Raw genomic sequence first — 285,520 nt, 5'->3', positions numbered from 1 at the left:
GGCTAATAACCTGTTAAAACAGCCAGTGGCAAAAGCCATAAAGTTCATAGATGCTATTTGTGGTTAAGGTTAGCTTAATAAGAAATGTTACTCAGTTTAACACAATGCTTAATGGCATCTAGCCACATATTACTGGCAAATAAGCTTTTAAAACTGCCAATGGCAAAAGTCATACAGTTCATAGATACTATTTGTGGTGGAGGTAAACTTAATAAGAAACGTTATTCAGTTTAACACAATACTTAATGGTGTCTAACAAAATATTCAACCAGGTGGCAAATGTGCAGCCCTGTGGTTAACGGCCTTTCACGTGGGCGACCTGGGTTTGATTCTCCAGAAAGCAACAATGATCAACATTTTTTATTGCAGGACGGCTGAACTAGGCTTGCCTGGTTTCTTGTTTCAAAAGTATCTGTAATCTGATTAAAATATTTCAGCTGCTAACTTAAAGGACTTTCTCCAAAAATGAGTTACTGAATATTAGGGAACATAAACTGGTTTCTATCCCATTTTTTTTTCAAACAAAAATGTTGATCATGCTTGTGTGGTCTTCTGTGCTTAGCTGTTATCATTACAAGCAAGCACAAAAAAGAGTGCTCGTTCCCATTTAACTTGTGGAGATGTACCCCGATGCAAAAACCAATGTTCAAGCAGACACAGGCAATGACTATTGTAAATGACTATTGTAGCTGGAAATGGCACATTTTTACATACATATGCTTACATATATATTTGTAGTGGTCTCTTAATTTAAACCCTTCAGTTCCTCACTCAAAACCTTCCTTTTCGACTTTTTTGGAAAGGAAAGAAAAAGGTGCAAAGGTCTCTTAATTTTTTCCCAGGGCTGTATATACAGGTGCTGGTCATAAAATTTGAATATCATCAAAAAGTTGATTTATTTCAGTAATTCCATTCAAAAAGTGAAACTTTAATATTATATTCATTAATTACACACAGACTGATATATTTCAAATGTTTATTTCTTTTAATTGTGATGATTATAACTGACAACAGCTGAAACCCGTGCATGGTGGTCCTTGAAGCACTGACTCCAGCTGCAGTCCACTCTTTGTGAATCTCCCCCACATTTTTTGAATGGGTTCTGTTTCACAATCCTCTCCAGGATGCGGTTATCCCTATTGCTTGTACACTTTTTTCTACCACATCATTTCTAATGATCACATAGTTAGTACAATTATGTTAGCACAGCTGAAAACTGTTGTGCTGATTAAAGAAGTAATAAAACTTGCCTTTGAGTATCTGGAGCATCAGCAATTGTGGGTTCGATCACAGGCTCAAAATGACCAGTAACAAAGAACTTTGTTCTGAAATTTGTCAGTATATTTTTGTTCTGAGAAATGAAGGCTATTCCATGCGAGAAATTGCCAAGAAAGATCTTGTACAATGTTGTGTACTACTTAATTCACAGAACATGAAGCATAACATTTTCAATGTATTTTATTCAAAAACAAACCACAATAAGATACTCGACAGAATAATGTGAGGTCTTGCTCTCTTTCCTTGAAAAACATTATAGAATAACTCTGCAAAATTGTCTTAGTTCTTTGTTTTTGATGACAACACCATTTCTTGACAAACATATTAGTTACAGTACAGCTGCTGCTGAAAGATCTGGGAGTCTTAGAGACAAAAATTTACTTATCACCACATAGTGCAAGGGTCTAGACAAGCACCATATTGCACTCAAACCTCTGCTCATGCCTATGCATATGTAGATATACTATACTCATACTGTAAATATTTACATACACTGTAAATCCATGTTTAGTATACAGTGGTGAGAACAGGTATTTGATACACTGCCGATTTTGCACATTTTCCCACTTACAAAGCATGTAGAAGTCTGTCATTTTTATCATAGGTACTCTTCAACTGTGAGTGAAGGAATCTAAAAATAAAATGCAAATTAATTATTAAAAATTCATACAATGTGATTTTCTGGATTTTTGTTTTAGATTCAGTCTCTCACAGTTGAAGTGTCCCTATGATAAAAATTACAGACCTTTACATGCTTTGTAAGTAGGAAAACCTGCAAAATCGGCAGTGTATCACCATTGTATACTCTCTGCTCACTGTCTTAAATTTTCACCATCAACTGTAAAGTGTATAATTGTACTATATTTGTGGGGCCTTCTGGTCTTGATATGTCAAGTAAAGCCAGGATCACATACATTCACAGAGACACATTGCAATTTTACTGACTGAGGGTATGCTGAGTAGTCAATGTTATCTTCAAACTCTGCAAACACACACCGACGTGCACAGACACACCATTCCTTTTAATTGCAAAATGCACCTTTCTTGTAAGCAAAGTTCAAAGGACAGATATAAAGTCATACACACTATCCGCAGTGTAAAAAGTTTTTTCAGAGTATTTTATCATTTATAGATTTACTACTTCCTGGATCGTATCTGCGAGTTGGACGGGTATTACTGACAGATATGACGGCCAGCCACCCCCAACCGAGCACTGAACTCCAGAGGTCGATGCCTCTCAACAGGTGTAAGAGTCCATTCTACAGCATTAAGGTAGGCCGATATCAATTTAAGTTACTTGTACCAAAGAAATATAAAGTGATTAAAGTACTTAAAATCCAAAACACTGCTATTTTACTTTTGACCATCTTAGTGTGGCTTTTATGTGTAGCCTTAAACGTATTGAATTGTCGGATCTTTGTGAGACTGTTCATAGCTAAAACATTAGCATGAATTCATGTGAAAAAGTACACCTCCTGGAAAGTTGTATTTTTGACATTCAGTTATGAGCCAAAACATTAAGACCACCTGCCTAATATGCTGTTGGACTTCCAAGTGACGCCAAAACAGTGCCGACCCGCTAAGGCATAGATACTACAAGGTGTCCTGTGGTATCTGGCACCAAGACATTAGCAGCAGATCCTTCAAGTCCTGTTAGTTGCAAGGTGGTGCCGTCATGGATTGGAATTGTTGGTCTAGCACACCCCACAGATGCTAAATCGGATTAAGATCTGGGGAATTTGGAGACCAGGGCAACACCTTGAACTCTTCATGTTCCTCAAACTATTCTCAAGTACTCTGTGCTGTGTGGCAGAGCAAATAATCCTGCTGAAAGAGGCCACTGCCATCAGGTAGATTGCATGTGTGAAATTTTCAGTGGGGAGAACAAGTGTTGGATACACTGCCGATTTTGCAGGTTTTCCCAAAGCATGGACAAAGCATATCTGTAATTTTTAAAATAGGTACTCTTCAACTGTGAGTGACGGAATCTAAAATAAATATCCAGAAAATCACATTGTATGATTTTTAAGTAATTAATTAGCATTTTATTGCATGACATAAGTATTTGATACATCAGAAAAGCAGAACTCAATATTTGGTACAGAAACATTTGTTTGCAATTACTGAGATCATATGTTTCCTGTAGTTCTTGACCAAGTTTGCACACACTGCGGCAGGGATTTTGGCTTACTCCTCAGTACAGACCTTCAGATCCTTCAGGTTTCGGGGCTGTCGCTGGGCAATACAGACTTTCAGCTCCCTCCAAAGATTTTCTATTGGGTACAGGTCTAGAGATTGGCTAGGCCACTCAAGGACCTTGAGATGCTTCTTACGGAGTCAGTCCTTAGTTGCCCTGGCTGTGTGTTTTGGGTCGTTGTCATACTGGAAGACCCAGCCACGACCCATCTTCAATGCTCTTACTGAGGGAAGGAGGTTGTTGGCCAAGATCTCACGATACATGGCCCCATCCATCCTCCCCTCAATACGGTGCAGTCGTCCTGTCCCCTCTACTTTATATAATATCTGGCTACACACTTGAAGAAAGAAAACTATTATAGTGTTTAATCTGCCCTTTTGTCCAAGTCCACTTGAGCAGCTAATGCACACTACAATGCCCTCCCAAATAGCAATCAAAAAACAAGCAATATATAAATTCTTTGCATATTAACAAGTTACATATTTGATGTTTTTTTTTTTTTTACATATGTAGGTTTCTACCCTTGAATTTTATTTTGGTTCTCCTTTGCCTGGCCAGAACTAGTAGACATTTAGAGGTGGGGGGTTTGGGACGATTTGAACATTAGGTTAAAAAAACTTAAACATTATATTATTGACAACTTTCCTATGTTCTTGTTACTGGCCACACTGCATACTACTCCCTTCATAGAACTGTGCAAACTGGCTCTAACCAGAATAGAAAGAGGAGAGCAAGGCCCAGTTGCACAACTGAGCACAAAGACAAATGCATTAGTGTCTAGTTTGAGAAACAAACGCATTAAGTCCTCAACTGGCAGCTTCATTAAACAGTTCCTGCAAAACTAGTCTCAACGTCAATAGTTAATAGGCGACTCCGGGATGCTGGCCTTCAAGGCAGAGTTGCAAAAAAGAAGCCATATCTCAGAATGGCCAAAAATGAAAAAACTAAGATAGGCCAAAGAACACGGACACTGGTTGGAGATGTTCAGATCACCAAGAACAACATGTGTGACACGCAGACCAAATGAAAAGATGCTGGAGGAGTGCTTGATGCCATCTGATGATCGAGGCAATATGATGGTCTGGGATGGTCATTTTTTACAAAAAATCCATTATATAGCTCTGTCCCAAACTGACCATTATCCATTGTCGAAATTCTTGAATGGAAACTGTTTATACCGCTATACCGCTAAAACACTTAACACTACATTCAGTAATCTGTCGGGGTAGCATACATTTCTTTTTTAAACTGTACCCTGACGAAACAGCAGATGGAATTGGCTGAATTCAACCTGGCACTAGCGAACTATTTCCTATAGCCACCATAAAAAAGCTTCTGCTCTTTGGCATCAAGCCTGAACTTTAACCTCAACAAGCAATGTGAAGATGGGTTGCTTCGCATAGCTGGACCATTTTCGGCAGTGGACATCAGAATAATATTTGTAATTGTGGAAAATGCTGTGTTCATAAGAAATGTACAAGGGAAGTGGGAGAGGAGACTTGAGGTTTCACTTGTTGCCATATCTGTAAGGTCTGTTCACATTCTCTCAACCACATCTCCATCTCTCAACCACATCACCAGGATGACATAGAGCCTCCAGATCCCAAGTACCTCCATATCCCAATCACAACGAACACAGCACTCCTCCCAGCTCCCAAACATTGAAATACTAAGCCCGTTCAAGAGTTTGTGATAGCTTTCTAACTTTCTTTGATCCTAGCATGCCTTCCATGTTTATGGTTTAACTTATCATAGTCTGCACCTTCGCCTGAGCTTTGTTGACATACGCACTTGTATTTTGGGTTTTGCCTGCTAGTTCACATAGTTATATTTTTGCTTTACTTGCTATATCTATAATATTCAGGACATCTACTCACATTTCTCATATTCCCCATCCTGCCCTTTTTAAAATTGCTGCAGTTATGTTTATTATTGCAAAAAAAAATTGCTATATTTTTGCTTACTACGTAGATGTTGTGTGCCATGTCACAAGAATTTCATTAGCTGTTGTTCAAGCTTCTATTTGGTCAATTCATCATTTCAACATTTCTTCCTGCTCGTATTCAGTCAGACATCATTTTTTCCAGAGTTGTATGTTAAGAGACCACTTCACCTTTTTCTTTCTTTTCTAAAAAAGTTGGAAAGGAATGTTTTGAGTGAGGAACAGAAGGGTTACATTTAAGAGATCACTGCAAATTTAACGCTTCTGTTCCTCACTCAAAACTTTGCAGTGGTCTCTTAATTTTTTCCAGGGCTGTATATTTATTTTCCTTTCTCTCTCAAGCAAATAAAGTTTGACTGTCCAAAGTAAATATCAAGCTAGCGAATACTAACTTTTGTTTACTGTGATGTATACATTTACTCTTCCTGAAAGAATGCGTGGATTGATACAATTGTGAACAAAACTGACCGGTAAACACAGGAAGTACCCACTTATTTGAAATGAGAATTATATCACAAATTTCGAGGTATACAACATTGTCATGTTCTTTGAGCCAAACAACCATTTAGTCTTAGTTTGGAGGGTTTTAGAGTAGTTATCTTCTTGCAATGCAGCTTTGCAATTGCGGTACATTTCGTTTCCATTAATGAATGTGTACGATGCTAAATACTGACTGAGACAGAGATGAATAATGGATTGTTTTAAAAAATTACTCTGTGTACCTGAAGGAACAACTCAGTGTAAGGGACTGTCACCGAAATTTGATTTTTGGATGAACTATCCCTTTAGGGTCGGTTTTCAATACATCATCCTGGTAGACTGGTTACTGCCAATTAGGTAGCCAACTTTACATTACACCACAAAATTGCTTGTCATCATGATTAGGATACATTTTTGAAAGTCATCATACATGGAGATATTGAACCATACATATTTGTAGTGAGTACAGCTAGTACTGTATAGTGGATTTGAGCGACAATGGTAATTGGTATTGGGATATTCTAACTGAAATCAATCAATAACATTTATTTATAAAACCCTTTGTACACCAGCAGTTGTTATAAGGTGCTTTTACAAAATACCCTTCCTAAAACCCCAAGGATGGTGTTGAAGCACAGTGGCTAGGAATAACTCCCTAAAAGGGACCGAAATGTAGGCAGAAACCTTGAGAGGAACCAGGCTCGGAGGGGGGACCAGTCCTCTTCTGGCTGTGCCAGGTGAACATTTTAGGAGTACAAGTTGTTATAATCAATATATACATGTGGGCTGTATCCAGAGTCTATAAAACATAATCCAGGTCAGAAACATGACCAGATGGGACAAGGACAGGGACAACCTGGGGGGGCAATGGTCAGCAGAGTGGCAGCAGGAATCGTCAGATATCGTCTTGATCTGCAACACAACCAGGAAGACTTTGGACAGGGACAGCAACAAGTCTTTCGAGCTTGGTATTCAAGAAGTGCGGGCCAAGACCTCATGTCCTCCTCAAGTTTAAACCAAGCAGGAGACAAGGGAAATTTAGAGAGCACGTTCCTTAGATTTACAAGGATTTCCAGTGGAGAAAGAGAACTGACCCTATTCCCCGTCACAATAATATAACAGCATAAATCCTTGGGGCTGAGACAGGGGGTCCAGAGACACTGTGGCCCTATCCGGGGGAGGCCCTGGACAGGGACCAACAGCCAGGAAGTCAATCCACCCACGTTGCCAAGCATCAACCCAAGGGACACCAACCAACCGCAACGACCTTGAATGAGGGCTGAGTATTGCCAGCATAGTTCATTCCAATTGCACAATGGCCGCAACAGAGAGACAACAAGCCAGTGACTCTGCCCCTGAATGGCATTGGAGAGAGGGCATCCCAGTGGCGATGAGAGCCCACCTGGCAAGATCGCAAGGGTGGACAGTATTAAGTCTTTCCATTGATCTTCACACCCCTGGGCCAAGTACTCTTAATCATAGTCTGCATTCCTAAGCTTGATTGGCAGATCATTCCACAGTAGTGGAGCTCTATGAGAGAACGCCCTGCCTCCGGCTGTTTGTTTAGAGATTCTAGGTACAATTAGATGGCCTGCATCTAATTGTAGGTTATGTGTAAGTATGAATGGCTGGATCATTTCAGTGAGGTAAGTATGAGTAAGTCCATCTATTGCTTTATAGGTTAACAATAAAACCATAAAATCAGCCCTAGCCTTAACAACCAGTGTAAAGAAGCTAATATGGGAGTAATGTATTCAAATTATTATTAAGAAGAGCACTGCAGTAATCTAATTTAGAAAGAACAAATAGATGGGAAAAAGCAGCTCTCAATATACATTTTACATGTTCATCTGAGGGGAGGGGGGTCAGGTTTGAGGGTAACAGCAAGATTTCAAAAAAAGAAAATTGGGATACAGCCATACAATCATCGAGGTTCACTGTGAGATCTGCCAACAAAACTCAAAATGCATGCTTCCAAAGTAGCGAATTTTAGGGCTTCTCCATCAAAATATACAACTGTCATCAGCATAACAGTGAAAATTGATATTGTGGTTCCAGATGACATCGCCCAGAGGCAGCATATATAGTGAAAACAATAATGGGCCCTAAACCGAGACTTGAGGAACACCAAACATACCTTTGATTTGTCAGAGGACATGCCATCCACACATACAAAATGATATATTTCAGACAAATAAGATTTAAACAAGGCTAGAACGTGTCTGTGTTGCCCAATATGGGTTTCCTATCTCTCCATGTGAAGGGAGGTATCAATGGTGTCAAAGGAAGCGCTAAGATCAAACGGATGTGGAACCTTTGAAGCAATTAGAAGGTAATTTATCACATGCACCTTCACGAGTGCAGTCTCAGTGCTATGATGGGTCTTAAACCGGACTGGAGCATTTCATAAATGGTAATTGTTTTCAGGAAGGCATTTAGTTTTTGGGAAACAGATTTTTATACAATTTATGAGCGGAACGGGAGGTTCAATATTGGCCTATAATTGTTTAATACATCTCGATACAGATTAGATTTTTTCAGAAAAAATAGCAATGCTTTTTTTTTGTATTTTTAGTGAGTTTGGGAAGGATAGAGAGCAATTAATTATGTTCAACATTGGCTGACCAAGCACAGGAAGGCGCTCCTTAAGTAGTTGTGTTAGAATTTAGTCTAGTGGTCAGTTATTTGTTTTCTTATGGTGAGGATTCATTACTGCTGAAGTGAAGACCCACTTGTTGAGCATTGTTTTTTGTTAACTTTGCAACTGTATCAAAGAGAATTTTTTTATTGTTTTTGTTCACCACAATCAGGTGTGTTTTTCTGTCATAAAGGTCAGACTTATTGCTAGGGTAAATGGGGGGGGGGGGGGGGGCCATGGAAGACGTTTCACATTATGCTGGTGTTCATAAAACTACTCTTGAATTATTTTAGCAGTGTGTGTGGGGGAAATTACCTCCTGGATCCAATTTGAATTTTGGGACTGTATTAACACCAAATGGTGTACTGGTCCTCTAAAATGACCTCAAATTCCTTGGCCATTTTACAACATTGCAGAGCAATCATCTGACCAAATGACTCCCACAAGATAGCTGGCCATACCGTCAAGGATGCCCCACCATGTTTAACATTTGGCAGCAGACATTGTGGGCTGAAGGCATTATTTATTCTCCAAATGTAAACCCGTCTGGATGAAGGGAAGCAGGTTTTGTTCTCCTTACACAAGTTATGTGTCTTTGTGTGTGGGTCGTGGATACAAGCCCTGCCATAAATTCCAACTTTGTGAAGCTCACGATGAACAGTGTTTGTTGTGACTGGTTCACAGAGGTGCTGACACATATGTACTGACACATATGTACTGTTAATTGGCAAGCAACCTAATTTGAAATGTACTGCTACCTCTATAAAAAACATTTTATCTGTCCTGTTAGTAGGGGTTGTCACCCAATAAAATTGGTGCACTATCGCCCTGGGAAGTGATAATCAGAATGACAAGAAAAACTGTCCCTCTTAGTGTAATTTTAATATAGTAATATGTTACAAAAAATATTTTTAAAAACATTCAATTTTCATACTATTACCTCAAATTAATTTTCTGTTTTTTGATGAGCTAAGTGAGTTGACCATAAAATTTAGATTTTAATTCATAAGTACAGTGGATATAAAAAGTCTACACACCCCTGTTAAAAAGCCAGGTTTTTGTGATGTAAAAGAATAAGACAAAGATAAATCATGTCAGAAGTTTTTTCACTTTTAATGTGACCTATAATGTGAACAATTCAATCGAAAAACTAACTGAAATCTTTGAGGGGGAAAATTGAAAAATAAAAACCTTCCAAAAACCTGGTGATATAGCTGTGTTCAGAATTAACCAATCAAATTCAAACTCATGTTAAATAGAAGTCATGACACACCTGCCATCATTTAAAGTGACGCTGATTAATCACAAATAAAGTTCAGCTGTTTTAGTAAGATTTTTCTGACATTTGCTTAGTTGCATCTCAGAGCAAAACCATGGTCTGCAGAGAGCTTCCAAAGCATCAGAAGAACCTCTTTTTTGAAAGATATCAGTCAGGAGAAGGGTACAATAAAATGTCAAAAGCATTAGATATACCATGGAACACAGTGAAAACAGTCATCATCAAGTTGAGAAAATATGGCACAACAGAGACATTACCAAGAACTGGACATCCCTCCAAAATTGATGAAAAGACTAGAAGAAAACTGGTCAGCGAGGCTTCCAAGAGGCCTAGAGCAACATTAAAGGAACTGCAGGAATTTCTGGCCACTACTGGCTGTGTGCTACATGTGACAAGAATATCCCGTATCCTTCACATGAATGGGCTATGGGGTAGGGTGGCAAGACGGAAGCGTTTTCAAAATAAAACATCCAAGCCCAGCTGAAGTTTGCAAAAACAAACATCAAATCCCCCAAAAGCATGTGGGAAAATGTGTTATGGTCTGATGGTTTAACTTTTTGGCCATAATTCCAAATGGTGTGTTTGGTGCAAAAACAACACTGCACATCACCCAAAGAACACTATACCCACAGTGAAGCATGGTGGTGGCAGCATCATGCTTTGGGGCTGTTTTTCTTCAGCTGGAACCAGGGCCTTAGTCAGGGTGGAGGGAATTATGAACAGTTCCAAATACCAGGCAATTATGGCACAAAACTTTCAGCACGACAACGACCTGAGTGCTGTAATAAAATCAAAAGGTGCTTCAACAAAGTATTAATTTAAGGGTCTGCACACTTATGCAACCAGGTTATTCTGATTTTTTTATTTTTCCCCCAGAGATTTCAGTTTGTTTTTCAATTGAATTGTTCACGTTATAGGTCACATTAAAGGTTGAAAAAGTTCTGACATGATTTTTCGTTGTCTCATTCTTATACATCACAAGAACCTGGCATTTTAACAGGGGTGTGTAGTCTTTTTATATCCACTGTACATTTAGACTTAGTTTCATAAGCCTGCAATTGCCTGGTAATTTATGGTCAACAATGTGAATTTTGTTTTGTTAAGCTAGAAAGTTTAAAAAGAGAAAAAAGGAACAACACAAATACACTATCCAAAAGGGACTGTTTTTGAAGCGACCCAGTAATAATCTTTGCAACTTATTGTTCATACACTACAACATCAACTTCCTTGCAGTATGCTGTTGGTTTTCAAACTTCTGCCTTTCTCTTCTCTTCTAGTTTTTTGTGCTGTGCCATGGCATGCTTCAGCTGGCCCAGCTGTTGGTGTCTGGGTATCTGAAGAGCTCCATCTCCACCATAGAGAGACGATATGGCTTCTCAAGCCAGAAGTCTGGCATACTGGCATCCTTCAACGAGGTAAGCTTAACCCTAACCCAGCAGTTCTGGCCTGGTTAAGATAACTTGGAAATAGTGATTAATCCCAGATCAATTGGGTTTCAGATGCTTCCACTTAGCTTAGCTTAATCTTTTCTGTCCTGACACCTCAATAGTGAAACTGTTGAGACCCCGCCCACCTAATGAAAATCTCTCATATCCCACCTGTTCAAATAATATCTTATATAACCCCCAACCCTGTGGTAACGACCAAGCTGTCATCATCTATCCCATGCCAACCAGGTAACCGTAACAAGGGCAGAAGAAAATAAAATGTTCTAATGTTTCGTTATTTAATAGTCTGAAAATTACAGAAATCTTGATTAATCACTAATACAAGTAAATACTGTTGAAATGTTGTGAAATTTAAACTGCACATGCATGAAAAAGTAAAACAACTCTAGCACTAAATGTTGTTGAATCTCAGATATTGGAGGTCTTGTTTTTTGTTTCGCTGTTGCCTGTTTCTACCTAGTTTGGAGCCTCTTGTTTTTTCACTACTTGAGTCTATTAAAATTACCTTGTGCTTTCGAGACCTCTGCGCTTGTGTCCTTATACCTTCTGATCGTGACAGTATGTTTTTTCCTGTAACGTTTTGCCGGAGACAAACCCAAATGCAGACAAAACACAAAGACAATGGACACAAAATTATGTAACACCTAAACGGTACATATATTTTACAAAGCCACAAGCCATACAGTCACACAAACATACATGACGAACACAGTGATATATACACTCACCTAAAGGATTATTAGGAACACCTGTTCAATTTCTCAGTAATGCAATTATCTAATCAACCAATCACATGGCAGTTGCTTCAATGCATTTAGGGGTGTGGTTCTGGTCAAGACAATCTCCTGAACTCCAAACTGAATGTCAGAATGGGAAAGAAAGGTGATTTAAGCAATTTTGTATTTCACAATCTGGTCTGATGAGTCTCGATTTCTGTTGAGACATTCCGATGGTAGAGTCAGAATTTGGCGTAAACAGAATGAGAACATGGATCCATCATGCCTTGTTACCACTGTGCAGGCTGCTGGTGGTGGTGTAATGGTGTGGGGGATGTTTTCTTGGCACACTTTAGGCCCCTTTGGGCATCATTTAAATGCCACGGCCTACCTGAGCATTGTTTCTGACCATGTCCATCCCTTTATGACCACCATATACCCATCCTCTGATGGCTACTTCCAGCAGGATAATGGACCATGTCACAAAGCTCGAATCATTTCAAATTGGTTTCTTGAACATGACAATGAGTTCACTGTACTGAAATGGCCCCCACAGTCACCAGATCTCAACCCAATAGAGCATCTGTGATATGGTGGAACGGGAGCTTCGTGCCCCGGATGTGCATCCCACAAATCTCCATCAACTGCAAGATGCTATCCTATCAATATGGGCCAACATTTCTAAAGAATGCTTTCAGCACCTTGTTGAATCAATGGTTTTCCTAATAATCCTTTAGGTGAGTGTATATACATGTTGTCCGGGTAATGATAAGTAGGTGTGACAGTGATTAGTTGAGTGGGGTCTGGTGAGAGTAGAGGGGGTGCGTTTGCAGGCCTGGATCGTTGCAGAGCGGTGTTGATAGTACACCAGCAATTTAGAAGGCAGGAGAGAGGGCATAACAGTTCGTGCTGCAGGACAGATTACATTCCACAGTGTTTCTCCAACAACAACAACAACAACAACAGAAAAAAAGAACAAAGAAGCTATTTTAAGATTTAATAGCCCTTGGAAATAATGTCAACTAAATATAAAATGTACATGTGTCTGTTCACGATTTCTTTGTGTGTGTGTGTGTATTTGTAGGTGGGGAACACGTTGCTGATAGTGTTTGTGAGTTTCTTTGGTAGCCGTGTTCACAGGCCACGTTTCATTGGTGGAGGGGCACTGGTTGCCAGTCTGGCTGCTCTAACAATGGCCATGCCCCATTTCATCAGTGGCCCCTATGAGTACACAGACCACATCAGCCGTAAGTCACACACACAAATAAACACACAAATCTGCAAAAATAGTTCTTACCTTCTTCTCCAGATGAATTCCACACTTCTTCCTACCTCTACCTGGGCCACATTCAGTAAAACATTGAAAATATACATTCCAAGAATAGAACTAATATGATTCCTTATTCTACATGTTATACATTTATTCTACATATGTTTCAAAATGTTGCGTTCTGCTGAACATGCCTTTGTGTTCCACAGAATCAAAGGATGACAACTCTGGCCTCTGTCAAATAGAGAGCACCTTTCAAACACCACTGTCCAATCACAGCTGCACACCGAAGGATGGTCAAGCACAGCAAGGAGTATTCCCTCTCCTGCTCCTAGGACAGCTGCTCCTTGGAATCGGCAGCGTTCCCATCCAACCCTTTGGAATCTCCTACATTGATGACTATGCCAGCAAGAGGAACTCTCCCCTCTACCTTGGTACAAGCACTGGGAGGGATCGGGTGTCACTGGACAACTTTAGAATCTACATTCAGATGCAGGTCAAATGTTGTTAGCTAGATGAGGGAGTTGTTTTTAAGAGGGAGAGTTGTGCCGTTGTTCTGTATTTTTCCTTTAAATGTTATCTTCACTAGAATTCTGCAAATACTTGCTGGAACACTGATGGGAGTGTTAGGAGAGGAATGTTAAATTCAACACTACTGTTGTTTGCTCCTTGGGGTTTAAGGCCGGGTGTCTCTGTAAAGCACTTTGTGACAACTGCTGTTGTAAAAAGCGCTTTATAAATACATTTTGATTGATTACACAAAACGCTGCTTTAATAAAACACATATTATAGTCTATGTTATATAATCTTTGTTATTCAATTTAGCAGTAATACATGGGGGGTCTGGTATACAGTATGTCCAATATGCCACAACTGTTTTTGGTAGTTAACAACCAGTTACTAATGTAGTTAGAGCAGTAAAAAGTGTGGTGATGTCTTACACTTGATACACGGTCTATCCAGCCAATCAGCATTTATGATTCGAACTACATTGTAAATAAATAATTACACTTAAGATTAGCAAACAATAGGCAGACTTTCTTTTCATCAACTTCTATATATAATTCAAGGAGAATCAAATGGAGAAAAATCACATTTCATTTTCTCTGTCACTGAATGAATCCTTTAACATGGGTTACATTTGTGTCTGTGATTCCTCTGCAGGTATACTCCTGGCCGTCACGTCGATTGGTCCTGCTTTTGGTTTTATGATGGGCTCCTTCATGCTGCGCTTTTATGTTGACATAGACAAGAAGTCCAAAGGTCAGAACACATTCTGTCTCTTTTTCTGTCACTTTCTCTCTTTCTTTCTCTGGCTTTTATGGTTAGATCAAAATACAATGGAAGCAATTATAAGGGAACAGTTTGGAAATGATGGGAACGTTTTCACCGAAGTTGAAAACATTTAAATCCAAAATAGTTTTGATTCGATTCAATCAAACTTTTTTTGTCATTGAACAAGTACAAGTACAGTACAACTAAATGCAGTTAGCATCTAACCAGAAGGGGCAAATAGAAGAGGGCAGAAAATGTATTAAGTATATGTATATTACAAGTGGAATGTATAGATGTGCAATGAAGGCAAATGCAAGTACAAATGGCAATATTAAATGTGCAATACTTAATGTGCAAATAAGGCAAATAGAGTAGGGCAGAAAACGTACAAGTATTAAGTACAGTGTATGTTACAAGTATGTATATGTATCAACTATTGCCATTTTAAATGTGCAATGAAGGCTAATTGAATGTGCAAGGTGCATGTGCAACTAAAATGCAGGGATGGCAGCAGTAAGGTTTCCGTGGTAGGCACGTACTGTACCTGTAACACCTGAAAACTTCCTTATCAGATTTTGCAAGGCAGTGTCAGAGTAGTACAAGGGAGTAGTGCAACATGGTCCCTGAGAGGTGGGGGGGTATGGTAAGTGATGGGTCACAGAGTTCTCTGGGTCACAGTGTTCTGCAGGGTTCCAGTAGATGGAAATAACCTTTTCCTGAGCCTGCTGGTGCAGGACCGAAGAGACCTGTACCACCTGCCTGATGGTAGGAGGGCAAACAGTTTGTGGCATGGGTGTGAAGGTTCCCTGATGATGCCCTGCGCAGACACTGCTTGCGCTGGAGTTCTACATTGGCTGGGAGCTTGGCACCAATGATATGCTGGGAGGTTTTCACCACACATTGCAGGGCCTTCCGGTCAGCTACAGCGCGACCGCTAAACCACACTGTTGCGCAGTTAGTCAGAATGCTCTCAATTGTGCAGCGGTAAATTTCACAAGGATCTTGGAGGACAAATGGGCATTCTTCAGCCTCCTCAAAAAGTACAGATGCTGCTGCACTTTTTTGACCAGGGTTGAGGTGTTGAGGGTCCAGGAGAGGTCCTTGGAGATGTGGACACCCAGGATTTTGAAGCTGGATGAGAACTGTGGGGTGACTGCAGCCTTTAGACTTCCTGTCATCCATAATGAGCTCCTTGGTTTTCTTTGCGTTGAAGGCCAGATTGTTGTTAGGGCCCCCAATGCCGCCAGGCGCTTGATCTCCTCCCTGTAGGCTTACTCTCATCAGGCCTGACCCCTCTGGCCACACTTTGACTTTCCTCACTGATGGTTTCACAAGTTTAATGAGGGGTGAATACTTTGAGAGTAGGAATTGTGAAAGATGATCAGATTCTCCTATGTGGAGGAGGAGAATTGTTTGCAAGCCTCTGGAATGTTTGTATACACATGGTCTAGTGGTCTTTTGTATTTTTATTTTTACTGTAAAGCACAATTGCTTCTATGTATAAATTGTGCTGTATAAATAAACTTGCTTGCTAGTGTGTTGGCAGGTGATATTGAGGCAGGTGATATTTTGGAGGAATTTTAGATTTGAATGGTTGAAATCCCCTGTAATCACAAAACCAAGTAAAAAGGCCTGCATCTAATCCTCAGGTTCTCCAGATTGGTTGAGCAGTGACTCCCGGTTAAGTTAGTGTTTGTACACCATATTTTGTTTGCGTAAATGCACACCCCACGTCCCCTGGTCTTACTGGAGTCCTCTGTAATCCGATCAGCTCTGTAAACGTTGCGCCCTTCCAGCTATTCACAGTGTCAGGAATGTAAATATTACACTGCTGAGTTTAACAACTATGTATGTTTAACAACTAAAGTTTTAACAACTTTATTTTAAAGTTGCTGTCCTTATCAACTGTTAGGTTCTGTTTTTGTTCTGTTTGGGTTTTGCCTTTTCTTTTGAATGTAGCCTGTTCTGTTTGGTTTTTTCCCTTTGTTCTTGTACATAGCCTGTCTTTGTCATTATCACTTTCACCTGTGTCTTCTTTGCTGCCTTGTTATGTCCCTATTTAAGTTCTTCCTGCCCTAGTGTGTTTTGTCAGTCATTGTTCGATGTTCTGGTCATTGTGTTTTGCTTTGTGTCACTTTCAGTCATTGAAATTAAAGAGCCTTTTGTTTCTACACCTCTGCACCATGTCCTGTTACGCAGCCTCCTGAAATCGTGATATCAACGCATTGGGACTCAGCCTAATTGGGCTCAGAACAGACAAGACATCAGAATAGTGGTCATACGCATTGATTAGTATATCATATACGTTTTGTGATATGGAAATGTAAAGTGTTGTTTGCTTCTAATATATAATTTTCATGTAAGTAATTTTAAAAACCCAAGCAACTTAAAGTGAAAAGTTCAACATTCCATACATAAAAGCCTCACAACATCACATATCAAGCCTTTAACATCAACTGCAATTTATAATCATCCCTCTTTTTACACCAAACCCACAAATGGTGTTTCTGCCCAAAAAGATCAATGTTTGGAAACTTATGGTTCCAACTCCAAGCACTAATGATTATCTTCATGATAGTTAGCTTACCTCTGGCAAGACATCTACTTAGCTTGTTGTCATCCAGTTGACATTTAATTGTAATTTGGAAACTGTGATCTCAAGTTTAAACACCTTTAAATGTCCAAGTGTGATCCTGAATTTATCACTGGAAACATCCTTTTTACTGTACATGGGACAAAATGCGTTTGGGGTATTTTCCAGGCAGGTTCATTGCAAATTTATGGTAACTCCCCAAATAATGTGTAACTATGTTTGTATAATATTGTATAATATCTATACCATAGTGAGATAGGTAGTCATTGGTAACCACTTACAGTGGGTATCGAAAAGAATCACCCCCCTTTAAAATAATCACATTTTGTTGCTTTGCAGCCTGAAATGAAGACAGACAGTTTTTGTTATTTCAGCTGTATTTACTCAGTGCAACTTATAACTTCCAAGTGAAAGATATAACACCAACAAAAAATAAAACAATCACTGAGTTGGAAAAAGGATCACCCCCTTGTGTCAGTATTTTGTTGAACCACCTTTAATTACAGCCTTTAGTCTGTTGGGATATGCCTCTACTAACTTTGCACATCTAGACGTTGCAATATTTGACAACTCTTCTTTGCAGAACTGCTCAAGTTCAGTTAAATTTGATGGTGACCGTTTGTGGACTGCTGTCTTCAAGTCATTCCACAGATTTTCAATGGGGTTTAAGTCCAGGCTCTGATTAGGCCATGCAAGGACATTTACCTTTTTCTCCTTCAACCACTATGTGGTCAGTTTTGCTGTGTGCTTTGGGTCATTGTCATGTTGGAAGGTAAATCTTCTTCCCATTGACAACTTTCTGGCAGAGAACAGCAGATTTTCCTCAAGAATTTGACAGTATTTTGCCCCATCCATTTTTCCTTGCTTCAGTCCCTGCTGCAGAGAAACAACCCCATAACATGATATTACCACCTCCATGCTTTACTGTAGGAATGGTGTTATTTGGATGGTGAGCTGTATTGGATATCGTTTGGCATTGAGGCCAAATAATTCAATTTTAGTGTCATCTGACCATAACACCTTTTTCCACGTGGCCTTAGAATCTTCAAGGTGCGTTTTGGCAAAGCTCAGTCATCACTGCATGTGGCCTTTCTTGAGGAGTGGCTTTTTTCTTGCAACCCTCCCATACGAGCCACATTTGTGGAGAATTTGTGATATTGTTGTCACATGCACACAATGACCACTCTTTGTCATGAATTCCAGCAACTGCTTCAGAGTTGCAGTAGGCAACTCTCTTATCAGTTTCCTCCTGGCTCTTTCATCCAGTTTGGAGCAACGTCCTGACCCAGGGAGGGTCTGTGTTGTACCAAATACCTTCCACTTCTTAATAATAGACTTCACTGTGCTTCTAGGCACGGATAAAGCCTTTGACATTTTTTTGTATCCGTCTCCTGACTTGTGCCTGTCCACAACTTTATCCGGAGATCTTTTGACAATGCATTCCCACCATTGTTTTCTTCAGTTGCACTACAAAGGATTGAAATGCTTCAGGAAAAGCTTGTTTTATGCTGAGCTAATCAAAATGACCACAGCTGATCACAGTTGAAAATCAATTGGCTTTGTGTGCTATTGAGAAGGTGATTAACTCCACCTGGTTGGGTTTACAAGTCATTTTAAGGAGGGGGGTGATTCTTTTTCCAACTCAGTGATTCTGTTTTTTAATTTGTAATTTTTTATTATAAGTTGTAAATACAGCTGAATAAAACAAAAATAGTTTTTGTCCGTTTTCATTTCAGGCTGCAAAGCAACAAAATGTGATTATTTTAAAGGGGGGGATTCTTTTCTATACCCACTGTACAGTGAGGGAAGAAATTATTTGATCCCCTTATGATTTTGTATGTCTACCCTCAGAGAAAGAAATGATCAATCTATAATTTTAATGGTAGGTTTATTTGAACAGTGACAGAGAGAATAACAAAAGAAAAATCCTGAAAAACAAGCTGAGATTGGGAGCATACTCTTAAAGGGAGTGCTCCAAATCTCAGTTGGTTACCTGTATAAAAGTCGCATCATCTTCCGCTTAATCCGGGGCCGGGTCGCGGGGGCAGCAGTCTAAGCAGGGATGCCCAGACTTCCCTCTCCCCAGACACTTCCTCCAGCTCTTCCGGGGGGACACCGAGGCGTTCCCAGGCCAGCCGGGAGACATAGTCCCTCCAGCGTGTCCTAGGTCTTCCCCGGGGTCTCTTCCCGGTGGGACGGGACCGGAACACCTTCCCAGGAAGGCGTCCCGGAGGCATCCGAAACAGATGCCCAAGCCACCTCAGCTGACCCCTCTCGATGTGGAGGAGCAGCGGCTCTACTCTGAGCTCCTCCCGGGTGACCGAGCTTCTCACCCTATCTCTAAGGGATCGCCCAGCCACCCTGCGGAGAAAGCTCATTTCGGCCGCCTGTATCCGGGATCTTGTCCTTTCGGTCATGACCCAAAGCTCATGACCATAGGTGAGAGTAGGAACGTAGATTGACCGGTAAATCGAGAGCTTCGCCTTACGGCTCAGCTCTTTCTTCACCACGACAGACCGATACATCGACCGCATTACTGCAGAAGCTGCACCGATCCGTCTGTCAATCTCCCGTTCCATCCTTCCCTCACTCATGAACAAGACCCCTAGATACTTAAACTCCTCCACTTGAGGCAGGCACTCTCCACCAACCTGAAGTGGGCAAGCCACCCTTTTCCGACTGATGACCATGGCCTCGGATTTGGAGGTACTGATTTTCATCCCCACCGCTTCACACTCGGCTGCAAACCGTCCAAGTGCATGCTGAAGGTCCTGGCTTGAAGGGGCCAACACGACAACATCATCCGCAAAGAGCAGAGACGAAATCGTGTGGTCCCCAAACCTGACACCCTCCGGCCCCTGGCTGCGCCTAGAAATTCTGTCCATAAAAATTACGAACAGAACCGGTGACAAAGGGCAGCCCTGCCGGAGTCCAACATGCACAGGGAACAAGTCTGACTTACTGCCGACAATGCGGACCAAGTCACCTGTCCAAAATTTTTATAAATTGATTAGCATTGATTAGCATTTTGGACAGGTGACTTTTATACAGGTAACAAGCTGATATTAGGAGCACTCCCTTTAAGAGTATGCTCCCAATCTCAGCTCGTTACTTGTTTAAAAGACACCTGGGAGCCAGAAATCTTTCTCATTGAGAGGGAATCAAATACTTATTTCACTCATTAAAATGCAAATCAATGCATAATATTTTTGACATGCGTTTTTCAGGATTTTTGTTTTTGTTATTCTGTCTCTCACTGTTCAAATAAACCTACCATTAAAATAATAGACAGATCATTTCTTTGTCAGTGGGCAAACATAAAAAATCAGCAGGGGATCAAGTAATTCTTTCCCTCACTGTAGGGATATAAGGATATATACTTTTCTTAACAGCCTTATGACCTTCTGACCTTAAGCATAACTCATGACAAGAAAGAGCCCCACCCGTCTCACTAATTGTGCAACTTCTGCAGTTGTTTTTGGAAATGTTTTGTTGTGCAGGAAAGATCAAACAGTGGTCTAATTATCATGCACATGGGACAGGACCTCACTTAAGATAAATCAAATTGCAACTATCACAACTCCCACTGCACTCTAGAATTCTGTTCTAACAAAAGGAATTGGCGACCAAACTCACAGAAATACAGATTACATCTTCCCTGAGGGAGTGGCATTGTGTGTCATACTCTGTATGGACATGTAATGTGTTCAAGAAATACTGCAATAGCATTATCCCACACCTCTTTGATACTGAAAACAATAGCCAACAGATAACTGCAGTCGCTTCCTATTGCGTAGATGAGCTTCTGTAACTGCACCACTATACTGGCAGTTGTGTCCCGTCGTCTTGTATAAACTGCTCCAGCTCTCCCAGATGTTAAGGGTGCCTCAGGGTTTCCACAGGTTTTTAACAGTATTTTGATAAAGACAACTTTCTGGCCATTTCAACAGTCCAGCATTTTGTCTTGAACCATTCCTGGGTGTTATTTTTTTGTTAATTTGGGCTCATTGTCCTGTTGGAAGACCCATAACTTTTAACTGTGTTGGAATTTAGCAGTTACTTATAGTGGAAAAATAATAGTGTACCTGGTCGAGTCAAGGGAGAGATACATTCAGAGATATATTAAATTGGAATTGCATCATATTTGTCTTAATTAATATTTTATACATCATCTAATCATTAGATAGTTGTCCTCACACATACAGTGAGGGAAAACATATTTTTTGATCCCCTGCTGATTTTGTTTGTTTGCCCACTGAAAAAGAAATGATCAGTCTATAATTTTATTTGTAGGTTTATTTGAACAGTGACAGACAGAATAACAAAACAAAAAATCCAGAAAAATGCATGTCAAAAAGGTTATGAATGGATTTGCATTTTAATTAGTCAAATAAGTATTTGATCCCTTCTCAATCAGAAAGGGAGTGCTCCTAATCTCAGCTTGTTACCTGTATAAAAGACAACTGTCCACAGAAGCAATCAATCAATCAGATTCCAAACTCTCCACTATGGCCAAGACCAAAGAGCTGCCAGTGAACATCTGAATGATTCAGAGAACTGGGTGAAAGTGTTGTGGTCAGATGAGACCAAAATCGAGCTCTTTGGCATCAACTCAACTCGCCATGTTTGTAGGAAGAGGAATGCTGCCTATGACCCCAAGAACACCATCCCCACCGTCCAACATGAAGGTGGAAACATTATGCTTTGGGGGTGTTTTTCTACTAAGGGGACAGGACAACTTCACCGCATCAAAGGGACGATGGACGGGGCCATGTACCGTCAAATCTTGGGTAAGAACCTCCTTCCATCAGCCAGGGCATTGAAAATGGGTCGTGGATGGGTATTCCAGCATGACAATGACCCAAAACACACGGCCAAGGCAACAAAGGAGTGGCTCAAGAAGAAGCACATTAAGGTCCTGGAGTGGCCTAGCCAGTCTCCAGACCCTAATCCCATAGAAAATCTGTCAATCGAGCTGAAGGTTTGAGTTGCCAAACATCAACCTCAAAACCTTAATGACTTGGAGAAGATCTGCAAAGAGGAGTGGGACAAAATCCATCCTGAGATGTGTGCAAACCTGGTGGCCAACTACAAGAAACCTCTGACCTCTGTGATTGCCAACAAGGGTTTTGCCACCAAGTACTAAGCCATGTTTTGCAGAGGGGTTGAATACTTTCTTTCACTCATTAAAATGCTAATCAATTTATAAAATGTTTGACATGTTGTTCTGGATTTTGTTGTTGTTATTCTGTCTCTCACTGTTCAAATAAACCTACCATTAAAATGATAGACTGATAATTTCTTTGTCAGTGAGCAAACATACAAAATCAGCAGGGGATCCAAAAAAAAAATCCATCACTGTATATACGAGATTTGTGTGTCTACCTAGAACAGCGCTCTCATTCTACAACACTGAGGCCACCATCACGACAGCCCTTAAGCCCAGTGGTTAATCGCAAAGTCACAAGCTTTAACAGAATGTGACTTCCTCAGAGTGTGACTTCCTGAGAGAGAATCCAAAACAGATGTTCTGTTGTTCTTCAATGTCTAGACAAGTTTAACATTCATATAGTTGTAATGCTACATCTGAGATCAGGTTTTCTGAAAATGGGTTTGGAATTGCACTCCAAAATGTCTCGGTATTCTCCTAATTTCAGTTATGCACATGTTCAAGGTACACAATGCCAGAGGCAGCTAAGCAACCCCAAAACATCACCCAATCATCTTCCATGTTTGACAGTATAATATTGTAATTATTCAAGAAAACTTCAAAAAAATTACACACTTCTCAAAATATAATTTCCTTTCCTAAAACATTGCATAACAATTATACTTTTTTTTGGCATTCGTGTTTTCAACAAATTGTTTTTACAGTTATTAGAAACTTGTGGCTTATGAATGAGTTTGGCAAACGACTTTTAAGGATTTAACTTTGGTTGGTCGAAGTCGAGCATGTCAATTGCCTGATAAAGTATTCAGATTTAACGTGGAAAAAATAGCTTTTGTGAATATAAAAAACAACATTCGCTTGGCCACCATCCCCAGCAGGGTGTAAATTAGAAACAGGTGTTCCTGTCCAAACATTCGAATGTACGGAGGGCATCTTGTGATCGGTTTTTCTGAAGGATAACAATACAGTACTTTTGGGAAGTGTGGCATCTATTTGTTTAGTAGGAGATCAGGAAGCCGATTGTGAAGGTTTCTGCTGAATCAGTACCATTGAAAATGTTCCTATGGCCTGTTAAAATGCTAGGTTCTTGTGATGTAAAAGAATGAGACAGAGAAATAATTTCAGAACTTTTTCCACCTTTAATGTTACCTATAACGTGAACAATTCAATTGAAAAACAAACTGAAATCTTAGAGGAAAAAAACAAAAACTCACTATAACCTGGTTGCACAGTGTGCACACCCTTAAACAAATACTTTTTTGAAGCACCTTTTGATTTTATTGCAGCACTCAGTCTTTCTGGGTAGGAGTTTATTAGCATGGCACATCTTGACGGGGCAATATTTGTCCACTCTTCTTTGCAAAAGCGCTCCAAATCTGTCAGATTGCGAGGACATCTCCTGTGCACAGCTCTCTTCAGATAACCCCACAGGTGTTCAATTGCATTCAGGTCTGGGCTCTGGCTGGGCCATTCCAAAAGGTTAATCTTCTTCTGGTGAAGTCATGCTTTTGTGGATTTGGATGTGTGCATTGGGTCGTTGTCATGCTGAAAGGTGAACTTCCTCTTCATCTTCCGCTTTCTAATGGACGCCTGAATGTTTTGTGCCAAAATTGCCTGGTATTTAAGGAACTGTTTCCAAATTCCCTCCTCCCTGACTAAGGCCCCAATTCCTGCTGAAGAAAAACAGCCCCAAAGCATTGATACTGCCACCACCATGCTTCACTGTGAGTATAGTGTTCTTTGGGTGATGTGCAGCGTTGTTTCTGCGCCAAACATACCTTTGAAATTATGACCGAAAATGTTCAACCTTGGTTTCGTCAGACCATAACACATTTTCCCAAGTGCTATTGGGGGACTTGATATTGGCTTTTGCAAACTTCAACTTTCATTTCCCCCCCCTAAAAGATTACAGTTTGTTTTTCAATTGAATTGTTAACATTATAGGTCACATTAAAAGTGGAAAAAGTTCTGACATGATATATCTTTGTCTCATTCTTTTACATCACAAAAACCTGGCATTTTAACAGGGGTGTGTAGACTTTTTATATCCACTGTATATGCTGAAAGGATAGAGAGAATCTGGTGGGGAATGCCAAATACATAAACTCAGCACTTCAGCACTCTCGAGTTGGAAATCGCCAATGTGTTTTGAATGTGAAGAAGATATTGTTCATAGCAATCTGAAGATGGTCCCAGGAGTGAAATCTCTATCCAAAATACAAAATAATTAAGCTTTGAAATGATCAGATACCCCATCAAGTTTTCACTTTCAGATGCGTAGCTTTTTGTTGGGTTCAATTTTCACATCAGTGTTGAAATAATGCAGCCGCCAATAATCTTTCCATGCAATGCTTCAAGCACACAGAACAAGTCAGCCTGTCATTCCTGTTTCCTGTGATTTTATCTTGTCTTTCCAGTTTGATGCATTTTATTAATCAAGATCTGGCAGCTTTGTTGGTGGTTAAAGACATGTTCAGACTGTTCAAATACCTGTTGAATTTAAAGTAACTTTCCATTACTCCATATAATGTGTGCTCAGGGGGTTGCAAAAGTTATTCCCTTTTCGGAGGAATGTGTGTTCTTAGCTGGATTTTGTGTGACTCTGGACAGATGATATGGTCTCATTGACCCTGTCTTTCACTTTTATACTTTTACTTTTATTCTCAGAATGCATATGGAGCTTCTCAGAGTGAAAAGGAAAATGTCTTATTTCTTGGAAGTGCTGTTAGTTGGACCATTCCAACTCCCCAGAGATTTAGTTCTGTTGAGTGATGCCAAGAACTATTACATAATTTAGCTTAGTATCTTAAATTACACCAATATTTGTAATGCTTTAAAGAACAACAAATAACAAATACAGTTAATTCGTGACTCAATTTATGTAAATGTTATTATTTATAAATAATATGCATATAAAGTAGTCTCCCTCCTCTGTCCTGTCTGTAGTTGAGATAACTCTGGAGAGACAGGACCCTCGCTGGGTTGGAGCCTGGTGGCTTGGCTTTGTGGTGGCAGCCTCATTCCTCTTCCTCACTTCACTGCCCTACCTCTTCTTCCCCCGACAGATGCCCAAAGAGGTTCAGTATAAAATATCAGATACCTTGTTACAATACATATATGTATTAATAGATTTTTGTTCTTTCAGATTTAACAGAACCCGTTAAAAGACAAATGTCGGTTAGGTGAAAGGGATTTTTTGTGACCTTGTTATGTCAGCTCCGGCCTTTTGATGAATGATTCTCTCATTAGTCATCTGGCGCAAAGAATAATTGTGCCTAGTGTTTCTATTGCTCAATAGAGAAACCAACATTCATAAAAATGCACTCTTGATTGCAAGCCAATGTTAAAAAAATATCTAAAGTTTGGCTTATCACTTGTGTACCCAGATGTTTTCAATACATTTTAGGTTTCAAAATTAGATGTTTTCTACAATACTCATACTTTCCCAGAAAATGTGGCCCAAACCTGACAAAGGGTTCCTGCAATGTCGGCAGGCTTAATGTGTATTTTGCCGTAATCAAATATTACTTATGTAATATAGTGAGGGAAAAAATATATTTGATCCCCTAGTGATTTTGTATGTTTGCCCACTGAAAAAGAAATGATCAGTCTATAATTTTAATGGTAGGTTTATTTGAACAGTATATAACAGAATAACAAAGAAAATCCAGAAAAACGCTTAGAAATATTATAAATTAATTTGCATTTTCATGATTGAAATAAGTATTTGATCCCCTCTCAATCAGAAAGATTTCTGGCTCCCAGGTGTCTTTTAAACAGGTAACGAGCTGAGATTAGGAGCACACTCTTAAAGGGAGTGCTCCTAATCTCAGCTTGTTACCTGTATAAAAGACACCTGTCCACAGAAGCAATCAATCAATCAGATTCCAAACTCTCCACCCTTGCAAAGACCAAAGAGCTGTCCAAGGATGTCAGGGACAAGATTGTAGACCTACACAAGGCTGGAATGGGCTACAAGACCATCGCCAAGCAGCTTGGTGAGAAGGTGGCAACAGTTGTGCGATTATTCGCAAATGGAAGAAACACAAAAGTACTGTCAATCTCCCTCGGTCTGGGGCTCCATGCGAGATCTCATCTTGTGGAGTTGCAATTATCATGAGAATGGTGAGGAATCTGCCCAGAACTACACGGGAGGATCTTGTCAATGATCTCAAGGCAGCTGGGACCATAGTCACCAAGAAACCAATTGGTAACACACTAAGCCGTGAAGGACTGAAATCCTGCAGCAACCGCAAGGTCCCCCTGCTCAAGAAAGCACATCAACAGGAGTTTGCCAATGAACATCTGAATGATTCAGAGGAGAACTGGGTGAAAGTGTTGTGGTCAGATGAGACCAAAATCGAGCTCTTTGTCATCAACTCAACTCGCCTTGTTTGGAGGAGCAGGAAGGCTGCCTATGACCCCAAGAACACCATCCCCACTGTCAGACATGGAGATGGAAACATTATGCTTTTGGGGTGTTTTTCTGGACAGGACAACTTCACCGCATTAAAGGGACGATGGACGGCGCCGTCAGATCTGGGATGAGAACCTCCTTCCCTCAGCCAGGGCATTGAAAATGGGTCGTGGATGGGTATTACAGCATGACGATGAACCAAAACACACAGCCAAGGCAACAAGGGAGTGGCTCAAGAAGAAGCACATTAAGGTCCTGGAGTGGCCTAGCCAATCTCCAGACCTTAATCCCATAGAAAATCTGTCAAGGGAGCTCAAGGTTCGAGTTGCCAAACATCAGCCTCGAAACCTTAATGATCTGCAAAGAGGAGTGGGAAAAAATCCCTCCTGAAATGTGTGCAAACCTGGTGGCCAACTACAAGAAACCTCTGACCTCTGTGATTGCCAACAAGGGTTTTTGCCACCAAGTACTAAGTCATGTTTTGCAGAGGGGTCGAATACTTATTTCACTCATTAAAATGCAAATCAATTCATAAAATCTTTGACATGCGTTTTTTCTGGATTTCATTGTTGTTATTCTGTCCCTCACAGTTCAAATAAACCTACCATTAAAATGATAGACTGATCATTTCTTTGTCAGTGGGCAAACATACAAAATCAGCAGGGGATCAAATGTTTTTTTCCCTCAACTGTACAGGTAAAGAGCATCATTGCAGTGTGGTTCTCTTTCTCATGCTATTAGAAAGCTGGAGGTGATGCCACTGAAAATGGAGCTAAGGAGGAAAAGAAACCTCCACCAGACCAAGAACTCACCCTTACAAAGTTCCTAAAAAGTGAGACTATTTATATAAGATCACACTTGTTGGTTTCTGTTCTCTGTGTCTGTGGGTAAATACAAGGCACTGACATTGACAATAATTAATGTAATCATATTTGTAGTATACGCAGGGTGGTGGTCAAACTTTATAAACCCTGCAGTAAATATTGTCTTTTGTAGTGAGATTTGATTGGCCGGCAGATGAGAACCCTCCCCTCCAACATCTTCTTCCCTCTCCCAGGTTTCCCTCGCATCGCCCTGCGGACCCTGCGTAATCCAATCTACCTGTTAGTGGTGCTGGCACAGGTCAACCTTGCAGCGTTGGTAGCAGGCCTTGCCACCTTTATGTCCAAATTCATAGAGCGTCAGTTCACTCAGACCGCATCCTTCTCCAACATTATGATTGGTAAGAAATTGTCTTTTGTTACACATGTGGAACAAACTAACTTTCTACTCTAACTAGAATAGTTTAAAACAAAATCAAAAACAAAATCTGCACACATCTGAAGAAATAGATTCAAACGTAACACATACTATAGGTCTATGAATAGGACATAGAGCATGGAACTCTACCACAGAACCTCTGCTAATTGTGTGCTATCTGAAACTGATCATTCACATATGCTTTCCAGACAACAAAGATTACGTTGTACATGCAGAGTACAAAATCCAATCCCTGCCAAGCCTTTTTAGGAGGGTCTTAATAGAGCTCTGTAAAACAGAGCTAAACAAATGCTAGTTGCAATGCAGTTTCTCTTATATCTGGCTGCATATACACTCACCTAAAGGATTAGTAGGAACACCTGTTCAATTTCTCATTAATGCAATTATCTAATCAACCAATCACATGGCAGTTGCTTCAATGCATTTAGGGGTGTGGTCCTGGTCAAGACAATCTCCTGAACTCCAAACTGAATGTCAGAATGGGAAAGAAAGGTGATTTAAGCAATTTTGAGCATGGCATGGTTATTGGTGCCAGACGGGCCGGTCTGAGTATTTCACAATCTGCTCAGTTACTGGGATTTTCACGCACAACCATTTCTAGGGTTTACAAAGAATGGTGTGAAAATGGAAAAACATCCAGTATGCGGCAGTCCTGCGGGCGAAAATGCCTTGTTGATGCTAGAGGTCAGAGGAGAATGGGCCAACTGATTCAAGCTGATAGAAGAGCAACTTTGACTGAAATAACCACTCGTTACAACCGAGGTATGCAGCAAAGCATTTGTGAAGCCACAACACGCACAACCTTGAGGCGGATGGGCTACAACAGCAGAAGACCCCACCGGGTACCACTCATCTCCACTACAAATAGCAAAAAGAGGCTACAATTTGCACGAGCTCACCAAAATTGGACAGTTGAAGAGTGGAAGAATGTTACCTGGTCTGAAGAGTCTCGATTTCTGTTGAGACATTCAGATGGTAGAGTCAGAATTTGGCGTAAACAGAATGAGAACATGGATCCATCATGCCTTGTTACCACTGTGCAGGCTGCTGGTGGTGGTGTAATGGTGTGGGGGATGTTTTCTTGGCACACTTTAGGCCCCTTAGTGCCAATTGGACATTGTTTAAATGCCACGGCCTACCTGAGCATTGTTTCTGACCATGTCCATCCCTTTATGACCACCATGTACCCATCCTCTGATGGCTACTTCCAGCAGGATAATGCACCATGTCACAAAGCTTGAATCATTTCAAATTGGTTTCTTGAACATGACAATGAGTTCACTGTACTGAAATGGCCCCCACAGTCACCAGATCTCAACCCAATAGAGCATCTTTGGGATGTGGTGGAACGGGAGCTTCGTGCCCAGGATGTCCATACCACAAATCTCCATCAACTGCAAGATGCTATCCTATCAATATGGGCCAACATTTCTAAAGAATGCTTTCAGCACCTTGTTGAATCAATGCCACGTAGAATTAAGGCAGTTCTGAAGGCGAAAGGGTGTCAAACACAGTATTAGTATGGTGTTCCTAATAATCCTTTAGGTGAGTGTATCTCATAGAGTTTAAAACATCAGTAAGTAGAATGTATTCTCCATGTGGAAGCTAGGTGAATTGCAGCAGCAACAGTTTGCATTCAAACCAAATTTCCCCAATCATTCCATATACATTTATATTTCTATATTGGAAGTTCTGTGGATATTTGGTGGATAAAGTGAACTGTGTCAAATTTTAGCAACCAGTTAATTACTGGGGGCATTCTCTTGCCCCAGTCTGTCATTTTTAATCAATGTTCTTATGAAGCCAATGAACACTAATCCATTAATGCTCAGGGAGGAATGGTGCAGCTTCTCCATGAACATTAGCAAGTCTGCATTTCATTATGCGCTTCTCGGCACCCAAAATGATTTCTGGTTATATTCCACTATAACTACAGATGTGTTATGGAAGTGTTCTGATATTACAATGCAACATATTGCCCCTTTTTATAATGCCTCCAAAACCATGTTATCATCTGAGATGTGTAGGGCAACTGCATAAAACACTACTTGTAAAGATAATGTTTCAAGCCAGACAGATTTTGAATAATACAGTTTATATTGCCCAAGGTCTGGCTTTGCCAGACTACTGCCTTTATCTAAATGGACTTACACTTTGATCTCTTTCTAATTGTAGGCGGGGTGAGCATCCCCATGGCAGTCCTTGGAATAGTGCTGGGTGGGGCTCTAATGAGACGGCTAAATATCCCTACTAGAGGATCGGCTCTTATTTGTGTGACAGCCATCTTGATTTGTTTGTTCACTGCAATGCCTCTACTCTTGCTTGGATGCTCTACACAGAGGGTTGCTGGAATCTATCCAACCCAACCCAAGTAAGTTACTGTCTTAAAAGAATATACTCACATTTCCACATTCCTTTAGCAATAACGTGCCATTTTGTATTCCATCAGTTAAAGCTTTTAGTTGTTGTTCCTCTTTTCTTAGAACATTGGCATGTAGTTCTGAGTGCTCCTGTCCTTCTGAGGCCTTTAACCCAGTGTGTGGCTCAGATGGAGTGGAGTTCGTGTCACCCTGTCAAGCAGGATGCAAAAACAAAATTCTTGATGACAACAACAGCAAAGTCCTGGTAAAGCACTGTGCTTGTCTTGAGCACCACAATCCTTTTCATTCAGTGATATACAGCTCTGAAAAAATTAAGAGACCACTGCACCCATTTCTTTCCTTTCCAAAAAAGTTAAAGTTTTGAGTGAGGAAGAGAAGGGGTAAAATTAAGTCTCTTAATTTTTTCTGTAGCTGTATGTATTATACAGTATCTGCACAGGGTTAAAAACACAAAGTTAACTAAATCCCTTAACATGCTTAGTTGGTGAAGAAACCACAGGATGTTATGCGTTTCCACAAAGTAGCTGTCAGACAGACAAAGCTCGAAAGAGGCCTTACTTCTGTTTTACTGTCGTAACTGGATGTCTGCTGAAAGGGTTTACTGCCAGACTCAGCATTACATAAACACACACACACACACTCCACTACCACAGTAACTCAGGGTGAATATTATTTACTTTGCTTGAAACCAATGCTGTGTCTTGATAAAAGATGGAAGCTCACATTCAAACCTACATTTGGGAGTCATTGTAATGGGGTCAGTGTGGTAGGCCGGTACTCAGCATCATATGGCTCTCTTTCCCTTACAGAATTACACCGACTGTGGCTGCATTGACGTTAATGGGTCTTATGGTTATGCTCTGCCGGGGACGTGTGGAAGCAGCTGCAAACATTTCCTTTTGCCCTTTATGGTCTTCTCTGCCCTCACCTGCTTCATCGCATCCCTCTCACAGACCCCATCGTATATGATGATACTGAGGTACAGCACCCACAGACATACACAGACGTAACATGAATACACTAACAAAGGATCTGCCTAGAGAGTCAGAGAGGAAGAAAGAGAGATAATTACACTGCGTGCACAATTATTAGGCAAGTGGGTATTCTGTATCGTATTATTATTTCTATGCAAATTTTCCAACTCCAAACCATATAAACTTGAATGCTCATTGGATTGAATCATTTTCAGGTGATATGTATTGGTGTAATGAGGGAGGGTGTGGCAACAGTGAATTACACCTTATATCAAGGTGTGCATAATTATTAGGCAGCTTCATGACCTCTGGTAAAATGGGCCAAAAAGAGATTTAACTGACACTGAAAAGTCAAAAATTGTAAATTCCTTTTCAGACGGATACAACACTCTTGAAATAACTAAGGTTTTGTTGCAAATAGTAAACTGGGGTGCAAAAAATGTATGGAGAAGAAAAGATGCAAATTAACAGCAAAAGACTTGAGAAGAATTAAACGTGAAGTTACCAGGAACCCATTATCCTCCAGTGCCACCATAGTCCAGAACTGCAACCTACCTGGAGTGTCCAGAAGTACAAGGTGTCAAGTGCTTAAAGACATGGCCAAGGTTAAGAACGCTTATAGAAGACCATCAGTGAATAAGATTCACACGTTGAAGCGTATAGATTGGGCAAAGAAATACCTGATGACAGATTTTTATGGACAGATGAAATGAGAGGGACTCTTGATGGACCAGATGGATGGGCCTGTGGTCATTACTAACATGCATCAAAGTACTCCACTGCTTAGCTAGCAAGCAAGGGCCTCTAAGATGCCCAAATAATGACCTGGCCCCCTTCCTTATCTGACTTAAATCCTATTGACAACTTGTGGACCCCTCTCAAATGTAAGATTTACAGTCAGGGAAGACAATTACACCTCTTTGAACAGCTTTTGGGAGGCTGTGGTTGCTGCTTCAGCGATAGTTGATCGTAAACAGATCAAGAAACTGACAGACTGCATGGATGGAAGGCTCATGGCTGTTATTTTAAAAGGTGGCTATATCAGTCATTGAATATTTTTGAAACGCCAGACATTTTCTTTAATTTTCATTTTGTGTTACTTGCACTTACTCTAGAAAGTGAGTTGGAGAAATAATTTTTGTAATTTAGCTGCCTAATAATTCTGCAAACTAATTGTAGCCTAATAATTGCGCACACTTATGTATTCCCCTGAGAAAGATCAAAACAAAATGTTCCTTTGTTAAACATTCAGGTTTGAGGTTCAATAAAAAATTTTGTATTGACTGAGAGCATTGTGTTTGTTCAACAGTAAAATAAATCTTGAGGAATACGATTTGCCTAATAATTGTGCACACAGTGTAGAAATGCTGGTAGTATCTGAGTGTTCCCACACTTTCGATTTTTAGATATGACGCAAGTCCTTCAGCTTAGCCCTGTTGAAACAGCTGTCATAACATCATGAGCCTTCATGGCTTCGTGGTTGTAACACGTTCCTTATTTGTTTCAGCATGTTTGAGCCTACCCTAAACCAAACACACAGTACATTTACCCACAGCCTTGTCGTGCTTTCATAGTGAGGACCTGCTGGGGAGTAACAGTGGATTTTAATTGAAAATTATATTTTCCTGACAACTAACCGTAACACCGAAATCCCATTCCTAACCCTAAACTTAACCCAAACTTCTAAACCTAACCACAAACCTAACCACTAAATCCTAAACTCTAATACTAACCCAAACCTTAACCTAACCCCAAGCCCTAATATAGCTTTTGTAGTGAGGACCCAACTTCGACATATTTCTCTTTATATAGTGTGTATTCTATACCAATTAACCAATCACATGTATTTTATAAAGCCCTTTTTATATCAGTGGTTGTCACAAATATCTTTTACAAAACACCCAGCCTGAAAACCCAAGGATCAAGCAACACTTATGTTTCCATAAGGACCTAAGCAACTCTGATCTTGGCTAAGAATGCTTTACAAGAATTACAACCCAATCCCAGCACAACATTGTGTGGATCTGCCTGTCAGCAATACTGGTTGGCGGCAAACATTACAAGGGAACAAATAACAGAGCTTTACATAGATAGATGTTTAACCGACTCCATGTACTCTGTCACACTCATTTATTAAGTAAAAACAGAACATAAAAAAACAAAGATATGAAAATAAAGCCCAAAATATTTGTGCATAACTGTGCATGAATCTGCCTGGATGTGTGTCTCAGTCAGTCATGGTTTACTGCATCCGTTCAGCTGCTCTGTTTTCACTTTGACATACATGCAGACTTCATCCAGCTGGTCAGTGGCTTCTCGACGCCAGCCCTGGCTCTGTTAATGTGATAGATGTCCACTTCCTCTGCTGTCCTTTCTCACACTCTCTCTATCCCCTCCCTCACTGTTACCATCTATCACTCACTCTCTTCCTTGCAGAACAGTGAAACCAGAGGATAAATCTTTTGCTGTTGGAGTTCAGTATATGCTCTTCAGAGTACTGGGTGAGTGATTTGCATTCCTCAGACAGTTTCACACTGACATCTTTGGTTGGGAAATGTAGATATATGAAGAATCTCTTAATAGCTTATCAGATTGCTCTCTGTATACACACTGTGTGTGTGTGTGTGTGTGTGTGTGTGTGTGTGTGTGTGTGTGTTTGTGTGTCACTAGCATTCCTGCCAACTCCAGTCCTATATGGCACTGCCATAGACACCACCTGTATTCTCTGGGGGAAGAAGTGTGAGAGGAACACCTCATGTTACTACTACAACATGGACCTCTTCAGACAAAGGCAAACACCAGCAGATATATCCACCATCAGGACAGTTACATGAGCCATAGTATAAAGTATTTATATGCAGTTTTGGGACATTTACTAGGTAGATTGTAAATCTAGTATTTGAAAGCCTATATTTGTCATACAGTAGATAATGTATTAGGGGCTGGTTTTGTGGACCGTGATTACCCGTAGTCCTGGACAAAAAAATCAAATCAAATGGAGAACTCCATTGAGCTTGATTTTTTTTAGCCCAGGACTAGGGTTAATCTGGGTCTGCGAAACCAGCCCAATATCTCTGATTTAAGACATTGATTGTCTCCATCCCCTTTTCGTCCAGGTTCCTCGGACTGCAGCTGTTTTTCATCTGTGGTGCTTTTGTCTGCTTCCTCCTCTCCTTCCTGGTCCTGAGACATAGAGAAGGTCAACAGGTCCAGCAGGCAGGACAGGGATATGTCATGGTGGATGGAGAAAAGAGTCCAGACAACACCTCCTGCAAATAACTGCTGAGCATGGCTCATAAGAGAGAGGAGTGCACAGAGAACAGGCTCAGTGTAGAGAGAGAGAGAGAGAGAGAGAGAGAGAGAGACTGGGACAGAGAGAATATAAATGAACTGTGAGTTGAGAATGAAAGAAAATATAAGATTTTTTTATGGTGATTACATATATGAGAAGCTCTCCATAGGAATTGTTCTAAGTACCCGAGATGAAGAAGAAAAATGTAAAAGTACTTGGTTGTGTTCACCAGTTTTGGGAAGTTCATAAGTTAGACTTAAATTACCAGGTAAAACTAGTTTGTGACTGACTAGTGACCTACATTTTTCACTCTTCCTTTTCATTGTATTACCCACTGGTTAATTATGAACTCCCTTTATCCGGTAATTTAGGTATTAATTAGAAACTTCTCTAAAGTGATGAACACAGTCAAACCCAGCTGAGTGCTTTTAATTTGTTCTTTCTACACCTCTGCTAAGTACTGTGTGTGTCATCCATTTTCTTCATGGAAGGGCTGTTTTTTCTCTGCGTCTCATTCCTGTTTGCCAACAAGATATGCTTGGAGAAATTACAATATTACTTCTCCCTGTTTTAATGTGTACATTCCAAGCTGTATCTGAGCCATAGTACAAATGTATGTAGCATGCCGTTCTCTTGAACACATCGAGTGGCCCCCTTTTATACTGACAGGGTAAACATTTTAATGGTGAGTACTACAGGAACTACTTGATCTTTGAACTGTAGACCAAAGCAAAAAAGAGCTTAACAAAATTGTTTGTGTTTTTATACAGATTCTTTGATATTATTTTTTATATATTTTTGATATGTTTCTGTAGCTTTATTAAAACATGGTATATGCTTGCCACACAGAAAATACATGACTTTTATCCATGTCCTGAAGTATGAAATTAGATTTTAAATTAGATTTTCTAGGGTTGCCAATAAGTGGGGCAGGCATGTTTTTGAGTGAAGTAGTTTCATTATGATTTTCTTTTCTTTCAACATCCTTCAACATTCAACAAGCTGATAAACAACAGTGACATTTTAACAGAGACATTTTAATACATATTTACCTATGGTACCAATAATTCTGGAGGGTATTGTATAATATACTAAATATATATATATTGCCATGCCAAGATCTAAACAATTTGATAAAAATGAATAATTATTGTCACTGATTAGGACCCCAGGGCACTGAGCAATGAGATACACAGGAAGGTAATCAGGGGATTTTAATGGAAAATTATATTTTCCTAACACCTAACCGTGACCCCGAAATCCAATTCCTAACCCTAAACTTAGCCCTAACTTCTAAACATAAACACAACCCTAACCACTAAATCCTAAACTCTAATACTAACACTAGCTCAAACCATAACACTAAACCTAACCCCTAACCATAATATAGCTTTTGTAGAAGTTAGGACCTACAGTAACTTCTACATCAGCTCAGTTCAAAGTTAAGTTCAGAGTTTATTTCTCAAATGCACCGAATAACACAGCATCATCCTACACAATGAAATTCCTGTGACTTGGCACACATCTACGCAGTAAGAATTAAGAAATATATAATGTAAAAACATAGCAATAATATACATAACAATGTAAACTAGCAGCAATTTTTAAACTTGCAGCAAAGAGTAGGATGGGGAATATCTGAACAGTATGGGTAAAAGTATTGAATATTATAGATACAATAAGAGTGCAGTATGCCCATGAATGGTGCATACTTCTCTTTATATACTGTGTATATTGTACTTTAACAATCAAATGTACTTTATAAAGCCCTTTTACCATCAGCAGTTGTCACAAATTGATTTTACAAAACACCAAGCCTGAAAGCCTAAGGATCAAGCACCAACTATGTTGCCTTAAGGACTTGAGCAACCTTGCTAAGAATGCTTTACAAGAATTACAACCCAATCTCAGCACAGCATTGTGTGGATCTGCCTGTCAGCATTACTGGTTGGCGGCAAACATTACAAGGGAACAAATAACAGATCTTTATATAGATAGATGTTTAACCGACTCCATGTACTCTGTGACACTCATTTATTAAGTAGCAACAGAACATACAAAAACAAAGATTTCAAAATAAAGCCCAACATGTCTGTGCATAACTGTGCATGAATCTGCCTGGATGTGTGTCTCAGTCAGACATGGTTTACTGCATCCATTCAGCTGCTCTTTTTTCACTTTGACATACGCACAGACTTCATCCAGCTAGTCACTAAAGTGGACAGTTTCGATTGGTCACAGAACAATATTTTTACCTTTTATGCTAGAACCTAGAATACTATGCGAGCCTAATACTACTACAATAGAAAAAGCACATTTACGCCCAAAGTTCATACCTTCATTATCCATTCATGTGAGGGACCATGACTGATGTTTATATGCTAGGGAAACCACACAGACTGAATATGTCTCATGGAGTAGGTGTTGACTCCATGGTTGGTCCAATAATTAATGTATACACTTCCCATGGTGCAACTGAAGTGTGATTGCATGAATGAAATACAAACACTCTGATAATTGTCAGATTTTAAGTCTGGCATGTCGAATGGTTGAGTGTTTGATTGTGAAGATCTGGCTTAATGACATGTTAGCTTTGAATAGAAAGAGTAAATATTCATATAAATATAGGGCAGCACTCTACAAAGAAAATACTGTATGTAGAAGCAAGTTTGCAATGTGGATACGTTAATACAAATCCTACCACGCCAAGATCTAAACAACGTACAAGTAGGAAAAAATGAAGCATTAAAATCATTGATAAGGACACCAGGGCACTGAGAAATGCATTACACATTTTTTCCTTCAGTCTATTGATACCTTTGCAACCTTCCTCAGGTTAATGTCGCCACAGAAGAAGGTAGTCTAGTGTGGTCATGGCATGGGTGAGAAGGTGACAACAGTTGGTGCGATTATTTGCAAATGGAAGAAACACAAAAGAACTGTCAATCTCCCTCGGTCTGGGGTTCCATGCAAGATCTCCCCTCGTGGAGTTGCAATGAATATGAGAATGGTGAAGAATCAGCCCAGAACTACACAGGAGGATTTTGTCAAGGATCTCAAGGCAGCTGGGACCATAGTCATCAAGAAAACAATTGGTAACACATATGCCGTGAAGGACTGAAATCCTGCAGTGCCCGCAAGGTCCCCCTGCTCAAAAAAGCAAATGTACAGGCCCGTCTGAAGTTTGCCAATGAACATCTGAATGATTCAGAGAACTGGGTGAAAGTGTTGTGGTTAGATGAGACCAAAATCAAGCTCTTTGGCATCAACTCACCTTGCCGTGTTTGGAGGTAGAGGAATGCTGCCTATGACCCCAAGAACACCATCCCCACCGTCAAACATGGAGGTGGAAACATTATGCTTTGGGGGTGTTTTTCTGCTAAGGGGACAGGACAACTTCACCACATCAAATGGACAATGGACAGGGCCATGTACAGCCCAATCTTGGGTGAGAACCTCCTTCCCTCAGTCAGGGTATTGAAAATGGGTCGTGGATGGGTATTCCAGCATTACAATTACCCATAACTCACGGCCAAGGCAACAAAGGAGTGGCTCAAGAAGAAGCACATTAAGGTCCTGGAATGGCCTAGCCAGTCTCCAGACCCTAATCCCATAGCAAATCTGTTGAGGGAGCTGAAGGTTCGAGTTGACAAAAGTCAGCCTTGAAACCTTAATGCCTTGGAGAAGATCTGCAAAGAGGAGTGGGACAAAATCACTCCTGAGATGTGTGCAAACACTGTGGCCAACTACAAGAAATCTCTGACCTCTGTGATTGCCAACAAGGGTTTTGCCACCAAGTACTAAGTCATGTTTTGCAGAGAGGTCGAATACTTATTTCACTCATTAAAATGCAAATCAATTAATAATTTATTTTTAATTTTTTTGTTGTTATTCTGTCTCTCACTGTTCAAATAAACCTACCATAAAAATTGTAGACTGATAATTTCTTTGTCAGTGGGCAAACGTACAAAATCAGCAGGGGATCAAATATTTTTTTCCCTAACTGTACAGTAGCTCCACAAAATTAAACCTAAATAAATGACAACATACAAATCCGATTCCAAAAAAGTTGGGACACTACAAATTGTGAGTAAAAAAGGAATGGAATAATTTAAGAATCTCATAAACTTATATTTAATTCCCAATAGAATATAGATAACATATCGAATGTTGAAAGTGAGACATTTTGTAATGTCATGCCAAATATTGGCTCATTTTGGATTTCATGAGAGCTACACATTCCAAAAAAGTTGGGACAGGTAGCAATAAGAGGCCGGAAAAGTTAAATGTACAGATAAGGAACAGCTGGAGGACCAATTTGCAACTTATTATGTCAATTGGCAACATGATTGGGTATAAAAAGAGCATCTCAGAGTGGCAGTGTCTCTCAGAAGTCAAGATGGGCAGAGGATCACCAATTCCATATCAGAAAGGAGTTTGAAGTTATCATCATCTACAGTGCATAAAATCATCCAAAGATTCAGAGAATCTGGAACAATCTCTGTGTGTAAGGGTCAAGGCTGGAAAACCATACAGGATGCCCGTGATCTTCGGGCCCTCAGACGGCACTGCATCACATACAGGAATGATAATGTAATGGAAATCACAACATGGGCTCAGGAATACTTCCAGGAAACATTGTCGGTGAACACAATCCAATGTGCCATTCGCCGTTGCCGGCTAAAACTCAACAGGATACAGAAGCGCAGGCGTTTTCTCTGGGCCAAGGATCATTTAAAATGGACTGTGGCAAAGTGGAAAACTGTTCTGTGGTCAGACTAATCAAAATTTGAAGTTCATTTTGGAAAACTGGGACGCCATGTCATCCGTACTAAAGAGGACAAGGACAACCCAAGTTGTTATCAGCGCTCAGTTCAGAAGCCTGCATCTCTGATGGTATGGGGTTGCATGAGTGCGTGTGGCATGGGCAGCCTACACATCTGGAAAGGCACCATCAATGCTGACAGTTATATCCAAGTTCTGGAACAACATTTGCTCCCATCCAGATGTCGTCTCTTTCAGGGAAGACCTTGCATTTTCCAACATGACAATGCCAGACCACATACTGCATCAATTACAATGTCATGGCTGCATAGAATATGGATCCGGGTACTGAAATGGCCAGCCTGCAGTCCAGATCTTTCACCCATAGAAAACATTTGGCGCATCATAAAGAGGAAGGTGCGACAAAGAAGACCTAAAACAGTTTAGCAACTAGAAGCCTGTATTAGACAAGAATGGGACAACATTCCTATTCATAAACTTGAGCAACTTGTCTCCTCAGTCCCCAGATGAGGATGCCACACAGTGGTAAACATGGCCTTGTCCCAACTTTTCTGAGATGTGTTGATGCCATGAAATTTAAAATCAACGTATTTTTCCCTTAAAGTGATACATTTTCTCAGTTTAAACATTTGTTATGTCATCTATGTTGTATTCTGAATAAAATATTGAAATTTGAAACTTCCACATCATTGCATTCTGTTTTATTCACAATTGTACAGTGTCCCAACTTTTTTGGAATCGGGTTTGTAGAGGTGACAAGCTTGTGTGACAAACTTACATTACCTTGCTGTGTAGACCCGCATTGTTTGCCTTTGGTACACTTTGTGGTGCCCTCTATGTAGTGTTGTGGCCTAAGGGGCCTGGTGGTGGAAGGCAGTTATGATCCAGCCCGGTGGCACGAGCTGCAGATGGCCTAAGGAAGAGGCGCTAGCTCAACACACCTGCTGCCACCTGGAGGAAACAACAGGAAGTGCTCCAAAGAAGGTGAAGAAAGCACCCCAATCTATGACCTGGTGCTTCTGTTGTTGTTATATTATTTGATGTAAGTATGAATAAACATTAGACTGAATAAAGTTTAGACTGAGGGAGTACAGCTTTTGTTTCAAGTTTGTTAATTTGGAATTGACCTTTTCTTGTCTTCCAGTGTCTTCACAGTCCTCCTTAAGATTTTATAGTAGCTACAGGCTAATTTATCCCAAATATGTCTTTTGGATCCTCTTAACCAGCAAGCAAGCAAGTTTATTTATCTAGCATAATTCATACATAGAAGCTATTCAATGTGCTTTACAATGAAAAGAAAAATATAAAAATGCAATAAAATACAAAACTGTCAAATTGTTACAATTCTCTAATCACCCTCCAGGGGGACTCTCCACCTGGTATCTCAATCCTTGCATTCCAGCGCTAGGATGAACCCGTCAGTCCCTTCGTGAGAGAATCTCTCCATCTATGTCTTTCCCTGCAGTCTCCAGAAACCGCAGCTGTCCGGGTGGCTGGTCTCAGACGATTTTGGAGGTGAAGATGCTGGATGTGTAGGTCCTGTGCTGGTGTGGTTACACATGGTCTGGGGTTGTGAGGCAGGATGTACTGCCAAATTCTCTGAAACGCCTTTGGAGACAGCTTATGGTAGAGAAATTAACATTCAATTCACGGGCAACAACTCTGGTGGACATTCCTGCAGTCAGCATGCCAATTGCATGCTCCCTCAAAAGTAGCGAAATCTGTGGCATTGTGCCGTTTGATGGAACTGCACATTTTAGAGTGGCCTTTTGTTGTGGCGCACCTGTGCAATAATCATGCTGTCTAATCAGCATCTTGATATGCAACACGTGAGGTCGATGGATTATCTCGGCAAAGGAGAAGTACTCACTAACACAGTTTTAGACAGATTTGTGAACAATATTTGAGAGAAATAGACATTTTGTGTACATAGAGAAAGTATTAGCTCTTAGATCAGCTCATGATAAATGGGGGCAAAAACAAAAGTGTTGCGTTTATAATTTTGTTTAGTGTATATTCATCGTCAATGAATTACAGTTCCCAGAACTGTTTATTGCATTTTTTAATACATATTTGAACATGTTTCACCAGGCAGGAAAATGTCAATATACCCAGCTACCACCATCTTTCAAATCCATTGTAAAGTAGCCTACTCTGGTTCAAACATATATGTTTTTTTATCACATTGTAAGAATCTTTCAGATCAGGATGACAAGCCATTGTGTGGCTAATTGTAAATTTAGGTGGCAAGCTAGTAGCATCCAGTCGACTGGGATAATATAAAAAAACAGAGGAGGAAAGGGGGAGGTACTATGGCAGAGCAACAAGTAACAGCATCAGAGTTGTAGTTTTTGAGAAAGACGAAAATGTTGACACCTTTTACATTTATCAATATATCTACTGAACATCGCTGAAAGACATCCAATGGCTCTATCAATCAAGGACAATAGCGACTACGCAGAACATTTATGTAATCTGTACATACACCAATCAGCCATAACATATGACCACTGCCATATGAAGTGAGTAACACTGATAATCTCGTTATCATGGCACCTGTCAGTGGGTGGGATTTATTAGGCAGCAAGTGAACATTCTGTCCTCAAAGTTGATGTGTTAGCAGCAGGAAAAATGGCCAAGCGTAAGGATCTGAGCAACTTTGACAAAGGCCAATTTGTGATGGCTAGACGACTGGGTCAGAGCATGTGAGCATCATGTGAGCATCAGAACTGGACCACAGAGCAATAGAAGGTGGCCTGGTCTGATAAATCACATTTCCTTTTACATCACGTGGATGGCCGAGTGCGTGTGCATCGCTTACCTGGAGAACACATGGCACCAGGATGCACTATGGGAAGGTGGCAAGCCGGCGGAGGCAATGTGATGCTTTGGGCAATGTTCTACTAGGAAACCTTGAGTCCATTCGTGTGGATGTTACTTTGACATGTACCACCTACCTAAGCATTGCTGCAGACAATGGGCACCCTTTCATGGCAACGGTATTCCCTGATGGCATTGGACTCTTTCAGCAGGATAATGCGCCCTGCCACAAAGCAAAAATGGTTCAGGAATGTTTTGAGGAACACAAGAACAAGTTCAAGGTGTTGACTTTAACTTTTGCTGGAAAAATAAGTCTGATCCATGGAGGCCCCACCTCTCAACTTACAGGACATAAAGGATCTGCTGCTAACGTCTTGGTGCCAGATACCATAGCACACCTTCAGAGGTCTAGTGGAGTCCATGCCTTGACGGGTCAGGGCTGTTTTGGCAGCAAAAGGGGGACCTACACAATATTAGGCAGGTGGTCATGTGTATATGTGTTGATCAAACCAAATATGTTTACAACATATATGCTCATAAAAGACATACAAGTTACATGAATATATTGCCATATATTATATTTCCATATGGGCAGCCACAGAGCCCCATAAAAAACCTCATAAAAAGTCCTAGTTCTAGGCTTAATCTGTGTATAAAATCTGTTTGCGATGTAAATGAAAATGCATAGAAAAATTCAGGTAATCTGAACTAGTGATGGCCAAATGGCTTCATTATGGCTTCATTAGCATTATTTTAGCAACAGGATATTGTGCTGGCAGCACTCAGATTTTCTTAATCACAATAAAAGCCCTCCTCCATGAACTGCCACCTTAACGTTGTGGACGGGTTTGAGTACCCGAGTGACCCTAGGAGCTATGTTGTCTGGGGCAATATGCCCCTGGTAGGGTCTCCCAGGGCAAACAGGTCCTGGGAGACGGGTCAGACTAAGAGCGGTTCAAAAACCCTTTAATGATGATAAACATTTTGAGGACTGTGACGTCGCCCGGTATGGCGCAGCCAGGCCCCACCCTGGAGCCAGGCCCGAGGTTGGGGCTCTTTTGCGAGCGCCTGGTGGGCTCAGTCCGAAGGAGTGACGTGGGGCCGCCTCCCGTGGGCTCACCACCTGCAGGAGGGACCATAAGGGGTCGGTGCGTAGAGGATCGGGCAGCAGTCGAAGGCGGGGGCCTCGACAAACCGATCCCTGGACACAGAAACTAGTTCTAGGGACGTGGAACATCACATCGCTGGCGGGGAAGAAGCCTGAGATTGTGCGTGAGGTTGAGAGGTTCCGACTAGAGATAGTCGGGATCACCTCTATGCACGGCTTGGGCTCTGGAACCACACTCCTTGAGAGAGGATGGACTCTTCACCACTCTGGAGTTGCCCATGGTGAAAGGCGGCGGGCTGGTGTGGGTTTGCTTATAGCCCCCCAGCTCTGCCGCCATGAGTTGGAGTTTTCCCCGATGAACGAGAGGGTCGTTTCCCTGCGCCTACGGGTCAGGGATAGGTCTCTCACTGTTGTTTGTGCCTAAAACCTTCTTGGAGTCTCTGGGAGGGGTGCCGGAAAGTGCTCCGACTGGGGACTCCATCGTTCTACTGGGGGACTTCAACGCCCACGTGGGCAACGACAGAGACACCTGGAGGACCGTGATTGGGAGGAAACGCCTTTGGAGACAGTTATTGGACATCTGTGCTAGTTACAGTTTGTCCATAACGAACACCATGTTCAAGCATAAGGGTGTCCATCAGTGCACGTGGCACCAGGACACCCTAGGCCGTAGGTCGATGATCGACTTTGTTGTCGTTTCATCTGACCTGCGGCCGTATGTCTTGGACACTCGGGTAAAGAGAGGGGTGGAGCTGTCAACTGATCACCACCTGGTGGTGAGTTGGATCCGTCGGCAGACCCAAGCATACTGTAAGGGTCTGCTGGGAACGTCTGGCCGAGTCTCCTGTCAGAGAGATCTTTAACTCCCACCTCCGGCAGAGCTTCGACTGGATCCCGAGGGAGGCTGGAGATATTGAGTCAGAGTGGACCATGTTCTCCACCTCCATTGTCGAAGCGGCCGCTCGGAGCTGTGGCCGTAAGGTCTCCGGTGCCTGTCGAGGCAACAATCCCCGAACCCGGTGGTGGACACTGGAAGTAAGGGATGCCGTCAAGCTGAAGAAGGAGTCCTATCAGGCCTGGTTGGCTTGTGGGACTCCTGAGGCAGCTGACGGTACCGGCAGGCCAAGCGGACTTGTGGAGGGCAAAAACTCGGGCCTGGGAGGAGTTCGGTGAGGCCATGGAGAAGAACTATCGGCTGGCCTCAAAGAGATTCTGGCAAACCGTCCGGCTCCTCAGGATAGGGAAACAGTGCCCTACGAACGCTATTTACAGTGGAGGTGGGCAGCTGTTGACCTCAACTGGGGATGTCGTCGGGCGGTGGAAGGAGTACTTCAAGGATCTCCTCAATCCCGCCGTCATGTCTTCCATTGAGGAAACAAAGGCTGAGGGCTCAGAGGTGGACTCGTCCATCACCCAGGCTGAAGTCACTGAGGTAGTCAAGAAACTCCTCGGTGGCAAGGCACCGGGGGTGGATGAGATCCGCCCTGAGTACCTCAAGTCTCTGGATGTTGTGGGGCTGTCTTGGTTGACATGCCTCTGCACCATCGCGTAGCGGTCGGGGACAGTGCCTCTGGGATGGCAGACCGGGGTGGTGGTCCCTCTTATTAAGAAGGGGGACCGGACGGTGTGTTCCAACTACAGGGGTATCACACTTCTCAGCCTCCCCGGTCTATGCCAGGGTACTGGAGAGGAGAATAGGGCCGATAGTAGAACCTCGGATTCAGGAGGAACAGTGTGGTTTTCGTCCGGGCCGTGGAACACTGGACCAGCTCTATACCCTCTACAGGGTGATGGAGGGTTCATGGGAGATTGCCCAACCAATCCACATGTGTTTTGTGGATTTGGAGAAGGCATTCGACTGTGTCCCTCGCGGCAGCCTGTGAAGGGTGCTTCGGGAGTATGGGGCCCTGGGTCCTTTGCTAAGGGCTGTCAGGTCCCTGTACGACCGAAGCCGGAGCTTGGTTCGCATTGCTGGCAGTAAGTCAGATTTGTTCCCGGTGCATGTTAGACTCTGGCAGGGCTGCCCTTTGTCGCCGGTTCTGTTCGTAATTTTTATGGACAGAATTTCTAGGTGCACCCAGGGGCCATAGGGTGTCAGGTTTGGGGACCACACGATTTTGTCTCTGCTCTTTGCGGATGATGTTGTCGTGTTGGCCCCTTCAAACCAGGACCTTCAGCATGCACTGGGACGGTTTGCAGCCGAGTGTTAAGCGGTCGGGATGAAAATCAGTGCCTCCAAATCCGAGGCCATGGTCCTCAGTCGGCAAAAGGGTGGCTTGCCCACTTCAGGTTGGTGGAGAGTTCTTGCCTCAAGTGGAGGAGTTTAAGTATCTAGGAGTCTTGTTCATGAGTGAGGGAAGGATAGAACGGGAGATTGACAGACGGATCGGTGCAGCTTCTGCAGTAATGCGGTCGATGTATCGGTCTGTCGTGGTGAAGAAAGAGCTGAGCTGCAAGGTTAAGCTCTTGATTTACCGGTAAATCTACATTCCTACTCTCACCTATGGTCATGAGCTTTGGGTCATGACCGAAAGGACAAGATCCCGGATACAGGCGGCCGAAATGAGCTTTCTCCGCAGGGTGGCTGGGCGATCCCTTAGAGATAGGGTGAGAAGCTCGGTCACCCGGGAGGAGCTCAGAGTAGAGCCACTGCTCCTCCACATTGAGAGGGGTCAGCTGAGGTGGCTTGGGCATCTGTTCCGGATGCCTCCTGAACGCCTTCCCGGGAAGGTGTTCCGAGCCCGTCCCACCGGGAGGAGACCCCGGGGAAGACTCGGGACACGCTGGAGGAACTATGTCTCCCGGCTGGCCTGGGAACGCCTCGGTGTGCCCCCGGAAGAGCTAGAGGAAGTGTCTAGGGAGAGGGAAGTCTGGGCATCTCTGTTTAGACTGCTGCCCCCGCGACCCGGCCCCGGATAAGCGGAAGAAGATGAATGAATGAACATTAAAAGCCATCATTGACATTTTTAAGGCAATATAGTTAACAATCTAGTCTGTTCAGACAAGAACAATATTGGAACAGACATTAAACATAAAATGTACAGAATAGATTGTTAACTATATTGCCTTGTATATTTCAATGAGAGCTTTTATTTTGAAAAATAAAATCTGATTTAGCGCTGCTAGCATAGTATCCTACTGCTAGAAGAATGATAATGAAGCCTCGTATGGCTATCACTAATTTGAATCACTGCTGACCTCCATATGTTCACAAAGCAGCAGAAGGGCAAATATGAGAGAAAGGCACTGTGGCAAGTGACTGGTAACATGACCTCAGCTCCCCTTGTGAGATGAATGTCTCTTTCTCCATAGTTTCTCCTTGATTCCTTGTGTTCCAACCTCTCACCATCTCTATGCCTCAACAGTCCTATCTCTGATAAAGGCCAGAATGGCTACGTTTTGAGAAAGTAATAAGAGAATGAGAGAAAATGGGGCAGGGAAAGTGTAGACAAGAGAAAAGAAGGCACTTTCCAGACATATCCTTGGTTGTATGTGTTCCGGAAAGGTTTGATATGGCTACAAGAATCTTCTGAATAATTTTGGTCAGGGCATTGACTTGGTGCAAACACACTCCACACTCACACACAATAACTACATACTGCATACACTCACAAAGTCCCTGGTGATGTTTTGCCAGGTCTCTACTCTTCAGTTCCTGCTTGTTTTGGGCCATGTTTGCCTTCAGTCTTCTCTTTAACCTGTGAAATGGGTGATTGACTTGGTCTGTCAATAACTCTACATTTTGTGGGCCTGAATACCTTGGTAGCTCTGGCAGTGTGTTTGGGGTCATTGTCCTGCTGCTTGAAGAAGCGCTGTGCACGTTGTTTAGAAGCATTACGTTACACTTCGAATAGACACAGCAATCAAATAGTTGTGTCTGTACCTTTCAGAATTCATCTTGCTACTGCCATCAGCAATTACATAATTTATAAAAACAAGTGAGCCAATTTCAGCTACACATGCCAAAGAACATAACCAATTCTGTCTTATTTCCCAGATGATGTCTTATTTCCCTGCCGGTTCCTGGTTTTCTCAACACATTCCTTGTCATCACTCTGGAATATGTTAGTCTGTGTCTCATCTGTCCACAATCACCTACCTCCAGGAAGCTTACTGATCAGTCAGACATCAGTCAGTTCTTCTTCATGTACCAAACTGTTGATTTTGGAGCACTTAATGTTGTTGCGGGTCTGATCATTGTTTCTGATTTATCTGCTTCATATTGCCAACACCTGCATCAACTCTTCAGCCATATTGTGAATGAAAAAACAACATAAACACACCTACCAAATAAGCCACTATTACTTTTGGAAACTCAAAACTTGTGTAATTTCATCTGATATGGAAGGAAAATACACTGAAATTAAAATGGACAGTCTGTATTTTAACCCCATAGTCAGAGTATAATTTAAAATCCTAAGTGCTGGAATACAGAGCCCAACCCTAAACACGTGTCTCTGTCCAAGTACCTTTGGAGATCACTGTATGTGTGTTAGTACTGTAATTTTGTTTCCCAGCACAATAGCGAAGGAAAGAAAATCCAAGAGTCATATTTCTTGCCAAATAACCCAAGGCTTCACTGGAAACAGTTACAGAACGTCAACTGGATTGTTATATAATGTCTTCCCTAGAGACAGAAACACACAGAAAGACAGTCTTACAACCTTAATGTTTATTTCTTGCATACACAATATTGTGAAGAATATTTTCTTTGATTAAAGCATAAAGTATTGTCTGGGCCTCTTAGAAGAGTGTCAGATAAGCATAATTTAGATTTTTTTTTTTCAAACATAGTGAAAGCTGTTTTTCAATTCAAAATTCCTTTCACTGAAAACAACTTGAGACTTCAAGGACTTGTTGGTTTTTTGACTATAGGTCTGAATGGTATACATTGTATTCATATAGGATTAACAAACTGTATTATCTGATCCAATAGCTGAATCTAGTCAAGTGTTCATCCTCTCATACTGTGCATTAATGAGACAAAGAAACAGAAATTTAACGATGGCTGATCCCCTCCTACGACCTGCGAAGAGTGCTGTGTCTATTTGTGAGTATATTTGAGTGTGGGTGTTGTTCATATCCTCAAACTACGTGGGTTCACAACCCTGCCAATGAAGAGCAGTGCCCCTGAGGCTTCATCCCTCACCAGAAACAAGAAGGGGCGGTCCACGCGATATGTCAAAGGTGCTTGGGCAGGGCTGGAGCTGGCATACTGGGTACCCTCCGGAGCCATCTCCATGACAACTTTATGATTGAGGCTACCAAGCTTTGCCGTTTGAGTTGTGATCTTAGACAGGTCCGTGTCTGCCAAAAATTCGTCGAGCCCTGGAGAGATGGAAAGAGAGGATGTGAGAGATGAGAAGGCCAAGAAGATGGAGAACGGAAAGGAGTTGCAGGTAATTACCCAGTTCAGCGAGTAGTGGCAGGAGATCAGTAGAGTAGCTGAATTTTAAGACAGGTAGGGTAAGGGCTGCCTTCACGTTGTGAAGGGTCATCGAGAGGTCCTGAACAAACTCAGCTGTCAGGCTATCCTCCACCAGGGTCATGTTCTGAGTGACATCATCAGGAAGGAACACAAACATGCTGACGTCATCTTGCATCTGGATCTGAATAATCTGGAGAGAGTGGAAGAGAGAGGCAAGGCATGGGTAGATGTTTTCCCTGAAACAAGCTTTTGTAAATGACTGTTTGAAAAAGTGATTGCCGACAAAACCCAATCTTGCCACTGTGTCTGGTACTCACTGTGCAGCCCAGGTCTGAGTCAACTCCCATCTTCACAGGATAATTGTCCTGTTGCATCATGGGAATCCGGGCAGGCGCCTCTCCATCAAGCTGGAAGTCCTCCATTGCTCCACTCTGACTGAATCGAGTTATCCACTTCCCTAGACACACACACACACACATGCACAGCTTGTTGCAAATTAAGTGCAAAAATGGGTGTGTGATTTGAGGAGAACTATACTGCAGAATGATAGTTCTTACCTTTGAAGTAAGCAGCACCCACAGGGAACACACCAGCGTTCCGTCCCAGAGGCTTGGACAAGAAGCTGTTGACCTTGCCACTTGTCTGCTGTTTGACCCAGTCATTGATTTCGCTTACATCTTTAGCCCCACCCATCAGAGCTTTGGGTCTCACCCCATACTGCTTCTCCACCAAATCAAAGTAATCCTGCTTTAGACGCAGTCCTGGAGAGTCACACAGACACACACACACACACATATCAACAAACATACAACAAAACACACACTCAGTCAAGTAAAAAAGTTTCAGACACATTTACGTCTATACACACTCACTGCGGGCCAGATAGATACGTGCAGCAATACTAAGGCCTTTTCCAGGTGCTCTGAGGGAGGCCAGCAAGTCTCTGAGAGTGTTATGAAGCTGAGGGTCCTGCAGAGTGTGGTACCTCAAAGCCCTGTACAACCACCTCTCTGAACGATCTGGAGATGCTCCTTGGGGACGAGAAAAAGAGAGAGTTGGGGGGGCAATTTGTGATTATGATTTTGCAAGTTAACAGTGCTGAGGCTAACTAACCCATGGATAGCTGGGTGAGGGCTGCAGAGACACTGATGGGGCATAGGAACACATTGGTCTTGGGGTCGCGACCCGCAAGTGCCCGGAACAAGTTGTACCCAAAGTCAGAGGTGGCCGCAGCCATCTTGGTCCTATCAGTGGTAAAGAGCTCAACAGCTTCCTCCTCCCCTCCTGCCTCCTCTGTCTCCGACTGCATGGAATTGGTCGATCCAAAGAAACAGGAAGAGACAGCATAGGTATAGACATAGCTAATTAATGGAGAAACGTTCAGGAATAAAGAAAGATAAAGACAAGTCTGAGAAGCGATGGGAGGATAATGGGAATTGGCTAGAATGCAGGGACACAAAGATACAAGGACAATGGAGAATCTGGTGAGCTAGAGGAATGACCTGAGTATAGAGAGAGAAAGTTTGAAAAAGGTGATGTGGATTGGTCTCACCAACTGAGCATAAGATAAGGAGAGGGCCCACAGGCACAGCAAGAGGGTTGTCCGCATCATCCTGCAACACAAACTCTATTACACACGTATTAGACAAACATGCACACTTAAAGATGCTTTTCCAGACACCGATTTATCATTATAGTCGGTGCTCTTTAGTCCAATACTAGGCAGAATCTGAATATGGGTAGACCGCCCGTAGTGTGAGTGTGCTGGACTCCAATTGGAAAACAATGTTTGGACTTACTGTAAACCTTCCGTAACACCTGCTCAGCACGGGGGGGGAAGAATCAATGCCTTATCAGTCTCTTAAAAGTTGTATTGGTTAGTCACATACACATTAAGCAGATACTGCGGGTGTAGCAAATCCTTATATCTCTGCTACTGAACTATGTAGTCAGTTAGATTAGATGAACTAATATAAAACAAGAAAGTGAAAGTGTACCAGTACAGAACCAATAGAAAAATACACAATCAAGTAAAAAGGATAATAAATGGAAAGAAAATAATGATCACAATATAAATGGTACAGTACATCAAGTAGCAAGGACTAAATGTGTGTAATCATGTGGGTGAATGTGTGTGTACTGGTTTTACTATACTTGTGTACCAAAATCCATAGAGAATGTTTATGGTTGAAGGTGTGTGTGTGTGTGTGTGTGTGTGTGTGTGTAGATTTGCTGGAATAGAAATGTATGTCTGTCATTTATATGCAGATATTGTCAAATTATAGTGTATTCTGATGTTATTAGACATGCGAACACCTAGATTCTTTTTTTTGACTAACTTAATGTCAGAAACATTATTGTAAAGTTATTATATTCCTGAACAAATGTAAACATAAACCTAGAATCATTCTTTAGAATGTACTGTGAACAAAGGTTAGCTGAGTAACTATTTAGCAAACCTGAACCCAAGTCAGAGATATTATAGAGTGGAATCTCTGCTCAAATCCAGTTTGATGATAGCCAAGAAGAGCAGTGTGAACTCATCTTGACAAATGCCTTTAAAAATCATTTACTCAATTACTAGTAATAGAAGGGTTGAATCTTATCAATTACTCAGATTATTTGTAGTCTTTCAGTGATAAGAACAGAAGTTGACTCATGACTCATTAACATCCAGAGAAGGCATATAATAAACAAACATACGGCAAACAACAAACTTTAAACAATTAACATGCATGACTGTATTGTATACAAATAAAGGTTTTTCAAAAGAGCTAAAGTTGTGGCTGCAACCAGCTAAGTCTGGTTAAGAGCATGAAATGCTTTTGAACTGCTGCACGGGTAAAGAGATCATATTGTTTGTGAACTTGCAGCAAATCTACAATGATTCGTTCTTAAGATTGTTTAACAGTGGCTCTCTGTACTGTATGTTTGGGTCCTACAAAGCTGTCTATCATAACATTACATAATCGATTAAGTGTATTTATGTTTGTACCATGCATCCAATCATCAGTTCTAAACGTGTATATTTTTTTCTAAAGCTGTCTGCAACTTGATATTTTTTCCCCTTGGCAAATGCCTTGTTCACATTTCATTTTTACACTCACGTTGTGCCTGAGGCCATTTATTTCAAAGAAGACCATCCATATATGCAGCTCAAACTGTTAGGATCTGGGGTTTGTTTTTGTGACCTTTTTCAGAAAACAGCCAATGATGACTTTGAACAAATGTACTGTATATGTAGTCCAGTTGTTAACTTTAGTACCTCCAGCTTTTTCCTTTTAACGTTTTTTACCTACTTGTTTGTAGCTCAAATAGCTTGAGAAAAAGCGATGACCTTGTGACTTTTCCAGAACTTTTTACTTTTGACAAAACATAGCAGAAGGTGTATTCTATACAGTACTGCCTTACATACTGTGGGTGGACTGGAAAAAGTGAGAAGGACACAATAAAAAGAGATCTGTTTCTAACACAAACACACAGGGAGTAATAGATGGGATTAAGTCACTTTGCCTGCGAGTTGGTCAACATCAGGGTTTGGCTGTCTGTGTTCATTTCAAATGAAATTCCCATTAAATGTACTAACATCCTTCTGCAAGAAATCTGGAATTTTTATTCTATTTCAGTCTATCCCACTTTCACTCCTTGTTTTAACGTCTAATTAAATAACTGGAAGGATTATTGCATATTTTCAAAATAAACTATTTCTACTTCCCCCTCTAATATTCTATAGGCTCTTACCATCAATATATATTAGACTATACATGTTATTGGGCTGTAATGTTTGCATCTAATGTTATTAAGACTACAGTGTTTGTATTTAATGTTATCATATATTGCATTATATGAAATAATCTTTTTGGTGTACTGTAAAGTGTTTTTAAAACTCAAAAGATGCAACAATATTCCAATTTAATAATCACTGGGTGTTTCAGGGTACCTCTATTCTGTTCAAAAGCACTTTCTCTGTATGATAACACATACATGAGAGTTTATATTCAAAAACCCAACAAACACCAAATCTCAGGTTGGGTATATTAGGTTTCATCACACAAATCATGAACATGAATACACCCAGTGTAGCAGCCTAAACAACCCATGGCTTGGATGGGAGAGGTCCATGCAGATCTTTTTTGCATTACTGCAGCACTGTGTGCAGTATATGTCGTCGTGGGCAGGCAGCCTGACCCATATGCCATGTAAGGCTGACTGCACCACCCTCCAAAAAGTCATTTAATTACTGTCTTTGGCTTCCTCTTTTCTCTCTGTTTGGCTAGTTGGTGGATCTCCTGCATGTCGGTTGATGAGGACAGTGAGGATGAGGAAATACAGGACATCCACCAACTGGACAAACAAATCAAAGGAAAGAGGAAGCTGATTACAGTACTCTCAGTCAGCATCTCTCTGCTTCTCCAATCTTTTCTTCTAATAAGGCGGTGATGTGTAGAAGAGGTTTGTATGTTCAGGCTTCCTCGTTTCCATTCTCCCACTTTCTGAGTAGAGACTAAACCCTTACATACAATTTTGAAACAGTCATCAAAACTGTTGGTGTCATATACATTTTCTTAATATATCTTCTTTAATACTTTGTGTTAAAATAAAGAAAATTATATGTGCCTTATTTGCAAATATCAGTGGTCATTTTGCAACAGTTCAGCAACCTGGTCTTTCAAGCTTAACAACAGTCAAGTGCTGTCAAGACTAGCCTCACAAATAACTGTTATTGCCATTCTCCTGCTTAAATCAACAGGTTATTAAATAGAAGGACACCCAACCGAATAAAAAAAAAAAAAAAAGGTTTGGCTCTAGATTCCAACTATATGTTCATTGTGCTTACCATTGTCTTAGTTCAGATTTTTTTAATGTGCTTTCATTTACACACATCTAATTGTTACATCTAACATGTCAACAGAATTCAATTACATGTATGTTTTTATATCAGATAAAACTGCAGTTTTTATAGATGCAAAATGAAACCTTTTATTCAAATTTAGCACAGAATTGAATAGAACTGCAAGAGTGGGATAAAGTCAACAGAGTAAAATGAAAGCAATCAATCAAACGCAGTCAACCTACAGCTGAAAGAAACTTAGGTTGGCCGGTCCTGCCTGCTGCTAATGTAATATCAAAAAAAAAACTCTGGCTCTCCACCCACACAGAGTGTAGCTAATGCAAAAAACCTTCAGAGGCCGACTGTGGTAAAGTTCAGTCCTGTTTCCCAGCTAGACACAGTCACGGTTAAATTCCCCACAACCCATCACTCCTTCTTTCTCTTTTGCCCACACACACATACTTTCAGTCTCTCAAGGCACATCTGGTTGTCATTGAAGTTTTCCTGGTTTACCACTGATGGAAAAAAGTCTTCAGTATTACTGAACCTCAAACCACACACTTCTCTAATGTCTTCGTCTTCTCCTCCCCCTCTAATTTCATCTCTACATGCCTGATGGTTATCCCTGACACTTGATCTCTTGAGTTCCCACCCTAAAGCAAAGAGAGAGAGAGAGACCTTCTTTCATTAGTAAGACCGTCTCCTACCAGTCTACCACACTGACAAACAATACTGTAGATCTTGGTGGGACTGTAGGTCAGTTATCTTGATCCATCTACATGGATTTTCTAACGAATTATTCCTAACTAATTATTAACTAATTATTATTAACTATAATTGCTATCTTCTCTGCGGGTCCTAAGGCACTGGCTGCTTGTTCCACAGTATCTGCCACGCACATAGACCTCCTCCCACGCACATAGACCTCCTCCATGCATGGGACGCGGTCTAGACACATGTCTCTTTTCAAATTATAAGACAGGCTTGTAATTGTGACTGTGATATTGGCCTGACCTACCAAGAAACTAAAAGACAGTTACATACGTTGTTTAGGCTCTGGTAGAAAGTTAGGCTTGATGTTTTTCTTGGTGCTCCGCTGAGCTGTTTGCATGGAAATTTATCTGAACCATGAAAATAATTTGGATAGAAGCACAGTGATATCAACCACGGTGATATCTCACTCCTAAAATAAAGAGTTATCTCGTAGCATATGAAGGCTTTGGAGACACCTGATGAATAAACCCCGATTAAAAAAGACCCTCAACAAAGAGTACCCCTACGAGGTTACTCCCTACTTCTGTAATGGTTGTAAAAACTGAAAAAAAAACATCAGTTCCTTGCTTGGATGTATTGTACTTGTTATATCTGCGGTCAAAGTGACTAAATAGTTTCATAAACATCCTACGCGCCAAAGTGACTGACCTTTCAGCTCGATGATATTCCACGTCACCCGGCTGAGCTTTCCCTTCAGCAACAGTCTCTCTGGAGGAGTGTTGACTGTACCAGGGAGATGCACAGCTGTGGAGCAAACTTATACCCGCCCTTTCTGACGTAGCGGATGATAGCCAGCGCTTTCCAATATGGTAACGGGGCTGTATTACCGCGGAATTCCAGCTGGACCTGCGGGACCTGACAGAAAACTGAAAAACAGCCCTAAATGGGAAATTCTGCAGACTGCCAACTTTTAGATGAAACAATTATTACAGTCCACGTGCCTATTTCATAATGATAGGTCTGCATTACATGGGCTAGTTGATATTATAAAACCACTTATATCACATTCATCAAAATCCTGCATTCTGTCTTCCTGTGTACCCTTTTACACCTCGCCTCTAGACATGTGCGCATGCTTGTGAAAACCAAAGAATAGAAAGAAGCATCTGGAGCTTCTCAGAGACGAAATGTAGTTTAGCGCCTGGCAAAACAGATCTTTGACGCGAAATAGCATTTAATGGAATGATTGAATACTAGGTATCAACGCTTGACATTACCTTTTTGCCTCACCAGCCATGGCTAGTGGTTTTCCAAAGTTACTAGCCACTCTGCATTTTCACTAGCCACCATATATATATATATATATATTGGCTAGTGAAAATTAGGCGATGGTGGTACCCCAATCCTCGCACTCTACCGGACTCCCCTGTGAAATACTTTATATAATTTGTGGCTACACACTTGTAAAAGACAACTATAAATTCTGCACTGTGTTAAATCTGCCCTGTTGCCCATGTCCACTTGAGCAGCTAATGCAAGCTGCAATGTCCTCCCTAATAGCAACCAAAATATATATGCTTTACATACCCTAATCTGTTGATCTTTTTCCCAGACATCTTAATTCATTTGTCTGGCGATCTCTTTTAATAAATCTGTAATTGTAGACTAGAAGTCACCTGAAACTTTTAAAAATGTATGCGGATTTAGTTGAGGTTATTACGTTTTATTGAAATATTTTGATATGCTTACGTGTAAAAGAAAACTAGGATCCACTTGTATTTCCGACGTTACTCATCTCCGCGATGTGAGCATCCGTGTGGCCCTGTATGCAAGGTTGACAGATTTAATTGACAGTACGGCTATTCTCCAGCGCAAAATCATGTTTTACCATGACAACACACAGAAGTCGCCTATGAGTTTTGAAAAATGGATCTGGACGTAAAGGTCCTCTAGTGCCACAGTCCGAAACCGTAAAGCAGGGATTCCCAAAGTGTGGTACGCGCACCCCCAGGGGTACGCGAGCTGCCACCAGGGGTTGCGCGAGAGGAAAAATTTAATGGCGGTCTGTTTTTTTAAGTAGGATTTTCCCATACAATAAAAAAACATGAACAGTAAACATTTCCATAATCGCTTTTATTTCAAATAAAAAACTATAATTTATTTGTTTTATTTTTAGAAACCTAGAAGAAGACAGCTGCTGTCTTCTACGCACTGCTTTTCTTTTATGCACTGCAGCCGCTACTATAAGCGTGCCGACTCGTTTCATTAATTCATTCCATATACATATAATAAATATGCTTAACTGGCTGAAATCAGGGAAACTGTCAAGTGGGACGTTAAATGATAAAGTTGTTAGTCACGAAAGAGAAGAGGAACCAAGAGAGAGTGAGGATTTGGAGGCAACAGGGACGGAGAAAATAGAGGAAGAAAATGAGCGGGAGTCAGAAGTTGCGCCGGAGGAAACCGAAGAGGAGGGAAGGAGATGGCAAAAAAAGGTGATGAGGGTGAACACCAGACGGGGAAAAAAAGAAGGAAATATGATGACAATTATCTGGGTCTGGGCTTCACTTGGATCGGCGATACAGATTGCCCGAAGCCTCAGTGCGTGTTGTGCAGTGAAGTTCTAGCAAACAGCTGTCTGAAGCCTCCTTATCTCACCTGCACACGAAACATGCCAATTTAATTCAATGTATTGTACTGTCTGTCGTTCTAATTTCCATAACCGTTGTGTAATGATGATGATGATGCTAGCTCCACGGTCATTAAATAGGCCTAGCCTGCTATTGCTGCAATGTTTCTTTTACGCAGCTGAAAATAACCGTGCTTTCTGAGCCTGTCTGTCACTTGTCCTCTTAAAAGTAAGCTTGTGCGTAGCTTTGTTGCATTATATTGAAACTTTGTTGATGTTGTTATTGTCATGCGTGTTCTGGTTATTTGCGCATGATATAACATGAGTCTTTATATGGCGATAAAACAAAGCTTTGTTGCGTTTTTTATTTATTTTTAAGTGGGGATTGGGGGTGCGCCAACCCAGTTGGGACATAGAAGGGGGTGCGCAGGAAAAAAAGTTTGGGAACCGCTGCCCTAAAGCGAGAGACCTAAAAAGAACAGCCCCAGCTCGGAAGCTATATATAAAAACGCGGCATTTTACCCGAAGGCCTAGCACAGTGTACATGATTATGTAAACAATAAGGCACAAGGTAGTGTGGTATATGAACAGTATACCGCGGCTGTGTTGTTAGGTGCGATGCATCGATAAGTGCCTGGACACAGATAGCTGACTACAAAACAGTGCAGTCAACAGAGCGGCTGGTCAGCCAGTGTTTATATTCAGGGACTTTAAGAAGTATGACATAACTGCACTACTACCACAGTTGGAGCAATACCTCACCTCACCCACAAGACTGGACAGAACACTGGACCTGTGCTGTAGGAAATATACCTGAAGCAATATACACTGCTCAAAAAAATTAAGGGAACACATAATCATCACAGTGTAACACAAGGGCAATTACATTTCAGGTATATCAATCTGTCCAGTTAGGAAACATAAGCGATTGTGAATCAATTTCACCTGTTTTGGTGCAAATGAAAGTGACAACAGGTGCACAGGAGAGGCAACAGCAAGACTAAACCCCAAAAAGGGAAAGGTTTTGCAGGTGGTGGCCACAGACAATTGCTCTCTCCTTATCTTTCCTGACTAATTCCTCTCTAGTTTTGCGTTTTGCTAGTGTCCTTGTCATGACTGGTAGCATGGGGCGGTACCTCCAGCCCATTCTGGTTGCACAGGTAGTCCAGCTCCTCCAGGATGGCACATTTATATGTGCCGTTGCAAGAAGGTCTGCTGTGTCTCCCAGTACAGTCTCAAGAGCATGAAGGAGATACCAGAAGACGGGTCATTATACAAGGAGAGCTGGACAGGGCCGTAGAAGGGCATCCACCCAGCAGCAGGACTGGTATCTGCTCCTTTGTGCAAGGAGGAACAGGAGGAGCACTGCCAGCCCCCTACAAAATGATGTCCAGCAGGCTACTGGTTAATGGTTTTAAATCTCAAACTATGGTTTTAAACACTGGGGTACCCCAGGGCTGTGTACTTTCCCGTATCCTATTTTCTATATATACAAATGAAATAACCTGACAATGGTCAAACACTAGCATGCAGACAAGGTCTACAAAAAGGTCTAGCATCAAATGTTCCTCCTGAGGAAGCGGAATGGTTTTAACGTCTAAAACGACTTTTAAACAACAGTAAACAAGTCATTCACTTAATTAGTCCTCACATTCAGCATTGCATCCGGGTACAACTTCCTTACAGTAAATAACAAGACAAAACTCACAAGAATCACCAAACAAGCAAACAAGGTAACCAGCACAATCCAAGTGAGTACTTTCAACACTATATCCCGATCCAACCCTCATTCCAGCTACTCCCATCAGGTCATCGCTTCAAGGCTCTTCTGGCCAAGAAGAAAACATACAAAGATTTATACATAGCCACTCCCATAACCATTTTAAACAAGTAGACTTGCTTGCGCTTGGTATTTATTATGTCTTCACTGCACAATGTCTCTGCTACACGGTTGTATATAATCCTATGTGTTTCTATGTGTTTTATGAAGCCCTAACCTAAGACAATTTTCTGTCATGTCATGTGGTGGACAATAGTTTTTTTCTTCTTATATATCACAAACTCCCAAGATGCCTTGTTGCATTTCTAAACTAGTTATCAACTCAATTATGTCAGTAAAAAGTGATTTGAAGTCATACCCGTGGTATACAGTCTCATATACCATGGATATCAGCTAATCAGCATTCAAACCATCTGGTTTATAAGAAAGCAATAAGGCACAAGGGGGTGTGCTGTGTAGCCAATATACCACCGCTGCACAAGTGCCTGTACACAGTACTTAGCCTGGTATATTGGCAATATATAAACCCCAGGGATGGCTTATTGGGCTTATAAACCGGACTACCAATGTAAATAGAGCCATAAAAAGTGATGTGACATCATACTCTTGGTATTCTGTCTCAAATACCACAGCTATCAGTTAATCAATATTGAGGATTAAAACCCCACCAGTTTGTAAAAGACTGTTTACCATGGTTAAGAAACAAAACATGCCCAAAGTGGTAAATAGGTTAATTCTATTGAATTTTGCTTTGGGAATGTACTGCTTATATTGGCTAGGTTAAAAAGCTAACTATTGAGATTTGTGGCTGCCAATCTAAACTGAACAAAATAATTAATGCAACACTTTTGTTTTTGCCCCCATTTATCATGAGCTGTACTCAAAGATCTAAGACTTTCTCTATGTACACAAAGGGCCTATTTCTCTCAAATATTGTTCCCAAACCTGTCTAACTCAGTGTTAGTCAGCACTTCTCCTTTGCCGAGATAATTGATCCACCTCATAGGTGTGGCATATCAAGATGCTGATTAGACACCATGATTATTGCACAGGTGTGCCTTAGGCTGGCCACAATAAAAGGCCACTCTAAAATGTGCAGTTTTACTGTATTGGAGCAGTCCAGGGGGATCCGGGGAGGGGGGGGTCAGAAAACCAGTCAGTATCTGGTGTGACCACCATTTGCCACACACAGTGCAACACATCTCCTTTGCGTAAAGTTGATCAGGTTGTTGATTGTAGCCTGTGGAATGTTGGTCCACTCCTTTTCAATGGCTGTGCGAAGTTGCTGGATATTGGCAGGACCCGGAACATGCCGTCGTATACGCCAATCCAGAGCATTCCAAACATGCTCAATGGGTGACATGTCCGGTAAGTATGCTGACCATGCAAGAACTGGGATGTTTTCAGCTTCCAGGAATTGTGTACAGATCCTTGCAACATGGAGCTGTGCATTATCATGCTGCAACATGAGGTGATGGTCGTGGATGAAACAATGGGCCTCAGGATCTCGTCAAGACTCGAGACCCCGATGAGGACAATGAGCATGCAGATGAGCTTCCCTGTGATTGTTTCTGACAGTTTGTGCCGAAATTCTTTGGTTATGCAGCAGCTGTCCGGGTGACTGGTCTCAGACGATCTTGGAGGTTAAGATGCTGGATGTGGACGTCCTGGGCTGGTGTGGTTACACATGGTCTGCGGTTGTGAGGCCGTTTATAGGTGTTGCATTTATAATTTTGTTCAGTGTACTATAAAATAAACCCTACTCCTTTACAATATGGATAACCAGCTACTATCGTTAAATAGAAACTGTGGCGTAGTCATGAGATAAGAGTGAGTAAGTGAGGCTGTAAGACAGTGAGCTCCTGTATATTTTGTAAATATTTAGTAGTTCTATTAGTTTGAGATTTTTGTTTGGTTTTGAATCGCTAAGTGAGTATAGTCTATGTTATTAATTGTTTTCTACTTATCAACCTAATAGAACATCAGATTTTCTAACATAGCTCACAATAGCAGCAAGCTTAAACTGTTAGGTTAACTGTAAAGTTAGCTATTATACAGTTACCTTCTTCCTAGAATTCAGTCATACAGTTCTTTGGGAAGCAAATAATACGCAGGAAGGACGACAACCCTCCCCCCTCTGTCCCTTCCCTCTTCACAGCACTCAAAGTGCACAGAATGCCATTGACTGCTACAGAGGATTGCTGTGCTTGAAACCAGGTTATTGTTAAAGGGACGGAGTACTTCATGACACATCCACATTCTCCTGTTGGTAAGCTTGCATTCCCTGGTACAGTTCAGAAGGTTAAAAGTGAAGGGATAATTTTTTTCTTGGACGATATTGTAACTTTTCCAAAACTTGGGAAACCCGTATCTACACCAATGAAGCAAACTGTGACAGCTGTGTCGACTGTGTTGTTACAAAGTACGTAGTTTTGTTCCACACCTGACAGTTCACCGAACAGTTGGCCGGCTAATGGAGCAACCAGCTAGAGACCGCAACCATCACAACTCCACACCTGGAAAATAAATTTGAAACATTATTAAATCTGCATGAATACCACTTGAACATGAATGAACTAGCCTGTGTGTCAAGAACATTGTGTATTGCTAGCATTGCTGGAGAAGATAAAAGCTGATGTCCTTCGGGTTCCTGCTCTAGGAAAGGCACTCATTACTACAAAATGATCAGGCCGGAACCATCTATCATATTCCCATACCTGTTAAAACTAGAAACAGACCGAATAGAACTCAACGTAACACACGCTATACCACTCATACCAATTTCACATCAAGAACAAAGTACCATGAAGTCTGCCATTAACATGAAACTTGCTCTCATAAACGTTAAACTCCAATCAAAAAAGTGTTTTTTAATTAATGATATTATTAGTACCATGTGAAAGGGACTTCGTATAATCAAGGACAAACGGATCTAGTAATTACTGTAGGTGTTAATATCTGAAATGTTGCTGTGATTGGCCTTGCCTTATCTGATAATGTCTGTGTTTTTTTTGATCAATCAACCAATCAATGTAAAATATTTTATAAATCCCTTTTTACATCAGCAGTTGTCACAAAGTGCTTTTACAAAACACCCAGCCTGAAACCCCAAAGAGCAAACAACAACAGGACTGACGCACAGTGGCTAGGAAAAACTTTCTAATAGGGTTGAAACTTAGTAAGAAAGCTAGAAAGGAACCAGACTCTGAGGGGTGGCCACTCCTCTTCTGGCTGTGCCGGGTAAACATTTTAAGAGAACAAAATGTAATAAATAATACTGTAAATGCATGTGGGCTGTGTCCAGGCTCTGTGAATCATCCAAGTCTGATGCATAATAATAATAATACATTTTATTTGTAGGCGCCTTTCTAAACACTCAAGATCACCATACTAGACAATAATAATAATAATAATAATAAATAAAAAAACATTGCTAAAAACAGATGAATAGTGATCGAGTTAGATATGTCAGTGTGAAAATATGTGTTTTTAGGAGGGGTTTGAATATGGAAAGCGAGGTGATGTTACGGTTGTCTGGTGGAAGAGAATTCCAGAGGAGAGAGGCAGAGTGGCTGAAGGCTCTAAACCCCATAGAAGGTGCAGGAGGTGCAGTGAGGTGAACAGAAGAAGAAGACCTGAGAGTATGGGTGGGTATGTTGATATGAAGGCGGTCAGTGAGGTACAGAGGAGTGAGGTTGTGAAAGGTCTTGAATGTGAGGAGCAGAATCTTAAAATCAATGCAGTATTTTACTGGGATCTAATATAGCTGCTGAAGAACAGGAGTGATGTGATTAATAGAAGATGTTCTGGTAATGATATGAGCGGCAGAGTTCTGAACCAGTTGAAGTTTATGTATAAATTTGAGAGGAAGACCGAAGAGAATTACAGTAATCAATACGAGATGTAACCAGGGTGTGAACGAGAATGGTTGTACTAGTGGGTGTGAGAGACGTATGTAGACGATTGATGTAAATGGAAGTATCCAGACCGGGTCACATTATTAATGTAAGCTTGAAATGAAAGTTTGCTGTCGAGGGTGACACCCAGACTCTTGACCTGAGGGGAGGGAGAAACTGAGGAGTTATCAATGGTAAGAAAGTAACTATCATGTTTTGTCAGAGGGGATTTGATGTCAATGAGGAGAACCTCAGTTTTGTTATTGCTAAGTTTGAGGAAGTTGCAGGAAAACCAGGATTTGATTTCCGTTAGGAGGTGGGTGATATGGTGGAGGTAGATTTGGTTGAGAAGTACAGCTGGGTGTCATCCGCATTGCAGAGGAAATTTATATTTAATTTACGGAAGATATGGCCAAGAGGAAGTAGATAGATGATAAACAGAAGGGGCTCCAGGACAGAGCCCTGGGGAACACCGGTAGTGACAAGAGATGGATGTGATTTAAAGGTTCTAAGTTGGATGGACTGAGTGCGGCCAGAGAGATAGGATTTAAACCAGTCCTAGGGTGGATCAGTTATACCAATAGAGACTAGTCTGTCAAGGAGGATGTTATGAGAGATGGTGTTAAAGACCGCACTCAGATCAAGGTGGATTAGAATGATTAATAGTCCCGAGTCAGCTGCCATGAGAAGATCATTAGTGATTTTTACCAGTGCTGTTTCAGTGCTATGGCAGGGGCGGAAAGCAGATTGGAATTGTTCATAGAGGTTATTGTTAGACAAGTGTGCATGAACCTGAGATGCAACAGTTTTTTCAAGAATTGTGTATAGAAAAAGGCAGGTTAGAAATAGGATGGTGGTTATTTAAATTGTTGGGGTCTGCACTAGGTTTCTTAAGTATAGGAGTTATTGCAGCAGATTTTAGAGGTGAAGGAACAGTGCCAGAGGTGAGAGAGGAATGTATAATGGTGGTTATTAGGGAGGAGAGAGGGTAAGCAAACTTTTACCAGGGTGGTAGTTAGAGGCTTTGAATAAAATCAGATATTTCAGCCACAGAAGGAACCGTGAAACTTGAAAATGAACGAGAAAGAGAGACCTGACAGAGACAGACTGTGAGAGGTATTAGTAGTCAGGTGCTGGTGAATCTTATGAACTTTGGCATTACAAAATTTAATTTGGGAGTTACAATAACCATTTGAGTACAGATGAGGTGGTCATAATATGTTGTAGACCATGGAGAACAGGGCTCTGGTGTTTCCTTCACCTGAACTAATTAAGATGGACCAGATGGACAGGGACAATGAAGTGGCAGTAAAATGAGAGGCTTTATTTGATATGTTGATTATTTCTGACATCCATATTATATAAGATACTGTCAAAAAATGCTATATCCATGAGAAAACTACAGCACAGTTCATGAAAGCTATGTCATTAACTAAACTAATGTGACATTTGCACTCTGTTCAGTACCATGCGCAGACCTTGTACTGAATCTGAAAAGGTGGTGTGATGGCAATTCCATTGATTGGAATTCTTTAAGAAGTAGGTACAGAGACAAAATTCTCTTGGCACAATAAGCTGATTTATTTACTTGCAAGAAGAGAGGAATTACAGTTTAAACTGTAAGACATCTCTGGGGTCAGTTGGAAATACGTTCAGTACTTATACAAGAATGGGTGGGGGTAAGAATCTGAATATTCATCCTATCTCTAGTGTTTACCCAAATGGGCTTATTGCCCATACATCCTCCAAGGGGCTAAAGGGGTATTGTAAACAACCCTATCAAGACAGCTGGCCACATTCCTACAGAACAAAGAATAGGCACCCTGATGGTCTAGGCAGATTAACAAATGGTCAGAGGACCCAATGGTCTACTGATAACCTGCAAGAATGTGTGCCACAACAACTGAATAAAGACCAGATATTCTCTCCCACATTTACAACATTGTCAACACCTCTGACATTCTCCTTCTAATCCCAAAGACAGTACAATTCCATGAACCCAATACTTAACTAGAAATATACAATGTATAATCCATTAATACATCAGTTCAACACATTTTTATAACAGCAGGCAGAGTTGTCGGCTCACACGGACGAACTATGTTTTGGAGTGAGTGACATGTGTCAAAAAAACAGACGACACATGCCCATTGGAGGGAGTGACGCGCTTGCCCGTTGGTAGGTGTGATGCACATCACCAAGGCACATGCCAACTGGAAAGGGCACTTAATAGCAAAGGGGCATGTGGTTGAGGTAGAGCCTTACCCGAGCACGTGCCTGACTCTGTTAATGACCTTCTAGACACCTTCAGTTCTAATGTTTTGTTATTGATGCAATTGCACCTGCCATGGTCCAAAATATTATTGGCAAGCAAAAAGAACCTGGAAACATTTTATGTCTGTAAAAACCAAGAAGAAACTCCGCCAGTGCCTTCAATAAATCAGTGAATGAATGTGCCAGAACGTTTTGCAACTAAATAAAGATAAAACTGAAATAATTGTCTTGGGTGAGAGTAAGTAATTACCTGACACACTGTGCCGAATTTTGGGGTAACAAAATCAGCCTACAATCACCATAAAACATCATTAGAATTAGAGCATTCTAAGATCTTGAAAAAGTTATCCACTCTTTTGTCTCCAGTAGATTGGACTGCTGTAATGGCCTTTCTATCTTGTCTTCATGTTCAGTGTTTTTTTTGTGAACGTTCCAGTTATGTTATTACAAGTCGTCTGTTTTCCCTGCACATGTGTCCGGCCTCCTCATTGTTACAGATAGTGTAATCCTATTCTGCACACCGTTTCTCCTTACCCTGCCTTTGATGATTGAAATCAAGGTAAAGTTCTGGAATGGACATACAACCCCGTTTCCAAAAATGTTGGGACAATGCGGAACATGCAAATAAAAACAGAATGCAATTATGTGAAAATCATGTATCCTTATATTTCATTGAAAATAGTACAAAGACAAAATATCATATGTTGAAACTGAGAAATTTTATTGTTTTCAGAAAAATACACACCCATTTTGAATTGGATGGCAGCAATACATTTAAAAAAAGTTGGGACAGGGGCATGTTTACCACTGTGTTGCGTCACCTCTTCTTTTAACAATGCTCTGTAAGCGTTTGGGAACTGAGGAGATCAGTTACGCCATGCTGTTTAAATACATGCAGAATATGGTTTGGCATTGTCTTACAGAAATAAGCAAGGCCTTCCCTAAAAAATATGTTGTCTGGATGGCAGCATTTGTTGCTCCAAACCCTGGATATATTGGTCAGCATTATTGGTGCCTTCACTGATGTGCAAGCCACCCATACCATCACAGATGTTGGCTTATGAACTGTGTGCTGATAAGAAGCTGGATGGTCCCTCTCCTCTTTAGCCCAGAGGACGCAGGGTCCTTTATTCCCCAAAATAATCTCAAATTTTGATTTGTCAGGCCACAGGACAGTTATCCACTTTGCCTCAGTACATTTTAAATGAGCTCGGACCCAGGGAAGGCGGCAGCAGTTCTGGATCTTGTTTATATATGTTTCTTCTTTACATGGTAGAGTTTTAACTAGCATTTGTGGATGAAGCCAAAACAGACAATGGTTTTCAGAAGTGTTCCTGAGCCCTTGCATTTATTTCCACTACAGAATTGTGTCGGTTTTTAATGCAGTGCCCGAAGATCACAGCCATCTAATATTGGTTTTTGGCCTTGTTACTTGTGTAAAGAGATATCTCCATATTCTCTGAATCTTTTAATGATATTATGTAACGTAGGTGATGAGATCCCAAATTGCTTTACAATGATGCGTTGAGAAACATTATTCTTGAATTGTTGCATTATTTGCCAGCGCAGTCTTTCACAGAGTGGTGAACCTCTCTCCATCCCATTGAAAGACTCATCCTGGGATGTTCATTTTATACCCAGTCATGTTACAAACCTGTTGCCAATTAACCTAATTAGTTGTGAGATGTTCCACCAGGTTTTTTTTTGTATTACACAACTTTCCAGTCTTTTGTTGCCTGTCCCAGCTTTTTTGAAATGTGTTGCTGGCAACAAATTTAAAGTGGGCATATACAGGTGCATCTAAATATATATATATATATATATATATATATATTAATTACACATAAAGTGAAAGATTTCAATAATTTTTTGATGATCATGGCTTACAGCTCATGGCAATCAAAAATCCAGTATCTCAAAATATTAGAATGAAAAAATTTTAATACAGAAATGTCGACCTGAAAAGAGCTCTTAACATTGAGGCAATCAGGCTGTGGCACAGCTGAGGCATTATGGAAGCCTAGGTTGCTTTGTTAGCAGTCTTCAGCTCATCTGTGTTGTTAGGTCTGGTATATATAATTTTCCTCTTGAAAATACCACATTGATTCTCTATGAGGTTTATGGTAAGGTGAGTTGTCTGGCCAATCAACCACAGTAATGCCACAGGCAGCAAACCAGTTACCAGCCATTTTGGCACTGTGGGCAGGTGCCACAAAGGTCATCAGCATCTCAATAAAGCTTGTCAGGGAATGGAAGCATGAAGTGCCAAAAAATGTCCTGGTAGATGGCTGCATTGACTCTGGACTTGATCAAACACGGTGGATCAACACCAGCAGATGACATGGCACCCAATCATCACTGACTGTGGAAACTTCATACTGGACTTCAAGCAACTTGGATTCTGGGCCTCTCCACTCTTCCTCCAGACTTTGGGACCTTGATTTCCAAATGAAATGCAAAAGGTACTTTCATCTGAAGAGAGGACTTTGGATCACTGAGCAATGGTCCAGTTCTTTTTCCCTTTTCACCCAGGTAAGACGCTTCTAATGTTGTTCATTAGAAGCGTTCAGGAGTGGCTTGACACTAATGCAACACTTGTGGGATTGAGACACTTGTAGCCCATTTTCTGGACACGTCTGTGCATGGTGGCTCTTGATGCGCTGACTCCAGCCTCAGTCCTCTCCTTGTGAATTGACTTTGCTTGACAATCCTTTCAAGGCTGCGGTCATCCCTGTTGCTTGTGCACTTTTTCCTCCCACACTTTTCCCTTCCAGTCAACTTTCCATGAATATACTTTGATACAGCACTCTGCAAACAGCCAGCCCTTTCAGCAATGACCTTCTGTGGCTTACCCTCCTCATGGTGGGTGTCAATGAGTGTCCTCTGGACAACTGTCAAGTCAGCAGTCTTCCCCATGATTGTGCCTGTGTGTACTGAAGGCTCAGGGAGTTCATTAGCAGATTAGTGCTCTTCTCAGGATAAAAAAAAAAAGAAGATTATTCTCATATTTTGAGATACTGGATATTTTTTTTGTAAGCATTAATCATCAAGATTGATGCAAAAAGGCTTGACATGTTTCACTTTATGTGTAATTTATCTAGAATATAAGAAAGTGTCACTTTTTGATTGGATTTTTTTTTTTAAATGAACTTTTTCAAGATATTCTACTTTTTTGAGATGCACCTGTATTTTTCAAGAAACAATATAATTTCTCAGTTTTAACATTTAATATATTGTGTTTGTACTATTTTCAATAAAATATAGCTATTAAATGATTTGTACATCATTGCATTCTGTTTTTATTTGCGTTTTATGCAGTGTTCTAACTATTTTTGGAAACGGGTTGTACAAATTATGTCAATAACAACAAAATCTGGGGAAAGTTAACTGTTCTGAAAACCTATAGACAGCACTTGAACATATCATGGTAAAGATTTGAGTTTAATGCTGTGTATATGGATCATGGTATAGGTTTGTGAGTGAAATGCTGTGTATTTACGATCATTTTTAAGATTGTTTGCTGTTTCCTCCCAGTCATGTCAAGCGGTCCCTGTTTTGCCTGTTTGTTTTTCACATTTTACCCTACCCAGTAGGTGGCGGCAATACGCCTTACATGTAGTTCACCAACCATCGAAGAAGTGGGTCTGATTAGACTATAGCAATGAAATGAGCAAACGGGTAGCTTATATTGGTTTAACAGTCTATGGTTTAAACCCTTAATAATTTCAGTTGTAAGGCAACCGCTTGTTGTCGTATAGGACAACCTACTACTATCGTACAGTCCTGGATCAACTCTGATGATGGCGGGCGCTATGGAATCAGGTTTGTAAGCCAATAAATATTAACTAGTTACACGTAGCCCTGTCTGCCCTTTAACATTAAGTACAGTCTCGACAAAGTAGTTAAGGTGAAGTTAGTTTTAATACTACTTGGGATACAAAATACCCAGTGAAATATTTGTATTGTGAATCCCCAAAATAATTTTAGTAAACGTATTCCATCTTGCTTTAGCCGGTCTAGCTAGCTAGCTATTAGGTCTTCCGGGGGGTGCATTCGGGTTATGTGTTGGATTTCCGTTGCGAAATGCTTTCGGGCTGTTGCGAAAGCACATCAGGTGTTATCTTTGCTTTATAGTTTACTCGAGTGATGCATTCTAGCCCTAACCCTTTTGACTTAGTCCAATAGATTGTCATCGTTCATCAACAAACACGTTAACATTTTTAAATGAAATCCAAGTAATGATACTCTCTAGTTTTCATGTTGCGTTTTAGTTTGTACTGAACGACCCTTAAACGTTGCTCGTTGTTCATGAACAGTTTTTGAAGCCCAATTAATTTACATTTTCATTAATGAATGAAATCCTTTATGACATCTGTAGTAAATGATGCTACGATCCATTGCCTTAGTAAAATAAATGAGCTGGCCAAAACCTGAAATATTATTAAAGTAAGGATGTGCCAGCGTCCCACTGGATGACTTTGAGTGGCAGACATCTGGGATATACCATTGGTTTAGTCTAGTTTTTCCACATCCGTAGGTTTAAATTATTAGTGATTAACAGGGGTATAAAGATTTTTGTGAGAAAACGGAAGATTCCCAAGTCTGCAACTGGTTCCAATGTCTGTATAATGATACTGATAAAACAATAATGTATCAAACTCACACAGTCCCTGACAATTTGTATATTAATGAATATTGATCCTTCACTTGAGTTCTGTTTCATTGTGGGTTGATAAACAAATAGTGTAAATCTAATGTTACCTCAAAGAGTCTATTGTCTTTGCTTAATAATTTATCTTGGCCTCACTTAATGCTTACAGAGAGTGACCTTTACACAGTTGGAACATTTGCACTTTATTGCAAGAAGTTTGTCTGAAAAATGCTACAAAATGTACAGGAAATAATATAACTGAATCAGAAAGAATTGCATTGTGAGGTAAGATTCTGTAGCTATGAGGTTGATGAGACTGTTTACCATAGTTAAGGTAGGAATGTTGCCAGCCAGCATAGCAAGATAACTTGCAACAAACTACTTAATGACTTGCTAATAAAAATAACACCCATATTTATTTGTTAAAAATTTTATAGTTCTATAGTTATCATTCGGCATAATGTGTGCCAGGAGAATTCCAGAAGTTGGAATTTGGGGGTTACCAACTCACCAAAACTACAAGGTTAAGGAGGTCTCAACACATCAGTGTTTAAGTTGTTGCAACCTTGTTTTATATTTACATTTAGGTCTGGAAGTTGTTGGACGCTGACATGTTGTTTATTTTGGCTGTTTACCTAAATATATTCAATTTATGGTTAAATAATGTATATTATTCATAATTTAACTGACTGCTTACAGTGCAGTCTCTCAGCTATAATTTGAGGGTATTCACATCCAAATTGGAGGAAAGGTTTATGAATTACAGCTCTTTAATTTGTAGCCCTCTCTTTTTTAAGGGACCAAAAGTACTTGGACAGTTGACTCAAAAGCTGTTTCATGGACAGGTGTGGGCTATTCTTTTGTTATTTCATTATCAGTTAAGCAGGTAAAAGGTCTGGAGTTGATTCCAGGTGTGGTATTCGCATTTGGAAGCTGTTGCTGTGAACCCACAACATGCGGTCAAAGGAGCTCTCAATGCAAGAGAAACAGGCCATCCTTAGGCTGCAAAAAAGAAATTCATCAGGGAGATAGCAGGAACATTAGGAGTGGCCAAATCAACAGTTTGGAACATTCTGAGAAAAAAAAGAACGCACTGGTGAGTTCTGCAACGTCTGGACGTCCACAGAAGACAACAGTGGTGGATGATCGTAGGAACCTTTCCATGGTAAAGGAAAACACCTTTACAACATCCAGCCAAGTGAAGAACACTTCATACACTCTTGCATATCATTATCCAAGTCTACCATAAAGAGAAGACTTCACAAGAGCAAATACAGAGGGTTGACCACAAGGTGCAAACTATTTATAAGCCTCAAGAATAGAAAGCCCAGATTAGACTTAGCCAAAAAACATCTAAAAAAGCTAGCCCAGTTATGGAACAGCATTGTTTGAACAAATGATCAATCTGTGTCAGAATGATAGGAAGAAAAAAGTATGCAGAAGAGCTTGGAACGGCTCATGATCCGAAGCATACCACATCATCTGTAAAACACGGTGGAGGCAGTTTGATAGCATGGGCATGCATAGCTTTCAATGGGACTGGGTCACCAATGTTTATTGATGATGTGACAAAAGACAGAAGCAGCTGGATGACTTCTGAAGTGTATGGGGATCTATTATCTGCTCAGATTCAACCAAATTCAGCAAAGTTGATTGGACAACTTTACAGATGGACAATGACCCAAAACATACTGCGAAAGCAACCCAGGAGTTTTTTAAGGCAAAGAAGTAGAATATTCTGCAATGGCCGTGTCAATCACCTAATCTCACCCTGATTGAGCATGCATTTCACTTGCTGAAGAGAACTTAAGGCAGAAAGACCCACGAACAAAGAACAACTGATGACAGCTCCAGGCCTGGCAAAGCATCACAAAGGAGGAAACCCAGTATTTGGTCATGTCCATGCGTTCCAGACTGCAAGCAGTCATTGCCTGCAAAATAGTCTTGACCCGGTATTAAAAATAAACGTTTCATTTTTGATTGTGTTAATTTGTCCAATTACAGTTGAGCCCCTGAAATAAGGGGACTATGTAGGAAAATGGTTGCAATTCCTAAACGTTTCATACAATATTTTTGTTTAACCCTTTGTATTAAAACTGAAAGTCTGCACTTCAATTACATCTTGGTTGTTTCATTTCAAATCCATTGTAGTGGCATAAAGAGACAAAATTATGAAATGTGTGTCGGTGTCCAAATATTTCCGGACCTAACTGTATACACCTATCAGCCATAACATTATGACCACCTGCCTAATTTTGTCAAAGCATGGACTCCACTAGACCTCTGAAGGTGTGATGTGGTATCTGGCACCAATATGTTAGCAGCAGATCCCTTAAGTCCTATAAGTTGTGAGGAGGGGTCTCCATGGATCTGACTTCTTTGTCCAGCACATCCCACAGATGCTCGATTGGATTGAGATCTGAGGAATTTGGAGGCCAAGTCAACACCTTGTACTCGTTGTGTTCCTCAAACTATTCCTGAAACATTTGTGCTTTTTGGCAGGGTGCATTATCCTGCTGAAAAGATTATAATGCCATCAGGGAATACCGTTGCCATGAAAGGGTGCACATGGTCTGCAACAATACTCTGGTAGGGGGTACGTGTCAAAGTCCACATGAATGGCAGGACCCAAGGTTTCCCAGTAGAACGTTGCCCAAAACATCACACTGCCTCTGCTGGCTTGCCTTCTTCCCATAGTGCATACTGGTGCCATATTTTCTTCAGGCAAGCGATGCACACGCACCCGGCCATCCACGTGATGTGAAAGGAAATGTGATTCATCAGACCAGGCCACCTTCTTCCATTGCTCTGTGGTCCAGTTCTGATGCTCACGTGCCCATTGCAGGCACTTTTGGCAGTGGACATGGGTCAGCATGGGCACCCTGATTAGTCTGCATTTACGCAGCCCCATACACCACAAACTGCAATGCACTGTGTTCTCATACCTATCAGTATCAGCATTAACTTTTTCAGCAATTTGAGCTACAGTAGTTCGTCTGTTGGATCAGACCACACTGGCCAGCCGTTGCTCCCCACGTGCATCAGTGGGCCTTGGCCGCCCATGACCCTGTCGCCGGTTCACCACTTTTCCTTCCTTGGACCACTTTTGATTGGTACTGACCACTGCAGACTGAGAACACCCCATAAGGGCTGCATTTATGGAGATGCTCTGACCCAGTCGTCTAGACATCACAATTTGGCCCTTGTCAAAGTTGCTCAGATCCTTATGCCTGCCCATTTTTCCTGTTTCTAACACATCAACGTTGAGGACAGAATGTTCACTTGCTGCCTAATATATCCCACCCACTGACAGGTGCCTTGATAATGAGATTTCATGTTATTCACTTCATCCTGTCAGTGGTCATAATGTTATGGCTGATCTGTGTACGTTTCAAAGGAGAATGTCAGAAAAGTTTGTTAGCATGAAAGTAATGTCTAATTTTAGTTTTGAAGACTTGATGAACCCAAGATAAACTTTTGAACTGTGAGAACATAAGCTGTCGTAGACAGACAACATGAATGTAAATGATACCATAATTACAGTTATTAAACATCTGACATGAGATAAAGAGCAGCATTGGTTTTGTTTGCCTTGAACAAATCCCTAACTCTACAGGTGTTTGTATCTTTCAAAAATGTTAAGGGGAGTGTAATTACAGTGTAATTCATCCAAGGACTGTGGCTTTAATATGTTGTCTGTTTATCCATCTTGGCGCACATTTCATACCTTGCCGTCTAACTGGGTGGGGTCACTCTGACAATGTAGGCCGTATGCCTGATCCTCAGAGGAATCTAACGGTCTGTTCGGTGTGAGATTAGAATGTCCCATTGAGTTGGGACGCCAGGCGACATGTCACCCTTTCCTGTCCACTAGAAGATAAGTCAGAAGAGCACATTTTCCAATAAATGTTGAGATTGTTTTGGCCTGCTGAAAGCACCCCAACTGTCTTGTGTAGTGGAATTTCAAGCTGTCATCTACAAAGTCAGTTCAGCTGTATTGTATTTTAACCAGTTTCTGATTGTCTGACTTCACAGAGGAGCAGGCGAGGAACCGGTTTCAATCAGAGTTGGAGTTCATACAGTGCTTGGCCAATCCCAATTATCTGAACTGTAAGTGTGTTTCACCTATTTTACCATCTGGTCAGGTATCTGTCAGTATAACCTGTGACGATGACTTGCCAATGTTCCTCTGTGTTCCAGTTTTGGCTCAAAGGGGGTACCTACGAGAGAAACCCTTTGTGAACTATCTGAAGTATTTACTGTACTGGAAAGAGCCGGAGTATGCCAAATTCCTCAAGTAAGACTCTGACTGCTTTATCAGGTTGACTTTTGTATATGCGGTTGTCGTTTTTCACTTAACCTATTGTCTCCTTTCAGTATGTTGTATAACAGTATCTGTACAACCCTCCTGTCACGCAGATATCCCCACTGCCTACACATGCTAGAGCTGCTTCAGTACGAACACTTCAGAAAGGAGCTGGTGAACGCACAATGTGCCAAGTTCATTGACGAGCAGCAGCTACTACACTGGCAGCATTACTCCCGCAAACGCACCCGCCTACAGCAGGCCCTGGCCGAGCAGCAGCAGACACAGCAGCAACAGCCACCTCATGGCAACACTGCTGCCAAATGAAAGGGCGTGTTTGTGTGAGGGTCGGGGTCACTTCCAATCCACTTCCAGTCATTCGGGAAGGTGAACCAAATGTTCCACATGAAAAAGCAGGAAAATTCTGCAGTAACTGAGCTTGATATGGAATATACCCTCGACGTATGTGTGAGCGTGTGTGCATGTAGCGAGGAGTCCATATACAGTGGAATATTTCACATTTGTTTTCACAAGTGTGTTTATTTTTAATGGATTTATTTGGTTGCGATGGATCTACACGATATTTCATAATGTCAAGGTTAAATGCAATTTGCTTGATATTCCTACAAAACTGATACATGATACAGACAACATGTTATACATTGTTGAGGAAAACTTTCTGCTGACCGCTTCACACCAGTCAATGGAAGGAATATAACCAGGACAATAACCAACAACACAAGACAACAGTGGAGTTGCTTACCAAAAATATGGCAAATGTTTCTGAGTAGACATGTTTGAGTTGGTTTAGATCTGTTTGACTTGGGTGAATCATATAATCAAAGGATAATAGTGTTTTGTTTTTCATTGATATGACAACTATTTTAGAGTTTTTCCTTTCAGTTTGACATTATAGAATATTTTGTGGAGGTTGTTGTTAGACATCTTTATTTTTTTGTGAATGGCTGAATCCTCCTGTTGACCCAATTGGGCATGACTCGATCAGCCAATGATGTTGGAAGGCAGATCCAGCAGACTACATTAATACAGTGGAACCCCTCAATGTTTTTACCCATGTTACCATGGTGTTTTCTCCACTGGATGCCTTCATATTTCCCTTTATGTGAATCACCAATAACCATTTGTGGTAAAAAACTAAGAATAATTTCTGGGCTTTGGATTCCAGTTCACTCTCCTAGAAATGTGTTTTATATGGGGGTTTGTAAGGTTTTAAGTTTATGACATTGTCGCTACTTTAGACTAATTGGTTAACCCTATTTGCTTCATTTAAAAATTCTAACTAATTATGTATTATGTTTTTGTTGCTTATGTTTCTAATGTGTGTTTAAGAAAACAATGTGTAATAAATAACTTTAATATCTTTTCTTTGTGTTGGCCCGTCAATACAACAATGGTATATTAGTCTGTTAGGCAACGGTGTCCAACCCCACAATCAGTTCTAATATAATACTATGTTAATATGCATTAATGTTTCACATAGAGTTGACATCCACCAGTTCTGTGATGTCGTCATGGAGGAGTGGAATAGGACTCCAGTGGCAACCTGTGAAGCACAATCAGGCCCAATTTAGACATTTTCACTTAGGGGTGTACTCACTTTTGTTGCCAGCGATTTAGACATTAATGGCTGTGTGTTGTTATTTTGAGGGGACAGCAAATTTACACTGTTGTACAAGCTGTACACTCACTACTGTAGCAAAGTGTCATTTCTTCGGTGTTGTCACATGAAAAGATATAGTCAAATATTTACCAAAATATGAGGGGTGTACTTACTATTGTGAGATACTGTACATGGTTTTTAATATAGATACATTTCAGTGAATGAATGAAAACATTTCAGTTCCAGAAATAGACAATGTGGTGGGAACTCCATGCGAAATGATATTTCGTATGATTATAAATAATTTTAAAAGAAAAATGAGTCAGAGCTTTAGTAAAATAGTGTTGTCACAACAGAATATTTAGGTTAACAGCGCTTCATTTGTAGAACAAAAATAAATGTTCTGTCCACGGGAAGACCAAATAATTTGCAGTTGTTTTCTTAACTGAAACGGTCATTACAACCAAATGAAAGTCGAAAAAAACTCACACGTTATTATTTGTATCAAAACAACTTTATATAGTTAATTTCATTTTCTGCAAATGCACAGTTCGGCATGACATGATTCTTTCAAATTTACCAACGTACACACTTCTGGGGTTACGTAATTTTAACGGAAGTCGTTACGTCTGCACCGGCTGTGTCGTTACGATGTAATTTTTGTTTCAGTATCAAAGTTCGCTGCGAAAAAGGACTGCGGGGTGTACCACTGAAAAGATTGTGACAGTAAGAACATGGACTTTTCATTCTAGTATTCTGTTTAAATTGCATGCAAATTATTTTCGTTTCTATTGATATAATGTTATAGTTGATGGCTTCACAGTTACTGTAGGCAATGTGTCATTCTAGTTTTACTTTATTCTGAAACATCCCCTATCCCCTAGATTCCACAATCCAACCGACCAATGTGCATTCTAATTTCTAAACTAATGTCTGAATGTCTGTTTGGCATCAGTGTTAAACTTTAGGCCAATATGGGTGACAGTTTATAACACTTGGCCGCAGGAAACTGTTTTGATCATGGAGCGGTGAGAATAAATAGAACGTGCCCATCATTAACAGGCACCAGAAGAACTTCCACAAACTTGTCAGACTATGCCATGCGTGCTGCACCCCTACTGCCCACAGTTTTTTCAAAATACTTTAAGCGTTTATTGTTCAGTTCTCATGTGACTGTAATGTACTTAACACTCTCCAGGTCTCAGATGTTTTTGTATTCCCGGTTTTGTGATTGGTCTCTCTGTCATGTTCTCTCGGGCCAGGATTACCATGATGCAGCAGCTGAGAGTGGCGGTGGTGGGGGCCGGTGCTGCTGGTCTGTGTGCCGCACGTCACATTCTGGCCCGCCCAGACACCTTTGCCCCACCTGTGGTCTACGAGCTCACAGAACACGTGGGAGGCACCTGGTTCTATGAGGAACGCACTGGTAGCTATGACAACGGACTGCCCATTCATAGCAGCATGTACAGAAACCTCCGGTACAGGAGCACCCTAACCTCACCTCTCATTTTCTTTCTTTCCCTGACAACATGACCCAGGTGCCTCACGCTTTACTCTCACTTTCTCACCGCAGAACCAACCTTCCCAAGGAGGTGATGATGTTCCCTGACTTCCCCTTTGACTCCCAGCTGCCCTCCTTCCTCCCACACGAGGAAGTACAGAGGTACCTAGAGAGATACTGCCAGTGCCACCTCATCACACCCCACATCAGGGTACGGTTTTTATCCCTCCACTCAGGCCAATTGTATTTTAAAGTCATATTATGCTTTTTTTCTCATGTAAACCTGAAGCTTGCCTCCTCATTGTTAGTTCAGCACCGTGGTGGAGGAGGTAAGGCCTATCACTGAGGAGACAGAGAAGGGAGTAATGACGACCTGGGAGGTGACATCGCAAGACAAGTCAGGATCACAGGAAACTCAAACTTTTGATTCTGTTTTCATCTGCAGTGGGTAAGAGATGTGTATCTAACACTTATTATATCTAGTCCCTTCATTACTGTTTGGACAAATTAACTTAGTAAAATACATTTTGGTCTCATATTCCCTGCACAATTACTTCATTGAGCATTTATTATTTATTTTGCTTGTGAGTTGGGTTGTATAGAGGGAACTGAGTGTTGGAGTCATTTTCATTTTGGAGTCATTTTCATTGTTAGTAGAATTTGTGAATGTTTCTGAACGCTTCTACATGTACGTGTAGATCTGATGATTCTTTATAAAAAATAATATTATTTTCAATATTATAATTACAGTAATGTGTGAGAAGGTTACAGAGGCACAATGAATATGCCACCAAGACCAAGCTAACCTCCTAATTTATTGATATTGCTGCAGCAATACAAAAATTAAGAGTCAGTCCATGCCTTCTTAAGATAGTTTCCATCATGCACTCTGATTAAGTGTTTTACAACATAAGAGGTAATCTTATAACGGGAAATCTTATAACGGTACCAATTAAGGCTACGACTGACTCCAGCCCTACTTCTGTGAGCCCCACTTTGAGTTGTGTTAATGTGGATAATCCATCAGAATATAATGTACATACAGGGCTTGGACTGATGCACTTAAATGTACGAAGTATGATGCCTAAAATGGATTTGATAGATATTTGGATTCAGGACACAAATGGGGAGATTCAGGGACTCTCAGAAACCTGGTTAAATTGATTGGTCATTGCCAAAGATGTGGTCATTGCCATAGATGTGGTCATTGCCATAGATGTGGACATTGCCATAGATGTGGACATTGCCATAGATGTGGTCATTGCCATAGATGTGGTCATTGCCATAGATGTGGTCATTGCCATAGATGTGGTCATTGCCATAGAAGGATATTATGTTTTTCGATGTTATAGGATGAAGAAAGGTGGAGTAGACATCTATGCTAAATCGAACCTTATAGTGTCCGAAGCACTAAATGTTTCTGTACCTTATCTTTTTGAGCTGTTAATTATTGATGTATATTTTGCTGTGAGTGGTGGTACAGTTGGTACTGTGTCCAAATACATGGTCCCTTTTATGTCCTCTGAGATGGTTATTATTGGCAATCTGAATCTTGACAGGCCAATGCCACCCTCTGATAAAAGTAAATACATAAACTCTTCAATTTATTTCACAAAGATGATTTTAATGCTTATTATGATTAATGTTAAAAATCCATCCTGCTAAATCCTTAATAATTAATCTAATTTTGACAAACAACCCCCACAAATATATATCAACTAGTGTTTTGCTAATTTTATTAGTGTTCAGTGTCCAATAGTTTGAATTAGAAGTCCTACACAACAATTGCACAACAATAATTAAGAAGATAACATTTTATTTAAATTACAGATTGATTATTTGCAGGATGTATTTTACTCTGAGCTGTTCTCTGTAAAGGAATTCTCAAACCCGGATTTGGCTCTGGAGCACTTCTCATCAGTTTTTATCTATTTAGTCAATAGACCCACCGCTTTGAAATACCATAAAGTGCGACATCGCTCAAATCCATGGTTCTCAAAAGAGCTCTCTGAACTCCTTAGAGAAATCAGGCCTGCGCAAATATTAGACAGATTGACTTGGTATCTGATCAGTAACTTTTCAGGCAACTAAGAAACAGATGTACTGTATCAATCAAAAAAACAACATTAGATTATTAATGCATTTATCCAACATGTTATCTCAGCAGGGTATGTATCTGATAGAAAACATTTTGATTGACCATGTACAGCAGTCACCTGTCGGTCCCTCTGCCCACTACCGCAGTGCATAGTGATAACTCTCCGTCAGTAACCTCTGAATCCTTCAGACATTTTCTGTAGATAATGTGCTGGTGCCCTAAATGGGATTGGTGTTAGGAAGTCCACAGGTGGAGATTCTTTAACCTTTTTTTTTTTTTTTTTTTTTTTTTTTTTTTTTGCAGCTTGCTGCCCTCTTTATTGCAGAATCACTAAAATGTTTTTAACTTGACAATTATCTTACGTATCATACAAAAAGTCTGGAAGACAGGGTCTATACTCCCCTTTTTTAAAGGTAATGAGTGACCCCGCAGATCATAATAATTATCAGCCGATTTCTAACCTCTCTTGCCAAAAATCTAAAATCTGAGAGATGCTGGTTAATGAGCAGCTAAGAATGTTTTTTAACAAAATAAGGATTTTAAATATCCACCAGTCAGGATTCAGACCTGGTCATAGCATTATCTCTGTGGCTTTCTTGGTTTTAAATGATATGATATTCTAGATAAAAGGAATCACTTTGCAGCACATTTCAAAAGTCTTTGACACCGTTGATAACTTGTTGCTCATTCAGAAAGTGTCATCGATGGCTTAGATCAGACTGCTTGTAGCTGGTTTGAAAATTATGTATTTGACAGACCTCAGTGTGTACTCGCATGTCTCCATGCAGATGTCTCCATGCAGATGTCTCCATGCAGATGTCTCCATGCAGATGACATTGTGTTATATGCTATTGCTCTCAGGGTTGACCAGGCTCAATTGGGGCTACGGTTTGCATTCGATGCCCTGCAGAGATCTCTTTATGTTTTGAAGTTGGTGTGGAATTCTGAAAATACAAATGTATGTTCCTTTTTTTAAATCTAAAACGGTGCATGTAAATGTGATTTTAATAACTCTCAATGGTGCTCATATTGAAAAATAAGTACCCTGTAAACAAATACCTTGACATATGGATAGATTAAAGTCTTTCCTTTATCTTTTCCTGTCGTACTCGTGAGACCCACTGCCCACTCACCTGTTCAAAGTTGTTTTTGACCTCACCTGTGTTCCTTCTTTGTCTTGTCGGTCTTTTGCCGTTCAATGTAACGTTGTTTTGTCTTTATGTCGTGGTTTCAGTTTCTGTTCTCAAGTTCTGTTGTGTTTTACTTGTTATTAAATTACTTATACTTAATTCTCCCTGCACCTGTATTCTGCCCCTTTATGCAACGTTACAGTATGGGAGTTGTTTGTGGTGACACATGCCTTTTAAATCAAAATAACTTGACCATTAACCCTTGTCTCCTTCTCCTGAAGGCACTACTCTGACCCCTACATTCCCTCTATTCCTGGGATAGAGCGATTTAAAGGTGGACACCAGTCATTCATCTCTATTCTTCTGTAGTGTGTCTTCATCATACTTTATTTCATGCTCAGAAAAAGTCTGGGTCAGGTTAAAGCATCAGATAAATCTCATGGCTTTCATCTCACGCCATCTTTCTCAAAGTAATGTTTTTACCTGTTTAATCAAGTTTATTCTACTGACAGGGTAAAATAGGGTCTGAAATAAAACATGTTTCGTCTGAATTGATTGCAATAGTCATGGAAATACGATGAAATTGCTAAAGCAGGTAAATATTTTGTAGAAAACACTTCATTTGTCAACATTATCAATACCTAACATTGGGAAAGTTAGTCAAAAATGGCTAGCAGTGTTTGCTAATGTGAACTGTCTACACTATATTTGGTAATAGAAAGAGAGGATGTATGATTGAAGGAAGCATGTGTTGGTTTATTGGAATTACTATTTGTAAGAGAGCGTCTTTGTTATTTAGTGTTCGACTGACGCAACTCTGTGCTCAATAAGGATATTTTAAGAGTGGATTGGCCGTGAAAACGTGAGAGTAGATTTGATGTAAAACTTCTCTTTAATTCCCTCTCTCTGAATGTGTATTTTATCCCACCCCCTTTTCATTTTCTGTAGGCAAAGTGATCCACAGTCACTCATACCGTCACCCAGAGCCTTTCTCAGGTCAGTCCGTGGTGGTGCTGGGTGCAGGGGCCTCAGGATTAGACATTTCACTAGAATTAGGTCGATCCAATGCCCAGGTGACTCTGAGCCATGGTAAGCCCACCCTGCCCTTCCCTCTGCCCTACGGGATCCACCAGGCCACCCCCGTGGTGGAGGTCCAGGAGGATGGGTCTCTGCGGTTCCAGGATGGGGCCATTACCCAGGCCCAGGTCTTGATGCTCTGTACTGGCTATAAATTCAGCTACCCTTTCTTGAAGCCTGCCCAGCTGGGCCTGGAGATCCATGATCACCTGGTAACCCCGCTTTACAAGTTCCTGATGCCTCCAGCGTTCCCATCACTCTTCATCATTGGCATCTGCAAAATGATCTGCCCTTTTCAACAGTTCCACTGCCAGGTGAGGAAGACTCCTTAAAAAAGGTGTTATTTGTTTATGTGGAACAAATTGCCAGTTCACCGCATATCCCTCTTCTACCATCCCTTGTTCATTTCCTCAATACGTATTTTTCCTCTTTCTCTCTCTAACACACTATCTGCCCCTTTTAATCTCAGACCCAGTTTTCCCTGGCAGTGCTGGAGGGCTCTGTCACCCTGCCGTCGCAAGCTGAGATGGAAGAGGAGGCGGTGAAAGAGATGGAGAGAAAGGTGGAGTGGGGAGTGAAGCCGCGAAACATGCTGAAGATGGACAAGGACCAGTGGAGTTACGCCCGGACCTTGGCTCAGATGGGGAAGTTCCCCCCGCTGACCCCAGTCACACAGAGCCTGTACGAGGAAGTGTGGAGGCAGAAACAGGCTCATCCACAGATTTACCGGCACGTGAACTATCGACTCGTTAGTGACACCCAGTGGGAGCAACAGGATCGGCAGGCTGGTGAATAAGAAGAGGGTTGCAATGGTTGAGATAGGAGGAAATAACTGAGAAGTGGTGGACAGTATGATGTATTGCAGGCCTTCTGAAAAGTTATTTGGACATAATATGTGATCAAACGTGAGTGTTTTACTCATCTACAAACCTTATTATAATGTTAATAACACCTTGGTTCACTTGTATGGACAACAGATTCCTTTTGTGTAATTATTTATTGATTAACCTTCTTTTTGAAATATTTATACCAAGAACCTTTTTAATTCAATTTTTTTAATGTTGCAATACACAAATATGCCATGGACACCTACCATTTAATCATTGCCAATTAATATTTTAAGCTATATGTAATTTCACTTTTAGAATAAAAATGATGTGAATTGAAGCAGTAATCTGCTTAACTGTCTGTCATTGATAGCAATCCTCGTGATTTTCTGTCTCCAAGCGGGTTTTCCCGTCTAGATTGATTCGTCATCTCTCCAAATTTTGAAATTGGACACCTAAAAGTGCCTACTTTCTTAACCCTTTGTTATAACCCCCATTTATATTTCTCGTTGGAAATGCAGTACCAAACTTGGACCACATGTATTCTTTTTAATCTTATCTAGAAATCAATAATTTATCGTTACAGGAATCCGAAGCTTCACTTTTTAAACTGGATAGGCACCAGTCGAGGGCCCAAGTGGTGGAACATTGGATGAAGGAAAAACTGTCACATCTTTTCACGTCAGTAGAATGTAGAGGTTAAAAAGCTGTGGGAACGGCTCAGGGGAGGGTGGTGGAGGAAGGAATATCGGAGAAAGGCATGCAGGGTGTTTCCTTAAAGTAAAGGAAGAATTTAATCAGACGTTAATCGATCATTTTTTACTACTCTACACCGCGAGAACAATGAAAAAGTAAGTTAAATATTTATAAAATACAAATACTGTCCGCGATGTGGGGAAAAGTGCACCGTCGGGAATAACATAGGTAAGTCAGAAGTATCCGCTTGCCACCCGCCCCTCTAAAAATATTGTAAACAAGAAATCTCCAACGTTTATTAACATACTGTATACTAGTATAACATGTGTCGTGTGTTTGATCAATCATATTCATAGCAAGCAAACGAAATCGTTATACGGTCCGACAGCAAGTTCGATAACTACTTCAACTTTGTAAAATTAAGACGTTTTGGTAATAGGCTATGGGCTTGTATGCATACTTGTATAGTTCAGCTGATAGAAAAGAAACAATTTACTATTATGAGTTTAGTCTGTTTCCTCCGGAGTAGCTATACTGGTTGATCCAGTTGTTGATTCTAAACTATTGACAGTTTTATAAGATTGTGCAAATAGGTTGGCAGTTGCTATTTGCTAGACTATTACTTTTTATTACCCACCACAATTCACTTACACCAAATGTGAATTAATCAAATCCTCTTCCATGGCGTCCCATTCTCTGCCATCAACCCAGAACTGGGTGAGGGATGGACGGGGAGAAAGAGACAGCGGAGAAGGATGACACAGAGCTGTCCGAAGAAGGGGCTGGACGCAGTCATTTCCACGAGGACGACCAGGACCTACCCATCATGCACTGGGAGGACCTAAGTCTAAGGATTGCAGAGCTGGAGAAACAGGAGGAGGAGAAGAGGGAGAGAGCAAAGGTCAGGGGGGATGATGTGAGGAAGTTGTTTCCCATGGCATAGGTTTTGACAGCTTACTTGCACAACATCAGGACTTTTACAACTAATATAAACACAGTACTGACCTTAGATCAGAACTTAATAGCAACTTTACCCTACTTAATTCTTTGCCATATGTGACTGTCATCTTATGTTATTTGGCTGGAAGCTACAGCTTTCACAATTCTAACATCTGTTAAGATTATACAAATAACACCCTGTGACACCCTGGCATTAAAGCTAGACACGTATTTAAAAATGATGATGAGCACCTTAATTAGATCCACAACCAACCCCCACGTCTCCACCTCCTCCCTCCTACCCCACGTCTCCACCTCCTCCCTCCTACCCCACGTCTCCACCTCCTCCCTCCTACCACACGTCTCCACCTCCTCCCTCCTACCCCACGTCTGCACCTCCTCCCTCCTACCACACGTCTCCACCTCCTACAATACGTCTCCACATCCTCCCTCCTACCCCACGTATCCACCTCCTCCCTCCTACCACACGTCTGCACATCCTCCCTCCTACCACACGTCTCCACCTCCTCCCTCCTACCCCACGTCTGCACATCCTCCCACCTACCACACGTCTCCACCTCCTACCACACGTCTCCACCTCCTCCCTCCTACCACACGTCTCCACCTCCTACCACACGTCTCCACCTCCTCCCTCCTACCACACGTCTCCACCTCCTACCACACGTCTCCACCTCCTCCCTCCTACCACATGTCTCCACATCCTCCCTCCTACCACACGTCTCCACCTCCTACCACACGTCTCCACCTCCTACCACACGTCTCCACCTCCTACCACACGTCTCCACCTCCTCCCTCCTACCACACGTCTCCACCTCCAGCCATGTCATCCCTTGATCCCTGATCCCTCTTATCTGTTCCTCTCTTTCAGAGTACAAGTGGGTCAGAACAGGGGAGTGTGTCAGGAGGCTGGGCAGAGGAGAGGCAGGGTGGGCTGTGGAGGAGGGAAGAATGGGAGGAGCAGGAGGACTACGGAAGATGTAGAGTCACAGTCGTCTCATCTAGGTAACAAAATATCTTCTGAACTAAATTTTGTGTTAACTGAAACCTTTTAATTTCTGTTCCCTCTTGCTGGTGTTCCTGTTGTTATAATCATTTTATTTTCTTATCTTACAGAATCAACAACCACAAGAATTTACAGTTATGTTACATCAACAACAGTGAGAGCGATGATGATGAGGACGAGAGGGGGGCTGGCAAAAAGGTGAACAAGTCCCTCCTGTTTTAGACGGATGTAAAACTCGGACAAAGAAACTGCATATTTTGTAGCACTGTAGATTTAGCCGTAGAGTATCAATGTATCCAAACACATCCCGTGTTGTTTCCTTGTAGGGTTCTATAGAGGCAGGTGGCCGTGGTTACCGTCCCTCTGGACTGAAGCTGGAGGTTAGAGCTGCACTGAGTGCGCTCAGAAACAAGTTGCTTGCAGAACAGAATGAGAAAGAGGTGAGAAAGATGGCGAACATAGATTGAGTGTGGGCTGCAGAGAGATATAAATATCAGTTGAAGACAGAGAGGTCAAGATTGGTATGTGTTATATTTCCTGTTTGTCTATGTGGGTGTTTTTCTCTCAGCATCTCACCTGCAGCAGCGTGATCACTAAAAGGAAACATCTGGAACGCTGTGACTTGGAAGTCTGCACAATACAGCGACTCAACTCCCTCAGAACCTCCCTAAATCACGACATACATGGTCAGTGGTGGTCATTATGTAGTTACTGTGGTCATTATCAGAAAATAAACATGTTGTTGCTTGATAACTATGCAATAGGACAAACAGTGTGTGAATAATTGTTAATATAAACTGGTGGTATCATACAAAAGCATGTTTTACAGTTCAAATATCTTTGGTAAACAGTTTATATTAGCAAGATTATATTTTTGACAACCTTTTGTGACAGGGACCGACAAAGTATTGCCTTCTTCCTCTGCTTGCATTTTTACAACCCAAACAAATGTAATTGTTTTAATATAGTCATAACATGGTCAATCTAGAAATGTCATTCTTTAATTCATGACAAATTAAGAGCTACAATTTTGTGATGATAAAAAATCATGGATTTGTCTTTTAGACTACTCACATTTCTAGAAAACACACCTAAATAACATAAGAAGTAGAGTTTAGGTCTGTGGTTTGCAGTGACTGAAATGCATCACCAAGGGGAATTACTATGTAAAATAAACTATGAAAAATGTGTCTATGTTCATAGATCCCTTTTAGACATAGTTGGACTGTTTATCAAAGCTTGAATCTCTCACTTAGGGAGTCCCAGGTAGAGCTAGCATAAGAGTTACGTCACCGAGTTATGTGGCTCGCTCCTCATTACGCGATATATAGAATTTTGTGAAGTAATTAAAAACTCGATAAAAAACAAACGTCACAGTAAAAATACAAAAGTGGGGAACAGTCAATCGATTGTGATACGTAGCATATATATTTTATGTGAAACGTGCAGATTCACAATTTTTACTTTTCCGACCTTTGCCCTGATGAGGAAATAGCAGCCTGTGTGCTAACTGCATGCGTAATAAGCACATGAACATCCAATGCAGAATAATGTGATGATTTTGAAGGACAACACTCAGAGAACATGTTGCCTCCGTCCTACAGCACGGGCACTGAATCAGCTAAAGTTAGCACACATACTGTAGCCTACAGTTCTACCCACATTAGCTTGACTCCTTTCTCAGAGTGAAGGGATTCACAATTGAATGATTGAAGGGATTTATGAAGGGATTTATTTACCTAGACACATTTTCCGTGTTTTATTGTTTTACCCCTTTATGTATACTGTAGCACAGCTAAGGGCCTGGATTCCTATATTTGTGGAATGCTGACCATGAATCACTAATCCGCAGCGATATGATAAGCTTTAGTTACCAGCATATATTTACCCAGATAATTGATATATACATGGCTGGAATGTGGTTTCAGCCAATCTTCAATCAGGCCTTAAACCGCGTTTGTAATAGTGGCTAGGTGTGTGCATTTGCTTTTTAAATGTATGTGTGTTCAGGCCTTGTTTTTGTGTTTTGCACATAACAAAATTATGCTAAATTCTTTTCTTTTAGACCTGAGCTCAGAGTTGGTGGGTCATCTGTTGGTAAGGGACCAGCTGAGGACCAAACAAGACGCTATGCTCCTAGACGTACAGGATCTGACATAACCTTAACCCATAGGAGCACAGGATGTGACCTCCACTGCCAGGAACTTCTAGAAGTCATTGTGAACAATAGAGGATTTTGTTATCCTTTCCAGGATATGCCTCTTTCAGACTGTGTTGCCCTAGTAGCTTACTCAACATACGATTTTTCATACAGGAAAACATTTCATGAAGGATGAAAACTGATAAGCAACAACTTGGACTGGTATGATGGAATCTAGATCACGCAGATAGGATATGGAGGATATCTTCATCTTGCATTATGCTTGAACATCATTTTCATCAACATCATTAACTGGGAGAGTACTGTATGAGATCCTTTCAACCAACGCATGCACTTAAAAAAAATCATATCAGGAGTGTTTTTTGTGATGTTTGAAAAATCTTGGATATCTGAAGGTTTATCTTATCAAACGTGGAACCTTCACAGGCATCGTTTGATCAAGCCTTCAATGAGTTATATCATTTACCTACGGAAGAGGGATTACAGCTTTTCCACAAGTTTTATTGTGTAAACATTGCAATATCCGTGAGTTACTAATATAAGGGAAAGTGTGAAACAAGCTAAGGAGTTACACTCAGGCTAAAATGAACTATCCTTTAAAATTGGTTGAGAAGCTCCTTTGTTACTAATTTAACATAATTATCATGTTTATTATTACTATAATGCATTATAAAAGGCATTATAAAATGTAGTTGCTGATGTCCACGTATAGTACCATGTATATGAGGTGATTCTTATGAGGAACATTACTCTAAACTACCACCTGCATAGGAAACCACAATGCTGCTATTCCATTAATTATGTGTAGGCACAAGATATTTACCTGAAGATACAGGCCCAGAGTCTTTCTTGTTCAGGTCACATGGTCACTTCTTGTGCCTTAACCAGCCAGTACTATGTCGCACTTTCACATAATCATGTGTGTTGTAGAATGATGCAAAGAATGAACTGTGATAGGAGATTCATAGCCATAAGAAAGGGAAGAGTGCTCTAAAGTACAGAGTATTTCACTTTTTAATCTGAAGTGTGTTTTGTTATTGACTTTTTTCTTAATCCTTTTGTATTCAATAAACTTTGTAAGGTAAATAAACGTTGCATGCTTTCACTATGTCTATCTATGCCGCTGCTAACTACACTACACTATCTCCCAAGTATGTGTTGTAATCTATAGTGTCGTTGTGTGCGTAACAGTGGCTAGCTTCAGTTGACTAGCTCAGCACTAATGATTCAGAGGACATGAATAGAGGGAGGGAGGGAGAGACAAGGATAAAGAAAAACAAAAGAAGGAGAGACAGTTGAGCAACAGAGTCAGGGATGACTGACCTGTGCCAGAGGAGAGAGGAGCAAAGGAATACAATAATCGAGATATGAGCGTGTTAAAGGTGACAGGAATTTACTTTTACTGTGTGTTACTGGGGAGCTCATTAGCTAGCGGATCAAAGGCAGAAGGGGATGAAACAGGCTGGTCAAGTGACAAGGACAATCTATTCCACTAGAAAACCAGGTAAGATATTATATTTATACTTTAATTAACCCTCACACAAAGTATAGTACACACTTTGGTGAATATTTCTTTGTTTGTAACATTATAATGCAAAATAGTGTTAAAAGCACAGAATGTGAAAGATATCAAGAGCCCCACCAAGACTAACATGACAAGGAAAAGAAATGCATATTTTTCTTAATGCTTTAATAAAGAATAGTAAAGGTGTATAAAGCCACCCTTTCTAAACATTGTTGATTTGATCTAATTATTCATATGTTCAATAACAATAACTTAAATTGTTGATAGTTCAATTGTTGCAATAACATTGCAGTTGTAGAGCCTGCAGCTTGTATTGGGTTTCCGTTCTTGATATCTGTCTGAATGAATGGATATCAATTATTTACAAAGCCAGCGAAGGTCATCGAAGGAGGACCCTTTGTGGATTAGGACCAGGACACACTGCTGCGCCGTCCTATGAAACAGACCCCCTGCACCAAGAGGTAATGTCATCCTTTAAATGTTACTTTTTTATTAGAAACAGATGGAATGTGAAGGCTTGAATAACCTACATATCAACCCACTATCTTCTAATTAAACCATTGCCATGATAACAATGATAATGATGTGTAATTAATTCTTCCAAAGTAAAATTTAATAACAATGAACTACATTTTCTAACTAATTTAACAATCACATGTTTTCTCAGAGAAAATAAAACACAGTAACTGCACACTATATTTTGTACAGCACACAAGAACCCCCTGTTGTATGTCCAATATCCAACATGTCCAAAACATTAATTTATGACACTATAGAAAATATATGAACAAAAATTAAATCACTATATAATTGGACAGTAGATCATTGTTAATCTAAAAAATGGGCTTAAGTGTAGTTGTGGTCAAGGTGGAACAGATGTAACATGAATGAAGAGTTTGCGGAAGGCTGTGTTAATTATTGAAAAGCTAATAGACCGAGAATTATCCAAAATCAGCTAAATACATTCCCAGAGTATTTCCACACTTAAGGACTTGTTTTCTCCCACTTACACAGAACATTTTTTCTCCTAAAACGCCTGCAAACCTGAAAAGTATGGATTAGAAGAAGACAGCAAATGACAACAAGAGAGCAAATGACTAGAACACTAGAAAAGGAAATCAATTTGACCCAAGCAAGGCGTAATGAAAAAGGAACATGAGACGCTTCCGAAGAAAGGAAAACAAGCACAGTTAACCATGAGGATAAGCCAAGCATCCAACACCACAGTGAACTCCTCTGCAACAGGGGCCCTCACCCCCTTAACCCAGTCACCCCCTTTCCTTCCATCTCCTTGCAGTATCGACGAGTCCTACAAGTACATCTTCCTCCCACTCTGCTACTCCCTCAATTTCTTCTTCAGCCTGACTCTCAACTCTGTTGTCCTGGTACGCTCCTGCCGTCATAACAGTGGCTGTCGCCACGGCAATGCCCCCCGGCGCTGGACCACCTCTCTGATCTACATGGTAAACCTGGCCACCACAGACCTGATGTACGGCCTGTCCCTGCCCTTTCTCGTGGCCAGCTACGTGCTGAAGGACCGCTGGGTGTTCGGGGACTTCATGTGTCGTCTGGTTCGTTTCCTGTTCTACTTCAACCTCTACTGCTCCATCTTTTTCCTCACCTGCATCTCCATCCATCGCTACCTGGGCATCTGCCACCCCATGAGGACCATCACCATGGAGAGCAAGAGGGCTGTGAGGGGGACCTGCGTCATGGTGTGGGTGGTGGTGTTCTTGCTTACTTGTCCCATCTTCAGGTTTGCCCAGACGGGATATGTGGTGAGAGAGGGTGGTGGAGGAGGGAGAGAAGGACAGTGGGGAAATGGGTCTGAGGATGAGGGAGGCACAGAGCGTGTTGATGGTGGCCCCAATGGGTTTGTGAACTGTTGGGACGATGCTACCGATAAAGAGTTTGCGGACTACGTCCCCTACGGACTCGTCCTGCATTTGCTCGGCTTCTTCGTCCCATTTACCATCATAGCCTGGTGCTACTCGCAGGTAGTCAGAACCATCTTCCGGACCCTCTACTCACCGTCCAGTTTCCAGATGGGGGCAGACAAGAAGGGTGGTGATGGAGGATCAGAGGGGCGTAGGGAGAGGACCTCCATCTCCATATCTAGCTCACAGCACTCCTATTTCATCCGCAGGCGCCGCAAGTCCATCAAAACCATTGTCACGATCACTCTTCTGTTCGCCCTCTGCTTCCTCCCCTTCCACGTGACCAGGACACTGTTCCTGCTCCTCCGGAGAGGTCAGATGGGGGGTTGCAATGCCATGAAGACGATCTCCATCTGTTACAAAGTCACTAGGCCCCTGGCTGCTTGTAACGCCTGGCTGAATGCTCTTCTGTACTTCCTCACTGGAGACAAAAGTGGCCCCTGCTGTGACACGACTAGTCAACATGACCACCCACGCCACCCCACGCTGTGGTCCCTGAGAATCCTGAGGAGAGACAGAGTGGGAGACAAGGAGGTGAAGGGAGAAAAGGCGGAAAAGGAGAGGGAGAGGGAGATACGTCAGGACAAGGACTCAAAGTCTTCTGGGATTGTCTTGTAGGAGATTTGACACTTTTAACAATTACGGCAGCGTTTACGAATACATGGTGTGTGTTTGTGTTTTGTGTGTTTGTCTTTTCTTTTTATTTAGGGCAAGAAGTTGTTTTGCACTTTATTTTATTGGACTGTTTAAACGTGTTGTCAGTCAGTATGTTGACATTAAATGCAGTTGAGTTGAATTAAGCATAATTAATACAGCCCATAGCCGTTGGTATATTGGCCACAAATGTACCAATTGAATAATAACAGTAAAGTGAATGTTTGTCATACCATCATACTCTCCCAGCTTTTAGTCAATCCGCATTTAGGGTTCAATCTGCCTTTATTGGAATTACAGTTATATTGAAGATGTTTGTACCTAAACCAACATAGCTCACAAGCTTAGTTTCTAAGGGGAAGCTAGTGAAGCTGAGAGTGAGGAACCTAGGAAAGAAGGTAGGCGGAGCCAAGCACAAGCTAGAAAGATCCTATTGGGCTGTTTTAAAAAAACGCCTTCTGTGAAGTGCGTGTGTAATAATTCAATTTTAACCTTCTTCTAAACAATGCAATCTTTTGAAACTTTGGCAAAGGGTGAAGTCTAAAAACATATTCTTCTTTTTAGAACAGAAAATGTCATTAAGGTCAGATGTTTTATTTGATTGGAAAATAAAGTATCAGCCATGTTCTATCTTGCTTCATAAACGTCCCCTGCCCAGCCACTGGGCTTCCTCTCCCCAACAACAACCAACAACCTCAGAGCGCACATTTAATACATTCTAAATGCACATCAAATGAGGACAAACTTGCTTGCCGGGTGTCATTCATATGAATTGAGACTAACCACAATGGAGTGAAATCGCAAGTTTGCAAAACAGGAAGTTACCATCTCCTTTGTCAACAAGCATGCCTGTTTAATAGCCTTCTGAAACAATATATTTCTCCTTTCTTGAATGAAAAGGTCATATGTTTTATGCATCTCTAAAGATAAATGAAATGTTAGACAAGGCATCATACCCAATGTCCACCAGATGCCAAAAACTCAGCTGTAAGAACCACAAACAATGTGGCCAAGAGTTTTGGTAAAAAACACAAATGGCAAAACATACAGACACATTTGGATTGTCAGTCTGCTGTTCTGCTCTATGAAAACAAGTCCCATTGCTATGCCAGAGAGTTTTAAATCTCCTCATATATCCATCCCTGCTAAAGTACAGAAAATCTGCATTTATTCCTTATCACTGTAAACTCCCTAGCACGGCCACAACTTAGGGAGATACTTAGATTAGGGGAAAGACTCTAACGGGTGGTCCTTCCTCTTGTGGCTATGCCTGGTAAAGATTATAAGACTACATGACCTTTTGGGCCATATAAAAGCTTTTCAGATTATCAGCAGATCAGTAAATGCAGGTGGGAAGATTGTTTTGGCAGAATCCAGATCAACTGCACAACCAGGTGGACCAGATTAGCAAGGACAGGGACAACCAGGTGGACAAGGACAGGGACAACCAGGTGGACAAGGACAGGGACAACCAGGTGGGAAAGGATAGGGACGACCAGGTGGGCAGTGTGCAGAGACAGCAAATCATCAGGCAACAACTAGACTGGAAAAACTACCATGAGGTATCTAGACAGGGACAGCTAGAAGTTGTAGGCCAGGTAGTCCTGGGATATGGTCCAAGGCTTCATGTCCTCTTAAGGTCCAACAGGGCCCACATTCAGCAGGCCATGTTTGTTGTATTACTTGTTGTTAATGTTGTCTTTGGTGTGTTTTGGTATAGGCCTACTTAAAAATGTACAGCATATTTCTCCCTATTACTGTCGCTAAAATAATATTCATACAAATGTGTTTTACTGTGTGTTAACTTTCAAATGCATAAGTCATTAATACATGTCATAGGTTTTCAATTTACATTTTTTACGACAAAAACAAAATCCATTAATAATTATTGAATCAGTCTACCGTTTTTCTACTCAATATTTTTTTTTTACAAACATATTTAATGTACAGTGTGACACATTCATGTTAAGATATTAGCGCTGTACAGATTATCACAGATCAATATGTAGAAAACAAATAGAATGTGAGATGAACTTGTTTGAGAAAGTGATGTTTTTTATCTAATTACTCTGGTGTAAGGAGATCTCTGTAGCAAGGATAATTCAACACGTTTATTTAATGTTTATTTTTCTTTTCTCTATGTGCATTTAGTGTGTATTTGTGCATTGGTATTTATTTGTGCTTTAACGGTATTTAGGTTCTGTACGGTCTTATCTTGCAATTGAGTGCCTTTGGTTGTGCTGTCACTGACAATGAGAATTGGTTATCAATCGACCTACATGATTGAATCATGGTTAAATAACCACACCCACCCACCGAGTGAGAGAGAGATAGGTGGTCGATCGTCTTGCTTTTTACTCCGTCATCCCCACGGGGTTGCGTATGATTATGATTGCGATATGTTTGTGAGATGTAGGCATCTCGAGCCTCAGTAATATCATTCAGGGTAATTGGTGTTAGTGCTATTTAGATTAACTTGCCTATGAGAAGGTCAGTCTATTGGACACAATGCCATGGAAATATACCTGATTTAGCAGGTGTACCACATGTAAACTACATGTCTGTTAAACTCACATTTTGCACTCACAGTCGACTAACGTTACCTTGCAAAATCCTGTATGTATTCACTTTTAGGTTAAACATGCCGTTTAGTACCAAACGTTCAGGTCCGTAGTGAAACTATGAAATTGAACGCACCTGTGACTTGTCCCGGATTATATACTCCGCCTACGTGTTGCACCGGACATCGCAAACCCAACTCGTGCATTGGAAACGATAGCCTGTGGGCTATATTGAGTTAGTTATACAAAGTTTGGTACAGGTTTAACTTGATTTTAGAGCCAGTGCTCTCATGTTGCAAGGATTATTCTTCTGTGTAATGTTATGTCATTCCAGGGAGAGGCGCTGTTATCACAGAGGACCAGCTACCTCTATTTGGTGGAGGACTATTATACTTTAATAGTTCGAATGTTGAAGGATTTGGTCAATTTCTTTGATGTCGCATTCAACAACTTAAGCGGAGGATATACATTGTCTGCTACCCAAATGGTATTTTGTTGAGGACCGCCGCGTTTAAAAAAAATCTTACTGGTTAGTTGCTAGCTAGCCAAGTTGGAGTGTTAGCTAACTAGCATTTTCTTAAGAAGTCTACAGTTGCCCTCCTAACCTAATTTACCTGAAAAGTTATTTTGAAGGATATTTCTCGATCGTTTACAGTGCAAGTGTTTTTCTCTGGGTAACGTCTTGTTTGTCTTAGTGGGAATTGCGTTTCTGAGTCATTTGTTGTATACGGTTTGTTTGGTAGCTACGAATAGTCGTTTGTTTTAACTTTTGCCAAAATTCTGGCTTCACTGAACGAAAATGAGATAAGAGGGAAGACATTAAGTACATTTCCCGCTGATTTAGCGGCTCAGAATTGGATCGAAAGGTTTGTGTGTGAGGCCTGCAGGTCGGGCTTTCACCGGGCTAGAGTAGGGCCTGACGCCTCTTTTGAGTGCTCTCAGGCCAGCAGTTCTCGCTGCTAGGCTGGAGGCCGGGGATTTCAAGACATGGAACGAATGGAAGTGGACCAGTGCGCAGGCGCAACGACCGGGACCGGAGGCGGAGCTCTTCGTAGATCGAACAGCGCCCCTATGATCACCAGCGTCAGGTGAGCGAAATCGATCGTCTATGACTGAATGTAGCTCAATGTTATTTATAATATTACATGTTCTCGTGATTTTGTGTCAACATGAAATAATAAATTAATACATTATTTTTTTTTTAAATGCCGCTTTTAAAAATAATTGTATGATATGTCATAATAATACATTGTATTTTCAATAGCTTTTTTAGTTACAAGATGTATTTCATAATATCATTGCTTTTTTTGTAATTTCATGGCCCTTTTAATGATCACAATGGATATGTCTGTCAATGTCTGAGTTGTTATTTCAGACACACTAGAATCGATTACAGTTGGTCACTTGTGGGAGCGTAAACCAGTAATGGGCATTTGTCTCTTCAGTGACCTGGCGCATTCACATAGTTGAAATCATACTTATCCTAATTATTAGATTATTATTTTTATTCCTAATGTTACCCTGTTAGAAAAATCTGTGTAGAACACTGATGCACTCCACACCTTTTTCTACAGTGAGGATACACAATCTCTACTAAACAATTCTGTAATTTATCTAAAAATATATATATTTTGAGCAACAAAAGTAAGCAAATGCCAGAGCCAAATGCACAGTTCCTTTACCAATGCGTTTAGATTGTTAACATTCACCAAAAAGAGCAGTTTGTTCGCAAACAACCCGTCACTAGCGCAAACAGTACTTTCAGATCCCCAATACGAAGCGTGGTAGTTTTAATGTAATAATAAAAGACACTTAGTTTAAAAGGCTAATCTATGAAAGGTTTGCCAATTATGTATTCTGTAAATATAGTGCAGTTAGAAAGAGATTATGCCTAGTCCTGTACTGAAATCTAGGCCTAGTTCAATGGAGATTTCAATTGAGATCGATTATTTATTTTTAATCCAGGACTAGGCTTGATTTGTGTGTGCAAAACTGGCCCTTACTGTATTTTAAACAGTGTTCTATGTACTTTGGCTATTTTGCCATGTCCCTACTGCCACATGTTACATTTCTATTTGAAATATAAATGCAGAAATTACAACATATGGGGATGTTTTAGTCATTATTTCTTAGTTAATCGAGTGTGTAAGTGGTAAGGCAACATTTGAAACATGTGTGAATGCTAGGGCAAAATTGAAAATGTGCACCCCTCTGGGTCCCGAGGACCAGGATTGGGAAACACTGCTGTAATGTATTTGTCCTCTTGCTCAGGTGTGCACCGGGGCCTCCCACTCCTCTTTTTATTATGGTTAGAGCCAGTTTGCGCTATTCTGTGAAGGGTGTAGTACACAATGTTCTTTGTTTGAGATCTTTAGTTTGTTGGCAATTTCTCGAATGGAATAGCCTTCTTTTCTCGAACAAGAATAGACTGACTCGATTCAGAAGAAAGTTCTTTGTTTCTGGCCATTTTGAGCCTGTAATTGAACCCACAATTGCTGATGCTCTAGATACTGAACTAGTCTACAGAAGGCCAGTTTTATTGCTTCTTTAATCAGAACAACAGTTTTCATAATTACAAAAGGGTTTTGTAATGATTAATTAGCCTTATAAAATGTTAAACTTGGATTAGCTAACACAGCGTGCCATTGGAACACAGGACTGATGGTTGCTGATAATGGGCCTCTATACGCCTATGTAGAAATGTCATTAAATATCCGCAGTTTCCAGCTAAATAGTCATTTACAACATTAACAATACTGTGTAGACATTGTTAATCAATTTGATGATATTTTAATGGACAAAAAAAAATCTGCGTTCCTTTCGAAAGCAAGGATTTCTAAGTGCTCCCAAACCTTTGAACACTAGTATGTCTGTTGATCATTAAAAAAAAGAGCAAAAAAATATAAAATGGAAAAAGGCCATGATTTTATGAAAACAGAAATGAAATTATACCATCTTTGTGAACTGACATTATGAAAACCATTTAAAAAAAATCCCAGTTATTCTTACTGAAAAAATAAACAAGATAATGTATTTAATTTAGACTTGTTTGTTCCTCTATATTTTCATGTCTACCTTGAATAGTCCTGAGTTGTATTTATGGCAAGTACAATCCTGGGTATGTGGAAATGTAATGCTTCTGATTGTTTTCATCCCTCCATATAACAGTGATGGCATGGCAGTGTTTAGTCCAATTAATTCAGCCCGGTATCGGCGGAGCAGTGTTTCTGTCAACCCCAGCTGTCCGTCTCGGGTGAGTGTGCATGTGTATTATTTCTGAGGTAATGTTAAAAACCTTCTGTGTTTTCTGAACTCTCCATCTGTGTTTGTATTTCTGTTCGGTATTGTCGGGCACGCTACAATAACCTACAATAATACCTCCAGTTTTGTTTTCACAGGCCATCCCCCTGTCACCTTTTTCGTTGGCCGGTGAGAGACAGGACCACAAAAAGCAGGTGAAGACACAGGACAGAGTCATTCTAGGCATTTTCCGTCTGTGCAAGTGCCTGCGTAATTGAGTAGTGACGTTGATTGGTTCTTTGGTTGTTCCACCTAGCTGTCTTAAAATGTATGCACTGAATACAAGTCAATCTGGACAAATGTCTTCTTAATGACTGTTTCAGAGGGTTGTAGTATGCACCACTGACTGAAGGTGTTTGTTTCTGTTCTAGGAAGAGAATCTGGAGATGACACTCAGGGGGAGTCTGCAGAGACTGAGGTAACGTTGAAATGCCTTACAGCCGTGGGAGCACATACACATAGACACACACTTTTAACTGTGTCCTCTTGCTATAGTGCCTCCAGTCTGGTCCCTCCTCCTGTCAGTCACTGGCATGATCAATCATCAGGGGTGAGTACTCTCTGGCTCTCCGTCATTTGTGAGAAAGGTCCATCGTCCCATGAAAGTTTGTTATTAGGCTATTGGAATTATTAGGCTAGACATTCCAAATGAGAGAGAGCCACTATGTTCTGCTCATGTCCTGCATTTGACTGTAGTGTTTTGTCAGAAAGAGATAATAGATGGATAGAGGATGAATATTAATTAATTTTGCTCTTTAATCTTTTATAGGGATTCCATTCACAGGACAGTGGGGTCACACCCAATTCCTCCCCTAGTCCAACTCGAAGGTTTAGGGGGTGAGTTGAATTATGACACGCTGTATGGTAAACTACCTTGAGTGTCTTCATAACCATCCTACCTGTGATTATTGATTATGATGAATCAACTTAACACAAAACGTGCATGTTCACCACAAGGCCTGCAGTCAGCTCTACTGTGCGATGGCCTGCCCTGACTCCACTGAAAAGGAAAGGTAAGAACGGGTCGGTGCTTTCATTACTCTACCAAGTGAATTTGTCATTGTCCTCTGCCTTATCTTGTAATTTACTGTAATATAGGAGGAGTGGAGTCTGATGGCCCACCCAAGAAGCTGTTTGTTGCCGGGGTAACAGATCCTGCTCATCGGACAAGTTACACAGTCAGGTGAGAACTAAAAACATACACACTTGTGATGAGTGGCATGTGGTAACCTAGTGATAAAGAGCTTTGAGCTAGTAACCAAAATGTTACTGGTTTGAATCCCAAAGCTGACAAGATAAAAAAAGACAAAAAGTATGGTACAAGCATATCTGGTAACCCCTGGTTCTGTCACTCTTGTTTCCCTTCTATTTTCCCCAGTGTGTCCCAGGCATCTGCGGACTCTCCCACAGGTGGTGGGTCTGCGTGTGGTGTCAGTCCCCAGGGTAGTCCCCTGTCTCCCCCTTCTTTTACCTCTCACCACCACAACATCTAAACACCCCAACACCAAGAGCCTATCACAGACAGGACAACTATCAGTCATCCTATCAGCCTACCAGAATTCCTTTTAAAAAAATCAACCAAATTATCAAATCCTGCTTACTCTGTCCACCCATTGGTTCCTGGGAATCAAATTAGTAAGCCTATCCGAGCTCTCGTTTCTACGCAATCAGCACTTGTGAAGAATCCAGATCCTGAATTGTAGTGAAGTGAATATTGAACCGTTTCACAAAGAATGGCATCTGTGCTTTCAGAAGCTTGCCCTGCGAAAGGAAGTTTGGTATCAGGTCAGGTGTCCAGAGCATTGTATGGTAGTGATTTTGTTTAGGCATTGTCTGTGCCAACCAATGGTTGTGTGCCATGTCATCAACAGTTTTATCGACTAACGTCAAATGCTTATCCATGCGTTCTGAGAACTGCCAGGCGTCAGCAACACACTGGGCAGAGGGGCATGTCCAGTGTCAGGTTGAAGAGACTGTGACTGTGGGAGAGCACTTAAACAATATTTGAATAACTTCTGGACTCTTTGCTGTGCATGTTCGTTGTATTGTGAAATCCAATGTCAACTATGGTTGTCATTGTCCTTTTGGGCTTTAATCTCATATCTAGAGATGTTACTGGTACTGTAAAACCGAAGTAGTCCAGTTTTTTTTTTCAGAAGTTAGCACTCAAACATGAGACATGAAGTAAGTAGGGCATCACAGCTGAATACAGAGCTGTCGGTGGTTGTGTGAATAGTGTATTATGTGAATACGCTAGTTTGAGAAGCGCTGCCTTTATTGCTCCTCATTTTGTTTGGACGAGGGCTTTTATACTATAGATACAGAATCCCCAGGCAAAGCTATGCCCAGGGGACCCATCCACTTCCTGGTCCTTGAAGGCCAGGCCAAATTAGGTCTGCGTGGATACTGGTAAATCAAATGTGAACACATCGGTCATTAATATGACATGAATCCATGATTTATGCAATGGTGTTCTTTAGTTAGGTAGGACCAATACTGGGGTTGTCAGTCCAAGTGGAGATGGATATTACCCTCTCTCTACATGGGTACTTTAACAGAGAAAGTCTGTGGGAGGTTAACATCACTTTTAATCATGGCTTACATTACCTGAACACCCTTATTCCCATTCTGTAATGTAGCTGGGTTATACATGTGAGATATGACATCAAGGGAAGGCATATCATGCTGTTTGGATTCATGTAAAATGGGACAATTCTGTGATTTTTAACCCCATGATTCTGTGACCTCCAGACCTTTGACTTGTGAAATATGTACAGTCTGTATAAGCTGCTTAGAGAAGGTTCTTATACAAAAACAAAATGTTATCAACAGTTAATGTGTAATATTTTGCTTTCAATTGCCCTTTCCAGAAATGGTTAAAATGTATTTTTTTGTGGACAAAACATACTTAAAATGTTAAATTTTGCACTTTCAAATTTTTAATCAATATTGCTGTTACACAAATGGGATTATATCTTCATTTTAAGTCATGCTGTTCCTATGTGTATTGTTTGCTTTGTTTGCTCGGTTCTCGTCGGGTCACTGTTACTCCTTAAAAGAGCTGAGGTCATTGCATGTCCTGGAATGTTTAGGGTCATCTTATCTGCTGGTCTAAACAGTTTATTTTTCCTCAATGACAATCAGTGAATTTCGAGGGGAAATAAAAACTCCAGTTGTTATTGTTCGATTCATGTTATTAGGGCTGTTCACATCTTTTGGGTCAGAAGAATCAATTGATGGAGGCTTCAAAGTGCATTGTTTAGATTGAGAAACAACATCACTGATCATTGGTGTTTGATTGAGACCTTAGTGTAGATCAATCAACTCACATTGCCAAATCCAAATTATTACTTTTCACACATTATGTACAGGAACTTAGACTAGCTTTCTGGCATGGGTTTGATATTCTTTCTTAAGTATAGAAAGATACCACGTAAAATACCTTGGCCAAATTGCATGAACATCAATACAGTATCTTGCATAATAACTCCCCATTCTATACTGTTTGCCTGAGGTTAACCTTCAAGTAAAACTTCAAATGGCATTAAAATCATGCGGTAGGTTCACTTAAAAAAAAATTGTTAGAGGATGAAATATAGAGGGAGAGATGCATTTAAAAGTTTGAGATTATCTTATGCCAAATATTTATAGTCTGATGTTCATTGCAGTTAAGCCACTGGGTTGTTATGCCTTATCAGCAGTGTTTCCCAGTCTCCTGGTGTACAAGGAGACCACTCCCTATAGGAGATGGGTCATGGTCTGGTTATCTCAATTTTAACTCTGTAGATCTGGTTCTGAGTGGTGCTTTGGTCAGTCAACAATGTATCAAAATTCTAAATTGTTTTACAATTATTTTTGTTTCCTTATGTTATTTGTTTGTTATTCTTGTCATTATAGAAAATCACATTTAAAATGTGATTAGCCAATCTTAGATTGTTTTCCAAAACAACATGTCAGTGTTAGAGGGCTCCTTTTCTGACAAAGCAAAGAGGGGAGGGGGGAGGGTGTGGTTGAGTAAAATGTTATTGTGAGAAAGGGAAAAAGCACATCTGCCAGAACATTCAGATAAGTATTTTCAAAATGTAAATAGATAAAAAAACAAAAAAAACATCTCAGCATAAAAAGAGATGGTATTTTTATGGAACTGAGAAAAGACAAATTCCTCTGAGTATCTCATGCCTGTAAAGTTGACGCAAAATGTGTCTTGTTTTTAGTGGGGGGGTAAGCTACCTTATATTGTATATTAATAAAAATCATTAAAAAAAAAATCACTGGACTTTCCTTTGTCTTCATGTATATTGGTAAAGCTACTGGCAACCTGAACCACTACCTCTGTATGACATTGCATTCTATAAGCACAATGAAAGACAACATTGATTTCAACATTTTACTCAACAACATTAAGAGTATACATGTCATGCACAGCCATTGTGGGAACAAAGTGAAATAATAAATGCTTGGCTAGCCTCTGTTTATAAATATATCAACTAGCAGTACACAACATGTACACACTAGTTTACATGATGGACATCTGCACTGAAACACCTCTATGAAGATCATGAGCATCATGTTACACTGCTACACAGTACTTGGGAAATTTGCAGAGCAAATAAATGATCATTTTTCAATAGAAAAGCTATACCTCGCACAAACAATGTTTGTGAAGAACAGTGAAGACGAAGAGTTCCTCTGTAGAAGTACCTGATTGGGTCTGACCCAAAAAATACATTTGCATCTGCTTAAGTCTTTCCAAAATGCTCTAACAAAGATACTAATGGATAGTCTGCTCTCTTGTAATAAAGGGACAGTGTTTCCAGCAGTGAGGTTAGAGGTCAGCGAGACAGCAGGGGCAGGTCACTGGAGTTCATGATTAGGCTGGAGTCCAGGTTGAGACTCTCTGGGAAAGAACAAGATGAGTAACAGATTTACAAAAGAACAGAAACCCTCTTGGACTGGGCTATTCAATTTCAGGTCTGCAAAGCCAAATACATTTCCCCCCACCCTTTTATATCAGGGACTGGCTGAAAACTGTTACATGTATGATAAGGTGCAAGTGTGGAAAACAAAATACATACAAAAACTTTGCGTGCACTTGTTTTCTTGCCAACATTGGTAATTCTACATTTTGAACTACACAAACTTTTATATATTACAGTAAAAGTGTGCACAGAAATTTTACTGCAAGCCAACATTGTTCTTCACTGGGAAATGGAGGGGTTTGATCCACAGGAATTGTAATTATGGTCATGAAAATTACCATTGTCAGAACAGATGCATCTACCATCAGTAAAGAAATTGCAGTATATCTAAATGTTTTTCCAGCAGTTTATATTGTACTTAATCAATCATATTGCAGGAAAAACTATTTTCTGACATGACTGCTTTCTAATTTCCACTACTATAGGCCTACAGCAAATATCACGTCTAACGCGCCATTCATTCAGCCAAAAATTATATAAATAATAAATAGACCAGTATGCCTATAGGCAGGTTGTATTATTATTCTGCCTGTAGATATGACATCATATTGTATGAAATCTCAGTGTCTATTCAAAAGCAGGACATGAACTCAAGGAATTACCAGTCCATCTTACAGAAAACACTGCCTAGGTCTCGCAATGTTTGGAAAACTTTAAAATGTTACACACACCCCAACTATAATATTTTGCCATTGTTCTTTGTTTTAGAAACGGCCTCCAGCATTACCAAATATTTTTTGTGACCATAAAAGGTGTTTTCCAGACAGGTTTGTAATGCTGTTTAACATGCACAGAAATATGGCTCTTACATGTAAATTTTCTAAACTTTTCACTAAATGGGTTTACACTAATGATCTAAAGTGATAAAATACCAAAGTGGAACAAATCTGAATTGGCCATTGGCTATTCTAATGCAGTCAAGGTGTATTGTGAATCAGGTTGTCTGAGAGCTAGTGACAGATGATATTATTCACCTTGATCAAAGTTGAGCTTCTTGGTGTTGGAGCCATCTCCCAACCCTTCAATGTCCACAAGATCGCTGTTTACATCAGAGTCATTCAGAGCACTGAGTGTCACATCTACACACACAAACAAACAGCCATTACTTTGGGCAAACAAGTCAGAAGTATAGATTTGAAAAGGGTACACAATTTCAAAATACACTCAGTAGACATCTTTTAGGTACACCCATCTAGTAACGGAACCACTTTGTCCCACAGACCTGCCTGAGTAGATTGGGTCATGGTTTCTAAAATGTGTTAGGCTTGTCCCACAGACCTACCTGAGTAGATTGGGTCATGGTTTCTAAAATGTGCTAGGCTTGTCCCACAGACCTGCCTGAGTAGATTGGGTCATGGTTTCTAAAATGTGCTAGGCTTGTCCCACAGACCTGCCTGAGTAGATTGGGTCATGGTTTCTAAAATGTGCTAGGCTTGTCCCACAGACCTGCCTGAGTAGATTGGGTCATGGTTTCTAAAATGTGCTAGGCTTGTCCCACAGACCTGCCTGAGTAGATTGGGTCATGGTTTCTAAAATGTGTTAAGATTGTCCCACAGAGCTGCTGGTCCATGCTGACCTGATGGAATCATGCAATTGTTGCACATTGGACAGCTGTGATCACCCCAGTCCATCTCACCTCATAGATGGTTAAGAGTGAAACAAACTCACCATCATGTTCCTGGAGACAATCCATGCTTTGTGACACGGCACATTATCCTAGTGGAAATATCCATGTAATGAAGGTTTAACTGTAGCCATGAACCAGGAGATTAAAATGGGGTTGCCAACAGGACCAGCTCCACAGACAGGCAAAGCCTGGCACTACCCACAACAAACAAAATTGCTTGTTTTAGATAGCTGTGATTGGGAACTTGAGTATGGGGATGCTGCGCCCAGCCAATTATTATAATAATTAAAATGAAAAATCTAACAAAATATTTATAAATAATTAATAGCCTAAATCAGTGCAGAAATTCAGAAATATGCCTCTATGGAGTCTCCTCATCCAATGCAGATAGCCCTTTTTGTTTTGTGTTATAACCGCCATCCGTCTGAACCAATCACAAAATGCAGGTTGATTCCATGGATTAATGAACTTGTTTTTATTGGTTAAGTCAAAATCTTGTCTCAAAAGCAATCACTTTTGCACAGAAGAATCCTACACATTGCTAAACGTGCTTATGTCATTTTTTGTTATGATCTGACTTTGTTGCAATCCAAAAGCTGGGGACCTGGCTCACAGCCCACTGCAAGCAGGCTTCAGCTGGGCAATTCTCTGGGGAGGTACTAAATAACTCCACTCACCTGCTGTTTTTTGTTTCTTGATGGCTGAGGGCAAAGGGGAAGGACCTTGGAGCCCTGTTGTCACAACGACCTGTGAGGTGGGCACTGCTAAGACAGTTGGGACCACGGGGGCTGGTGCAGTTGCCATGGTGACTGTGGTCTTCTTGGAGGTCTTTTTGGGGGAGTCGGACGAGAGGGGCATTCTGCTATCCTCGTACAGTTTTCTCTTCACTGTAGTCTTTATCTGAGCTCTACATTAAGCAAGACAGGCAACAGGTGATAAGACTTTAATACAGGCAGAAACACAGGATGTCTACATTACATACTAGATAATTTGCCAACAGAGATTTCTGGAGTTAGTCAACATTGCTCTTGTTTAAAAAGAAGGCAGAAAAGGCAAAAGATCAATGGTAATGGTAAAAAGACTGGTAGATGCCTGTGCATTATGATGACAGGGAGAAAGGGGAGATTTAGACAGTAGTGTCCTTACACAGTGCGTTCCTTAATCACAGAGCTGATACTGTTCAGATCATCGCCAAACCGCCTCACAGCTGACCGCAGCATCTCAATTTCTGTCTCAGTCCATTTGGCACTGGAGGATGGGGCAAAGCATTGGGAAAAGTGGATGCAGAAAGTCTCTGTTATTTCTTTGCTACACCTAACCTCATAAAAAAATTGGTGAGAATTATGTGCTTTTGGAAGTGTCTAATAACTATGAACATATTAATTAGCTTTTTATGAGATAAAATTGAGCAATAAGGCCCAAACTTGCACATATTACTCAGTCTCACTCAATGCCATGCAAATTAATCTCATGGTAGTGCTCAGGGCCTAAGATATCCTTTTTGGTTAACCAGCCACAGTGGCAAAAAAAGCAAGTGAAACACTAGCATTGTAAAGAGGCTTTTGTGAACACCTGCCAGCCTGGCTAGTGAAAAACATTCCACCCGTCAACGTCAAAATCTACTCACAGGTGTTCATTTTATGCCCTTTTGAACCAAACCTTTAAAGCAGCCAACTTTGCAAGCTCACCAGATCCATGTGATCTACAGTCTTGAAAATTGGTACATAGCTTATTCTCCTCACAAGGATTTTTTTTGCCAATGGGACTTCAACTCTGACATATTGGATTTGACACCATTCTTATATATACACTGCTGAAAAAAATTAAGGGAACACTTAAATCACACAACAGGTCTCAATGAACGAAATATATTAGAGGTCACAATCTTTACTGTACATTGTGTAATTCGTTGAGAACAAAATTACATAACAACGGTCAATGGAAACCAAAAAAAAACACAACAACCGATTGAGGGCTGGATTCAAACTCACACAGAAAATCTAAGTAAACAATTGAAATCACAGGCTGTTCCAACTTGCGCAAATTTCATCATGGCAACTCACAATGTGACTCCGTAGTGTGAATGGCCCCCATGTGCCGGTTTGCATGCTCTGGATGAGACGGTGGATGGTGTCCTGGGGGATCTCCTCCCAGGACAGGATCAGGGCATTAGTGAGCTCCTGGACAGTCTGTGGCGCTGCATGGCGGCATCGGATGTACCGACACATAACATCCCAGAGGTTCTCAGTTGGATTCAGGTCTGGGGAACGTGAAGGCCAGTCAATGGCATCAATGCCTATGTTATCCAGGAACTGCCTAGACACTCTGGCAACGAGGCAGGGCATTGTCCTGCACCAGGAGGAACCCAGAGCCCACTGCACCAGCATAAGCTCTGACAATGGGTCTGAGGATTTCATCCCGGTACCTAACAGCAGTCAGTACCTAACATTTAGTTAATTGAGACCTGATGTGTGATTTAAGTGTTTCCTTGAGCAGTATATATATTACATACATTTTATGTAACTTGATATTTGGCCACTGTGGACAAAGGTCTTCAATCAATGCATACATCATGCCAGAATGTCAAAAGAAACATTATTGACCCTCAGATGTGGTTTCGCAAATATATGCACACAAATCAGACACTTCCTCATATTATAATACAACTTGGGACACATGTATAGCACATGCAAGTACATTCCAACCGACCACACGGGGGCGTGTCTCAGCACATAGGTAATGCAAGGAGGTAATGTACTGTAGATTTATGCTGAACCTTGCCCATCGCTGATTGCAGCTTTAATTTTGCCATAATTTTTATTTATCAATACTACTGTTGCTAGCTGTATGGCCACTGTACAGTAGCCACTAGCAGGGTTATCTTTAGAAAAGTTATTCTAATGATTATTATGCCTGCCTCTGCCTACTTGTGCTAATAGGACCAAACTCTCTCATTTGTAATACTGCTCACTTGTACTTTTATTTGGAATTAAATGTTACACTGCATTAGCACTTTATATACACTGTATATGCGGCTACTATACCATAGTATACATAACTGACTATTTTAAATATCTGGAAGGGACATAGTCAACTGTCTGCAGCAGGTCAGCACAGCAAGGATGCATCAATAGACTATGCCTATGCTCCGGCAGACTCCGTTAATCAGCAACTTTGGAAGTTGGATCCTACTGCTTCTCTTCATGCGAAGACGAGGGAAGTCTAATATTTGGTAGCCCTCAGGATATCTGTCGCTCTCAAAGAAACTTATGCAGAGAAGAGTTGTTGATTAAAATCTAAGGTCTACCATTACTGCTAATTTATTCTTGTGTACTTGTCAATGTTTTGTTACTAATAGATTGTGTTGTAATAGTATTGTCCTTCATGTTATTATTACTGGTAGTGGTATAATAAGTATAAAATCACGACTTGCAATAAACAAAGCAAAATGTTCTAAACCGAAGAAATTCATGTCATTGCGCGAAACCAAATTTCGCGTAGTAAAATAGTCAGCTGGTTGCTGAAAATAAGAATGTGTTTTCAGCACTCTTATCTCGTAAAACAACGTTAATAAAAACACACTCACCCTGCAGGACTGGAGTCAGCTACTACTGGATGTAGCTGCATGGTAAGTTCACCCAGCTTGGTGAAGGCAGCTCCGGCAGCTGAAAAGATCTCTCCCACCTGTTACCGGCGAAAGACAGACCAATATTGGTATTTCACTGTATCATTACGTGACTACAGCCACACATTCACAAGCACTCACACTGTTCAATATATTGGAAAGTTCTTACCTTAGTAGATGCTGAAGTCATTTTGAATTTATGTCTCCAATTTACAGTTATGTATAAAACCAATCTCATTCAGCAAAAAACCAAATTAGCTAATTTACCTACGATAGCTAAAAAGTTTACAATTTAAAGAGAGATGCCATAGAATGTGGCAAATCTATCGTTTCAACAATCGACACGCACGTACAATTGTATTGTCGTTCACGAAATGCATTTATTTAAAACTCGCAAAAATAAAATAATAGAGATAAAATAAATCAATATAAAGTAGCTAGTTATCTAGCCTAGCTGCCTGTCGCACACAATGACGTTTTGTCGCATAGGAGTCGAGAAGGCGAATAATGTACTCGGTTGTTCTGAGACAAATTTTTTATAGGCATTTCGTTCCGCACTAGACGAACATATACGAACATTACCGAATGAAGCAACTGTCAACTGATGGAGGCTAGGGCGACGATTGTCCTCTGAGGAAAGAAAACGGCTGGTTGAGTGTAGTGTTGTGTAACGTAATAATTTATTTTCGAAGAACATATAAACTAGAATAATGCCATCGCTTTTATTTTGCGGTCCGAAGATGGCCGCTTGTGGAATAGTGATCAGCATATGGGGAGTCATCATGCTGGTAAGGATTAGTGTGGTGTACTGTATGTGGATAAACGTTAACACTACTAGCTACAGCAGTAGCCATTAGTGTTATGTTAGATCCCACCCCAAGCTAGCCAACAGAATATTATGTAATTAATATAACGGTAGTTGCCTAGGTTTGCTAGGTCGTTTTTTAAGGTTTTCTAACCTTCGATATAGCACGGTAGTCACGTCATAATATTTCACATCTGATTATCTAATTATATGGGCTGAGGTGAAGTACAGTCCAGAATCTGATCGACATTATTAATTAATTTACATTTTGAGAGAGCTATATACTAGTACTAGAATTTCCACCTTTCTATAAAGTTATCTAGTTAGCAGTACAGTATACTATGTACATTTTATTGACATAACGTTTTTATTTTTTTATTAATATTATAGTGAACAGTCGCTGATGCTTGACTGGATGAATGACTAGCTAATACACACAATCTTGAATGTACTCATATATGTTTTTATTGATATTATCTCCATTGTCAAGGCGGCAGATATGTTGCTAACCAGGCACCATTGGCGAAATGTATTTTTCTTCTTTACATTTGTTTTGGCTGCTCACACCAAAATGAAGGTGCATACACCGCCACCTTCTGTACGGAGTGTTCCTAAAAGTATTTAAAAAATATATCTGTTCTACTTGTCCGGAACATCTACATTCAGATTTGTTTTTGTGTGACAATAAACCACCTATGTAATGAATGCCGAAAATCAACAGTCTTAATGATCATGTGTTCTCTGTTGAACAAACTATTATATCCCCACCGTGTTCTGTGCTTTAGTTTCTTTTGCCCATTTTCTTTGTACACTTTCCTGATTTGCTGGTTTGCCCTAAATCTTGCTAGAGTAATTCACACTCCTTCACCCTAATTGGGCACTCATGGGCTTCAGGATTTTTTTTTCCACTGCAGTTCCAACACCTTGATTCCTCAATTCTTCACCGACAGATTTAACCCAACCCTTTTAAATAGAGGCTATTTGTTTGGTGTAAATTCGACAGTTCTGCAAGGTCATTTGTGTGTCCAGACTTCTCACTAACTTTAGACAAATTTCAGTGATGTATTTTCTAAAGTATGTAGGAAAACCATAGCTAATATGCTCACCAAAATCTTCAATAAAAGGAGATAATCTCTCATTTGAAGTTTCACAAATGTACAAAATTTTTTGTTAGCCTAAGACATTTTACAAAATGCATGAAGTCCCGACTGGACTTAAGCTGTACTCCTTGACTTTGGTTAATGTGAATAATGCAGATCATATTCATCCTTTTGTAACAGGTGATGTTGGGGATCTTCTTCAGTGCAAAGTCAGCTGTGCTGATTGAGGACGTACCTTTCACTGAGGAGGACATCCGCAATGAGTAAGTGCTGTGAAGAAAAAGTACCATTAGACACCACAGTTCTAGTGCCTTACAAAAGTATTCAAACCCCTGACAATTCAAACGGTGCAACAGATTCTTAATGGAGTTGAAAAGGACATTCAACTTTTTCTTCTTGAGTTAGTCCAATGTTGATTTGGCCTTGTATTTGGGATCCTTTCTGAAGGGTGAATTGTCATCCAAGCATTTCTTTTTGTGAACTGTAGCATGTTCTCTGAATATGTATTTCCTTCTATTTTGCTCCATTCTTCCTTTAATTTTAACAAGATTCCCAGACCCTGCTGATGTGAAGCATCCCCACAGCATGATGCTCCAACAACCATACCATCCTATATAAGCACTGAGTTGTGATGTACAGCGTTTTCTTCGCTGTGCTTAGGTGGTGTGATGTTTCCACTTTCTGATTATTAATACAACTGTGCAAACTTGGATATCCAAATGCTAGGATATTATTTTGCACCTTTTCTATGCATTTGTATACCTATTAGCTCTAACTTCTGTAGAATGCTCGTTCTTTTTCTTCAAATTTACAGTCTGGCCAATGATTCTTCAACAGTGGAGATTGTATCTTGAAAATGTGACCGCAACTTTATTGGCTCACAAGTGGAGGCCAATGGATTATGTCAGTGTCTAAACTGGGAAATTCCACAACACACTTATCCAAGCAACATCCTTTTTTATATTTCCCAACATAAAAACTGTAGATGTCCCATTTGTAGTTCAATAATATGAAATAATTGGTTCGGGTTTGAATATTTTTACAAGGCACTGTATAACCGGAAAACAGATTAGTCTAACCTGTGAACTGCTTCCAAATCAGATCTACTTTGGTATTGTAAAGCATATCAAGAGAATGTTCAGCTCAACTGGAATAGGCATTAACTACCCATGTTTGTGATACAGGTAAAAATGTATCCTCCAAATGTTTTGAAAATGCTTTAATAAAATAATTATTTTGATCCATCTCAACACAGTTCTCAGTAATCAAATCTAAAATCTGTTACAAATAGAATCAACACGTTGTATACTTTATTTGTTTTTATTTTTTGTTGTTTAAGGAGTGCAACACTCAATTTAGTTATTGCGCATTAGCTCTTCACAGGGAAAATAATATGTAAAACAAATATACCAATATGCTACTGTACAACATACCAAGAAGATCTCGATAGTTACTGCTTGGTTCTGCTCAACTCCTTGCTTATTCTGCCCCTTTGGTTTTAGTAGCCTCACATTTCCAAAAAACAGACTTTATTGTTTGTTGGTTTAGTTACAGACGAGTGTCAAATTAAAGGTCTCCACAAGCCAAAAATGCTTAAATGCGCATTGGCATAGTCTAGGAGTTTCTGGAACTCTACTAGAGGGATGGAACACCATTCTTCCAGATATATTTTTATTTATTTTTATATTAATTGCATCGTGCAGTTCTCCTGTATGGAGGCATCTGCCTTTATTTTCCTCGACTCATTTATAATGTTTTTTCCTATGAGGTCTGTATAATATAAATAAGCCCTACTATGTTCTGAGTCTGACTCTTAGAGATCCCTTTTGTATTGACCTTTGGAAAACTATCCCATTCTGTCTTGCTTGGATTGTTTCCCCAAAATCTCTCATCACTTTTTGCCCTACAGTAAGAACCCACCGGGAACCATCTATGGACTTTACAACCAGGTTGGCATCAATTGCTTCATTGCGGCAGCCATCTATGTTGCGGTGGGGGCAGTGTCACTCTGCCAGGTCAGACTGAACAAGCGACAGGAGTACATGGTGACCTAAGTCCCCTGCTTTGTGGAAGAGGAAGTTACATGAGTAGACTTTACGCATACACTCCAGAGTCTTAAGGAAAGCACCATTATAAAAAGCTATTTATTTGTACCTTGAGAGGAAATCATTCCACATGAATCCTCTCTTCTGTTACTAGCTGATGTTTTCATTCCTTGTGTTTACATGACTATTTATTGAATTGACAAACTGATAATTGAAGTGTAATTAAATGTTATTCTTGTTCCCCTCAGTCCAACGTGATGTGCTAGATAACTCGAGGTGCAATGTGACCGATGACTACAAAGTTATAAAAATATGTACAGTTGAATTCACAGCAGTTTAATTGAAATCACAAAATGTATAGAACGTCACTTTCTCTGTCAAACTAAGAGATGTCAAATGGTTGAATGTGTACATTGTTTGTGCACCGTTTTGTGTTTATGTAGTGTTGTGGATTGTACAGTTATGCTGTAAAAATAGAGCTTGTCTTAATGTGATAGTCTTATGTTGTAGTAAGTTCCTACTAGAATATGGTGCACAAAATGTTTAAATTAAGTATGTATTTATTGTGTTAATTGTATTTCCTCTGGATTGTAATGCTTTGAAAAGATCTATAAATTGTACTTGTCATGAAAGTCTTCAGTCTGTTAAAGAGGTTCCCTGCAATACACTTAAAGTAGAAACAAAGTGAAGTATACAACATTTGACAAAAAGGTATATCCATTTCTTCCTGAAAAACAAAAGAATATCATGACTTTGGCACGTAATTCAAAAGCAGCATAAATAAACACGTGCTGTCTCTTATCTACTCTGTAAATTCCTTATAGACCACTTTAAATATTGATTGAAATATGCCAAAAAAAAGGTAATTCAGTAGCCATATTGCAAAATGTTTGTGGGGTTGCCTAAGTGCAAAATGTTACAATTGGCAGAAACACAACTCGGCACATGACCTGAAGAACACCGTACGTAATATCATGGATGGCGGTGTCAGGGTAGAAAGAACAATGAATGGAGCAATGGAAAGAAAAGTCCTTGAGGAAAACCTGTTATCCTCTGCAATATAATTGGCTGAAACTAGGACAGAAATTCCCATTCCAGCATGACAACAACCTACTGCACACAAGCACAGCTACTGTGGTGAAAGTAAATGGTCCAGTCAGAGTCCTGACCTAAATCCAACCGAAAATGCATTGAATGCAGTCCATTGACTCTCACCAAGGAACTTGACAGATTCTAAACTAGTTTTTAAAGTAGTATGGTCAGATATTGCAGGAGACCTATCACAAACTCACAGCTGTCATCACTGCCAAGGGTGTTTACATGAAGTACTAACTCTGGGGATGGCGTTTGTAGTTTTTTTTAAATATAATTTGTTTCACAATAATAACATGTCCTTAAGAGTGAAGTTCCATCTGTAGATAAACAGAAAATACATTTAAGTGCATTCATTTTGGAGCAATGAAAATCAGGGGGGTTTCGACTTTCTATTGGCACTGTGTGTATAAATTACCTAGTATATGAATCCCTACCAGAACCAAGTGAATCAATTAAAACACTACGTTTTTAGCACATAGTTTACTTGAAAAGACCCCGCCAGGGGTACATAAATTTTTTTACTGCCACTGTGTGTATACCTTTATGTTTAATGGCAATGCCCAAGTGGCTCCATGTGTGAAGATGGCTTCATACAGCCCAATCCTTTTTCCACCATTGGGGGATTGAAAAATTACAGTTTTCACCAGGCATAAGAGCTGTGACATGATGCTGGATATGAAATCATTAAATTTAAATCACAAATGACACAATATTGTTATCTAACATTTTGTCAATATAATATTGGCTAATTGATTATTAGAAACCCCTTTTGCGATTATGTTAGCACGGCTGAAAACTGTTGTGTTGATAAAGATGCAAAAAAATGGCCTTCAGAGTTCGATACAGGCTCAAAATGGCCAGAAACAAAGTCTAATAAACAAAGTCAGTCTATTTTTGTTATGAGAAATGAAGGCTATTCCATGCGAGAAATTGCCAAGAAACCGAAGATATTGTACACCGATGTGTAGTACTCCCTTCACAGAACAGCGCAAATTGTCTCTTACCAGAATAAAAAGGGGTGTGAATGGGCCTGCTGTACAACTGAGCAAGAGGACAAATAATTAGTGTCTATTTTGATAAGCAGACGCCTCGCAGGTCCTCAACCGGAGACACATTAACCTTTTTCTTGGTTTAAAAAATTATTAAAGCACAAATGATAGTTGGGTTGTCAGACATTTTTGATGAGATACAATTATTATCATCGTTCCTTGTTTTGCGTCTAAAGGAGCCAATACAAATGGTTGCAGATGTTTTCCATCGGTGTTCCCTCCCTGCCGCGGGGTGCAGACCTTTCTATCTGCTCTTTGAGGCCCTTTGGGGGGTCTAGACCCTCCTGTTGAGTATCGCGGAACGAATATCCTTCAGTGTCTTTAAATCCTAGAAACGCCCTTTCCACAAGTCAAAGTTCTATAGGTAAACTAAACCCGTACAATTCTAGTTACAGAATTCTAGTTGTAGTTATAGACATTTCAAATTCGGTTTCTGAAACGCTGCATTTCATTTAAACTACACTTAAAATCAAGGGCCAGGGAACATTTGTGATTTAGCCACAAAAGTAATAATACAAAAGCAAAACTAGGTAAAATGGCAACGTCTGCGATTAAATGCATTGTACTGCCATAATGCTGATACTGATGTTGGCCACTGCCACTATAGATTACGAACTCGTGTAAAAAGAAAACCAATAGGGACGTGACAGGTTATAGATTGCACTCAGTAGGGGAAATGCTTTCGTGGTAGACGCTGTGGTCTGGGTAACAATAAGCGCTGATGCGGCGTTTTGCTACTTATATGTTTTAAAATTGTGTTAATAATTGCAACATCGAATAAGCTGTTGAAACACTTGACCAAGGACAGCTATGGAAAGTTGGAAAAGTCACGTCCGCGCTGAACTTTTCCAGCGAGATTGTACGCAAAAGGACCCCTTCAGTGGTGTCTTTGGCACTTGTAAGTTGCCAGAGTTATCGGTTTTACATTTTAATAATGCCTTACTTTTCAAAAACGTTGGCAAGATATTGCATTATGAACGGTGTCTCTTTTTCAGTGTCCAAACTTGCAGAGCAGTTTAATTTACGGGAGACATTTTGGGATGAGGTGCAGAGACCCAGGTAGGCGAGTAGTGAGAACGCCTTCAGAAAACTCAACATTTTGTGAAATGTGTTAACGTTTAAATTTGATGCACATTAGCATTCTACGAACATGTCAAAATTGTACAGTTTTAAAGGAGATGGTGGACTGACAGTTGACCACAAAGAGCTACAACTTCAGCTCAGAGAGAGTGAACATATAACAGAAAAGGTGATCTTGCTACCCTCTTCCCATATTTCTTGGTCAGCATTATTGCACTTTTCCACGGATTTTGGAAAGCAATTTGCTACATGGAGGCCTCATTCTATATCGTCCCGTTGGTTGGATTTTCTGTTGTCTTCTTTTCCTTTAAGAACTAGTGTACACAAGCTTGCTTCTCCTTGCTCATAACTACATCAAATAACAGCTTTTCTTTTTTTATCTGTTGTTCCTATCCTTTTCTGCTGACCAGCTCTCCCAAACAGTCTCTGACTTGACTACTGTCCTTTACCTGAAAGATGCAGAGCTTCAATACTGCCACTCACAGTAAGTGATAAGCAAAAATTAGAGCTGTTTATACCTTAATGTTCACAACCTGCCATAACAGGTTTTCTGTGGATCCTACTGATAAGGCTATTTAATGTTATGGTTTAGTTCTAGAAGGTTTAACAATACCTTCATGACATTTTCTACAAAGATAATGAAACAACTTCGATTTGAAGATCTTTACTTGGATATATGCTCAGATTTACATAGACTAATGTGACCATCTTCTATTAGAGTGTCTCGCTATCGTAAGGAAGCTGTTACTCAAGCCAGGGGGGCCAACGTTCTGCAGGTCAGTCTATTAAATTGTGAGTCTGAATTGGAGAGAATTTCAAAGGAGTTGACAGCCCTGCAACTGGAGCAGCAAGAACTGAGGGACGAGCTTGCAGCAGCTAGTAGAGAGAAAGAGGAGCTTTTGGAGCGATGGATGGAGGAGAAGAAGGACGAGGCTGAGCGAGTGAACAGGCACAATGATACACAGGAAAGGTGACCAACTGTCTCTGAATTTGTATACCTGAAACATTTATTGCAATATCTAAATGTAACCTCTAGCCCTGAGCAGTGAACAATTAGTTTATGGATTGGGGCTACGAGGGAAGTGTGATGTTTAATACTGTACTTTTATATAGTACAGTCATTTAATACACTTTTCCTCACTAGATGGCATCGTTTTACCCGGCGACTCAATAAGCATCTCCGGAGAGAGATGATGCAACCAGAACAAACCAGTGGTCATGCTGGGCATGTGCTGCAGGGCCTCATACCTCCAGGGGGCCCCTCAACCCCAAAATAACATTTACATTTGGTAGCAGAATGTATAGAAGTGCAAGAAACCTGCAAAATATTGTTTTGGCCAAATCTAAATTGTAGTATTAGTTGACCTATAAAACTGCAACAACCTAGATTTTAAACTGGAATACTTTTTCTTGCCTCATGGGCAGAATAACATTATAAAAACCACACATTGTCACTATGCACAAATTTGTTAAAAGTAAGGAAGATAGCTCTCTTCATGCCCATACAAAGATGTTGTAAATTAAAACACTATTACCTCACCTAATGTTTGTATATTATTGGTTGTTTTAAAATGCCATGACAAATAAACTGTTTGTGTTTATCACCACTAAAACCCTTTTGTAATGTGACTGCTAATGCTTCCTGTTTTGATGTGTGACTGACCTTTACAATGTAACTCACTGACACCTCTGACTCATAGAGCAGCTTCCTTAACTACACAATTTTGCCTAGTACATATAAACATGGCACTGGCACTTTGGTCTGTTCAGTTAATATCAAAGCCAAAACAACAACATATCATGATTTTAATTGATTGGATACATTTTTCTTATTTCATCCACAAGATTGAATAATGAACAAAGTTAATTATTCAAGTTGGCTCAATGAAGTAGGGCTGTATCAGTTTGGGCTTGCTAGCAGGTTAAAATGTAAAAACTATGATATTTCTGCTGTTAGCTGGCCATCACTCTAGCTAGTCTTAAGGGCCAAAAACAACTACCATTAGCAATGTTTATTAACTAAATGGTTGCATTCATTCCTGCTTGATGTCAACATCACAATCTGGTGATAGTGGTGTCTTGGCGCATCCTTTCATGTGGCAGTCAAAGTTTCTCATATGATTGTGTTTCTGTATAGGTATTGTGTCGCTCTTCCAGCTACAGGTTCCGCCACTCAAAAATCTTATAAATGTCTTTTATTTCCCCATACCGTCCTCTTACCCTAACTCTGGTTCTTCAGCAAACATTTTCCAGATTAGTTATTAGATATTGTTTTTGAGATGGGTTATTAGCTTCCTGTAGAGGGTTGTTGTTCTTTTTTAATTATGGTGAGCGTTCTTTGATAATCCACTCCAGTGGCCTTCCTGGGTTAGATTAGATTAAACGTTGTCATTGAACAGTACAAGTACAGTACATTGAAATACAGTAAGCATCTAACCAGAAGTGCAAATAGAGGGCAGAAAATGTACAAGTATTGACAAGTATTAAGTATATGTATATTACAAATGGAATGTGTAGATGTGCAAAGGCAAATGCAGTACAAATGGCAATTTCTAAATGTGCAATTAAGGAAACAGAGGAGGGCGGAAAGTTTACAAGTATTAGGTGTAGTGTATGCTACAAGTGAGATAACAGTTGTTCTGGTTCAAATGTCAATTTCTAAATGGCATACAAGATGTGCAAACGAGGCAAATGAAGGAGTACTGTAGTAGGGTAGCATGAGAAAACATGATGCAAAGATAGAAGCACTAAGGTCCTTGAGGTAAACGAGTGTGTAACAACTGTAAAAAAAATAAAGTACAATGGCAATACTAAATGTGCAAAGAGGCAAATTGAATGTGCAAGGTGCATGTGCAACTGAAATGCAGGGATAGCAGCGGTGAGGTTCCTGGGGTAGACATGTACCTATAACCACTGAAAACTTCCATTATCAGGCTTTGCAAGGCAGTGTCAAAATAGTACAAGGGAGTAGTGCAACAAGGTCCCTGAGAGGTAGGGGGTATGGTAAGTGATGGGTCACATAGTTCAGCAGGGTTACAGTGGATGGGAAGAAACTGTTCCTGAGCCTGCTGGTGCGGGAACAAAGAGACCTGTACTGCCTGCCTGATGGTAGGAGGGCAAACAGTTTGTGGCATGGATGTGAAGCGTCCCTGGTAATGCCGTACGCCCAGCGCAGACACTGTTTGCCCTGGGGGTCTGCGATGGCAGGAAGCTGGGCACCGGTGATTTGCTGGGCGGTTTTCATCACCCATTGCAGGGCCTTCTGGTCAGCTGTGGAGCAGCTGCTCAACCACACTGTGGCGCAGTTAGTCAGAATGCTCTCGAATGTGTAGTGGGTAAAGTCCGGGGGGGGATTTAATGGCTGGCTCTTTGTTGTCCCTGTCGAGGCAGCCGTAGAACCTGTTTAACTTGTCGGTGAAGGAGACATCGCTGGCTGTGGAGTTAGGGTTCTTTTGCCAGTAGTCAGTGATGACTGTGATGGCTTGGACAAAATAGAGACAGTGATTAAGCACCCTTTTGAGGAGCGCTTCAGCTTGTTCCATGCCAGCGACCAGTCCTCACGTTAGTGTATGAGTTAGGCTCCAGATTCAATAAAATTGGGTTTAGTCTTCTTCCATGTCAAGCTATGTGGTATTGTAAACGCACTCATCTCTTACAGCTTTTTGTTCCACTTTATGTTGCTGCATAATTCATGCCAACCTTTGTTCTTGTTTTTGCATTTACCTGTTTTTAGAAAGTTTTGGTCTGACTGTCATAAAGACTTCATTTAATTGCTGACTAATCAGCGACTCTTAAAAGAATAGCGACTCATAAAGAAGCAACAAATAAATATTCCTGTTTTGAGACTTGTTTAGTGTGCTCCCTGTCCCGCTTTGGTTTTGTTTATGTGGTTGTCCACTTTCAGGACAAATTATGTGGGAAACCTAGATTAACAATTATTCTGCCTCAGCGTCCTGCCGCTGACGATTTATCTACATTTCAGGCTTTATTTTCTGAGTTTCTATACCTTGCAAAATCCACTTGTCTTGAATTATCCTTTATGACTGGATTTTTAAATTGTATACAAAAACCACATTCACAATGGCTAGTTATTGACGCATGGTCTACCACCATCAAATGATGTCTTTCAATTCGAGAAAAGCAGACAACATTTATGGCTACTGTATACATTTTATAAACAACCCTGTTTCAAAAAAATATGTGGTGTAAAATGTAAATAAAAACAGAATGCAATGATGTGCAAATCATTTTAACCCTATATTCAATAGAAAATAGTACAGACAAAAAACAATTGTACAAGACAACATATCAAATGTTAAAACTGAGACATTTTATTGTGTCTTGAAAAATATATGCCCACTTTGGATGCCAGCAACACGTTTGAAAAAAGTAAGGACAGAGGCAACAAAAAACTGGAAAAGTTGTATAATGCAAAAAAACTAAATCTGGTGGAAAATCACACAAATAATTTTATCAATTGACAACAGGTCAGTAACATGAATGGGTATGAAAGGATAATTCCAGAGAGAATAGGTAGGTCAGAAGTGAGGATGGGGAGGGGTTCGACACTCTGGGAAAGACTGTGTGGGCAAATAGTGCAACAAATTAAGAATACCGTTTTTCAACATAAAATTGCAAAGACTTTGGGGATCTTATCATCTACGGTACATAATATAATAAAAAAATTCAGATAATTTGGAGAAATCTCTGTATGCAAGGGACAAGGCCAAAAACCAATATTGGATGGATGTGATCTTTGGGCCCTCAGGCACCACCGCATTAAAAACAGACATGATTCTGTAATGGAAATCACTGAATGGGCTCAGGAACACTTCCGAAAATGACTGTCTGTGAACAGAGTAAGTTGCTACATCCACAAATGCAAGTTCAATCTCTTCCATGCAAAGAAGAAACCATATATAAACAAGATCCAGAACTGCCACCACCTTCTCTGTGTTCAAAGTAATTTAAGATGGACTGAGGCAAAGTGGAAAACTGTCCTGTGGTCTGATTAATCAAAATATGAAATTTTTCTTCCTCTGGACTAAAAAGGAAAGGGTCCATCTGGCTTGTTATCAGTGCACAGTTCAAAGCTAACATCCGTGATGGTATGGGGGTGCATTAGTGCAAAGGGCATGGGTGACTTGCACATCTGTGAAGGCACTGTTAATGCTGAACAATATATACAGGTTTTGGAGCAACATATGCTGGTAACCAGATTGTCTTTTTCAGGAAAGGCCTTGCTTTTTTCAGCAAGACAATGCCAGACCATATTTTACACGTATAACCACTATATGGCTCTGTAGTAAGAGAGTCTGGGCGCTAAACTGACCTGCCTGCAGTCCGGACCTGTCACCCACTGAAAACACTTGGTGCATTATGAAACAAAAAATACAACAAAGGAGACCACGAAATGTCGAGCAGCTGAAATCCTATAACAAGCAAGAATAGGAATACATTTCACTTTCAAAACTAAAGCAATTGGTCTTTTCAGTTCCCAAATGCTCACAGAGTATTATTGTTAAAAGAGGTGATGCAACACAATGGTAAACATGCCCCTGTCCCAACTTTTTTGAAATTCAAAATGGGCATGTATTTTTCCAAAAACAATAACATTTCTCACTTTGATATGATGGCTTTGTACTATTTTCAATGAAATATAGGGATAAATGATTTGCAAATAATTGCATTCTGTTTTAATTTGCATTTTATCCAGCGTCCCAACGTTTTTGGAAAGGGGGTTGTAATGTGAATAGAAGTAATGTAATTTTCTTACTGTTCTATTTGTGCTAATGCATCCAGATTCGGAGTACAGAAAACAGGCTCGTCAGCACAGTAGTTAGTTAAGTTTCAGTTAACCATTTTAATTTCTGAAAGTCTGGTCAACCGATGCAACAGTGAGACATTCCAAAATGGTTTGATACATATTTTTTAGAGCACCAGTTTTAGTGTTAGTGAATGTGAAATTCTAGTAATGGTTAGAAGGGGTGAAGCAGGGGTTTCTCACAATTGGAAGCAGGAATATCATTGTTCAAAAGGTCCCTTAGTTTGTTTCCAGAAACAGAATCATCATTATTTTACCAGGAGAAAATACCAGGAAGCCAGCTGATCTAATTGCCTTGCTCACAGACAGAACAACATCCCTCAAGATTTCAATCCACTAACCACTTGAATAACTTCAGCAATGACCTTGCCTGTATGCTTTCTCTACCAAGTTTCATGTAAGATATCGATGGAACGCAGGTGGCAGACAATGACCCTTTCTATGGATTGTACAATATTTCAGTTTACATTTGCAAAGGGGAGACAGAAACCCAAACCAAATGGTGATGGAGGAGGTGAGGATGGACCTTAACTGATTTGAGCCAGGTCAGCATTGACTGGTTCACATACAAAAAAATATTGATATGTTGCTATAAGTGGTAAATCCATTAGTGTACCTCCTAGGCTATTGACGTGATGCTGTCCTTCTACCTGAGATAACGGGGGATGATAGTCCCTAGAAATTAGAAACAGCTTATTGCTTATTCTCAAGTGGAGTGGAGGTGTGGGAGTTTCCCGAAGTCAACCTTGACCTTCAGAGTTTTGTCTGTGTTCAGTACAAATTATTTTCATTGTACCATTCCACCAGTAATGAGACTGACCAGAGTGGTGTCATCAGTAAACAATCAGTAATGAGACTGACCAGAGTGGTGTCATCAGTAAACATCAGCTTGACAGATGCATTGTTGGAGGTAGTACAGTGGCTGGGTGATTGAGGGGACCTAGTGAGTCAAATCTGCATCTAACTACAAGAAATGTGTAATGCATTTCCAGACCTGGAGAATTATTTAGCAGCCTCTCTCCAAGTGACTCATGAATTAGGCTTTTTCTTGGCCTTCCTACAGAGGGATCTATATCAACTTACTGATTTTTGCATCTGATTCTACCAGTATAACTTTTTTGACCCTGATCGTGATCTTAGAATGTTTTAAAATTTGGAAGAACAGTCTGGCCCTAATGGTCACATACTCCCACAACCTTGAGCCAGGAGAGAACTCACTGTCCCCCAGAGCCTGACTCCTCGAAGAGTTACTTCTAAGGTTCCTATGCTTCAAGATGTGCATTACTTGCCATTTGAGGTTGGGTACAGTGGATATTACAAGCATGCACCCCATTATTTCGGTAGTCAAGCTTGAGATTGTCCAGATACGCTAATTTGGTAGACCCTAACAGACTCATGCCTTTAATTGCCAAATATTGACTTAAGGGGGCAAATACTTACACAATCAAGTATTTCATGTTGTGTATTTGTAGGTAATTTTAAACATTTTGTAGATTTTATTTTCTGGCACTACTAGATTAACCAAACGTTTTGGAATTCCCCAAATTCAGATTGAACGCAATAATATTTTGACATAACTGTGTAGCCTCAAGGGAGCTGGGGATTTGTGAGCCAGTGTTAACAAGCATTAGCACGATGACTGGATTTCTGCAGAAACATCTAGCAGTTACCAGAGACTTAGATGATGGCCCTCATTGCCAATACCCCAAACTAACCCATCAGGATGTAACAGAAAATATTTTTTACTAGAGATTGTTAATCCATTTTGCCTTTAATAAAAAAAACATTAAATAAAAATTCTGAAAAACAAATTGGCAAACAGTTGTTTTCTCAAATGATTATGATAATAATCATGGTCATAATGATAACACAGTGGTAATGATATTTTTAATTGTGTTTTTTCATGTTGCACCAAAATCATAAAACCATACTTCCTGTAGAAATGACAGAAGTCACACAGCTCAGTGGCAGCCTTCTCAAATATTGACACTTAAGAGTTGAAGACCGGTACCCCATAGATGCACAACAATCGCACATATCAGTTCACTTATCAGTTCACAGCATCGCTGAAATACATGCTCCGTTGGTGTCGCTGTTGCCCAACATGACCACACCAATATTGAGTCCCAGTGACCTCTAGATTGGGGATTACTAGGCTCCCCTAGGATTGGTAAGGTAGGAATATTATGTTCATTGACCTTGCTTTCTAATTGGCTGGGTTGGAAATTCTCATCACTCATACCGATCCAATCCTATCAGATCTACAAGAGTGCTTAGGGGATAGGAGATAGGGGTCAGTTGGAGACTCTGCATAGGAGTTATCGGAATATGATGGAGAGGGTAATGCAAGCTCAACAAATAAGGACAATTATCAGAGTTGTGCATTGAGGCTGACTGACAGTAAGGATTGTCCCCAGGGTACAGTGAGGGTCCAGTGTGTGCAGGTTTACTGAAGTGGGAGGTAATGGTCTGTCCTCTCATTGTAGAAGACTGTGAATTACTTAAACCTGCTCCATACCATTCCCCTAATTAAAATATATGTTTTATCAAATGCTATGATAGACCATATGATGACAGGGTTACTACTGAATTACTAACCAAAGCCTGTCAGTTTGTGTTTTCCCTTCTCAGTCCTGTACAGCAGGTACTCCTTATATTATATTAATGACCGTTACTTGATCAAAATGATCAATTTGAACAAATAGTTACATCATTGGTGGTAAAAGAAGAAGAATGAAAAAGAATCTCCCTTCCATTAAAGGGCACCATTTCCCCCTCTGTCTGTGTGGACGGCCATGACTCATCATCCCTCTTCATGACACGGCATTTTATCCACTTATTGTGCTCCCTCCCCTGCCTGTTGAAACTCCTAAACAAACGACCCCCATGGATCAGTCAGTTACCAGCAAGGCACAATATGACCTCAACATGTACATGGTTCTGACGTCCTTCCCCCAGACATGACCACTGCAGACAGAACATGTACAAGACAAGTGGCTTAAGCTAGACAAAAGAACAAAAGCGATGTCAGGATCTCTTCATTAGACCACCACAGCTCTTCATCCACATGACAACATTCTGTGTGTGTGTGTGTGTGTGTGTGTGTGTTTCTAAGAGTTTGTGTGCATGTGCTCTAGCAGTCCTCGTCCTTATCATCAGCCATTCCTTTAAGCCGTAGGCGGGCAAAGTCCTCAAACACAAAGTCGTCATCTTGGGAGAAACTACTGCAGGATAACAAGGAACAAGGAAACATGGCCAAAGCGTGAGAGTTTTTCAGCTTTTCTATTGTTGCGTATATGCAGGCAGCCCAACTGTCATCAACTGTCCATTTGACCAGTTCAATTCCCAATAATTAAGCTAAATATCAGATGCGGGCTGGCTGTGTAAGATAAACCTTTAATCAATATAAAGCAACGGTGCTTGCATTGGTCGGACAGACTGGATGAATACTCACTTTGTTTCAAATTCTATCAGGTTGGTGTCGATGGGAGGGTCAGACTCTGGCACAGCTGTTGGAACACACGGATAATGATATGTCAGCGTGATGCCTCCATGGTAAAAGCTCAACGTCTCCATGGCAACTCCATGGTAACTTACAGGCAGGAAATACCACAGAGTTAAGGGCTTGTGTGAGGCACTTTTGTTCAGGCTGCGAGGCTGAACTAAATAACTGACAGATTTCACAACACTGTCCTAATTAAATCTCGTCTTCAGATGCTTATACCCCTTTCATACGCAACACTGTCGAATTTGACCAAGCCGTCAACTTTGTGAATTTATTTCATATGAAAAGGTATCGGAACGGCACATTAGCAACAAAGCCAATACATCGGTTTCTGGCAAACAACCTGGTAATGATTTTCTGCCTCCAGCTTAGTTTAAACCGTCGTAAAGCCGCATTCATCCACTATGCTTATTTATGACACGCGAGCTGCACACACGGCCTAATTAAAGATACTGTCAGGTAGAGGGTGTGTGTAGATGTCAAAAAGCTGATTATCATATGCAGATGCTCATGAAGACAGATGGGAATAGGAAAATATAATTGCAAAGGTAGTTTATGCAAACCAAGGATTTAACAAGTTAAGTCTTTGGTAAATTTTTGTGAAATCTGATGTAATCAGTCAAAAGCCTGTATTAGTGAGAGTTTGACAAAACTGTGCGGTCTGTTTAAACGCCGCCACACAGGCCTTGGAAAACCTCATCACAATTCGCTGCTTCCCAATCGGTTGAAAGTCGTCATTGAGTTCTCTTTATTGGAAATAATTGTAATATTTGAATATGAGATGGACTAAACTTGCCACTCTCTGGCTGTAAACTTGCTCAACACAGTGCAAATGAAAGGGAAGAGATTAAAAGCCTTCTAGATTTGGAAAGAAAGCAATGATAGTTGTCTTATTGAGCAGTGGGAATCAGTACATACTTGACTGCGGGCGGGATGTGGGCGGCTCTGTGGGTTTGGGGTGCATTAAGACAAAGGGCAGCTCTACCGACACATCTCTGAAAACAGAAGACAAACAACAATTACACATAGGATTACAGGCATGCGTGGAACTCAGGTAATGTTACAGCTACTCCGTGGAAAGAAAAGTACATTGTGATTTTTATCTATTGCACCAAAATCTGACAGGAAAATAACCCAGGAAATAATGACATGTCTGACCATTAAAACAGCAACATTACTATTCCAGCTTTATTCCCCTCAACACTGCATTGGCAGCTGTAGAGATTGGTGGGGGTGGGGCTTAATAGCTACTAATCCTAATACTGTTTTTGATTTCAGCATTATCTTTATGGCTCTCGTCCTTCTGATAGACTTTTGGTCAGCCGTTGCTTTGGGACGTCAAATGGCAAAGAAAATCACAGCATTGAATTGTAATACATACAGTGGGGAGAACACGTATTTGATACACTGCCGATTTTGCAGGTTTTCCTATTTAAAAAGCAAGTAGAGGTCTGTAATTTTTATCATAGGTACTCTTCAACTGTGAGAGACAGAATCTAAAACAAAAATCCAGAAAATCCCATTGTATGATTTTTAAATAATGAATTTGCATTTTATTGCATGACATAAGTATCTGATCACCTACCAACCAGTAAGAATTCCGGCTCTCACAGACCTGTTAGTTTTTGTTTAAGAAGCCCTCCTGTTCTCCACTCATTATCTGTATTAACTGCAACTGTTTGAACTCATTACCTGTATAAAAGACACCTGTCCACACACTCAATCAAACAGACTCCAACCTCTCCACAATGGCCAAGACCAGAGAGCTGTCTAAGGACATCAGGAATAAAATTGTAGACCTGCACAAGGCTGGGATGGGCTACAGGACAATAGGCAAGCAGCTTGGTGAGAAGGCAACAACTGTTGGCGCAATTATTAGAAAATGGAAGATGTTCAAGGTGACGGTTAATCTCCCTGGGTCTGGGGCTCCATGGAAGATCTCACCTCGTGGGGCATCAATGATCATGAGGAAGGTAGGGGATCAGCCCAGAACTACACGGCAGGACCTGGTCAATGACCTGAAGAGAGCTGGGACCACAATCTCAAAGAAAACCATTAGTAACACACTATGCCGTCATGGATTAAAATCCTGCAGCGCATGCAAGGTCCCCCTGTTCAAGCCAGCGCATGTCCAGGCCCGTCTCAAGTTTGCCAATGACCATCTAGATGATCCTGAGGAGGAATGGGAGAAGGTCATGTGGTCTGATGAGACAAAAATAGAGCTTTTTGGTCTAAACTCCACTCGCTGTGTTTGGAGGAAGAAAAAGGATGAGTACAACCCCAAGAACACCATCCTAACCGTGAAGCATGGAGGTGGAAACATCATTCTTTGGGGATACTTTTCTGCAAAGGGGACAGGACGACTGCACCGTATTGAGGGGAGGATGGATGGGGCCATGTATTGCGAGATCTTGGCCAACAACTTCCTTCCATCAGTAAGAGCATTGAAGATGGGTCGTGGCTGGGTCTTCCAGCATGACAATGACCCGAAACACACAGCCAGGGCAACAAAATAGTGGCTCCGTAAGAAGCATCTCAAGGTCCTGGAGTGGCCTAGCTAGTCTCCAGACCTGAACCCAATAGAAAACCTTTGGAGGGAGCTGAAAGTCCATATTGCCCAGCGACAGCCCCGAAACCTGAAGGATCTGGAGGTCTGTATGGAGGAGTGGGGCAAAATCCCTGCTGCAGTGTGTGCAAATCTGGTCAAGAACTACAGGAAACATATGATCTCTGTTATTGCAAACAAAGGTTTCTGCACCAAATATTAAGTTCTGCTTTTCTGATGTATCAAATACATATGTCATGCAATAAAATGCAAATTAATTACTTAAAACTCATACAATGTGATTTTCTGGATTTTCGTTTTATATTCCATCACTCACAGTTGAAGAGTACCTAAGAGTACTTCTACATGCTTTGTAAGTGGGAAAACCTGCAAAATCTGCAGTGTATCAAATACTTGTTCTCCCCACTGTATACAGTTGTATACAACTGATTATTTATGTGTTTCTTGGTCACATCCTTTTTTAGAGACAGGGCCCTATGACACACAGACATAGAACAATGGAACAGTAGCTGTTGTTAAGGAGCTTAGCAGCTGCAGGTGAGATTTGACACAAACAAAGGCTGGTATTGTAACAATTTTACACATGCACATGCACTCTTAAGAGGCACTGGCAGCGGTCCATGGCCACACACATGGTGGCGGCTGTCGTATTACCTCTCTAACACGCCACTCATCAGCCTGAGACAACTCAGTGCAGGAGCAGATGGATGAAGGGAAGGAGATGGGCGGCCAGACAGGGAGGGATGACAGACTGACAACAGGGAGGGAGGGAGGGACAGAGACAGACACCAGGGAGGGATAACAGACAGACACCAGGGAGGGAGGAAGGAATAACAGAGACAGACAGACATCAGGAAGGGAGGAAGGGATGACAGACATACATACATACATACATACATACATACATACATACATACATACATACATACATACATACATACATACATACATACAGACACCAGGAAGGGAGGAAGGGATGACAGACAGACAGACACTGGGAAGGGAGGGGTGACAGACAGACAGACACTGGGAAGAGAGGGAGGGATGACAGACAGACAGACAGACACCAGGAAGGGTAGAGTGGTAAAGGCAGGGTATCAGGAGTGTATGAAACAGGTGGGAATGTGTTTTTATCCTGTGTGTGCGCCCCCTGCCAACACACCGTAATACCCAACAATGACTCCAGTGAACTTACCCTCCGCGAGAGATCACCAGTTTGACTTTGACCCTGTAGGACACCAGGATGCCAAGGACCTCTTTGTTAGTCACATCCTTAACACTGAAATACAGTAACGAGAGGTTCTCCATGAGAGACGCTTCTAGCATCTTCTAGGGAAATTAATGAAAATTAAATAAATGAGAATAGAGCTTTCATGAGTTCAACCTCTCCCCTTTCATGGCTATGTAAATTCACATGCTGGATAAGTTAGAGCGTGTGCTTATTATCTAACATAGTCAGCACACACATTGCTGGAGGCGAGTTGTGAGTGTGTCGGAGTAAGAGAGTTTGTGTAATTGTACATGGTGCTGGAGGCCAGGTTGGTGTCCTCATGTTTGAGCTTTCCATCCAGGGCCAGGCCTCTCTTCTCACGGTTCTTGTCGAGCGTGGGGGTCAGAGTATACACCTTACAGAACGTAGAGCTGGATGACACCTGGTCACTGAAGACAGATACACACCCATCAAAAACACAACGTGGCCACAACTGGAATACCAAAAGCAGATATTAAAAAGGAAACATGGAGTCTCTCATACACACACAAGCTAAAGAGATATAAAGAGATAAAGAGATATGACTTGACAATGGCATGACGTATGAAAGCAAACAGGCAGAGGGACATTAAGGAACTGAGGAGTGATATACCAGTCAGGTCAGATACTCACTCAGCCTCTAGCTGAGCCACTGGACACTTGTACTGAGCTGTACTGAACAGACAGATGTCAGCATACTGTCGCACTAAGGAGACAGGGTTAAAAAAAACAAAAAAAGAGCCTTGAGTCATACAAAAATATATATAATTTATCTTAAAGAGCAGAACCCAAGAAGTTAAAGACCATTACCTGAGATTTTGACTCTTTTGACAGTCTTGGTGGAGTTGTTGGTGACGTGAACATTCACACTGATAGGTTCTCCATGGTAGTACAGCTCTTTATCCAGGGAGGCCTCCAGGTGTAACGAGCGGTCTGACATGAGGAAGCTACGTGTGGTCTCCACCATGGGCTGAGGCCCTGGCTTCTCTGGGGCATACTGCACCTTACGGATAACCAGCCGTACAGAGTTCCTGCCCAACAGACATGACACTTTACCAATTGCCAGCTTCACTGGAAAAATCTACAAGCTTTCAAGTGTCACAGACACCCCTGCAGAAGAAACATGCAGTAAAAAAAATTTTGTACCGCTTGTGAATCTTCTCCTCTATTGATTTGGCACAGAAAGCTCTGATCTCAAAGTCTACCCCACATGCCTAAAGAAGAAACCGTGGATGGAAAAGGGGGTGGGGGGGTCATTATTATGATCATGTATTGTGCATTGTTGAAACAACATGTGTTTATACAGCAGTCATGGTGTGTTAAGTTGAAGCTTCTGTACCTTTCCGGTGTCTTCTGGTCCTGGCTGTAAGGTGACGGAGCATGGTAGGTTCTGGGGAATCTGGGAGACAGACAAACATTTGCTAGATTGTTGGTTTCCTTTTAAAATAGAGAGGTGAATACTTACCTTTCAAAACAATTTGATATGTACAGGGATGTGGAAAATGACATGCTTTTTTTCTGATTATCTATTTTGTGTGAACAAATAACAACCAATTCAGATTATTATAATTATACATATACACAAAACCCAGTATGTAAGTGATTGATCTCTTACAACTCTTTGTGCCACCTTTAGATTTCTGTAGAGGTTGATCAGTCGCTCACACTGCTGTGTAGTCTCAAATACTGTCCTGATCCACAGGTTCCCCATACCCAGATGAGTTGTCTACCTTAACTTTTGTTACGGTAAAACACCTTTTGTCAGAAGTGCATTTTACAATAACCTAGGACTCAACTAATGATGTTGTATGCCATTTTAAGCATTTCTAATGTTGAAGGTGCTGTGTAAGATCAGGAAAATGCCTACCTCTTGACAACTAGCCTGCAATGCTACAAACAGTGTGCTGTTAGACCACGGCTGGGGTTCATACTTGTATACCAGTAACTGTCAAATTAGATCCATATAGACCCATTTGGAGTGGACGTGACGGTTACGTCACTGAAGATTGGTGGTTGCAGAAAATTGCAGGAACAAGTGTAAGGAAACTGGTAAGATCCATGGACTAAAGGAAATAAATGTCTTGCTGTGCCGTTGGATTTCAGAATGGGAATGCAAAAGAGATATAGTATATAGAATACAGATGTCAAAGCCACCCTTTGAAGCGAAATGCAGACAATGTTTGCAAGCCATTAAACAGACATATTGGACTGATTAAATTGTCTGGAAAGCTCGTCTCTGCACTGTTAATTTCATATCAGGCAAAGTTTGATCCACTGTTTATCACACACAGGCAAAATCAATGATGTAGTTATTATAATAACAACAAAAAATGTATAACAGCAGCAAACACAAAGCTGGTATTCTAAGTAGGCCATTTTTACAATGGTAAACATCATTGACCAATGTTAGCAACATTAGCTAGCGTGTAAGCAGAATTAGCATGCAGACAAACCAAATTGCTCATACTTAGAGTTTAGCTAACGTCACTCAGTATTTATGCAAGCAGTAATGAATGAATGAGATATACGGTAATATCTGTGATAATACATTATCTTTACAAAATAATTGGAGAAGGCATACAGATGATCCATACAGTTGTGCTCATAAGTTTGCATACTCTGGCAGTACTTGTGAAATTTTATGACTGGAAATCTATTTAAGGAAAGTGATCATATGAAGCATAGTTTTTAGGCTCCTTTTTAAATCATAATGATAACTGAAATCAACCAAATGGCCCTGATCAATAGTTTACATACCCCTGAATGTTTGGCCTTAATATAGACACACAAGGTGACACAGGTGAAAATTGCAATTAAAAAGGTGATAATCTTTTTTTAATTGCAATTAATCTGGCCTCTCACTTCAGATATCTTTTATGATCTGATTATTGGCTATACCAACAGGGCTAATTTATCAAGAAAAGTGTGGAATTTATCAATATGAACATTGGCTAGGTAACATGAAAATTATGTTTTTGAAATGGATGAATTACATTTTCTGAAAAAGAATAAAATAATGTTTTGATTTTATTGTTTTTCCATTGCACCTTTCATGCAGCATATCTTAACAGGGTACAATACAGATGTAATTTGACCGCATCAGAAAATCTCATTAGAAGCGGCTTCTCCGATTTTAGATTTACATAACCTGCAATACCAAGAGCACATTGTTTGAGACAGATATGACCTATTTGGGGGTTGGTTTGTCTTTGTAAATGCAGCAGAAATAGCCCAATTATAAATCAGAGAAAATTAGCTTAATTAGTCCATTCCCAGCTGTACTGATGTAATCTATATTCTGTGAAATGTTGTGTATAAATACTGTACAATTTGAGGTAATATTTATGGTTAAAATCTAAAAAACCTTGATCTGCTCTCAGTCTTGACACTGCATCATCCCCCCTTTGGTGTCGCTCTTGACTTGGTCTCACTTCAAGTGATCTCAAACACAACACTGATAGTGACATCCCTAGCTTAAAGTATATGCATGTTCAAGTGTGTGTCTACTGGACTCACAGTGAAATAGAAGGGATGTGCCTGCTGGCCAAGTTTCTTCAACAGTCGCTCCTGCAGGCGGCTGTTGGCTTTGCGTTCCTCTGCGATTGGGGGGAAGGCCTGGAAGGTGGAGATGTAGAGATCCTTCCGGAAGGACAAACCCAGCACATCCAGGTCCTCACGTCCATAGCGGAACGCACACGTCAGCGTCACAAACACTGACGAAAAGGAATGGTTTTGAACATGACTAAGTTGATATAACATGCCACAATTAGAGGGGACAATGAACACGATGACTCATACCTTTCCTGTCTTTAAGATACTCAGGGTCCACTAAAATCACACCATCTGTCAGAAAGGAAAACAGAATCAAAGATTGTACAGATAGTGTGATAAACATGATCATCACAGACATGCACTAAATTTCTACAGTGGAGGATGAGGGGTTTCAAAAAGATGACAAAGTATGTTTCTAAATTGGAAAGAAAAACAGAAATGTGTTGCTGCTATGCTTACTATATGTCAGCAATTTTAAGTTGCCAAGGCTATAGCTTACCTTGTGTTTAAAAACAATTCTCAATAACTATTATCGTCAGAATGATTGATAGAATACTTGATGACAAAAACAAACATCATTGACAACCCTAGAGGAGACTTCTTAGAAGGCAACAATTACTTTGAAGGAGCTACAGAGTTCAGTGACTAGAAATTGAGTGCACCAATCAACAAAGCATGTCTGAAGATTGCAAGAATGCATAAGTGACCCAGGTGCAATGTGAGAAAAGGTTTGGTGGTCAGATCAGTCCTAGAACATCTAGCGCTACGTACTAAAGCGTGAGAGGAAATGAACCTCTCAGTTGGACAAGGCAGAATCAACACTGGAGTGAAAAGTCCTGATGTCAATCCCATTGAGAATCTCTGGCACTATTTGAAAATTAAATGTTTAAAATATCAAAGCAACAATATGTAAAAGTACCACTTCTAATTCAGTAAGTTAATTGGACAGGGTCTGAAAACTTGTATACATACACCGATCAGCCATAATATTATGACCACCTGCCTAATATTGTGTATGTCCCCCTTTTGCGCCAAAACAGCCCTGCCCCTTCGAGACATGGACTCCACTAGACCTCCGAAGGTGTGCTATGGTATCTGGCACCAAGACGTTAGCAGCAGATCCTTTAAGTCCTGTAAGTTGCAAGGTGGGGCCTCCATGGATCAGACCTGTTTGTCCAGCACATCCCACAGATGCTCGATTGGATTAAGATCTGGGGAATTTGGAGGCCAAGTCAACACCTTGAACTCACTGTGTTCCTCAAACCATTCCTGAACCATTTTTGCTTTGTGGCAGGGCGCATTATCCTGCTGAAAGAGGCCAAGGACATCAGGGAATACCGTTGCCATGAAAGGGTGCACATGGTCTGCAACAATGCTCAGGTAGGTGGTACGTGTCAAAGTAACATCCCCATAAATGGCAGGACCTAAGGTTTCCCAGCAGAACATTGCCCAAAGCATCACACTGCCTCCGCCGGCTTGCCTCCTTCCCATAGTGCATCCTGGTGCATGTGTTCTCCAGGTAAGTGACGGACACGCACCTGTCCATGCACGTGACGTAAAACAAAATGTGATTCATCAAACACCCCTCTTTCACTTCTCCATGGTCCAGTTCTGATGCTCACATGCCCATTGTAGGCGCTTTCAGCAGTGGACAGGGGTCAGCATGGGCACCCTGACTGGTCTGCGGCTACACAGCCCCATATGCAACAAAATGCAATGCACTGTGTGTTCTGACACCTTTCTATCAGTAGCAGCATTAACTTTTTCAGCAATTTGAGCTACAGTAGCTCATCTGTTGGATTGGACCACACGGACCAGCCTTTTCTCCTGACGTGCATCAATGAGCCATGGCCGCCCATGACCCTGTCGCCGGTTGACTGCTTTTCCTTCCTTGGACCACTTTTGATAGGTACTGACCACTGTAGACCGTGAAAACCCCACAAGGGCTGCAGTTTTGGAGATGCTCTGACCCAGTTGTCTAGCCATCAAGTCGCTCAGATCCTTACGCGTGGCCATTTTTCCAGATCCTTGCCCATTTTTCCTGCTTCTAACACCTCAACTTTGAGGACAGAATGTTCACTTGCTGCCTAATATATTCCACCCACTGAGAGGTGCCATAATGACAAGATTAATCAGTGTTATTCACTTCACCTGTCAGTGGTCATGTTATGGCTGATCGGTGAGTGTATATGTATGTACAGTATCTCACAAAAGTGAGTACATATGTATGTACAGTATCTCAACACAAAGCCATTAATGTCTTAACCCCTGCCAACAAAAGTGAGTACACCCCTAAGTGAAAATGTTAAAAATGTCCAAATTGGGCCCAATTACTGGAAGTTCAACATGGCACCTCATGGCAAAGGACACTCTGAGGATCTGAAAAAAAAAGAATTGTTGCTCTACATAATGATGGCCTAAGCTATAAGAAGATATCCTCCAGATCATGCAAAGTCTATGGTCATCTTGCATGAACCGCATGTTTGAGAACTCCCCAGAGTGGCTCGATGATATTAAGGTCAGGAGACTGATGGCCACTCCAGAACCTTCAACTTTTTCTGCTGTAACCACTGGAGGGTTTACTTGGCCTTGTGCGTAGGGTCATTGTCGTGTTGGAAAGTCCAAGGGCGTCCCATGCGCATTTTCACAAGATTCCCTGTGCCTTTAGAACTCACCCACCCTCTAAAACATCAGTGAGCCACCACCATGCTTCATAGTGGGGTGGTATTCTGTTCACAATAGGCCTTGTTGACCCCTCTCCAAACATTGCACTTATTTTGGTCTCGTCACTCAAAATAACAGCATGCCAGAAGCTGTGAGGCATGTCAAGGTGTGGTCGGGCATATTGTAACCAGGCTTTTTGTGGTGCATTTAAGGCTGGTTTCTGACAATTTGACCATGCAGCTAATTTTTGTTCAAGTATCATTGTATTGTTTTCCTTGAAACAACCACACCGTCTTTTTCCAGAGCAGCCTGTATTTCTCCTGAGGTTACCTCTGGGTTTATCTTTGTATCCCGAAACAATTCTTCTGGCAGTTTTGGCTGAAATCTTTCTTGGTCTACCTGACCTTGGCTTGGTATCAAGAGATCCAGAATTTTCCACTTCTTAATAAGTGATTGAACAGTACTGACTGGCATTTGCAAGGCTTTGCATATCTTTTTATATCCTTTTCCATCTTTATAAAGTTCCATGACCTTGTTACGCATGTCTTTTGACTGTTCTTTTCTGCTCCCCATGGCTCAGTATCTAGCCTGCTCAGTGCATCCACGTGAGAGCTAACAAACTCATTGACTATTTATACACAGACACTAATTGCAATTTAAAAAGCCACATGTGTGAAATTCACCTTTAATTGCCATTTTCACCTTGTGTCTGTAACAAAGCCAAATATTCAAGGGTATGGTAAACTTTTGATTAGGGCCATTTGGGTGATTTCTGTTATCATTATGATTTAAAACGATAGCCAGACAACTAAGATAATAAATGGCTTCATATGATCACTGTCCTTAAATAAAGGTTGCATGATCAGTCATATTTTCAAAATCCATGTTACAATTTCTGCCAGGGTATGCAGACTTATGAGCACAACTCTATATCTGTATATATTGGGATAGTCCTATATTCTGATATACGATTATCCTGATTATGGAATTTGTCAACAATGATTTTCCATTGCGATTAGCACTGACATCCTCTATCGTTCCATCCCTAGTGTGTGTGTGTGTGTGTGTGTGTGTGAGTATAAAATCGTAGTTTAGAGGAACAAAACCAACTAAACCCCCAGCACCTTACCACTCCTAGCTTGCACCAGTAACGATCACACATTTGTTGGTCATACTGAACTGTAAAGACAACACTGTAATTTTTAAACTGTTGCGCAAGGAATTGTAATTTGCCTGTCTTACAATCGTTTGCTCTACACTGGGAAAGGTGGAAATATTTGAAGGGTCCTTAAAAACAAAATCCAAAGTGCTAATTCCTGGCTAAGCTAGTATAGTATAAGACCAACCAAAAGCTGTTCTAGCCATAATTCTGTTGGTAATAGCATGTTGACACCAGATAATCCTATCCAGCTGTGACACGATTCATAGATGTGTAATGTGGTGTTAATGCCTGTAAACTTTCTATATAGTAACCGACATGTTTTTACCCATTTGGTTTTATTTGAATAAAATCCCAGCACAGCTTCCCCTCTATTATAGTGTTGGTAGCATTTGTTTTTACTCACTAAAGTACTAATGCTGTATGATAAAATGTAATAACAGTTGTATTTACAATCGGAGCCCTTAGAACTACAAAAATAGGTATGCTATGAAAACATTTTGAACAAATTGTTTTTTCATTTCCCATAATTCATTTTTTTTTATGTCATTAAGAGGATGCACTAAACAGGGCAACACTACCTTGAGCTTGCTAATAGTTGCCACATCCTTGCATTTACCTCCTCTGTGTTAATGGAAACAACCTACTTTGGACTCTTTAATTGGAATTTAATTGGAATGTACCTACAGTATAGGGGGAATGTAAGGGCATGTTTTCACCAAACAGCACAATATTCAGACAGGCTACCCTACATCCAACATACCTATATTAAGTATATCAAAAACGTCACGTCAGAAAGAAAACAGAAAATAAAACGCAACAGTTCCCATAAATCTGGTTTACGAAAATAAAATTAAAATCTAACATTTAGCAATACTGGAAGATTTACTATAGCTTTGGGCTTGTCAAAAGAGAGAGCACGGTGTTCTCCAAACCAAAGGCTTTGGCAGTCTTGAGAGATTCTCAGACTCCTATTATGATTTCAGGGATAAACATGATCATCCTGCACTTACCAACTGGGTCCACCTGGTCAAGGTGATCCACAAAGTCTCTCTTTCCCAGGTATACGGTGACCTGCAGAAGGGAAGTGGGTGGGGGGGGGTTAGATCTAGAACTAAGGTGAATGTGAGTGTTGCAACGTTTTCTCTGGGCTTTTACTCAAAGGCTCTCTGGCTCTCATGAAGGCTGGTCTGAATGGATTGTTTGCATTTACTACATTCAGGAAGAACAACAGATTGTTCAAAATACTGCTTATGCCTGATTCAGCATCTTTCACACTCTTGCCTACACTATCAATTAGTCATATACAGATTGTCAATCACCTACTACCAAATAGTCAATGAGAAAATGCCTAATCCTCAAACCGATGGGTTTACTGTAAAACATTTCCCTTTCCCCCTTTCAAATAATGGGTGTACATTTTAGGTTGTATTTACAGTGCCTTCCAAAATGTATTGTCCCCCTTGGCAAAGATGAGCATAAGACTAATTGTTGGTTATCGGGTTGACCTAACACTCAAAATATGAAATAAAACCATCAAGGTAATATAAAATAGAAAACTATTATTACTGGCACCACTAGACATTCTTATCTTCTATTAGAAGTCTCAACATTTAGGAACTCAAAAGGGTCATCCAAAACTCTTTCATCGCGGTGAAGGTCAGAGAACAAAAATTAAATGAGTCAAAAGACTGTTTACCTTAAATAGCAATGGCCATGAAAAGACATCTAAAAGCAAAAATGAGTCAGTGCCTCTAGAAGAAAAATAGATACAAGCCTGAAAATACCCATCTCCACTGTTAAGGCAATAATTAGGAAGTTGAAATCAACTGTAGCTTTGACGAACCTGCTCCCACACTCAATGAAGATGGTTTAAAAGGTAAAAACAAGAATTGCAGGACTTGGTTGAATTTTCAGAACACAAGACACAAAGTCTGTAATTAGATGCTACCTCCATGACAAAAAAAGCTATTTTGACAAGATGTCAGAACAAATCCTCTACTCTTCTAAAAGGGACCAATAATTCTGGACTTGTGTAGTTACAGTTGTGATCATAAGTTTGCATACCCTGGCAGAAATTGTGAAATTTTGGCATAGATTTTGAAAATATGACTGATGATGCCAAACAACTGTCTTTTATTTAAGGATAGTGATCATATGAAGCCATTTATTATCAGTCGTTTGGCTCCTTTTTAAATCATAATGATAACGGAAATCACCCAAATGGCCCTCATCAAAAGTTTACATAGCCTTTAACGTTTTGCCTTGTTAACCAGGCTTGGAATTTTGTCATTTTAGGGGCAAGGCCATTTGACCTTCGGTATCACAAAAATGTTTAGGGCACCAAGGCCACATGCCAGGGCACAAAGGCCATTGTGTAAAATAGGCGGATTTGGAGTTTACAAATAACTTGAATTGCTGATAAGAAAAAACAAAACATTAAATGTTTTAATATCATACTTTGAATAATAACTTATTATAACTGATATGGTTTTTCCACATAGAAAGTTCAATTATCATGTTTTAATCCTTGAAGTTACATCTACTGTACTCCTCAAATGTCTTAGATTCTGGAATTTGTTTAATTTCATGCATTCACAAGATGACAAAGAGGGAACTGTATTGACAGTGAAGTAAGATTAAGGCTAGCTAGCAAGAAGGCTAGCTAGCAAGAAGGCTAACATTACCTCAGTTACACAAAAGTAAATGTATGCTTTAACATCTCAATAACCTGCGCTAATGAGTATGACCTAAATAAACAAATGTAGTAACTTGTGTGCGCAGAGCAAGTCATTTTAGTTTTTTAATCTTTCACCACAAACGCTGCCATGTCGAGTGATGTCAAACCTAACATTACTTCTCGGAGCTCTCAAAAAGCGTTCAGGTGTACTCTCCCACTCGGAGGTCGGAACTTCCCCACTTCCAATACGGAGAGGTTTGATTCAATTAAGCACTAAATAAGTCTGATATCTATCGATAACTAGCTAGCTTGCTTACCTGCATGTAGACTGTTCTTGCGGTTGTTCTCGATTGCGAACTACAAACAAAGCTAAAAATTTTTTTTAAAAAGATGGCAGACCGCAAGATTTTGACAGCAGGGCACAAAGGCCATGGTGGCCGTAGGGCATACAATGATTTTCGGGGCTTCACGGCCAGAGCGAAGGGCTAATTGTGAAATTCTTACGCTACATGTGACAGAAACATACAGGTGAAAATAGCAATTAAAAGGTGAATTTCACACACCTGCGGCGTTTTAAATTGCAATTAGTTTCTGTATAAATAGTCAATGGGTTTGTTAGCATGTACATGGATGCACTAGCAGGCTAGATACTGAGCCATTGGGAGCAGAAAAGAAAGGTCAAAAGACCTGCGTACCAAGGTAATGAAACTTCATAAAGATGGTAAAGGATATAAAAAGATATACAAAGCCTTGCAAATGCCAGGCAGTACTGTTCATTCATTTATTATGAAGTGGAAAATTCAGGGATCTCTTGATACCAAGCCAAGGTCAGGTAGACCAAGAAAGATTTCAGCCAAAACAGCTGAAGAATTGTTCTGGATACAAAGAAAAACCCACTGGTAACCTCAAGAGAAATACAGGCTGCCATGGAAAAAGATGGTATGGTTGTTTCAAAGAGCACAATACAATGATACTTGAACAAAAATGAGCTGCATTGTCGAGTGGTCAGAAAGAAGCCTTTACTGTGCCAATGCAACAAAAAAGCCTGGTAACAATATGCCCGACAACACCTTGATGTTTTGGGGTGTGTGTGAGTTTTAAAGGCACAGGGAATCTCCTTTACAAATGGTAAATTCTCAAAGTTACGCAAACATCTGAGCACAACTCTACATTTACACCTGTGTAGTTACATTTATGATGTAATCTTTATTTTTTGCTGAAAAAGAACATTACAATGAATAATTGTAATTTCTTGGTTAAGGTTTGCAATGATAATCCAAGCGGACTTCCTCATTTTGATTCCAAATAAACTGGCACACACTTTTTTTAGTGTGTGTGGTTTGGCAAAACATTTATATTTAATCAACTATACATTAAGTCTACAGCACAAAAAGTGGAGAAAGTTAAGGGCTCTGAATACTTTCCATTATCCATTTTGCCAGTTCACTCTGATAAGAACACTTTCTTGATACAGCAATAACCTTGTAGATAACATAACATTTTTGGGGATTAATTCAACTATTATAATCCTACATTATAGTAAATGCATTGAGCTTTGGCATTTCAATGTGGCCAAAAACTAGAACTAACAAAAACTACTGATGCGTTCAACTATGTTTAATTACTCAGTCTTTAAATGGAAAAAAACGAATCTTTTGACTGATTAAATTCATTTGGGTCAGTAACACCCAGAGCACACCATTCCCCACTGCCAGTGAACAATAACATTATACAACGTCTCACAAAAGTGAGTACACCCCTCACATTTCTGCATCAGAGCAACCTTAAAAAAAAACAACTCCATTCTGTTATTCATTCTTGTCCTGATATCAAACTCTACTTGTCTGTACTCTCTTTTGTTGTATGTGAGACACCAATTTTTTTACGCCTAGTAGTTATACCTTAGCCTCGTTTAAACCACGTTACGTCAATAACCTATCAGCAATCGCCACCTATTTTGGATGAACGGCTTATAAATAGAATCCTTACGGTTACAGTATCGCACAAAAGTGAGTACACCCCTCACATTTTTGCAAATATTTCATTATATGTTTTCATGTGACAACACCGAAGAAATTACACTTTGCTACAATGTAAAGTAGTGAGTGTATAGCTTGAATAACAGTGTCAATTTGCTGTCCGCTCAAAATAACACAACACGTGGCCATTAACGTCTAAACCGCTGGTAACAAAAGTGAAAATGTGCAAATTGGGCCCAATCAGCCATTTTCCCTCCACGGTGTCATGTGACTCGTTAGTGTTACAAGTTCTCAGGTGTGAATAAAATTTGATGTCATAGCTCTCACACTCCCTCATACTGGTCACTGGAAGTTCTACATGGCTCCTCAAGGCAAATCATTCTTTGAGTATCTGGGAACAAAAATTGTTGCTCTACAGAGATTGCATATAAGAAGATTGCCAAAACCTTGAAACTGAGCTGCAACACGTTGGCCAAGACCATACAGTGGTTTAACAGGACAGGTTCCACTCAGAACAGGCCTCGCCATGGTTGATCAAAGAAGTTGAGTGCACGTACTCAGCGTCATATCCAGAGGTTGTCTTTGGGAAATAGACGTATGAGTGCTGGCAGCATTGCTGCAGAGGTTGAAGGGGTGGGGGGTCAGCCTGTCAGTACTCAGATCATACGCCGCACACTGCATCCAATTGGTCTGCACGGCTGTTGTCCCAGAAGGAAGCCTCTTCTAAAGATGATGCACAAGAAAGCCCACAAACAGTTTGCTGAAGACAAACAGACTAAGCACATGGATTACTGGAACCATGTCCTGTGGTCTGATGAAACCAAGATAAACGTATTTGGTTCAGATGGTTCCAAGCATGTGTTTCGCGCAAACAGGTGAGGAATACAAAGACAAGTGTGTCTTGCCTACAGTCAAGCATGGTGGTGGGAGTGTCATGGTCTGGGGCTGCATGAGTGCTGCCGGCACTGGGGAGCTACAGTTCATTGAAGGAATCATGAATGTAAACATGTACTGTGACATACTGAAGCAGAGCACAATCCCCCTCCCTTCTGAAACTGAGCCGCAGGGCAGTATTCCAACATGATAACGACCACAAAAACACACCTCCAAGACGACCACTGCCTTGCTAAAGAAGCTGAGGGTAAAGGTGATGGACTGGCCAAGCATGTCTCCAGACCGAAGCCCTATTGAGCATCTGTGGGGCATCCTCAAACGGAAGGTGGAGGAGCGCAAGGTCTCTAACTATCCACCAGCTCCGTGATGTCATCATGTGGAAGAGTAGAAGAGGACTCCAGTGGCAACCTGTGAAGCTCTGGTGAACTCCATGCCCAAGAGGGTTAAGGCAGTGCTGGAAAATAATGGTGGCCACACAAAATATTGACAATTTGGGCCCAATTTGGGCCCAATTTGGACATTTTCACCTGGGGGTGTAGTTTTTTTTTTTTTATGGTTGCTCTGATGCGTTAAAACTCAAGTCAAGAAAACGGGTCCCAAATGCAACCATTGGTTCGCAGTCTGGAGCCCTGACAATAGAGAATCCTATCCTATAGATCTATACAGTGCAACTGCACACTAATACAGCAAACTCAATGAAGTATTATCTTGTGTCTGTGCAGGATGCCAATTTGTCTGTGCTAGGTGGTGTGCATTTACACATCTTAGAGGGAACATAGGTTTGCTGTACCCTACCACAAGTGTTAATGTATCATATTTACATTTGGATGTTTGTCTAAGTAGCTGCAGGGATTTATTTCTGCTGTTGAAAAATGAGGAAGAAAAGGTAGCTAGGCTAATAGCTAGGAGATATGCTAATCAAACATTGACTAAATAAAGAAACGTAAAACGAAGGGAAGGTAGACAAACACATTCGCATGTGCAGAGCACAATTACCTTTACATCCATAGTGCCACACAATAAAGGTCAGGAAAAAAATAAAACAGATCTGCATCCATCAAAACAAAAAAGTGTCAAATAGTAGTAAACTAGTGATGGGCAATTCCACCATAAGTGATATTGGGACTCATTTTACACATTAACTGATGTTTTGCAATGTTTGGTTTTTGTTTGGCATACATTCGAAATGAAATAAATCCGGTCACGGTATTTTGAAATTGCTTTATGGTGGAATTGCCCTAATGCACCAGGCTACACATATATTTTACCTTGCAGTTGGGGCTTGACTTCTTGAAGACTCTGAAAAAGGACAAAGGAGAAAGAAAGCAAGACAGATTATATCAACCACATAGATATATAGCCTATATACAAATTAGACATGTTATTTTCACAACTTTGGTCTGGTGTTTTCCAGTTAGCTCTCTATCATGTCCTAGAGGTATAAGGTTACACCCAACATCCTGCATTTGGACAGGATACTCTCTCACAGCAGATAAAGGGTTTTCTTCTAACTGTGACAAAAACATCATTGAATGTGGGTGGATGGATTGGGTTTTTAAGAATAATAACAAAAAATAAATTTATATATATATATATATATATATATATATATATATATATATATATATATATATATATACATACACACATACATACACACACACAAACTAAATATCTTCGAGGTGGAAAAATGAAAAATAAAAACCTTACAATAACCTGGTGGCATAAGTGTGCACAACCTCTTATAACTGGGGATGTGGCTGTGTTCAGAATTAACAAATCACATTCAAACTCATGTTAAATAGAAGTCATGACACACCTGCCATCATTTAAAGTGACTGATTAATCACAAATAAAGTTCAGCTGTTCTAGTAGAACTGGAAATCCCTCCAAAACTGAAGAAAACTGGTCAGGGAGGCTTCCAAGAGGCCTACAGCAACATTAAAGGAACTGCAGGAATTTCTGGCAAGTACTGGCTGTGTGCTACATGTGACAATCTCCCGTATTCTTCATATGAATGGGCTATGGGGTAGTGTGGCAAGACGGAAGCCTTTTCTTACAAAGAAAAACATCCAAGCCCGGCTGACGTTTGCAAAAACAAACAAAGTCCTCCAAAAGCTTGTGGGAAAATGTGTTATGGTCTGATGAAACCAAGGTTGAACTTTTTGGCCATAATTCCAAAAAGGTATGTTTGGTGCAAAAATCAACCAAAGAACACCATACCCACAGTGAAGCATGGTGGTGGCAGCATCATGCTTTGGGACTGTTTTTCTTCAGCTGGAACCGGGGCCTTAGTCAGGGTGGAGGGAATTATGAACAGTTCCAAATACCAGGCATTTTTGGGACAAAACCTTCAGGCGTCCGTTAGAAAGCTGAAGATGAAATTCACCTTTCAGCACGACAACGACCCAAAGCACACATCCAAATCCACAAAAGCATGGCTTCACCAGAAGAACATTAACGTTCTGTAATGGCCCAGCCAGAGCCCAGACCTGAATCCAATTGAACATCTGTGGGGTGATCTGAAGAGGGCTGTGTACAGGAGATGTCCTCCCGTTAAGATGTGCCATGCTAATAGACTCCTACCCAAAAAGACAGTGCTGTTATAAAATCAAAAGCTACTTCAACAAAGTATTAGTTTAAGGGTGTGCACACTTATGCAACCAGGTTATTGTGAGTTCTTGATTTTCCCCCCTCAAATATTTCAGTTTGTTTTTCAATTGAATTGTTCCCGTTATAGGTCACATTAAAGGTGGAAAAAGTTCTGACATGATTTATCTTTGTCTCATTCTTTTACATCACAAGAACCTGGCATTTTAACAGGGGTGTGTAGACTTTTTATATCCACTGTGTATACACACACACACACACATTTAATTAATCCTTTATTTAACAAGGATAGGTTCATTGAGATTAAAAATCGCATTTCCAAGAGCATCCTGGCCAAGAATTGGCAGCCGCAAGTCGTAACATAAAATGTTTCAGTATACAATACAACAAATACAAGTACAAGTATAATCAATACAACCATAAGACAATTACACCATTATTCTGCAGATGTTGACTGAACATAATTAAAAAGTAAGGGAATCAGATTCCAAGTCCATCATCAATGAATTCAAAATGCTAAGAGAGACAAGATCTTGTAGTTTAAAATTAATTTGAAAGGTGTTCCAAGCTGATGAAGCAGAGTACATGAAGGCACGTTTCCCAAAAAAAATTCTGACCGTTGGCACAGTAATTAAAATAACATCCTGTGAGCGGAGACAGTATTCACCACATTTATTATGGATAAATGAACATAAATATAAGGGCAAAAAACCCAATATGGCTTTGTAAACAAAGGCATACCAGTGGCTAAGTCTACGGGATGCTAGGGAAGACCATCCAACTCCAACATATAAAGTGCAATGGTGTGTAAGTGCCTGACAGTTTAAGATAAATCTCAGTGCTCCATGATAAAGGGTGTCAATAGATCTCAAACACTGAGCAGAGGCATTCATAAATAAAATATCACCATAGTCCAGTATAGGCATAAAAGTTTTTTTCTGGCTTTAAGAGAAACAAGCCTTGTTCCTAAAATAAAATCCCAACTTCAACAAGTTGAAGTATATGCAGTTTAAAGGACAAGTCATCAACAATTAAAATTCCAAGATATTTATATGAAGTTACTGTCTCAATCACATTACCCTGGTAGGTAGTTATACATGGAAGATTTAGAGGTTTAGAGGTTTATTTTTTGTTTCAGAGAACAACATTTGTTTGGTTTTTTCCACATTGAGAACAAGTTTCAAGTGACACAAGGTATGTTGAACAGCATTAAAAGCAGTTTGTAAATGTTGAAAAGCATTCTCTAAGGTCAAAGCACAACAATAAATAACAGTGTCATCTGCATAAAAGTGGAGTTCAGCATTTTGTACATTTCTATCTAGATCATTTATATAAATAGTGAGCAAGAGTGGACCCAGTACAGAGCCCTGGGGTACACCATTTAGAACAAACAATGAATCAGATGCAAGCCATTAAATTGCGTGCACTGAGTTCGATTTGATAAATAGTTCGCGAACCAGGAAACAGCGTGCTGAGAAAGACCTATGCTTGATAGACTTTGCTTCAGTATAGTGGAATCTACTGTATCAAAAGCCTTTGAGAGATCGATAAAAAGTAAAACACAATGTTGTTTCTTATCCAGAGCAGTAGTAATGTAATTTAAGACCTTTATGGCTGCTGTTACTGTGCTATGCTTTTTCCTGAAGCCAGATTGACACATGGATCAGATAGAATGAGTATATAAAAACTCCTTTAACTGTTCACTAACAAGGGTTTCAAGGATTTTGGCCAAGGGTGACAGCTTCGAAATTGGCCTACAGTTATTTTAAAGTGAGGGATCACCCCCTTTAAGCAATAGTAAAACAAATGCTGACTTCAATAACTCTGGTATTTCATTACATTCCAGAGTAAGATTGAAAAAGTATTTGTCAATGTTTCAGCTATAAAATCAGCTGCCAACTTCAGAAAGCAGGGATCAAGAAGATTAGGACCTGCAGGTTTTTTTTAGATCTAGGGACTTCAGGGCTTTATGGATTTCCTGGACTGAGAATGGCTAAAAACTGAAAATCTGACCAGATATCACAGGTTCTTCAATACAAGGTAGATCAGAAACAGAAATGGAATCAAACAATTTACCAGATGGTACAAAATGTTTGTTAAAACAATTTAGCATGAGTTTTGTCATACACAGTAATCGAGTCCTTCATAATGCATAATGGCAGTTCATTAGCATGGCTATTAGCAGAAATCAACTTAATAGTTTTCCAAAACTTCTTAAGGTCATTTAAGATTTCAGTAATTACTGATAAAGAAAATACTCAGATTTGGCCTTCCTGAGCAGCAAAGAGCATTTATTACACAGCTGCCTAAATAAAAGCCAGTCAGCATCATACTACACTCACCTAAAGGATTATTAGGAACACCATACTAATACTGTGTTTGATCCCCTTTTGCCTTCAGAACTGCCTTAATTCTATGTGGTATTGATTCAACTGCTGAAAGCATTCTTTAGAAATGTTGGCCCATATTGATAGGATAGCATCTTGCAGTTGATGGAGATTTGTGGGATGCACACCCAGGGCACGAAGCTCCCGTTCCACCACATCCCAAAGATGCTCTATTGGGTTGAGATCTGGTGACTGTGTGGGCCATTTCAGTAAAGTGAACTCATTGTCATGTTCAAGAAACCAATTTGAAATGATTTGAGCTTTGTGACATGGTGCATTATCCTGCTGGAAGTAGCCATCAGAGGATGGGTACATGGTGGTCATAAAGGGATGGACATGGTCAGAAACAATGCTCAGGTAGGCCGTGGCATTTAAACGATGCCCAATTGGCACTAAGGGGCCCAAAGTGTAACCAAGAAAACATCCCCCACACCATTACACCACCACCAGCCTGCACAGTGGTAACAAGGCATGATGGATCCATGTTCTCATTCTGTTTACGCCAAATTCTGACTCTACCATCTGAATGTCTCAACAGAAAGAGACTCATCAGACCAGACAACATTCTTCCAGTCTTCAACTGTCCAATTTTGGTGACTGTCCAATTTTTTCCCTATTTGTAGTGGAGATGAGTGGTACCCGGTAGGGTCTTCTGTTGTTGTAGCCCATCCGCCTCAAGGTTGTGCGTGTTGTGGCTTCACAAATGCTTTGCTGCATACCTAGGTTGTAACGAGTGGTTATTTCAGTCAAAGTTGCTCTTCTATCAGCTTAAATCAGTCGGCCCATTCTCCTCTGACCTCTAGCATCAACAAGGCATTTTCACCCACAGGACTGCCGCATACTGGATGTTTTTCCCTTTTCACACCATTCTTTGTAAACCCTAGAAATGGTTGTGCGTGAAAATCCCAGTAACTGAGCAGATTGTGAAATACTCAGACCGGCCCGTCTGGCACCAACAACCATGCCACTCTCAAAATTGCTTATATCACCTTTCTTTCCCATTCTGACATTCAGTTTGGAGTTCAGGAGATTGTCTTGACCAGGACCACACCCCTAAATGCATTGAAGCAACTGCCATGTGATTGGTTGATTAGATAATTGCATTAATGAGAAATCCTTTAAGTGAGTGTAGATTGGCCCATACTAGATTGTGCTCTCTAACCCCCTCTGTCCGGGGGGGGGCCCCGGACAGGGCCCAACAGGCAGGAAATCAATCCACTCACATTGCCAGGCATCAACCAAAAGGGACCCACCAACCGCAACCACCCTGAATGAGGGCCAAGAATTGGCAGCAGAGAACAGCCCAATTGCACTAGTGCGCAACAGCGAGTCAACAACAAGCCAGTGACTCTTCCCCCGAAAGGCATTGGTGGGAGGGCATCCCAGTGGCGACGAGAGCCCACCTGGCAAGACAGCAAGGGTGGACAGTATCAAGCCTTCTGGTCACCTTCAAACCCCTGGGCCAGACAACACCTAATCGTAAACCGTGCTGTAGAGATTAGTTTTTAGTAGACACTTGAACGTTTGCACAGAGTTTGCATTTCCAACCTTAATTGGCAGATCATTCCACAGTAGTGGACCTATATGAAAAAAGGCCCTGACTCTAGCTGTTTGTTCAGAAATTCTAGGTACAATTAAAAGGCCTGCATCTTGCGATCGTAGGTTACGTGTAGGTATGTATGGCTGGATCATTTCAGCAAGGTAAGTAGGAGCAAGTCCATGTATTGATTTATAGGTAAACAGTAAAACCTTAAAATCAGCCCTAACCCTAACAGGCAGCCAGTGTAAGGACGCTAGTACAGGAGTAATGTGTTCAAATTTTTTTGTTCTAGTTAGGTTTCTAGCAGCCGTGTGCAGCACAATTTAAGTTAATTCATTGATTTGTCAGGGTAACCGGAAAGAAGAGCATTGCAGTAATAGTCTAGAAGTAACGAAAGCATGGATTAGTTTTTCTGCAACAGTTTTGATAGAAAGTTTCAGATGCAATGTTTCAAAGATGAAAATAAGCAACTCTTGAGACATATTTTATATGTTCATCAAAGGAGAGGTCAGGGTCAAGGGTAACGCCAAGGTTTCTTACCATTTTTTGGGATACGACCACGCAGCCTTCGAGGATCACAGATAGATCTGCTAACAACGCTCTTTGTTTCTTGGGTCCTAAAACAAGCATTTCTGTTTTTCTTGAGTTTAAGAGCAAGAAGTTCTCGGTCATCCACTTCCTAATATCTGAAACGCATGCTTCCAAAGCAGCAAATTTTGGGCCTTCTTCATGCTTTATTGAAATACAGAACTGTGTGTCTTCAGCATAACAGTGAAAATTTACATTGTGATTTCGGATTACATCGCCCAGAGGCAGCATATATAGTAAGAACAATAATGGGCCCAGAACTGAACCTTGAGGAACACCAAAGCATACCTTTGACTTGTCAGAGGATATGCCATCCACACAAACAAAGTGATCTCTTTCAGATAAATAAGATTTAAACCAGGCTAGAACATGTCCACGTTGCCCAATATGGGTTTCCAGTCTCTCTAAGAGAAGGGAGTGATCAATAGTGTCAAAAGCAGCACTAAGATCAAGAAGCAACAGGTCGGATGCAGAACCTGAGGCCATTAGAAGGTCATGTTACCTTCACGAGTGCAGTCTCAGTACTATGATGGGATCTGAAACAGGACTGGAGCATTTCATAAATGTTATTTGTCTTCCGGAAGGCATTCAGTTGTTGGGAAACACATTTTTCTAAGATTTTTTAGGGGAACAGGAGGTTCGATGTTGGCCTATAATTGATTAAAATGTTGGGATCCAGATTAGATTTTTTTTAGAAGAGGCTTAATTTAGGCTATTTTTTGTGAGTTTGGTACACATTCGGAGAAAAGGGAGCAATTTATTATGAACAACATTGGATGACCTAGCACAGGAAATAGCTGCTTAAGTAATTTTGTTGGAATCGGGTCTAGCTGACCTAGCTGGGTTTAGAACTCATTACAAATTTAGTGAATGTGTCGAGCGATACGGTATCAAAAAATCCAAGTGTCTCCATTGACACCTGGTAAGGGAGGTTCAGGACATTTTTAGGACAACTGAGATTTTGAGGACCATAACTATTTAAGGAGGAGTCAGTTATTTGTTTTCTAATGGTGATGATCTTTTCATCAAATTAGTTCATGTATTCATTAGAACTAAAGTGAAGACCCACTTGTTGAGCTTTGCTTTTTTATTAAATTTGCAACTGTATCGAAGAGACATTTTGGATTGTTTTTGTTCACCTCAATCAGGTTGGAGAAATAAGCTGATCGAGCAGACGTGAGTGATTTTCGGTATTGTAGTGTACTGTCTATCCAGGTTAATCTGAATACTTGGTGGAGCGCCACTTTTGCTCCAATTTTCTGGAGGCTTGCTTAAGTGCTCTAGTATTGTCTGTGTACCAGGGAGCAAGTTTCTTGTTGCACATTTCTTTTGTTTTTAGTGGTGATACCGGGTTTAATGTATTTCACAGTGTTGAGTTTAGATCCTCGATTTGATTGTTTACATATTTATTTACTCTGTTGTTAATGAGCGAACTTGTAAGAATATCATTTTTTTGTAGTCCGAGAATTTATAGTACGGCTTTTGAAACTCATTGTTTGCGGAGCAAGTGGATTTCTTGTTTTAATGGTAAGTGTAATAAGACAGTGATCCCATAATCCAAGATTTGGGGGGGAAATTATTAGATCTACAATATCTATTTCTCGTGACAGGACTAAATCTAAGATGTGATTGTGGCAATGTGTTGGACCTGAGACATGTTGGTTAAAACCCATTGAGTCAATTATGGCTTCAAAGGCTTTTTGAAGAGGATCATTGGACTTTTCCATATGAACATTGAAATTGCCAAAAATTAGAATACTATCTGCCATGACTACAAGATTAGACAGGAATTCTGGAAACTCATTGAGGAACATTGTGTATGGCCGGGGGGCCTATAAATAGTAGCTATGTAAAACGATTTATTGGCCTGGTTAACTTTCATGAGTAAAACTTCTAAATAATGAAAATCAGTGATGTGTTTGAGAGTAAATGTATGTTTACTGTCATAAATATCAGCAACACCCCCTCCTTTTCGGGATGCACAAGGGATATGATCCCTAGTATAGCCAGGAGGAGAGGCCTCATTTAAAGCAATGAATTAATCAGGCTTTAGCCATGTTTCAAATAAACCAATAACATCTAGTTCATGATCAGAGATTAATTTACTGCAACTGCCTTTGGAGCAAGGGATCTAACATTTAGGAGTCACATTTTGAGATGCAAGGTGATAGTTATTTTTATTTTATTTGTGACCGAGGTGGAGGAAGGCTTCATCTTAATAAGGTTGTTTTTGTTAGCACTACGTTGTTTAACTTTTCTCAGCCTGGAACGAGTCAGTGTCAATAGGCAAACCTGTACTAACTACTCTGGCTATGCTATCAACAGACTCCACTATGCTAGCAGCCTGGCTAACAGCCTGCGGCCTGACCTTCACCCTCTCTCATGGTGAGGCTATAGGAGTGAGACTCCTGTCAATGTTCCTAGATAAATGAAGAGCACCACTCCAGCTGGGATGGAGTCCGTCGCTCCTCAGCAGATCAGGCCTGGCCCTATTTCTGGGAGAGTCCCAAAAAGAAAGCCAGTTATCTACAAACTCTACCTCCTGCGACAGGCAGAACTCTGTTTTCAGCCAGCGATTGAGTTGCGCATGTCTGCTGTAGAGCTCGTCCCCACCCCTAGCTGGGAGGGGGCCAGAGACAATTACTCGATGCTGACACATCTTTCTAGCTAGTTTACACGCTGATGCTATGTTCTGCTTCGTAACCTCTGACTGGTTCATCCTAACGCCGTTGGTGCCAACGTGAATAACAATATCTCTGTACTCTCTATACTTGCCAGTTTTAGAATTTGCTAGAACCAGCCCCAGATTTGCAGCTACGTCGGTGGCTCTGCGCACCGGTAAATAGTGTATGATCGCCGGCTGATTCTTTAGTCTAATACTGCGTGTAATGGAATCGCAGATGACAAAAGTTTTTAGTTTTTCAAGGCCATCGGTAGAACATGCCTGCCGATCATTACCCTCCGAAGATGGCTCGGGCCTTGACTCCGACTCCAGTTGGTAAAACCTGTTGAAAGTCTCAGTTGGATTTAGCAACGACTCAGGTTTAACTGTTCAACTGCAATTCTTCTCAGTGACTAAGAGAAAGTTATTGCCCGGCTGCAGGAGCTGTGCCGGGGTGCTAACAAGACTATTGTTTCTTCCTGGTGGCACAGACGCACTTTATCTATTTCTACAATAACATTGACATTTGTGCCTGAAGCCGAGCCTCTAACTCTGCTATCTTTACCTGAAGACGATAGTTCTCCTCCGTGTTGTAACTACAACAATTACAGTGATAAGGCATTTTAATGATACTTAGCGATGGGTGTTCAGAGGTGAGTAATTCTGTTAATTATGTCCAAAAAGAGTCCCAGTGTAGTAAAGTTGGGTAAGAGGTCAACAGATGAAAAATATGGCATTGGTAAACTCTTAAAGTACAATTTGACCAATTAGTTTAAATAGAATAAATTAGAAAAAAGTTTGGCAAGTAGCCAGGTAGGTAACAGCAGGCAGCGTACAGCACGTCAACAATCCCACAATGCAATTGGTAAGTAGTACCTCAAAGGTAATTTGATTTTTTTTTTTTATTGTTCAATTCTGGCTTTACTGGCAGAGGGATACAGTGATCGTCAGGTTGCTTCCATCCTGAACATTTCAAAGACGGTCAAGCAACAGACATTGGTGACAACAAAGCTACAGACTGGCAGAGGGCGAAAGACTGTCCACTAACCGAGATGACCGTCAACTCATTCGAATGTCACTCAACAACCGTAGGATGACATCAAGTGACCTACAAAAAGAATGGCAAACAGCAGCTGTGGTGAAGTGCACAGTGAGGATGGTTCGAAACAGGCTCCTAGGGACAGGGCTGAAGTTGTGCAAAGCTAGAAAAAAAGACCTTCATCAATGAGAAGAAAACAAGAGCCAGGCTGAAGTTTGCAAAAGACCATAAGGATTGGACCGTAGAGGAATGGAGTAAGGTAATATTCTCTGACGAGCATCTTCTCAGCTTTGCCCAACACCTGGTCGTCTAATGGTAAGACTGAGACCTGGAGAGGCCTACAAGCCACAGTGTCTTGCACCCACTGTGAAATTTGGTGGAGGATCGGTGATGATCTGGGGATGCTTCAGCAAGTCTGGAATCGGGAAGATTGTCTTTGTGAAGGACGCATGAATCAAGCCAAGTACAAGGTTATCCTGGAAGTACACCTGCTTCCTTCTGCTTTGACAATGTTCCCCAACTCTGAGAATAGTTTTTTCCAGCAGGACAATGCTCCATGCCACACAGCCAGGTCAATCAAAGTGTGGATGGAGGACCACCAGATCAAGGCCCTGTCATGGCCAGCCCAATATTTCATTTCATGGCATAAGAACGAATTTTTTTCTTTTCATGAGAAAATAACATGCTGTATAAATGTAATTCAGGAATGAAAGAAAAAAGTAACTATCAATAGTTACAATAACTACAATAACTAAACTTTTTATCAAGTGAAAAGACGAGAGAAGTGTGGAATCTACCAGAAATAACGAATAAATGTCGTTGCTCTCAATAGATTCGAACTTAGGTCTTCCACATCAGGCACGGTCTTTAACCACTACGCCACAGCATTAAACGTTTCAGCAGTCGCTAAACTCAGTTGAGTTTAAGTTTACCTCCACCATAGCATCTAACTGAACTGTATTGCTTTGCCACTGGCCGTTTTAACAGCTTATTAGCCAGTAATAGGCTAACTAGTATCTACTAACTTCCTAGGAATAATCATAAGAATTGAGCAATTGCTAGTGAGACTGAAGATTAACTTTCCCATGCCAGAAACAGTCGCAATATAACCATATACAGTTTCAGTTAAGGCTTACTATAACGTAACTACTGTATGTTAAGCCAGCAAATGCGTTTGTCTATCCTGACCCAAAATGCATGCACGGATACGTACTTCAAAAATCCACCAGAAGCAGTTGCAATATAACCGTAAACTGTTTTATTTCAGGCTTACTATAATGTAGATACTAACGGTTTTAGCCAGCGAAGTTTTCGTCTATATGGAATAAATCATAATGCGTTCCGTTCTTCTCCTCCGTGCCAGTGGCCTTCGAGGTTGGTAATGACACCCAACAGCAGCCTGGTCCAGACCCTGTTCAAGACCCTGGTGAGGGCAACAAGCAGACAAATGAGCTTCCCTTGAATGGTTTATTACTGTTGGTGCTGTAATTCTTTGGTTGTGCAAACCCACAGTTCCACCAGCTGCCCGGGTCACTGGTCTTAGACAATCCATTGGTGAGGAAGACGAATGTTGAGGTCCTGGGCTGGCATGCAGTCTGCGGTTGATGTACTGCCAGTCTCTAAAACAACGTTGGAGGCGACTTGAATGAACATTAAATTCGGTAACAACAGCCCTGATGGAGATTCCTATAGACAGCATGCGGAATGCACGCTCCCTCAAAACTTATTTATAATGCGTGAAAAAGCTGTGCATTGTAGAATGAACTGTTATAGGTAATGATCATGCGGCTTCTTGACATGCAAACAAACATGTGCACAACATTTGAGAAAAATAAGGTGTGGGTATGGAACATTTCTGAGATTTATTTTGGCAGATGAAACATGGGAGCACTTTTGTTGCATTCACCCCCACCCAGTATAGTTAAGACTTCTACTAACATAACGCAAGAGAACAATGTAGATTGTAGAACTATAGGAGTCCTAAAGTATTGCATGCCTAAATATCACATTTCCAATGTGTCTCGTACCTTATGCCATACAAGGAAGTGCAGGCTATTTAAAAAACTCGAATTTGATTTACTGGAAAAAGCTGTTTTGCAAGGCAGTGCTTTACACCACTGTACTAGTTTCAGGCCCTCAATAGCAATGTACAGTATCTCAGAAAAGTGAGTACACCCCTTACATTTTTGCAAATATTTATAACACAAAATGTCCAAAGATGACCAAATTTAACACATCTGCTCCCCATTCACACCTGAGGCCTTGTAACACTAACGAGTCACATGGTGTTTGGGCCCAATTTGGACATTTTCACTTAGGGGTGTACTCACTTTTGTTGTCAGTGGTTTAGACATTAATGGCTATGTGTTAAGTTATTTTGAGGGGACAGCAAATGTACACTGTTATACAAGCTGTACACTTAGTACTTTAAATTGTAGCAAAGTGTCATTTCTTCAGTGTTGTCATATGAAAAGATATAATCAAATATTTACATAAATGTGAGGGGTGCACTCACTTTTGTGAGATACGGTATAAACCTGATAAATTTTTGCTATATGCAACCAAAATCATTGTGCCGTCGTGAAAATCCCACATTGCAAACCAAAAAGCTTGTATCATAAGACTAAGTTACTGTTAATAATAGTTGCAGTAAAGTATTAAAAATGTATACATTTATTTTTTTTTAAAGGATAAATATACTAATACTGTGAAAAATGTTATTAATATCGCTGAATTGTGCAATGGCCATACATTGCTGCAAGCAGCCTGCTTTCAATAAACAGGAACAAAAAAATGACAAATGGAAAACAGTTATTATTTCTAACATTCATTATTATACTGGAAAACAAACACGACTCAGGCTAAAAAGGAATAGTAAGCCTATAATTATCTTTAGGCTATAACTGCGAAGATAAGCTTCTCTTTCCCACCAACTCTGCCATTGTTTTTTTTTAAAGATTTAGGACAGAGTGCTACTGGCATGTTGACAGTTTGACAGTTTGGTCACACCCTAAAGCAGAAACTGTCAGAAAGTAGCCTAACAGGAGATAGAGTGCTCTTACCCAAATAATAAAGCTTAATATAACAAGCTTAATATAACAATGCACTTGATAGGGAAGAAAGAGTTCTGACCCAAATAACCAAGCTTAATATCACAATGAACTTGATAGGGCTAAGCCTACTAAATAACACTTTAAAAGGCATGCAAATAATTGATATCTGTGTTTTTATGTAGGCTACAAGAGCATATATAACCCAGCACTACTGAAAAAAGTCTCAGGGCTATAAAAGTGTTTTACCTTCATACCATCTCCATAGGTCTTTTTTTCGAAAAGCGATGGTGTGATAACCAATCGGGACTAGGGATGTTAATGATTAGTCGAAGATCGATTAATTGTTAATAAGAATTTGATCGACGTAGGCAATATCCGTTTAGTATTAATTGAGAACACAACGTAACTAGTTGGGCGGGGAACCATCTGAATAATTTACAGCGGTATAATCCAATGAAAGATTAAGTGAGCAAAATAAGCGTGGCTTGTGATCATTTAGATTTTGTTTTATTATCAAGTTCACTGCAAATACTATGCGTTAAAGTAACACAACGACTACGCCAATTGTTTGATTACTTGACAAACAGACATCGTCCTCTTCTCACATGAACATTACATCAATGTTCACTAGAAACAACTGCAATCAACAACAGGCAGAGGATAACAAGAGATTTGCCAGGAAAGAGAGATGATTCCAATAAATATTATTGACGGTGACGATTTTATGCGGTTAATGAATTAACCGGGATATAGCATTCCATTGCGAGGCAGAGTCACCGGCAGCATAGAAAGGCAATACTGAGATCAACTAAATTTCTGCAAGATATTCTACCACCGCTGGATCAAAATCCAACGGACTGGTGGAAGGTAGGCCAAATGAAGGAAGATTCCCCCAGCAATACATGCGCATCTCCGCGACATCAGTGCCATCCAAGCCGGTGTTTTCACCTGCTGGACAAAGTTGTAATACCTTGAATTCCTAAAATCAGAAACAAGCTATAGTGATCACACTCACTCAGCTTATATTCAGTTAGATTGTCTTCTTGCTTCCAAAAAGGAGTAACACTCTAAACTCACAGAGAATGTTACCAGCAAAAGTGTTTTTTAAGTACAAATGTAAATTTTCTATCAGATATATTTTTTGGATACTGTCCTGAGATCAAACATCTACAATGAGGAAAAAAATTATTTTATCCCCTGCTGATTTTGTACGTTTGCCCACTGACCAAGAAATGATCAGTCTATAATTTTAATGGTTTATTTGAACAGTGAGAGACAGAATAACAACAACAAAATCCAGAAAAACACGTCAGAAATTTAATAAATTGATTTGCATTTTAATGAGTGAAATACGCATTTGATACCTCTGCAAAACATGACTTAGTACTTGGTGGCAAAACCCTTGTTTGGCAATCACAACTACAAGAGTCCCCGCCCCGTCTCTTGCTGGGAATGTTGCCCTTCTACTCATTCATTTTGATTTTCATATTAAAACTTTTGTTGTTTCCTACCCATTATATAATTTATATGCATTTAAAATTTGACGACTTCCCCTCTTTGTCATGTAGTGTGAAAAAACGTAATTATATATTTTTTTAAAGACATGAATATTCACAATAAGGTGAATGATAAATTATATTTTTCATTTAGAGTATTTGATCAAATAATGATGTATGCTTTAGACATGTTTCAACCGTCCCTGGCATGTGTTACAACCGTCCCTGTACACTGGGACGGTTCTAACAGTGGAGTGACTGTATTTAAATACATTTTGCAAACTGAACATATTTTATAAAAACCCTTAAATACATTGTTTCAGTAGTTGACATATTGAAGTTGATAATAATAGCAAATTTGCCATTCCAATGCAAATGGTTTTTGATTTATTGGGAAAATTGCAAAATGCGTTACAACTGTCCCTAATCTCACCTACCCCCATGTGCTCGTGACACGCCCCTGAGCATTTTTGAAATTAAAAATCAATAGGCTTGCTTGGAAATCAGATCAGCTTGCCGTCATTTAGTAATCAGAGTCCAAAGACTTCATTTTAAGTTGTTTTTTAATAAAGAAAAAAACGTTTCTGGTTTTTGGGGATCGTTTGTTTATATTTGATATGGCTGTATAAACTATTTATAGTATATCTGCAGAGCGCGTTGTTGGCCTCATTTAAAATGTAGTAGGCATACTCATCCAAAAACTGAGTCCGAATTATAGTTTATTTTTAAATACAGGTATAAGCTTAAAATGAAATTTTTCATTGATCTTTTAACTATTTCTGTTTTAAAATATATCGTTTCCGTTTTTAATGGAGAAAGGAGGTATAATAGCATTGCACTCGTTTTCATCTACATGGTGTCAAATACGTCCACGTCTTGTAAAAACAAAGATTTTATTTATGAAAAAAAATTACACATTTGAGATTTTGCATCATAGAAATGTTTTAATAAGATGAATTGGTTGATTGATCTTTGACGATGTCGACCGTCGATTAAGGAAAAATGTGCAACTCTAATCGGGACACATCATGCCGTATGTGCATGCTCGGCTGCTTTGAAGTTACAACCCTGTTTCCAAAAAAGTTGGGACACGTAAAACACCAATTAAAACAGAATGCAATGATGTACAAATCATTTATTATAATATTTAATTGAAAATAGTAAGTTAACCTCAAATAGCATATATAAACTGTATGGCTTTTGCCACTGGCCGTTTTATCCGCTTATTAGCCAGTAATAGGCTTACTACTATCTACTAACTAATTGGAATAGTCTTAAGAATTGAGTAAGCTAGCGAGACTGAAGATTAAATGTTCCCTGCCTAAGCTATTTCATTTCATGGCACAAAAACATTGTTTTTCTTTCATTCGTGAATGACATTGATACAATAACTTTCAATACAGGTGACGATAAATTATTTTCACGTCAATCGTGGAAACCCCTACTCTTTTACTGCCCAAGGGGTTTTGATAAAGCCTATACTACCCCCAGAAGCACGCACGGATGCTGCATAACTGTAAACAGTTTTACTTTAGGCTTACTATAATGTAGCTACTGAATGTTGTAGCCAGCGAAGTTTCTGTCTATCCGGAACAAATCCTAATGCGTATTTTGTTTTGACTATGAGGAGATTCAAACGCGGTCTGCTTCTCTAACCACTATGCTATTTAACAAGGGGTTAGTATCAGTCAGTCAGTCAGAAAGATACATTAGCTCTTCTTGGCCAGCTCTGCTCATATAGTCTCAGTTTTAACATTTGATATGTCATTATTTGTTCTATTGTCTATTGAATATAGGGTTTAAATGATTTGCACATCATTGCACTCTGTTTTTATTCACATTTTACACAGCATCAGTTGGTTGGGAAATGGGGTTGTAAAACAAATTGCTAAATAACGTTTTATGTTTTAACATCATAAGTAGAGACATTTAGGATCTACAAAGACACAAGCAAGCAGAATCTGACAAAAATGCTTATTTACATTAAATTATACGGAAGTATACATATATCGCCTATAGTCAAGTGATTAACATTTCTCCCAAAACACCCAATGAGCAACATGGTCTAGGCGTGCAGACTGTCGCGAGGTGTCCAATTTCACTTCCATCATTATATTCAACTTTTTCCATGCCCTCTTGTTGCCTCCCACGCTTAACTTCGCTCACTCTTCACCCCTTGGCTCCACCTACGTAGCGTTCTACCATTGACAATTTATTGAAACTCTGCTTTGAGGACTGCAAAAGTCGTCAAAACAGACTACAAAAGTCGTGTTTGAATGTTATATTAGGATATTCCCTTTGCACATGAAACCAAAATGAATCTAAATAAAGTTGTTAGGCAATAATGCATTCTTTATAACATGTCTTAACAGCATCCGCACTGGTGTATGTGCACACAGTTTGATTTATATTATATCAGTATATTCTTTGAGTCGTACAAGTTGAGACTTCACATGCAAATGTAATATCCATAACACTGGAATTGTTCTGATACAGATCAACAACACTGCATTCTAAACTGACGGACAGCAGTGCCACCACAGAGTAGCCTAAGCTTACATATAACCTAGCCCTAAAACAGGTACTCTAAACCCCCGAATTTAGCCCAGACTCAAAAGATCAGTTACACACCAAATTCTCATCACTATGATTGGTTCACGCATTACCAAGTGGTGTACAACCCAGTATGTGAACAAGGAGGATATTAACAAATTAATCGAACAAATAGATCTCCATAGCCCACTGTAACACATTGGGGATATCTAGAATATCTTTGCATATAACACCCTCCAAGCGAAAACTCTAGAATAAGGCAATGGAGGGATAACTAAATTGTCAACTAGGAGAGGAAGCTGGATGCTTTACTCTATCCTACCAGCGTTGGGGAATATAAGCTCATTAGCAGCATATGGTAGTAAAGTTGACTTAGTATATAATTTTGAGGCAGTTTGTGTAGTAGTTACTATGGTGGATGTGTCCACGGCACAAGCCCAAGGTAAGGTGTCTTACATTCTCGGCACATGATTGGATGTCCTTGGCCTAGAGGCCTGCAGTTTCTTCATTCACGGGCCAGTGCTAAATTTCGTGCCTGCCCATAACAGCCAAATTTCCGACCCCTCAAACACAGGGCTGACCTTAAGACAAACTCACTGCTGACCCAGTTTTCTTTCATTGAAAATTAAGCATTGATTTGGACCTCACAGGAAAACCTTCAAAAACTGCCTAGTCCTGGAAATAAAATGATGTGAGGCTGTTAAGCTAGCAGCTTTTTTAAATGTATGGTGGTTAGCTAGCGTCAGACACATAACTCCCTATAGTGAAGGGATAGATGAGACTTTGAAGGTTATTGATGCCGCTGCTTCTTTCTCTTGGCATCTTAGTTGATAGCCAGGTTGTTAAGAGTTTGGCCAGCTGAGTGGCCTTCATGTGTTCAAGCACCATTGACTGCACAGCCTGTATAGAATCCTATCCCCTTACACCTCAAGGGGGATTTAAATGATGAGCAACATTCGCTGTACCCCAGGCAGGAATCAGCCTCTTCATTGAATGATTAGACTGCCCACGGAAAGCCAATCGGTAGCAAAGCACGTAGCAGTGATTTCACATCAGCATGCCCAACAATAAACAGTAATCACAAGTACACTCATCGGCCACTTCATTAGATACACCTTAACCTACTTACACTTCAAGATTCAAAGCTTTGTTCAGAGATGCCCTTCTGCTCACCATTGTTTTAGAAAGGTTATTCGAGTCTGTGGCCTTTGTCAGCTTGAATAAGTCGTGCCATTGTCCTCTGACCTCTCACATTAACCACGTGTTTCGCCCACAGAACTGCAGCTTACTGGATGTCATACAACGGTCAAAGCCATTTAAATCATTCGTTGTTCAGATTCTAAAGTTTCATGCCACAACAACTAAATCTTTTGACCATATCTGAATGTTTTGTGTTATCAAGCAGCTGACATTTTTAAGCAGTTGGTGTGTGTATTTGGTACATTATCTGGACACACTTTTGAAGTAGGTTTACATTTCGTTTGCATGAACATGTATATCTAGGCCTGCATGCATGAAATAATACTGTGTACTATTAAAACACAGGTCAAATTACATCACCCAGGGCCAAACTGATTATTATCAGTCAACTTATCACTTGTGTTAAAAGTCCATAAATGTAATATGTAGTGACTAATTTAACCAGAATTCCAAACAGCACATCAATAACGTAGATAGCCTATTTGTTCACTGTAATTATTTTAGTTGGCCAGTACTAGCTGTAGAAAGCATCGATACGAGTACCTTACCCACCACCACGGTGGCCATCATCATATCATCATCACAGTATTTAACCCCACCCTGCAGCTAACTGTTGGCTTAACCATGCTTGTTTAAACTACTCTAAGTGGAACTAACGTTGGTGAGTTAAACTAGAAATGCCATCACCGTAAAATCATATGTACGATAGGAATATTCAGATGAAAAGCGAAGCATCTCCCGCCCGAATAATTACTAGTCAGATACACCGATAGTTAATGTTAGCTGCTTCTGCTAAACGTTACCTCCTAGCTACCTAGTCCTAACCTATATGAACCAACTGATTTAATGAATCAGGCCATTGAAATCCTACGAGTGTAGACGTTGTGGCATACAAGCACCTCAGAAAATGTACTATTTAACTTATCTTCTTATCTCGGTACTTAGCCAACGTAGGGGGGTGGTCTCGATTGATGCTAATAAAGACCCTAGCAACGTAGCCAGTGGTGCCATCAGCTTCACACCACATACAAACAACATAGCTTGCTACATTAGTTAGCTAGCTACAAAACAGGGAATCAGAAAATACGACATTGTGGGAATGCATCCTTACCTAGTACCCGCCTTGTCCCCCATCTCCCCGGCAGGCTAGATGGGTGGTAACAGATAAAGCGCTGTTTTTCTGTTTATTTTATGCTGTGTTTTACTCCACCCTCGCAAGATAATTTGTTCGCTGGCGCTGGCTTCCGTGCCTTTTTGCTTCCGCAAAAACAGGAACTCATCGTACAGCGCTGATGAAGATAAGCTTTGGAGACATATAGCATTGCGCAATAGCTACGCACAATCAGAAGGCGCTACGCCTAAAAGTTTGGGTGCTTTTGAGGATGCAACATTGCTGATAGAATTCCAGTGTAAAAGTTGTACAGAAGACCAAAGGCAAAAGATACATTGATTACACCAAATGTGTGCATTTTTCCAGATAATCGCAATGTATGTGACATACATTAAAGAAACTAATTAATGCATAATGTTTCTACACATATTTATATATTGTCCTACATGATTTCCCATGTGACATAACAATTACCATTCTGAAAACACAGAGGTAGTTTTTTTATTAGTAGCAGACGCATTTGTTTTATTGCGTTACTATATAAATAAATAAACATTTCATAATGTCCCTTAACCTTTTCAAGCAGTCACGATCAGGATCCACATTGACAGGAACCAGTCTGAGTGATCAATGTGTTTTTGTCCGTATTAGATACGGATTGTATAAGAGTCTGAATGGGTCACATAGCGCACCCAGCGTTGTGATGCTCCAGGCTGTATAGGGGACAGGCGGAGGAATCTAATTTGCAGTCCTGTGCAGGTGTACTTCGGCAGCTCAAAGCTCAGACTGATGGATCCTACTTCCTGTAGCGAGGCTGAACTAAGACCAGGGACCTCGAGCTGAATGTAAAGATAGAGTGGAAATGGTCAGCATGTTGGTCAATAATTAAAAAACTACTATTAGGAACATATAATCTAGCTTGAAGAACAGGATTTCTGCTACTAAAATAAACATATCCACAATACAAAACCAAAATATTTTACAAAATGCTATGTAGTGTAGTGAACTATTGTGCCATTGTAATCACTATAAAAATAATCTTTAAGATATCCCCAAAATATTTTTTACAGCTTTCTTAAACAGACTGACGAAACACAAAAGTTAAATACTAGCGCATGTGGAAAGCAGGGGATTTGAGAGAGCTTAACCAGGTAAGTAGGTTGAGAAGTTATTCAATATTGTTTCAAGCAATCTCATGGATTTTAGAACCTTATATACACCTAATAATGTTATCTATAATCTGACAACAAAAAACTGAAGTGAAGTGATTCTTCCAGATTGTTTTACTGATTATGTTAAGTCACCTTGAACAGGGCAGAGAGCTGGGCACCCCCAGGGAAACGAGGGATCTCCCAGTGGACAGCCTTGTTTTGTGGCTGCAGCTCAGCACTCTGGTCAGGGCTGCTCAACTCCTGAGAGAGACTGGAGAACAAAGAGTATGAGAAGAGAGGGAGAGCGGGGTTATTATTTACTAATGGGTACACATGGTACGAGACAAAGAGAAAGATAAAGAGAAAGTGAGAAAAAGAAAGGGGGTTCTCACCTTAGTGATCCCTTGGGTATCGGTATTGTTATACTAACATTAATGGCAGCGCTGTAAGAGAAACGATATTCAGTGACAGAAAGGTACCTATGTTACAGCCCAGTTAGAAATGGCAAGGACAATCAGACTGTCTAACAAACTATATATTGTTAAAATGTAGAAAATGTATGTTAGCAAATCAGCATGGAGCAATGGAGAACTGACCTCTTTGGGGGCAGGTCACATCGGAGCTTCAGGTATATCAACAACCTAGAAAGAAAGCGCAAGTTTGTGGTTAGTCGTTAAGACGTAATTCCAGAACACTAAAGTGAAATGTGAAAGTTAAAATGATCATCATGAGCAAGATGAGGTAGCATCTGTGTTTAAGACATATCAAGATGTTTTGATAAAGGGTTTTCTACAGAAAGAATGAACAGTGTTCTGAATGATGAGGCGTTCTGTACCTGCCACCAGTGTCCCTCTCAATAGAAGAGAACAGACGGAATGGAGGAGCTGTGGGCAGGTCATCACACAACTGGTACTGCATCACTGTTTGCTAAGGACAAAACAAGTATTTGTGAGAAACAACGAGAGAACATATTTGTTTACGCAAAGGTGTGTTTAAATAAATTCCATGACCACCTCTCCTTGGCTGGGACACAATTTCAGGATTCTGTAGGTGTCAAACTCATCCAGCCGGACTGCCTGGTGAAAGCTGCACTCATCCACACGAACAGCTGCCCCATAGCCTGAGAGATGAAAGGAGAGAGTGGGGGAAGGGGAACGATACTTTTATGTTATGCTTGGATATCAATGACAGATTTAAAACAAGAATGTGCACACATTTTAATCTCTATGGGTATTCACACCAATGACTACTCTTCCACAACACAGAGAAGAGTACAATTTAAGATGTTTTATGTCATCCATTATATCAAGAAATGCTATGGCAGAGAATAATACATTTCAATCCCACAGCATCATTCTCATCCAGTAGTGTAGTAATCAGGTCACCATACATTCAGCCAGTGATTAAACTGAAAGAATACTATTGACTGATCTAGCCAGTGAAGCATGTAGTATTTTCAAGGGGTGCACAGCAGACCTCTCAGCTGGGACTTTCCAATGCTGAACTCTTCATTCAGTCCAATCCTCATCTCTACGAAAAGGGTAGGGCGCAGAGGAGACAAGGGAGACAATGAAATATAAAATAAAAATCACTTTTTTATTCTTTATTTGACTGGATAGTGTGGAAAAGAGCAGTGGGCCTGTCTCAAACCCACATTGCAGCATACATGTGTTCCAGAGGCAGCAGCTTAGACCATTGGACCAATCGACACCGAGGTGAGGAGAATGTGTAAATATAAAAACGGTCAAGCATGAAGGAATTGCAACCTTTTAGGGCTTATTTACTCCGCCTTCTCTTGAGGCAAGCGTAAAACGGCAAACTTGAAACAAGAAAGCTCACCGGAGCAGCTTGGCATGTAACACTTCACTCTGATCTCTCCCTCAATGTCTGCCTTCATCAGGACTCCCTGAAGAGCAGTAAGACAATATATCATTTATAACACTGTTATACTGTATACCCATTCAGAAATATGAAAACATAATGATGTTTAATGTAATACTCACGTTGGCACCAATGACAACAGATATCCTTTCAATCACATCCACAAATATCTCATTTTTACCTCCCTGAAGACCAAATTGAAAAGACAAGTTGATTAATAGATAAACCATCACTGATCAACACACTAGTACTCAGGGTTAGCCAATAAACCCAGCAGTAGGTGCGTTCCATACCTGTTCTCCTCTGCTGGACATGATGGGCCGTGTGGCAGCTACACTGGGGGCCACTTTATTTTGCTGGGTGTCTGCTCCAAACTGAATAAAAGAACCAAGTACAGCTGAAAATGTCCTTGTTAGGTTGAAAATCTGGAAATCACGGCACAACCAAATATCAGTGTGTGCCGATGCAGAGGTGTCTTACCAGACCCACGTTACTGAGGTCAAACAGGCTGAGGGGCTTGGCGCTGACTGCCTCAGTCTGGATGAAGTTCTTCAGGATGTCAGTGGAGGTTGTCTGGATGTATCCAAAGTCCTGATGGGGATGAAGTTACAGAATGTGGGGATGATACAGAGCATTGAGAATGGGGATAAGGTGGAGTGGAGAGAAGCACAGATAACCCAGGCACAGATAATGATGTGTAAGTGAACAATGAGCCAAATCTTTACTAGTATTCTGATTATCCTCATTATTGTAAGCAATAACCATTATAATAAAGCCACCTCAATATTTACAGCCATAGGTGATCCTATATTTAGAAGCTGATCCATAGTCAGTATTTTGCAATAATTATAATATTACAGTAGGGTTTGAATTTAGTGCTGGACACATTTCTGTAGTGGAAATCACTGCATGGTCTCAGGAACACTTCAGAAAACCACTGTCTGTGAACACAGTTTGTTGCTGCATCCACAAATGCAAGTTAAAACTCTACCATGCAAAGAAGAAAACATAAATAAACAAAATCCAGAATCGCTTCCGCATTCTCTGGGCCAGAGCTAATTTAAGATGGACTGTGGTGAAGCGGAAAACTGTCCTGTGGTCTGACAAATCAAAACAAGAAATTATTTTTGGGAACCATGGACATCGTGTCCTCTAAAAAGGGCTAAAAATGAAAGGGACCATCTAGCTTGTTATCAGTGCACAGAGCAAAAGCCAAAATCGGTGATGGTATGGGGGAGCATTAGTGCACATGGCATGGGTGACTTGCACATCTGTGAAGGAACCATTAATGCTGAACAATATATACAGGTTTTGGAGCAACATATGTTGTCATCCAGACAACATCTTTTTCAGGGAAGGCCTTGCTTATTTCAGCATGACAATGCCAAACCACATTCTGCACGTATTGCAACAACATGGCTCCTTAGTAAGAGTCCATGTGCTAAACTGGCCTGTATGTAGTCCAGACCTGTCCCCCATTGAAAACATTTGGCACATTATTAAATGAAAAACACGACAAAGGAGACCCTGAACTGTTATGCAGCTGAAATCCTATATCAAGCAAGAATGGAAAAACATTTCACATGGTCTCCTCAGTTCCCAAATGCATATATTGTGGTAAAATAAAGAGAAGATGCCGCACAGTAATAACTTTACAGTAACAACCTTTTTGAAACTTGTAGCTGGCATCTAATTCAAAATGGGCCAAAAACTACAATTTCTCTTGTTCAACATTTGATATGCTGTCTTTGTACTATTTTCAATTAAATATACAGATGAAATTATTTGCACATCATTGCATTGTGTTTTTATTTACATTTTACAAAGCATCCCAACTTTTTTGGGAACGGGTTGTATTTGGCAAACATCCTCTGTGTGTGGGGTTTTGGGAAATTCACATTATATCTTTGGTTGTTGATGGAAAGGTTCTTTGCCCAAAACACCTGTATGCCTACATTGGGAAACCAGGCCCAGGACCTAAGACTTAAAAAGGGCCAAGTAATAGAAATAAGAGACAGGATACTCACCACCACTTCATCCAACACCTCATATATGAGAGCAAAGTTCATCCGGACAGACTTCTCTGACAGACAGCCACAGTAATCCTTAATCAGAGCTGTTAACCTGTAACACACATAGCCATCAAAACATCCACACACTGTACAGCACATGCACTGGACAACTGTGGAGGCCAAATAGTAGCACATTGTTGTGGAGCCACTGATGCGCTAAATGACTGATGTGCTAAATTACTGATGCGCTATAAATGTAATAAATTACATATGAATCACAAACACAAAGCTACTTGTAGAATGCATGAAGTACAGACATAATTACCTATTTAGGAACTCTATGATAGTGAAGGGAGAGGAATCAGCTTTTGTTGTTGCAACCCAATACAGCCCTCCTTGTCGGATGTGAACATAATGCAGCTCCTTGTGTTTCTGCGGACCACCATATAGGGAAATCACATTACTGTTTGTAACTAATTATACCCTAGTAGACCCAGCATGTGTATTTGCCAAACTTACCATGACCACTGGAGGCTGGTCACCAGTCAATGTAGTGACCATCTCATAGAATTTGTTGACAGCATCGCATCCAGCTTCACCACGGACTGACAACTCAGGCTTAAGGGCAATCATTACATTACTTACACTCATCACTGTCTTTGACAATATTTTGGGAGAAATTGAAGAGATTTCGCTTTTTTCTCCTCAACTAGACATTTACATTACAGTAATAATGAATGCTGACTGACTGAAAACAACAGTATGTTCTAGTTGTGTTTGGTAACTGGTTTGTACCAGCAATTAAGAAATATTTGGGTTTTGTGAGGTTATGTCCAATAAGAACAGCCCATATAGCCATGGGAGATTGGCAATATACCAATATAAGTCTTGTCTTCTAGGTAGTTACAACAATTCAGATGTTTACGGTTCGCATTACATCATGGAATAGAAGTAGGATACAGTCTTTGTAGATAAGGTGATCTCCTTTCGAGGACAAGATGAACACCTGGGATATCATCTTCTTACTAGAGCACAATAACAAAAAGGTATCAAGGCAGGATGAAATTTCAGGTTCAACTAAATCTAATAACTTAAAAAACAAACATCCTATTGTAGGCGTTGTGATTAGTATTATTGGGATTGGGATTTCGTGAACAATGCCACTAGCCAACGAGTAATATAGCTAGTTACTAGGATGTGACTCCAACCCAATGTTTTATCACCTACAGTATGCTAGCTAATGTTAACTGTCAATTACCGTAAAATGCCATGATTGTATGAACTTGCCCTGCTTTGGCTTTGCTTTCTTATTAACATGTAAGTCTTGCTCAGTAATGGAACATTACCTATGTTGATTCTTCAAGCATACCTCAGGACCGACAATTGTACTTCAAGAAGATACCTACATATATCAACGTCATGTATTGTAGGTAAATAGCTAAGCAATATTAGTTAACTGTAGTTTGTTTCGGTTTGTTTACGCGTCCATTTTTTATTTGATGATGGTAGAACTCGCAGCTAAATCAGCCTCAAGTTTTACAGCGCCACCTATAGACTGTTTTAATAAAACAAAAAGGTGCACAGCGCGGCACGACCGTGCACAACTGGCACACAACGTGACTTCTCTGGTGCAGGGAGACCACCAGTTTAGCTAGTCTTTGACAACTAGTGTTGTGGAGCACCGACTCCCCAAAGCACTACGGATTCCACTACGGATTGCGCGGTTTTAAAGTGACAATAGCACGTGATGAATGATTTCGAAAACGTTGATTACTCCAAAGTTATCCGATGTCAATGTGCTTTCAAACACTGACTTCTACTGGACACTATTTGTAATTTCACATTTGTCATTTTAGCAGCGACGGAGCAGGTTGTGTGGGTAAAAGATTGTATATTTCCGTTTTCCTAGCAGCAGGATATTATGCTGGCAGCGCTAACTCAGATTTATTTTTCTAAATAAAAGCCATCATTGCAATACATTGCAATGTGCATAATTCGGTAAAAGAATTGTGAATTCTGTTCCAAAGCAAGTTATAAGTAAAAGCATAATGATTAGAAACAAATATATGTTGTGCCACAGAACATGGAATTCAAGAACTTTGCATAAGCCAAGTTCAGGTATGGTCTTGCACTGGAGCCAATTGAGGAGGTGGGTAAGAAAGTGCTGCCAGCTATATTTTCCTGTTATGCTGCCAGTATTTTCTCCCATGAATTGACACTGTAAATTGTTTTTTTTATACCCTAGTGAGTAATTCTCGAATACCATATTCCGAGGTACAACGTGTAGTTCTTTTTTTATAAGGTAATTTGCATAGGCCAAATTCAGGTATAGAGTCTTGCACATTTTATGTTTTATTATTGTGGTTTAAATAATTTCCATCTATTATTTGCTCTTTGCATTCTTTAGAAAACATGTTTAAAATGTCATATCTTTGCCATCTTTAGAACGAATTGTACACTATGTAATATATTGATATTTGCGCTTTTATTCAGAAGGTTTACTCATTACAATACGATTATGTCGTCATCGTTAGTGCTTCTTGCAGAATGTTTGTAGATAGTACATGCTCTGACCGGCTCTGCCTACACACAGCATAAGCATCTAGCTTGATTTCATAATTACACACAAAGGGCATTATTTTTAACACAATGTCGAATTGATATTTCAATATAGACGTGGTCCATCAAGTTGTTTCCTATATAGGCTACTTCCAGAAGCCACAGTGTTTATATAGTACTGAAATCAACATTGCAAATCAGAATAAGTCTCCACTTACTGACAGCTGGAAATGTAATGTTTTGAAAACAATCGTAATGAGATCAGAATGATTTGGCCTTTTTAGTATTTTTCCAAGGCTACTATTTTTCGTCAGCTAGCAATATATTTGATCAGATTCTTGGAAATAGTATCTTCAGTGTGTATAATTAATTCACAAAAGTCCCCAGATAACACCAAAAGTCTACTAAATGACTAAAATGCAGTTATAATTTATATCTAGGACTGTGTAATTAACAATGTGAACCGTAAGGAACAAAAGCACATTGTAGCTTTATACTGTCAGAGATACTTTTGAGGAGATTGGAACCAATTCTGGAATACGGCGTCGCGGTGGATTTTCGGTAATAAATGCACTTGTTTGAGGCGTGAATGGGTATTTAAAATGTAGTACTTTTGTCTATGTCTATCAAATATGGTTTAAAACGTGATATTACGTACAAATAAAAACGTTTCAGTTTTCTATGGGGGAGTTCGTGACGATTAGCTTAGCAACTGCGTGACGCAGCATGAAAACATGAACGCAATTGGTCGACATTGGGCACAGCGTGAGCTTCATGCGACCCCCCATTCAATTACAGTTAAGATTCCTACCTTCTTTTCTATACCGTATCTGTTATAGTACGGCATCACCACCGGGCGGTAGTTTGTACGCGGGGAAAGGAGAAAACGTGAAAATGGCTTCTCCGAAAACTGTTCCTAAAGATGCACAGGTAAGAGAAGCTAACAATAGTCCAAGTTAAACATGTGTGGAATTTCATATTCTCGTTCATTTAAAGTGTTAACAAGTAGCAGTCTATTGTGATGGCTAAATGGAAGTTTCTGTGTAGATCATTTGTGGGATTCTCTAAGTTCGCTAATGTTTAGTAGCCAACGTAGCTAGCTGGCTAGGCTAACTAAGCTACGGTAAATAACTTTGTCAGCAAACGTTAGCACTTCAAGAATATAGGTGTTTCGTTTATATTTATAGAGCCAGCTATACAACTCAATCTTTTTCAAAAGTTATTTGTTTTTTGCATCATGAATTTGTTCTAATCGAGACGGTAGATGAACTAGTTAGCCTGTTAGTTAGCAAGATAAGCTAACGTCAGCAGCTGACTACTACTAGTGTTGTTGTTGTTTTAAGCCAACAAGCTAGTAGTACTGGTGATGACGCTACAAACGCTCCCCTAACATTTTTTACTCTACCCCATATTTGTGCATGTATTCAGGCATATAATAAAATGTTGTGTTTTCTTATGTTGTCTAATTATTTATTTTTAAGGTTATGATCCAAATCCTCAAAGACATGGGAATAACTGAGTATGAGCCAAGAGTGATTAATCAAATGCTGGAATTTACTTACAGTAAGTAACTCTCACTGGTTAATAAGTATGTTCCTCAACTCTTTATCATATGTAGATCTTGGTGGAATAAAGTTATTTACACGGTTGCCAAAGTATAACTTGGCCTTCATTTTGTCACTTTTAATTGATATTAGGAAATGCTGCTATTCGTATGTATTTTACATGGTATTAAAACATGATTTTAGCAAATGTACATGCTACTATGTGTAAGGTAAAGGCTTGAATAATTTGTGTTCAAGTATCAACTGACAGCAAGTGGGGTTGCACGATATTGGAAATAACTGACATTGCGATATGAAAAAACAGAGGAAGTCTTCAGAAAGAGCTTTGGCTATCAACCTGACAGTCTGTATCCTTTTCTTCCTCAGCCCCATCCTCTACAATTAAAATGTATGAAACCTATGAAAAATTTTATATTTTCAAAAAAGTTGCTAGGTAATAACATGTAACAGTAATAGTATAGCAACAGTACTAAAGTAGAACGCGCAATTGGGCATAACTTACCAACTGCAAGATGCAGTCTGTGGCCAAAGCACTCCAATCTGGTCCACTTGTTCAGGTGCAGCCTTCATCATGTTCACGGCATTGTCTGTTGTAATACAGACTATACGACTTTCCCAATCAGCTTAAGCTTCTCTCATCCCGGTTTCGATGTTCTCACTTGTATGATCCTCAGGGGAAAAATGCAGTTTGCAAACAGTAACTTTTCAGGTGGAAGTCCTCATTATAAAGTGTACGGTCAGACTTATGTAGGGCTCCGTTGTCTGGCTGGACCACAAGTCCGTTGTTGCTGTATAATATTCCACTTGTGACAGCTCTTTTTCAACTTGTGCCTTGCATTTCTCATACAGCTCTGGGATGGCAACTTGAGAAAAATAGTTGTGATGGCATTACATACCGCTTGTCAAGCAAACGGATCATGTTTTTAAAACCCTCTTTGGTAACCGTGTTGATTGGTACCATGTCTTTGGCGACGTGAAATGTTATTGAATCTGTGATTTTTCTCTGCCATTTGGAACCTTTCTTGTATAGTGTTTTTGCTTTGGACGGCATTTAGATGCTTTGCACTCATCATACGAAGATTTGTGGTGCCGCCTTAAATGATCAAACAAATTGGTCGTGTTGTGGCAAAAATTGCAAGGCACTCTCGACAAAGTACCTGTTTTTGGTCAACATCATCCTGTCTATAGCTGAAATATTTCCAAATAATTTACGATGCATTTCTTTTTGCAACCAAATTCTCAATTTCGGCCTGTTGTGCCTGTTCCTCGCTCATCATTTAGTCATGCGCAAGCAGAACCTGCATGTCAACCACTTGCAGCAACGAACTCCATGTTTAAAATAATTATTATAATTAACTGTGTATCCAATAACCCATAAATCGGAGTAAATTACGTTATATCAGACCGATATAATGCTGGTTTTCCATTAGAAAAAGAAAAAAATTATATATATATTTATTGTAGACTGATATGTTTACCTTACTAAATCGCACGTTCTGCGATGTGACTATTGCGGATGCGTGCATCGCAATGTCGATGCTGAAATGATATATTGTGCAGCCCTAACAGCAAGTCAGTCAGAGAGACAGTCCATAATACCAGCATCTCCTTGCGATTCCATTGGTGTGATTTAAATTTTTACATGTGGCAGACAACCTTATCCTGTGACTTACAGGACCAGTTAGGGTTAAAGGAGTAGTTTGTCCTAGATTCACATTTGGGTGAAGAAAAGGTTTCCACTGCAGATTTGGTTGCTTGGGATGCACAGTTCATGAATTTGGGCAATTCTAATTCCAAACGGGGGCTGAGTTGAATAATGGTTTGTTGCGAAAAATGACTCCATGCGCATTCAAGAACAACTGAAGGTAAGCGTTATGTCACCCAAATATGACTCTAGGATGAATTATCCCTTTTAAGTGCCTTGCTCTAGGGCACAAGAGTGTTTTAATAGTGGAAAGTTGCAGCATGGTTAGATATGGTCTGTGTGCAATAACATGTTGGCATTCACAAGAAACACATTTAACGAGACAATGAATGTCATTTGGTTTTACAGGATATGTTACAACAATTATTGAGGATGCCAAAATCTATGCAACGCATGCCAAAAAGAACAATGTGGATGCAGATGACATAAGGCTGGCGATTCAGTGTCGAATGGACCAGTCCTTCACCTCCCCACCACCAAGAGATGTAAGAATGAATTGCAATTGCCAAGACAGATATTATTACATATTTACCTACGGTTGTAAATTATCCAGGCTTTCTCACAACCTTTGTCTTTGTGTAGTTCCTTCTGGAGGTAGCTAGGCAGAAGAACCAGACCCCTCTGCCCTTGATTAAGCCATACACTGGGCCCCGCCTGCCCCCAGACCGATACTGTCTGACCGCTCCTAACTACAGACTCAAGTCTATACAGAAAAAGGTGACCCTGTGTGTTTTGCTTTTCTGATTTTGAAGAATTTGCAATACATTTTCCTTGTTCCCTTGTGTGAATCATTCTGGCTGTGCCTCTTCTGTGCAGGTTTCTTCATCTGCGGGTAGAATTACAGTGCCTCGTCTCAGTGTAGGGGCTGTTTCCAGCAGGCCCAGCACACCTACCCTTGGTGACTAACCCTTCACAGCAATCTATGTTTTTGTTTGTAGAGTTTGTTTTTCCAAAACAGTGCTTTAACGTCAAACATGGCATTGGTATGTGTATTTGTTTCCTGGTGTCCGATGCTGTTGCTACCATATTTGCTGCATTAGAAAAACATGGACTCCTTTCTTCCTGCATGTTTCCAGGCACTCCCTCAATGCAGTCAGTCACGACCAAAGTGGGAACGCCGGTGTCGCTGTCGGGGCAGCGCTTCACTGTTCAGATCCCATCCTCGCAGACTGCAGCTTCCAAGTCCTGTAAGGCTTGCTATATTTTCACACTGCCAAATCGATTCAGACAACAAAAAGGATTTGCATTTGTAGATTTACATTTTAATAATTCAACAGATGCTCTGATCCAGTGCGGTCTACATTTAGGGGAGACGGGTTCCACAACTGGGGTATAAGGACAGCGAAAAGCTTTGACTGGGTGGTGGGACACGGAGAGATTAGAGCAGGCAGAATGACGAGCTTGGGTAGGGATGTATGGTTTCAGTATTACCTGAAGGTAGGGATGTATGGTTTCAGTATTACCTGAAGGTAGGGATGTATGGTTTCAGTATTACCTGAAGGTAGGGATGTATGGTTTCAGTATTACCTGAAGGTAGGGATGTATGGTTTCAGTATTACCTGAAGGTAGGGATGTATGGTTTCAGTATTACCTGAAGGTAGGGATGTATGGTTTCAGTATTACCTGAAGGTAGGGATGTATGGTTTCAGTATTACCTGAAGGTAGGGATGTATGGTTTCAGTATTACCTGAAGGTAGGGATGTATGGTTTCAGTATTACCTGAAGGTAGGGATGTATGGTTTCAGTATTACCTGAAGGTAGGGATGTATGGTTTCAGTATTACCTGAAGGTGGGGATGTATGGTTTCAGTATTACCTGAAGGTGGGGATGTATGGTTTCAGTATTACCTGAAGGTGGGGATGTATGGTTTCAGTATTACCTGAAGGTGGGGATGTATGGTTTCAGTATTACCTGAAGGTGGGGATGTATGGTTTCAGTATTACCTGAAGGTGGGGATGTATGGTTTCAGTATTACCTGAAGGTAGGGATGTATGGTTTCAGTATTACCTGAAGGTAGGGATGTATGGTTTCAGTATTACCTGAAGGTAGGGATGTATGGTTTCAGTATTACCTGAAGGTAGGGATGTATGGTTTCAGTATTACCTGAAGGTAGGGATGTATGGTTTCAGTATTACCTGAAGGTAGGGATGTATGGTTTCAGTATTACCTGAAGGTAGGGATGTATGGTTTCAGTATTACCTGAAGGTAGGGATGTATGGTTTCAGTATTACCTGAAGGTAGGGATGTATGGTTTCAGTATTACCTGAAGGTAGGGATGTATGGTTTCAGTATTACCTGAAGGTAGGGATGTATGGTTTCAGTATTACCTGAAGGTAGGGATGTATGGTTTCAGTATTACCTGAAGGTAGGGATGTATGGTTTCAGTATTACCTGAAGGTAGGGATGTATGGTTTCAGTATTACCTGAAGGTAGGGATGTATGGTTTCAGTATTACCTGAAGGTAGGGATGTATGGTTTCAGTATTACCTGAAGGTAGGGATGTATGGTTTCAGTATTACCTGAAGGTAGGGATGTATGGTTTCAGTATTACCTGAAGGTAGGGATGTATGGTTTCAGTATTACCTGAAGGTAGGGATGTATGGTTTCAGTATTACCTGAAGGTAGGGATGTATGGTTTCAGTATTACCTGAAGGTAGGGATGTATGGTTTCAGTATTACCTGAAGGTAGGGATGTATGGTTTCAGTATTACCTGAAGGTAGGGATGTATGGTTTCAGTATTACCTGAAGGTAGGGATGTATGGTTTCAGTATTACCTGAAGGTAGGGATGTATGGTTTCAGTATTACCTGAAGGTAGGGATGTATGGTTTCAGTATTACCTGAAGGTAGGGATGTATGGTTTCAGTATTACCTGAAGGTAGGGATGTATGGTTTCAGTATTACCTGAAGGTAGGGATGTATGGTTTCAGTATTACCTGAAGGTAGGGATGTATGGTTTCAGTATTACCTGAAGGTAGGGATGTATGGTTTCAGTATTACCTGAAGGTAGGGATGTATGGTTTCAGTATTACCTGAAGGTAGGGATGTATGGTTTCAGTATTACCTGAAGGTAGGGATGTATGGTTTCAGTATTACCTGAAGGTAGGGATGTATGGTTTCAGTATTACCTGAAGGTAGGGAGGGGCACTTGCTGTTGTCACTCTGTAGGCAGACACCAGTTAGTGGATGTGCGCTTAAACCTGAAGCCAGTGGAATAAGCAGTGGAGCGGGCTGACATGAAACTATATGTTGTGGTTGACCTCTGTGAATTGCGCCAAGCAGGAAGCTCTACTAACACTGGGCCTCATTCTTTAATATTTTCCATTGTTTTTTTCCCCCTTAAATTTAGGAAGGTCCTAAGAAAAGTTCAGATTCACAATGTGTTCTTCAACCTCAATTGTTTGCACCTTTGTTCTTATGATGATTAATCCCTTGTCCTTGTAAATTGAAAGTGCCTGCCAGTTGTTCCTAATTAGCATAAGTAAACGCCTCACCAATCCCCATAAAGGGGTGTGAGACTGTAGGGCTGTGCGCACACAGAAATCACACACAGTGGCTGAGGCTGAATCTCAAATTGCATACTGTATAGTATGCCAGATTAGTATGTCCCAAATCAGAGTATGCTGAAAATAGTATGCCAAAAGTCCCCGGATGATCTACTATTTCTGGTGGATTTTTGAAGAATGCATCTGTGCATGCTTTTTGAGATAATATAGACTACAACTCTTGCGCAGTAAAAGAGTGCGGGTTTCCAGGATTCTCTTATCTTTTCACTTGATGAAAAAGTAATTTATTGTCACTTATATTGATAGTTATTGCATCAATGTCATTTATGTATAAAAGGAAAAACAAAATGCCCAAACTAAAATCTAAAGACGGTAGAGCACTGGACATCAAACATAAAAAAAAAAACTTCAGTATTTCTGAAGTGGAGGTACTGATGCAAGTGAAGAGCAAACAAGCGCTCATATTCAGTAGTGTCAGTAATGGATATAAAGTGACAAAAGGTGGCATGGGATGCTATTACTTGTTCAATGAACGCTGTATCTGGAGAAGGGTGCACAACTGGGGAATTAAAAAAAGGTTTGATCTCAAATCTGAGGCCCAAAAAATATTGCTGGGTTAGTATCTGGCCTGCTTCCTCTGTGAGGTGGGGTTGTACACAACAAATGTTGTAGAAGATAAACCTGCAGCAGCAAGTAACCGTTTTGTCTATGATCACGCTGAGGTACTTTGTTCTCTGAGAGGGGCGCACAGTGATGGAGAGGTAGACAGGCTTTCCCCAGGAGGAAGAGCAACTCTGGCTTGGTGTGTTTGAGATTAGAGATTCACAGATTAGAACATATTGTTGGCCAATAATCACAACATAATCGGCAGATACCATTGTTTTGTAACTCACAAAAATAAGCCCAATGAATCAAAAGTGAAATATGATGATAAAATAAAAATGATTTCTGTTAATGCGTTATAATGACTAGATAAATCTAGTGAATAAGGTAATAGACCACAGGGGGACACACGACTCAACCAAAATATAATACCATTTACTTGGAGCTGATTCAGACAAAAGCACAATTTGTAGGAAATGGTTGGCAATTTTTCTTTTACATATAATAGTCCGATGCCGTTATATCAGCGCATCCCTATTTGTGATGAAGGTTGTTGCGAGAGAGGAGTTGTTGAGGTAACATTTATCAACTGTTGAGTTCAAACTCTTGGTTAAAGGTCACATGTGGCTTACTTTATAACCAGGTAATCCTCTATGGCAACATTATCCTCTAGAACTACCTCATTTAAAAGGCAATTCATATTTGAACTAAGGCAGGTGTAACCAACATCCCCAAAATCTGTATAATCTATAATAATGCTTTCCCGTGGCTAGGATGACATCAGTTTAGCTGCTCATTATGAAGGCCTGCAATGACATGCTTTGTTTATACATTATCCCTTTGACCTCATTTGTGTACCAGATATTGCTCACAGTGCAATCAAAGTATTTGGACCGTGACACAAGTTCTGTTTTGGCTTTTTAATCCAGCACATTGGGTTTGAGATGAAACTATAATGAATAGGTTGTGCAGGCTGTCAGCTTTTATCTGGGGGTGTTTACATCCATAAACTGTGAACCCTGTTGGAAGCCCTTTTTATAGGTAGTCCACCGATTTTAGGCCAACACCATAGCTTTCGGTTAATGCATTTCCAGAAAGAATTCTGGCATAAGTATAAAGCTTTTTATTAGTTTAGTGAAATTAAAATGGCTGTACTGTTTGTTTCACAACTACAGTATTTTCACATACCCTGAATAAACTGTTACACACAGGACTGTGATGCTCCGCTCAAATATGATGTACCTCCTCTGCTCCATATTGTACATTTAATTTATTAAACCTTATTGTACACTTATTGAATTACCCTTATTTAATTCATAGAGAATATATTTTAGTTAACAGCAAAACATAGGCGAATAGTTACAGGGGAATGAAGCCAATTGGAAAATAGGGATGATTAGCTTACCATGTTGAGGGTCAGCTTGGACATTTTAATCACGGATTCAGGGCACAGATCACAGATTTCCTTAAGAAAGACGGTACATGAGAATTCTTATTTCTTCATAAATATTCAAATGAAAAGTTGTGTTTTTTAAAATGCCTACATTTAGGAATACAAATGTATTTGAAAGTTAACACACAGGTAAACATTGGTATGACTTGTTTATTCTATTGATTACAGTGGTGTTCTAATATCAGTAGCCCTATACCTCAAAGAACATGTCAGATTGGTTAAAAAAAAAACATGACACTGCCTGTTTTGCGCCATAGCCTGTGGAATCTGCAAGATACTTTTTCTTTTGAGTTCTGCATAAATTAAAATGTCACTAACTGCCACAGATGTGATGGTTCAGCATTTAATAATCAATTAAGAATTGTGTTCTATTGGCCACATGGGACATGCGCATGTATTTACAAACCAGCTAGAAATAATGAAAGGCAGACAAGCATAATTCACTGTTATAGTACAGGTGTTTACTGTATTTATTTTTATTGGATTTAAGAAATGTATTTACACAGTTATAGTTATTCAGTTCTCAGAAGCTTCAGTGCTGTAGTTTGTGTGGATTGTCTCCTCAATTAGTAAAACATGATTTTATAAAAAATGATAAATCCTGTTTTTCCAACAGCCACACCATCCACCCCAACAGTTCAAAACGTCCACATCAACCCCTCCCTGATCGGCTCCAAGAACATTCTCATCACCACCAACATGGTGTCACAGAACCTGGCCAATGACTCATTGAAGAGGAAGCACGAAGACGATGACGACTATGATGCATTATGACCTCATAGATTATTTCATAAAGGAGCAGGAGCTCGCTAGGTGAAATCAAGAGTGTGCTGTAAATATATAATTAGTTTTGAGGTTAGCCAGCTAGCCAATACTTCCCCATCACCTTGTGGAAATGAGTAACTAGTGTGTCATATCTGTTTGCCAATAATTTTTGTATATACAAAATAAAAGATATTTGTGACAAAAGAAGTGAAGAAACCCTTTAAAACATGTCTAATCTATAAAATGTATTTTATAGAACAACACTGGGCATATTAGGAAATGTCAAATGAACAAAGCAAGAATTATATTAATGAATAGAATGGGATTTCTGTACTTATGTTTGGGCATACTGGGGGTACACTCATGACACCATAGGCTTACTATTAAAAGTAACATGAGGGGGTACTTCAGAGTTACTCATAACCTAGCAAAATTCTGTTGGTGGTACAGAAACTGAAAATGGTAGGGAACCACTGCAAGTGGCAAACCCCAGACTTGAAACCCACTGAACAATGGACCTGAAGAACGCAGTTCATCTACAATCCCAATCCAATCTGACAGCTATAATGAATCTACAAGGAAGAATAAGAAAAAACACCCAAAGGTGTGCAAAGCTAGTAGAGGCATACCAAAGAAGACTAGAAGTTGTGATAGCTGCTGAAGGCCCTTCTGCAAAGAACTGAAGAAAGGGTCTGAATACTAAATATTTTTTCTTTTATTTTCAATAAACTGTCCAAAAGTTCTAAAAATGTAGTTTAGCTTTGCCACTACAGGGTGTTTTGTGTAAATTGATGCAGAAGCATGTAATAAATTCTAAATTCTGTCCATTACAACAAAATGTAGAGGAAGTGAAGGGGACTAAAACATTTCTAAAGGCACCGTATTAGCTGTAGGTGCCAGAGGACTGACAGATGTTTAGAAAGCACTTCTCTGGATCTCTCAAGGAAGTTACTGCTGCCCGGATCTCAAATAGACCAACAAATAAATAAAAAAGAGCCCCTGATCTATTCATCTATACTCGGGACTAAGCCCTGAATGTATTGTGATCCTAGCAATGCTTCTACCTTTAGGTACTGTTCATTAGATGCAGACAGCTTTTTGGGTCTTTCAATTGACTTTCTATCATGAGATGCTCAGTTTCCTTACATTTTTGTGTGTCTCAAGCCATGGGTATTATTAGGTGTGCACCACACATAGCAGTTAACGTTTTGGCACAAAGGCCCTATCTTGGTCTCAATTGAGCATAACATTTTTGCCCACAATTGGGTCACTGTCCTGCTCTCAGATGGTACTTTCTGAGTAACACCTTTTTGCCGGACAGCATAAGCGGAGCTGGTCAAGAACAGCGAATGTCTCTTACTGAGTGAGTGACTGACTTACTGACTACCCCATGTTAAATAGCATGGTGGTTAAAGACGCAGACTTTGACCCAGGGGCCCAGTGTTTGAGCATCTCTGTAGTCAAGATATGCATTTGGATTTGATCAGGAATTGACAAAAACTGGCCACAACCTTCAGAAGCTATGTTATAGTAAGCCTAAAATAAAATTGCTTACGGTTATATTGTGACTATTTCTGGTGGATTTTCAAAGTTTGCATCCATGCATGGTTTTGGGGTAATTCAGGCTAGATCCCAACCACTTGGGCATTCAAATCATTTTTATTTACAGTATCACACAGAATTGAGTACAGCCCTCACATTTTTGCAAAAATTTGATAATTTCTTTTCACGTGTAAGGTAGTGAGTGATATTTTGTGTGGCCACCATTATTTTCCAGCACTGCCTTAAAACCCTCTTGGGCATGGAGTTCACCAGAGCTTCACAGGTTGCCAGTGGATTCATCTTCCACTCCTCCATGACAACATCACGGAGCTGGTAGATGTTAGAGACCTTGTGTTCCTTCCATTTGCATTTGAGGATGCCCCACAGATGCTCAATAAGGTTTAGGTCTGGAGACATGCTTGGCCAGTCCATCACCTTTACCCTCAGCTTCTTTAGCAAAGCAGTGGTCGTCTTGGAGGTGTGTTTGGGGTCGTTATCATGTTGGAATACTGCCCTGCGACCCAGTCTCCGAAGGGAGGGGATCATGCTCTGCTTCAGTATGTCACAGTACATGTTGGCATTCATGGTTCCAGTAATCCATGTCCTTAGTCTGCTTGTCTTCAGCAAACTGTTTGCGGGCTTTCTTGTGCATCATATTTAGAAGAGGCTTCCTTCTGGGAAGACAGCCATGCAGACCAATTTGATGCAGTGTGCGGCGTATGGTCTGAGCACTGACAGGCTGACCCCCCACCCCTTCAACCTCTGCAGCAATGCTGGCAGCTTTCATACTTCTAATTCCACCTCTGGATATGACGCTGAGCATGTGCACTCAACTTCTTTGGTCGAGGCCTGTTCTGAGTGGAACCTGTCCTGTTAAACTGCTGTATGGTCTTGGCCACCGTGCCGCAGCTCAGTTTCAGGGTCTTGGCAATCTTCTTATAGCCTAGGCCATATTTATGTAGAGCAACAATTCTTTTTTTCAGATCCTCAGAGAGTTCTTTGCCATGAGGTGCCATGTAGAACTTCCAGTGACCAGTATGAGGGAGTGTGAGAGCGATGACACCAAATTTAACACACCTGCTCCCCATTCCCACCTGAAACCTTGTAACACTAACAAATCACATGATTACCGGGGAGGGGAAATGGCTAATTGGGCCCAATTTGGACATTTTCACTTAGGGGTGTACTCACTTTTGTTGCCAGCGGTTTAGACATTAATGGCTGTGTGTTGAGTTATTTTGAGGGGATCTAATTTAAACTGTTATACAAGCTGTACACTCACTACTTTACATTTTTACTTTTTGAGAGGAACGGGAGGTTGAATATTAGACCATAATTGTTTATTATATCTGGATCCAGATTAGATTTTGTCAGAAAAGGCTTCATTTCCGCTATGTCTAGTGAGTTTTGTATACATCCGGAGGATTGGGAGCAATTAATTACGTTCACCATTGGCTGACCTAGCACAGAAAGTAGCTCCTTAAGTAGTTTTGTTGGGATCGAGTCTAGCTGACAATTTGTGGATTTAGAATTCATTACTAATTTAGTGAACGTGTCGAGTGATGCAGGATCAAGAGATTGTCCCAATATTTGACTTTTTTTGGGGGGGGCGAAGTGTCCCTATTGACACCATGTCTGAGAAGTTCTGGGTATTCTCAGGACAACTGGGATTTTGAGGACTATACCTATTTAAGGAAAATCAGTTATTCATTTTCTAATTGTGATGATCTTTTCATCAAAGTGAATGTATTCATTACTGCTGAAGTGAAGACCCACTTCACTTGTTGAGCATTGCTTTTTTGTCAACTTTGCAACTGTATCAAAGAAAAATTCTGGATTGTTTTTGTTCACCTCAATTAGGTTGGAGAAATAAGTTGATCGAGCAGATGAGAGTGCTTTTCAGTATTGTAGTGTACTGTCTATCCAGGCTAGTCTAAATACTTCCAACTTGGTGGAGTGTCACTTTTTTCTGGAGACAGTACGTTGGACCTGAGACATGTTAGACAAAACCCACTGAGTCAATTATGACTTCAAAAGGCTTTTTTAAGAGGGTCATTTGACTTTTCCATATGAATATTGAAATCACCAAAAATGTGAGTAGTATCTGCCATGACTACAAGGTTAGACAAGAATTCCAGAAACTCAGTGAGGAACATTGTGTATGGTCCAGGGGGCCTGTAAATAGTAGCTATGAAAAACGATCTATCAGCCTAGTAAGGTTTCATTAGTAAAACTTCAAAAGAATAAAAACCAGTTGAAGTGTAAAATTATATTTTGTGTCATAAATATTAGCAACACCCCCCCTCCCCTTTTCGGGATGCGCAGGGGATATGATCACTAGTGTAGCTAGGAGGAGAGGTCTCATTTAGGGCAGTGAATTCATCCGGCTTTAGCCATGTTTCACACAGGCCAATAACATCCAGTTTATAATAAGTGATTAATTAATTTACTGCATTTGCCTTTGAAGCAAGGAATCTAACATTAAGGAGTCCCATTTTAAGATGGGAAACAATACAGTCAATTTTATTAATGACCTTGTCAATTTTCTTGTTTTGTCCACCTTCCAGTACAGAAGCATGAAATGAATGACCGGTGCAGTAGTACCTCTCTGCCAGCCACTGATCTCTGTGGCTCCTTCAGAGTAATTGTTGGATGCTCTTTGACTTCTTTTGAGTCTTCTTGTTTGAGTACTACGTTTTGAGGAACAGCCTGTTCTTGACATTACTTGGATGGGTTGATGCAGCTTCCATTTCTTGATTATTGATCCAACGGCGCACACTGGGATATCCCAATACTTTTTCATACCATTTTCTTAATCTATGCATTTGCATTACTTCATCGCATTTAGTAGAATGCACTTAATTTCTCATCAGATTTGTTACCTAATGATCATTCAACAGTGGGGGGTTTTAATCCAGAAAAGGTGGCAGCATTGTTAATGGTTCACATGTGAAGACCATTGCTAAGGTAACTATCTTCATCAGGGTAATTACTTTCATTGTGTGAACTGGGAGTTTCACTATCACAGAATATTCATGCAAGCAATATATTTCTTTTTTCCCTTTTTTTTTCAAATACTTTCCAACATGAAACCAATTAACATTCAATAACTAATTGCGTGTCATTGTTTTAAAATAAAATGTCAGATTGAAATGTCAATGTACCATTTTGTAATTAAATATATTTCGATAATTTGTCCAGGGTTTGAAAACTTTTGCAAGGTACTGTATTAAATAGCAAATTAGATTTTAGGCCAAAACCTGTATGCCTCTGCCAAGAGGCTAAAACTGGGTCATGGCTGGATCTTCCAGCAGGACAAAGATCCAAAGCATACCCCTAATTGCACATGAAAATGCTTCAAAGATCTGAAGAGTTTCATATCACTCAGATAGGAATAGTTTCATATCACTTCCTATGTTCTTGCTATATATTCACTTTCTACAGGGACAATGCACTAACAACCAAAAATTGTGGCAATGCATGTTTGTGAAAGAAAATAATTATTTTGTGATGAAAATGTTCACTCAAAGGTTAGATTCATATGATATTTTTGAGTGTAGAAAATATTTACCTAGGGTTCCAATAATTCTCAGGGTTCAAATCCTGAACACTGATTGTCTGAAAGGAGTGGTATATAAGACTGTACACTACAGGTATGACATCACATAAACTTTGGTTTATAATAGCAAAAAGGCATACTATGGGTTTGGAGTATATTGCCATCCAAGCTGTATCCAAGCACCCACAAGAACATCTCTTAGAATCTGCTTTCTAACATTTACAGGACAGAATTTAAACAAAATTTGTCTCCTCCTCCCCTTCATTTACCCAACGAGACTGGAGAGACCCCATTGAAAATGGGCTGTTTTAGGGTGGGGGAAAACGCTGAGTCTCAAAACCGAGTATGAGCCAATGCAAACTGACAGACCGACCAGAAAAAAGGTTTCAATTGGGAATATTTCAAGGCAGTTGGAAACATTTTGCTGAAAAAAATATTTGAATCATTAACTCAAAACATTCTCAGCAGATGTCGTCTGGTCATTTATGCTAGCATTACAGTAAAAAAAAATCTTACAAATGGCCCCTTTAAACCAGTAAGTGGGATGGTTAAGATCATGGAGAGAGCGGAAAGCGCGTCACAGCCTGCCGGTTTCTAGTTCCCCTGAAAATCGGATGTTCCGCTTATCATTGACCTCGCGGAGGGTGCTTCTTATACTCCGGCGTGTAAAACTGTGCGCATTACATGATCGCCCAGACTTACTTTCTAATTGGCGCAGAAGCTGTCAGTCCAAATCTTGCTCCCCAATGGGCTTCCTGATTTCTGTCAAACACAAGTCGCCATGTTCTGTCCCCGGGGGCTTGGAGATTTCTTTGAGCGTAGTCTGAATGCCACCCCAAAGAGTGCCTAAACAGGGCTTTTGGCATCAAACTGCGCTGGGTTTATCCTAAAGAACTGAACAAATCGATATGAGTCGTCCGTCTTCTGCGGGCGGCGGAGTCGGTGGACTCGGTGCTGGCAAAGCCGGCGTAGGAAAGCACGGAGGATCGGGAGGAGCTGCTTCTGCCGCCGCTGCTGCAGCAGCCGCTGGAGTCGGAGCTGTGGCAGGGTCTGGTTCTGCTCTGCCTGCTGCTGCTGTTACCTTGCCTTCTACAGCCCTACCTGGACAATCTGCTGAACTTACAGCCTTGTTCGAGTGCCCAGTTTGTTTCGACTACGTTCTGCCACCAATTCTGCAATGCCAGGCCGGACATCTAGTTTGCAACCAATGTCGTCAAAAGCTAAGTTGTTGTCCGACTTGTCGCGGCCCTCTCACTCCGAGTATCAGGAACTTGGCTATGGAAAAAGTTGCCTCTACTCTACCGTTTCCTTGTAAGGTAAGACATATATACTTCGGAAAAATACGGAGATACCATACCCCTCCTAGAAAGTATGTTATACTTCTTGTTCTTTAACTAGCTAAAATGCTGTCTCGCACTCAACTTGACAAGTTGGGTGTGCGGGTCCCTGGTGCTCACGTTCAGAGATCAAAACATGTTCGGCTGATGACGCAGACAAAATCAAGGTTTGTATGTCTCCAGAGTGCCCCATATGCCCTGTTATATCTTATCTAGAATAGTGTTCTAGATTTGTTGCCCATAAAAACACACGGTCTATTCGTAGTTGAGAAGGGTTGGAAGTCATAACACAGAGGTCGCAGCAAGTTCACCCAACCCAGTGTTTACCATGGGTTTGAGTTTACTGGTCCTTGCAATAGGTAGTTGTGATCTACTACTCTGTTTTGATCATTGTTAGCTGGATGTCATATAATTATCAGAGATCAGAATTGAATTGGGCAGAACACTGAGGAGGGCCTTGGACAAGAAGCCTGGATTTACTCTCTGAAACTAAACATGTTGCATGTTATCTACCATGTTGTGTAACATATCATTGACTTTGAATGCTCGCTTTTCAAAAATCCATGGTCTGGTGAGGAGTAAGATCACTGAAGACCAAGAACAAAATTAAAAAGTAAACAGGCTCCACAAAAACATAAACAATAAACAAATGCATGTGTATAATCTCTATTGACTCTGGTTAGCAGTCAGTGAATTGAATGTGGCTCTCGCCCTGAACAAAATTGTTTTACATATGTTTTCCCCAGGTAGTCCTCTTACAGTTTGTACTATTATGGATGTCCACTGGAAAAAAAACTTGCTTCTTCTACATTTTACTGGCTGCAAAAATCAGTGTTCTGATGGAATGAGCTCAGTGCTGCCACCCATGTTCGGGAAAGAAACTGAGGTATAGGTTGTGTGCCGTCCAGTGCCATCTGCATAGGTTTGATTTATTTTCTGCATCAAGGCTCACTTGGACCCACTTAGGCAAGCTGTCTTTTCATTGTTGTGTGAAACACAGTAGCAGCACTTGCGCCTTCACTCTGTCAGGCTGATAGCCTCTCTGGCTCTGTAATGGTTCTCTAATTGCATTAGAGCAATTCATGTTGTTTGCTCTGTGGTGTTCCAATCCGGTGAAATATGATTCCTGCTTCATCTCCTTTTCGGGCTGTGTCAGGGAGAAAAAGACAAAGAAAGAAAGAAAGCAAGGGGATGAAGTAATGAAGGGGGAGGTCAGTGATGTTAATGTGGATGTAGTCAACTGGCTGTTATTATTCAGAAGTGTTTTTTGAAGCAGCACCCAGGCCTATAGACACTAGCATTAGATGGCTATATGGGGACCTGCCCTCTCATGTACTTCCTAGGCCTGCCGACCAGTAGTAAGTAGAACAATGTTTAACCCATAAAAATAGAGGTATGAAAGTCTTAGATCTTTGAGTTCAGCTCATGATAAATGGGCACAAAAACAAGTGTTGGGTTTATAATTTTGTTTTATTTATAAAAAAAAAAATCTAATTAAGGAAGTAAAGAATAAACAAAATATAAAATCACAATAATAAAATATTCATAAAAGCTGTCTTTTAAAAATGAGTTTCTAGGCACTGACTTAGCATCTTTGACATTCTGTGGGCTGTTCCAGAGTCTAGTGGCCTGTATAGCAAAGGCCCGGTTCCCTTGGTCTCTATGGACACCGCAGCCAAGTTGAAGACTAAGTTGAACAGGGGCTAGTTAAGACTAAACAGGGGCAAATGACCGTTTCGTGTATATTAAATGATTTTGGGCTTGGAAATACGACAACATTGCAAAGGTAGGCCAATTATTTGTAGAAAACAATTGGCATTATCTTATTATTTCTTTGAAAGATGACAATGTTGTCATTAACTAGAACAATGTTAGGGATGCTAAGGATAGCTAGCTTAAATGTGGACTCCCCTCAATCTTAACTAGCTAGTTATAGAGTTATACGTTATACTGCTAAAAATCTATTTTATAAAATAAAATAATATTTTGAAATATTTAGCTACTAATTACTTGACTTCTTTAGAGGTGGTATGGTGTTTTGAAGCCTTAGAAATGCAAGACCAAGTCTTCATTAGCTCTCATTGAGGAAGTGTTGTGTAGAATTCTCAGTTGGACATCAGCCCCAAAACTGAACGTTCTGAACAGTATTGTGACGTAACGTATGTAATCTATGGATAGCAGCTGTAATTTATATCAAAATAGGCATTCCTTAACGGCTGATGTATGGCGGGCCAAGTGAGTCACAATCATTAGAGCAAGACGCCTTAATGAACAAGACCACCTTTCTTTTTAACAACTTCCTCTTCTCAACTTTGACACTGTTAATCAGTGTAATTTAACAGCACAAAATATATGATAATTGTCTCAGTGTTAAGAACCGCCCCATCTGATGTTTTTGTTTGATACTTGTTTCAGCAGTGTACATCTAACATTATTATGTTATTGGTAGTCTGAATTAAGTGGCTTGCTCATATTGGACCTTGTTTCCACATGGTATAATCCTTTCAACCCAATAGAACCAGTGATTATGGATTAAATAATTATGGGAAATCGGATCATTTCATTCTTTTTGAGTTTTGTAGAACAATCATATTGATATATTTTACAATGTAATACAATAACAATCTACTACGATCAGTAGACCAAGTAGCTCAAAATGTAATTCACTTTCTGTGATTCAAATGTACAAGTATATTTGTGGGGAAATGATTGAGATGATTAATGATTAATTGAAATTAGTATATTTTTACAATGTCGATGGCCCATTCAAACGTGTGTGCTTTGATAACGCCACCTGATGTCTCGTCTGCCAAAATGTGCGCTTAGACAACATTACCTGACGTGTCACCTGCCAACGCGTGTTTCCATAACATAATGTGACGTGTCCTCTGCCCAAATATGGTCTTGTTCATTACGGCGTCTTGCGCTAATGATTGTGACTCACTTGGCCTGCCATAATGGCAGTGCTGAATGCATGATGTGTGAGATATATGTTTTAGGTCATTTTTATGAAATACTTACCATAATGCCAATAATGATGGGCATTATTTAGTCCCTGCGTGACATTAGTGAGTGTTTTGTCATGTGACTAAGCCTGACGCGAGATTCAAAAGCAGCACATTCGGATAGCATCGCCACAGTACAGGACTCCACAGCTGGTTCTCTGCCACTCCGAAATGTCCAAGGCGGAGCCGACATCTACAAGTCAGGGCTTTGTCTTGACCAATCCAAAACACAAGTCTTCTTTTCCGCTGAGCCATTCTTTAGTAAATGCTTGAATGCTTTGGATCTTTATCTTGTTGGAACCAAGGTCTAACAAGTCATGGCAATGAAATGCTTGGGTGTCTGTGTGTCTGTCAACCTGTCAACCATCTGATTGACAGGTGTGCTTCTGTGTTGAATTCTTGGGGTTATACCTGAGTATACCTGCATTGACAGCTTGAGCCTTACAATACCGTCTGTCTGTCTGTGTGTGTAGGCTCATTGCTCCAGTAAAGTAATATGTAGTATACTGTCTATTATGTCTTAAAGTCCCATCTCATCCTGGTAATTGTAATGTTTTGTGTGTTGTTACTCTGTGTGATCATATCTTTGTATGGGATTTCTTTCACTTAATCCAGTCATCATGCTGTATAGCAGCTGGGGCTTGTATATCAGTGAATGTCATCCTGAAAATAAGACCGCATGACCCTGCTCTATAAGCTCCTAGCTAGCTCCCCTCTGTCCTTCTCTATTACACTGCTGAATCACCATGACCAGGTAGGTTGTCAATGTGTCCTCTACTCATCCTCCATATTATTTTTCCTCCTCCCTGTCTCTGCAGCTCCTCCCGTTGGCTCCTCTTACTCTCTTTTTGCTGGTTTTCCTCTGCTGCTCTCCTAACCCCTGTGTTTGAGGAGTTATAAATCTCAGCCAGGCCAGAGCGATGGTCACTGATGGTGACTACATTAGACATCTTCATCAGTCATCACTTAATTTAATTGCCTATTGGTTAAGAATAATGAAAATACTTGTTCTCTCTCTCATTCGTTCTCTCATTCTCTTATTGCATCTCTCTTTCTTTCTTTTTCCTACACTGCTGTATGTCTCTTATCACACATGGCTTTCTCTTTAATTGTAACCTCTTCTGATATAACGGTCACTCACAGCTGCTGCTATAAATAGTCAGAGCACTGCAGGGACGTTGGCAGCTTGCTATACAGTTTATCTAGAAGTGTTTGGTGGTTTCGATTTGTGAATTTATGCACTCAATGCCTTGTGTGTTTTTACACTATGCATGTGTGAGGTGCCTACCAGGACTGCTTGTTTGTGCAATTGGGGGAGGTGTGTCCTAAATGCATTGCAGAAACCCCTCTGGTGTGAAAATCCCTCTTGCTTCTGAGTCTGTTTTTACATTAAGGAGTCTCATAGCCTTCAAAGACCCATTCATGTACCGACTGCAGAAGCCATTAGAGGCTGGCCTTAGATGGGGGGCGTTGCAGGAAATAAGTGAACAAAAAGAAACCTAAAGATAATAAAAGGAAGATTGGAAGTGAATTGGCAAAAACATGCTTCTATCCAATCAGATACCTGCACGAGTCAATGAAATTTGCTCCCAGCACCTTTGACAAAACTAAGCATCTCATTACACACACCCGCACACACACACACACACACACACACACACACACACACACACACACACACACACAGAAACTCTGCCTGGTTGAAAGGGATGAAAAGAGGAGAGAGACATGAAAGGGCCAGAGAATAGTGAGTCTTGCCTGGAGTCCCAACAGTCTGTGTGTAGGGGGAATAGAAACATGAGGTAGGAGGGTTGTTTTACTTGGCTATGAAACAACCCCCCCATCTTACACACACACACAGAGACAGGCTCTGTATTGCTGCCACTGCATTCTTGTGTGTGTGTGCTGCAGTCATTTGGTGGGGGAATGTTTTTGTGTGGTGGCTGCTCTGCCTTGTCTGTCAGCGCACAGGGCTGTGTGGAAAGGAGGAGAGAGGGAGAGCGGCAGAGAGAGCGAGAGAGAGCGGGAGAGGGAGAGAGAGGGCGTCCGCGTTGTGGCATTTGTTATGTAGGCATTCCTCTGTCCAGCTACAGCTGATTCGGTAGGAGCTTTTGGTGTAAGTGTCTGAGTGTTTGTTGACATCCATTGTTCTACTCTTTATTGTGTTTTAAGCTCAGTAAGCCGTCGAAGAGAAGAAAGCGTAAGGGTAGATTACATGTTAGCAATTGACTGCTGCAGTCGAACGCCAGGAAAGGAGGGAGAGCACGAAGAGGAGAGACAGCTGTTATCCTCTGTGTTGCTCTGTTATTCTTGTCCTGTAAGGAGGCTTATTGCTGGTGTGTAGCTCTAGCTGAGACGAAAAGGCTGTTACTGAATGTTTTCTCTCTTGGTAGCTGACTTATTGTGAGGTAGTGAGCGGCGCTGTGTTTCAAGCAGTGTTTATGGTAAGGAAAGAGAACCGACTGAATTCCTCCAGAGACTCCGAGAACCTCAAGGCATTTGCTTAGGCTGCCTTTTTGGAAGAGATTCAGTTTGTCCTGTGTTTCAGAAACACCATGCGCGTAGTTAGCTGGTGGCAGTATCAGTCCTAGAGGTAATGTGACTTTGGACGAACACCCCGATCAGTCTGTTACGTGGACAGATACTCAGTGTATACCAGCGCCACTATGAACCAGATGTTAGGGACTTTATTTTATCACTTGTGTGCTGTCAGTCATTACAGGAACCATTAAAGCTGGGTGTGTGTTGGGTGGGCAGCTCTCTCTTTGCCTCTGGCTGCCTTTGCGTTTCAGGGCACTGACAGACGTATTGCTCTGTGTGGCCAGCAGTCATTCATACCTGGCTTATGGTAGAGAGGAGAGGTGTTCTATCCTTAAAGTGTGCAGGGATACAGCCTCAAAGCTACTTGAGTAATTTTAGCGGGACTTTGATACACAGGCGTTTAGATTGTAAAGCACAAGTGCGACCATTGATAGGTCTCCTGGGGTATAGTAAAGAATCACTGGTGCGTGAAATTGGTTGAGGGGTAGAGTGTGTCGGACATTGTGTTAGACGCGTGTGTGTGCCCACTCACTCCCACGCCATGCTTTGCCCGGCGTCCTGCCTACCTCTCCTGAGGGAACTGGCTCAGTGGCGATGCCTTCTGGGGTGGCACCGCCATTCGGGGGTCACAGCAGGGGCCGGACCGACGTCAGAGGTCAGTGGTGGGGTAGGGGGCACGACTCGACCCATCTGCCGCGCCGACCCACAACAGGGGAGCAAGGTGAGTGCCTTCATCTCCTCAGCAACATTTCAGACCATTTTTAAACCTAGTATTTTTACACAACCTGTAGATCTACTAAATGGCAAAGACTGAGGAGCCTAAACCTGGAGTTCCAGGTGTCTGACCCAGTGTTCTGTATTCTTGGGTGTTTTGTGTGATTCAATTTTATTGGGAGTTTGCCCCTGACACTTTTTCCTTAACACCAGCATGAAATCCTTGCCTTTGTTCTGTATAATTTAGAATTTTTAGAGGCAGATGAAGCAGAAAGGAATTGAAACATTTTGTTCTCATGTCATCAAAAGAATGTTGCTATAGCTCTAATTTTGAAACCAGGGAGTGAGAGACAAATAGAGAGAAAAATAGATAGAAGATGGAATGGGAGGTGAGTGGTGTTTTAGCTGAGACATTTGATGCCTCTAACCCAATAACGACACTATCTTTGCTGGCCAGTCACATCCCCAACTTTTAGCTAGATTGCTATTGATCCCAGTGTGGGTAGACTGGAGAGGAGAATGAGGGTGAATTGGATGTGTCGGGAATGAACGTTTGGGGGGTGGGTGATTGAGAGGATGCAGAGTGCCGTCTGTGACCCATTCCCTGGCTGAGAGGGTAACCTAATAGTCCGGCAGCTGGATGTTTTTTCGGGACCCATGAGCAGTGTATAAAATATGACTTCATCAAGGTTCTCAGGCAGAGAGACAACCATGAGGTCACTGCTTCTTACTGGAACTACATTTATCTTTGACATTGGGACTCCTTCCTCTTTTTCATTACATTTAGTTTTTTCTCTGTATCCCACTGCATCCTATTTTAATGTGTCTATCTCCTATCTTGCCCTCTTTCCTCTCATTTCACTGACCTCTCGCTCCTCCCCTCTTGTTTACTTTTCTCCTCTCTCTTGCCCTGTTCTTTCTGGCTGTCTCTTGCCCTGTTCTTTCTGGCTGTCTCTTGCCCTTGTTCTTTCTGGCTGTCTCTTGCCCTTGTTCTTTCTGGCTGTCTCTTGCCCTTGTTCTTTCTGGCTGTCTCTTGCCCTTGTTCTTTCTGGCTGTCTCTTGCCCTTGTTCTTTCTGGCTGTCTCTTGCCCTTGTTCTTTCTGGCTGTCTCTTGCCCTTGTTCTTTCTGGCCGTCTCTTGCCCTTGTTCTTTCTGGCTGTCTCTTGCCCTTGTTCTTTCTGGCTGTCTCTTGCCCTTGTTCTTTCTGGCTGTCTCTTGCCCTTGTTCTTTCTGGCCGTCTCTTGCCCTTGTTCTTTCTGGCCGTCTCTTGCCCTTGTTCTTTCTGGCCGTCTCTTGCCCTTGTTCTTTCTGGCCGTCTCTTGCCCTTGTTCTTTCTGGCCGTCTCTTGCCCTTGTTCTTTCTGGCCGTCTTTTGCCCTTGTTCTTTCTGGCCGTCTTTTGCCCTTGTTCTTTCTGGCCGTCTTTTATTTTGTCTATCACGATATTGCATGGAGATTAGAGAGAGGGAGGCGAGAGAGCAGGATGGCTGGTAGCTGCAGGTTTTTGTCCTGGGTGGCGAAGATGTCATCAGACTCAGCACCACCGTCGCTAGAACAGTATTATTTTCTTCAGTCTGTTGTTTTTTTTGCTTTATTGACAAACTAGAAAGGAGAAGAGTTTGCAAATGGTGTTAGGTTTGAATCGACCCTGAATGTTGGACAAGAAGCCTATTTGTTTTTAAATTGCAAATGGTCTCTAATGGGCTAACCTGTGAAGTGTTTCCTAGGGTTAGTCTGCAAGCCAATAAACCTTGTAGCATGTGGTTTTTGGAGCAGGTCTCTCAGCTAGTCATGAGGCCTTGTCAAGAGTAGCCACTTAAGACACAGGCAGATGGAGTTGCATGTTATTTTACACGATAAAAGTTGTTGCTTGGTTCCAATCTGAAGTGACTATATAGCCTAGTATATGCATCCAAGTAGACTATTCTCATTGACAACCAAATAATCTGAGCGACTGTTCAGACAGTACCTGAAAAAACAAAAGGGGGGTTGACCTGTAATAACTACTGACTATAATCCGTAATAACTACTGATAATGGTTGATTGGTACCAACCCAGCCAGTGAGCCTATTTATAGTAGAATAGTCAATCAGCCATTGTAAGTTTAGCCTCTCTTTCTCTCTTCACAGCAGTGAGGAACTAGCTGAAAAGTGTTTGAAAAACTGTTCAATAATTCAGTGTAGTGAACTACTTTTAACTATTAGAAGATCCCTGAATGTTCCACTCTTGCACAGTCAGTGAGGTAATATGTATACTTTAGGTGGGTCCTTTGGAGGAGGTAGTTGTTAGGAGAAGCTGGGCTTCAGCTGAAAGAAGGTAGTTGGTTGGCAAGGTTTGACTGCTGCTGCAGAATGTTGGCATAAAATTATATTTTCTTGTGGGTTGCATGCATGGACCTGGTCACAGTTCATGGTGTTGCATCTGTATTGATTATTTACTCTAATGTAACCTGAGATTGCAGGTGTTAAAGAAACCCCTAAATGAGAGAAACACATCTTGACAAGAGAAACACATTGTTGGCAGTTTTGTCCTACACTGTTCAACCTTTCCAGTTAATGTGGAGAGGTTAAGATGGAACTTAAAGTGGAATTTTACCCAGATTTTAATGGAATATCATTAAAAAGAAGGAAAGCACTGGTGAGTTCATCAGTCACAAACGGCTTGGAAAGCCGAGGGGGAACGAAGAATGGATGAACAAAGAAATAAAAAATCTGACAGTTCAGGAATATTCTCCAGGAAGTAGGTATGGATCTGTCAGCCACTACCTTCTGCAGAAGGGTTCACCAGCAGAACTACAGAGGCGGTTGCAATTGCAAACTACTGGTTAGCTGTCAATACAGGATGGCCAGTTTGTGTAAATCTGTACATTTCTTACATTTTATTTTGAACAAGAGGGAGGTATGGAGAGACACAAAGGTATTTAATTGAGGACTCATAGTATACCACCTCTTTTATGAAATATGGTTGAGGGATTGTTATGGCTTGGGCAAGTAAGTCTGATTCTGGAACTGGCTCACCTCATTGATTTTAACTGCTGAATGCAGCTGCAGAGTGATTTCTGAAGTGTACAGAAATACTTGGTTTGCTAAAGTACATGCAAATTCCTCCAAATGTCTTGGATGGCATCATTAGAGCAAAACAAGGATCCCAAAAAAAGAAAGTTATTCAATCAAGTCAGATTTAAATCCAATTGAAAATGCCTTTCATTTGCTGATTTAAGGCAGAAATACCTGAAAACGAACAACAATTGAAGATAGTTGCTGTACCCTCATAACTAGAGGATATCCCCAGATTATGGCAGGGTCAGTGGGTTGCAGACTGGCAGTTATTGCATGCAAATGCATGCATTGCATCATCTTCCGCTTATCCGGGGCCGGGTCGCGGGGGCAGCAGTCTAAGCAGGGATGCCCAGACTTCCCTCTCCCCAGACACTTCCTCCAGCTCTTCCGGGGGGACACCGAGGCGTTCCCAGGCCAGCCGGGAGACATAGTCCCTCCAGCGTGTCCTAGGTCTTCCCCGGGGTCTCTTCCCGGTGGGACGGGACCGGAACACCTTCCCAGGAAGGCGTTCCGGAGGCATCCGAAACAGATGCCCAAGCCACCTCAGCTGACCCCTCTCGATGTGGAGGAGCAGCGGCTCTACTCTGAGCTCCTCCCGGGTGACCGAGCTTCTCACCCTATCTCTAAGGGATCGCCCAGCCACCCTGCGGAGAAAGCTCATTTCGGCCGCCTGTATCCGGGATCTTGTCCTTTCGGTCATGACCCAAAGCTCATGACCATAGGTGAGAGTAGGAACGTAGATTGACCGGTAAATCGAGAGCTTCGCCTTGCGGCTCAGCTCTTTCTTCACCACGACAGACCGATACATCGACCGCATTACTGCAGAAGCTGCACCGATCCGTCTGTCAATCTCCCGTTCCATCCTTCCCTCACTCGTGAACAGGACCCCTAGATACTTAAACTCCTCCACTTGAGGCAGGCACTCTCCACCAACCTGAAGTGGGCAAGCCACCCTTTTCCGACTGAGGACCATGGCCTCGGATTTGGAGGTACTGATTTTCATCCCCACCGCTTCACACTCGGCTGCAAACCGTCCAAGTGCATGCTGAAGGTCCTGGCTTGAAGGGGCCAACACGACAACATCATCCGCAAAGAGCAGAGACGAAATCGTGTGGTCCCCAAACCTGACACCCTCCGGCCCCTGGCTGCGCCTAGAAATTCTGTCCATAAAAATTACGAACAGAACCGGTGACAAAGGGCAGCCCTGCCGGAGTCCAACATGCACAGGGAACAAGTCTGACTTACTGCCGGCAATGCGGACCAAGCTCCTGCTTCGGTCGTACAGGGACCTGACAGCCCTTAGCAAAGGACCCAGGACCCCATATTCCCGAAGCACTCTCCACAGGATGCCGCGAGGGACACAGTCGAATGCCTTCTCCAAATCCACAAAACACATGTGGACTGGTTGGGCAAACTCCCATGAACCCTCCATCACCCTGTAGAGGGTATAGAGCTGGTCCAGTGTTCCACGGCCTGGACGAAAACCACACTGTTCCTCCTGAATCCGAGGTTCTACTATCGGCCGTATTCTCCTCTCCAGAACCCTGGCATAGACTTTCCCGGGGAGGCTGAGAAGTGTGATCCCCCTATAGTTGGAACACACCCTCCGGTCCCCCTTCTTATAAAGAGGGACCACCACCCCGGTCTGCCATCCCAGAGGCACTGTCCCTGACTGCCACGCGATGTTGCACAGGCGTGTCAGCCAAGACAGCCCCACAACATCCAGAGACTTGAGGTACTCAGGGCGGATCTCATCCACCCCCGGTGCCTTGCCACCGAGGAGTTTCTTAACCACCTCGGTGACTTCAGCCCGGGTGATGGACGAGTCCACCTCTGAGCCTTCATCTTCTGCTTCCTCAATGGAAGACGTGACGGCGGGATTGAGGAGATCCTCGAAGTACTCCTTCCACCGCCCGACGACATCCCCAGTTGAGGTCAACAGCTGCCCACCTCTACTGTAAACAGCGTTGGTAGGGCACTGTTTCCCTCTCCTGAGGCGCCGGATGGTTTGCCAGAATCTCTTCGAGGCCAGCCGATAGTCCTTCTCCATGGCCTCACCGAACTCCTCCCAGGCCCGAGTTTTTGCCTCCACAACCACCCGGGCTGCAGTCCGCTTGGCCTGTCGGTACCCGTCAGCTGCCTCTGGAGTCCCACAAGCCAACCAGGCCTGATAGGACTCCTTCTTCAGCTTGACGGCATCCCTTACTTCCGGTGTCCACCACCGGGTTCGGGGATTGCCGCCTCGACAGGCACCGGAGACCTTACGGCCACAGCTCCGAGCGGCCGCTTCAACAATGGCGGTGGAGAACATGGTCCACTCGGACTCAATATCTCCAACCTCCCTCGGGATCCAGTCAAAGCTCTGCCGGAGGTGGGAGTTAAAGATCTCTCTGACAGGAGACTCGGCCAGACGTTCCCAGCAGACCCTTACAGTACGCTTGGGCCTGCCGAGTCTGTCCAGCTTCCTCCCCCGCCATCGGATCCAACTCACAACCAGGTGGTGATCAGTTGACAGCTCCGCCCCTCTCTTCACCCGAGTGTCCAAGACATATGGCCGCAGGTCAGATGAAACGACAACAAAGTCGATCATCGACCTGCGGCCTAGGGTGTCCTGGTGCCACGTGCACTGATGGACACCCTTATGCTTGAAAATGGTGTTCGTTATGGACAAACTGTGACTTGCACAGAAGTCCAATAACTGAACACCGCTCGGGTTCAGATCAGGGGGGCCGTTCCTCCCAATCACGCCCCTCCAGGTATCACTGTCGTTGCCCACGTGGGCGTTGAAGTCCCCCAGTAGAACGATAGAGTCCCCAGTCGGAGCACTTTCCAGCACCCCTCCCAGAGACTCCAAGAAGGTCGGGTACTCTGCACTGCCGTTCGGCCCGTAGGCACAAACAACAGTGAGAGACCTATCCCCGACCCGTAGGCGCAGGGAAACGACCCTCTCGTTCACCGGGGTAAACTCCAACACATGGCGGCAGAGCTGGGGAGCTATAAGCAAACCCACACCAGCCCGCCGCCTCTCACCATGGGCAACTCCAGAGTGGTGAAGAGTCCATCCTCTCTCAAGGAGTGTGGTTCCAGAGCCCAAGCCGTGCGTAGAGGTGATCCCGACTACCTCTAGTCGGAACCTCTCAACCTCACGCACCATCTCAGGCTCCTTCCCCGCCAGCGAGGTGACATTCCACGTCCCTGCATGCAAATGAAACTACCAAATACTAAACTGAAGAGCTGAATTTTGACAACAATCTGTCGCTATACTTTTGGTGCCCTGAAATAGTGGGATTGCTTACAAACACTTTTGTCATTTCTAAATGTTAAAATCAATATGTAAACAATCGGTTTTACTACTGCTGAGTTATGTCATTGTTCCTCCAAACTACAATATTTTAAAGTGTATGCACTGACTGGATGTGGCTTTGGATAAAATGCCAAGTAAATGTAAGCGCCTTACTCAAGATTCATTTGGTTTGAGTAGAAGTTGCAAGTGATCCCCATTCCTGTACTCTCTGTAGTCATTTGCAGTGTGCCTCAGGACTCAGGAGATAATGTGAAACTCTTTAATGCCTCTATTGAAGAGACAATAATGGATCTCTTTGTTGATGAAACTTAAAATGTATTGTACTTAGAATATAGTTGAAACCCAGGAGGTATGCACTACTCAAGAATATTTAGAACGTTTAGCATTCAAAAGTGATATTATGATATTTTGACTATATACTGCCCTGCCCTACTAACAGGGCAACATAAGCTATGGCAAATTGCAGGAAGCTATACAGCCTCACCTCCATCCTCATCTCCCCTAACCCACCTCCTCCTCACTCCCAGCTCCATCTCTACCCCTATCTCCCAGCCTCAGCCGTGTACCCCAGCTACATGCAGCTCCATCCCAAGGTGACAAGTACAAGAAAGACAATGCTTTAGTTAGAATGTCAGTAGGCCTCTAGTGCCCAGGCCCAGGCTAGATTAAATGTGTTAATTAAAATAAGAGCAAATGAGAGAGAGGGGAGGAAGAAACAAGCATTTATTGCCACTGGGTGAATTTGTTGGCTTTTGTGAGTGTCAGGGGATTAGCCAACGAACCAGTTGGTTTTTCATTCCCTGGTTTAGAGAGCTAAATAGATTTTGTAATCGCGTGTGCATGTGTGTGTGTGTACTATGTAATGGTGTAGAGAAGTGTTGTTGACCTGCATTGTGCTGTTGGTACTGCTCCCTTGAGGCTCCTTGCAGTGGAGTTTTCCCCTGGGGCTCTGTGGTGGACCACTGAGAGAAGCTAGGGTATTGCTTTTGCGACACATTTATACATAAACACATATCATTGTGCGGTGCCCAGCCTGTATATGTTTGCATTCACTGGTGAACAGAACAATCCAAATGAAGCCCTGAAAAGAACATGCAGCACTAAATGAGGTGTGATCACTGCTGTTTAGGTTGGTAATTGGTGATGCCGCTGACCATTTTTGACGGACAAGCGTTTTCAATTAAATGAATTGGAAACATGGGGCATACTGCCAAAGGGACTTCATTTACCCCCCCCCCCTCCCAACACACACCTCGTCCAGGAGAGGGTGTTGTGCTTTATCATCAACTGCCTGCCAACAGCATTACGGACCCAAATCCTGTCAGTCACTTATTAATAAAGGTGGATAAGAGGATCAGCTGCCCCCAGGGAAATGGACTGATTCCAGGGAGTCTGACTATGCATCTGAACTCTCAGACGCATTTAAAATGTGAATTATGTTTCGGACACAAACAGTGGAATTGGTTCTTAACCCATGAGTGTACGTCTAACCCATTATCCGACTTACTATTGTATGCGTGTTGTCCTTCTCATAGCTCATTTGGACTGTCATGCCTTTACTCAGCCAGTCGGCCAGTGGTTCCCTAAAATAGTCATTGATCTCAGTGGGAAGCCTGTAGCCTGCTACAGAGATTAATATTTCACAGTGCCCCATTGGGTAGTTCAATGGAGCAGAAACAGAAGCACCTCTCACAGTATTATTCCCCATCCTCCCCCCTTCTCACCAACGTCTCTGAACACCTGGAAACGGGTAGTTTAAGTCAGACCAGTACATCTCAGATGGCAAGCCCCCAACCACCCAGGACCCCTATCTAAAGCAGTGCCTGAAGAAGTCCTACAGGACCATGAAGTACTCCATACACCCAGCTACATGTTGTCCATCCACTGATAATGGGATCGAACAGTCTATATTGGAGCGTCAGGTCTCTGTATGATGCAACAACAAAGGGAAGGAGATATATTTCATGTAAAATAAATGGGAAAACTGCTATATCAGTGTTTCCCAACTACGGTCCTCAATTACCCCCAACAGTACACATTTTCATTGTAGCCCCAGCCAAGCACAGCTGATTCAACTTGGCAACTAATTATCAGACTCTCATTGAGTTGAATTGGCTGTGCTTGTCCAGGACTACAACAACAATGTGTGCTGTTGGGGGTATTCGAGCACCGGATTTGGGATCCACTGAACTATATAGTGTTTTATTACAATTCAATTGCTCAAAGAAACCATTATTTTTTAACAAGTAATTTATTTTCTGAAAAATAGTTGTTAATATTATTGCCACCTTTATAAGGACTCGTAATTAAGATTTAAAAACAAAATCTGCATGATTTTTTAAGCACACCTTTAAAGTTTAATTTTGGCTTTGCATGGCTTCCTGTTTTACTGTATATATATTTTTTATATATATTTTTTTAAATGATCTCCATGGGGAAACTTACAGATAATGTTGACCTTTTTAAATAATGCAATGACAAAAAAAATAAAGGCTAAGAACCTAAATGTGTTACTTAGACAATAATTAAGTAAAACATTTTTTGCTTCCTCTAGTCACAAGGCTCTTGTTAAGTACAGACAAAATAATGAATTAGCCTATTCAAATTACCAGGACATTTTAGCCTAAACCATGGTTGCCTATAGCAGGGGGCTGAAACTTGGCCACAAGTGGATCTTCCAGCAAGACATTCAACAAAAACAATCAAAAGCCACAAAATAAATTGTTAGTTGACCACATAATCTACATTTTGCAGTGGCTGTTTCAGTCTCTTTGGACTTGACTCCCATTGAATAGCTGTGGTTGAATTGATGAGGGCAGTCTATAAGCTTGGACTAAAAGACCTCAAAGATCTGGAAAGATTCTGTTTGGAGGAACAATATAAGATCCATTCTAATGTGTTCTCCACTGTAAGAAATTAGACAATTTAGAATAAGATCAGGAGCTGTTATCCTTAGGAAAATGTGTCATTTTTCCTGTTAAGGGTATTATGTTATACTTTGAGCTCTTCTGTTACTTGACTTAGGCAATAAATAAAACTGGAGGGAAAATAACATAAATAAGGATGTTTTTTTACACAGAAGATTATAGACAATTATTGCTTAATTCCCTTCCTCGATGTTCTCCTGAACTCCCCCAAGGATTTCTAACGCAGCTCAAACCATAGTTCCTCCACAATTAAATATGATTTTGAATCTGTATATGTTTTTGTTTATCTTTATCTTCTGCCTTCCAAAATTTTGTGAAGTCCAATTTGACATCATCTTCCAGCAGATTTGGATGAGTCAAAGCCGTTCTGTCCACCACCAACCTTGGACAGTGCTGAGCCAGTACGCACTGCCCTGGGTATTGTTGGTTTGCCACACACATTATTTGAATTCCTGGCAGCAATGTTGGGGACCCACTGTATCAGTGGCTCCAGTTAAAAGTAGACATTGATAATTTTACATTTGTCTTTTGTTAGATAGTCAGGAGGCACGTTTTAAAAAATCATTGTCTCAACTGTCCCTGGCTAGGCAACGTTTTGACTGTGAGCAGATTGTGATGTTATCCCTGGTTTTCCACATGACTGACATCAGATGAGCACTGTGTCCTTCATGATGTAACAGTTCAAGTTCCGCAGCACCTCCCTCAGCCTTGTCCAAGCCAAACAGACATATCTTCCCTTTATGCACCATTCATTAGATAATCCTCTTATTGGACCCACCATTCAATACTGTTCTGCACAAGAACTCCCAGAATGGAGGAGCCATTCACATAACAATACTCTCAAAATCCTGTAGGCTGTCCTCAATCTTTACTCGTTTGATGTTCATGGTTGAACAAGGTCCTCTTTCTAGAAACCTGCATACAACATTTATGTCAATCTCTACTTCCACTAGTAGTTTAATGGCCTGGTATTGCATTGTTTTCATACTTCATTAACCATGGGCTTGAGGATTCGTCATCCCTAACATGCCTGTGGATGTGTTGGAAAGCTGAGGAGTTGCCAGAGGGTTCATGTCTAATAAGGTGCTACCGCTGTTCCGCTAGATTAAGCAGCAGACGGGGAGGATGGAGAGAACACCTGAATGACCTTCATTAGTATTCCCTGTGTAGGATGATCAAAGAGAAAGTCCTCTACTGGAGCCATGTCATTAAAGGATTTTTGATGGACCTGAGCCTCTCTTCCTCCAACAAGCACATACCTGCACCACTGTAGGCAGCCGCTTGTGGAAAACACTAACTCCACAGACTCGCGTCACACACCGACCATACACACACATCACACACATCAACCACACTCACACGTCACACACATCAACCACACTCACACGTCACACACATCAACCACACTCACACGTCACACACATCAACCACACACACACGTCACACACCGACCATACACACACATCACACACACCGACCATACACACACATCACACACACCGACCATACACACACGTCACACACATCAACCACACTCACACGTCACACACCGACCACACTCACACGTCACACACATCAACCACACACACACGTCACACACCGACCGTACGCGCACAGGTCACACACACCGACCGTACGCGCACAGGTCACACACACCGACCGTACGCGCACAGGTCACACACACCGACCGTACGCGCACAGGTCACACACACACAACAAAATGTTTAGCGTAATAACGTAGCCTTTTTTTATATGAATGATTTTGCACAGTGAATTCTAACTTGTAACACAACATTTTGTGGGTCTTCAAGTTTAAAATGTGTTTAATACTTTTCTTCTGTACCCTCACTCCCTACCCTAATCACTTATCTGATCTACATACCCTTCACATACCCTTCCTCCATTTCCCACTTTCCCTGGCCTCACCTCCCTCTCTCTAAGCCGACTTCTCACTTGGCTTCTTTAGTTATGTCTCTGCTTCAATATTGCTCCCATTATTCCCATCTATGTGCCACTTTTTTTCCAAATCTGTCTCAACTCCTTGTTCAGAAACCCCACTCTAACAACTGGTTCTCAATCAACATACCTAATGAAAACAACATAGTAAAAACAGCCATTAATTCTGCTTCTCTCCTGCCTCCCTCCTTTCTCCAGTACGCATCAGCCGGCTGTCTTCTGTCCCTGCATCATAGCGAGAAGCCTGAACACGAGGAGGTGTGCGAGTTCCGTCCCTACACCTGCCCCTGCCCGGGGGCCTCCTGTAAGTGGCAGGGCTCCCTGGAGGCCGTCATGCCCCACCTGATGCATGCCCACAAGTCTATCACCACCCTGCAGGGAGAGGACATCGTCTTCCTGGCCACGGACATAAACCTGCCGGGGGCAGTTGACTGGGTCATGATGCAGTCCTGCTTTGGCCACCACTTCATGCTGGTCCTGGAGAAGCAGGAGAAATATGAGGGCCACCAACAGTTCTTCGCTGTGGTACTGCTCATTGGCACCCGGAAGCAGGCTGAGAACTTTGCCTACCGCCTGGAGCTCAATGGGAACCGGCGGCGCCTTACCTGGGAAGCCACGCCCCGCTCCATCCATGACGGTGTGGCGGCCGCCATAATGAACAGCGACTGTCTGGTGTTCGACACGTCCATCGCTCACCTGTTCGCAGACAACGGCAACCTGGGGATAAATGTCACCATCTCGATGTGCTGAGTGGATCAGATGAGAGTCTCCCAAGCACATGCTACACATACAGGCCAGGGAGTGGGCTGTAGGCTTCTCTTGATCTTCCACACTGTGACTCACTGCTTTACAGTGTGTGAGAGGACAGGTGTGAGATGGAGAGAATGTGTGTTTCGATGCATGTTGGCTCCCCATAAGGCTTGAATGGAGACTGGCCTGTAGATGTTTCAGTGGTTGGGGGTTTGCCTGTCCTGTCATTGTGTGTACTGGAAACAATGTACAGTAGCCTGAATGAGGTCTCCAAGTGAGGTTGCCTACACCCCAACCCTGGTCAACAACTCCACTCACGCCCACCACCTCTTCTGCCCAGCTAGCCAGTAGCAGGCAAGACGTGCACTGCCAGGGCGGGAAATGGCGGTGAGTCGAACTACAGGAACATTGTGGCATTCAGAAAAATGTCCACTTCAACTGTAAATGACCCCTATAGGTGCAGCTTCCTAATCCTCACAGAAAGTTGACATGTTGAAAGTTGGTCAGTGGAACAATTGGGCCTCAGAGACGCATTTGTGAGCGGAGTCGGGCCTGAGAGTGACCAATGCGCTGCCTCAGTCTGGGTTAGTGTGAGCTATGCCGGGGTTGCTTATGCTTTGCTAAATACTTGCACTGACCAACTCCATACTATTCAGAAAAGTGTCATTGTTATTAAAACAAGCTTATTTTATGTCCATTGTTTGAAATGGTGACGGTGGTGGTTGTTACACTGTAACTGGGCTGTGTGTGTGTGTGTGTGTGTGTGTGAGAGAGAGAGAGAGATACATTGGTGGTAGATTGTGATTGTAAGCAGAAGACTGCATGTCTGTCCACCTTGTAGAATAAAGACACATCAGATATTCTGGTCGTAGGCTCTTGTCATAATGCATTATAAAGGTTACATCGAAGGAACAGAACTGTCATGAACACTGTTCAGTGAAACCTTAGTGCCTAGATATTCACACGATTCTGTATGACAAATACAAACAACAAATGTAACTATACATTTTCAGACAACAAAAATACATTACTTCTGCAGTAACAAGCTCTGCTGCTTGAAGCCTGACTTTGTGAAGGCTACTTGATTTGTTAAGCATTAAGTCCCTGGCCATGTTAAGGTCATTTGCCATCACATTTCATGGACAAAAGCTGTCCCATCATATTTAAAGTAGCGTGTCTGTTTTGAAACCAGTCCAAATGTGCGACCGTATTTGCGTGAGAATGTGTGAATACTTGAATGTTTGCCGAAAGATTAAGTTATTTTCAGTAGATTTCTGAAGCACTAGTTTGAAAAGGTTCATGATAGTTTAGGGGGGAATTTTTCTTTTTTTCTGCATCCACTCCTCAACAACAGAGACTAACAGGTGGCACATTTTTTGTAAATAAAACATCTTACTCATTCCTGTACATGTTTCTTGAAACCATTTGTTCTGCAGAACCAGGTATCTCTTCAGTTAATCTGCTGTTGATCTTCCCTAATATGCAGGTAGTTTTGACTCTCCTCTGTCCTGCCAATGGCACAATATCCATGAAGTCCCTCTGCCCATCAACTTTGCTCCACTACTGTCTTGTTTTGTATTAGAAATATGTATATGTTGGAGGACTATATTTTCTAAAGGAGATGGTGTTCTGATAATAATCTGAGCTGTATTTACTCTGTTACGACTATTGTACAGAGGTTTAGAAGTTATTTTCTACCTGATAACCTGTTTTACTGTAGCGGTCCGTGTCCCTTACTAACGGACTGCATTTCTGCCAACATGGGCAAGACCTCTGCATTCTCTGGGGCTCGTTGTTCATATCAGCGAAAAACAAACCGTGGTCATCTATTTTTAAAATGGGCTTTGAGCCTTTAATACGGCATCAAGTAACAGGGTCCATTTTCATGTGTCAATGAGAACTGCAGTCATCTGTGTTGCAATTCATTTTTTATGGGGCAATAGGAGACCTAATCAATAAACTAAGGCAGAGACACAGTCCACAAAATCACAAGTCTTATTATACTGAACTTTCCACATAGCAAAATAAAACCAGCTTGGTCAACATCACCATTACCTGACACCTGTCAACATTGCAAAGCATTCTACCTAATTTGCCTACAATGGCAGTTATACATAGAACTGCTTTGCTGGTCATATGAACATCATATAATATGTAGGCTATAAAAAGCATGTCTATAACTCTTCATATACTTGCATTATTCTGTTGGAGTGTTCTGTTCTCTCCTGTGTGTGGCCACACACAGGACGTTAGAGCAGCAAGGAGGAATGCAGCCATTCTCATCTACCTATCAATTGCTTACCAGCCTGAGAGGTGTAGCTACACAGTCTTGACTTCTACCTATTTATTTTGCATGCAATATATTCATAATGCACATATCAGGATAGAAATATTTTCTTCAAACAGATCCAATTCCTCTAACCTCCTGCATCTAGCCCAGTCCTGGGATTTTTCTGTAACTGCTATATGGGTGACATTTCCACTATGTTATTGCTCACCTATCCATTCCAGCCTGCTATCTGTTTATCTGGGTCAAGGCAGAGGTTAACCTCTGACATTTAGCTCTGTCTGATTATTGATTGAAGCTTATTGTTGAACCTAGAATCAGACCAAGAAGTCAAAAAACTGTCAAATACATCACGTCACCTAGGCAACTAACCAATAGACCAGACTAGAAGATAGTATTGACCATAATACATGCAAATAGAAAGCTAGGGTGTTGACCAAAACCTCAGTGGTTGAGTGTGACCAGTCTTCAGCCTGGCTCCCCACTGGGATAGCTGAGGGGAAACGTTAACCCCAGAGTGAGGGAGATTAACTCCCACCTATCATCTAAGAACAGTATGGTAGCTCATCCTCTGATGTCTCTATAGCCCTGTTGGGGATTTTCCTTGGAGCACCAGTTTGATGAGATGAATAAAACTCATGACATTTACTGTATGTCAGATGCCAATGATCGACAGGCATCTTCACACACAACCTGTTGTTTGTAATTAAAATGTCTCATTTTTGATTATCACAGAATATGCTTTACCAATTTCTTTTTCCCCTTTCATGTTTTGACAATTTTGGTTTATTCATGAAATATCTATTTCTGTGGCTATGCTTTCTTTTCTCTTAGTAGACGATTAACTGTGTTGAAGTGGCTTTTAAATATAATTTAGCAAGTTCAATGATGCAGATGAATTTCAGTTAAAATCCTGTTGAGCAGGTATGGGTTAGTGACCATGTTTGGTCCAAGTGATTTTTTTCTCTAAATTATTTTGTCTGTCTTTGTTGGTTTTTCACTGAATTGCACAGTGTAATGTTTTGGAAAGTCAATGTTATCCTATGGAGATAATCTTTCCTTTTGATTACTTCGTTTTTGGAGACAATAGGAAGATGTTTTTACCCATCTTAATATCACCTAAAATCCAATAGAATAAAAGTTATTCATGTCATCTCTCGCAGACTATTGTTGAAAAGGCAATCTCAAGTCTTTTTACAAAAGCAAATATTTTTATTTACTAATGTAAATCAAATTATTAATTGTTATTAAAAGGAATTTAACAGTGTACAGTGTTTTGTGTGAAGTTATTCACAATTTTATTCTGTTGTGGATGTTACTAAGACATTGTTGTGGAAACAACAACAAGGTTGGCTCAAGGGATCCTCCACTATACAGACCAGTCTCCATATCACTGTTTCCATTACAGATAATATGGAATCAATAGCCCTAATAATAAAAATCAAGAATGTTAGTTCCATTTCTGTAGTCACAGTTCCTTGCAGATTCTTCAAATGTGGGAGTGACATTTCATAGCTCAGTTCAATCGAGGCACTACTTTCTCCTGTGTTCTCTGTACTTACTGGGCCGGTCCCTCCCTCGGTCTTTATCACTGGACCTGTCTCTCTCTCTGTCCTTATTTCTCTCACTGGACCTTTCTCGCTCTCTGTCCTTATTTCTATCACTAGACCTGTCTCTCTCCCTGTCCTTATTTCTAACATTGGACCTGTCTCTCTCCCTGTCCTTATTTCTATCACTGGACCGGTCTCTCTCTCTGTCCTTATTTCTATCACTAGACCTGTCTCTCTCTCTGTCCTTGTCTTTATCACTGGGCCTGTCTCTCTCTCTGTCCTTATTTCTATCACTGGACCAGTCTGGCTCTCTATTCCTCTCATTTTCCTTCTCTTTTCCTTTGTCATTTGTTCTGTCATCTCTATCCAGCTGCAGTCCATCTCTCCTGTTCCCATCCTCCCTGAACTTTTCCCTATCCCTTTGGTCTCCATGGTGTTTTTGATACACTCCACCCTCCAGCCTGTAGGTATCACTGTGGTGCCCTGGCCTCTCCGTGCTGGCCCCCAGACGCTCCTCTGGCACCCCCCGCTGGCTGTACTTGTCATAGCTCAGGTCATCCTTCTCCTGCTTCACCCTCAGTGCTGGGCTAGGTCCAGAGGAACCAGGGGGAGTCTGGGCAAGCATCTCCCTCTGCTGCTTCTCAGCCTTCAGAGCCTTTTTCTCCTTCTTCTTCTTCTTTTTCTTCTCTTTCTTGTCTGGGTTAGATGAAAGACAGGACAGTGAGCAAGGTAAGAGAATCTGAACATGATTGAGACACCAAGATACTTAGTGTTCAAGCCATTACACTCTTTAGTCAAGCTGTTGCATTTCAAATTGCCAATCTATTACGATTGACAGTCAGCAGCCCAGCATCCTCCACAATGTTCCCATTCGTTCACCTTTCTTGGGCTTCTTAACAGGCACAGCGTATTGCTCCTCTTCTTCAGACTCAGAGGATGAAGGGTCAGGTAGTTTTGGGGCACAGCCCTCCTCCCTCAGACGCTTGGTGACATCGTCCATGTCCTCATTGTCTTTGGGAGGCCGGTAGTTAAGCACATGGTCCACTCGGATGGTCCGTCCCTTTATCTAGATGCCAAGAGAGACAGACCACAACACAATGAGGCGCAGTCATCTACAGCACTAAATGATCTGATAATTGATCGATGTTTACTGGTTTAATCTCTTCTACTCTTTATCCCTATTAGTTCTACCTGACTGTCATTCCTTACCTTTATCCCATTTAAGTTATCCACAGCCAGGATGGTGCTCCTCTGGTCCTCGTAGCAGATAAAGCAGAAGCCTTTGGATTTACCGGTCTTCTTATCACGGACCAGGTTTATGTTGGCTATCTCTCCATATCTGCAGAGACATTAAGCAGGATTAAACTTAGCTGACAACAGAAAACCGCAAAGAATTATTCTAAATGAAAAGGGCAAAGGTTAGGATAAAATAGAAGCATAGAAATACAAAAGGAATAGGATTCAAAGGAAAGAGAGGAGATGGGAGTATGTATGGGACTCACTGAGAAAAGACACAGACTATGTCACCTTCTGTCAGCTCATAGGGAAACCCACCTGCAGTTAACAAGAGAAACATGCTTATAATGGTGGTGGTAAATAGACTTCACTGTGAATGAAAGCCACTACTGTGCTGCCACCAACTGGTCAGCTGACAGTACAACCTATCCATAGATTAAGATCAATCAGGCCAGGCTGCCAGGCAGGTGAAATCAGAAGGGGGATCATTTCTCTTTCGCAACTATCATCATCCATACATTAAACTAATACTAGGGGGATACATTTAAACTGAGGGGGCTAAATCCCTTTAGCTCCCCTTTGGCACTGGGCCTGGGATCAATCTGATTTGTAAGGAGTTTCTGACACCAAATCTTACCAATGAAGATCCAGGCACTGTCCTTATACTCTGAATGCCATGACACGGTTTCCTTCACCCCAAGTGAGGCCTCTCTCTCATTAAGCTCATTAATCAGCTTCACCTTGGTCAGGGGACTGGAAGACAGGAGAATGATGGAGAAGGGGAAAAAAAATGCAATATGAAGCAGAACTCAGTCAGTATTCTATCCATAGCTCTTTCTTTGACCACCGTAGCCAAGCTTTTTTTTGTACCGCATGATTTGGGGTCATCGAGCTCTGGGGGTAACTTGGGAAGTCTTTTTGCAATATCATACTTGTGTACCATAGAAAATGTTAGGACAGTTGACCTATGTTACAAACCGCTCCCATGTACTGAAGGCACAGCATTTTATAAAGGTTGTGTATCCAACTATTTCAGTATTTTAGTCTGCAACATTTGTGGACTGAGCAACTAACAGAAGTACATTTATTCAGGACTATGAAACAGCATTTCTATTTATTTTGATTGCATAAATGGTTTCAAATGAAAAATTTGATTCGTTAGATTAGATAACTTATTAATGAATGTGGTTGGATTTTAGTTCAAGTATAAAAAGTCAAAATGCAACTTTCCGGGGGGTGTGCTTACTGTTTTGCGTGACGGTACATAACATAAACGTAGGTAACAGTAGATACTTCTCAGCAAATCATTATTGTGCTAATATAGTCATATTGTCGACTAATATATATCCCCCTCCGGCAGTAATTCACTAACAACGTCACGATAGTAACTAACGTTAACGTTTTTTAGCTAGCTATCTAACTAGATAGCTAGATATTGCGACCACCATTACCAGCACACCTCCACGAGTTAAGATATAATATGCAGCTACAAAATGTGGAACACATTTTCTATTACATAGCTATTGCTACTTACTTCATCATGCAGTTATCTCCGTGAACATAACAACGATACTAATTATAAAATGGAGCTCTAATACATTACATGCACAAATAAGCAAGGAGCAAGAAATCCTACCGGATGTATAAATCGGAAGCATCAGGTCGTCACATCCACTCCAATCCACTCCCACTCAACGTAAACCAAGATCACGCTAGCTCGTGTTAGGCTATGGCTAATGTCCTAGCTTCACTTGCCTCCAGGGTTATCTTGAATTAGTTATACCGATCTTTTCGCTACTATGGGTCCCGTAGATGAAAAAAGTAATTTATTCTGATGCTTCCTTCAAAATGTAGTTCTGCGGTAAAACCTTACGTACATGATACCGAAATCAATCTTTTTTGCAGCTTTTTCATAGACGACATTGTCATACATTTAAAAAGTATATACTAAAATCATACCTTACTGAAGAGCATCATAACTTGATAAGATATGTATTATGTTGAGCACAGTGAGAAATTGTTGATGCTTGTTCATAAACTAGCATGCTGGTCATATTTGCCACTTGCCTTGCAGTAAAAAAGAATTGTACTACTAACTGAAGTGTTTTGTGTTTGAGAAATTATTGTGTTATGCATTTAAAACATAGGTCCCCGAATGTTAGAGTCCCAAATATGGCTCCTTATTTTGACTGCTTTGCCCCCCAAAAAGGGTTTGTTTAAGATGCTTCCAAATACTGTACTTAATTAATTACAGTTGGGAATGTAGCTCTCTTGCCTTCATCTGCAAACGCGATCGAGGATCTGCTTTATTTAATGATGTGATCACTGAGCTGAAGTGTGTAACTGCTGTAGTTACTAAAAGCTTTCAAATGTGTGTACTTTAGTATTATATTGTCCCAGTAAGCCATGCATGCTAAAATTATTTGCTTTCGGTCCGTCGTGCTGAAGTTACTATTCTACATTGGTAAGTAGGATAAACCTGACCGCCCATGGAAATCAAATGCCCGTCCAACACGTTTGTTCTAGCGCCGGACCTGTATGAATTACATATTGGACTGTAGAGAAATAACTATTATGTGCCTATGGGAAAGTAGGATTAGGACCGAATAATACAGCGTCTACTAAAACCATCTCATTGTCCACAATGCGAGCTGTATATGTACAGTGAAATATGTATTACTGTTAATGCAAAAGTTGTTTTAGGATCTGTCAGTAAGGTCTATACAGTGCCTTTCAGAATTATTTGACGCCTTTGTTAAGAAACATGGTTATTGTTGTTTATCAGCTTGGTCTTACACTCAAAATATGAGAAATTGAAATTGCTCAAAGAAGAAAAATCTTAAAACAAGAAATATTTCAAAAACATGTAGCACCTTTATTAGCACCACTGTATTCAATACTTTGTGCACCTTCCCCATGAAAAGATAACAGCACTGAGCCTTCTATATTGTTTAACAATCAGAGACCAGTAATTTATGTAGAATTTCTGCAGGTCCTTCACAGTCCTTGCTCTTTGTGCAGAACCATGACATTTGATGTCATTGTAGTTCCAAACTTCTTCCATTTCACAATGATTGAGCCCTCTGCGTTACTGGGAACTTTTAATGCTTTAGATATGTTTGCCTTGACACAATTCTATGGAGAATTCATTGGACTTAACTGTTTGCTATGGACATTATATAGACATGTGTCAATCTTGCTAAATCAAAATATTTTTTCTCATGTGGAGTCCAATCAAGTTCAAGATACATCTCAAGGATTGTCAAAGGACACAGGATGCATCTGGAATAAATTTGGAGTGTCAAGGAATTGTGGCCAAGGTTCTGAATACTTAAGTACATTATATTTTGCAGTTTTTCATTTTTAGTAAAAACATATTTCTGCTTTGTCATTATGGCATATAGTATGCAGATTGAGTTTAGAAAAATAATAAGTCAGGAAATAATTCCATAACACAAGCAAATTTGGAGAAAGTGAAGGGTTCAAGGTTACTTCCTGAAGGCACTTTAGATGTCTTGTATTAGTCGGGGCTTGGCCCCAGTAAAGTATTCTCAACTACCCCTACTGTGAGGCCTTGTGGTCTTGTGCAGAATCATTCCCATAGAAGGCCATGATGGAGCTGTTCAGGTTTCTCTCGATTGTGCTGAGGTATTATTTGAAGAGAACCCAGAATGACATGCCAAACGTCTTTAGACGCCTTAGGGAGTGGAGCTGCTGCTGCACCCTCTTGACACCGTTGGTAGGGTCCTTGGCTCTGTGATCACTTAGTAAGTTAAAACAGCTGACTTACTCTACAATAGTTCTGTTGATGTGGATTCTGACGTGTTACCTCATCTGCTTTTCTAAAGTCAACAATAATCTAATGTTTCCGGGACATGGAAGGGGTGCCAAAGAGCGAGACAACTCATTGGCTTATTGTTTATGTTGAGAATGGTTTATCTGATATTTGGGGATACCAGGCTTTTAACAAGGGTAGAGGTCAGCATGTGGTAGAAATCAGAGAGAGATGCAAAGCTACTGTGGGAAGTGGAATCTTACCACTCACAACTAGGAAACATCCGCTTGAATGGCCCTCCAGCAATCATATACTAGTGGGAAACATCTCTATCATCCCTATGCTCTGAACTTTCCCAAACACTGACCTCTTATAGTTGATGCAGCCCGTAGCTCGTTGGCCATTGGCCAATTTGCATTGCTCAACAAGTTCAAAACATTTGTATATATCCAAGAGCTGTTCAAGAGGATCTTTCCCTGTCCTGTGTGATAAATTCCCACATCCCCCCGGTTATGAATGTAAAAATAGTTTTTTCAAACCAGTGATGTATTCACTCATAAAACACTTAACCCAACCGAGCAAAATGTGAAATCTGAATTCTTCCAATAGAACTTTAAGTTTTAGTAGATTTTTTAAAAATTTTCAACAGAATAGGCACAATGAATTAAAACATCCATATTGCTCTGTGTGTGGGAGGTGTAGTCTAAGCCAAGCTCCCTTCTCAGTGTTGACAAATGTTGATGATTATTTCTTCCAAACAAGTCATCCAGAACAACTTTGTGTTAACATTGAAAATTCTATTAATTGATTTAATTCAGAAGTAGTTGTTACTTAAGCAACATTTTTACTAATGGATACTGTATTTGCCTACACACTAGACTGTAATTTCTATTCCTTATGAAATGCAATTTAATAGCACCAGCATCCCTAATATCAACAAGTATAATTGTATTCCCTGTAGTTGTAAAATTCGGATGTGTACTTATCCTGTAAACATATCTTTATATGACATGGATGTTTCCATGAATGAATAATCATTCAAGCATTCTATACTTTATTTTAAATATTAACCACTCAAACCATAATATTCCACCTTCCTATTTCCTGTCATAGTTTTTTCAAGACATTGGCACTATGGTAATGTGTGAGAAAATAATGAAGCAATTCTACCTCGCCATCAAGAATGAATAGTTTATATGGGCAATAAAATTTGACACATTTATCATGCAACTCCCTGGAGGAATTAAAACACTACTCAAATGAATTAATTTGTCAAAATGTTTATTGTTATATAATAACTGAATGTCCGGAAAATATTTTTTTTATACCAAAAAATGTCCCTTCTCTTAAACCTCACAGGTTGATGGGAATGCAGAAAGGGCCAAAGTGCATATTATGCAGAGATAATATAAATTTGTTTCGTGGATGAATCAAAGCAAATAAAGCCATCTGTTCCAGTCTGAAGGTTCCGCGATGTCTCCACATCCATTATCACTGCTATTTTTTTCTATTCTCTTTTAGGTCAGTTGGTTTTAGCAAGAAACAGAAAATGCTCTAAGTTGCCACAATAATCATCACAATTGGTAAATTTAACTTTAAAGAGTTCTGAAAATTTTTAAATTCTTCAAATTGTGGTTTAGGCGGAGAGTGGTAAAGTGTATCTTCCTTCAAAAACGACGGAGGACAAGGTGGGGTCCTGACTCAGGGCGTCGTCCAAACATACACCAGTTTGAGTGGGTTGACACAGCTCCATCTGACACTGCTCACCAACGTCTAACATGGCTGTGTTCCAGGCCCTGTCCATATTGCAGGAGAAAAGCACCCCAATCTGCAGCCGCACCTCCTTCTGCCACCAGGCGTACACCAGAGGGTTGATAAGGGAGTTCAACAGTCCCAGCAGCCACAGATCATTCTCCAACACCTTGTACAGCTCGCATGCCTCACACAGCACCTGCACCACACACACTATAAAGAAGGGGCACCAGCAGAGGGTGAAACAGCCCACCAGCAACGCCACAGTCTGCAGGGCCTTGACATGGCCCCAGTAGCGGCTGCGCTGGGGTAGCCTGGAGCCGGCCCGGCTCGCCTGGTGGATCTGCCTCTGGTGGCCACAGGCAATCTTTAGGATGTCCAGGTAGAAGTAGGTGAAGACGCAGAGGACAGGGAAGAAGACGGCACAGAACACCACAATGATTCCCCTAGGACGCAGGATGGAGAAGAAGGTGCAGAGGCTGCCGCCATTGAAATCTCCCTGCTGTAGCTGCTGCACCATGCCTGGAGCAGAGGGGGGAGAAAACACATTATTACAGCATATCAATTATTCATGTTAATATGGAAATATATTATGTTTATTATCACGTTGATCAAAAACTCGTTTTTAATAAATCCTAATTTAATAAATTCAGAAAGTAACTGAATATTCCTGACATATTGCCTGATTGCCTGTTTATTGCCTGATTAGAAGTTAAATGCTGTGGTCAGGGACATGTGGGCACTGAATAGAGAAAAAAGAATTCCACCTGGTAGGAAGCCAACAGTGAGGGATAGTAACCACAGTGCTATCAGGGCCCCAGTCACGGTCCACCTCCCAGTGAGTTGGGAGTAGCGCAGTGGCAGCTTGATGGCCACATAGCGGTCCAGAGAGATCAGGAACATGGACAAGATGGACGCCGTCGTGGGGGAGATTATGAAGGCCATGCGGAGTAGACACTTTGTCTTCTGTGTAGAGTATGGCTGTAGTAGTGGAGTAGTTTGAATAGTTCCATTGCTATGGGAGTTGGAATTTTCAAACACGTCTTCGACAATGCCAGTGATAGCCAGGCCCACAAGGATATCTGCCAGGGCCAGGTTGAGCACGAAGCACCAGCTCTGACTGCTTTTCCTTCGAATCAGCTGAAACAGAGCAGCTGCTACCAGTAGGTTTGTAGAGATGATTAGGAGAGAGGCCACACTCAGGACCCATCCCATTATTTGTGGTGTCATAGAGGTGTAGACAAAAGGACGGGGTATGTGTCTCCTACCGGGAATCATGGCAGTGAGGTTGGGACCCAACTCTCCCATCCAGCCTGTCTCATTGTGAGCTGCCATTGCATTTACCTTCACAAGCTATAAGTCCTGTAAATCTGCGAGACTACCCCAGCCAAAGAAATAAATGATATCCACCAACATCCATTCCTGCTGTGGTATATTGAATCCAAAGGTAATTTCTTTCATCTTTATACTGACTCCTGTGAAGATTTCTTGTTGATATCTTTCTCAGTCAAACTCCTTGTAAAACAAAATTCCACAATAACAAACATACTGTTAAGTTAAAAACTCTTTAGGAAAAAATATAGAACATTCAGCCGGTCCTCATCCACTCCCAATGCTCCTGAGGGGGCAAAGTTTCTTCCCTCCTCTCTTGTCAGCAGCTTTGGTTCCTCTGAGTCTGACCCTTGTCCAGGCTGCTATCTGGCTTTCATCCCAGTCCCTTCTGAGAGTCCCTAGTGCAGACATCCGGGATGATGAGGCTGTTTACCACAAGGGTTCACCACCACTACCAGATCTATGGTAATGACAACAGTATAAACTATAAAAAATCCACTTTTGATGCCACCTGTGTCTTAATCATAAACTCTTAAGTGGTTTGTGTTCTATTTCATTGATGTCAATATGTTAAGCAGTTAGACAAGAGAGTTTCTTGGCATATCCCTTGGGAAGACACATCCGCTATAGGAAGACCCATCTGGCTGCTAATATTGTGTGGGTCCTATAGAAAAAAAAATCAGATCAACACACAGAAGGGGAAACAACTATGCCCTCCTATAATATCAGCTGTCTTGGCTCCTTTGGTGTCAAGATGAGTCCCATTGAAATAAAGATATAAAAGAAATGTTAATCTTCAGAAGCACCTTCACCTTAGCACACAACATTGCATATTCATATGTCTGTAAACATTATGGTGTGACTAACCCCCGTTTCTGCAGTACTGTATATCATCAGGGGTCATCATAAATTAGGGTGGTATGTATGTATATGAACAGCCCTAACTGAGGTGCTAATCCCACAGTAGGGAGAAAGATCATTAACATTTACCAGACAGGCTGAGGGTGTTTCTATCCATGTGTTTGTTATCAGTAACTACTTCCGTTTACACATGGGAAACTCTGCATTGGGGGCATGAATGACTACCCAACTTCCTCATTAGAGGATGCAGTTGTATCTTATATCTCTCTGTTCCCATGTCTTCACCTCTTCCGTCATACCCACAACAACAACACCACAACCAGGTCAGTCCAAGCAGTTTCATCATGTTCACATCAAATTCACTCTAATATTTTCATGTAGAGGAAAGATCCCCTTTTTATCACAGAGGAAAGAAAAACACAATAACCTCTGGCTCCCCTGCAGACATACAATGTGGGAATGTCATTCATCCCTACTAGACCTTTCAGAGCTATTCAAACTTCTGTGGGTCAGCAGTAATTGTGCCCACTGCCCATGTACCAGTAAGCATTCTCACCCTGTTTACGCCTAGTACTGCCCACTCCTCCCCTACGGGTTCTCAACACCGCCTTGCCCTGACTAGAAACTTCTTAAAGTTGTTAGATTTTGAATTGACTGCCTCCTGTCTTGGGCTTGACCCCTGAAGTTGATTTGAGTTTCCTCTGGACCGTGAACTGAAGATGTCTTTAAAAAGACGACTGCTGTCCATGCTGTTGTGTTGCGTCTACTGTGTTGCTTCACTTTTCTGCTTGAACCCCAACCGCAACAACTGTGTCTCCGTCAGCGCCCGGTGAGTCTAGTCTGTGTGTGTGTAAGGCTTGACTGAGTCTAGTCTGTGTGTGTGTAAGGCTTGACTGAGTCTAGTCTGTGTGTCTGCAGTGTAGATGTGTGTACATTTGCCTGTGGATCAGTACTCGTGTTAGGGCACGTATGTCTAATCATGATGATGTGGATATTTATTATATATCTTATCTCATAATGTGTATGTTTGTGACATATTTGTGACAAATGGAAATTCAGTGCGGATGTTTAACTTGTGCCTGTTTAAAAAAATTATATTTTTGGCTTAACTATTACTTTTTTGGGTTTATGGTTTGGTTAAGGTTAAAGATAAGTAAAAATATAATTTTTTAGGAAGATTTTAAGGAAAATTCATTATGTCTACATATATAGATAAGGTAGACGTGTGTGCTCTTACCTTTAGTTGATAGAGAAAAAATACATACTGTATAACAGTGGGATGTCGTCAAATTTAAATGTTGTATGTGGCTTCTGATTTACTGTTTTCCATGTATTAACAGACTCACAGTTAGGCTTATATTAGTGGAATTATTAAAATATGAATAAAGTAATTATGAAAATTGATATTTTCTGTTATTCCTACCACATGTAAACAGGAACATAGCATGTGTTTGGTAGCATTCGCTGTCCATGTCTTTGATGTTCTTTTGACAAACCTTTTAGGAATCTGATGACAGTTGTCCAGCAGCTGTACCAGCGAGTCATAAGGCTAATGCGCACCACTCTGTGATCCGAGTTGATACCCTCAATACTCCTCATACCCAGGACTGAGACACTCTCCTACACTGTCCATACAATGGAGATGACCTACAGGGCACCTGCCACAGATAGACCAAGAGGACAAAATGCTCTCTTGCTAGTCATGGTTGTTTTTTGGGGAACTTTGGAGTACCCAAATATTTTTAGAGATGCCTCTTATCACTGCAGTTCAATGGAATAAAGCAGGAGATGTGAATTTTGAATTGATGCAGATAGATTTTGTTGAGGTCCTAGAGGGCATGTTGTGCAAGATACAAATGAGGGGGAATGGATGCAAACATCATTGTTTTAGCTGTGTTTTTAGTTTTCTACTTTTTATATACAGGCATGAATTATCTTTCTCTTGTTGAATTTCCATGTTGGCATTGAAGGCAATACATTTGTAATACATGGATGTGATGGGGAATTAAAAGTAGCTGGCAATTGCGGTGGATTTATTTTTGGCAGCTTTCTGTAGCCATTATGGTGTAGGGTGTGGTGTAGTGTACCTTGCATTGAGGGATGATGCCATAGGATTTACTAATTTAAGTAGATGACAAAAATTTTTTAAAAAGAATGCTGTTTACAGAGAGCATTATTTACTTTTGTGGAGTATGAAGTAGTATGCGTTACTTTTTCCTCTACTGCAAGAATATTGTCATAGTGCCCATATTTCTCAGAATTGCCATTTGCAGGATAATACAAAGATGAAAGTTCATGCCATTTGTGAAAAAACTAAGTAGTTATTTCTGCAGGATTGTCAAGAAACATGGTGCTTTCAATGAGCTTTAATACAGTCACTGGACATGAAAAAGATTTCCTACTGGAACTAATGTGATTGACTGTGTTACATCTACTCCATGAAAACACTCATAAATGTGTTAAAGGGCAGTATAAACAATAAAACATCTTCCTTATACAACTAATGGGGAGACAGTCAATGTTTACAAAATGTGTATCAAAACGTTCAAAAACATTAAACTTTCCATTTGTTTTCATAAGTGTAGTTGTCATTCAGGCTGTATCAAAACTGATATTAAAATTTACACTTGTTTTTCTGAATGTCAGTTTTAAAATGTTTCATAGACAAGAGGTTGGTCTTGTCATCAAAGGTGTGTTGGTTGGTTTGAATCCCTGAAATGGTGAGGCAGAAAACAATATCTTGTTTGCCCTTGAACCCTCCTGTACACTGTGGATAGTACTGTCTGATTACTAAAATCTACATGTAAAAAATTTAATAAACTTTGGATTTGAAATGATGAAATGACTACTGTTAAGTGCAGACTGACCGCTTTAATTTGAGAGTGTTTCATATTCCATATTACACTTTAATCATAACATGTTTTGTATATAGTCCCCCAATTGTAGGGTGCCATAACCATTTGGACAGATAGATTACATCCCACAAAGTTTGCATGCAATGATTGCCTGAGTAACTATTTTCCATTGAATAAATGTTCAAATAAATTGTATTCAACTGAATTTTTTTATTGTATAGCCTATTGAATAACTGCTTGAATAACTGTCTCTATTCAATTAATGTTTCGATGATAATTCATGCTGTGATAATTCAATTACTAGTGGGGCCGGGGATTGCGTTAACAAAAGGTAGCAACAGTAGCGAGGCAGGTCATGCCCTTTGGACACCATGCCCCCCACAACCCTTCGACAGCTGAGGGCCATTCTACTACAGCCCCATCTACTACACCGCTGCCGGCTACCTTGAAGACGTCGTCAACCACAAGGGGAACTGGTTGAAACACCAGGATCGCCTCCAGAGGATCTAATAGGGACTCCTGTGAGTTGGCCTAACCGCTAACCCCAAAAAGGGCTGCCTGGGTTGGTCCTACGCATGCTGCCTGGGTCACCTGAACAGCCAGGATCTTGTCCGCCCCCTGCAGAGGAAGATTGAGGCAGTGAAGAATTTTCCCCAGTCTGCCAGTAAACTTTGACTGGCCATTCATCCTGCAAACTGATGTGTAGTAAAAAAGGTAGTTGGGTGTGTTGATGGCCCAGGAGTGTTTTGACGTAATAACTTGTCCTGTCCATTCTCAAACTACCTTCTACCTACTAAGTGGATGTCAATTAGCAATATGAAGTTGCTAAGTTGCCAAATATATGTCAGCCTGAAACATTCATTCTATTGATATGACCAATCAGGTGTGTGGTCCAGGCAAGCGGTTAAAACTGCCCAAAAGCACCTACAGTGGGGAGAACAAGTATTTGATACACTGCCGATTTTGCTGGTTTTCCTACTTACAAAGCATGTAGAGGTCTGTCATTTTTATCATAGGTACACTTCAAATGTGAGAGACGTAATCTAAAACAAAAATCCAGAAAAACACATTGCATGATTTTTAAATAATTTATTTGCATTTTATTGCATGACATAAGTATTTGATCACCTACCAACCAGTAAGAATTCCAGCTCTAATAGACCTGTTAGTTTTTCTTTAAGAAGCCCTCCTGTTCTCCACTCATTACTTGTATTAACTGCACCTGTTTGAACTTGTTACCTGTATAAAAGACACCTGTCCACACACTCAATCAAACAGACTCCAACCTCTCCACAATGGCCAAGACCCGAGAGCTGTCTAAGGACATCAGGGATAAAATTGTAGACCTGCACAAGGCTGGGATGGGCTAAAGGACAATAGGCAAGCAGCTTGGTGGGAAGGCAACAACTGTTGGCGCAATTATTAGAAAATGGAAGAAGTTCAAGATGACGGTCAATCTCCCTCGGTCTGGGGCTCCATGCAAGATCTCACCTCGTGGGGCATCAATGATCATGAGGAAGGTGAGGGATCAGCTCAGAACTACACGGCAGGACCTGGTCAATGACCTGAAGAGAGCTGGGACTACAGTCTCAAAGAAAAACATTAGTAACACACTACGCCGTCATGGATTAAAATCCTGCAGCGCACGCAAGGCCCGCTTGCTCAAGCCAGCGCATGTCCAGGCCCGTCTGAAGTTTGCCAATGACCATCTGGATGATCCAGAGGAGGAATGGGAGAAGGTCATGTGGTCTGATGAGACAAAAATAGAGCTTTTTGGTCTAAACTCCACTCGCTGTGTTTGGAGGAAGAAAAAGGATGAGTACAACCCCAAGAACACCATCCTAACCGTGAAGCATGGAGGTGGAAACATCATTCTTTGGGGATGCTTTTCTGCAAAGGGGACAGGACGACTGCACCATATTGAGGGGAGGATGGATGGGGCCATATATTGCGAGATCTTGGACAACAACCTCCTTCCCTCAGTAAGAGCATTGAAGATGTGTCCTGACTGGGTCTTCCAGTATGACAACGACCCGAAACACACAGCCAGGCCAACTAAGGAGTGGCTCCGTAAGAAGCATCTCAAGGTCCTGGAGTGGCCTAGCCAGTCTCCAGACCTGAACCGAATATAAAATCTTTGGAGGGAGCTGAAAGTCTGTATTGCCCAGCGACAGCCCCGAAACCTGAAGGATCTAGAGAAGGTCTGTATGGAGGAGTGGGCAAAAATCCCTGCTGAAGTGTATGCAAACCTGGTCAAGAACTACAGGAAACGTATGATCTCTGTAATTGCAAACAAAGGTTTCTGTACCAAATATTAAGTTCTGCTTTTCTGTCATGCTATAAAATGCAAAATAATTACTTAAAAATGATACAATGTGATTTTCTGGATTTTTTTTGACAGACTTCCACATGCTTTGTAAGTGGGAAAACCTGCAAAATCGGCAGTGTATCAAATACTTGTTCTCCCCACTGTATACTTCCCGAGGAGACTGAAGAAGATTGGCATGTCTGCAAAAATTCTCATCAACTTTTACAGGTGCACCACTGAGAACATCCTCTCAGGCTGCCTTACTGCCTGGTATTGCAGCTGCTCCACTGCTGACCGTAAGGTGGTGAAGTCAGCGGAGCGTATCGTCGGCCGCCATCTCCATTCCATGGGAATGGGATATCCATGTTATAGCCATGATAAAACATCTTCATATTAGTTTACTACAATTACAAGTGAAGGGGGAAAAAATCCCAAAACTTTAAAGTTCTGAATTTTATTGGATTAGTAACTCTCCAAACATGGGATGGATTTTCTTTTTCCAGAAACAAACTGGTCAAGGACATCAAATCATTTATGTCAAACACACGTGCACACAGACACGCCTTATGCTTTTTAAAATATGGCTGGCAAATCAAGCTGCAACAATTGTCAATATTTTTTTTTATCTAGTTAAAAGTTAACTAAAAAGTTTAAAATAATTGTTCTAACTCTACCAACTAAATATATGTGACAGCACCCATTCTCTCACACACACAGAGACGTCTTTCTATCCTAGTGGGTCCCCGAGACCGAACCTTGACTCTGAAATCCTTATTCCTTAGTCGTAAACCTAACCTTAATAATTGTACTTATTTGCCTAAACTTAAACACTCTAACCCCTAATCAAAAACCTAACCATTAATGCCTAAACCTAAAAATAACACTGATTCTAACATGATGTCAAATTGTTAGTTTTTTCCTAAAACTAACGCCTAAGCCAGACATTTTACTTTTCATCATGGAGACCCCAAAAAACTTATATATATATATAATACGATATATTCGATACGATATTTGTGGGGTTATCAGGTGTCTCATAGGCACACAAAACACACGTAGTTAGAAAACCCCACACACATTTACTTAGCTATCTAAATAATGACACCAAAGTTGATTGCCCTGAATTTTCTATTTTTTTTAATAAACTTTACCTTTACCTTAACCGTAACTTTAATAGTCTAACTTCAAACTCTCAACGCCTAACCCTAATTCTAACCCTAGTTGTAATTGTTGCCTTTAACATATCAAATAAGATAAACAAATAATCGTTTTGAAATGGTCCCGATTGAAAAGGAAAATGTTCCTATTAGTCACCCAATTCTTACTTAACCAGACATTTGTTGATATTTACGTCAAAAACAGACACGCGCGGTTCGCGAAACTTCCGGTGTCCTCAGTTCCTGTTTTGGTGTAAATCCGCTAGAAATGAAAAGCTACTATAGCGGCTACGTAGCATAATAAGTTTGTGCAGTTTTATTTATTAAGTTGAACCATATCGAAAACATGGAATCCAAAATAAAATAGCAGAGAACAACTTGCAGTCACATTACAGGTAGGTGTCATTATTTAGTGTTGAGCTTTGTGATGGGTTTAAAAAATAAATTCTGCTGTTACTCTACATTGTTGGCTAGCCGCTTGGTTGTGTCAGTAAAGCTAATGACCTGGAGAAGAAACGCTTAGCCAGGCAGGGAGCAACAGGTAATACTAAATGCACGATTATGTCGTTGACTTTAAACTTCAGATAAAACTGAATGTCATATCTACATTATAAAAGTTGTAACTGGTGCAAGCGTGGTTTTCAGATTATAACGTGAAAGTGTGTCATTTTAGGGGTACAATACTGAACGACATTGCTGTCACTCACGTTATCCTATACACATGGTGAATGAAGCAGCCAATGGAAATGCTTTAAAGACTGATTGGCTTTATTTACAGCCAATAGGAATTCCCTAAATATCGGCTGGCTCTTTCATGAATCTTTGACACAGGCGGTTCTTTCCGGCGCAATATTCGGTGATGCTGATGCTGATTTTATGAGATTTTTATGAGTGGAGTAGTAAAATTAAGTGGGAAAATGTTACATGATGTACGATTACAACAATTTGTTTATTTTTATCTTGGCGGCTTGTTGTTGTTTTTAGCCGGTCTCCATCAGGTAGAAGCGGCCACCAACGAAATGGCCAACCTGAACTGGAAACCATTTATCTACGGAGGGATGGCCTCTATTGTCGCAGAATTCGGTACGTGATGCACCAAACCATTTTCAGACCAAATTATTGTAATCATGCAATAATTGAATTATTGATTTCCATACATATTTACGACTCAAGATGTACATCAGTCATATCGAGAAGAACTGAGATTTGCAGCAGTCTCTTTCTAGTGATGGCGTTGGCTCTAAATGATAGATGCTGCATAAAATGATCAATGATGCTACTCCATTAGAGTAGGTCTACAGTGATGCATGTGTGCAACCCGAAACAGTTATGTATTTGCTTGTGTTACCTCACAGATATTAACAAGCTGATGATATCGAACTTCCTTAGAAAACAGCTAAGCAAAGCAAAACAACTATTTGTGTAAAGGTTGAGGTAGCCTAGCATTAGCTGATCTTAGATACTGAGTTTCTCACATACAAATTCTGACACACAATCTTTCATATACCTGTAGGGAATGTTGTGTGTCTGTTTATATACATGTATGTATGTATGCATGTATGCATATATGCTATTCGTGCATATTTTTATGGATACAATTGTGACAATCCGATTTGGCCTTATTTACATTAAGAGAGAATAAAACGTTAGACAGACATATATTCGTTTGCATAATAACTTTCAAAATGCTTCAATTTACACCGGCATGTTGGAGACGTACCACATAAAAATGTGCGTGTTGATCAAGGGTAAACTGACCGATATGCATGCGCACTGCACAGAAAATGTATACAGTTTCCACACAATTGTCTTCACACTTCTAAACCTCCGGGGGGGGGGGCATGTTTGAAGATGTGGTACGCTACACACAATTTCAGAAGCTGACCTCGAGCTATTGGTATTTACAAGTTTAAACAACAAAATAATCAAGTGTCTTGAGTCTTCGATAGGTCCCGGGAACATGAAGTGTAATTTAATAAGCACTTTTTTGTTGTGGTTTTTAAATCGGATCATGCAGGGATCACTAAATATTGTTGTCATTTTTTTGTTGGTTGTTCTCCACTCAGGAACGTTCCCCATAGACCTGACTAAGACACGACTTCAGGTGCAGGGCCAGTCCCAGTACATGGAGGTGCGCTATCGGGGCATGTTCCATGCTCTGTTCAGGATTGGCAAGGAGGAGGGCATCAAGGCATTGTACTCTGGGTGAGCAGAAATAACATGGTTTACACCAAGGATTTACACTGTTAAATGGTATGCTATGGTAGAACATACATTTTTACAAAAATAACCAAACATTGCCATGAAATAAAGACTGTGGCTGAGGATCCATGCTTCTTTTTTAAACTTCTCTGATCCCTCCCATTGTGTTCTCCAACTCGTAAAGGCTCATTGCTATACACCTTGCAAGGTGAGGTATTGAATCAATCACATTTATTTATAAAGCCCTTTTTACAACAGCAGTTGTCACAAAGTGCTTTTATAGAAACACCCGGCCTTAAACCCCAAGGAGCAAACAACAGTAGTGTTGAATTTCAGTGGCTAGGAAAAACTCCCTAAGAAGGCTGAAATTTCGGAAGAAAGCTAGAGAGTTCCCAGGCTCAGAGAGGTGACCAGTCCTCTTCTGGCTAGACAGGTGTACATTGATTAAATGTTTTCTCTGAGCAATTGTTTTAGTATATAATAATGACATTTCCCCAATTAGTTACTTTTCACCATGGCAAAACCATTAAATATTTTGTCTGAGGGGCAAGTGCTGGGCCGTTAAGCTCCACTGTAGTTTTTGTTTGGGGGGGTGGGGTACTCTAAAGTATGAGGATGTGTAATTTGGGGTTTATAGCACAACAAAAACCTACTCTTGATGCTTTCAATGTATTGGCAACATTTAATTTCATAGCAGGATTATGAATCCCTATTTGAAATGCAGTCAGCATTGGCATAATAATTTTTATTCAGAAATCTCCCTGGAGGCCCTTTCACAGGACAAGCAGCAACGCTTCCACCTCTATTTTCTTTGATGCAGGCACAATGGCCGATTTGCCTCTCACCTCGGCGGCAGCAGCAAGTGGAATCAAAGCGCCTGCTGTCCACGGCAGCACGCACAATATTTGGCCTTGCATCCTCTTGTTGCCAGCTGATGGCCAATCAGAGACAGTAGGCAGGGTTTTTGCTGATTCACAAACAACCTGTCATGGCTGCAATGGAAGACGTGAATCATATTGGTATCTGAGCATCCGGAATTATACAACACCACTTTGGAGTCATGCCAACACAAATGGACATGGGGCAACGTTTGCAGCTATTTATAGCATATCTACAACAATAAACATCTCTAACGTAGTTCAAGCTGCTCCGCTTACCATCTATGAAAAAATAAACATTCGCAAAAACATGGCGTACTTCCCGACGGTTGCTTGTTTTTTTTGTGTTAAAGCCCCATAATAGAGTGTTTCTTTGGTATTTACAGTGACTTGTTCACATGTTTGCTATTGTTTTCACTGTCCATTTTAAATGAACCTGGATCGATGAGCGAAAATGTCTTAAGTATGGTCATGTTAAAGTTAGCTATGAAATTCTCGACAATTGTTGATAGCTTCATCAACACGTTGAACTCTTTTCCTTAAAGGTGCAGTTAAACATTTTTGGGAAATTGAGCAATATACCATTTGTTACTATTAATACATTTATTATTTTAGAATAAACTGTAATGTACATGTTATTTTGGTTAATGTGTCATTGGCTGGTGATTACCTTTTTACCAGAGTTAAATGTCTTACTATTTGTTGACTAGATTTTTCTATCAACATTCAGACCAGGGGGATAACGATAGAAACCACATTCATCATCAAACACATCCATAAAATGTAACCTTAAAAATAATATTAATTTGTTGCCACAGTAAAGAAAGAAGAAGCTAAACTGTCATGCCTGTCAAAACTTCACCAGAAGCGACTGTCTGACAGCTGTCCTACAAAAAAAAGACTGTTGCCTCTAAGACAATCAACGCCCTTGCTGCTAACATAGAATCCTGTATGAAACGCTGAAAACATTATATTATTTTGTGTGCTTTATTTACTGCATTTATTTGAGATGTTTGGCCTATAAGGTTTTCTACTGTTTGTTACTCCTATTGAATGCATTGAAGCTAGGAATAATACATGCCTACGGCTTAGACTGCCTACTGCTATTTGTCATTCTGTTGCCTGAGTTAAAGAACACTACTTGGCCTGCCTGTCTCCTGGGGCTATAAAGGCTAAGCAGTTTATTTTTGGAATGTTTGTTAAACCATTGAGTTTTATTTCGGTTCTTTCATCTCGGATGTTCCAAAATCTGGTGGCAAGACATTACGTGACATACAGTACCAGTCAAAAGTGTGGACACATCCATTCAGCAACCTTTGACAGGTACTGCACATTATTAGGTTGAAAAAAGCAGAGCGTGAGAAACATGAAGTATGGGATGGGTTTAGATGGGTCAAAGTAGGGGGGAGGCAGTTTATTTCTGTTAAATAATAAAATAAATGACCAGAAATGGCTGGATTTTTAGTGCGAGCTATAGACTATTTTCTAAAGGTTATGAAATTTTGAAGTTGGGTGATAAATCGGGACACATGCGTACCATTTTATCCTTAGTGAAGTTGTCCTTACTGAAGAACACCAGTAACGAGGAGAGATTTACCTTGGCCAAGAAACACGAGGAAAAGACATTAGACTGGTGGTCGATCTGTGCTTTGGGCCAATCAGTCCAAATATGAGGTTTTTGCTTCAAACCGCAGTGTCTTTGTAAGATGCAGAGTGGGTGAACATGTGAACTTTGCATGTGTGGTTACCACTGTGAAGGAGGTGTGATGGTGTCGGGGTGCTTTGCCTGTGACACTATCAGTGTCAAGGCACAGTCAAACAGCATGGTTACCATAGCTTTCAACCTTTTCCTGTTTGGTCAGAAGACCACCTGGCCTCTGTCCAGTCTCCTCTAGACAGTTAAATGGTTAACCAGAACTTATTTTGAATGCATACAGAAAGCATGTTTAAATGCAGAATTTATATTGGTCAGCATTCTGTTTTCAAGTGGAAAAGTGGCACCCTCCCTTTCTTCCATTGGTGTCACTAATATGTGATTATCTCTCCTTAATTGAGCAATGGCATGCAGGGGCAAGTAAAATCCCTTTGTTATTTCCTGCTGAAATTCACTCAATTTTGTGTACTGTGCTACAAAACATTTGCTACATGTACATGTCCACCCCGAGAACCTCACATCATTTCCACCCCGAGAATCCCTGCATTTCAGTTGCACATGCACCTTCAATTTACCTTCTTGCACATTTAATATTGCCATTTGTACTTGCATTTGCCTTCATTGCAAAAAGAGATTTACAGAAAATAATATTTAGATTTTTTAGCTGATCGACCAAAATTGAAAGTAAATCGAGTGGAGGAGAGTTAGTTCAGCTAACGTCCACAAGGTGGGAGCGAATTCAAGGAAAATGTCAATCTTCAGAAATGCAGTCTGTTGTATGTGAAACGATGACCTCTTACCGTGGACTTGGATCTGGGATGAGAACGTTATTTTTGGCTGTGGTTTTGGTCAGGGCACAGCTTTAGAAAAATACATGTTTGGTCACTCCACTCATCAAACCTAGAAACTGTCATAATAACAATAATCAGTAGTAAAGAGTTGATTTAGGGAACCAAGGTTAGAAATGCCTGCCTAAGTTCTGACAGCAAGTAATGGGGTATGAACGTTTGGGCAAAACGCCCTTCACTTGTTCCTAAAATGTATATTCCATAAAGTAACTCCTCTCTTTGTATTTCTCTGTGCAGGATCTCTCCAGCTCTCCTGAGGCAAGCTTCCTACGGGACCATCAAGATTGGCACCTACAACACCCTGAAGAGGCTATTTGTTACCCATCCGGAGGGTGGGTTTCCATGACTCCCCACTGCCTTCTATCTACCAGCATATTCTCTTTGCTCTTCCAATATTCATTATTTTTTTTAATTCAATATTTGAAACTTCTATGTTATGTCAGTGGGTGCTGGTTTAAGCAGCAATGTATTGAATACAGACAGCGCATAGAGCCAAGTCGTAGGCCATGGCATGCTTCTGGTATAAGGTACTTTAGAATTAGAATTCGTATAATGCTGTGTACATTACATGTACATGTATATATTTCTTTTAAGAAAAACACACAAGCATCAAGTGTCTTGAAAACATTACTTATGACTGTTTGCCATTAGGCAGTGTTTTAGTGTATGATATGTGTGACTTAGGGCTTTTCCCAACCAAGATTTGTTTTGGTTGACCGAGATTCGACTGATCTCTCTGACTAATTGACTAGTCGAAATGGAAATCTTTTTTTTGTGCAACAGGTCGCGATTCCCCAGTTTTCGATTTTCACATGAACAAAGGTTTTATGACACTGTTAGTTGGGTGAGAGCAATAACCAGATGACGCTGCACTCGTGGTAGCCCGACCATGCTCTCCCTTAGTGACGGAGTTGCTTGCATATAGAGACAGTCCAACAATTACATCAAATGACTTATGAACTTAGACACATTTTATTTCCTTTAATAAAACCAAATTGTTATATCCTTTAAGGCACTGCTGGATTAAGGAACAAATAAGTAACTTCCGTGGGTTGTTGACAAATGTACATGATTGTGGATCAAGAAGCCAAGAGGAAAGGATCTAAATGACTGAAAGAGGGTTCACTGTTGGGCGTCTTCATGTGTGACAGTGACCCCAATGGTTTAATGAAAATGATGTGACTCATATGGCCTTCACAGTCACCATATCTCAACCCAGTTGAACACCAAGGGTAGGTTTTGGACCAACGTGGTAGACAGCGCTCTCAACCATCATCATCAAAACACCAAGTGAGGGAATATCTTTTGGAATAATTGTGTTCCATCCCTCCAGTAGAGTTCCAGAGACTTGTAGAATCTATGCCGAGGTTCATTAAAGCTGTTCTGGCAGGTCATGGAGACCCAACGCCTTACTGAGACAATTTAGTTGGTTTTTCCTTTAATTTAGCACTCATCTGTATGTATAAATAGATATTGATGAGTGTCAAGTTTTCGAGACTTCTGCAGTTCATTCCACTTTTTGGTTGCAGAGAACTGAAAAAAGTGACGCTTATGGAAGTTTTGACTTTGGGATTGATCAGTGTAATGTACCGTTTAGAGCGCAGGTAGTGGGTATAGACACATTGTGGAGTGTGCTGAGGTAAAAGGATTTACCTAGGAGAGACTCGTAGATAAGCTGGTACCAATGCGGCTTGCATTGTGCATGCAGTGAAAGCCTCTGTTACGACGAGCCACTATATTCTGAATGCTTAGTCTTGGTACAGGCTGTGGTTTGGTAAGTGTGGTGAATAGTGAATGGCACAAGATCAATACTAGCTATCGGTCACTGTAACTGTTGTTGTAAATGTATGCATTTTTCTCCCTACTACAACTTAACACCTACTGCCATAGTATATCTGATTATTGACTTATTATAACAATAATAATGATCTGTTTTGTCATAATCACTACTAAATTAATCCCAATTCTGATTCCATTGTTAACCTTTCACTGTATATCTCTAAGACAATGGTCATATCCTAATTAGTGCATGTCTGTGTCTTGTAGACTTTTCTGTTTGTCTGTGGAGGAGTAACATGCTGTCTGGTATTTGCCGTGACAGATGAGACTATGGTGATCAATGTATTCTGTGGAGTGGTGTCCGGAGTCCTCTCCTCCTCTCTGGCCAACCCCACAGATGTTGTCAAGGTAAACTAGGTCGTTGACACTGCAGATAGAAATGTCATGATTAGAACTGCTATGATTGCTTTTTGTGTCAGAGTGGCATGCATTGAGGCCTCTCCTAATTGGAACATCCCACAACATTTTGACCTCCCCCGTGTTATTCAGATCCGCATGCAAGCCCAGGGCAGTCTTTTACAAGGAAGCATGATGTCCAACTTCATTAACATCTACCAGACTGAGGGAACCCGTGGCTTGTGGAGGGTAAGTGATCCTCCCTGTCACAAACCATCAAACTGTAGGTGAATTATATAGGCTACTTGTTAAGACATTAGGTCAGACTTTATTTGGTCCTATAGTAGATGGTCTACTGATGGCCATTGATAAGCAACTGCTTGCTTAGTGCAGCTGCAGTTTTTGTTAAGGTTGGGGCTAGATTTAGTAAGTGCCTAGTTGGAATGTTGACAGATAATGAACATCACCATCCATGTAATTAAGTGTTACATGATTTTAGTTTTTGTAAAAAAAATATTTCCAGAGAAATGGTTTTGTAAAACGGAATACAGCTGAGTGACTGATTGTTGGAGTGTATTTAACCTGTTGTCATTCTCAGGGTGTCATCCCTACTGCTCAGCGGGCAGCCATCGTCGTGGGAGTGGAGCTTCCTGTCTATGACATTACTAAGAAGCACCTCATCAAGTCTGGCACCATGGGAGACACCATACTTGCACACTTCATGTGAGTTTCGACATACATTTGTACCACTTGTTATTCCATATATACCGGCATACTCTTTTAGAAAGGTCTCATGTCATTGAACAGGGAGTGCATATAACACCTGAGCCTCTGGCCCCTCCCTCTCCCTCCTCTGTCTCTCTTCCTGCAGTTCCAGTTTTACGTGTGGCCTGGCAGGGGCCCTAGCCTCCAACCCAGTGGACGTGGTGCGCACGCGTATGATGAACCAGCGAGTGCTGTCTGGGAACCCCATGTATAAAGGCACGCTGGATGGACTGATGCAGACCTGGAAAAACGAGGGATTTTTTGCCCTTTACAAGGGCTTCTGGCCAAACTGGCTGCGTCTGGGGCCATGGAACATTATTGTATCCTTTCCATCACCGGAATCAAAATATATTTATTTATTTTTGGTCCCTTTCACATCTACTCTTTCTGTTCTCACGCATACATTTTTATGATGTCTGTTGAGATCTGCTTCAGGTCATATTGTTGAGTGTTTTAGAGAAGAAATTCCTGGTCAAATTAGTTTGACTTCAGAGTTGTGTTGTTGTGATGTGAGGTAATCTGCCTTTGGCCTCTGGATCAGGTTCTAATTGTATCTCCCTATTCTTAGCCAAAGCCCAAAAATATAGTGTGAACAGTGGAGTGGCGAGCTGTTGTCAGGTGTACAGTGTGTTCTCTTTCAGACTAGCTACCCGTATTGATATTGTGTAGTATCAGACATGTTCATTTATTAATAATTATTTATTTTTTGTATTCACGTTTGTATTCTGATAGTGTATAGTACAGCTCTGGAAAAGATTTAGACCACCGCACCTTTTCCTTTCAGAACAGAAGGGTTCAAATAAAGGGGCCACTGCAAATTGAGAGCTTCTGTTCCTCTCTCAAAACGTTCCTTTTCAACTTTTTTGGAAAGGAATGATAAAGGTGCAGAGGTCTCTGAATTCTTTCCGGAGCGTTGTTGTGATCCTCCATGGGAATTGAACATGCAAACTCAGCCACACAGGACAACTGTATTTCAGGGATGCTGTCAAGTGTTACCTTAACCAGATTTCTTCAGTTCTTCATCACGTTCGAGCAGCTGAAAAAACTCCCCTTATAGTTGAAACCTGAAGGGGCCAGTCCTTTGGCCTGGTGTGTGTTGGGCTTGGGGAACGCCACTCCAGCTGTTGGTCCCCATCACATTCACAATCTCCTCCTTGGCCACCCAATCCCTCAGCACGCTCCTTTAAGTTATTTTAGTTGTATTTATTCTTTTGGTGCAGCTTTTCAAGTTATCTTTTTAAACATTTCCTCATAGTCATACCCCTGAAATACCCATGATGGCAGCTAAAGCTGAATAACAGAAGACTGTTTTGGCCAGAAGGAATTTGCTTGGTATGCTGACTGCCAACTTGCTCCCATTTTATAGTGAGTTTGTAGGAAAGCAGGACTCTCCTTTTGGGTGGAACGGGAGCTCTACTCGGGCTTAGAGATAAGAAATGGGTTTCTAATTGTGTGGGACTAGTTTTAACCCTGTCTCCGCACTGCATGGGACATGCAAGAGAAGGACGATGTCTGTTAAATATTTCTGATTCGGGCATTGCTTGTCTGGTCTGACATTTTAATGTCTTCACTGTTTTAGGCAGAGCTAGCTTAAAGATGGAGTCTGTGATATTTTTTTTGGTTTTTGTTACTGGATGTTTATGTGGCGTTGACGAGCTGAAAATGTTGTACCACAGTATGTTGTGCATGTGGCTATTAGTGTCCCATGACATGCGCTCGCCTACCAACTTTTTTCAACTTTCATGGCTAACTGAGGTATAATAATGATTGGGCTTATAGATTGTGCATATATTAACAACATATTACACATCAGCCCAAAATTTAGGTTTTTATAAACAATTCCTAATTGCAGAAGTCCCAGACTGCAGCTTTAATTATAGGCTAAGTTCTTTTCAAAGGTAATCTATTAATGAATTACTTAGTAAGTAAAGGTTACAATAGGTGCTGTTTAGTCTGTTAGAGGAACTCAGGACAGGAGTTCCTCTATGAATATAGCCAGTAAAATGGGATTTGGGACTCATTACTTGAATTTAGTTTGTTGTCGAACCAAAGCCACCGGTGGGAACCCCGGAGTGACTGGGCTTTAGTTACATTTCACCACAGTCCCCCACCCCACAAGAACAACTGTTGTTGTTGCACCCACAATTCCTCAATGTTGGTTGATGTTTTGTAAGGCTGTTGGGTCCTCTCCAAGTCCCTTGCCTTAATGCAGAGGTGTGTCTAGAACACAGGGCATGCATGGTGTAAAGAATGTACAGAGACATACGCACATAATAAGGTAGTTACGGTGTATTATAACAGGCGTGTTTGAGTTGAGCATTGATGTACAGTGCTTTAGAGCCATAAAACCTCTAGCCCCAGCCCCAAGATCGTTGTGCTCAATTCAGAATCCATGTCAGAAATTGATTCACACTGTTTTTACGGGAGGAATATTCTCTAGAGGGAATTTGTTATTGCTACTAGCTGAAAGAATAGGTTATTATTTAGGAACATTATAACAACTTCTCTCCTACCTTTTTGTCATTTCCTATTGTTTTTGTGGCTAAGTGAAAACTGAAGGGAAACGTGTCAGAACTTCCTACTTTTCTATACTCAAAGGAAAGAGAGAAATAGCTAGACAGTTAAACTATTGTTTTAAATTTTGCCAAGCAGTTTGTTTTTTTACTAGTCCAAGTAAAATAGAATGCTGGTTACTGGTGGTTATGGGGAAGCTTATGCGAATTGTAGCCTATGACCCGAGGCAGAGCTAGAGCTGAGCCTGCCTGCCTCTCTGCCCACACACATTGCTTGCTTCCCCGCAGCTCAACCTCCGATGTCAGCTGTGTGCCAGGAGTGGCACATCCTACCCACTACTGAAGAACAGAACCCTAGGTCCCTTGCTGCTCTGCGCCCCCACTGCTGCTACTATTCTGCTTATTTCAGTAGCCTGTCAATTTAGTAGACCCCGGAATGTGTGTCAAAGTCACCAGTGATAGTCCATGTGGAGTCTTATGTCATGAAAATAAGGGCTTGAGTACTGCAAGACTCTATTAGCTTTTATTTATTTTAATTTATTTTTTGCTTTGAGTAAAGCCCTGAATGGAAACGGCCTGTGGATCTGGATTATAAGGGCTGTAGTGCCTAAGTGTGCTTTTTCTGTAATTGGGCAATACCTTACTGCTTTTACCAAGCACTGTCTAGTGATGGGTCAATTGGCAAAGTACCAGAAGAACTGCACTGTAAAATACTTACTCAAGCCTTACTTTCATGATTGTTACTCTAATCTGGCAGTTTCTGCTTCTCTGCCTCACCATACCCCAGGGCCATGTACAGTTTATTTCTATTAGAATGCTTTTTTTTCATCGACATTTCCAGATTGTGTTAATGTATTTATGGATGTTAGGTTTCAGACGTGGGTGTTATATGGTATGAAATCATTTGAAACAGACATTCTATTTCTTTAGGTTTGATGATATTATAGATCATGCTTAATGTTTAACTGAGCCGTCCTTCAGCTTTTCTCTTTTTCTCTACCATGATGATGAAATCCCCTCACAGAGGATCTTACAGTACTTAACAGGAACATGGTGTGGGTTATCCATGTATGTTTCCAGGCCGTAGTCAGGGCCCTAACTATTCTCTGACCACAGTGGTACAGTAGCCAAGGATATTGATTCCAACATTCTTTCAGGTTAAGGGGACATGCCTGTAGACAGGATGTCTGACTACATCAAGTTGTTTACAGTCCATACTTAAAAATAAAAAACATAACTGCTTGCCTTTCTACTTATGTTTGAGCTGACTTTACACAGAACATTCTTTGTTAGCTGAAATATAACCACTTCCTTGTTTTCTTTTACTCAAAGAACTGCCTTCTCTCCGTGTCAAACACCTTGCGTCCTCTCATTGTCTTTTTAAAATCCATTGGGTGAGTAAGCAAGAGGATGTTCCGTGATGACAAGTATGACATTCAGAAAAGGCTCATGTCTTGAAGCCCAAGAGAATTGTGGTTGTAAAAGGAATGCATTTAACCACAAAAAAGCAGACTTTATATTGGACAAAATAGGTATGAAGTAAGCAAGTCTTTTCTCCTTTTTTCATGTATGGACTGAAAACATCTCAATCTAATCATACTTCCACCCAGACAGACGTGCCTAGACCCAAACATATGGAGAAGTCCTTGGCAAAGTGTGACAGAGGAGACATTTTGTTTAGAGAATTCTCTCCATTAATTAGTTTTGGTAGAATATAAATTAATCTGTTAAATATTTTTCTCATGCACATTTATTGTTACTGTAAAAGGCTATTCTATTGGCTAATACACTATTGAAAAATATCAATTAAAAGGCTATTTTCTATATTTATTGGGTCAAATTTCTTTCCAAAGCTTTATTTATTTTTATTTTTTTAAATGGCCTAAACATGTTTGGTTTTCCTATATGAATTTAACAAAATATACAATCTGTCAATCTTGAACCTGTTTTCCGATTACTCACCAATGCAGAGTGATATACTTCCATTCTCCCATTCCTTTTTAAACACATGGCTGTAAAATGTTGGCTGTAAAAGATCTTTTGCCCGATGCTATGTTAATTATATTTTTATGACAGTAAATTAATTAATTTATATTTTCATGATCCTCTATAGCTGTGTGACTGATGCTGGCTGGAACACTGTTTGGTCTCAGTCAATTATTTTAGGCTGTCATTTCCTTGTCGTTTGCTGTTTGGCCAAAGGTCTGTTGATGTATTTACAATCATTTGTAATACTTTTGCTTGTTTATTGCATTTATTGAACAGTTGGTTAATTAATGTGTAAACAGTTTTCAGTGACAGATTGGATTTGGCTTTGTATAAAATGTAAATAAGTAAATGTACACTCCAAAATAAAATCTATCCACTGATGGTTGTGATACATCATGTATTTTAATTTTTTGATCACCTTGCGCACAATAGAATGAATGCACAATAATTGCTTCACTCGTTGACCAGCACTGGTTGACATGCATTCTATTCTACACTGAATGGCACGACAATGGACCTCAAGATCTCTTCACAGTCTCTCTGCGTCTAGTCAAGGCTAAAACACTTACATTTGCATTTTTTTGGGTGTGGTGAACAAGCCCATGAGCACGCATTTTACAGTTAGTCAACAGCGGTTGCTAATGAAGCATGTGACAATACAATTTAATTTGGATAGAGAATTATCATTCCCTCTGTGTCTCCCACTCAGTTGACAGCTGCATGCATGGTGCAGTCAATGACAGGACTCAGACCCCTGCCACACTCAGACCCCTGCCGCACTCAGACCCCTGCCACACTCAGACCCCTCCCATACTCAGACCCCTGCCACACTCAGACCCCTGCCACACTCAGACCCCTCCCACACTCAGACCCCTCCCACACTCAGACCCCTCCTACACTCAGACCCCTGCCACACTCAGACCCCTGTCACACTCAGAACCCTGTCACACTCAGACCCCTCCCACACTCAGACCCCTGCCACACTCAGACCCCTGCCACACTCAGACCCCTGTCACACTCAGACCCCTGCCACACTCAGACCCTTCCCACACTCAGACCCTTCCCACACTCAGACACCTGCCACACTCAGACCCCTGTCACACTCAGACCCCTGTCACACTCAGAACCCTGTCACACTCAGACCCTTCCCACACTCAGACCCCTGCCACACTCAGACCCCTGCCACACTCAGACCCCTGTCACACTCAGACCCCTGCCACACTCAGACCCTTCCCACACTCAGACACCTGCCACACTCAGACCCCTGTCACACTCAGACCCCTGCCACACTCAGACCCCTGCCACACTCAGACACCTGCCACACTCAGACCCCTGCCACACTCAGACCCCTCCTACACTCAGACCCCTGCCACACTCAGACCCCTGTCACACTCAGACCCCTGCCACACTCAGACACCTGCCACACTCAGACCCCTGCCACACTCAGACCCCTGCCACACTCAGACCCCTCCTACACTCAGACCCCTGCCACACTCAGACCCCTGTCACACTCAGACCCCTGTCACACTCAGACCCCTGTCACACTCAGACCCCTGTCACACTCAGACCCCTGTCACATTGATTAGCAGGCTTCCAATTATTTCATTTTAGGGGCAGACTGGGACAAACATTCATCCCTGGGAACTATAGCCACAAGCCCACATTACCACACATGCACATCCCCACACATGGTCGGACACGCATTCTCTACTTAGGTTTGTGTACAAATGGTAATGCTACTAAAATAATATATAAGCAATAGTGATTTAAATGTTCAATCTTTAAGTTACTGGTAGACGATGCTCACTACTTTTGAAAGAGCACATGTTTATAACAAATGCACACATACAGTACAATATGTAAACCAGAAAAGGAACCAGCTAAGCCTAGTTCAGCCAGCCCACAGGTTTACAGCCATACATGGCATTGCTCTCACAGGATCCAAACCAGGGTCTCCCACATGAGTGGCTTTGTCTTTAACCACCACACCAAGGTGCTATACTTTGCCCTGTGTAGGTATAGCAACTAGACATTAGATTTTGTCATGTAACATCACAACAATTTGGAATATTTCTCTAGACACCATTAAGCATTGTGTTAAACTGACTAACGTTTCTAATGAAAACTCCTCCACCACAAATAGCATCTATGAAATGTATATCTTTTGCCACTGGTCGTTTTAACAGCTTATTAGCCAGTAATAGGCTTACTCGTTTTTCTTTCATTCGTGAATGACATTGATACAATCACTATCAATATAGGTGATGATAACTGAATTTTCGTCAAGTGAAAAGAGGAGTGAATCGTGGAAACCCCTACTCTTACTGCCCAAGCGGTTTTGATTTAGCTTATTTCACCCCAAAAGGCATGCACGGATGTGTCCACCAGAAATAGTCGCAATATAAAGTTTTATTTTAGGCTTACTATAACGTAGCTACTGAAGGTTGTGCTTTGACTGTGACGATAGTCAAAGTCGGGAACTATTGGTTGCAAATACACATATCAAACCACTACACTATTTAACAAGGGTCGGTTGCTTGCTCGCTAACTCAATCAGTAAGAGACATTTGCACTTCTTGGCCGTCTCCGCTTACGTGGTCCAGCAAAAAACAATGTCTGTTCGTATGTTTTGTGCTGTCTGTCAATGCAATTTGTCTGCTGTCACTGTCTTGACTCGTTCAAAAGTATATTTTTCATTGTTGTAGCTGTCTGTTTGTTTGGTTCTATTTGTTCCTCTCTGTTCTCACTCTGAACTTTGTCTGTCTGATTATCCTTGTTTTAATGTACAGTTAAGTTTCAATGTATCCACATGTAGATATCATTAGGATTATTGTCGTATGTGTTCCCTTCTACTCTAGAGTTAATTACAGACCCATAGTACATTTGTGCATCACTGTTTTCTTCCTGCCTCTGCCACACTCCCCTCTGTCTCTGTTAGTCCTACATTAACGTCATTCGTCACAGCACTGGTATTATGGAGCGTTCTTTCACCACATACGACTAAATAAGGCAGTTATTCATTGGTAACTAGCATGTTAACTTGCATGTAGTCCGTTCTAGGGTTGTTCTAGTTGCGCCCCTGCTGGTGGCTTTGAATTATGTGATGTGTAACCCTGCTTCCAAAATCATCAGCTAGTGATATTTATTGGTTGTCCATGGTGATATCGTCGTTCTGTGGGAACTACGATGTAACTTTTAAGTTCTGTTTAAGACACTTTACACCCAAACTTAACAAATTGTTACAAATGTACTAATATAACTGAGATATATGTATATGTAACCCACTTCAAATTGGAATACTTGTTGAAATTCAATACTATGCATATTCAAAATGCTAGCAAAGCATTTTCGTTATGCTAGCAAAGCATTTGCGGATAGCATCACTCTTTGTGCTGCTATCTGTGGGCCATGGTTTGGTAGCACTTTCTATCTATTGAATATATATATATCTATTCTATCTTTCTATCTATTGAATATATGCAGTGACACCCACACCCCTTATTGAATATTTACAAATGTATTCAAATAACAACCTGTATCCAATAATCGAAAGAGTGGAATAGACAGGAGCTGGTTCCAGTGGAATCTGACTTGCATTATGATACAATGTGAGTTGTATGTGAGTCAGCAGGTGCCTGCAATCGTTTTAATCCGATCCACTTGGACATGGCCATTAAGATTGCACTAATCTCTGAAAAACCGAAGTAAAATAGTTTGTAATTTGGTGTACAGACTCTGCCCACTCTACCAACTGAGCTTCACAGAACTCGCCAGGAGGGCTGCAATGTCGAACACACCAAAGGTGCATAACTACCGGCCTCCCACTTGAAGTGGGATAGAGGACACATTCCTGAAGCTCTTCCATTACAGTGCCTGTGAGTGCGCTGGCACCACCATTTTAAAGCTGTGAACTGGATGCAGGTGTTATGATAATGATTTGTTACCACAGCTTGTTGACATTTCTATCTTTGTGGCTAGATGGAGCGGGCCTAAAGCTTCCTTTAGTGGTCATGTGGTCAATTGTACAGTTATAGCTTAGCGTACTGTAACCCTAACCTTTATCCTACACGCAACATATTTCTCCTAAGCTGGGACATATATGCACATAATCTGCTCAGTTTTTCATCCCAAAGCCCTATTACACCTATCCTAACCTGCTGTGTATATAAAAAATCTCAAGCGACAAATAATCATCGCAACGGGACGTCCAACATCATTCATGTATATTTTACTCTAACCTGGTCATCAGGGGTGATCAGCAAATAAAGCACAATTAAGATGGAATTCCACGAGTTGACTACATTAAACAAGTAATCCATCCCCAGAAACAACAGTCATGAAACTCCTATCAATTTGATGTAAACCTTTTTTTTATATCAGTGGGAAAATGACTTTTTCCACCATGATTTAACTAAGTGGTCCATCTGTGAAATCAGAAAACCATGTAACAACGCATAATAACTATATATTCTAAATAACACAGTCATATTTCAGACCACTTTGAAAACCATCCTTTGGACTCCAGATCACCATAAGTCAGCCAGTAAATGGTGGGTACAAATCTATTTGTCTATTTTGCTGAGATAAAGTATGCATTCAGTTAACATTTCCTCAAATTACACACTGTGCCTTCAGATTGATATATTTTCTTTCTCAGATTTCATGTAGCGTTTTCTAAAAACGTACTGCAATTTAGGTAAACATATACATAGCCAGATAGACAGTTGCAGTGTCTTGTATTCGACATGAGTTTTAGAAGATATTTTAAAAGTTATTATAACAAAAACATAAATATTTTCGCAACATATACTTTTGTCATACATTTTATTATTTAACAATATATAAGAGGAACATGATTTTGGGATGTTTTGCCCCTTTTAAGAGCCTTTTAAATGGTGGAACACCTCAACGGCGATATTCATGATAAACACAAGTGAACTCTACCTTACTCTATGTGTAGACTGTTCAACAAGTTGATGAGATCACCGCCCCTAACACTTTCGTTGCGTAGCTTTCTGTGCTATTTCACTCGGCAAACCTCTGCGTTTTAGAAACTGGTCTTGGTTGATTTACTCAGCTTCAAGTAGATCTTCGATTTTTTTTGTAAGTCACACACTTGTTTCTATCTGGGCGATTTTTTTTTCTCGCATTCTCGACGCAACATGTCAATTCAGAATACCTCCACAACATACAGGACCATCAGCGTCTCGTCGGACCCTTCGACCACGATTTTATCCCCGGGCCAATACATCGACGGTAGCAGAACTATTGTTTCTGCTGCTCCTGCACAGTATATCGGGAATGGCTACGATACCGTCCGCTACCTGATGCCGGTTCAACAAGTTATGCCCCAGCAGCAAATGCAGTACGTGCTGGTCAACCAGGCCCCCCAGGTTATGCAGCAGATGGTGTCACCTGTATATACGCATACTATCCCGAGTGTCAGCGCTGGTCGTTTGGACGAATCAGAGGCCTGTATGTCCTACCAACAGATTTTGGAGGTGAGTTTATTATGATATGATGAAGGGGATTGTGAAAGTTAATGGCTGAATGTGTGTACACGTTTAAACGGATTCTTCATTTTTTAACATGAATAACTGATTACACTTACTAAAGGGTACCCATGTACCTATGTACATAAGACAAAACATTTGCTCTTCGAGAACATGCAAGTCCACATGACAGGTCTATAATGATATTTGTATTGATTTTCCCTCATCCATTGATTCTTTATTAATGCAACAGGAAAAAGCCACATGCTTGTGTGATAGTGTTTTGACAGTATATGATCAAGATTGATTCCAATATAACCCTGCAACTGAGAAAATCACACTTAGATGAATGAGTAAATATTTTCCATGTTGGACTGGTCTTGGCTTGTGTCCCACTGTTTCTTCTATGGAGCCACACCTAGTCAAGTTCAAACTTGCTGCCTCACCTTTTTTTTTTTTTTTACAAAGAAATAATTAAACAACTTCGTCCACTTCATCACCCCCTGGTGTAACTATGTGCAGCTGATAGCCAAATTAACTCGACCCCATGTTTTACAATTGGGAGTGAGTGGTAGACTGGAGCTTTGGCATTATTTTCTGATACATTTTGAAATATGTAGTAATTGCAAGCTATTTGGTTACTCATCTAAATGTAGAATCGATTAATCTCTACTTAGGTTGTGTAAGGGCCGTTTAAACAAGACTGAGAGTGACGAAATGCTGCATCAGATGACCTGGCCTCCACAATCACCCAACCCAGTTGAAGATTTAAGTTGACTGAAGAGTTAAGGATAAGCAGCCAACAAGTGCTCAGCATATGTGCAAACTCCTTCAAGGCTGTTGGAAAAGCAGTCCTGGTGACTATGTCTTGAAGCTGGTTGAGAAAATACCAAGCGCGTGCCAAGCTGTCATCAAGGCAAAAAGGATATTTTGAAGAATCTAAACTAACTGCTTATTACACGTTAGGTTGATTTAGCTCTTTGAACTTCAAAATCAGTGCCACGTCAATGCAATTAATGATGATTTAATGAGGTGTAACATGCAACCAGGGTAGTAACACATTACTTGTTCTTAAGTAAATTTTTGTTGAATGTGTGGTTTGAACTTTGCCTGAAGGTAGGGAGGGCCTGTTCCCTTTGCTACTTCACAGGCAAGCTGGATGGTAATTTTATAGTGAATTCTGATCTTACCAATAGTACTTTGGTCAAGCTTGGACAAACCTTCTCATTCAATGGTATTTCTTTATTTTTACTATTGTCCACATTGTAGTATACTATTGAATACATAAAAAATGTGAAATACCACATATGGAATCATGTAGACAAATCAAAATATGTTTAGATTTTAGATTCTTCAAAATATCCACCTTTTGCCTTGATGACAGCTTGGCACGCGCTTGGTATTTTCTCAACCAGCTTCAAGACATAGTCACCAGGACTGCTTTTCCAACAGTCTTGAAGGAGTTCGCACATATGCTGAGCACTTGTTGGCTGCTTGTCCTTAACTCTTCAGTCCACCTCATTCAAAATCTTCAACTGGGTTGGGGTTGGGTGATTGTGGAGACCAGGTCATCTGATGCAGCTTTTCATCACTCTCAGTCTTGGTCAAATGGTCCTTATACAACCTGGATGTGTGTTTTGGGCCATTGTCCTGTTGAAAAACAACATATGATAGTCCTATTAAGCACAAACCAGATGGGATGGTGCATCGCTGCAAAATGCTGTGGTAGCCATGCTGGTTGAGTGTGCCTTGAATTCTAAATAAACAGTGTCACCAGCAAAGCACCATCACACCTCCTCCTCTATGCTTCACAGTGGTAATCACATATGCTGAGATCATCCTCTCACCAACTCTGTGTCTCGAAGTGGTTGGAATCAAAAACCTCCAATTTGGACTCATCAGTCCAAAGGACAGATCTCCACCGGTCTCATGTCCATTTGTCATGTTTCTTGGCCCCAGCAAGTCGCTTTGTATGGGTGTCCTTCAGTATTGCTTTCTTGGCAGCAATTCAACCACAAAGACCTTATTATTAAGTTTCTTTTGAACAGTTGATGTTGAGATTTCTGTTACTTTAACTCTGTAAAGTGTTTATTTGGGCTGCCATCTGAGGTGCAGTTAATTGCTGATTTCTGAGGCTAACTTATCCTCTGCAGTCCTAATGAGAGACAGTTTCATCATAATGCATGATGGTTTTTGCAACTACACTTAAAAAAAAAAAAGCATTGAAAGTTTTGCATTGACTGACCTTGACAATGATGGTCTTCTTTATACCCACCGTACCTTGTCACCCACGTTATACCCACTTGTACGCATTAAAAAGCAAATCAGTTCCACACATTCTTTTAACTAGGCACACCTGTTAATTGAAATGCATTCCCGAAGACTACCTCATGAAGCTGTTTGAGAGAATGCAAAGTGTGTGTAAAGCAGTCATCAAGACAGTCGGAGGCACCTATTGTTTTTGGATTTATTTGACATTTGTTTGGTCACTACATGGTACCGGGTGTATTATTTCATGATTTTGCTGTCTTATAAAAAATCTATAGAAAACCCCCTTGAATGAGCGAATGTGTCCAGACTTTTGACTGGTAATGTATGTGACACTGAGTTTACCTAAATTATTTTAAGTTTACAATGTACATTTTCCCAACATGCTCTACTTGATATTTTGGAATAATTTTATCCTTTTCTTGCATGTACTTGGGCTTATTAATTCATGTTATTAATTATTTGTTACACAAAGATCAAAACATACATTTGTCTAAAGTAATCCAGTCATGTAGTACATTTCTCTTGCACCCGCTACTGAAATGATTGTTCCAATAAATCAAACTCCTGTCTTGCTGTCAAATTAAGAGCTAGGTTCCAGAATTACCAGGCATGTGCAGGGTTGAACACTTCTGGTTATGTTCCTTGGTTTTTCATGTTGGACTTAACTGGTTTGACCAATCACTACGAAACAATTATTAGTAACTACCTGAACTCAAATATAGATTCTATTTCATCAAAAGTTTTGAGTTATGACAGCACATTGGGTTTGTCAATGTAGTGGAGTATGCAGAGGAACAGGGTTATGGAAGATCTTGAGGGAGTTGAAATCAAGTTAAATATAGGATGTAAAATGTACTTTTTCAAATTCAAAATCCATTTTCGTCAGACCAGATTATTTTTTTAACTCTAATTTGAGTAGAGGGATACTTTTTATTTTTATACTACTTTCACTTAAGTATAGATTTCTACCACACCTACATGTAACTGATGACTAAGTACTGAACTACCTGTCTTCTTTTCTTCAGAATGTCAATGGGATGACGCCTTCTGTCTTTAGCCACACTTCCAGCTCCATCAAGAGCCCTGCGCCCAGTGTCCAGCAGGAGGTGGAGGTGAGATACTGTACATACTATACCTGCCCATTGCCTTTTTTGCCTACTACTCAGATACACTGACATACCCCTTGCATATGTGTACAAATCGGTGTAGTGCAAATGCAAAGATTTAATTACATTAACAACAACACCTGCTCAGGGCACCCTCTAGGGCCACCCCTGACTAAATCAATCTTGCTAGACAATGAGTCAACTGTTAATTCAGTTAACACATTTTTTGTTTGTTTTATCCAGACCCTCTTAAAATGCTCTGTAATGCAGGAAAATCGTCTTTGGTCAAATGTGCCTGGTCAAAACGTGCAATTTTTTTTATCATTCAAGGGTATTTCCTTGTAGAGTAGTAACTCTACATTTCTTCTGTGAAAGTTTCTTCCTAAAAAGTTATTTGGATTTAAAGTAGTATGTCAAACCAAACGAGTAGATAACATTCTCTCAACTTAGCCCATGAGTCATTGATGTCTTCTTCAATGTCTTGGAAAATGTAGCATAATGAAAACAAGCTCTTATGCAGCCATGCAAGTTCAAAGTAAATAATGCAGAGACAGACACAAGTATAAAGTAGGATTGGGCAGTAGTTCCCAAAGTCTTGTGTTTCAGGGACCAGCAATTCTCTGAAAAAAAGGCTTTGAGGACCATCATTCGACAGAGTTGTTATGGTCAGTTGCTTCTCGAGTTTATAGTAAATTTAATCAGTGAAAGTTATAGATACCGGCCTAAGATTGTTACTGTTATAAACAATGAATTGTCAAAATGTACTGTATGTGAAATCAGTCGGAAATGTGTATATATACATTTCAGACCCCTGAATACTTTCATATTCCTTTATTACAAACTGTATTTGATATATTTTTTTAAAACCCTGAAACTCTCTATATATATTTTTTATATAATGGATAACCAAGCTCTGGCGATGTTTCGAAGATTGCGATATTTTATGTAGCCCAACCCTGCCTAGTGCTTTTCCAGAACGTTCTCACAGAAAGCCTAGTGTTCCTTGGTTTAATAGTGTGGTTGTTTGGATATGCGCTCTGTCGTACTCTGGGGCATTTTTCCTCTCCGGTGTAATGTTGGACTGCAAAGTTGTATTTTTCTAAAGGTGCATGCCACCTCCTAATGTGTAGGTGTAGGCTAAATAAAAAGATGAATGCAAAAAATGAATGTCAAAAAACTAAAATAACAGAGTTGACATTGCTTTATCCAAATTTGCATTGTTTAGCCCTGACTTATGCAACTGTAGGCCTAATTAAACACATAATTACTGCATCATTTATGCTTGCCAGATGGACTGGCACATAGTATGCAAGACTGTTTTTGCTCATTCGGTTCGGGTTACACAACCCTGTTAATTTGATTCATTGTTCAATAGAAAGTGACAGAGTGTATAGAGCCTGCAGTAGCACACCAAGTCGTGTAATTAAAAAACTTTAATTTGGTCCACTTTTTGTTACCTGGATCTGTTTCTGCTAAAGATGCTTGGTTTAGCTGAAACAGTTTGATCTGACTACCAGGTAGAGTAGTTAGTTAACAAAAAACAGCCAACCGTTTGATAAAATCACTATCTGGAACGACTGACATGTTTTATCACCATCTCGCTTTAGATAACCTTCCTAACTTCAGGGTTATAACATCAAAACATGCTAAAGGTCTGAGAGATTTGTTAATTATGCACCTCTTTTTAGGGGCTTGCTTATATACAGTAGACCGAAGAATGTTTCAATGTCAAACGTGGTTTTTGCATATATACATCATACCATTTAATTCCAATCTAGACAGCTTCTCTAAGTCTCCTGTGTATCTTCCCACTCTAAAAACTAATATCCATTGGGCTGCATCCAGCCTAGGAATAATGACTAGGCTTGGCATTTTATTGGCACCCTGGTGCCTTGATGATAAAGCTGGGACCACTGGGCGATTACAGGTCAGTTATTTGAATACTCACAAATGAGTGGTTACAGGCCTGTATGCAGGAAAATGGTGTGCTACTAATTTCAGTTTGTGTTTTCTGTCTGACTGTCGGTGTTTGTGACTAACGAATGCCATAAATATGTTTTTTTGTTGTTTATCGTGTCCCTTCACATTACTTTGAAGTTTGTCCAGTGTCACATGGTCAGACTGTTAAGAAGCTGCCACTTCGTCATCCTACTGCACACGGAAAAGGTCACAACACTCTAGGTTTACTGTTTCACTGGAACAGGGATGACCTAATTCGTGCACCAGACCGTGCTACGTCAGAAGTCACATGGACACACAGTGCCTCTGGATACAACAATACAGTCTAAAACAAGGAGTCGCACCACGTGGTGCCAAAGCTATGTATTAGCCTTCATGTGTTAAATTACACATGGTTAGAAGGGACTACTTTCTCAGATTTTATTACAATGGATTTGTTTGAGGGTGTTTGAGTATGGATCAAATTGTTTACATCTACATTTGAGTCATTTAACAGGTGGTTTCAGCCATTTTGAGGGCTAATGGACACTTTCTTCTTAGTTTAATTTTGGGGGGGGGATAATGTCTTAAGACACTCTTTTAAACATTTTCAGATGGTTTTGGACTCTTCATCCGTGTTAAGTAGGTTCCCCTTAGTGTTTTACTAGCTTGAGGAAGGATGTCCAAGAGATCAGAGGTGCTGTAGTGCTCAGCTTTGGATATAAGCAAAAATATAAGCAAAGCTTGAAGGATCGACCAAGGCAAATCCACTCATTGCTTTTTAGGCTCATTTTGTAGTAGATGCAATCATTGACAGGAAGCCACTGGAGTGTATGAAAGAACAATTTGACCCGGGATATTTTGAAAAGTTGAACAACAGGCCAGCTGCATTGTTGTGGGTAAGTTGTAGTGATCTGATGGCGCAACAGAAAGCACTGCCAACAGAGTCATAGTAGATCAGGCAGGATATAACAACTCCCTGGATTATGACATGCGCTTCATTCTGTGTGAGAAGTGGTCATGTTCTATGGAGGAGTGAGTCATTGCTTTGAAGATAACGGCAAGGTGTTATTAAAGAACCAAGGGTCAGGCCTTGGTTCTTTGTACTCTGGGCGGGGGACACTGGAGTTGTTTACTGTGATAGGAAGGTCTTAGAGCAGAAAAGCCTTGCCCAGAAGGAAGAGTTTCTCTGTTTTGTCATGGTTTGATTAGATTAGGATCTTTTTAGTCCTCATTTGGACTAATCTTCCAAGTGTCCATAACCTACTGTTTGTGCTATAATTTGTGTTATAAGCTTTTTTAGGAGGATATTTTCCAAGGCCACCAAAAAGGGACTTTTCCACATCATTGTAGTTATATTGTATTATGATTAACATAATCAGTTTTTCATTTGCCAAATATCTGCATATTTTGCAAGCAAATGTCATAATACTAGAATTACGTATGTCTTCTATAAAGATGACCATATGGTCTGGTAACATTTACCTTTTTTGTCTCTAAAAACATATCCATCTACACCATTGTGCATCACATTACAGCCTAGTTATGTTTGCTCAGTTCAGTTCTCTTCATAAAGTGTTGTAGCTAGGGTGGGCGGATCTGTTTGACTCTGTGAAATGCTGGGGCAGCAGCAGTAACTGTTTACAGAGCCTGTTGCATCTAGCATGAGGTGTTGCTCTTTTCTACTTTCCAAACCGGTTTAGTGGCAGCCACATGAGAGCCAGTCAATCTGAGCCAATCACAGCAGCCCTTTATCTACCACCTCCAATTCACTGGAAGAAATCCCTGGAATTCTTCCTCACCAGGCACACCCAGCCTGCATACCCTGACAGCTTCCCTCACTCCATGGGGTGATTACACTCAACACAGCAAGGCTGACATGGACAACTTTCTGTCCACTTCACTTCAAAGAGACACTCCTCCATGTCACTCATCACGTCGTATCGTAATGACATTGTTAGTCTGTGACATTTCGGAGTGTGAGAGAGACGAAATGGAGAGTGAGTTGAAGGCTGACAGACGATACAGTAATTACAGTGTGCTGAACTTTTGACATCGTTGTAAAACCTGTCAAGTTGTTAATATGTTTAATCCACCTAACCTGCAGTGCTACAGCTTGTTATCAGTTTCCTCCCCTGGGAATCTGTCTTGACTGGCTGCAGTGCATCTGACCACACCAGCTGTGTTGTAGAGGAAGAGATCAGACAGGATCTCTAACCCGTCTATCTCTTCTCTCTCCTCCCTTTCTACCTGTCTCCCATACTCCTCTCAGTCTGAACCACTGATCAGGAAATGCCAGGAGATGTAGCAGCCACATAATAAAACTTAATTTACTCAAAACATGTAAATGATTTAGACTAGAACCGCCCCACCATCCCATTCCAAACCCTCTTCTGTGTTTTAGTGAACACTGCATATGAGTTATTGGTGTTTGTCAAGTCATCGATGTGAAGAGCGCACACAAACTGCTAGGGTTAACAGTGAGTCAGTATTACGCAAGGGGTGGTTAACTTTATGGCTTGGGATGCAGAAACCACGGGTGCTTGTTCAGAAATTCTTGGCCACGTGGTTGATCAGACGAAAGACGTGTGAAACCAACAGTACTGTTTGCACAAAACACAACATCATCATTTTAGAAAACCAAAAAGGCGATCTAAAGATTCTCATTAGGTACGACATTAGCTACGCACATCTGTATGTTTTCTCATAGATTAATATATATTTATGTGTTACATTTGTGGATCTACACTGCTCAAAAAAATTAAGGGAACACTTAAATCACACATCGGGTCTCCATGAAGGAAATATTAAATGTATACTATATCATTATTTCACATCTGTTACAAGTGCTCAGTGTGAACCTGCTCTCATCTGTAACGAGAACGGGACGACAATGGCGGACCTGCCAATTTTGGTGTTCTCTGGCGAATGCCAATCGAGCTGCACAGTGTTGGGCTGTGTCGTTGAATTTCTTGAACTGATGTATTCTTAATTCTATAAATGTATAAAGGGGTTACTGGATCATTTCCATCACAGCTGTGAGTACTGGTCCCACTAGAAGACATCAGGCCTTCATACCACATTTTGGTCAGAAACATGCACACCAGTAGCCCGCAGGAGGTCATTTTGTAGGGCTCTGGCAATGCTCATCCTGTTCCTCCTCACACAAAGGAGCAAATACTGGTCCTGCTGCTAGGTTGATGACCTTCTACGCCCCTGTCCAGCTCTCCTTGTGTAATGGCCCGTCTGCTGGTATCTCCTCCATGCTCTTGAGACTGTACTGGGAGACACAGCAAACCTTCCTGCGATGGCACGTATGGATGTGCCATCTTGGAGGTGCTGGACTACCTGTGCAAACTGAATGGACTGCAGGTACCTCATCAAGCTACCAGTTGGACACTAGCAAAATGCTATACTAGGAAAGAATCATTCAGGAAGGATAAGGAGAGAGCTATTTTTCTCTGGCCACCACCTGCAAAACCATTCCCTTTTTGGGGGTTGTCTTGCTGTTGCGTCTCCAGGTCACCTTTTTTTTCTCCAGGTCACCGAACAGGTGACATTGGTTCACAATTGTTTATGCTTCTTAACTGGATTGATATCTCTGAAGTTTCATTGACTTGGTGTTATACTGCGATGATTACACATTCCCTTTATTTTGAGTAGTGTAGTTCATGGTTCTTAATTTGAAAAAAATCTCAAAAAGCTGATATTCATCTATCCCAAAGAATTATTCCAGGAGGCAGTTAGTTTAACGAACCCGAACCGAATAGACCTTTGCAAAGAAAACCGGAAGTGTTGGGATAATAATTATATTCCCCAACATTCCAAAGTAAATCAATTCCTGTGTGAATAGGGCTTAAACAATCTTTTCCATGTGACTGATTGTTGTGTATATTTAACCTTTATTGTTGTGTTTAACCTTTATTTTCCCCCAGGAGACAGAAGAGGTGGAAGAGGTGGAAGAGGTTGAAGAGGAGATGGTGAACATTGTGGAAGAGAAGGAGGTTGAAAGGGTGATCGAGAAAGTCTCTCAGGTGAAAATAAAAAGTGAGGTCAGGGAAGTCGAGCCTTTGGTGAAGATGGACACGCGTTTCTTTGGAGAGTTGTTGGCGGAAGTTTACCGGAAGAACTGTGACATCTACACCTGTATCTCAGAACACGTAGCCAAGATACGGGGAAGGTTTGTTTTGTTTATCTCAGTATTTAGCCTTATAGTGCAGCCTTGTACTAATAGTTTGCTTAGTTTCCCCTAAAAACATATAATTAAGCAAGACTGAAATCAAAGGAGAAGTGTACTTTAAATCCTACTGATCTAGACAGACTAGATCATACTGATCCGGACAGACCTGATCCTAGTGATCTGGACCAACTAGAACCTAGTGATCCGGACCGACTATATCCTAGTGATCTGGACAGACTACCGCAACCTTTTTGTACTTCAGATTTTACTTCTGAAGTACTTCAGATTTTCTGTCCATATACCTTGTTAATAAGGTTTAATAAACAATTTAAAGGGATTCTGAAACTCATCAGTCTATTCTTGTTCTGAGAAATTAAGGCTATTTCATGCGAAAAATTGCCAAGATACAAAAGATCTCGTAAAACGCTGTGTACTACTCCCTCCACAGAACAGTGCAAACTGTCTCCAACCAGAGTAGACAGAGGAATGGAAGGCCCCGGTGCACAACTGAGCAACAGGGCAAATACATTAGTGTCTAGTTTGAGAAACCAATGTCTCACAGGTCTTCAACTGGCAGCTTCATTTAGTTCCCACAAAACAGCAGTCTCAACGTTTGAGACAGTGAAGAGACGACTCCAGGATGCTGGTGTGCTAGGCAGAGTTGCAGAGAAAAAGCCATATTGCAGACTACACAATAAAAAGAAAAGATTAAGATGGGCAAAAGAACACTGACACTGGACAGAGGAAGATTGGAATAATGTTCAGGAGAATCTAATTTTGAGGTATTTTGATCAGAAAGAATAACATTTGAGAGACACAGACCAAAGGATAAGATGCTGGAGCAGTGCTTGAAGCCAACTTTCAATCATGGTGGATCCAATGTGATGTTCTTTTTGTACTTTGGTGGTGGTGAAGTGGAAGATTTATACAGGGTAAAGCAGATCTTGAAGAAGGAAAGCTATTGCTCCATACCCTGTTGACGGCACTTGATTGGAGCCAATTTTCGTCCTACAACTGGACAATGACCCAAAGCACAGCTCCAAACTATGCCAGAATTATTTAGGGAAGAAGCAGTCAGCTGGTATTCTGTCTATAATGGAGTGGCCAGCACAGTCACTGGATCTCAACCCTATTCAGCTGTTGTGGGAGCAGCTTGACCGTATGGTACATAAGTGCCCATCAAGCCAATCAAACTTGTGGGAGATGCTTCAGGAAGCATGGGGTGAAATCTCTGCAGATGACCTCAACAAATTGACAGCTAGAATGCCAAAGGTCTGCTAGGCTGTAATTGCTGCAAATGGAAGATTCTTTGAAGAAAGCAAGGTTTGAAGGACACAGTTATTATTTCAATTAAAAATCATTTTATAACCTTGTTAAGGACTCTATTTACTATTAATTTAGCTATATTTCCAATTCAAACTAATTTCTTGTATGATTCATGGAAAACAAGGACATTTCTAAGTGACCCCAAACTTTTGAACGGTAGTTTACATTAACAAATAACATCCAGATACTGAAGAATTCCGCTGATAAGTATATGAAGATAAACATCACTTCAACGCCTTGCTTTGTTGTAATGTTTTGACTGGACAACAAGCTGCTTTGTTGCAATGTTTTGACTGGACAACAAGCTGCTTTCCAGATGCAGAGGCTGATGTGTTTCATACAGTTGCCTGATAGTGTAGTTATTCTTCTTGATACCTTGATCATGTAGAATAGTGATATCATATATACAGTAAAAAGCAGTATGTAATACAGTGACACTTACACCAGACAGTTTATGTATATAACACTAAATCACCTGCATATTTCCCTTTTTAATACACCCTGTGCTGTTATTCATCACTGTTAATTCTGTAATGAGGCACTAGCCTATGATTGACACTGTACTCATAGAAACTGTGATTCACTGAACAACCCTAACCCTCTGCTGCTGTCCCCATGTGAACCTGTGTAGATCTTTAAAACCTGGATACACACGTGATTTATTCATTCTAAATGTGTGTTATACATTGTAATGGTGTGTTTACCTTTGTATCTCCCAGGAAACACCTCTTGGACTCCAGCAACGACTACAAGGTGAAGCATTTTTTTTTTTTTACATTACATCATAAACAGCAACTGTTAGTCTAATAATATTAATAGGCTTATACTAGTAGACTATGCCCAGAACTTTTTTCTTTTAAGAAGGTGCAGTAAGCTCTTTCAAATTACAGAGGAACCATTTAAACATGAAACTAAAGTATGTGTATTTTCCCAGATGGAGAGAGAGAACATAGAGGCCCTGATCCCGAAAGGAGTATCTGAACTGACCAAACAACAGATCCGCTACCTGCTTCAGGTAAGACCTGTTCAGCTACTCCTATTGGCTGTTTCACACTGCTTAAATTCCCTTACCTTTTTTTCTCTTTCCTGTTTTTCATCACCTTTTCCTCTTTTCTTTTCTCTACCCTGCCCTTTCTCCCTTTTCTCTTTCCATGCTCTCTCTCTCTCTCTCTCTCTGCCCTTCTCCCAGACCCGTATGACAGCGGACAAGTCCATGCGTCTCCTCCTGACTACCTTCAGCAGTCTGAGGGAGGAGCTGATCCACATGTCAGATGACCTGAGGGTAAGACCTGGGAACAGTGCTGTGTAGAAAATCTCCTTGTTTGCCCTTATCCACTCACTGAGATATACAAGCTGCCCTTATAAAGCCTAACAATGTCTTAAAGTATCTCTGTTCTCCAAGCGTCTGGAGAGTGATAAGGAGACCCTGGAGAGAAATCTGAGCTTCAAGACTGATCAGGTGGAGCAGTATGACCGCCTCCTAGAGGCTGTACGAGAGAACAACCGACAGCTTCAGGTGTGTGTGTGTGTGTGTGTGTGTGTGTCTTTGACAGAATGTGGGTATTGAGTAACTATTGTTCATCCTTCTGTGTGTAGAAATCACTCAAGGAGAGCAGCTCCAGCCAGCTGACCCTGGAGAATCAGCTTCTAAGAAGCCACAGCACAGACTCAGGCAGGGATTTCCGCATTAAAGAACTGGAAGGCAACTATCGAGCCCTGGAGAAAGAAAACGAGATGCTCAAACAGAAGGTACCCCAATGCTCCTATCCTCCATCTCGCTATGACCCGTCTCACTACTCCTCGCCGCCAGACCTCCTCAACTAACTCCTGTCTCCGTGTTAGCTGGCCGGCCAGTGCAGCAGTAGCACCATTCAGATGAAGACCGAGGAGCTGTCTCATCAGTACTCTGAGCAGCTAGCCGCCCTGCGCCAGGAGAAGGACAAGGAACTGCAGAGTCTTCAGGTAAGAGGCATACACGGCTGCGTGGATAACGGGATGGGGAGGTACTGTGGTAGTACTGCCTGTGCTTGGGAGGCAGAATGACTGACTGGTGGCTAATGCTTGTGCTGTCCGTCTAGACCCAGCTGACCCGGATCACCACCGAGTACACCACGGAGAAGTCAGGTGACCAGAGTCTGCAGCTACGCATCTCGCAGCTGCTGTCAACACTGGAGCAACGGGAGGTCGTCATCAGACGTCAGGAAGAGGTCAGGGATCATAACTACTAGTGTAACTGGATAGAAGCAAACCAACCTGCCCGTTTTGGATTAAACAGGCGGCCTGCTTCCCGTGTCTGGGGATTCAGTTGTGCTAATGATCAGTAAATTATTTTGGTTTGGTCGGACAGGTGTGCCTGCATTCTCTCACAGGGCTTGTGGTTATGTGGCTTTGGAGGGTATTTTCATTTTACCTTAGGATTGTGTTAACTAGACACACTGGTACACATTTAGCTATGTTGCTTTCTCCTCCTTCCTCTGTGTTCTCCTTCCTTTGACCTCTGACCCCTTCAACCCCAGGAGTTAAGGAAGCTGCAGCAAGAAAGGAAGAGCGATAGTGCTAAGAACGTCACTACAACCACTATCACTAAAAAGTAAGCCACCGTCTTAAACCCCATAAGACTGGGAGATATGTGGGATGTCATTAGGATGCTTTGTGTGGTTTTTAGTCCTGGTGTAAAGGTGCTGATTAACCAAACAGTGTATGTCATGTATAGGTACAGGAACCAATACCCCCTGCTGGGCCTCCTGACGGATGACTACCAATCCACATCACCTGTCAAGGACACCAAGACCATCGTGATCAAGAGCCGGACAGGGGAGATGATCAAACAGGTAGAGCAGAGCATGGAAGAAGTCAAAAGGACAAGCAACTGCATGTCTAAACCGTCAGAACTTAGGTAGAATTCAGTCGTTGAGTTTCTGTGGTAAGGTTAGGTTAGGGATCAGGTTGAGTTTCTGTGGTAAGGTTAGGTTAGGGATCAGGTTGAGTATTTGTTGTAAGGTTAGGTTAGGGATCAGGTTTAGTGTCTGTGGTAAGGTTAGGTTAGGGATCAGGTTGAGTATTTGTGGTCAGGTTACGTTAGGGATCAGGTTGAGTATTTGTTGTTAGGTTAGGGATCAGGTTGAGTGTCTGTGGTAAGGTTAGGTTAGGGATCAGGTTGAGTGTCTGTGGTAAGGTTAGGTTAGGGATCAGGTTGAGTTTCTGTGGTAAGGTTAGGTTAGGGATCAGGTTGAGTTTCTGTGGTAAGGTTAGGTTAGGGATCAGGTTGAGTTTCTGTGGTAAGGTTAGGTTAGGGATCAGGTTGAGTTTCTGTGGTAAGGTTAGGTTAGGGATCAGGTTGAGTATTTGTTGTAAGGTTAGGTTAGGGATCAGGTTTAGTGTCTGTGGTAAGGTTAGGTTAGGGATCAGGTTGAGTATTTGTGGTCAGGTTACGTTAGGGATCAGGTTGAGTATTTGTTGTTAGGTTAGGGATCAGGTTGAGTGTCTGTGGTAAGGTTAGGTTAGGGATCAGGTTGAGTGTCTGTGGTAAGGTTAGGTTAGGGATTAGGTTGAGTGTCTGTGGTAAGGTTAGGTTAGGGATCAGGTTGAGTGTCTGTGGTAAGGTTAGGTTAGGGATCAGGTTGAGTGTCTGTAGTAAGGTTAGGTTAGGGATCAGGTTGAGTGTCTGTAGTAAGGTTAGGTTAGGGATCAGGTTGAGTATTTGTTGTAAGGTTAGGTTAGGGATCAGGTTGAGTGTCTGTGGTAAGGTTAGGTTAGGGATCAGGTTGAGTGTCTGTAGTAAGGTTAGGTTAGGGATCAGGTTGAGTGTCTGTGGTGAGGTTAGGTTAGGGATCAGGTTGAGTGTCTGTGGTAAGGTTAAGTTAGGGATCAGGTTGAGTGTCTGTAGTAAGGTTAGGTTAGGGATCAGGTTGAGTATTTGTTGTAAGGTTAGGTTAGGGATCAGGTTGAGTGTCTGTGGTAAGGTTAGGTTAGGGATCAGGTTGAGTGTCTGTAGTAAGGTTAGGTTAGGGATCAGGTTGAGTGTCTGTGGTGAGGTTAGGTTAGGGATCAGGTTGAGTGTCTGTGGTAAGGTTAAGTTAGGGATCAGGTTGAGTGTCTGTGGTATGGTTAGGTTAGGGATCAGCGTGTTTAGAAGGTTATTATGGTTAGTAATTAGAAACGGTTCTGTGTCTTTGTACTCTGGTATGGCCAAATAGTGTTATCCCTGTGTGAACTTCCATGGGGCCGCTAGAGGGAGAGTGATGAACCTGGCAACATCACTAGACTTGTTGCTGCCAGTCTGAAGCTGGGCCAAGGACCACCATGTGACTAGAGGAGAACCTGTGACTAGGGATTGATGGAAACAACATGATTCCGCTGGTCTTGGAGGGTCTGGTGCTGTTGGCATGAAGAGGCAATGTTAAATACTGCCTCTGTCTGTTAGTAGTAAAATAAATGAGTATGTTCTCCAGACTAAAATAAATTCCACATTGAGGTTACAGATGTATAATCGGATAGGCATCCTTGTTTATAAGAGTCAAGTTTGGGTCTGTGAGTACATTTGGAATGTAAGTTGACAGCACAGGCTTATCCTGGGACTGTTAGTCTCAGCAATCTTGGGGCAAAAAAAACCAGCCTAGAAACCAACATGGGTCATCTATTACTACAGCTGATGGATTAGTCCTTCATGCAATAACAGTCATTTCCATGTTTTGTTCATCTTGAAACAGGAAATCATTACAAGCCCTTAAAGACACTGCTTCTCTCCAACGTATTGCAACTCCTAAAAGACTCTGGTTCTCTCCGACACATTACAACCCTTAAAAGACACTGCTTCTCTCTGCTCCGCACAGGAATGAAGGATAAGAAGACCCTGACGTTCCCCCTCCCTCCCTCCCTCTGTTCTTTTATTTGTCCCTCCATCCGTCCGCATGCTGCCCTCCCCTCTCCTCAAAGCTCCCAGGGTGGTGGTGGTGGTAATGGTTTCACACCGATGTATTAGGTGGTTTGGACTAAATGGGATTTACTTGCATGGGAGTCATTCCTTTGGTTGGAATGGGGGCACCTGGAAAGAGAAATGGCCAAATATTATAGTTTGAGCCTATGCTAAAGCCCAGAGGTGAGGTATTAGTATGCAGCTAGCTAATATGTCTTTTCTACACGGAGCCACCACTGCCCTGCAAGCCTTTGAGAAAGCTCCAGAGGCCTCCCGGTAATTGTATGGTTACTGTGCATTTAAATAAGTGCTAATGAGCTTTAATCATGCCCTAATTACAGAGATTATGTGGTACAATTGGCTTTGGAAGATGTTTATAGAATGTCTGCCTCGGTTTCGTCTTTTGCTTTTCTTTTGCGACGAGCTAATGGTTCATAGTTGGGTAATGTTTCCGATGCGTTTTGTTTTATATTTATTACTTAAGAAGTGCATGGGCATGTTTATGTTTATGTGGTTAGGATCTTTTTTTGAATTGGGGGTTATTGGATGAAATGCTGGACTTGGGGTTTGGGGAGGGTTTTTAGGTGGGTGTAAGAAAGAGGACTGTGGCATGTTCTGTGGGTTATAACAAATAGTGGATGAATTTCTATTTTTTTCAGAGCACAATAAACACTGTATGGAGTACTCTGTTTTTCCTTTGGATTTTAATCTAAAGTTTGGACAAAAAATGCCATGTATTAGTTTAACCAGTTATTGGAGACAAGCACAACAATACTTTGCATGTCTTGGCGTTAGGTTCTGGTCCTCTGGGGTAACTCACTGCCATCACACGATCATGTGCACAACACTACGAATAATATCAACACCCTATTGAAAAAACACAGAACCAAAACAGGTGGCGGCAGGGGCGGTGTGTGGGTTCGCACCCACATGCAAGTGAGACCACCGAACATCAGACTGAGTAACCTGACGATTAAATAGTCAGTATGAAATCTGATATTGTGATCAGACTGATCCCCGGTGTCAGCTGATGTGTTGTTGACCAATAAACACTTGGGTTTCCTGTCAAAACTGGCTATGCTAATTTCTCTTTCTTGTACTTTTTCATGTAAAGCCTTATCTTTCCCAGTTAGGCATTTGAAGAACTGTAATTAAAATGAACAAAAACACAGTAGTTCATTTATTATTTATTATTACTTTTATTAATAATAAATAAAAAATAAAAACCAGGCCTACAGGCGACTATATCCTAGTCCGGCAGGGTGCAGTAAGGGTGCAGTTTCCTCCTTTTGCCAACAGAAGGGGCCAGTGGCCTACAGTTTTGCCTGAGGGAGTGATAGGGAGCGCCTCCCTCTGCTCCGATATGAGTGAATGAGGTCATGAAGTCTCTGCAGGGCTTGGCTCAGGCACACCGTCATCCGTGTTAGTAACGTGGGAGCGTTCCCTTCCACTCTTCTGTAACAACGAACGTCCACGTGAACACCTAAGTTGACGTGTGCCGGCTGACTTGTGTGACACGTTTTCCTGACTGAATCGATTCCATTGCCCGTTTTCTCCATACCTCATAAATTACTGATGAGAAGTGGTGCTGGTCTCTCGTCGGTCCTCCGCTGCTCCCTTCAGGAGGAGGTGTGTGTGTATCGGGGGGGGCGCTCTCGCTCTTTAACGACAGCCCTGTCTCATTCATAAATATAGGCATCCTTTATGAATGGGCCTGGATAACGTGTAGTTGACTGCCTGCAGTACCTGGTCAGCTGATATCTGTATATTATTTCCTGATGACAGTCATTACCCGGCTCTGTTCAAGTATGTTTCCCACATGAGCCATTCCTCTCTCCCTCCATTTAAACTTGCCTGCTGTAACTCTCTAAAGGATGAGTGAAAGGATGAGTGTAAGGATGGAGGGAGGGAGGGGCAGTGGTGTGTGAGAGAAAGAGAGAGCAGGGGATAATGGGGAAGCATTGATTATGGCTGATAATTCAGAGCTTGATGTGGATAATGCAGTCGCTCTCTTCCTGCCCTGCCTGTGCACCCAGCCCCTGGGACCATAGAGGATATTGGGTTTACAGGCTCTCTCGCTTTCTCTCCCTCTCCTTCGCTGTCTCACTCGCCCTCTCTGTATCAGAGAATGCTTGTGGACACGTGTAGAGTGTGTACGAGTGAGTGATTGGGTGTGTATCTATACAGTACTAGTGCATTTTGTCTCTGAACTCACAGGGGGTTTCCCAAAGTAAGTTGTCGTTGTATAATATAACTAAAATATCTGTTAGTTTCTCCATTGTACATTATCATTTGTTTTCATTATTTCTTCCCTCCCTCCGTCCATTACCCAAAACAAACCATCTCTCTGTTCTTGCTCTGATTTGGGAATGAGTGAGTGGCAGCTCTGTTGCTGGCCCCTGTTGACCTCCGATTCCACTGTTTCCCCTCTAACTTGGACCCCTGCAGTGGGTCAGTGGAGCCAAATAAACAAAATGAACAACACAGAAATAACACAGTAACCCTTAAACCCAGGATCTATTAGCCCCTATCATTCTGTAATGAGGATCAGTGAAGTGACCCCTCTCCCACATCACCTTCATGGCTGTCTGTTTGACCTTTGACCTGGGAGAATGGCCTTGTTCGACAGCTGCCATGTCACGTTTCTTTTTCCCTCTGTCATCTTGAGTCCATGGCCCTTTCTGTTATAATAGAAGAGATAACTAGGCTCATCTTTCCTTCATATGATATAATTATGGTCTGTCTGTCTGTCTCTCTCTCTCTTTACATTTCCATAACATCTTTCTTTTCCATCGATCATCTCACTGGTCACCCACCGTCACATTTTACTTTCCATCACACTATGACCAAACCAGACAGGTCATCAAGCACAAGCAGATTATTATTCAGCATAAGTATACAATCCCCTCCACTGTTCATGATGTGTAATTTACAAACTTGGCCTTACCTCATCACAGTAACAATTATTCAGCTGGTTTGGGAAAGTCTACCTCTCATCCAGTAGTGAGGTATTTGCTGGTATATACACATTTAAGGGGGAGCACATTATTTTGGCCAACAACCACAATTGAGCTTGCAGGCATCTGAGTCAGCCACAAGGAGTTGCTACAGTGTGGCTTGACAAGGCAGCTATATCTGTCATCTTACCAATTCACTCTAGGCGGTGCTGGGACGTTTTGCACCGCCCTCTGCGGGACCCCCGGGTGTTGTCAGTATGCCTTGACCTGGATTTGAACCACCGGTTGTCCTGACCAGTCCCCCTCAGAATGAAACCAAAACCAAATGTGAAGCAACTACAATCATTTACTGACAAGTCAAAACATGAAGAAAACTTGATATGCTAATATGGTGAAACAAAAAATATTGTGTTTGCTGTAATGCATAACAGAAGCTGGTCAAGGGACAGTTTGGAGGGAATGACTCAATAACGTGTGTGCAGTGAATGTCCTCGTAACATTTGTTCCAGTCATTGTGTCAGTTCACCTTTCTGGTCCTCAATCTTACTGAATACTGTATATCATCCATCACTGCACCCCCATCTCTCACACAGGCATGAAGGCCTTAGCCACTGATGCACTCCTGGCCATTAATAAAAGTTTTATACCTAGTCAGTCAGGAAATGCATCTGAGCCCCAGCGGCGGCCTGCAGCCTCTCAGACAGACAGGAAATGTGTGTTTGGCTAGTTGCCAACCCTGCTATTTCAGGGGGCGGCCGGAGCCAATCAACAAGCCCTGGTCAATTAATGGAACGCGGAAAAATTATGGGGCGGGGAAGAGAGAAGGGTGAAGAGATTGCCTCAGACATAAGGAGGACTAAGGAGGAGCTGTAAGGAGTGTAGAAGAGTTAAGAAGCGGTGATGATGGGGAGAGGTATTGCTTAATCAGGACAATGGGGGCACTGGGAGTTGAGTTGGGGTTAAGAAGGGGAATTCAGTAATAATTCTGATTAGATACAGATGTCCTGTTTATGTAACTTAGTGTGGTAAAGGATTGGTTGAGTGGCGCTTTAAGATGGCTGCGTTTCATTCCAGAAAGTTGTTTCTTTACTTATGCCTCCATTCACTTTCCTTGAAGGAAGAGTACATAAGGTTGGGAGCAAATGTTTGGAATGAATCCCAACCAAATTAGGCCCGATAGCGCCAATGAATAAAACAGTCAGAGTAGATTCTATAGTACAAGTGAATGAAACAGCCAGAGTAGGTTATGTACACTGAACAAAATTATAAACGCAACACTTTTGTTTTTGCCCCCATTTATCATGAGCTGAACTCAAAGATTTAAGACTTTCTCTATGTACATAAAAGGCCTATTTCTCTCAAACATTGTTCACAAATCTGTCTAAATCTGTTTTAGTGAGCACTTCTTTGCCGAGATAATCCATTCACCTCACAGGTGTGGTATATCAAGATGATGATTAGACAGCATGATTATTGCACAGGTGTGCCTTAGGCTGGCCACAATAAAAGGCCACTCTGAAATGTGCAGTTTCACTGTATCTTGATATGCCACACCTGGGTCCACACGTACCACCTACCCTTTCATGGCAACAGTATTCCCTGATGGCATTGGCCTCTTTCAGCAGGATAATGTGCCCTGCCACAAAGCAAAAATGGTTCCAGAATGGTTTGAGGAACACGAGTTCAAGGTGTTGACTTGGCCTCCAAATTCTCCAGATCTCAATCCAATCAAGCATGGGATGCTGGACAAACAGCTCCGATCCATGGAGGCCCCACCTCGCAACTTACAGGACTTAAAGGATTTGCTGCGAACACCTTGGTGCCAGATACCACAGCACACCTTCAGAGGTCTAATGGAGTCTATGCCTTGATGGGTCAGGGCTATTTTGGCGGTAAAAGGGGGACCCACACAATATGAGGCAGGTGGTCATCATGTTATGGCTGATCGGTGTATATTGTATGAAGCTGCATGTATGTATAGTATACTGTATAGAATTGTGTGGCAGAATATACCATGTGGAGATGACTGGAGCTGTGTGTTCTATACTATACGGAGATGACTGCAGCTGTGTGAAGGTATATAAAATATGGAGATGAATGGAGCTGAGCGAAGGTACTGTTGTGCTCAAACGTTTGCATACCATTGGTAATGTATGTACCATTTGCAAAGAAAATGTGTCAGCAGGCAAAACACATGTCTTTTATTTCTTATGGGATTCACATTCAACTGTAGGTCATAACAGAATGGCAAAATCATAAAACAAAAGATGGCAACAAAGAAAAAAATGAACTGACCCCTGTTTTCAAAGTCTGCATACCCTTAGTTCTTAATACTGTGGATTGGTCCCTTTAGCATCAATGACAGAATTCAGTCTTTTGTAATAGTTGTCAATGAGGCCACGTATTCTTGCAGGTGGTATAGCTGTCCATTCATCTTGCCAAAATGCCTCCAGGTCATGCAAAGACTTTGGTCATCTTGCATGAACCGCAAGTTTGAGATCTCCCCAGAGTGGCTCGATGATATTAAGGTCAGGAGACTGTGATAGCCACTCCAGAAACTTCACCTTTTTCTGCTGTAACCACTGGAGGGTCAATTTGGCCTTGTGCTTAGGGTCATTGTCGTTCTGGAAAGTCCAAGAGCGTCCCAAGCGTAGTTTTCATGCAGAAGAATGCAAATTGTCTGCCAGTATTTTCTAATAACATGCTGCAATCTTCTTGCCATCAATTTTCACAAGATTCCCCGTGCCTTTAGAGCTCACACACCCCCAAAACATCAGTGAGCCACCACCATGCTTCACAGTGGGGATGGTATTCTATTCACTATAGGCCTTGTTGACCCCTCTGCAAACAAATTCCCCAGATCTCAATCCAATTGTGCATCTGTGGGATGCGCTGGACAAAGAACTCTGATCCATGGAGGACCCAACTCGCAACTTACAGGACTTAAAGCATATGCTGCCAACATCTTGGTGCCAGATACCACAGCACAGCTTCAGAGGTCTAGTGGAGTCCATGCCTTGACGGTTCAGGGCTGTTTTGGCGGCAAAAGGGGGACCTACACAATATTAGGCAGGTGGTCAGAATGTTATGGCTAATTGGTTTATTCTTCATGGAGATGACTAGAGATGTGGAGGTATTTACTTTAAGGAGATGACTGGAGCTGTGGAGGTACAGTATATACTTTATGGAGATGACTGGAGTTGTGTGGAGGTATTTACTTTAAGGAGATGACGAGCTGTGGAGGTACAGTATATACTTTATGGAGATGACTGGAGCTGTGTGGAGGTATTTACTTTAAGGAGATGACTGGAGCTGTGGAGGTACAGTATATACTTTATGGAGATGACTAGAGCTGTGTGGAGGTATATAATATATGGATATGACTGGAGCTGCGTTGAGGTATATAATATATGGAGATGACTGGAGCTGTGTGGAGGTATATAATATATGGAGATAACTGGAGCTTTGTGGATTTATATAATATATGGAGATGACTGGAGCTGCGTGGAGGTATATAATATATGGAGATGACTGAAGCTGTGTGGATGTAAATAATATATATAGATGATTGGAGCTGTGTGGAGGTATATACTGTATGTATACTGTCTACGCAGTATATGGAATAGTCAGTCACACAGAACCTGCTGAGTAAGACAGGAGGCCGGGGCAGACTGGCTGAACTGAAGGGCCTGAATTATACATTTGACAGCAAAAATTTTATACATGATCAATATTAACATTGACAGTTCATCATCATTAAAGAATGTTGCTTACATGGCTTTCCTGAATAAGACAGGAAGTACAGAAGTTAGCCAAAAGAAGCAACTTAGAGCAAACATTAAAGCAAACAGAGCAAATATATTTGTCTTAAATTGTTTAGAAAGAGGGTTGGCGTCTATTGGTGGGAGGACACAGAACCAATGACAGACTCAGAAGATACAGAAACAATGACTGACTAGGAGGACACAGGACCAATGATTTCATTTTATGGAGAAAGACAGGTTTAATCGTTTTTTTTTTTTTTTATTATCTTGAGGAAATGCAAAAGCATCACTCTTCACCGCCATGAATCCATAATAGTGATAGAAACCAATATCCCAACGTTGTGTAATTCAATGACCTGTGCCTGCTATTAGTCAATGAAGTCAGGATTGAAATAACATATTTTACATTTAGGCATTTGTTTCATAATACATTTATATAAAGCGGTAACATATTGTATCTAGCCTAGTTTAGCCCGAGAAATAAGTTGCGTATTTCACACTACCCATTTCCAACCTCATTGTTGTTAGCTAGTCAAATATGAACAGCCCCGAATAGATATTCCTCAAGTTTAAAAAGATTATGTTTAACCCCTAAAAATGTGTAAGTCAATGGATTTTATTAAGCTTTTCTGGTTGTTGTTACGGTAAACAACAGCTAACATCGCTCAGTTATAGACCACCACCTATTATCTGCAGTTCTAGCGGTTGGAGAACTAAAAACTCTCAAGTTCAACATTTAAATGCACTGTAAAACAACGATACGTTTTGCTATTAAATGTACAATCTCAGCTAGCCCACCACCATTTTCTATAGAGACGTATGGAAGTTAAATACTTTTTTAGATAAAAATTTTTTTCGTGTATGGAATTTCCACATCGTGAAAGATCAGACATCATGTCATAAGAGTGATCCGATGTAATACATTTTTTTCTTCATCAGAAGGCATGAAAGTTACCTAAAACGTTCTAGTAGTAAACACTTGATAGAAGACTTATTTGTAACACAAATAACAAGAAAATAAAACGTTATTGAACAAAATAGCAAGGTAGCCGATAATCGAGGACTGGCCGATAGGGGCTCGTATTATTAGCCACGTTGCTAACCAACTAGCTGAAAATAGATTTCCGACATTTCAGAAAGGCTAATTAATGACATGCTAGTTAACATTTGTATTTCATAATAATCACGAAATATTGACAACTACAAGAATATATATTTAAAAACGGATATGATAAGGGGTTCTACGCTAGGTCTCATGTCATTGATGACACAAACCTGTCTTATTCAGTAGGGTTCAGGGGCAGCTTTTGTGATTTACCTTGGAAGAGCTTTACCTTTATTTGTCTTGGAAGAGCTTAGCATAATTGCTGTGGCTCTCCAACAGTAGATGCATTTTCTCTCTGTCTGTCTCTCTCTCTCTTTAGAAGTATTGTAAGGGCCTCTAGGTTACCATCTCTCTCTTCTTGAATAAATATTTCAAATTTATATATTTTTTATAAATTAACATATGGCTATCACTGTCCTCTTCCATTTTCAATGCTACAAACAGTAATTTTTGTTATTATCTATAAAATGTTACATTTAATTACGAAAACACTGGAGACAGGTAGCCTAGAGGCCCTACCTTATAGAATTATAGTTTTTTTCAGTCTTTGAAGGATCATAACTAGGTAGCTTGTAATAAGATTGTTCTCTCTCATTCTCTCCATGGTAATTAGTTTTTGTCTCAAACGGTGGGAAATAATCTCGGTAGATTGCCTGATTGTACATCCATCTGATGTTCGAAGACAATTTGCAAAGGTGGATAAGAAATGTTCATGACCTGATGCTGTCAGACATTTCTAACTTTGCCAGCATGTTCCTTAGAACTCTCCTGTTAGGTGCATGCAGTTTTACAATGTTATGTCATTTATATTGGGATTTATGATCATTTCAAACTATAAATTGTAGGTAGCACAGATGGACCAAAAATACAGAATTTAATTATAAGACTTATTCTGTTATGAGAATTGATTAACTTATTATAGGAAATGAATAGAAACAATCCATATTCATTACAAACAACTGTAGACATTTGTTATATTATGAAAAATATAGTGAAAATAGTGAAAATGTAGGAAAATAGGGCATCTTGGAGACCATAACCCTAACGCTGTTTTACAAAATTAACTAAAACTATGTCTAAACTGTGTTTTCTCTAAATTAGGTTTAATGTTTGGTGTAGAATTTGTTATAATACACAATGTAAAGTTTTTTTGTCTGATAATCATCCGTTTACATCCCAATAGGGCCTCTTTGAGACCTCTCTAAATTCTAACCCTAACTCTATTTCACAAAATGATCTAAAACAATATCTTAACTCTATTTTTCCAGCTTTATATTGATAGATGATTTAGAACATGACATGACATAGCATGTGAAGTGTAAATGTAAACAACATCATTTTACTGTTCTCAGATAATCATACCTTTACAACCCAATAGGGCCTCTAGGAGACCTCTCTTAACCCACACCATAAATGTCCCTAAATGCACAAAGCAGACAATGCAGCAAAAACAACAATAGGTAGCATTTCCAACCAAGATATGGCCAAAAATCTAAACAATTATTGTCAAAATCGCCATACAATTTTGACTGTTTGTGACTGCACTAAACAAGCAACCATACCAAAATAACAATAGGTAACATTTTGGGAGGATTAAATCTAGCTACCCCACACCATTGTGGACTTCTTTAGTTATTGATCCTGAAAATTAACCCGCAAAGCATTCAATTCATCCTTATGGAACGACCCCTGACCTCTGTGTTACTTTTATTACTAAAGAATTCCACAGTAGAATTGTTTGATCTGGTTCCAACCTACAGAAAATAGTGTGGGGTTGCTAGATTTAATCCTCCCAAAATGTTACCTATTGTTATTTTGGTATGGTTGCTTGTTTAGTGCAGTCACAAACAGTCAAAATTGTATGGCGATTTTGACAATAATTTTATCTACTTTTGGCCATATCTTGGCCTTAGATAAAGATACAGGCAAGCTACTTCAGCTACTCCTTCAAGACTAGTTTCCAGGTGACATATTCTAAGCAATAGTCTCAACTCCCAAGCTTTCATATTTTACACAGAGGTCAGGGGTCGTTCCATAAGGATGAATTGAATGCTTTGCGGGTTACTTTTCAGGATCAATAACTAAAGGATTCCACAGTAGAATTGTCTGATCTGGATCCAACCTACAGATATTAGTGTGATGTTGCTGGATTTAATACTCCCATATAACGAATTTGTAGATTTGTTACATTATCTTGGGTATTGAACAGGTTAAAGGTAAGCTACTTTTGCCATTACTTCCAAATTATGCCAATTGTTGTTTTTGCAGCATTGCCTGTTTTTTTCTAGTCAGGTTTATTTATGGTAATGGCCCTATTGGAATAATAAGACATGGTTATAACAGCAATGAATGTATGTTTTAGTCCTCTCCACTTCAAATACCATCTCATAGAATGTTCTAAAATATCTATTAACATCAATTTAGTTTTGTGAATTAGGGTTAGGTTAATGGAGTCAATTAGTTTTTGTTTAATTGTATTACAGATTTCTACTTTTAATGGTTTGTAGTTTACAGGGCATCATTACAAATAGACAGGAGAGAAATGTAATCTTACAAGGAATAATTTTTGGTCATATGTGTATTCTTTTTTTTCCATATAAATATTTCATATTTTTCATATTTTTTCATATAAAGCTGTAATGGCCAGTTGACATGAATGTAGTCCAGAGTGCAAAGAGGCCCTATAAATATTGAAGTAGCCGTGATGCCCTACCAAGTAGCCAAGATGCCCTACCGAGTAGCCGAGATGCACTACCAATATAGCCGACATGCCCTGTTGGTATCCAAGATGCCCTGTTTCAGGTAGCCAAGATGCCGTTACAGATATCTCTCTCCCTCTCTCCCCTGTCCTCTATCTTACTTAAAATTCAAAAGGTCTTTATTTTCATAGGAAACATACTAAGACGAATAACAAAAAACTAGAAAAAAGTGAAGCCAACAATCATGAATTCAAAGTTAACATGACAGAAATTCAGGAGACTGGCTGAGATGAGGTGCAACTGACCAACATGAATATGCCTGCCTTACCGCATTGTGCTCTCGAGAACCCTTGTGGTGGCTTGGGAACCTGTGAGCTCAATCAAGGTCGAAGACCAGAGAGTGCGCTCCCTCCTGCACGTAAGGATTGCAGTATTGACTTCCTTGTTGAGTGAGCAGTGTGATAAGATCCACAAGGCATCGGATGTGCAGATACAGAATCTCAACATTGATTGTCCTGCTGGGTGTAATCACAAATTAAAAGTGATGAAGACCTCCCAAATTATATATTATTGTTTTTGGAAACATTTGCAAATAGCTGCAAGCGTGCAAGGATTAATGACAAAGGAAAGTAAATACATATTTTTTTACTGTGTTATTTGTTCTCCTCTCCCTCTGTTTGCCTCTACATTTCTATTAAAAATGGGCCTTTACTGGAATGGGAAATATGTTTCCATTCCCAAAGTGAGGAAAATAATGAACATAATAATAACCAGAAGTATCATAAACACACACAAAAGCATATAAAGAATAGACATTCCCAAGTTATACTATCTCTGTCTCTCCCCCTTCTTCCCCCATTTGTTCCCCTAGTCTTCCTCACTCTTTCTCTCTGTCTACACATTGTGGTACTGTCAGCCTCGTGAGGCTTTTTACAGCTTAACCCCACTCAGTGCACTCCCTTTCTCTTATCCACCCTCTCTTCCTCTTTCCCTCCTTTATTCATCACATGCTCTGTCGTCTTCCTTTTCTCTCCATTACTTCCTCTTTCTTTTTCTTTTCTTTCTCTCATTCTCCATTTGTATCTATGTTCATCTATCCATTCATTGCTCTCTTTCTCTGTCCTCCTCTGTCTCCCGATCTAGGCTCTGCTCATAGACTCATATGGAACAGTGCCGGAGGGAGAGCAAATGAGATTCAGTTTCTGCCTGATGATGCCACTTACCCATTAACTATCTGCAGCAAACATGTAACCCTGAACAGAGCACTCCCTGCTTCCTTCTACCATTCATGTCCAGCCCCTTCCCCCTCCCTTTCTCACTGTTTCCCACCCTCTCTTCCTCTCTCCCTCCATCTCCCCCTTTCTGTCTGTCGCTCAATCACACACACACACACACACACACTCAGCTTGGAGAGAATGAGAGGATAAATGCACAGACAGGAAAGGGAGAGAGAGAGAGAGAGAGAACGTGGGGGGAGAAGGACTGAGAGTGTGAGAGAGACTATCCAGCACTCAGTCCTTCAGCTTCCAGGGAGACGAGAGAGAAACTGCAGAGCCATACCGCTACAATCTCCCTGACTGCTGGGATTTTGGAACTCCTTCACTTTTTATTTGTTAACTTTTTTCACATGGTTTCCTTATCTTTTCATCATCACATTTAATTTTGAATTCTGAAGTGGAGGACCTGGCTGTTACTTTTTGCGTTCTCTCGGATATTTGCGCGACACTGGAGCTCTCTGGTCTTCACTGATCTGCGTGCTGTGGACCAGGGACCTCTCTATCCCTGCCCTGCTCCTGACAAGGCATCGTGGAGCGGCTGCTTGTCGTCAGGGCTGGATTGTCAGGGCTGGGTCTATTCCTGCTTCTTCTTTGCGGGGATTGACCCTAGGAGGTGTGGGATTGGTTGCACTCCAGGGACTCTCCTGAAAAGCCTGCCCAAGGTGAAGGAAAGGAAGGACGACGCTGTGGCCCCACAGAACTGAAAGAGCTGCCCCCCTCCTAACCCCAAGACGCCCCATCCCACTGCAGCATGGATCTCCCCCCATTTAGAGGTAGGTGCCACCCCCCCCTTTAAAATATTGTACACATATCTATTTTATGAGGAAAACAACACTAAAAGCATGTAGCGAAGGGGCTTTTACTGGACTCTCACATGTATTCTTTATATTCAACTTAACTGTTTGTGGAAGTGGTCTGGTTTATGTGGTTTCATCTGTGGCATTACTTTTTAAAGGGTTTTGACGTTGCAATATTGTGTCATGTAACTGGCTTGGTGTGTCTAACTACAATAGTTTGGTTTTGAGTGATGAAGTATGGTGTGAAATTAGTTTTGTGTTTGGTATGGTGTTGTATGTTGTGGAAAGGGTTTGGTGTTTGGGATGTTGTGGAACTGGTTTGGTGTTTAGGATGGTGTGAAACTGGTTTGGTGTTTCAGATGATATAGTGTGGTGTGGAACTACTACGACATTGTATTCTGAGGTATGGTACAGTATAGAACTGGTTTGGTGTTTGGTATGGTGTTTGTACTGTAGATTGGTATATGTAAGTGGGATGGGGACATGTGGGGTTGTCATTGATTGTTCTCAAGGTCGGATACTGTATGTCAATACCTATCTCCGCTGGGCCCGAATGGAGGGGTGGATGAATGAGTGATGGAGGGATGGAGCGATGGCCAGAGGAGCTAATGCATTGTTTAATGCACATCAACCACAAACTGTTGGAAGAGCAAACCTCAATGTCCTTTATGAAGAGAAAAAAAAATACTGGTTGCTTGAAATAATGTATTTTCAGTGTATATATTATATATACACAAACATGCACATACACACACACACACATATATACAAAAAAAGTATTTGATACATTGGCGATTTAGCAGGTTTGCCCACTTACAAAGCATGTAATTTTTTCATAGGTACTCTTCAACTATGAGTGACGGAATCTAAAACAAAAATGATGAATTAAAATTATTTCATGTAATTAATTTGCATTTTATTGCATGACATAAGTACATGATACATCAGAAAAGCAGAACTTAATATTTGGTACAGAAACCTTTGTTTGCAATTACAGAGATCATACGTTTCCTGTAGTTCTTGACCAGGTTTGCACACACTGCAGCAGGGATTTTGGGCCACTCCTCCATACAGACCTTCTCCAGATCCTTCAGGTTTCGGGGCTGTCGCTGGGCAATACGGACTTTCAGCTCCCTCCAAAGATTTTCTATTGGGTTCAGGTCTGGAGACTGGCTAGGCCACTCCAGGACCTTGAGATGCTTCTTACGGAGCCACTTCTTTAGTTGCCCAGGCTGTGTGTTTCAGGTCGTTGTCATGCTGGAAGACCCAGCCACGACCCATCTTCCATGCTCTTATTAAGGGAAGGAGGTTGTTGGCCAAGATCTCGCGATACATGGCCCCATCCATCCTCCCCTCAATATGGTGCAGTCGTCCTGTCCCCTTTGCAGAAAAGCATCCCCAAAGAATGATGTTTCCACCTCCATGCTTGACGATTGGGATGGTGTTCTTGGGGTTATACTGATCCTTCTTCTTCCTCCAAACACAGCGAGTGGAGTTCAGACCAAAAAGCTCTATTTTTGTCTCATCAGACCACATGACCTTCTCTCATTCCTCCTCTGGATCATCCAGATGGTCATTGGCAAACTTCAGACGGGCCTGGACATGCGCTGGCTTAAGCAGGGGGACCTTACGTGAGCTGCAAATTTTAATCCATGACGGCGTAGTGTATTACTAATGGTTTTCTTTGAGATTGTGGTCCCAGCTCTCTTCAGGTCATTGACCAGGTCCTGCTGTGTATTTCTGGGCTGATCCCTCACCTTCCTCATGATCATTGATGCCCCACGAGGTGAGATCTTCCATGGAGCCCTAGACCGAGGGAGATTGACCGTTATCTTCAACTTATTCCATTTTCTAATAATTGCGCAAATTGTTGCCTTCTTACCAAGCTGCTTGCCTATTGTCCTGTAGCCCATCCCAGCCTTGTGCAGGTCTACAATTTTATCCCTGATGTCCTTAGACAGCTCTCTGGTCTTGGCCATTGTGGATAGGTTGGAGTCTGTTTGATTGAATGTGTGGACAGGCGTCTTTTATACAGGTAACAAGTTCAAACAGGTGCAGTTTATACATGTAATGATTGGAGAACAGGAGTGCTTCTTAAAGAAAAACTAACAGGTCTGTGAGAGCCGGAATTCTTACTGGTTGGTAGGTGATCAAATACTTATGTCATGCAATAAAAAGCAAATTAATTATTAAAAGATCATACAATATGATTTTCTGGATTTTGTTTTAGATTCCGTCTCTCACAGTTGAAGTGTACTTATGATAAAATTACAGACCTCTACATGCTTTGTAAGTAGGAAAATCTGCAAAATCGGCATTGTATCAAATACTTGTTCTCCCCACTGTATATATGTGTTCAAAAGTTGGGGTCACTTAGAAATGTCCTTGTTTTCAAAAGAAAAGCAAATTGTTTTGCCCATTAAAATACTTTTTTTTTGTCCAGAAATACAGTTTACACATTGTTAATGTTGTAAATGACAATTGTAACTAGAAGCGGCTGATTTTCAGTGGAATATCTACAGAGATGTACATAGGCCCATTATCAGCAACCATCGGTTCTGTGTTCCAATGGCACATTGTGTTTGCTAATCCAAGTTTATCATTTAAAAAGGATAATTGATCATTAGAAAACCCTTTTGCAATTGGTAGCACAGCTGAAAACTTTTGTGCTGATTAAAAAAGCAATAAACCTGGCTCTAACCATAATAGAAAGAGGAATTGGAGGCCCTGGTGCACAACTGAGCAAGAGGACAAATATATTAGTGTGCATAATTTGAGAAACGGATGCCTCACAAGTCTTCAACTGGCAGCTTCATTAAATAGTACCGACAAAACACAAGTCTCAACGTCAACAGCGAAGAGGCGACTCTGGGATGCTGGCCTTTTTGGTTGCAAAGAAAAAGTCATATCTCAGACTGGGCAATTAAAAGAAAAGATTAAGATGGGCAAAAGAACACAGACACTGGACAGAGAAAGACTGGAAAAAGTGTTATGGACAGACAAATCTAAGTTTAAGTTGTTTGGGACACAAAGAAGACAATTTGTGAGAGACAGACCAAATGATAAGATGCTGGAGGAGTGCTTGAAGCCATCTGTCAAGCATGGTGGAGGCACTGTGATGGTCTGGAGGTGTTTTGGTGGTGGTGAAGTGGAAGATTTGTACAGGGTAAAAGGGATCTTGAAGAAGGAAGGTTATCACTCCATTTTGAAACACCATGCCTTACACTGTGGATGGCGCTTGATTGGAACCGATTTCATCCTACAACAGGACAATGACCCAAAGCACAGCTCCAAACATTTAAGTATATATACAGTGGGGAGAAGAAGTATTTGATACACTGCTGATTTTGCAGGTTTTCCCACTTACAAAGCATGTGGAAGTCTGTAATTTTTATCGTAGGTACTCTTCAACTGTGAGTGACGGAATCTAAAACAAAAATCCAGAAAATAAAATGTTTAAGTAATTCATTTGCATTTTATTGCATGACAGAAGTATTTGATATATCAGAAAAGCAGAACTTAATATTTGGAACAGAAACCTTTGTTTGCAATTACAGAGATCATACATTTCCTGTAGTTCTTGACCAGGTTTGCACACACTGCAGCAGGGATTTTGGCCCACTCCTCCATACAGACCTTCTCCAGATCCTTCAGGTTTCGGGGCTGTCGCTGGGCAATACGGACTTTCAGCTCCCTCCAAAGATTTTATATTGGGTTCAGGTCTGGAATCTGGCTAGGCCACTCCAGGACCTTGAGATGCTTTTTACGGAGCCACTCCTTATTGCCCTGGCTGTTTCGGGTCGTTGTCATGCTGGAAGACCCAGCCACGACCCATCTTCAATGCTCTTACTGAGGTAAGGAGGTTGTTGGCCAAGATCTCGCGATACATGGCCTCATCCATCCTCCCCTCAATAGGGTGCAGTCGTCCTGTCCCCTTTGCAGGAAAGCATCCCCAAAGAATGATGTTTCCACCTCCATGCTTGACGATTGGGATGGTGTTCTTGGGGTTATACTGATCCTTCTTCTTTCTCCAAACACTGCGAGTGGAGTTTAGACCAAAAAGCTAAATTTTTGTCTCATCAGACCACATGACCTTCTCCCATTCCTCCTCTGGATCATCCAGATGGTCATTGGCAAACTTCAGATGAGCCTGGACATGTGCTGGCTTGAGCAGGGGGACCTTGCGTGAGCTGCAAATTTTAATCCATGACGGCGTAGTGTGTTACTAATGGTTTTCTTTGAGACTGTGGTCCCAGCTCTCTTCAGGACATTAACTAGGTCCTGCCATGTAGTTCTGGGCTGATTCCTCACCTTCCTCATGATCATTGACGCCCCACGAGGTGAGATCTTCCATGGAGCCCCAGACCGAGGGTGATTGACCGTTATCTTCAACTTATTCCATTTTCTAATAATTGCGCTAACAGTTGTTGCCTTCTCTCCAAGCTGCTTGCCTATTGTCCTGTAGCCCATCCCAGCCTTGTGCAGGTCTACAATTTTATCCCTGATGTCCTTAGACAGCTCTCTGGTCTTGGCCATTGTGGAGAGGTTGGAGTCTGTTTGATTGAATGTGTGGACAGGTGTCTTTTATACAGGTAATGAGTTCAAACAGGTGCAGTTAATACAGGTAATGAGTGGAGAATAGGAGGGCTTCTTAAAGAAAAACTAACAGGTCTGTGAGAGCCGGAATTTGTACTTGTTCAAATACTTATGTCATGCAATAAAATGCATATTTCTTATAAAAAAATCATACAATGTGATTTTCTGGATTTTTTTTTTAGATTCCGTCTAAAAAAAAAATACAGACCTCTACATGCTTTGTAAGTAGGAAAACCTGCAAAATCGGCAGTGTATCAAATACTTGTTCTCCCCACTGTATATTTATATACATTTAAATAACTATAATGATTTTGAGCACGTAAAAAATTTTTTCAGTGTTTTTATTCTTGAGAATTCAAGTTGCAGGAGTATTTGGAGGACGAGAGGGAAAGGAAAGGGGGAGGAAGAGTGGGGGATGTTGTGTGGTGTGACTGGTACTACTGTTTGGAACCATTGGCCCATAGTGGAAAGAGGAAATAACTCACTTTATTTGACATTGTGCTGTAAGGGGTGATTTTTCTTTGTCACCCCTACTTCCACAACCTGGTGGGGTTCACACACACACGATTTCCCATGTGCCTCAACTCCTATAATCTCTCTAATCTTATCTCCGTCTTCAACTACTTCCAATCTCTCTCTGCTTCCACATTTTTCCCTGGTCACTATCTACTACTTAATCTTTATTAGTATCTCTCTTTCTGACGTGATCTCCCAGTCTCTCTGTGTGCCTTCCCCCGCCCACCTCTCTGTCTCTGTCTCATTCTTTCCTGCCCGGACTTGCTGGTCTTCAGTGTCTATTTCAGTCCTTCCTGGGGGTCGGATTCATCACATCCGGAATCTCATACAGTTGATTGTCATTCAATCCTTCAGCGCTCCCAAAGGGGACAGAGGGTTGCCCCTGGGTCCCACTGCCTGACAGCTCACGCACAGGGGAGACAGCCGTTGACACACACACACACAGACAGCCTGTGCCCTTATTCATAAGTTAGGGTTGGTTGTTTGTGTGTCAGGGAGCCTTTAAACCACAGTTGGGCCTTAACTGCCAATATGCAAATTTGAAGGGGACGAGGGAGAAGAGGAAAAGGGAGCAAAGAAGAGGGGGATAGAGGGAGACAGAGAGGGCAAGTGGGTAGATTTGGGGGGTGGGGGCAGGGCCAGAGGTCACTGGTGACGAGTTTCATCAGCCACTGTTAGACTCTAACATCGCTACCTCCAATAGTCCATAGCCATGGAAACTGTCTATGCCCCCCCCAACTTCAGTAGATGGACATTAAGCTATGATGACTGTTATTATTTCCCAACACAACTGACTCCCTCCTACTTTTTTTCAGTTTCCAACCCCTCATCACTCTTTCTGTTTTGCACTTCAATTGTGGCTTTGAAGTCCCTCTCCATCCTTTAACTTAGCTGAAAGGAGCCAGAGTCTGATTGTTATTAATAATAATATGCACTGTATGGTCCTCATCCTGTTCCTGCTCCAGATTGGATTACTGGGCCAGGGAGAGCAGTGTGCTGGGGAGCAGGCGCTGGCTGCTGAGAGAGAGAAAGAGCCCCAGGGCAAAGCTACAAGGCCAGGCTCACTCATCACTGATACTCCCCCAGCGCACGGCCCTCTCTTCAGGTTACCTCAGACAGCAGCCTGGCCTAGTGAACATCAGCTCTCTCGCTAACCCTCTCTCTCCTTCTCTCTCTGTCTCTCTGTGACTCTCTGCCTCTCTCACTTTCATATATACAAAGGTCTATAAAGTCACCTGCGCAGTCAAAATGTATAGCCTTTTTCTGTCTTGAAATTAAATCAAAGGAGAATTAGTTAGATTTTATTTTTAAATCTGCACAAGTACTGTAACTCCACATTTTCAAATGTAAAAAATAAGTATGAATAATTATTAAAAATGAAAACGAGAGGCCATGTCAGAGTGAGAGGGCAGGGTTGGTGTTTACTGGAGAAATGTATTGTCTTCCTACCAAACTACATAACCTTCTCCATCTTTCCAAAGTTAAAGAAAAATTATACAAAATGTAAGTAATAATAATAAAAAAATAATTACATAAAAAACTAAGATGTGTAAAATAAAATTATATTGGTCCTGAGTCTAAAGTTCTAAAAAGGTTTTTATCAAAACATCCTATTTTGGTTCTCAGTTTCAAACTTCTATCACAGATATCTTGACTGTGATCGAGTGGTCCAATCTTAGCACTGACGTACTGTACATTTTCTTGAAAATTCTGACTCAACATTTAAATATTGCAGTGAATATTGTCATTTAAAACCTTTAGAACATTCTATCATGTTTGTGTTGAACTATGTAAATGTGTCCCCTCTTCCTTTCTCCATCTCTCTCTTGGTTATATGCCTTGCCCCCCCCCCCCCCACATACGTCTCTTAAGTCACTCCATTGCTCTCTTCTTTCAGTGTCTTTATTTTGCTCTCTTCCTCCCTCTCTCTCTGTATCCCGTGGCCCCTGTATCAATGTACAGTTCCTCCTGTCCGGACCTGAAAAGTGTTGAGGTCTTGGAATTCCTTCTTTTAAGTTCTCTCCAGCTGAGGCTTTTTGAGGGGTGTGGGCACACAGAACAAGCAAGAAGAGGTGAAGTGCTGCACAGATGAGAAGGAGAGATAAAAAAGCTGTTGAAATCAGGAAATGAAACCGGAGTGAGTGTCAGGTTCCCCAGGGTTTGCTTCCGACACCGGTGATAAAAGCAGGTGCAGACACATACGTAAATCTGACTTCCCCGAGCTAGCCAGATACATTGTCATGTTCCTAAATCTATGCTTTCTCATAATAATGACATCTTTTGTCCACTACAATGCCCCTGCCACGCCCCTGCCCCATGCTTCCTGCCACAGGTCCAGGCCCCCAGCCTCATGCCCCCTGTCCAGCTCCATCCCCCAGCCTCATGCCCCCTGTCCAGCTCCATCCCCCAGCCTCATGCCCCCTGTCCAGCTCCATCCCCCAGCCTCATGCCCCCTGTCCAGCTCCAGCCCCCAGCCTCATGCCCCCTGTCTAGCTCCAGCCCCCAGCCTCATGCCCCCTGTCCAGCTCCAGCACCCAGCCTCATGCCCCCTGTCCAGCTCCAGCACCCAGCCTCATGCACCCTGTCCAGCTTCAGCCCCCAGCCTCATGCCCCCTGTCCAGCTCCAGCCCCCAGCCTCATGCCCCCTCTCCAGCTCCAGCACCCAGCCTCATGCCCCCTGTCCAGCTCCAGCCCCCAGCCTCATGCCCCCTCTCCAGCTCCATCCCCCAGCCTCATGCCCCCTGTCCAGCTCCAGCCCCCAGCCTCATGCGCCCTGTCCAGCTTCAGACCCGTTTCTATCCCAAATTTTCAACCACGGTCTGGGTGTGTCAGTTATGTCTGTTACTCACACAGTTGAATGAGAAGAGGGGTAGAAAAAATGGTGGGACTGTGTTGCAAAGAGTGCCTATGTTGTCTCTTACATCAAACTGTACAGACCAGACCGGTGTTTTTGATGGGATGGAGCATGGTGAGTATTTGGAGGGGGAGGGGTGGATTCTGGGTAGTGGGCGTTGTCTTCCCAAACATGGTTACCAAGGCAATTGGTCCCACAAGGACAGGGCTTCCGACCCATTGAGTATGCTTCCTAAGAGCTGACACTTTTAGGAATCATATCGGATGTCGCTTTCTAGATCTGGAGTTCAGTTAAAATAATAGTTTTGCAGGACAGAAAAGAAACACATGAAACAGTAGAACACTGAAAGTTTGACATCAACAGCCCGATAGCTGCTTGAGATACAAATTCTGCCTGATCAGAGCAGATTAAGTTATAAATCCAAGAAGTAGTAAAGCAGATTATCTGTTTGCTCATTAGGACTACAGTCTAGAACAGAGGTAGTCTATTGTTCTCCTAAGGGACTACCTGCATGCAGAATTTGGTAACTGCCCTACTATTACAAATCAGATCCTACCCAGCTGTTTCTCAGGACCCTGATTAGCTTTACAATCAGGCACTGTGCCAGCCACTAATAAAACATCCCCGCAACATCCAAGATCCACCACAGTACTTAACAGTGGGGACGAAGCACTTTTCTTTATGGCTATCTTTCTGTCCACGCCAAACACACTTCTGATGTTTGTTTACAAAAAGCTCTATTTTGGTGTCTTCTGAGCATACAAACTGGTCCTGTTGATGTAAATTGTTGGGGCTTGAATTTGTTGTTTGATGACAACAAACACTTTTTTAATGGCAACCTTCCCAAACAACATATGTTTTTGTAGTTCTGAATTTAGTTTTGAAGACTTTTCTGACCCCAAGACCCAACTAACATCTCCAATTCTCCAGCTGTGATCCTTGGAGATTCTTCGGCCACTCAATCCATCCTCCTCACTGTGTGTGGGGTCAATATAGACACATGTCCTTTTTCAGTTCTACTGTTAACATCTCCAGTTGGTTTTAACTTCTTAATTATTGCCCTGATAGTGGAAATGGGCATTTTCAAACATTGAGCTAGATTCTAATAGCCATTTCCTGATAAAACCTTTTGTCACACATCATTACTGTATTCTTGGGTGTTTCCCATAGGGATGGATGACTATGGGAATTTGGCCTTTGTGTCACCTCATATGTATACCCCAGTGAAACCGGAAGTCATGGTTTAACACTTAATTAAAGGTAAGATTTTTGTGAATACTTAGTTTAACCTCCCGTTTTTCTCATATTTACCATGGTTGCCAATATTAGTGGAGGGCACAGTAGGTTTGAGTAAAGGTCTGATAGATGTGTTGTGAATGTCTGATACAGTAGATGTTTAGTAGAGGTCTGATAAATGCGTACTGGAGGTCTAAATTGTAGTAGTGTTCGGATATGAGTTATGGAGGTCAGATACATGTTCATGTGTATGGGAGGTCTGATAAATGCGTACTGGAGGTCTAAATTGTAGTAGTGTTCGGATATGAGTTATGGAGGTCTGATACATGTTCATGTGTATGGGAGGTCTGATAGATGTGTAGAAGAGGTTTGATACATATATATTGTAGGTCTGATGTGTAGAAGAGGTCTGATGTGTAGTTGATGCCTGATAGATGTGTAATGGAGGTCTGGTGTATAGTGGAGGACAATACAGTGCCAGTCAAAAGTTTGGACACACTTACCTAGAATGCGTGTGTCAAAAATTCTGACTTTTGCTGTATGTGTAGTTGAGGTCTGATAAATGTGTAATGGACATCTGATAAATGTGTAGTGGATGGGTGCCACTCCCTTTGATGTGATTACTCCGTAGGAGATCTCTTCCCTCTCCCTAATTTGAAAATGCATTTTGAGCCTTTAACCTGGGATGCCTTATCTTAACATCATGGCCAGGAGCAATGATGTGTTTGCAGAATTGTGTAGACGTGTGTGTAAATGTTTTAGTGTGTGTGTCTGCTGTGTGTGTGTGAGGGAGGACATATAGTACCTATTGGTGAGAGCATTCGCCTTCCTACTTGTTGTCAGGAGTTCTGCGGCAGCTCCCCGGAAGGCCGCCGGCCGGGGCGGACACTCTGCTGGCTCTAATTGCTGTTCCTGACTATGGATTTCCGTTCCTGGCTAAGTCTTTCCGTCCCTCTATCCGTTTGTCGGACGCTCCTGTCTCTATTCTCCATCTAATCAGCTCATCTAGTGGTATACTTTAAATGCTTCTCAATTTTGTTCTGATTACTCTCCTCTGTCTTCTGTCTTTGGCTGGCGTTTTACTGGGAAAGCAAGGAAACTATCCCTTTTGGTCATTGGGCAAGAGTCCAATAATAACAGAGGAAGAAAGGGCCCTAAAACCAGGACCAAATATACTGGGGTATTGAATTCAACCCAGGGCCCTGAAACCCTGTTGAACACGTAATGCTAATGATCCTGTTGAATCTGTATAAAGTATATCAGACGCTTGGCAATATTTTTGTACGAAACAACTGTAAGTTGTGAAATGTATTCAAGTCAATGAATAAGAGTGTCCAAACATTTGACTTGTGCTGTCTTAAATCTAAAATTACAGCAGCCTCAAATACTGGATTGTTAGAGACAAATAGGAAAGAGTTATTTTAGAATATTTTTTTTAAATGTTCCTGCTATTGTGTAACTGTAATGAGGCAAGCTGACATTTCTGTCAAGTCCAGGATATTGTTTTCTGTGTTTTTCCTGTTTGTCAGAGCAAGGCTAAAACAAAACAAGAGGAACATTAACCATGGCTCTTGCTGCTACCTCGCCCCACAATGACAGCTCAGGATCCAGCAACACTTATCTGATACACTGCCATGTTTTCTGACAATCCATCGCTGATAGTGTGTCACACTCTTCTGATAAACAGGCTGGTGGATCCAATGCCCTTCCTTTCCTTTTAGTCAACGGCTGTCTGTGTCTGTGTGCATCTGTGCGTCTGGTTGCGTCTATGTCTGTCTTTGTATTTCTATTGGTGTGTGTCTATGTATGAGAAAGAGAGAGAGTTGTGCAGGAGAACAGATGCTAAATCACAGACCAGACTAATAGATTTATCTTCTTGGCTGGCTAATAATAGTTCTACTCTCAGCAATGGAGAATCTCAATGGTAACTAGATGTTAACTTTACAAGGAAAGGTACTGGGACTTGCTCTAACTCTTTACAAACAAAATGGTGTGTGGCTGTTTACAGAAACCAGAGAAGTAGAGAAAAGCACAAAAGTTTGGTCTCTCTTGCTTGAACGGTTCAGAAGACACTTAATAATTTAATGCGGATTATGCAAATGTATTCTAATTAATTGAGTAATTTTCAATACACATTGATGAATAGTGAATTGGGAAAGCCTAAATATGTGAAACAAAGTTGGTTTAGTCTCTCAGGCTTGAAATATTCATGATACATTGTTAAGCATAATTAACACAAATTTTGCAAATGTATGCAAATTCAAATCATTCGAATTGTGATAATTGTAAGTTGGGATCACCTAAACATTTTAAAGAAAATGAGTTTGGTCTTGAATTGTTCAAAGGCACTGTATCTACTGTATATGCCTAAGCAAGTCTATGCGCGTTTGTAATAGTCGATTAACGTTTAAGAATGTCATGTTGGGATAGCGTAGACATTAAAGAAATGTGGTTTGGTCTCTGTAGCTTGAAGAGTTGGGAGAGAGAGATATTATTGGTGGGTTAATTCATGCCAATTGTGCAGATGTCCACCATCCAATAGAGGAACAGAAATATTAAACCTGGCTGCACAAAGAATTTGGGAGAAAATGAGAAGTATCAGATTACCTGCTTCCCATGTGTTGTGGATGGTAAGGAGTAACAAAGAGCTGATTGATGTCTTTTATTGGTAAGGAAGGATGAGCTTAGGGATAAATTGGAACAATGTTTCTGAGTGTGCCTTTCTCCTTCTCTTCCAGGTCTCTCTGATGTGCCGTGAGAGGTGTGAGCCCTCCGCCCCCACCCCGACCCCCGCCCCAGTGCCCCTCCTCCCAGAACCAGGATGGACCCTTCCCCAGGCAGGATGGACCTGGATGGGCTGGACCTCCAGCAGGTGCCTGTCCTCTCCTTGGACCAGATCCGCTCCATCCGGGCCAGCAATGACTACGTGGAGCGCCCTGTGGCCCTCGACCATGCCTCTCAGTCCGGTTTTTTCTATGCCCACGACAACCACTATCCCATCACCCATGGACACCTCCATCAAGGCTATCCATCCCATGCTCCACTCCCCCGGAGCCAGAGTCAGCAGCAACACGCCCACCTGGCCCATCTGAGTCGCTCCAGCACAGCCAGCTCAGCCATGTCTCGGACCAGCGCTGCCTCCGATCAGAGACTCCTGGCGGGCCTGACGCCGTCCCATTCCGGCCTGGTCTCGGTGGTGCGCTCCCAGCCCAAAGGAGAACTCAAGCCGGAGGTCTCTCTGGGTAAAGGCCTAGCCAAGGGAGAGGACCTGGGCTTGCACCTGTTTATCTGTGAGCGCTGCGGGAGATGTAAATGCCAGGAGTGCTGCGCGCCGCGGAGCCTGCCGTCCTGCTGGGCCTGCGGGCAGCGCTGCCTCTGCTCTGCCGAGAGTGCTGTGGAGTACAGCACGTGTCTGTGCTGTGTCAAGGGCCTGTTCTACCACTGCTCCGCTCAGGATGACGAAGACAACTGCGCCGACCGTCCCTGTGCCTGCGCGCCAGCCCACGCCTGCGCCCGCTGGGGCACCATGGGCTGCCTGGCGCTGTGTTTGCCCTGCCTCTGCTGCTACCCGCCTGCTAGGCTGTGCCTCTGTATGTGCCAGGGGGCCCACGACCGAGCAACTCGCCCCGGCTGCCGCTGCAGCAACACCAACACGGTGTGCCGCAAGATCTCAGCCTCCAACCCCGGGAACGCCCCCTTCCGCAGCAAGTCCCTGGAGAAGCCTGTATGACAGGGGAGCATCGGATGTAAGCCCTCGCCTAAACAATGCAGTCTCAGTAACAACAATGCCATGACAACGAAATTGCCCCACCTACCGACCATGACCTTTCACCTTACGTACCGTGTGTAATTCTTCTTCTCCTTCCGCTTGGGGAGGAATTACCAAAAGCTTTACCGTAACTGTTGTAATGTACGTGTGGAAACTAAACCTGGTGCTTTTCGCTGTACTGACTGCCGACCTGAACTGTACTGTGTTACTGTGTGGGCTAGTGTAGCATACATTGTATTGTGGCTCCGCTCTGTGTGTGCCTGCCTGGCTAGCCAGACCACTACTCTACCAGACCAACATCACTGTGCTGTGTGATGGGCTAGGGTTCACTCTTTTAGACATGACCTATTTATTATTTATTTATTGGACTTCCTCCTCATCGAGGGAGAGTAAACAGCCAGAGAGAGAGACAAAGAAACAGCGAGACCAAAACAGAGAGCGATGTTGAGACCGAGAGAGAGAAGACCGTGTGTGACTGAGTACAGTGAGTAAGCTACCAGAACAAATCTCAACACAGCCAGTAATAAAAGGGGTAACTGGCAAATGCATATTTCTCACATGAGAGAGAAAGAGATATAGGGTGATCTACAGGGATTCCACGGGGTAGGCCTCCCCACTCCCCCCTCCCTGTCTCCCTGCCGGTATCCTGGAGACGACCAATGAAATGGACATGCAAGAAGTGGCAACGAGACATTTTGTCCGAGGCTGACTCAAAGGGCCTATCTTAATGGTGGAACAAATACACAAACTCTGAAAATGTCAAATGTATTACTTTTTGACACGCCAATAAGGGACCATGATGCACCAGGAGTATCTAAAGTGATTAAGCTCATTTGATATGGAAAGCACTGTGAGATATAGGTGGACTATCTGTAGTGTTCCCCAGCTGTCTGATTAACTAACAGACCTTATGACCAGGTATTGCGTGGGTGTGTGTGTGTGCATGTGCTTGTGTGTTTGCACGAGCATGTGTATGTATATGTGCACAAGTATTGGTGTGTTTGTGTACTGTGTGTTAGTGTGTATTGTTGCCTGTGTATTATTCAGTATATACAATGCCCTTCTTAATTATTGTGACAGAGAATCATTTGTTCTTCTGTTGGCTTCATATTTTAAAACATAGGATTTGAAATGAAACAATTACTATAAGGTTAAATAATGGATTCGCTTTTATTTGAGGGTATGTGTGTACACATTGTTTTCATACAACCGTTTTCATACAGAGGTACACGTATTTCAGAGCACCAAAAGTATTGAGACTATTGTCTTGATTCTGCTTGGTCAGTTCGATTTAGTCCCATCAGTTGGACTGACATAAGAGAGTTGTCAGGAACTAGTCTTCAGTCTAGGCTTAGAAGTTGCCTTTGTCTACTATTGTTGTTTGTCAACATTAAAAATATTAACGTGTCTATGAAAGTAAAAAAAGCCATTATGACAAATTATACAAAGACTAACAGGTATGCAGCTAAAAACAGCTTTAGTCTACAGCATACCACCTCACCTGTAAAATATGATGGAGAAAGCTGATAATTTATACTTTAACTTCATAATAATTGTTTGCTAACAAATCCAAACTTTTGGACTATAGAGCCAAAATAATAAAAAAATGTTGGGCACGGTGTATATTGTATGTGTAGATGTGTGTGTGTGTGTGTGTGTGTGTGTGTGTCTGTGTGTGTGTATGTCCCTTTCTGCAGCAGTATGTGTTGGGCCTGTGTATTTGCCATCAGCTGGAGCCTCCTGTTTTGTTTTTAGTGGAGCTGCTTCAGAGGCCCAGAGTCTGGTCAGGTTTCCTCTTCACGGCAGGCTGACGCCAGCCTCCCCCAGCCCCTCACTGCCTGCCTCATCCCTGCGCCACCCCTCCTCACCTCTACTGTCTCTTCCCATCCCTAACCCTCCTAGGCCTCCCCAGGCCCGTGATTTCCTTCCGCTGTCCTCCTGCATCCATCTGATTGTTTTGTGAAAAGGGACCAGAGACACAGAGCTACCCAACATTCCCAAATGAGTGGAAAATGACTGGGGACAGACCCGGTGTGATGTCACTGTTTTATTGTCCTCCATCCACAACACATTATGCAATCTGTCTGCTTTTAAACTCTCCCGTTACAGGTGGAGTGGGGCCGGTTAACACCCTCCACCATCACATCTTAGCACCCCGACCTTGTTCGGCCAGCTCCAAAACCATATGAACGGTGACAGTTCTCCTGGACTTGATATTTGGCTACTTGTACAAATGTATGGAAGTTTGTTGAAGTACAGAGACAAAAAAAAAACACAGTTATTTTCACCGTCCAAATACTTCTCAGTATTTAGTAATTCTGTGGCCTGATACGCTGGCTGTCTTGGCTGTATGATAGCTTCTATATGAGAGGAGTGTATTGGAGGATGGATGAAGGGTTGGTGGAAGAGGGATGACAGCGGGATGGAGAATGGATGGACGGCTGGGGGGTCTGGTTGAGGGGGGGGGTTGGTTATCTAATGCACTGATATCCAAAATTGAGATGTGAAAATAACACACTGTGTCAAGTATGTGTGTGTGCATTTGTATGTGTTTAAGCGCGTGCATGTTGACCTGCACATATACACAGAAACACACACAGACACACGCACAGCCACTCATCCGATTTGTTAAAGTTGCTTTGCTATATTTTTGTATGTACATACGGACTGTTATTGTATACATGTATATATTTTTATTCTTTGTTTTCTCCCCTTTTTATCAATTATTTTCAATGTTTTCTATTATATTGAGCATTTACCTTGAGTCACAGACCTGGAGGAGGACAAGTTCACTTACCATGTGCCTCTTTCATAATGTACCTCAACTTTACGATTTCCTCTATAATTCAGTGCAGGCACACACACATTTCTCAGCCACAGTGTCCCAGGTGAATGGCCGCTCCTCCACAGTCCGTGTAGAGCGCCATCTCCCAGGTGGTCAGGTGTTGCGGGGAGGGCTCAGCGTAGAGGTACTGTACTATACATGCATTTCTACAGAAGAACAATCAAGCAACTCTCTCTGGTGCTGTATGCAGGCTACATGTTAACCACTAAACTTCCCCATGTTGTATTAGTAAGTATTGCTTTGGTACAATTGGCATCTTGTATGTTGTATAAGAATTTAAGGAGAACATGAAATCTATCTAAATGAATATATTATATATATTAAATATACATTTCACACTTATTTTTTTCCGTTGCTGATATTACCAATGTGTCACAGATATTTATTTAATGGTTGCGATGAGAGAACAGTATTTATTTGACAGTGGATGTTGCAGGGATGATGATGACCCTTGTTTTAGGCTTTTTGGTTGGGTGTGGCGGCTGCAGCCCTCAAGGCTAAAGATAACCAATAAAAGGTGTTTCCAAATGTACTGTGTCTGGCTGCTTCTTCTCTGGTGTGTGTGTGTGTGTGTGTAGATTTGGGGGTCCATCAGGGGTCAGGTTCTATGAACAGAGCAGTAATCATATCCTGTTGGAGGGACTGATCAGGCCAATTTCCCTGCAGAAAATGTTCGTGTGTGAGTTAAACTAAAGTTCAGTGTACCAGAGGTCCTCACAAGGACAATAAACCATCAGTGAGAACATCTGGATGCTTCTCACAAATAAAAAGTATATTTTATGTATAGGGGTTAGGATTAGAGTTAGTATATAGGGTAAGGGTCAGGGTTAATATTAAGGTCGTAGTTAAGGAACATAGGGTTGTGGTTGGTTAATTGGTAATCAATTATAGTTTTTCACAAATATAGTGATACCAATGGGTGTATGAGTTTTTTATATATATATGTAGTTTGTGTGTCCCCAGGGGGTGGATGGAGGGTGGGAGGGGCTGAAAGAACCACTTTAATGCACTTTGGTTTGTGCTGAAGAGCTGTAAGGGTGGGTTTTCCAAAGTGAACGCATGGTAAGACAAACACACATACAAAGTCACCACACATCTGTATTCACTCCTTTAAGAAGCCATTAGTGGGAGCTGGCCTTGATTATTTATTTATGGGGCCAACGGAGAAAAGTGAGGGAGTGAATAACCATGGACAAAGACCTGCTCCCACAGAACATTGTTACACCCTGGCCATACACAGACACAAACTG

The 285,520-nt window shown here is 41.1% G+C and overlaps 20 protein-coding genes and 1 long non-coding RNA gene across 30 annotated transcripts in view; 15 read left to right on the top strand and 6 right to left on the bottom strand.

Annotated features, from left to right (window-relative positions):
• slco2b1 (solute carrier organic anion transporter family, member 2B1) overlaps window positions 1–35,648 on the top strand; it is a 44,829-nt gene extending 9,181 nt beyond the window's left edge. Inside the window, exons 2-15 of the mRNA XM_010893502.5 lie at window positions 2,411–2,550; window positions 11,092–11,229; window positions 13,063–13,225; window positions 13,458–13,682; window positions 14,413–14,511; window positions 25,233–25,363; window positions 27,445–27,535; window positions 27,761–27,925; window positions 30,139–30,334; window positions 30,447–30,588; window positions 31,154–31,323; window positions 33,755–33,819; window positions 33,989–34,109; window positions 34,435–35,648. Coding sequence (XP_010891804.2) covers window positions 2,464–2,550; window positions 11,092–11,229; window positions 13,063–13,225; window positions 13,458–13,682; window positions 14,413–14,511; window positions 25,233–25,363; window positions 27,445–27,535; window positions 27,761–27,925; window positions 30,139–30,334; window positions 30,447–30,588; window positions 31,154–31,323; window positions 33,755–33,819; window positions 33,989–34,109; window positions 34,435–34,597 — 1,956 coding nt within the window. The 5' untranslated portion in view covers window positions 2,411–2,463 and the 3' untranslated portion in view covers window positions 34,598–35,648. The remainder of the gene's footprint in view (window positions 1–2,410; window positions 2,551–11,091; window positions 11,230–13,062; window positions 13,226–13,457; window positions 13,683–14,412; window positions 14,512–25,232; window positions 25,364–27,444; window positions 27,536–27,760; window positions 27,926–30,138; window positions 30,335–30,446; window positions 30,589–31,153; window positions 31,324–33,754; window positions 33,820–33,988; window positions 34,110–34,434) is intronic.
• Window positions 35,649–47,980: 12,332 nt separating this feature from the next.
• Window positions 47,981–55,110, bottom strand: serpinf1 (serpin peptidase inhibitor, clade F (alpha-2 antiplasmin, pigment epithelium derived factor), member 1). Of its 3 annotated transcripts, XM_020047839.3 has the most exons (9): window positions 55,005–55,062; window positions 50,551–50,569; window positions 50,304–50,364; window positions 49,865–50,054; window positions 49,624–49,782; window positions 49,309–49,512; window positions 49,069–49,208; window positions 48,731–48,941; window positions 47,981–48,651 (listed from the first exon to the last, which is right to left on the bottom strand). In XM_020047839.3, the coding sequence occupies exons 3-9, from the start codon at window positions 50,361–50,363 to the stop codon at window positions 48,401–48,403; spliced, it is 1,215 nt and encodes a 404-aa protein (XP_019903398.1). In that variant the 5' UTR covers window position 50,364; window positions 50,551–50,569; window positions 55,005–55,062; the 3' UTR covers window positions 47,981–48,400. The 3 variants fall into 3 exon arrangements, with proteins under 3 accessions (XP_019903398.1, XP_010891802.1, XP_019903397.1); XM_010893500.3 differs by lacking the exon at window positions 50,551–50,569 and having other exon boundaries at window positions 55,005–55,110; XM_020047838.3 differs by lacking the exon at window positions 50,551–50,569 and having other exon boundaries at window positions 50,304–50,378; window positions 55,005–55,081.
• A 13,415-nt stretch (window positions 55,111–68,525) lies between these two features.
• Window positions 68,526–75,214, top strand: med31 (mediator complex subunit 31). Its single transcript, NM_001304131.1, is given in 4 exon segments — window positions 68,526–68,697; window positions 73,562–73,636; window positions 73,727–73,823; window positions 73,946–75,214. Coding segments are annotated over 4 exon segments (411 nt in total). The 5' UTR covers window positions 68,526–68,672; the 3' UTR covers window positions 74,160–75,214.
• An 847-nt stretch (window positions 75,215–76,061) lies between these two features.
• LOC105023944 (flavin-containing monooxygenase FMO GS-OX4) lies at window positions 76,062–82,425 on the top strand. 2 transcript variants are annotated; one of them, XM_010893497.3, is made up of 7 exons: window positions 76,062–76,179; window positions 76,716–76,931; window positions 77,027–77,165; window positions 77,263–77,402; window positions 80,464–80,516; window positions 81,131–81,573; window positions 81,729–82,425. In XM_010893497.3, the coding sequence occupies exons 2-7, from the start codon at window positions 76,723–76,725 to the stop codon at window positions 82,053–82,055; spliced, it is 1,311 nt and encodes a 436-aa protein (XP_010891799.2). In that variant the 5' UTR covers window positions 76,062–76,179; window positions 76,716–76,722; the 3' UTR covers window positions 82,056–82,425. The 2 variants fall into 2 exon arrangements, with proteins under 2 accessions (XP_010891799.2, XP_019903461.2); XM_020047902.3 differs by lacking the exon at window positions 76,062–76,179 and having other exon boundaries at window positions 76,764–76,879; window positions 76,992–77,165.
• A 168-nt stretch (window positions 82,426–82,593) lies between these two features.
• im:7136398 (schwannomin-interacting protein 1) lies at window positions 82,594–87,991 on the top strand. 3 transcript variants are annotated; one of them, XM_010893496.4, is made up of 7 exons: window positions 82,594–82,937; window positions 83,494–83,683; window positions 84,611–84,744; window positions 84,856–84,943; window positions 85,072–85,185; window positions 85,314–85,431; window positions 86,811–87,991. In XM_010893496.4, the coding sequence occupies exons 2-7, from the start codon at window positions 83,507–83,509 to the stop codon at window positions 86,903–86,905; spliced, it is 726 nt and encodes a 241-aa protein (XP_010891798.1). In that variant the 5' UTR covers window positions 82,594–82,937; window positions 83,494–83,506; the 3' UTR covers window positions 86,906–87,991. The 3 variants fall into 3 exon arrangements, with proteins under 3 accessions (XP_010891798.1, XP_010891797.1, XP_034148976.1); XM_010893495.4 differs by having other exon boundaries at window positions 82,594–83,010; XM_034293085.1 differs by lacking the exon at window positions 82,594–82,937 and having other exon boundaries at window positions 83,029–83,683.
• A 239-nt stretch (window positions 87,992–88,230) lies between these two features.
• LOC105023954 lies at window positions 88,231–89,594 on the top strand. The gene is made up of 3 exons (XR_004575966.1): window positions 88,231–88,410; window positions 88,801–88,892; window positions 89,446–89,594. It is a non-coding gene; the product is annotated as an uncharacterized LOC105023954 (long non-coding RNA).
• A 1-nt stretch (window position 89,595) lies between these two features.
• Window positions 89,596–91,624, top strand: LOC117592739 (P2Y purinoceptor 3). The gene has a single exon (XM_034293284.1). The coding sequence runs from the start codon at window positions 89,628–89,630 to the stop codon at window positions 90,984–90,986; it is 1,359 nt and encodes a 452-aa protein (XP_034149175.1). The 5' UTR covers window positions 89,596–89,627; the 3' UTR covers window positions 90,987–91,624.
• Window positions 91,625–93,570: 1,946 nt separating this feature from the next.
• Window positions 93,571–100,982, top strand: LOC105023941 (protein FAM122A). The gene is made up of 9 exons (XM_010893494.5): window positions 93,571–94,671; window positions 96,752–96,836; window positions 96,982–97,038; window positions 97,255–97,301; window positions 97,379–97,433; window positions 97,653–97,720; window positions 97,841–97,896; window positions 97,982–98,066; window positions 98,262–100,982. The coding sequence occupies exons 1-9, from the start codon at window positions 94,571–94,573 to the stop codon at window positions 98,374–98,376; spliced, it is 669 nt and encodes a 222-aa protein (XP_010891796.1). The 5' UTR covers window positions 93,571–94,570; the 3' UTR covers window positions 98,377–100,982.
• A 274-nt stretch (window positions 100,983–101,256) lies between these two features.
• Window positions 101,257–107,607, bottom strand: c7h17orf49 (chromosome 7 C17orf49 homolog). The gene is made up of 6 exons (XM_010893492.5): window positions 107,284–107,607; window positions 107,076–107,173; window positions 104,636–104,737; window positions 104,167–104,396; window positions 102,837–102,941; window positions 101,257–101,780 (listed from the first exon to the last, which is right to left on the bottom strand). The coding sequence occupies exons 1-6, from the start codon at window positions 107,350–107,352 to the stop codon at window positions 101,716–101,718; spliced, it is 669 nt and encodes a 222-aa protein (XP_010891794.2). The 5' UTR covers window positions 107,353–107,607; the 3' UTR covers window positions 101,257–101,715.
• A 42-nt stretch (window positions 107,608–107,649) lies between these two features.
• Window positions 107,650–111,696, top strand: rnasekb (ribonuclease, RNase K b). The gene is made up of 3 exons (XM_010893493.5): window positions 107,650–107,902; window positions 109,200–109,282; window positions 110,929–111,696. Exons 1-3 carry the CDS (start codon window positions 107,825–107,827, stop codon window positions 111,071–111,073), a joined length of 306 nt encoding a protein of 101 aa, XP_010891795.1. The 5' UTR covers window positions 107,650–107,824; the 3' UTR covers window positions 111,074–111,696.
• A 1,801-nt stretch (window positions 111,697–113,497) lies between these two features.
• Window positions 113,498–115,920, top strand: si:ch1073-143l10.2 (autophagy protein 16). Its single transcript, XM_010893491.4, has 6 exons — window positions 113,498–114,106; window positions 114,204–114,267; window positions 114,376–114,457; window positions 114,699–114,772; window positions 115,007–115,258; window positions 115,433–115,920. Exons 1-6 carry the CDS (start codon window positions 114,019–114,021, stop codon window positions 115,563–115,565), a joined length of 693 nt encoding a protein of 230 aa, XP_010891793.2. The 5' UTR covers window positions 113,498–114,018; the 3' UTR covers window positions 115,566–115,920.
• A 5,944-nt stretch (window positions 115,921–121,864) lies between these two features.
• Window positions 121,865–160,782, bottom strand: LOC105023937 (arrestin red cell). Of its 2 annotated transcripts, none has more exons than XM_010893490.4 (14): window positions 160,600–160,782; window positions 141,629–141,659; window positions 135,821–135,881; window positions 131,231–131,275; window positions 130,949–131,145; window positions 128,772–128,831; window positions 128,579–128,646; window positions 128,243–128,463; window positions 128,066–128,138; window positions 127,705–127,842; window positions 127,379–127,462; window positions 124,536–124,612; window positions 123,567–123,621; window positions 121,865–123,333 (listed from the first exon to the last, which is right to left on the bottom strand). In XM_010893490.4, exons 1-14 carry the CDS (start codon window positions 160,620–160,622, stop codon window positions 123,246–123,248), a joined length of 1,221 nt encoding a protein of 406 aa, XP_010891792.1. In that variant the 5' UTR covers window positions 160,623–160,782; the 3' UTR covers window positions 121,865–123,245. The 2 variants fall into 2 exon arrangements, with proteins under 2 accessions (XP_010891792.1, XP_010891791.1); XM_010893489.5 differs by having other exon boundaries at window positions 121,865–123,336; window positions 160,600–160,780.
• A 304-nt stretch (window positions 160,783–161,086) lies between these two features.
• Window positions 161,087–167,472, bottom strand: ap4m1 (adaptor related protein complex 4 subunit mu 1). Its single transcript, XM_010893488.5, has 16 exons — window positions 166,990–167,472; window positions 166,604–166,668; window positions 166,163–166,248; window positions 165,969–166,075; window positions 165,659–165,755; window positions 164,112–164,222; window positions 163,925–164,005; window positions 163,754–163,816; window positions 163,590–163,656; window positions 163,227–163,280; window positions 162,764–162,870; window positions 162,586–162,677; window positions 162,347–162,391; window positions 162,143–162,193; window positions 161,904–162,021; window positions 161,087–161,438 (listed from the first exon to the last, which is right to left on the bottom strand). The coding sequence occupies exons 2-16, from the start codon at window positions 166,659–166,661 to the stop codon at window positions 161,247–161,249; spliced, it is 1,329 nt and encodes a 442-aa protein (XP_010891790.1). The 5' UTR covers window positions 166,662–166,668; window positions 166,990–167,472; the 3' UTR covers window positions 161,087–161,246.
• Window positions 167,473–169,070: 1,598 nt separating this feature from the next.
• Window positions 169,071–177,998, top strand: taf9 (TAF9 RNA polymerase II, TATA box binding protein (TBP)-associated factor). The gene is made up of 7 exons (NM_001304108.1): window positions 169,071–169,132; window positions 169,684–169,765; window positions 171,821–171,957; window positions 172,055–172,189; window positions 172,289–172,370; window positions 172,549–172,659; window positions 177,650–177,998. The coding sequence occupies exons 1-7, from the start codon at window positions 169,097–169,099 to the stop codon at window positions 177,805–177,807; spliced, it is 741 nt and encodes a 246-aa protein (NP_001291037.1). The 5' UTR covers window positions 169,071–169,096; the 3' UTR covers window positions 177,808–177,998.
• A 5,630-nt stretch (window positions 177,999–183,628) lies between these two features.
• On the top strand, window positions 183,629–203,346 carry siah2l (seven in absentia homolog 2 (Drosophila)-like). Of its 2 annotated transcripts, none has more exons than XM_010893484.4 (2): window positions 183,629–184,215; window positions 201,939–203,346. In XM_010893484.4, the coding sequence occupies exons 1-2, from the start codon at window positions 183,808–183,810 to the stop codon at window positions 202,488–202,490; spliced, it is 960 nt and encodes a 319-aa protein (XP_010891786.1). In that variant the 5' UTR covers window positions 183,629–183,807; the 3' UTR covers window positions 202,491–203,346. The 2 variants fall into 2 exon arrangements, with proteins under 2 accessions (XP_010891786.1, XP_010891787.1); XM_010893485.3 differs by lacking the exon at window positions 183,629–184,215 and adding an exon at window positions 188,936–190,503.
• Window positions 203,347–206,044: 2,698 nt separating this feature from the next.
• On the bottom strand, window positions 206,045–209,208 carry rbmx2 (RNA binding motif protein X-linked 2). The gene is made up of 6 exons (XM_010893483.3): window positions 209,098–209,208; window positions 208,201–208,316; window positions 207,830–207,881; window positions 207,537–207,666; window positions 207,207–207,393; window positions 206,045–207,023 (listed from the first exon to the last, which is right to left on the bottom strand). Exons 1-6 carry the CDS (start codon window positions 209,103–209,105, stop codon window positions 206,311–206,313), a joined length of 1,206 nt encoding a protein of 401 aa, XP_010891785.2. The 5' UTR covers window positions 209,106–209,208; the 3' UTR covers window positions 206,045–206,310.
• A 3,445-nt stretch (window positions 209,209–212,653) lies between these two features.
• On the bottom strand, window positions 212,654–214,776 carry LOC105023931 (glucose-dependent insulinotropic receptor). The gene is made up of 2 exons (XM_010893482.3): window positions 213,858–214,776; window positions 212,654–213,612 (listed from the first exon to the last, which is right to left on the bottom strand). The coding sequence occupies exons 1-2, from the start codon at window positions 214,423–214,425 to the stop codon at window positions 212,975–212,977; spliced, it is 1,206 nt and encodes a 401-aa protein (XP_010891784.2). The 5' UTR covers window positions 214,426–214,776; the 3' UTR covers window positions 212,654–212,974.
• A 7,046-nt stretch (window positions 214,777–221,822) lies between these two features.
• slc25a14 (solute carrier family 25 member 14) lies at window positions 221,823–235,018 on the top strand. Of its 2 annotated transcripts, XM_010893481.4 has the most exons (9): window positions 221,823–221,998; window positions 222,588–222,686; window positions 223,670–223,808; window positions 227,423–227,517; window positions 229,287–229,372; window positions 229,514–229,609; window positions 229,959–230,083; window positions 230,232–230,445; window positions 231,141–235,018. In XM_010893481.4, exons 2-9 carry the CDS (start codon window positions 222,623–222,625, stop codon window positions 231,180–231,182), a joined length of 861 nt encoding a protein of 286 aa, XP_010891783.1. In that variant the 5' UTR covers window positions 221,823–221,998; window positions 222,588–222,622; the 3' UTR covers window positions 231,183–235,018. The 2 variants fall into 2 exon arrangements, with proteins under 2 accessions (XP_010891783.1, XP_019904147.1); XM_020048588.2 differs by lacking the exon at window positions 221,823–221,998 and having other exon boundaries at window positions 222,425–222,686.
• A 333-nt stretch (window positions 235,019–235,351) lies between these two features.
• LOC117594759 (mucin-3A-like) lies at window positions 235,352–236,209 on the top strand. The gene has a single exon (XM_034293492.1). It carries the CDS (start codon window positions 235,352–235,354, stop codon window positions 236,207–236,209), a length of 858 nt encoding a protein of 285 aa, XP_034149383.1.
• Window positions 236,210–239,596: 3,387 nt separating this feature from the next.
• Window positions 239,597–256,926, top strand: pof1b (POF1B actin binding protein). Of its 2 annotated transcripts, none has more exons than XM_010893480.2 (13): window positions 239,597–240,128; window positions 243,416–243,502; window positions 249,370–249,614; window positions 251,660–251,693; window positions 251,875–251,955; window positions 252,130–252,222; window positions 252,343–252,456; window positions 252,537–252,689; window positions 252,783–252,902; window positions 253,019–253,147; window positions 253,457–253,530; window positions 253,654–253,771; window positions 255,773–256,926. In XM_010893480.2, the coding sequence occupies exons 1-13, from the start codon at window positions 239,790–239,792 to the stop codon at window positions 255,776–255,778; spliced, it is 1,593 nt and encodes a 530-aa protein (XP_010891782.2). In that variant the 5' UTR covers window positions 239,597–239,789; the 3' UTR covers window positions 255,779–256,926. The 2 variants fall into 2 exon arrangements, with proteins under 2 accessions (XP_010891782.2, XP_010891781.2); XM_010893479.2 differs by having other exon boundaries at window positions 255,650–256,926.
• A 10,914-nt stretch (window positions 256,927–267,840) lies between these two features.
• LOC105023928 (protein sprouty homolog 3) lies at window positions 267,841–284,798 on the top strand. The gene is made up of 2 exons (XM_010893478.4): window positions 267,841–268,430; window positions 280,395–284,798. The coding sequence occupies exon 2, from the start codon at window positions 280,478–280,480 to the stop codon at window positions 281,384–281,386; it is 909 nt and encodes a 302-aa protein (XP_010891780.2). The 5' UTR covers window positions 267,841–268,430; window positions 280,395–280,477; the 3' UTR covers window positions 281,387–284,798.
• Window positions 284,799–285,520: the final 722 nt, after the last annotated feature.

The sequence above is a fragment of the Esox lucius genome, chromosome 7, assembly GCF_011004845.1.
Source record: "Esox lucius isolate fEsoLuc1 chromosome 7, fEsoLuc1.pri, whole genome shotgun sequence".
Classification (NCBI taxonomy): Eukaryota; Metazoa; Chordata; class Actinopteri; order Esociformes; family Esocidae; genus Esox; species Esox lucius.
This window is presented reverse-complemented; position numbering and strand designations above follow the sequence as displayed.

Excerpts from the sequence above, each read along its gene's own strand:
- serpinf1 (XM_010893500.3), bottom strand. The coding sequence starts at position 50,363 with ATGATGCGGACAACCCTCTTGCTGTGCCTGTGGGCCCTCTCCTTATCT. Across the intron at positions 49,513-49,623 it reads ACGTATCTATCTGGCCCGCA|GACTGCGTCTAAAGCAGGAT; the intron begins GTGAGTGTGTAT and ends GTGACTCTCCAG. Across the intron at positions 48,942-49,068 it reads ACTCAGACCTGGGCTGCACA|ATTATTCAGATCCAGATGCA; the intron begins GTGAGTACCAGA and ends CACTCTCTCCAG.
- LOC105023944 (XM_010893497.3), top strand. The coding sequence starts at position 76,723 with ATGATGCAGCAGCTGAGAGTGGCGGTGGTGGGGGCCGGTGCTGCTGGT. Across the intron at positions 77,166-77,262 it reads TCATCACACCCCACATCAGG|TTCAGCACCGTGGTGGAGGA; the intron begins GTACGGTTTTTA and ends CCTCATTGTTAG. Across the intron at positions 80,517-81,130 it reads TGGGATAGAGCGATTTAAAG|GCAAAGTGATCCACAGTCAC; the intron begins GTGGACACCAGT and ends CATTTTCTGTAG.
- im:7136398 (XM_010893496.4), top strand. The coding sequence starts at position 83,507 with ATGGACGGGGAGAAAGAGACAGCGGAGAAGGATGACACAGAGCTGTCC. Across the intron at positions 85,186-85,313 it reads CAGAACAGAATGAGAAAGAG|CATCTCACCTGCAGCAGCGT; the intron begins GTGAGAAAGATG and ends TTTTTCTCTCAG. Across the intron at positions 85,432-86,810 it reads CCTAAATCACGACATACATG|ACCTGAGCTCAGAGTTGGTG; the intron begins GTCAGTGGTGGT and ends CTTTTCTTTTAG.
- LOC117592739 (XM_034293284.1), top strand. The coding sequence starts at position 89,628 with ATGAGGATAAGCCAAGCATCCAACACCACAGTGAACTCCTCTGCAACA.
- LOC105023941 (XM_010893494.5), top strand. The coding sequence starts at position 94,571 with ATGGAACGAATGGAAGTGGACCAGTGCGCAGGCGCAACGACCGGGACC. Across the intron at positions 94,672-96,751 it reads CCTATGATCACCAGCGTCAG|TGATGGCATGGCAGTGTTTA; the intron begins GTGAGCGAAATC and ends TCCATATAACAG. Across the intron at positions 96,837-96,981 it reads ACCCCAGCTGTCCGTCTCGG|GCCATCCCCCTGTCACCTTT; the intron begins GTGAGTGTGCAT and ends TTGTTTTCACAG.
- c7h17orf49 (XM_010893492.5), bottom strand. The coding sequence starts at position 107,352 with ATGAGATTGGTTTTATACATAACTGTAAATTGGAGACATAAATTCAAA. Across the intron at positions 104,397-104,635 it reads GTGATTAAGGAACGCACTGT|AGCTCAGATAAAGACTACAG; the intron begins GTAAGGACACTA and ends TGCTTAATGTAG. Across the intron at positions 101,781-102,836 it reads GAAGCTCAACTTTGATCAAG|AGAGTCTCAACCTGGACTCC; the intron begins GTGAATAATATC and ends GTTCTTTCCCAG.
- rnasekb (XM_010893493.5), top strand. The coding sequence starts at position 107,825 with ATGCCATCGCTTTTATTTTGCGGTCCGAAGATGGCCGCTTGTGGAATA. Across the intron at positions 107,903-109,199 it reads TATGGGGAGTCATCATGCTG|GTGATGTTGGGGATCTTCTT; the intron begins GTAAGGATTAGT and ends CTTTTGTAACAG. Across the intron at positions 109,283-110,928 it reads GAGGAGGACATCCGCAATGA|TAAGAACCCACCGGGAACCA; the intron begins GTAAGTGCTGTG and ends TTTGCCCTACAG.
- si:ch1073-143l10.2 (XM_010893491.4), top strand. The coding sequence starts at position 114,019 with ATGGAAAGTTGGAAAAGTCACGTCCGCGCTGAACTTTTCCAGCGAGAT. Across the intron at positions 114,458-114,698 it reads GTGAACATATAACAGAAAAG|CTCTCCCAAACAGTCTCTGA; the intron begins GTGATCTTGCTA and ends TCTGCTGACCAG. Across the intron at positions 114,773-115,006 it reads CTTCAATACTGCCACTCACA|AGTGTCTCGCTATCGTAAGG; the intron begins GTAAGTGATAAG and ends ATCTTCTATTAG.
- LOC105023937 (XM_010893489.5), bottom strand. The coding sequence starts at position 160,622 with ATGGGGGACAAGGCGGGTACTAG. Across the intron at positions 128,139-128,242 it reads CAAAAGAGTCAAAATCTCAG|TGCGACAGTATGCTGACATC; the intron begins GTAATGGTCTTT and ends CTGTCTCCTTAG. Across the intron at positions 127,463-127,704 it reads AACCTGGCCTCCAGCACCAT|TGTTAAGGATGTGACTAACA; the intron begins GTACAATTACAC and ends ACTGTATTTCAG.
- ap4m1 (XM_010893488.5), bottom strand. The coding sequence starts at position 166,661 with ATGATATCCCAGGTGTTCATCTTGTCCTCGAAAGGAGATCACCTTATC. Across the intron at positions 162,678-162,763 it reads TGTGTCCCAGCCAAGGAGAG|CAAACAGTGATGCAGTACCA; the intron begins GTGGTCATGGAA and ends TTTTGTCCTTAG. Across the intron at positions 162,194-162,346 it reads TGTGACCTGCCCCCAAAGAG|CGCTGCCATTAATGTTAGTA; the intron begins GTCAGTTCTCCA and ends TTTCTCTTACAG.
- taf9 (NM_001304108.1), top strand. The coding sequence starts at position 169,097 with ATGGCTTCTCCGAAAACTGTTCCTAAAGATGCACAG. Across the intron at positions 169,766-171,820 it reads AATGCTGGAATTTACTTACA|GATATGTTACAACAATTATT; the intron begins GTAAGTAACTCT and ends TTGGTTTTACAG. Across the intron at positions 172,660-177,649 it reads GACTGCAGCTTCCAAGTCCT|CCACACCATCCACCCCAACA; the intron begins GTAAGGCTTGCT and ends TTTTTCCAACAG.
- siah2l (XM_010893484.4), top strand. The coding sequence starts at position 183,808 with ATGAGTCGTCCGTCTTCTGCGGGCGGCGGAGTCGGTGGACTCGGTGCT. Across the intron at positions 184,216-201,938 it reads CTCTACCGTTTCCTTGTAAG|TACGCATCAGCCGGCTGTCT; the intron begins GTAAGACATATA and ends TCCTTTCTCCAG.
- rbmx2 (XM_010893483.3), bottom strand. Across the intron at positions 207,667-207,829 it reads ATAGTCTGTGTCTTTTCTCA|ATATGGAGAGATAGCCAACA; the intron begins GTGAGTCCCATA and ends ATGTCTCTGCAG. Across the intron at positions 207,394-207,536 it reads ATAACTTAAATGGGATAAAG|ATAAAGGGACGGACCATCCG; the intron begins GTAAGGAATGAC and ends CTTGGCATCTAG.
- LOC105023931 (XM_010893482.3), bottom strand. The coding sequence starts at position 214,425 with ATGGCAGCTCACAATGAGACAGGCTGGATGGGAGAGTTGGGTCCCAAC. Across the intron at positions 213,613-213,857 it reads CACTGTTGGCTTCCTACCAG|GCATGGTGCAGCAGCTACAG; the intron begins GTGGAATTCTTT and ends CCTCTGCTCCAG.
- slc25a14 (XM_020048588.2), top strand. The coding sequence starts at position 222,491 with ATGAGTGGAGTAGTAAAATTAAGTGGGAAAATGTTACATGATGTACGA. Across the intron at positions 223,809-227,422 it reads ATCAAGGCATTGTACTCTGG|GATCTCTCCAGCTCTCCTGA; the intron begins GTGAGCAGAAAT and ends TTCTCTGTGCAG. Across the intron at positions 230,446-231,140 it reads TGGGGCCATGGAACATTATT|TTCTTCATCACGTTCGAGCA; the intron begins GTATCCTTTCCA and ends AGATTTCTTCAG.
- LOC117594759 (XM_034293492.1), top strand. The coding sequence starts at position 235,352 with ATGGTGCAGTCAATGACAGGACTCAGACCCCTGCCACACTCAGACCCC.
- pof1b (XM_010893479.2), top strand. The coding sequence starts at position 239,790 with ATGTCAATTCAGAATACCTCCACAACATACAGGACCATCAGCGTCTCG. Across the intron at positions 240,129-243,415 it reads CCTACCAACAGATTTTGGAG|AATGTCAATGGGATGACGCC; the intron begins GTGAGTTTATTA and ends TCTTTTCTTCAG. Across the intron at positions 249,615-251,659 it reads GTAGCCAAGATACGGGGAAG|GAAACACCTCTTGGACTCCA; the intron begins GTTTGTTTTGTT and ends TGTATCTCCCAG.
- LOC105023928 (XM_010893478.4), top strand. The coding sequence starts at position 280,478 with ATGGACCCTTCCCCAGGCAGGATGGACCTGGATGGGCTGGACCTCCAG.